General features: G+C 50.7%; 1 protein-coding gene and 1 pseudogene across 1 annotated transcript; both read left to right on the top strand.

The window, feature by feature from the left end:
* Window positions 1–15,516: 15,516 nt before the first annotated feature.
* Window positions 15,517–236,590, top strand: MYO18B (myosin XVIIIB). Its single transcript, XM_030859841.2, has 43 exons — window positions 15,517–15,597; window positions 17,111–17,269; window positions 22,016–23,278; window positions 23,785–23,851; window positions 24,720–24,832; window positions 26,124–26,300; window positions 30,843–31,041; window positions 33,026–33,168; window positions 33,989–34,089; window positions 35,117–35,180; window positions 44,104–44,248; window positions 64,705–64,878; window positions 67,974–68,064; window positions 69,795–69,987; window positions 73,478–73,558; window positions 75,591–75,732; window positions 82,038–82,197; window positions 84,649–84,832; window positions 85,628–85,850; window positions 90,430–90,539; window positions 100,725–100,790; window positions 105,414–105,542; window positions 107,353–107,496; window positions 109,010–109,099; window positions 122,021–122,140; window positions 122,432–122,540; window positions 124,489–124,613; window positions 129,045–129,199; window positions 132,825–132,948; window positions 133,824–134,024; window positions 137,946–138,056; window positions 142,340–142,444; window positions 151,435–151,587; window positions 167,732–167,845; window positions 169,278–169,394; window positions 170,179–170,262; window positions 171,231–171,368; window positions 173,697–173,882; window positions 202,775–202,905; window positions 212,157–212,201; window positions 213,460–213,597; window positions 232,703–233,900; window positions 236,138–236,590. Exons 1-42 carry the CDS (start codon window positions 15,517–15,519, stop codon window positions 233,886–233,888), a joined length of 7,641 nt encoding a protein of 2,546 aa, XP_030715701.2. The 3' UTR covers window positions 233,889–233,900; window positions 236,138–236,590.
* Window positions 180,985–181,208, top strand: LOC132598294 (transmembrane protein 258 pseudogene; annotated as a pseudogene).
* Window positions 236,591–244,333: the final 7,743 nt, after the last annotated feature.

Below are 244,333 nucleotides of genomic sequence, written 5' to 3'. Positions count from 1 at the left end.
CCCCTGGCCCAGAGATCCACCCCACCATTTAAAACCAACAGCCATGAAAACATACAAGAGGCAGAAAAACACCGTGAAATGAGTTTCAGGACGTGGCACGAGATGGGTTCATGGTTCAATGTTAGATAATCCAGCATGACATGGAGAAGATAGGTCAAGGGGACTTGTCATCTTCAAGCTCTTTGTGTGGTGCAGCCTAAGATGTCCCACACCACCCTTCATGGGACCCCTGGGGCCCCTCCTCCATCTCATGTTGATTGTATAGACAGCCATTTCCAAAGCTGGCTTTACTTTGTGTTTCTGTGAACTTCTGTCAAACGCTAATTGTCAACAAGCCAGAAGAAAATAATAGTTTCCTTTGGAAAACTGTTGCTCAGTCAGCCATGGGGACAGCAGAGTTACAACAGGTACTGATGGTTGAAATGATTCTTCAGAGAAGCAGCATGTCATGTTCCGATGACCGTGGGCTTCAGAGTCAGGAGGACCTGGATTTGAGTCCTGACTCTACCCCTTGCTAGCTGTGTGGACCTGCACGATATACTTAATCTATGGAAGCCCCTACTTCTCTCCTTCCGGGTGAGATTGGCCGAGACCTGGGGCCCTTTACCAGAGTGTTTGCACCCGGACAAACGTCTTCTGGAGCAACAGAATACAGAGGAACTATAAGGGACTAACCTTAACTGCAAGCATGCGCAGTTGGCGTAATTAGGAACAATAAGATACAGAAAGGCCGCAAACCAACTGCTATTTCTAAGGTGCCGGGAGCAGAAGCCGGCAGCGCGCATGATCCCTGCACACGGCACGGCACCACGAGCGGGTGGGCAGTGCAGCTAAGCTACGTCTCCTGCCCGACCCACTGATCTGTCCCTACCCTCACCTCATTTAAGGAATCAGCCCGCCCTCCTTGGGGAGCGAGCAAATGCACCTGTTTCTTATTCCCTCTCCCTTGTGCTGCAGCATAAGCCCCAATAAAGCCTTGCCTGAATCTCTCATCTGGCCTCTTACCAGGTCCTATTGATGAAAGAGTCCAAGGAGCCAAGTCGGTAACGCAGGCAGTGGACAGAGCACTCTTTTAGAGCAACCTGTTTGCTGTTTAAGACTGTGCCCTCTGGGGTCAGAACTACGTGGGTTCAATTCCTGGCTCTCCACTGCTTTGGGTAAGTCGGTTCATTCTTCTGTGCCGCCGTTTCCCCATCTGCGACATGGGAATGGGGAAAACCCTATCTCCTAGGGTTGTCGAGAATAGGACATGAGTTCATTAAAGACCTCAGGCTGGTGTCCGGGTGAGCGACAGCGGCTGCATCTTCCTTACCCCGAGAGACACCGGCATTCGGTCGAGCTATTTCCTTCCCGGGACCAGCCGGGACATGGAGCCGGGCACCCAGCTGCTGTGGCCTCCGGTTATCTGCGTGGAGCGTGGAGCAGGGCCGGGAGTATGGCTGTGCCGCCGGCCGGGGTCGGGGTGGGGGTGGGGTCGGGGTGGGGGGCGGGGGAGAAGGCGCCGGCGTCGGGAGCTGTCCCCGCCCCTGTCCCGCACCACCAAATACGTCCATGCGCTCCGACTGCCTGGTCAGCGGCCACCCCAGGCTGCTGCCTCCTGTCCAGACCTGGAGCTCAGCGGCTAATTTTAGAAATGACTTGCCCACTCAGCTGCTGCTATCACATTGGCGTGGGGGAGGGCGGGGAGGTGCAGGCGGGGAAGGGGTTATGAGTGCCGGCGTCGGGCGGGGAGCTGCTGCCATTTCTCCTCTGTCCCTGCTCTCCTGGCCTGGTGGGTCCCTGCGCTGGGACCTGGGGAGACCCCTCGGACGGGAGTGGATCCTGTGACCTCAGCCCCGGCTGGAGGAGGTACCGTCGGGCTGGGTTTGACGGTGTGCGCCTTGTGAGCGGATAGGCATAATTTTCCAGAATGTACTTCGGGGGCTGGTCTTGCCATCTATTTCGGGCCTTTCGGCCTCTGAGCCCTCTTCCCTTTGGCTGGTTGCCTGCTTAGAAAACAAGAGTGTTTCATGGAAGGATTTTATGGCCAAACGCTGGGGTGAGGGGATACTTTTAAAGATCACCCTGGTCAGGCCCCAGCTCTTTGCTAATTATTAAATATATTTAGAGTCATGAGATAACCTTCATTTTGGAATCTCAGCCGCCAGACGGCAGGGGTTCGTATTTTCCCTCAGCTACCAGTGGTTTCTGCTTAACTGGGTGTCAGTTGATGGTGAGGAAGCCAAACGCTTCCGCTTTCACGTTTCCAACGCTGTTGAGTCTAAGCCTTGATTGTAATGGTTTTTTATTCCATTTATTCCAAATAAGCATGGGGGGCAGGGAAGGGGCTGGTGGACGGAGGTTTGAGTTTCACGTGGCCCAGTGAATTCACAGGGATCCTCTGTCCGAGAGGAGGTGTTTTCTGTGGCTCGCCCGTTGTGGGCATTTCTTTGAATGGAGAAGTGGCACAGGCCTCGGTGAGTGGTGTGGGCAGTGGGCACAGTGGGGAGGGGCTGTGTCTTCACATGGAGCTCCCTCCCTGGAGTTAGGCCTCAGGGCCACGGCCTCGGTGAGGCTTCTCCGTAGAGGTGGCCGGGAGGGGAAAGTCCAGTCGGTTCCAGTCTGGCCTCGAGCCACCGGGCCGGGAGAACTGCACTGCCGCTTTCACTCTGCGGCCGGCCGAGCAGATGCCTGGCCCGCTCAGTGCACCAGCTCAGGGGGGCCGAGGGGCCCGCTGGGGCTTCCTGTGTCTGACAGGACCGTGGTTCCCTCAGGGTTGTCTTTGCTACTGACTCAGGCTCTCCTGTATCTGGGTGAGACGTCCAGGGTGGGCTGTGTAGTTTAGGCTGTGGATGAGTTCTAGAAAATAATGACACACAGAGAGAGACAGAGGAGGAGGAGGAGGAGGGTCTCCTGACTTTGGAGGGGCTGCGTGTCACCAGCGCAGATGTCTGGTGGCACCTGCACATAGGCCCGGTCACCTTGAATAGCCAAGTTTGGGCTCTGCTGACTCTGCGACCTCGGAGCAGTCCCTTCCGGGATCTAAGCTTTAGTTTCGCCTTCGAAACCCTGAGGGCCTTGGTGAGACCATCCTGGAGATGGCAACCAGGATTCAACATCCAGGGCAGCGTTTCTCCAAGGATGGGTCGTTGACTACCTCCAACGGCCTCACGGGGGTGGGGTGGGGAGGGGGGTGTTAAACATGAAGATTCCCGGGACCATCTCAGAACTCCTGAACGGTCCTGGGGGGAAGGGGCCCGGAAATTCACAGGTTTCAAACCTGATGGGCACGTCTGGTGGCCACCAAAGCTGGAGAAACGCCTTTCCTCTGTGGGAGCTGACAAACCCCCAGGGGGCCGCTGCTTAGCACCCACCTTAAAACTCATGGTCTCACAGACGTGGAAAACACGCACTGTCCTCTGTTAGGGTCTGATTATTGCGAAATTTCATGAGGCCCGTGTTCAGCCAGGGGCAAGACCAAGCGCTTCTGGGGGCTTTGTGAGATGAGATGAGAAGCCCCCAGCTGTACAGAAACTTTACTGTGCAGTTTCTGGCAGTAAAGGAGAGAACCTCCCGGCACGGCCAAAAGGTTGGGAACTCTGGCTAGGTTCCTTCTAGGCCTTGTTGACACAGCCCTTCAGCGGCTTCTGGTTTACGTAGGAGATACAAACGACCGTCTGAATGGGCTGGTTTAAGCAGGTGGTTAGTCGCTGTATGGCGACTGTGGTATATGGCATATCCTTGAATGTTTTTAACTAATAACTTTTATTTTTTAGAGCAGTTTTAGATTCACAGCAAAATTGAGGGGAAGGTATAGAGATTCCCATACACCCCCGTCCCCACGTTCACAGCCTCCCCCGTGGTGACATTCCCCACCAGCGTGGGATGTTTATTACAACTGATGAACCTTTACTGACACGTAATTATCACCAAATGCATAGTGCCTGTGATGGTTCACTCTTGGTGGTGTATAGTCTGTGGATTTGGAAAATGCATAACGATACGTATCCATCATTATGGTATCCTATAGAGTAGTTTCACTGCTCTAAAAACCCTCTGTGCTCTGCCTGTTCATCCCCTTCTCCCCCCAACCCCCCGGCAATCACTGATTGTTTTACTGTCTCCACAGTATTGCCTTTTCCAGAATGCTATATAGTTGGAGTCTACAGTACATACTCTTTACAGATGGGTCCTTTCATTTAGTAACATGCATTTAAGTTTCCTCCATGTCTTTTCACAGTATCCTTAATATTTAAGCTATGTGAAATTTAATTATTTGAAAAATGGAGAAAGTCAGCAAGTGGAGGCCCCCCCCCCGGGTGCTGTCAAATCCAGCCTCACCCGTTCACAGATTGGGTAGCTGAGGCACAGAGAGGGTTAGCAACTTGCCCAAGGACACACAGATTTGCAGTGACGGCATTGGGCTTAGAACAGCCCCTGCCTTCCAGTTTGGCATTCAGGAGACAGCCTGGGGCTCCCCATTTTAGGAATAATAACCCAATTTTTCCTATTACCCCCACCCCCAAAACCTTCTCCACCATCATCCTCCAAGCCTCAAACGAAAGGATTAAATCTCAGCTCTAGTTTCAACAAATGAACTTTATTACACAAACAAGCTCATTGGGATGAGAGCTGCTGGGATATCTCATAACCATCAAGGCAGAAGTCAGTCTCTCCCCTTCCCTTCGCGCTCGCTCTCGCTCGCGCTCTCTCGCTCCCGCTCTCCCGCTCCCGCTCCCGCGCGCTCACACACACACACACACACACACACACACACGCACGCGCACACCATTCATTCTAAAGGACCCAGAGCCAACATCAGCTTCACCTGAATCACCTCCCCCGGCCCCGTCATGACTCACCCAGCTCCGTAATTTTCCTTTCCTGTTCTACACTGGGCTTCTCCCTGATACTTAATTACTTTGAAGAAGTACAGTTTCTGGCAGTAAAGGAAAGATCTTAGAGAATCGGTGAGGTGGATTTACCAGATACTCGGCCAGCACTCACGCTCAGGGAGTCAGGGATTTCAAGGTCCGGGGTCCCAGGGGAATTCACCTCCGCCCATAAAAGATTGTGTGCGTGCATTTTCAGCTGTTTCTTGTGTACCAGCTGGGGTTTGAGTTTCAGTTTCATGGAGGGCAACCAGATTAGCTGTCGAGTTGAGAGAGAGAGATGGTTGCTTACTGGGATTGAATGTCTGCTTCACACTGGATATTGCTGTGAGCTTGGGCATGAGTGATTAGTCCCATTTTACAGATCAGGAAGTGAGATTCAGACGCTTAAGTGACCCAAGGTCATGCAGAGTGAAATGAAAGTGGGACTTGGTGCCTTGCTGCCAGAGACTTGTTTATTTAGTCTAGTCTAATAAACAACGTGAGCTAAGATAACCAATTATGCAACACTGTTCCACGGGGACAGATAACAAAGCCTATTCAAACTAATTATCTCATTTAATCCATTGACAGTCCAGGAGGGGGCATCATACTGTTCCAGTTTTCTCGAGGAGAAAAGAGAATCAGAGAGGGTTAGTGACTTGCCTGGGGTCACAGAGCCACTAAGTGGCGATGGGTCCAGGAATGACTTCTCCTCTTATACTTCTGTCAACAGTGGGTTGACTCATTTTCTCAATTCTTTCTATATCACATCTATTTATTGTTTGAAGCAAGATTATTTTGCCCTTTTTTCCCCTTAACGCTCCTCTCTACTTGACATGATTCTTCTAGACCAGGGTTTCTTGACCTCACCACAATCGACATTTGGGACTGAGTAATTCTTTGTGGTGGGAGGACTGTCCAGAGCATTGTAGGATGTTTAGCAGCGTCCCTGGCCTCTCCCTGCTAGATACCAGTAGCAGCCCGTCTCCAGCTGTGACAACCAAAAATGCCTTCAGGCATTGCGCAATGTCCATGGGTGAGCACAGTCACCGCCTACTGAAAACCCTGATCTAGTCTAGCTCTGTCCAACAGAAATTTCTTCGATAATGAAAATGTTCTGTATCTCTGCTGTCCAGTATGGTAGCCACTAGCCATGTGTGGAATATGTGAAAGTGCCTGGTGCAGCTGAAAAGCTGAAGGTTTTTTTGTTTGGTTTGGTTTTTAATAAGTTTATTTATTTATTAATTTTTGGCCGCATTGGGTCTCTGTTGCTGCGCGTGGGCTTTCTCTAGTTGTGGTGAGCGGGGGCTACTCTTCATTGTGGTGCGCGGGCTTCTCATTGTGGTGGCTTCTCTTGTTGGGAGCACCGGCTCTAGGTGTGCGGGCTTCAGTAGTTGTGGCACGCGGGCTTCAGTAGTTGTGGCTCACCAGCTCTAGAGCGCAGGCTCAGTAGTTGTAGTGCATGGGCTTAGTTGCTCCGAGGCACGTGGGATCTTCCCGGACCAGGGCTTAAACCCGTGTCCCCTGCCTTGGCAGGTGGATCCTTAACCACTGTGCCACCAGGGAAGCCCCTGAAGTTTTCATTTAATTTTAGCTAATTTAAATTTAAATAGCCCCATGTGGCTAGTGGCTGCTGTGTTAGACAGCAAAACTCCAGGTAGCAAGGGAGCAGGGGTAGAAAGACAGCCCTGTGATGGAGCAATCAGGGGAGCCTCCCAGCAAAAGCCTGACCAGCCTCTTGCCTCACTGTGGCAGGCGAAGCACCAGGCTGGAAACGGCAAATACTTGGCACAGGCACCACTCCTAACCATTCCTGCGCCAATGGCAGACATTGCTAGTCGATCACCACACACTTTCTTGCTAGTTCAGCCATAGCTCAGGATCCTTCTCAATACAACACTCCAGGCAGCCCCCAACTACAGATCAGTAGATGCTAGCTTTTGAGAGAAATATTATTGCTCATCCCTAGGCCAGAGGCCCATCTGGAAGGGCCAGGATCTCACCAGGCTGTAAGGTGGCTGGCAAGGGACATGTGGCCAACCTGGGTCAGTGAGGCAACCACAGATATGGACAGCGGAGAGGCGATGTGCTGGAGGAGCCAAGATTTTTCTGTTTCTTCACGAAACACTCAGACTGTGATTTAGGGAGAGAGGAAGCGAGTGTGGGGAGAGGTGAAGACCTGTCAAAGCCAGCTGATGTGCAAAGCATTTGGAGATTTTTATTGAGCTGGGTGCAATATTGCGACTTATGAAGAAAAATACGTATTTGGTCATTCAGACCAAAAATATATATTTGGTCATCTCCCACATGGCCCAAAGCTTAAACTATTTGCTCCCTTTTTGGAAAAAAAGTAAATAATTTGCTGATCCTTATTCTAGAGAGGGTTCTGAATTGCCCACAGAAGTGGACTTGCTGGATCAAAGGAAATATACATTGAAAATTTCAGTAGATGCTGTCCTTCATACTTGCACTAGCAGTGTATGAAATTGCCTGTTCCCCAGTATCGTCACCAACACAGAGTAATATCAGACTTTCCATGTGGCCAATTTGATAGGTGAAAATGGTATTGCACTACCATTTTTATAATTGTACTTGTACTTACCTTAAAATTGTACTTGTACTTACCTTATTAGCAGTAAGATTTAGTATTAGGGAGTAGGTGTAATAAAATATATATTTGGTCTTTGTCTCTCATTCCTGGCACAAAACTTCTAAAACCTGTGGAATTTCCAGATAGGAGTGTCTTTTGATATTCATAACAAAACCCTTTCAACCACACCTGAATTTGTGTTAATGAGGTGACTTTTGGAAAGCCTCTATGGAAGGGGCTGGTTGCCAGGGGAACCAACCAGAATTAGAGGATTGGAACTTTCAGTCTCTTCCACCCTCCCCCCACCCCCTTGAAGGGGAGAGGGCCTTGAGGTTGAATCAATCAATCCTGTCTACATAACGAAGCTTCAGTGAAATTAAAAGAATGGGGTTTGGAGAGCTTCTGGATTGGTGTACACAGGGAGGTGCCGGGTGGGACAGCATGGAAGCTTTGCACCCCTTTCCCCATACCTTGCCCTATGCATCTCTTCCATATGGTTGTTCCTGAGTTAGATCCTTTTATAATAAACTGGTAATCTAGTAAGGAAAAAAAAAAAAAAAAAAATATATATATATTTGGTCATCTCATATATATTTGGCTTTCCAAAAGTCACCTCATTAACATAACAAAAGGCACCTTTAAAAAATTAATTTTTATTCGAGCATAGTTACTTTGCACTGTTGTGTTAGTTTCTGCTGTACAGCAAAGTGAATCGGCTATACATATACATATATCCCCTCTTTTTTGGATTTCCTTCCCATTTAGGTCACCACAGATCACTGAGTAGAGTTCCCTGTGCTATACAGTAGGTTCTCATTAGTTATCTATTTTATACATGGTAGTGTATATATGACAACTTTATCACTCTCCACACTTAGGAAATTCCAAGGGTTTTGAAAGCTGTGAGTCCCAAATATATAGATGGGGTTTGCAGTGCTTCTGGGTTGGTGAACACGTGGAGACTGGGGGTGAGAGGTGCGTGTAGAGAACGTTGAAGCTTCGAGCCCCATCCCCCCTACCTCGCCCTGCGCATCTCTTCCATCTGGCTGTTCCTGGGTTATATCCTTTTATAATAAACCGGTGATCTAGTAAGTAAAATGTTTCTTTGAGTTCTGTGAGCCACTCTGCAAACTGATCTAACCCAAGGAGGGGCTCGTGGGAACCTCTGATTTATAGCCAGTTGGTCAGAAGCACAGGTAACAGTCAGAGCTTGGGATTCGTGGCTGAAGTGGGGGCGGGGGGAGGGCAGTCTCGTGGGACTGAGCCCTTTACTCATGGAATCTAATCTTATGTCTGGGGAGATAGTGTGAGAACTGAGTTGACCTGCCCCCACGTACACCCTGGCACACACACGTTGGAATTGGGTCCAGGAACTTAAAAGACTGGGACTCGACCTCAGTCAATCAATAGGCGACAGGGCTGCTGCAGAAGGCCATCATAATAAAGTCAGTAACGGCTCACAGGTGTACAGAGGGCTAGTGTCACCCCCATCCCCAACCCCCCGGAAGTGGACAAGAAAGACGGGAGCTCCCGTTTGACAGATGGGAGAGTTGAGGCCCAGAGAGGTTTGGCAACAGGCGGCATGGGGCCCAAGCTCAGATGTGAGGGCTCCAGGACTGACGTCTGCCCCCCGAAGGGCATAAGCCTGCTGCGCTCACCGTGGTCAGCCTCTTGTGGAGGGAAGTGTCCCCTTCTGCTGCAGAGAGCAGTCTAGGAGGACACTCCCAGGGGACAGTGGCCCGTGTTCTGAAGAATCTGGGAGCTATGAGAAATTGCTCACCTGGCAGATGGTTGAAGGCTCCAGACAAGAAAATGGAGGGTGCACCCCATGGGTGTCACATGGGATGCCTTATCCGTCACTCAAACAGAAGCTCAGAGTCCTTCCTGTGTAACGCTCCAGACACAACCAGGCATCTATCAGAGTTGATATGTGAGTTGAAACCTACTTGCCCCCTATCCTGATAGGAAACAGCTTGACCTTCTCGCCGGGTGACCTCAGCCAAGTGCTTCAACCTCTCTGAGACTCTTGTCTGCTCTATGGGAGTGACGCCAACCATGTGGTTGCTGTCTTGGGAATGAAATGTGATAATGGATTTCAAGATAATTAAATTTCAGGTCCCATAGGAATTTAAGGGGGCCAGGGGCAGTTTAGGTGTAAGGTTTCTATCCCAGTGCTCAGCACATTTAGGTTCTCCCTAAATGTTGGTGAATCATCCCGTTCTGAGTCCTGGGCTGGGGCCTCCAGGCCGGCTTTGGCCGTGGAGTCGAAAGAAAATGAAAAGATTGAAAGCAGTTACCAGTGATTAAGCATGTGGCTATGTGGCCGTCCTCTTCCCATTTTACAGCTGAGAAAACAGTCTCAGAGAACTTCCTGGGCGCCCACAAGGGAATAGTGGTGGCAGGACACGAACGTGGGCCATGATAACAGATGTAGATGCAGACAGCTCGGGGGGACGTCAGCAATCCCCGCTGTAGACTTGCTGGCAACGGCCTGCGCTGCCCCTCCCCAGCCACGCTCCTAATCATTCATCCATTCAGTCACTCAACAAATACGTATTGAGAAAGACGTGTGTGCCAGGCACTGTCCTAGGCTCTGGGGCCACATAAGCTGACAAGACAGATGGAAATGCTGAACCTCTTAGGGGCCATGTTCTGCATGGGGAGTCAGAAACTAAACAAAGAACACACAGCATGGTGGAAAGTGATCAAGTGCTATGCGGGGGAAAAGAGTAAGATCAGATGATGGGCAGTGCTGGGATAGGGTGGGGTGAGGTGGAATGGAGCTATGCAGCAATTTAAATGGGATGGTGAAGGCAGGATCACTGAGAAGGTGACTCTGACCAAAGACTTAAAAGAGCTGAAGATGTGAGCCATGCAGAAGGAAAAGCGTGTGCACCAGAGGGAACAGCATGTGGAAGGGTGCATCCAGGTCACTCCTCACTGAAGTGGAGGAGCAAGGGGGAGAGGCGTTAGGACAGGGACCACGTGGGCCCTGTAGGCCACTATAAAGACTTGCGAGTTTGTTCTCTGAGACAGGTGAAGTCATCGGAGGATTAGTTGCTGGGTTAGGGCTGGACATTGAGATGTGAGAGGGAAAGCCTTGAGGACCCCGTGGGGCCACTCAGACCAGCATGTCTACATGGAAAACTGTTTCAAACCATCCCTGGCTTTGGGGGTTACTTTTCCTTTCGCCAGCCTCCCTCACCTCCGAGGGGAGACTTGAGACTTTGTCCCACGAATTCGGAGCATCTGGGGCCTCCTCACGGGCTCAAAACAGCAGCTGATGAGGCAGGTGTGAGTTTCAGGCCGGGATGAGAATGCGGTGATAAGAACACTTGCTTAAATTAAGGCTTGACAAAGCCACCCCAGTAGGATTGGCTCCTGGCCCTGGGTCAGTGGGGCTGGCCTAGTGCCCTTGAGGGGCAAGACAGGAGGAGGAAAGGCCCGAGACTGAGCTCTCTCGTTTCCCCCATGTGCTCTGGACCCCTGGGCCTGCCAGCAGCCCGGTTGAGGACAACCCAGACCGTCAGCCAGGATCCCCCCTAGAGCCTTGAAGCTGAGGGCGATTCTTGGGAAGCAGCCACTGACCTGGGCGGGCCTGAGCCAGATGGGAAGTGTTGCGGGGAGGGCAGTGGCCAGGGCAGCAACCTCAGGTCAGGCCTATTCATAACCGGGGCTCCTCTGCCCAGGCGTGTAGCAGAGCTAATTCTGGCTGTGAGTCACTCCGGTCCTCTCCAGTGTCTCCTAAGGGGATGAGCGGGGAGGGGGCTTCTGTCCGCTTCTCTCCCTCAGCCCCTCTCCCCAGAGATCTGGCCTCCTGCTTGTTCTCCAGCTTTACCTCTTGTGCCTCTGCAACCTGGAAAGCCCACACTATGGGGCCTTCTTCTTAAAGCAAAAACTTGGCTGTTTTCACTTGAACATGTTTTAATGGTCTCCTGTGGGCACGTGACCTCATCAGAGCTAAAATATCCCTTCTTGGGTCTTCCGATCTTGTGATTTCATCGTTGCCAGGCCCTGCAGGAGCGCTGCAGTGTCAGCCAGTGCTGTGCTGGTTAGTGTTTAACGCCCGGCTCCGGGAGCAAAAGCCCTGCTTTGTGGTATTTGCCAGTTTCTGTGGTGTAAACACTCCCTTCGCTGATTTCAAACTATCATGTGACAGCACCCCATGTGGAGTTGGAAAGCGAGGGCCACAGTGGGCTCTCGCGACATGATGAGAGTGACTTGACATCACCTCACGTGGGGGTTGAAAAGCGAAGTCACGGTGGGATCTCGCGAGATGATGGGAGCGGGCGACATTGCCCCATGCGGAGCTGGGAAGTGAGGGCCACAGTGGGCTCTCGCGAGATGATGGGAGTGGCTTGACCTCACTCCACGCGGAGTTGGAAAACGAGGGCCGTGGTGGTGTCTGGCGAGATGGGTTCGGCTCAGCGCCACCCCGTGAGGTTTGTCTTATCAGCTTCCGGGATGTGTAGTTGTGTCTGCGTAGGGCAGGGTTTCCGGGAACGCTGCCCAAGCCGTCTTCTATGGATAAGTCCCTGAAAGCAGCTCTTTACAGGCCAAGGGGACCTCCGAAAACTCGTGAACCATGGTAACTCTGAGTGTTGAGGATGGGGTTATCTTCCAGGAGGGGGCTGGGAGGGGTCAGTGAGGGATCCTGCTCAGAGATAGAAGTAAGAAAAGCCGAAGGGGGAAGAAAGAGGCTCCTTCCTCCCCTCTTGACCCCCTTCACTAAGATCTTGCTGTATAGTCGTCCCTCGGTATCTCTGGGGAATTGGTTCCAAGAACCCTCCACAGATACCAAAATCCATGAATGGACTTTGTCTCTTACATAAAATGGTGTAATATTTGCATATAACCCAGCACAGCCTCCTTCATATACTTTAAATCATCTCTAATGCACTTTAAATGCTATGTTAGCCCTTATAAATACAATGTAAATGCTATGTAAAAACAGTGTAAATGTAAATACAACGTAAATAGTTGGCAGGGCACAGCAAATTCAAGTTTTGCTTTTTGGAACTTTCTGGAATTTTTTTTCCCCAAGGTTTTTCGATTCACGCTTAGTTGAATTCGCAGATGCAGAACCTGGGCATACAGGAGGGCTCTTCATTTTCTGTGGGGTGCTTTGTTAATTGCCCATTTTGGATAGTTACTGTGTTTGTGTGCGCGCGCATGTGCCGTGTTGCCCTCTGCCTCCTTTACCTCACAAGCCAATTGGAGCACCTTCCAGTGTGATTGCAAATGCTTCCCAAATGGGCCTGAGACACTGCAGGCAGAATGGGAAATGACTGCAACCACTTTGGAAGCCAGTTGGGCCAGTTCTTAAAACAGTCAAACATAAAGTTAGCAGACAGCCCAGCAGTGCGACCTCCTGTGAATCTCCCTGAGAGAAGTGAAAACACATGGGCACACCAAGGCTTACAGGACTATTCATAGCAGTATTATTCATCAGGGCCCAAAGTGGAAACAACCCAAATGTCCGTCAGCTGGTAAATGGTTAAAGAGGATGTGGTTTATCCATACAGTGGAACGCTGATAGACGCAACGATGCAGAAAAACCTCAAAAATGTTATGCAAAATGAAAGAGGACACACGTAAACGAGTGCATTCTCTAGGATTCCATTTATATCAAAAGCCCAGAAAAGGCAGTTTATAGAAGTTAGAAAGTAAATTAGTGGTTGCCTGGGGCTGAGGGTGGGAACAGCTAGCGAGGCAAATAGGCATGAAGGGCCTTTTGGGAGTGATGGGATTCTGGTGAGGGTTGCAAAACTCTATAAATTTATTTTAAAAACTGTAAATTTATCAAAAAGCATCAAAGTGTATGCTCACAATGGGTGAACCTTACGGCTGGCATAGAAATTATACCTCAGAGAAAGCAGTTTTTTATTTTTACTTTAACAATTTCATCTTTTATTACTGACACCTGGATATGAGGCTGACAGGTTTTTTCCACTTCGGGCTTGCTAATTTACACTCCCCCCCAACATTTCTATTTATAGTACGCGAATAAAGGAGACCAGAAAACTCTCTTGAGCAGGTTTGTACAGACACTGGCCTTCTAGAAGATCTGACGTGGGATGAATAAAGCTGTTTTAAAATGTTTGCTAAGCGTCCTTTTCAGTGGGTTCATACTATTGCTTTAAGTCCGATGTGCTCTAATTTATTCAACTTCTCTAGTTATCGGAGACTTAGGTTTTTTAGTCGTACAAGCAACACAGTGGTGACGTTTTCTGGTTGAGGATCACTTCCTCAAATTTGTTTTCCAGAAGAGGGCTTTCTAGGTCAAAAGTTATGTATGTTTGTTAAGGCTTTCAAAATGATGCTAAAAATGCTTAATCTTTTCCCCAAAGCTCTGGGTCAATTAACAGTCAAGGTGTCCTACCCTTTCCTCATTTTCACGGTCAAACCGTGGAGCCAACTGCTGCCTCACAAAAGAAACACACGCGCTTCTGTGGTTTTAGAAATCAGGAGAGTGGCTGTCCTCAGGGGAATAGTTACACGAGAAGGGGGCATGAGGGATGGTCAAGGGGCTGGTAATGTTCTATTTTTTGAATTGAGATAGATTTAATACAGTAAAATTTTCAAGCTTAATTGTACAGCTGGATGAATTTTTACACGTGCTATACTAGCATAACCAGCACTCTGTCAACCTAAATAAACTTAGAAGGCAGTAATCCAACACAAATTTTATTTGGGATTAAAGAATTGTAATTCGGGCACACAGATTTCGGTAGCAACGCAAACAGTGTCCTGCTAGGGAGTCAAACTCAGAGGCTTTTAAAGGCAAATGGGGGGGGGAGGTTTGCATTACAAAGAATTTTAATTGGAGTTGGAGGTCGAAGTTGGCCTTCGATTAACGTGACTGAGCGCTAAGGCTATCACTAGAGGGAAGTATAAGTTCCTCACTGGGACAAATCTCAGGTGTTCTTGCAGAGTCCTTGGAATCTTTGTGGTTTGGACCAGTTCCGAAGTTCGGGGTTGCACCAGGGGAGGATGTGTGTAAGGTCCCCCTCCTTGATGGCCTGCCGGCCCCATTGTAAAACCCCTGACATAAGTGACTCCATTTTATTTCACATTTCACAACTCGCATCAAGATTCGGGACATTTCCATTGCCTTAGAAATTTCCACTCGTGGTGCTCCCACCTCCATCACTATAGATTAGATTAGATTAGCCTGTTTATTATTATAATATTTATGTATTTATATAATATGTTTACAATATTTATATACTATAATATTCATAAGTAAAATATTTCAAATTAAATTCAAATGTACTTTTAATAATTTTAATTAAAATTGTTATAATTTTAATTAAGATTAAAATTTTAATCAATAATTAAATTAAATTCAGTATACTTTTAAATAAAATCATGTTTTTATTTTAAAAGTTTAATAGTTTTAATTTGGTCAGGGTGCTAGTTATATAGTTGTGTTCTTTATGTGAGAGCCACTGAGCTATACACTTACTAGTATGTACTTTTCTGACTGTGTACATCAAGAGAACGTTAAAGTACGGGGTCAGGGGGCAAGGATATCAGGGCACTGTCCACTCCATGGCCAGCAGCTTCCTGCTGACCGCATTCCTCCCAGATGTAACTGACAGTGAGTTGTGCCCGGCTTTGTGGTCTTGGTTCGTGGCGTTGGTGGGGGTTAGATCTGGGCAGTACCCAGGAGCTAACCTGTCCCTCTCTTCTCTCCCCTCTGTGTCTCCGTGGGTCAGTCTCGTGTCCATCACCTCATGCACTGCGTGTGTCCATAAAGCCGTATTCCGTGCTGCCCAGCAGAGAGCTTCATCCCATCCCATCTCATCTCATCTCATCTCACCTCGTCTCATCTCACGGTCCTGGCACTGCCTCAGCATGGCCATCTCATCACGCCTTGCCCTGTGGGAGCAGAAGGAAAGTAATGGTCAGGGCTCGGGCTGCAGCCACATGGGCCAACTGGACCCTCCAAGGACAAGTCATGGCCCCGGTGGCCCAGGCTGCCCCCTCCCACCTGGGGCAGGGATCCTGACATTCAGAGCCTCCCTGGGGCATGTCCAGTCCCCCTTCGGTCTTCTGCCTCGGTTAGCCATGGCCTCTCCAACCCAGCCAGGCATTAGTGACCATGCGCTTGACTCCTCCCATGGCTGCCTGGTCTCCGTCTGTTCCGCAGTGGGTGGTGGGGGAACAAGGGTGGACCAGCTGTCCAGTCTCCGTCCTCATGGCAGCTCTGATGAGCATGAGGGTTGTGTGGGAGAAGTATGGGTGGGGAAGCGGGGGGTGAGGGGGCAGAGGCAGGGCTGTTGGCTGCCAGGTTTATGCCATGGGGATGGGTTTCTGAGGTCCCTGCCTTCTGTCACCATGGAGAACTGGAAACGGGCCCTTCTTCCCAGTGATTCTGCTTTTCCCTTTTGTGTTTCTCATAAGATTCCATGAAAGGCCGCCTCTTTCTTTGATGCTTGTTATCTCCTGATCACCTCATCCCACCCTGTGGACAGAGTGTAATGAATTAGGGTGGGGTGGTCGAGAAGCTTCTTTCTGGCTGTCAATGCCCCTCCCAGACTGATCTGGGTGTAGCATAGAACAGTGCTGGAGGGAGTGGAGGTTGATGCCTGCTGAGTGTGCCTTTCACTCTCAGGTTTCAGTCCACGTGAGCGTGGCGTAAACGTGAGCCCACTCTCCGTGTGTCTCTGGCTTCTCTCTTCCTAGGCAGAAGTCTGCCTTATCTCCTGGCCTCTGCTTTGTCTCCTGGCCTTTCCTGTCTCCTTTAGATTCCCTTTTACCAGCAGGGCTGCAGAGATCAAGTCTCTGCCACCCTCTTGAAGAGGACCTTGATAAGGAGCTTATTTTAAACCAGTGTGTAGCTCTGCCACGAGAAGTGCTGGAGATTTTTGTCTTTTTTAAACTCACGAGCAGCCACGGTGATGCTGGTTAGAGACGCACCCCAGTCGGTCACAGCCAGGCCCCCGTCTCAGCCTCCAAGGTCTCTGTGGCGAGTCTCAGCCGCAATCCAAGTCCGGCTAGCTGGCTTAGCCCACATTTCTGGGGTAAAATGCAGGCTTTAGAGCCCAGTATTGGGGAGCCCCTGGCTGTCCAGATTCTGGCTTAAGGACCATCAAGAAGTCATGGCACTGGGTCAGCGGAGCGGGCTATAGCCATAGGGCTGGATCCTTATATAAACCATGGCTTCCCGCCCTTCCCTCTCTTACCATGCTCCTGGCACAGAAAGTGATTAAAGTGATGAATTAATTGCTTAATCTATTAACTACAAGCTGAGATGGGACAGGGGAGTGTGGATGGTTCCCTATGATCCATTCCCTTCTGGAAACCTGGAAAAGCTCCTTCTGAAACAGGTCTTCCCAGAGATGGGTCTGTCCCACACCAGGGAAGGGAACCAGTGGCCTTGTTCATGCAAATTCGTATTATGAGGAAACTGGGTCCAGGCAGAGATCGCACCAACTGGAGTAACCTCTGAAGCTCGTGCATTCCGTTTTCATGCGCTGTCTCGAGGCTTCCCAGAGCCTCGCCGGGCCTCTCCTGCTTTGCAGTGGCCTCTTGTACATGAGCTTGGTCGTGTATGTCCTCTTTGGGCGTCTCCCTGGCTCTGTCGCAGATTCTTTAAAGGGCGGCTTGCCTCCACTGGTTCATTCACTGAGCTTTCTCCTTCCTTGCTTCTGGAAAACAGATTCGGGAAGAGGACAGGAGCCCTCCACCATCCTCGCCTCCTCCCCTTTTCTCTGTCATCCCAGGGGGCTTCATTAGGCAACTGGTCCGGGAGACTGAGAAAGAGTCGAAGGAAGCAAGACGGAGGAAACAGGCAGTGCTTGCCTCCCCGGAACAAGAGGTAAGTGGCCCCACAGGAAGGGGACCAGGCGACTTTCAATACCTACCATTCTGGGAACTTCCCTGGTGGTCCGGTGGCTAAGACTCTGCACTCGCACTGCAGGGGGGCCCGGGTTCAATCCCTGGTCAGGGAGCTAGATCACATGTGCATGCTGCAACTAAAGATCCCACATGCTGCAATGAAGACCTGCCACAGCCTAAATAAATAATTTAAAAAATACCCACCATCCTGTCCTGTGAGCATCCTTTGAGTCACTTGCCAGCCTTTGTTCCTGCAGTCCCCACTTCAGCTTGATCTGTTAAACTCCTACACCTCTGTCAAAACCCAACTCAAATGGTACATCTCTGGAAAGCTCTCCCATTGCCTTCCTTGAACTCCCACTCCACCCTCTATGCCTGTCTTAATTGTGGTCAGCATAGTAATTGGTGGCTCACGTGCCTTATTTGACTAGGCATTCCTTAAGAGCAACACCTCTCCCTCTCATTCGACTCTGTATCTTGAGCAGCTCTCATGGAACTTGACCCGTAGTGAACGCTCAGAAATTTTTGTTCACTGAGTGAATGCATGGTAACAGTTGATGTACGAGGGGATCATTTTGCCACTATTAACTTAGTTAAATATTAACTGAGGATGTATAGATAGTTTGCTTTCATTCAAGCAGAAAAGATGCTCAGGTGGTATTCTCTGATTATTGCTGTATTGGTTGTTAAAATTCTGGAAGCCTTCCACAGCAGGTGGTAAATGGCCATGGCCCCAAGTACTCCAAGTGCCCCCCAGCTGCCATGCTCACCTGGGCCCCTTTCCTGAGTCCCTCAGAGTGGCCACAGCCAATGATTAAAGGCTCACTGCTTGGCCCAGAAGGGACCTCAGGGCCCTGCTCCAGCTGGCGTCCCTTCTGACTGGTCGGTGTCCACTTACATGCTCTGAACAGCACTGCTGGCTGGAAGCAGTAGGTGGACAAGGTGCAGTCCCTGTGCTTTAAGGACCTGCAGATTGATCCCTGATGGTGGCCAGTGCTGCCTCCCTCCTGTCCCCCAGCTCTTCAGCCCAGGAACCCTGGCAGGGTGATGAGGCTGGACACCAGGGAGGCAGGATGATGAGGCTGGACACCAGGGAGGCAGGCTTGGGGTGCTTGCACCTTGGGCATATCACAGTTTTAGCAGAAAGGGTATCTCCTTGCATCTCTGCTACGCCCTCTTGAGGGTGGGTGGATGTTGCAGTGATTGGGCTGAGAAATCTGGTGGCCTCAGGGCCTGGAGTTGGCTGGAGCCCAGTGGCCACCCTGGCTTTGCCTCCCATGCCCCTTCAGCTGTTGTTTGCCTGGCTGGTCCCCCACGTGCCTGCACCTGTCCAGTCACAGTGACTCTGATGCATCAGCGAAGTCCTCTAGCAACTGAACGGCAGCAGCTGCTGAAACCCTGCTGCTGAGCCTTCGTGGGGGTGGTGACAGGGAGGGCAGGCTCTGTCCCCAGCCCTGGCTGACGCAGCTTAAGTGGGGGCCAAAGTCCACCCCCACAGACTGCTGTTAGGTCGTGATGCAGTGTTACCGTGTGCCGTTTATCACTCGACAAGATTCACTGTCTGCTCAGGGGCTCATTTGATACCCTGTACAGCAAGGGGGTGGATGGGATTATACCCACTTAGCAGAGGTGGAGGCTGAGATTCAGAGAGGTCAAGGCACTTGCTCAAGGTCATGAGGCCAGATAGAGGCAGACCAGGGCCGGAGGCTGTGTGTCCTCTGCTCTGGCAAGCTGCCTGGGAAAGGGCCAGTCTGGGGAGTGAGGTGCTGGTGTGGCAGCCACAGAGGCCTGGGGAGGAAAGGGTCCGAGGAGCCTGCAGGCTGCGCTGGCTTGCTGCGCACAAGTTGAGAAGCAGAGCTAAGCAGAGGACAGGGATGAGCTGTCACTGCAGGGCATGGATGGAGACTCTGAGTATGATGGACAGGCCTCAGACAACAACAGGTGTCTGGACCATGGGGCAAGATGTTCCCAGGGCTGGAGCAGGGCAGCCTCGGGACATGCTCCTGCGAGGCAGCAAGCCCTTGCTGGGTCCTGCCAGTTTAATTTTCTTGCCCCGATCACTAAATAACTTTGGCCTCTCTTTCCTCACCCCAACACAGCCATTTCATTGGAGCCTCATATAATCCTTGCAGGGAGCCATTAGAATCCATCACCATTTTGCAGGAGTGGAAAACGAGGCTCTGGGAGTGACTTGGTTTTCCTAAGGCCACCCAGCCAGTGAGGGATGGGGAGAGACTGGAATAACATAGGGACAGAAAGAGATCCATATCGGATGTCAGGAGAACTGGGTTCTAGCTCTGGCCCCACCACTGTGTGTGTTCCAGGCCAAATCCCATCCCCTCTCTTGGCCTTAGTTTGTGCATCTGTAAAATGGCTGGGCTGTGAGTTTCCTCTCAGCCCCAGTGATTCTAGATGCTCTTCTTCCCCCTTGTACTGAGAAGGCTGCAGGTGGGATCTGAGGGTTTTGGTGACTGAGAAAATCTGAAGGAAGAGAGTACACATAGTAGAGGGGAGGGAGGTTGGGATGGGTTGTCTTGCTTGGCCCACCCCTGTGTTACTGTCTCCTCTACGGGGGTTTGGTTAAAAATAAGGCACTGACTCACTGTTCAAAATGGTGTGGACAGTGGTGAGATTTGCCAGCTGCAGCCAATTCCCTTTCGAAGGCAGTGTCCTGCCTGGTCCCAGGAGGTCAGACTGAGCTGCCGGGCTCTGGCGTTCTCAGCCCCAGTTGCATGTTGCAGTCACCTGGGGGGCCACCACCCAGACCAGCTGCATCAGACTCTCTGGGAGTGGAGCCGAAGCGATAGAATTTTTTAAAGCTCCCAGGAGATTCCAGCGAGTCCCAGGAAGACAAGCAACGCTGTCAGTACTCAACAGTTAAGGGCACTGGCTTCAGACTCAGAGAGGCCTGTGTGACTTTCCATTCTGGGTTTGTCTCTTGGGCCCCCTACATCTCTGTGTTTGCTCCCTTATCTGTAGAATGGGGAGAAGTTCAGAACCTACTTCATTGGGTTTTTTATTAGGTTAAGAAGGATATTGCATTATGGCGATGGAGGGCCCATTGCAAGATCTATAAATGATAGCCATTATTATTATTATTATTATTGTCATTTTTACAAAGATGAAGATCGAGACTGTGCTCTGGAGGCATCCATCACCTAAAACAGGAGAGCAACACAAATCAGAGCTAGAACGGGAGGCAGCACGTGGTCATGGTGCAGATGGTGCACGACAGACAGGGCTCTGGGACTCTGTGGGTCTATGAGGCAGTTTCTGATTGAGGTCTTCAGGCACAGGTTTGTGGAGGAGGGGGCGTTTGAGCTGGGTATAGAAATACGAGTAGAATGTGGACGAGTGGAGAGGGCAAGGGCGTTCCGGGCAGCAAGCTCAACATGAACAAAAGCGTGGAAGCTGGGAAGCGTCAGGTGTGGCAGGAGATGCCAGGCGTGGCTGAAGCATGGAGACGAGCAGGGACAGTGAGACCAGATGGAGGTGGGGGCTCCTCTTCAAGAACTTTGAATGGCAGGTGGCTGTGTTGAATGGCTTTCCTGGAGGCTCTGGGCAGCTTCCAGAATCTTTTGATGAGGTTTTAAATGACTGGCAGCAAATTGACAGGACATTAGCTCAGCGGCTGTGGCCGTGGCCCAGGTGAGAGAGAGTGGACCTGGGTTTGGGAAAGGAGACTCAGGTGTGAAGCTTTGTAGGTGGAATCAACGCAGTCCTGGGACTGTTCTGGATGCAAAAGGATGAGAACCCCAGATGCTCAGGCACAGGTGTGTGGGAGGCTGGTGTTAGCAGGGTCCAAAGTGGCAGAACCCAGACTAGGACAGATGGTGCAGCCAGGCATCAGGTGTGTTCTGGGGACCAGGATAGCGAAAGTAGCAGCAGATCACTTTGTTCAGTTCTCTGCAATTTCCACATCTCAGCCTACAAAAACGTCTGGATGGTCAGCTGGTATCTGCCTGCACTGAGGGAAAACCAAAGCTCAGAGAGGATAGGTGATGTCGTCCAAGGTCACCGAGCTGGAAAGCATCAGAGCCAAGACTAGAACAGGTCCTCCGATGACAGGCTCCATGTCCTTTCCCCATCCCTTCCTGGCCCAGCGGGAAGAATCAGGCATAAATAATAGAACAGTGACAACAGCACCAGTGACAGCAGCAGCAATAGCTCCTGTTACTGAGGACGTACCAGGTGCTGGGCTCAGCTTCCATATGCTACTGGGAAGCCTCACGCCCACCTGGTGAGGTAGGACATTATGCTTCTCATTTTATTGGTAAGGAAACTGACTCAGAGAGGGGAAGTTTTTTTGTGTGGTTTGTTTTGTTTTGGCTGTGCTGCACGGCATGTGGGATCTTAGTTCCCCGACCAGGGATTGAACCTGTGTCCCCAGCAGTGGAAGTGCGGAGTCTTAACCACTGGACCACCAGGGAAGTCCCGAGGGGAAGTAATTTATCTAAGGCCACACAGCTAGTGAGTGGCAGAGTTCGGAAGTGAATTTGGGTCTGTTGGGCTCCAAAGTCCACTCTCCTTTCATAATGTCACTTGGCCTTGAGGTTCTGAGCCAAAGCCTAGGGTGTAGGGTGCTGGGGTTTGGCCCATTGCCCGTACATGCCTGAGGGTCTTTGGATGAATTAATGGCTGGCTGAACAAATGAGTGAATGAATGAGTGAATGACAAAGCTGTCTGGTCAGCAAGCAGCTAAGTATGGTTGTGGTGTCTCTTCTAGACCCCAGAGATTTCCACCAGCCAACCCAACAGTGGCACCAAATCTGGAAGCCAGCACATCTCCCAGGACAACCAGTCGAGCTCTCCTCAGAGCTCAGACATTCTGGGCAAGAAGAGTGAGGGGGCCGGCACCATGGACCCGGAGCTGATGACCAGTATCAATGGCGAGAAGCCCCAGGAGTCGGGCGCCAGTGTGACACCAGCCAGAAAAAGCCTGCCCTTCAAGAGAGGGATAAGGGGGGGCGATGTGCTGCTGATGGTGGCCAAGCTGGACCCGGACTCAGCCAAGCCAGAGCAGAGGACCCAGCCCCGGGACGGCCCCGCTTGCAAGACCCCAGCCACAGACCCCGGAGGGGAAGAAGAGCGGGAGACCCCAGGGACTCCTTGTGGCCCCCAGGCCGGCACCCAGGATGCAGCTCTGAAGGCTGAGTTGACCCAGACTGGGGATCTTGGGAACCCAGGAACTGTGCTACTGACCAAAGGCGAGAAGGATCACGGCACAATGGGGAAAGGGGGCGGGGCCCCCCAGACCAAAGGGACGAAAGGGGGTGAGCCCCAGGGCAGGGAGGGGCTGGGTGAGGGGGGGCAGCTGGGGGCAGCGGAGAAAGGGAGAGGGGACCCCCCCAAAAAGGGGGCAAAGTGGAATTTCTCTAAGGTTGCAGCAGGTGAAGGGAAGTGGGCTGGGGCCCAAGCCCAGGTGAGAAAGTGGGGAGGTTCCCTGGGCAGAAGGAGCAAGTGGGACGGTCCCCAGAGTAAGAAGGACAAAGAAGGTGTGCTCCTAAGTAAGGCGGACAAGACAGACGGACCTCAGACAGAGGTGGAGAAGCCGGGCACAGTGCAGGGGGATGTGGGGGAAGCTCCTGGAGTGATGGAGAACGCAGGCGAGCCTCGGAGCATGGCTGGAAAGGCAGGTGAGCCCCAGGGGAAGATGAAACCGGTGGGACAACCTCAGAGCGAGTCTGGGGAGGCAGGTAAAGCCGGGAGTAAGACAGAGAAGGACTCTGAAGCCCCCAAGGAGGTGGATGCACGTGGAGAGACCCCAGTTACAGCTGGGAAGGAGGACCAGCCTGAGCGCAGAGGGCGGAAAGCAGAGGACGCCTGCGCTAGAGCCAGTGATGGGGCTGGGGCCCTGGAGGTGGAGCCGCAAGGACCCGGACAGCCTGCCCTGGAGAACCGTGTGGAAAGGCCTCAGAGTCAGGAGAGCCAAGAGGGGCCAGCCCTGCAGGAGGGGAGCAGAGGAGGCCAGAGCGGAGTCTCAGGCCAGGTGAGGGGGCTGCGGCCCCGGGGGCGGGGAGGGGCAGGCCAGAGGAGGAGGGGTGGGAAAGGCAGGGACAGGAGACGGACCGGGAGTGGAGGGCATGGCCAGCCTAGAGAAGGGAACAGGCACTCCCCCGACCACAAGCGGGGGTCTTGAGGACCCCGCAGCACCTGTCCCGGAGTGAGATTCTCCGCAGGGTGAGGGAACGTCCCAACCACACCTCTCGAGCCTGAGCTTGAAGTTGTCACACAACAGTTCTTCGTGCTGGGTAAACAGCAGGTGGCTCGAAGTGCAGATTCCCGGTCCCCGCCTTGGAGCTTACCATTCAGAAAGCTGGGGCGGGGCTGTGGCTTCTGCATTGAAATGAGCACCCGCACCGGCACCGGGAGATTCTGATTTCGCTGGTCCCAGACGCACTGTGAGAAGTGCCCACGTAAGGGGTCTGCCCCTCGCACGGGGGTTGGGGGAGGGCAGCGTCATCTTGGTCTAATCTATGCGATCTTTGCCCTCAGGCTCCTGAGGACAGATGGTATGAGGCGGAGAAAGTCTGGCTGGTTCAGAAGGATGGATTTACTCTTGGTAATTAGGGGTGTTAGCACATCTGGGGGCTAATCCTCTCCCTCTTACAGCCCCCCCTGCTGCCAGGTCCTGAACACAGTCTGCGGAGTGAGGGGGGGGAAGGTGGAAGGGGCAGCTGGGACTGGAATGGGGATATGTGGCTTTGGGGTGGGAATAGGCGGATGTCATTTCACCCTTGGCAACTGGTCTGTTTTCAAAGGCATTTGTTCCTTGGTGATTAATTAGTTTAACTAATTCATTAAAGCAGCAAGCATTGTTTGGTTCCTACAGTGTTGCTCAAGGAACTTGGAGTCTAGTGCAAGTGGCCAAATGGATTTCATCTCAGTGGATTTCATTTCATTTCATCTTTTTTTTTTTTTTTTTCATTTCATCTTTTGCTGGTGATTTGGGGCTAGTGACGAAACGCTACGGAGAAGTTACTCTGAGTCCCATTCAGAACACGGCTGGGAAGAGTGATTAGTGATGTCTGTCATGGGCCCTGGAAAGAAAAAAGGCAGCCTGTATGCCATTAGCTGCTGTCCCAGGTCTATATATGCATTGGGTCAGTGCACCCAGCCATCTGGGTGCCTGGCATTGTGCCAGCTGATAAAAGCCCCAAATGAGTCAGACCCAGCCTCTCTCCTCCAAGAGTTTGGGGTCACGATTCAGAACCCTCCCTGTAAATAGGCTGCAAGGGGCGGTGATGCTAACCCATTTCTGACATGTCTCAGACTCTCCAGCCCCTTGGCCTGGCTCACAACTCAGAATTTTTTCATCTCCTCCTCACCTGCCCCCGTCTTCTACCCTCCCCTCCTTCCCTGCTCCTCTTTTTCTCTCCCCACCCCCCCCCACCCTCTCCTTCTCTCTCTCCCACTGGGGTGTCTACCAGCAACGGTGCTGAAGCCAGATGAGGGAACAGCCGACCTGCCGGCAGGAAGGGTGCGACTGTGCATTGACGCGGACAAAAGCATCACTGAGGTGGACGAGGATCACGTCCATCGGGTGAGCCCCCTGCCCCCTCTCGGCCTGCTCTGTACCCTCCTTCCCCACCCCGGGAGAGATTTCCTTGTGCTGGACTGCACATAATACTTCAGCTTGATGCCCTGGGGGGAGTTATAGGGAAGATCACCATTGAAGCCATTACTCTGCTGGAGGTATATTGCTAAGGGCTCATTATTCTGTCCCATGGTGTCCCCTTTATGAGGACACGTTAAGAGATGTGTTTGTCAGGTCTTGGGACTGGGAGTTCTGCTTGATCTGAGAAAGTGATTGTTTTCCTTTTTATGGACATTGCAAATCATGCTACAAAGCATGCTTCCTTTTTCACCCTGGCTGCCAGGGAATTCACAGCCGGATGAGCAGTTTGCCATTAACCATAGCATAGGTGCCAGTGGCCTACCTTTTGGGCATCAACCTTTTGTTTTTTTAGTTGTTTTGCATAATTTTTGCACTACACCATGAATCTATCTGCGGATAAGTCGGAGTCTAGTGATAGAAGTAAAAGGTCCTATCCTGATCCTTTTCCATCCCTCACAGCCTACTAATTGAGAAGGAGTTTCCTCCAGGAGTTCCATGTGGGCCTCGTTCATCTTCTTCCCTCTTTGCTCCTTCTCTGCCCACCCCAGGGCCTCTGCTCCCACCAGTGCTGGGAGTTTGCAGAAGGCCAGTGTCCTCAGAAGAAAAACTGACTCATGAAAGAGCTGAGGGTTGACCCAAACGCCAGAGCATTAGGCCCAAAAAACTCCCTGAAGCTGGAAAGAATGGTAGGAAGGTTTTTAGAGTGGATGCCCTAAGGAGAGCTGCAGTCATCCCTTGCTTCTAGAAGGGTTTGGGCATATTTCCAAGTGATCAGTGTATGATGGGCTATCAGAAATGGGGCGGTTAGGGCATTGGCCTCCAGCCTCAGTGTCACAGAGCACAGGCAGAGCTCCCTGACAAGACCCGGAAGAGGAGGAAACAGCAGAGGACACTTCCTCTAGAGCACCACCCGTCTTTCGTGTTTGAGAGACAGAAGGTGCTGGAGTCTTGCTGTGTCGTCCTGAGAGCATCCCCCCTCCCAGTGCCACGAGCACAGGGAGGAAGGACCGTGCGGGGAGGGGGGGGGCTGCACAAAGAGCAAAGGAGAAGAGGTGCCCTTGTTTCATTTGTAGGGTTTCCTCACTCTCTCCAGAGTCCTTGTGTTCTGTTCTGGTCTTTGGCACAGAGCTCTCCAGGGACAGGGTCACCAGGGCTGTGTGTGTGTGTTTGGGGGGGGCGCCCAGGAGGCCAGAGGACACTGTGTGATGGTTCACAGGCCAATCCGCCCGAGCTGGACCAGGCCGAGGACCTGGCCTCCCTGGTCAGTGTCAACGAGTCCAGTGTGCTGCACACGCTTCTGCACCGCCACCGGGCTCGGCTGCTGCACACCTGCGCTGGGCCCGACCTGATCGTCCTTCAGCCCCAGGGACCCACGGCGCCCTCTGCAGCCAAGGTGAGGGGGCCCCATGGGGCCAGGGCTGGGGACTGCGCAGGAGGGGTGGGGTGGAGGGGTCCCTCTGCATCTCGGGAGAGCAGGGCAGCATCCTGCAGACGTGGATTCTGGGCCGCCGTGGGCATTGGGTAGCCTTGGGGACCACATGAACCCCCTCTTTAGAGGGGAAGGATGAGTAACCGATAGGAACAGCAACAGGAGTGTGAAAGACAGTAATAACAAGAGAGAACGTATCGACTGTCAGCAGGCACTGCTGCAAGCACCTTCGTGTGCATCTCTGTCAATTCTCAGGCCCACCTGACAGGACAGGGACCACGACCAGCCCCGTTCCATGGACGAGAGGCTGGGCCAGCTGCCAGACGAGCTGGGGTGAAACCCACGCTGTCGGCCCCTCTGTGCTCTGAGCCCCATGCTGGACCCGCGGGAGTCCCAGACACCCATGTGAACGGGGAAACAAGCCTCGGTTCCGCCTTTATTTACTTTTCCCTGTGGAGTGTAAAATGGCCTGTTTTTTGTTAAGACGACAGTCAAAGCAAAGAAAACCTGTCAGCGCCACCTCGTGGAGAGGTCTGCAGCTACAGCCGAGTCATTTGCACCCCATCCCCTCCATTCACTCAGTGGCTCCTGATTGAGGTATCGATTGAGGGTCCCGTATGCCAGGCTTGGAGGGAGGAACAGGGAAGAAGGTGGGCAGATAAATCTGCCTTCGTGGAGCTTTCATCCCCTTGGGGGAAGACGGGCCCCACGTGACAAAGAGAAACGTGTGGAGGAGACAGCAAGGTGGAGGTCAGGAAGAGCGGGGACGGGTTGCGCCAGGCCTCACGCGCGGTCATAGTGACTCCGCTTCTACTCTGAGCATGACGGAGATTTTCAGCAGAGCAGTGATGTGGTCTGACGCTGTAAAAGGACCCTCCTGGCTGTTCAGTGGAGGTTAGATAGAGGCGGACAAAAGTGGAGGCAGGGAGACCCCCTGGAGGCCAAAAGTCTTATCTGTGCTCCATTCTGAGGGTTTGTTGGTGGGAAGGTTCAACACGCCGCAGGTACCTTGGGGAGATCAGGACACCTCTCTGGCCTGGGTGCTCTCATCTGTCAATGGAGGATGAAAAGCTGCACCTTACCGTTTGGCGTCCTGTGGGACAAAGCCATTCCTAGCCCCTTAATGATGCTAAGTCCATTAAAGAGGGGACAGTGGCCCTGCACCCCCTCCCCGGGGCTTCTCTTCTCCTGGACGCCCCACCCACCCACCCTTAGGTCGCCCTCCAGGCCCCTCCCCAGCCTGGCTGTTCTGGCCAGGGGCTTGGAAGGGCGACGCTGCACTCTCCTCTCCCTTGCCAGGCAGGCTGTGCTTCTGTTACTGCAGCCCAAGAGCCTGCTCTGGTTCCTTAGGGGCCCCTGGGAGGGGTGTCTGTCACAGGTCTGTCCACAAGCCCACTTCTCACAACCGTGACCGTCCTGATTGCGGCGTCTGCTACACGGCCTGGGTCAGAGAGCCTAAAAGTGCGGGGATTGGGACCCACCCTGGTAGGAGGAACTTGAGTCCCGTGATCCCCCTGAGCCCCTGTAACCCTGCGGTGGGCGTGGGTCCCCCCCCCCAAGTCACGCTGCCTCCCACAGCCACAGCTGCCTTCTGTCTTTGGCTGAGTCTCCTCTAGTTCCTCAGATGGCCACCAGGTGGGAGCAGAGACCTGCGGTGAGGCTGGGACTGAGGCCACCTTGAAGATGGTCTAGGAGCGGTCCAGGCAGGGCTGGGGGCCTCTCAGTGGGGGTCTGGGCCGGCCGGGTGGCTGGGAGCTGGGTGCGCGCCTGGGGCTGGCCTCTTTTGGGGTGAGTGTGCTGTGACTGCGTGGGGTGTAGATGGGCACACCTGTATGCAGAGGCCTCTGCAACTGTTTGTTGGGTGTGTGTGCCCTTGAGTGTGCCCGTGTGCAAGCATGCAGGGGTAGCTGTGTGTGACTGCGGGGCCTGGGTCTGCAGAATCCTCCCTGTTCCCCTGTAGGCCTGAGAAGGCTGACGATTGGGATAGCCTGGCCCTTGAACTTTACGTTTCCAAAGCGGGAGGTGGCTCCGAGGCTCAGACCTCAGGCCCCTCTGCCTGCTGTGTTCCCTCAGGCTGTGTCCCGCCAGTGTGGAGGCTTTGGGGTCCTGCTGAGCCTTTTGATTTGTGTCAGGATGGGTGTTCATTGCTTTTCCTGGGGGTCTCAGGGTAGGAAAGGCCAACAGTGCACTGGGGGTGCTCCTTAGCCCAGGCTGGGGTTCGGGGAGGGGAGGGCTGCCACACCGGAGTTTGTGCCCCTGGTCCTGCCAAGCCACTGGGAGGGCGGACGTTAGCCCACTTGTCACCCACTTAGCATCCTGGGCTTCCAAGGTCCTCCTCCAGCCAGGCCCGTTTCCCTGCTCCCTTTGGTGCCTTTCCACTGCCCTCACTACCTCCACCGCCCTCTTCCGTTCTCCCTGAAAACCACGCTAAGCAGACAGTTGTCAAGGTCACAGTGACCTCCATGCTGCCAAGCCCAGTGGACAATTCTCTGGTCTCCTCTGACTTGACCCTCAGCAGCACTTCAGGGGCTGGTCCTGCCCTCCTCCTGCCATCACTCCCTTCCTTAGCTCCGGGATTCCGCTCTCCTGGTTTTCCTTCTGTCCTGCTGGCCCTCCCTCTCAGCCTCCTTTGCTGGTCCCTGATCGCTCCAAGTCAGGGTGCTCCAAGTCAGGGTGCCCCGTCCCTACACCTCTTCTCCCTCCCTCTTTAAACGCCCACTTCCTTGGTGATCTCATCCAAGCTCATGGCTTTAAAATGACTCCCATTCAGTATAATTTAATTAGTTGGTTTTTTATCATCTGTCTTCTCCCAAATGAAAGCAAGCTCTACAGGCAGGGCTTTTTTGTCTTAAGTCAGGTTTATTAAGGTATAATTTACATACAGTTAATGTCGCTTTTTTTTTTTTTTTTTTTTTTTTTTGCGGTACACGGGCCTCTCACCGCTGTGGCCTCTCCCATTGCGGAGCACAGGCTCCGGACGCGCGGGCTCAGCGGCCATGGCTCATGGGCCCAGCCGCTCCGCGGCATGTGGGATCCCCCCGGACCGGGGCATGAACCCGTGTCCCTTGCGTCGGCAGGTAGACTCTCAACCACTGCGCCACCAGGGAAGCCCAATGTCACTTTTTTTAGTGTTCACTTCTGTAAGTTTTTGACAAACACGTATAGTTGTGAAACTGTCTCCGCCATCAATTACAGGACAGTTCCCATCACCCTCAAAAATTCTCCATACCCTTGTGGCCAACCCCTCCCCCATGTCCCGCCCTTGGCAGCCACTAATCTGTTCCTTTGTCCCTTTTCCCTAGTTTTGCCTTTTCTGAAAAGTCATATAAATGGAATTGTACAGCGTGTAACCTTTGGGATCGGCTTCTTCCACGTATCACAATGCACAGCGCATTGAGATTCACCCTATTGTTGCAGCTGTGAGCCGTTAGCTCTTTTATTCTATTGTATTTTATCGCACAGCTTTGTTTATCTGTTCAGAGGAGGACCAGTTGTCCTGGTTTCCGTGGGAGGGAATGGTTTTTCTGGGACAAGGGACTTTCGGTGCTAAAACCGGGGTGGTTGGTTATCTTAGTTCTTTAGTTGAGGGACATTTGGGTTGTTTCTAGTTTGTTGATGATTTTGAATACATACTCAATGTAACCAGTGACAGAGAGGGTTTTTTGGTGAACACAAATGTTCATTTCTCTTGGGTAAATAGCTAGGAGTGGGATTGCTCAGTTGTGTGACGAGTGCACGTATCACTGTAAAAGAGGCTGCCAAGCTCTTCTCCAGAGTGGCTGTGTTGTGTAGCATTGTGGGAGAATTCCACTTGCTCTGCATCTTAACCAGAACTTGGTAGGGTGTCAAAAGAATTAAAAACAGGTTTTTTAGCCATCTTAATAGGTGTATAATAATATCTCCTCACGGTTGGCAAAGACTTCCTTTATTCGCCTTGAGTAGTGTTGTGTCCCCAGTGCCTGGGATAGTGCCTGCTACGTAGTAGACACTCAATGAATATATTTTTTCCCTGAGTGAATGAATGTGCGGATGGATGAATGAATGAAGTCAAAGGGGCTTCCGGCATCTAAATCTGCTACAGCAAATACATAGCACACGTACTGCCAGTTCCCCCATGCCCTGTTCTGTTTCCATGGCAGACGTCGCTCATCAGTTGAGCCATTTTATCCACCTGCTTCATTTCAGACGGGTACGATCCAGTCCTTTGTGTAGCAAGTGAGATGAGCCCCATGAGCGAATGCAGCTCTAGTTCAAGCCTCTCATTGGCGAAAGAAGAGGCCAGGCTCAGAGCAGGGTCCGAGGCTGCCCAAGAGCTCCCAGCGAGCCTGTGGCAGGACTAGATCTCCAGGCTGGGCTCTCCCCAGAGAAATGCACGACGTCTCTGACAAGGCTGGAGTAGGATGGGAGGCGTGGACGTGGATCTGGGCTTGAGGCCGGGTTGGAGCTCTGGAGTGCTCCCTGGGCCCCAGCTGGGTGGGAAAGCTGATGCCGGCGATCTTCCTGCAGGTGCCCAGGAGCTGCCAGGATGGCCTACCCACCCACGTTGTCTCCCTGGCCCAGCGGGCGTACTGGGCTCTGCTGAGCCAGCAGAGGGACCAGAGCATCGTGGCCCTGGGCCGCAGCGGTGCTGGCAAGACCACGTGCTGCGAGCAGGTCCTGGAGCACCTGGTGGGGATGGCAGGCAGTGTGGATGGCAGGGTCTCAGGTACAGTGGTCTCCAGGTGACGTACAGCTGGGACGTGGCGGGGGCAGTGGCGTGGGGGAAGGGAAGGGAGAGTCGGAGGGGGTGCTGGGCAGCTCTTTCTTATATCCGCTCAGCTAGCGTTCCCTGAGCGCCTGTGTGCAGACCCTGTGCTGGCTTCTGGGCAGGGCCACCCCTAGTCTGTTGGGTACTTTTGTGTGAATTAGAAACAGCTACTCCTTGCCTAAGACACTCACTGCCATATGTGGAAAAGTCATCACGCATTGACATTGTTAGAACCAAACGCTTGACCGCCACGTTCTGAGCCATCATCCTAATAAGCATACAGGCCTATGGCCATCTGATAGAAATGCTGTGCCCTTAGGTGTGGCGTCCTTGTGCAGCGCACAGCCCACTGGACTGTGTGGAGGACCCGATAAGTAAAAAACAAAGGCAAGGAGGCGCTGACGGCCGGAAGGGAGACTCGGCTGCACATCTGTGCCAGACTCCAACGCTCTGCACCACTTGCTGGCCGAGCTGGGGAGGGGAGAGGCGGAGGGAGCGCAGAGGAGGGGCTGGGGGCCTTCCTCGAGGAAATGATGTTTGAGCTGGGCATTAAAGAAAGAGTGTCAACATTGTAAATCAACTATACTTCAGTAAAAAAGAGTGTCGATGATGATAGTTACAGTATTGATGGTGATCGTGGTAAATGCTTGTGCCAGGCTCTATTCCAAGGAGGTCAACTTACTTATTATTTAAAACATCCCTATAAGTTAGACATTATTATTATTTGAATTTTATAGATGAGGCTATTAAAACGCAGGGAGGTTAACCAGCTTGCCCAAGGCCACACAGCTCATACATCCTAGCACAGAGATTCAAACACAGACAGTTTGGCTCCAGAGCTGTTACCCCTGGGCCAGTGTTCTCAATGTATTGTTGCCCCTCTGAGGAGCCTTTTTAATTGTTCTTTCTCCTAATCGTCTCCCACCATGAAAATTTAATGCCATAGGTTCACACTGTTTATGCAGTCTGTGTGTATGTGTGTATATATATACAGACACAGACATACATATATCTGTGCCCTATTCTATACATAAGAAAGGAAAACTGCCCCCATCCTCAAGAATCAGTTTCTGCCCTCTTGGGGGCAGTATTCCCCCTGCTGGGAATATATGGCCCAGGCAGTATTGCTTTTCTAATAATAACAAACATAATAATAACACCACCACATTTGGAGCATGTTCTGAGCACTTTACATTATTAAATCTTTTAGTCTTTGTTGCAACCACGTAAGGTAGGTAAGTACTATTATTACCCCCATCTTATAGATGGGGTTTCTGAGGCACAGGGAGGTTAATTAATTCACTACAAATCAGGTGACTAACAACGGGGAGAGGCCATATTCAAGCTTGTTTAACCATTGTACTATCCTGCTTCTCCACTGGGGTTATTCCAATGCTTTACTGATCACCTGTTCTGCACCTGGCCCAGGTTAGAGCCCTGTTAGGAACTGGGGATACAGCAGGGAGAGGCACCAGTCTTGGCCCTCCCAGAATGTAGTTCTGCTGAAAGTGTGTGTTGGGGGAGTGGAAGTCAGGCTAGGCTGTATCCAGGTGCCTAGCACATAGTGGGTGCTCGTGTGTGGGGACTGCAGGGCTTTTTGAGCCTGCTGTGATGGAGTGTTCCCTGAGAGCAGGTCCAGGAATGTTAATACCCTGCCCTCCTCCTAGAGTCCACCAGGCCCAGGAGGCCCTAGGGCAGCCCTTATCACTCAGATCATACCAATCCTAGGTGTGTGTATCTCCCCTTCTGGGCTCACTCTTGCTCCCCCCGTGCCCCTACTTGCAGCACAGGGCCAGCCCAGCAGTGGAAGAGGTGTGGCTTAGAGCTGAGTTTGGGGGAGTGGAGGGGGCCCCGCTGGGGCCTGGGGCCAGCTTGGGGTCCTGTGAGAGGGGAGGATGGCAGCACCCGGGCCACGGCTGATGCCCTGTCCGTGCCCCACCAGTGGAGAAGATTCGAGCCACCTTCACTGTCCTCCGGGCCTTTGGCTCTGTGTCCACCGGCCATAGCCGCTGTGCCACCCGGTTCTCCATGGTGATGTCACTGGACTTCAACGCCACAGGCCGAGTCACGGCCGCCCAGCTCCAGGTGAGGCTTCTGGGTGGGAGGGAGAGGGGGTTCTAAGGGGCTGCAGTAGCCTCAGCCCCACTCAGCAGGGCCCACGCCTCCAGCTGGAACCCTGGAATGTCTAAATGGTCATCGCTCCCCAGGCCAAAGCCAGCTCCTCCCCACTTCGCTCAGTGCCCAGGCATCTCCTCCCCGAGCATGCCGGCTCGCCTGTGCCTCAGAGTATCACAGGGGTGAAATATTCATGAGTAGATACATAATTCAGTCGCTTATTAGCTGGGTCTTAAAAGCGTAAGCCGAAATTAAACAGACGCTCGCTGGCCTGCTGCGGCAGCCCGTGTGTGACAGGCACATGGCCTGTTCGTTCCTCTTTCTGAAATCACCCGGCCCCTCCCCTTCCCCCCCGCAAACATTCTGTTTGAACAGAAAATAGGATTAGGTTATTAGAAGGGTTGTTTGTATGTGGAGCTGGGAGAATATCCAGACTCGCTGGTGCCCGATAAATCCCTTTCTGTCCCGGCCCTGGAAGTCTACCGTGCATCACCATGTGCGTCAAGTTATTAAGGGCTTCGGTTGCACACGAGTGTGTTGGAGGGCGGCTGTGGGCTAATTGTTAGTACCCTTGGATTTCTTCATCGGAATGAGCCTGTTGCATGCGTTGATTCCCTGCCTGGACTCTGAATCAGTGAGACAAAGGCCTGGCATGTTTTGATTTGGAGGTGTCCAGCCAAGTTGGGGCCTTAGGTGCTGCCTTGAAGAGTGGGCCTGGGGGTTGGTGGGGGTGTGCAGGCAGCCTAGCGCGGCCTCGTGCTGACCGGGTGCCTGTCCTCTCCCCTGGCAGACGATGCTGTTGGAGAAGAGCCACGTGGCCCGGCAGCTGGAAGGGGAAGGCAATTTCGAGGTTTTCTCCCAGATGCTAGCCGGATTGGACCTGGATCTCAGGTGAGCGACTGGGCTGAGCAGGGACGGCCGAGGGCAGTGAGACAGAGGGCCCCCGCTCTCCAAGGCCCCAGCCCTACCTCTGCCTAGAGCTGAGAGGTAGTAGAGCCCAGTGGTTAGGAATCTGGCCTCTGATTCCAGCTGCCTGGTACTGCTCCTGGGCTGGGTGAACCTGGCCAGGTGTCACCTGCTCTGAACCTCCGTGGGAATAGTCCCTTGACTGACCTTACGGGATTAAGTGAGATAATTCACATATGGTTCTTTATACACGCTGGGGGGTGGTGGAGGCTGTCTGCTGTGACGGTGACATTTCGGTACAGGTTCTGACAGCAGCGTGGGAGGTGGGCAAGGAACAGCAGACCCCAAATCTTCCAGAAGCTCCTAAACTCTGTGAGAGCCTTGGGTGCACCTGAGGTAGCTCAGGGCGAGGAGGCAGCAGGTGGAACAGCAGAGAAGCCAGAAGACTCATCTGGGAGGGCCTTCTGGGGGAGGTGGCCCAGGGAGTCATCTCTGCCCCTCGCTGACTCCTGGGAATTCTTGGACATGTGGCTCCCTGTCTCTGAGCCTTGGTTTCGTCATCTGTCGAATGAATGAGTAAGGTTCTATCTCGTGAAGCTCCAGGGAGTGCTCACCCCAGGCGAGGGGGGATAATTTTCAATTTCCCTCTGCGTCCCCCATCATTTGTCTCCTGCCTTCCACCCCCATCTGAAGGGCAGGCCCAACCTGTCCTGAGCCTCCTGGCTAAGGCCAGAGGGGCACCTTACCCTTTGGAGAGAGGGCAGATTAGAGAGGAAACTCCCAGTTTTCAGAGCAGGGTAACAGGAGTAAGGAAGCTTTTGGAAGGCCTTCACTTAAGAAGGGCCCAGTGAGGGCAGCAAGTGAGGAATATTCGGGAGGTAGGGCCAGGGCCTGAGGCAGACGCTGGGCCGCCTGGGGCGCTGTGTGGAGCCCCATGCCATGGTGACCACCTGCCCTCCAGGCCACTGGGGTGGGTGGGTCCTCCCTTACTTCTGGTCCGTTCTGTTTCCAGGACAGAACTGTACCTGCACCAGCTGGCAGACAGCAGCTCCTTCGGCATGGGCGTGTGGCCTAAGGTAAAGAGGAGGTCCTTCTGGGTGTGAGTGAGTGTCTGTGTCCCCGTGGCCAAGATGGGAGGGTCCCCTGTGTGACTCGTCCCTCTGCCACTGGGGTGAGTAGTTGGCAAGGGCTGGTCATGTGGGGGAGGCAGGGTTGCCTTTATGGGGCCTGGGCTTGTCAGGGAAATGAGTCTTGTGCGAATAAAGGGAACCAGGAGGTGGTTTGTGTAGAGGTAAGGGCGCGGTCTCCGGGACAGGCTGTCTGGGTTCTAACCCCGGCTCTGACACTTGCTAGATATGAGACCTCAGGCATGGACCCTAGCCTCTCTGAATGTCTGTGTTATCTTTGGTAAAATAACAATAGTAGCGGCATCTGCCTCATGGACCTGTTGTCAGGATTAAATGAGACGATGTGCAGAAAGCAGCTAGCACTGGGCTTGGATTACATCAGTCAGTGGCACTTTTCTTAGGAAATATTGTTGATGATTAATGTGGCTTCCTGGAAGATGGGCCCTGTGAGTAGGGCCTTGAGAGGTGGTATTCAGTTGTTTAAAAAAGCACATTGTTCACTTGTTTATTCTTTTATTTATTTTTTTATATTTTAAAAATTGTTTTGAGTCACCCACCCCCACCTCCACTCCTACCATCACCCTCTGTGCCAGGCCTGTGCTGAGTGTTGGGATTATGATCCTCATCCCTGAATTTCACCCTATCAAGAGAGAAAGACTTGGGAATTAATGCAATCATGTGGGATAAGAGAAATGCCAGAGTTTGTACAACATTCTGTACACCAGAGAATAGATGAAAGCTACTTGGCCTCAGTCAGGGAAGGCTTCTTAGCCAAGGGGACATCTGACCTGGGTTTTGAAGGATGAGTAGGAGTTTACCAGGCAGAGGGGAGTGAATCATTTCTACTCTGAAGCACTTTTCCAAACATACATGTCGGGGAAACAAATGGTGCTGGCATAATTTGGTATCGTCATGCAAAAAAAAGAATTTCAGCCCACAAATTCTCACCATGTACAAAAATTGACCAAATAAAAGGGATCATAGACCTTAATGTAAAACTTAAAATCATAAAATTTCTAGAAGAAGATAGGAGGAAAATTTCTGTAACTTTGGATCGGGCAAAGGCTTCATAGATATGACCCCAAAAGCACAGTCCATGAGAGAACAAATTGATGAATTGCACTTTGTTGAAATTAAGAACTTCTGCTCTTTGAGTGTCACAATTAATATGAAAATACAAGCCACAGACCGGGAGAAAATACTTGCAAATCACATATCTGATAATGTCTTTGAATCCAGAATTTATAAATGACTTTCAGAACTCATAAATAACCCAACAAAAAAGATGGACAAAAGATTTCAACATAGACTTCCCCAAAGAAGGTACTTAGATGGCATGTGAAAGTATATTAAACCTCCTTAGTCATTAAAGAAATTGAAACTCGAACCACGATGAAATACTACTACACAATTACTGGAGTGTCTACACTTGAAAAGATGGATCATACCAATGCTGGTGAGAATGTGGGGTAACTGGAACTCTCATACCCTGCTGATGGGAGTGGAAAATAGTGCACCATGTTGGAAAACGGTCTCTTACAAAGTTAAACATACACCTCCCATGTGGCACGCTAGTCTACTCCTAGGTATTTATGCAGGAGAATGGAAGTGTACATCCGTGCAAAATTTATTTTACATGAAAGTTCATTAGCAGTTTTATGTGTAAGAGCCCAAACCTAGAAACTACCCAGAATGTCTATTAACAGGTGAATGGATGAATTCATTGTAGAAAACCATAAAGGTAGTATACTACTCAGTAATAACGATGAACTGCTGATAAACCCAAGAACATGATGGCTCTCAAAATAATTGTGCTGAGTGAAAAATCTCAGATGAAAGAGTACAACCATATAACCCCGTGTACTTGAAACTCTAGAAAATGCAAATGAATCCGCTGTGACAGCAGACAGGTCAGTGGTTGCCCAGGGTTTTGGTTGCGGGAGGAGGGGAGAGAGGATCATGAAAGGGAACTTTTGCAGGTGATGGATGTGTCCATTGTCTTGAGTGCTGACGCTTTCACGGGTGTATATGTCAGAGCCTATCACAGTGTACTTGTTAAAGATGAGTGGTTTATTTTTGCCAATACACCTCAGTAAGGCTGTCTCACTCTCTCTCTCTCTCTCTCTCTCTCTCTCTGCTGGGTACTATCCACAGAGTTGCTGATTAAGTAGGTCTGGGCTAGGGCCTGAGAATCTGATTTCTCACAAGTCCCCAGGTGATGCTGAGGCTGTGGGTCCAGGGACCCCGCTTTGAGAACCACTGTTGGTGAGTGTTTCGACAGTGAGTGGAGTGGGATGAAGTGAGGTGATGCGGCTCCCCCGGCTTCACCTGCCTGACACCCCCCTCCCCCTGGGGGACTTGCAGTATGTTCTTCTCTCATGCCTCTTCTCCCCCTGGTTTCCGGCCGCTAGGAGCCCAGACTGGCCCCAGGACAGCAGGGGATGCGAGGCTATCCCAGTGCTGGGTTTTCTTTAATGAGGTTGGGCCCCATGTATCCATTTGAATCAGCAAGAGCATTGTTGTTCGTTTTCTTGGTTTTGAGGAGGTGAAGGGCTCCAGCCAGGCCCTCGTGAGCATCTCAGCCTGACATGTTTGTTCACAGTTTGCATACAGGAATGGGGCACAGTGTGGACCAAGTCAAGGAGGTGTTTGAAGTGGCTTTCTTTTTTTGTGTGTTTCTGGGGGCTGTTTTTTAGACCAGTTGATCTGTGGGAACTGGTAGGTATTTCTTTGTTCTCACCCTGCTACCTGGCAGGTCTGGAGAGTGTCTTCTTTCTTCTCTAAGAGCAAAATTACAAGCTGGAAATTCGTCAGTCTTTGGTACAAGCCTGGGCTAGTTTTCTGGGATTGGGCCGTCAGGTACTGGCTCAGTGAAGGAATTTGGTGGTCAGGAAATCACCCAAGAATGAGAGTTGCTAAGTACAAGCCCCCGAAGTCGCCAGAGTCAGCAAATAAAAATATGGGATACCTAGACCATATTCATCTTGTAACTGATCTAACAGCACGGTGACTGTAGTTAATAATACTGGACTTACTGTACATTTGAAATATCCTGGGAGAGTAGAACTTACGTGTTCTTACCACACACCAAGAAACGGTAACTATGTGAGGTGATGGGTGTATTAGTTAACTTCATTGCGGTAATAATTTTACAACGTTTATGTGTATCAAATCCTCACGTTGCACACCTAAAAATATACAATTTTTATTTGTCAATTATAATTCAGTAAAGCTGGAAAAAGTACATGATGCCCGGTTAAATTCGAGTTTCACATAAACATCAAATATTTTTTTTTTAACTTAAGTGTGTCCCAAATATTATACGGGCAGGCCTGGAGGGTTGAAGTTGTATCAGAGAGGGCTACCTGGAGGAGGTGAGTACAAGCTGGTCTTGGACTGTGAGAGAAGTTAGGCAGGTGCAGTGAGGCCAGCCTTCCTGCTGCACCGAGCTCCTGATGCAGGGGCAACGCCAGGGGAGAGCCAGCAGTGCAGTGGTTGCAGAGCACAGGGCGAGGGTGTGGGCCCGGGGGGGCTGTCAGTTGGAGCAGGGCCAGGTTGTGGGGAAGCCGGCCCTTGGGGTGGTGTTGGCCCTCCGTGGCCGCCTTCGCTCGCTGATGGCCAGCTTCCCCTCCTGGTCCCTGCGCTGCGTCCTCCCTGCCTGCCACATTTCAGCTTTTACTTACTTATTTATTTATTTATAAAATTTAGTTATTTTATTTTTGGCTGCATTGGGTCTTCATTGCAGTGCGCGGGCTTCTCACTGTGGTGGCTTCTCTTGTTGCGGAGCACAGGCTCTAGAGTGTAGGCTCAGCAGTTGTGGCGCACGGGCTTAGTTGCTCTGCAGCAGGTGGGATCTTCCCTTCCCGGACCAGGGCTCGAACCTGCGTCCCCTGCGTTGGCAGGCGGATTCTTAACCACTGCGCCACCAGGGAAACCCCACATTTCAGCTTTAAATGGAACTTATTTGAGATCTGTTAGGACACCAGGACACATTTGAAATCACAAAGCTTTCATATTATTTTCTTCTTTATAATTTATTTTTCCTCAACCTGAACTGATGTTTTAAAAAAGTACCAGCAGCAGTGGTCATAATAATAATAATAATCCTCGCCTCCCAGCAGTTTGCTTCTGGCTGGCAGCAGCCAGGCTTTGGCCCGAGACGCATTTATTTTTTATGACCCAGGCGTCAACTGTGGAGGAATGGGCTCCAGACAGAAGGATGGGGGATCAGGCACTCCTGCCAGGGGCTCTGCCAGGAGCTTTCTCTTACTTAATTCTCCTAAGGACCCTTTGACAGAAGGGATTATTATCACATCTGTTGGTTGGGAGGAGTAATCAGGCTCAGAGAGGTGAAACTACTTGCTTAAGGGCACACAGCTTTTAAGTGGCAGAAGCAGGGAATCCAGGTTGGCCTGACTCCAAATGGTCTCTCTTGTTCGTCCCTCGCTGTCATCTCAGGTCTGTGCCCTGGCTGAAGACCGCGTGCTCTGGGATGTGCCCCAGTGTGCACCCTTGGGTCACTTCTTCTCTCTCAGCTTCAGTTTTTCCCCCTGTGGAATGGGTGGAGCAACACCCTGATCCTCGGTCTGCTCCTAGGGTGGGTGCTCAGTAGAGAATCTGGCGTATAGTGACTCTGTCCCTCCCCACCTGGGTGGCCTTGGGCAAGTGCCTTAGCCTCTCTGAGCCTCAATTTCTCCTCTGACAATTGGAGAGACTCACAGCTGCCTTAAAGGTAAAAGCACCTAGTGCAGCATTGTAGGTGCTCAGTTAACCCTTCTCTTCTCCCTCCTTAAATGGACTTGCAGTGCCCGGAGAGAACGTGGACCCGTCAGTGCTGAGGTAAAGGGAGCCCCTGGCTATGGCTGGACACCTGTCCTGCCCTCCCCGTGGTCTCCGTCAAGTTTACCCACCTGGGCAGGCACCCACGTTTCTTTTGCAAATGAATAGAGTCAGTGTTCTGCATTTCCCTCCCAGATCCGGCTCCAGATCCAGGGGCTGGAACCGTGGGAATCCTTCCAGCCCTGGGTTGGTTGGTTGTAGAGACACAGGGGAGCCCACCCTGGCTCTGGAGGAGCGGGTGTGGTCTACATCCCCGTGAAGCAGAGTGCGACCCCGGGCCCGAACTGTGCTTATAGCCAGGGGCAGAACTCCAGGGGCCGGTTCCCTCGGCCAGGGAGGCCCCTGGTGCCGCGCCCTCCACCAGAGAGCAGCGCCCAGCTGCAGACCGTGCCTCTCTGCGGCCCTGCACCCTGTGAGAGAGACCTGCACGTGCCCCCTCAGGGGGCTTGGCACCTAACGCACCATGTCTTCCAGCCCCGCGCCCTTCTGCTAGGGGACCCTGCCTGCCTGCCTGCCCAGCGCCCGCTTCTCCTGCTCGTGCTGGTGGCTTCATACAGTGCTTCTTCCCAGAAGTCGCCTCCTTACCGCCCCCCCCAGGCCCAGCACTCACCCCGTGCTGTCAGTGTCTGTCTGCACATCTGTCCCCCTTATTGGACTGGGAGCCCCTCAAGGACGGGCCACGCCTGATTCACTTGCCAGGGACTGCTGTGCAGCAGCAGGGAAGGTGTCCCTGGAAGGCCTGACAGCCTGGGCAAAGGCATGGGGTCGAGCCCAGCATTAACTGAGTGCCACTGTGTGCTGGGCACTGTGCTGGTGCTTTACACACTTCAACTCATTTAATCCTCACGGTGGCCTGGGAGGAGGTTTGGCTGTTATTTTCATTCTACAGTCGTGGAAACTGAGCCTCCAGCGCAAGGGCAAGAGATTTGTGCCGTCACACCGCAGGGACGCAGAGCCGAGAGAACACGCAGTTCGTCTGCCTCCAAATCCAAACCTGGGCCCTCTCTGCATTGTCGGGATCTCCTGCGTGCTCTAAGTGCAGCCCAGCTGAATGTGGAGAGAACATTTTGGATTTTAGTTTTTGCACTAAATCACCTGCCCTCTTGGGGTAACCTTGAGTCTTTAATTGCACCAGACGAAGCCTGGGCATCTTCTGAGCCAGCTGTTACTTTTTCACTTCTTTTTTTCAATTCAGTTGAGACATACAGTCAGATGTTTATGAAAGCACTAATTTTAAGTGTACAACTCAGTGATGATTCTATTCTTACACGCACCTGCGACCCCACACCAGCTCAACATCTAGAACTTTCCTCGTTCCAGTAAAGGCTCCCTTGAGTCCCCACCCCATCAGAGGCATCCCTCCCACCTGAGTTATCATCCGAACTTCTCTTCCCATAGGGTGGTTTTGCCACATCTGGACTTCATGTAACCAGAATCCACAGTGCGTGTTCTTTTGTACATGGCTCCTTTGTCTCACGTGGAATCTGTGGGGTTCATACACGTGCTTGCATGATCAGTGACGTGATCTTTTTCATTGCTGCGTGGTACCCCATCACTGTGCCCTGGCTGGACCACCCACTGTTTATCCATTTTCTTCTTGGTAGACATTTTGGCCGTGAGTTGATTTATCCCACTGATCTGATTTCTGTTTTCGTGATTTTGAGGCAGGGACTGGCTTTTGTCAGGACATTATGCAGAGGTGTCTGGCTCCCTAGAACTTTGGGGAACTGTAAACATCCTCGTGATTCTGATTGCTTTAGATCAGAAGCATGTATATTCATCCCTCCATGTCTTCTGTTGCAGCAGAGACTGGGGGAGGTGGGGAGGAGAGAAAAAGAAGCAAAGAAGCTTTAGTGGAAGTTTTCTAATTCTCCTGTTCGTATGAGCGAAGTGGCAGATGATGGAGTCCGCCTGTAATTTAAAGTCAAATGCTCATGGCTGACAGTGGGAGCCATAATAAACGTGTTGCCACTGTCCTTTTGGTGTCCTTTCTCTGCTACGTTGAAATCTCATAAATAACCAAGAGCATGTTGGTAAGATGCCTTCCTCTCCTCCGTTTGCTCCAGCGGAGCAGCTGCAGTTGCTAGGTTGAGCTCCTCGTTGCTAGGGTTTTTGTGGTCCTGTGGTGCCCCAGAAATACGATGGATCAGTGGAACATGCTTTTGCTATTAATTGAAATGTTTCCACAGCGAATCTCTCAATGTCACTGCGTGCTTTGACAGTGTCCCAATAGGTCAATGATCCTTGCAGGTTTCTTTCGCAGTTAGAAGAAGTGGCTTGAGTGGAGGGGACAAGTGGCCTGCACGGGGAGTCAGAAAGCCTGATTCTAATCCTGTATCTGATACTAACTTGCCGTGTGACCTTGGGCAAGCGTTGTCCCCACTCTAAGCATTGGACTTCATAAAATTCAAGGACCTTCCAGCTTTGACAGCTTACAGTTCATCACCCAAGCTCTGTCAACAGGCCAAGTGCAAATCAGGTCCTCATTATCTGTTGGAGGATTATTGACAAAAGAATTCTCATCCCCAGCTCACTTCCTCTCAACCCAGCAGGCTTCTGGGTCGCGTCTCCTTGGCCAGATGGCGTGTGTGGAGTTAGGAGTTTCAGACTAATTTTAATATTCAATCAGACATAATTGGGGGAACTTCCCTGGTGGCACAGTGGTTGAGAATCCGCCTGCCAGTGCAGGGGACACGGGTTCGAGCCCTGGTCCAGGAAGATCCCACATGTCGCAGAGCAACTAAGCCCGTGCGCCATAACTACTGAGCCGGTGCTCTAGAGCCCATGAGCCACAACTACAGAGCCTACGTGCCACAACTACTGAAGCCCACGCGCCTAGAGCCCGTGCTCTGCAACAAAAGAGGCCACCGCAATGAGAAGCCCGCGCACCACAACGAAGAATAGCCCCTGCTCGCCGCAACTAGAGGAGGCCTGTGCACAGCAATGAAGACCCAAGGCAGCCCAAAATAAATAGATAAATAAATATATAAATTTATTTTTTAAAAAAAGCAAACATAATGGGGATCATAAATCTGAAAAAGGAAAAGTGACACCCTACAACCCATAAACATCTGCTCGTGCTATTTTCTCTTTCCTGCTTAAAAATCTTCGGCAGTTTCCCTCTGCGTGCCCTGGGGATGGCAGACAGGCTCTGTTTCAGTTGCTGAGGCAGACCATTGGGTGGGGCTGCAAGGGGGGACATCCCGAAAAGGATCTGGACTCGCTGGTTTGCTGTGGGGTCTTCCTCGATTGGTGGTGTCTGCCCCGGGTCCAGGAGTGTAAATAGGGATGCGTGTTTGTCCATTGTGGCTGGAGTTTTAAGCCTATGCCCTTTCATACTGTGTTTGAGGCCTTCTCCATGGCACCGGCCAGCTTCTCGTGCTTATTTCCTCCCCAACTCTGTCTGCCCCACCTCCAAAAATACCTGCTTCTCTGTCCACGTTCAGTTGAACACCTGTTGTCTCCAAAGATGTCCTTTGTTCCCGTTGTCCCCTCTGCCCGCCAGGTCTTCTATCCCATCCAGTTGGTCAGCTCTACCTATTTGTCTTTCAGACTTCAATCACAATCTTGTCTCATCTTCTGCGACGTTCTCTTTGACTCTCTCGAGTGGGATTAATTGGCCAGGCCCTCCTCTGAGATCCCACAGTCCCCCACTTAGCCTGTTTCGCACTTAGTTGTTTTTAAGTCTCTTTCCACTCCTAGCTTGAGAGGTCCTCAAAGTCAAGTTCTGGATTTCGCTCATCTCTGTCTCTCCAGAGCCCAGCATGGTGCAGAGCCTCAGTAAATCTGTTGAATGAACACACGAGTGAATAAAAATCATGTCGCCTTCCAAAGTCAGATGGAAATGATTTTTATAACTTTCCCAGCAGCCTGAGTTCTGTGTGTCAGTCCTCCCCAGCTTAATCATGGGTGATTTACCATGGTCGTAAAATGACCACACATTCCCCTCAGACCGAGCCCTGCTTCCACTTGCAAGTTTGCATTTCCTCCACCGTGACGGCCTGTTTGTCCTCCTCTCTCCCCTTGCTCTCAGCCTGAAGACAAGCAGAGGGCGGCGGCTGCCTTCGCCCAGCTCCAGGGCGCCATGGAGACGCTGGGCATTTTGGAGAGCGAGCAGAGGGCCATTTGGCGGGTGTTGGCAGCCATCTACCACCTGGGTGCGGCGGGGGCCTGCAAAGGTACGTGCTTGCCGCCGGGCTCACCTGGGCTGCCGGCTCTCTCCACCAGCAGGTGCCTGACAAGGCCCTTCTTTCCGTGAGGTGGGACAGGGTCAGCCTGTCACCTTCCACGTCTCTGGGACTGCTCTCGGGGAGGCTGCCGAACCAGGCAAGGCAGTGGGCTGGGTGTTTCAAGCAACCGCGTAACCCAGCACTGTCCAGTGGAACTTTCTGTGATGATAGGGGGAGGTTCTCTGTCCAGTAGGGTGGCCGCTAGCTGTACGTGGCTGTCGAGCTTTTGACATGCAGCTGGTGCAACCGAGGCGTTGAATTTGTCATTGCGTTAAATTCTAATTAACATACATTTAAATAGCCACATGTAGCTAGTGGTTACTGTGCTGAGAAGAGACACCCTGAAACGGGTGAGAGGAGGCTGGGTCCACGCGCTGAAGGTGATGTTTACCTGTCTAGACATCTTGGAGATGCTCACACCATGTGCGCTGAAGCTCACCCCGCTCTCCTTCTCCTCCCAAACCTGCTCCCCAGCCTTAACTGTCTGTTTGCTTATTGTCCCTACTTCAAGTTGGTCTCCCTCCCCCATCCCTATCCAGTCGTTGACCTTGCCCTGTAGATACTTTCTGTGACAGCATTTCTGTCCTGACTTTTCTATTCTTACTGTTATCACCTTAGACTAAGTATTTGCTAGTCCCTTTTTTGCTTGGACTATTGAGGTAGCGTCGTTGCATATGGCTTGGCTCCACCCTCATTGTGGCCACTGGGCTCCTTTCTAAAACGTAGACCTGTTGTGCCATTCCCTGCTTACACTTCTCCCGAGGCTGTCTCTTGTCCGCTACATCAAGTAAAATTCCTTGACTTGGCATTCAAGGCTCCTCACTTCCCTAACCAGACTCCCGTGCCGTTGTGTTTGGCACTACGAAAGGTCCCGGGGAGACGGTCACTGTCAAGAGCAGTGGGGCTTGTGGTACCTTATACTGTGATTGTGTCTTTGTCTCGCTGTTTCCTTTAGAGAGTGGCTTCCTTTGGGCCCAGAACATAGAGTTGGAATTTGCTGTTTGAATGGATACATGTGGGCATGGAGGTCTGTCCTCTGGAGCTGTGTGTTGACTCTGGCTGACATTCTGGGCTATTCCTCTGTGGGGCAGCAGACTTCTTTGGAATATGCTGGCATGTTATTCGTGCCATTCCCATACCCGTGGGCCTTGTGGCCTGTTCTTTTGATTTTCATACACTTGAGCTGCATTGGTCCACTGATTTGATTTTGGACATTTCTAGAAGTTATGCTGAGTCAGAAATAGGTAGGGTAGGGGGTCCACAGTTGGTCCAAGCCAAGGGCAGACATACTTAACTGGGCAAACATGGAAAAATCAAATGCCACTTGCCTTTTCCAAAAATCAGCCGTGGGCCATGCTCAACGCCCTGACCATTTGGAAATCAGCCAGCTTTGTAAATGGACTGGGATTGGGGATGTCATTGCACAGTTCAGATCAGAAAAGCTGTTGGAAGGTTTAGAGTTGGGGCACAGGCATCTATAGATTGGGGATGTGTGGAAGGAAGCAAACCTATTTTACAGAATAGAAAACTGAGGCTCAGAAGGTCTAGGTGCAGTGAACTCCAGGCTGGGGACTCCCTGATGATGCAGTGGTTAAGAATCTGCCTGCCAATGCAGGGGACACAGGTTCGAGCCCTGGTCCGGGAAGATTCCACATGCCACGGAGCAGCTAAGCCCGTGCACCACAACTACTGAGCCTGCGCTCTAGAGCCTGTGTTCCGCAACAGGAGAAGCCACCACAGTGAGAAGCCTGTGCACCGCAACGAAGAGTAGCCCCTGCTCCCCGCAACTGGAGAAAAGCCCGCGCAGCAACGAAGACCCAACACAGCCCCCTCCAAAAAACTCCAGGCTGTGGGCACTTGAGGGAGGCAGATTTGAGTTCAAAACCAAACTTCTCTGAGTTTCAGAGAGGCCTTCTCTTTCATTGGGCCAAGACTGGGGTTGGTGTGAGGATTAAATGGAGTAAAGAAGAGAAAGCTGAATTAAGCTGCTTTCCCCGGAGGCACACCCTGAGACAAAAATTGCATGTAGGCTTTGGGGGAGGGGGTATCAGGAGGAACCAATAGGGAAGTGAGGGAAGAAAGGCAGGTGATGCTGGAGCCTTAAGGAGTGGATTAGCTCTGGGAAGTGGGGGGCCAGTATCTCTCGGGACCTCTGGGAGACTCTGAAGAACATGTCTCCTCATCGAGTATTACCCGAGGGGCGAGGGAGCCGGGATATTGGTCTATACCGCCTCCTGCTTCTCCCTGGTTGAAGGTTGCTCCTGGGGAGCATTCCCCCCTGCCCTTCCAGCCTGCCCCATGCATGAGCTGAGCATGTTCCGGCAGCCAGGAAAGCAGAGAGGCGCAGACAGGTACCTGTAGTGACAGGCCAGGGACACGTGTGGCGTGGTATGTACGGAATGGCCAGGGTGAGGGGTGGTGGACAGGTCATCCGTGCTTCTAGCTCAAGGCAGTCCCTCAGTAGACTGTGTTGTTGAGCCTGGGTTAGGTGACTCTCCCAGGGTGTCGCAGCCACATGCCTCTCTGCTTTGCTCAACTCAAATAGGCTTGCTCCCTCCCGGCACTTAGCAAAGCCTAGGGAGAGAGCAAGGCGGTTGGGACCTACCTTCCGATTTCCATTGTCACGCTTGAAACCTCTCTGCCTCTGATGTGACAAAACGGAGGCTAAGGGAGCCCCCAGTCTATTGACCTGTCACCAGAGAAGTTTGATGCCTGACTTTCTTCTCCTGAGGCTCATGGGGCACCCCCTCTATGTGGGCTCGGGACTCATACCTGTGGCTGCCTGTAACGATAAAAGAGAAAGGCACATTTATAAATATTTTATTAATACATGATTATGGCAGTAATTCCTCCCAGCCTCCCCCCACCCCACCTTATAAATTATTTTAAGAGGAGCTGCTGTCAGTCTGCCTGAGAGGCCTGCTTCATGATTTACTTACTATATATTCTGCTTTGGAAGATTTAATAATAGGTTGCTCTAAAATCAGCTATTAAGAATTTCAAAGTCATATATAAATGTCTTTGCTTTGTGTCATAACAGATCATTTCGAAATATATTAAGAATCATTTCCGTTAATCAGGTTTTTTTTTTCATTAATACGATGCTCTCCTCGCAGCGCACCCAGCTTCCTTAACTTATTTTGAAAGTCCTGATCCTGTTTTTAAAAGCCAATATCAGTTCCTGTGGGTAGATTTCAGGCCTTATAACTGGACTTAGGATGTTTGAACTGTTTCAGCAGTAACGACAACCACCACTAATATTGGTTTAGCGTTTGATGGTTTCAGAAGCACTTGTACCTCTCTTGTGCCTTTTGATCTGATTGGATTCATACAATAACCTGGTGAGGAAGGATAGTGCCATGGGCAAGAGTCAGCCTCCTGGCTTGGCTTCTCTGAACCTCAGTTTCCTCCTCTGTAAAATGGGGCTAATGATGGCACCCACTTTGTAGGCTTGTCATGAGGATTAAATGAGTCAGTGCCAAACGCGTGGAGCACAGGACTTGGCTCACGGTTTTATAAGAGGAGGAATGCGGTTTACCTGATGTTGCACAGCTAGTATGTTCCAGAGTGAGGTTTGGAACCACAGCCGGTCTCCCTGCAAAGACCACTCCCCTTCCCTAGACTTTGCAGAGGGCTGTTAGGGTCATTCCTTGCGGGAGAATTGACCTGTTTTCCTGGGCCCTGTGCTGAGTGCTTATAGACGTGATGTCACTGCACAGCCTTAGACTAGCCCAGGAGGAGCGAGAACTATTAGATGCCCAATTTACAGATGAGGAGACTGAGGCCTGCCAGAGAGGTTCATCCTCATCCCCAAGGGCACACCGCTAAATACAGAGGTGGGATGTGGACCCAGGTCTGCCCAGGCACTGAGCCTAACCTCTGAGACGACACCTCTGGTCTCCCTGGCCCTGTGTCCCACTGCTTCTGGCCTCACAGGCTCCAAGGGCTGGTGATGTCACTTTTTCACTGGGGTGCCCTGTTTTTACTCATGACACTTCTGACACCAAATGTGTGGGGCTTTCCTTACACCAACCAGTCCTCTGATTCTCTGGACACCAATTGGGTGTCCTACAATTTAGTCCACTCCTGTTACTACTTGGAGTTAGTGCAGGTTACGGGCTCAGGCCCACAAGACTGTACCACTTCAGACATTGTTCATAAGTTTGGGCCACCTGTACTTCTGATGGACCAGCTATACAGTTGGGCTCCCACAGACCCCTCCTTGGTTTGATAATTTGCTAGAATGGCTCACAGAACTTAGGAGGGCTTTTACTTACCAGTGCCTGTTTATCGTAAGGCATACAACTCAGGAACAGCCAAACAGAAGAGATGTGCAGGGCAAGTTATAGAGCAAGGGACTTCCCTGCCTTCACTGTGTGACCCCCCGGCACCTCAGTGTGTTCAGTGACCTGGAAGCTCTCTGAGCCCCATCGTTCGGGGTTTTTGGAGGTTTCATTACACAGGCATGATTGATTAAATCATTTTAATCAGTCATGGCCCCAGCACACTCCTGGGGGCTCCTGAGTCTCCTCTCTTGGGAGAGTGGCATTAGGCCCCCACTGACCCCTGAGTTCCTGCAGGGCGCTGCCACCGTGACCTTCCCCCACCACCTTCTGGGTCCCTCCAGCCCGTATGACTTGGTGTTCTTGACCCCAGGAGTCTGGCTGCCTGTGGGGCTCTGGATCACCCTGTCATCAGCAGTGCCCCGGGCAGCGTCGGAGTCAGAGAGGGCACCCCCCCCCCCCACCCAGAATGTGGCAGAGCAGCGACACGGGCGTCTCGAGGTCAGCTAGTCTTGGGTTCAGGGCTCAGCTTGGGCTCTTACTTAACTGTGTGTGACCTCGGCCAAGTTCTGGGGCTCGCCCGAGCCTCCTCTGGAAGAGGGAGAAAGGGCGGCAGAGAACCGTCTGGGGTCTCACACACGGCTGCGGTGCGAGTAATGCTCTCGCTCTGGGCAGGCCCGGTGGCTCCTGGCTTGGCCGGTCATCATAAAGAGGCCGTGTCCTTCCCTCTCTCTGCACTGTCTCCACCTCCTTTCTGTTTCTCAGGCTCACTGTCCCTGCTGGGTCCCTTGGGAAGGCCGTGGGAGGGGGCCCTGGGGGCTGCCTCGGTATGGCAGGCAGAAACCCCTGGGTGATTTGACGCGGGGTGGTTTGCTGTGAACCAAGACTCATGGCCTGGGCTGTCCCTCAGGAGCCATCAGGGAACCACTTATCCAGCCTCGTGTTTCTTTCCTTTGGCAAAATGTGGCCCATGGAACAATCAGCTGGCACCCATGTGTTTTGAATGGCAGCAAACAGATGTTCTCTGGAGCTCACTTTACAAGGAGGGGGGGGAGGAGGGACATGCTGGGCCCTGCCGTGGGCGGGGCCGGCCGTGAGTTCAGGCTTCTCCACCCCCTGGCTGTGTGATTTAACCTGTGCAAGAGATTTTACCTCTCTGGACCGCAGCTTCCGTGCCTGTAAAATGGTAAAACCCTGTCTACCTTCTGCATCGTTAGTCAGGTAATGGCTGCATCCCGCCCACCTGGCACATAGGCGGGGTTCAGCAAGCCCTGACTCCCTTCTCTTTGCAAAGTGCTTTTTGTCATCTGTTGGCATCAAAGCCCGCCCTGACGTGGGCCGGGTCGGGGTGGAGAACTCAAGCCCCCAGGGAATGCAGCTCCTTGCTTAAGGGCACATGGTGAAACCTCTGTGCTAGTGATCGGCAGCTTCAGAACCGGGGTCCAGTTCCAGACTCTCAGTCCAGTGCTCTTTCCACAGCTTCAAGGAAGGTTCTGAGGGCCAGGGAGAGTGTGGGGTAGTGGTCAGAGCAGTCAGGAGTGACACAGTCTTGTGCTCAAGTGGAAGTGAGGATTCCAGCACTTGCTAGCTTTGGGACTGGTCACGTGACCTTGCTGCATAACAAATCAGCCCCATGTTGTTCCGTGGCTTGAACAATGATCATTTTTTTATCTCCCCAAGCTCCTGGGGGTCTGCAGTTTGGAAGGGCTTGGCTGGGCTGCGGTCAGAGGGTGGCTGACCCAGAAACAGTGGGGCTGGAGTCGCCGGGACTAGCCAGGCACCTCCGTCTCTCCGAGCCTCAGATCTTGGGTCCCCAGCATGGGCCTGTTTGGGCTTCCTTGTGGCCTGGCGGCTTCGGGGCTCCAAGGAAGCTTCCAGAGAGCAGCATGGAAACTGCATCACCTCTTCTGAGCTGGCCTCAGCTATCATGCAGTGTCACTGCTGCCATGCTCTATGTCACAGCTTCAAGGGCCAGGCAGTCTAGACTCCAGCCCTGGATGGGGGAGTGACGAGGTGAGAGATACTGGTGTGGCGATATGTTGGTTGAGAAAGGAACTTAAGCTTTCTGAGACTCAGTTGTCCGACCTGTAAGATGGGATTGAAAACAGTAGTGACTTCACAGGTCTGCTGTGAAGTGAAATGTATGTCAAGGGCTGAGCTCAGTGCCAGGCACTTGTCAGAGCTGCTGTTGTGAATCAGGGCATCACAAAGCTTGGAGATACTTCCCGGCTCCCTCCTGGCAGGAGGATGCTCCTGGGATGTCTGCTCCCTACTTATTACCAGTGCCCCCCAGTATCCTCTGATGCCCCTAAAGACCCTTTTCCCACAGGAGAGTAAAGCAAGGAGGAACTCGGAGCCCTTTTTTTTTTTTTTTTTTTAATTTTAAAATTTATTTATTTATTTATGGCTGTGTTGAGTCTTCGTTTCTGTGCGAGGGCTTTCTCTAGTTGCGGCAAGCGGGGGCCACTCTTCATCACGGTGCGCGGGCCTCTCACTATCGTGGCCTCTCTTGTTGCAGAGCACAGGCTCCAGACGCGCAAGCTCAGTAGTTGTGGCGCACGGGCCTAGTTGCTCAGCGGCATGTGGGATCTTCCCAGACCAGGGCTCGAACCCGTGTCTCCTGCATTGGCAGGCAGATTCTCAACCACTGAGCCACCAGGGAAGCCCTAGGAGCCCTTTTTGCAGCAAGAAACAATTCTCTGTCTCAGGACCTCTTGGCTGTGTGAGATTAAAACCAGTCACGACCCTCTTCTCAGGAATGTTCCCTGAACAAAATGCTCCCGTGGTCTTGCTGTCCTGCACGTCAGCCCAAGGCTGGGAGTCACTTACCTGTGTTCTCTCCTTTAATTCCCACGGCAACCATGACAGGTAGGTAGGGAGGGAATTCCCACTTGGCAGTTCAGGCTGCTGAGGCTCAGAGAGGTTATGTAACATTGCCGAGGCCAAACAGCACCACGTGGTGGACAAGGTTAGAATCAGTGCCTGTCTGCCTCCAAAGCTAGTGTCCTTCTCCTCTATGAGGCCACTCATCTGGCCCAGTCCTTGGGTGCATTTTGGGTGCTCGGACCTCCACCTCCCCTCTAAGAGCAGCTTCTCAGCTCCGCCCCAGTCTCCAGTCTCCGTTCCCTCACCTGGAAGGGCATCCGCTAAGCAGAACCGAGGCAGGAGAGCTCGGAATCGAGGCTAACAGCATGGGCTCTGGGGCCAGGCAGACCTGTGTTTCACCCTAGTTCTCCTGCGTGATCTGTGACTCTCTCCACCTCTGAGGCTCAGTGTCCTCATCTGTAGAATGGGGATAACAGTCCTTGGGAGGCTTAAGTTATTCAGTTTGAGTGTGTAAAGCCCGGCCACCCTTGTTGTTATTGCTATTATTATTGTTAATGGAAAACCTGCCCACCATCCAGGCATTTGCCCGGCAAAGCTTGAGTCTACAAAGGTGACTCGGGCTGGTCTTTAATCCTCTCCAGTCCCTGTGGTCCCGTAGCTGTAAGGGATGTACACCCTCCCTAGAAAGTCTGAGCCCCTTTGTCACTCTGCCTGCTGTCCCTCATTACTCCGTAAAGATGACAGTGCTGTTCAGAACCCAAATCACAAGGATGTGTTATCTGCCTTGAGGGCCCAGTTGCTTCGCTCTCCTTTGGCTCTGAAGGCTGATGGGAGGTTTAATTATTTGTCTGTTACTAAATTTGCCAGTCTACTTGTTGCTGACCCCATTGCCTAATATATTATGCAGTCGGGCCCATGTATAACCCAGGGGGGCCCTGTAATGGAGTGATAGAGGGAGGCTGCCAGTCGGCCACCACTCCGCGCCTGTCCTTATAAAGACATCAGTCCCTGAATGGATGGGACCGTAACTCGGGGAGCGCCGAGGGGCCTGCAGGAAGAAGAGACGATGGTAATGATGACAGGGACCCAGCCCCCTATCTTCTGCTGGGACCCCGCCCGACATCTAGCAGCCAGGGGAGTCCGTCCAAGGATAGGAGGAGGTGGCCTGATGCTTCCCAAGCCCGGATAAGACGCTGAGCACGGAAGGCCACGGAGAGTGTAACAGTGATGCTGTCAAAGCAAAGCAGTCGCCATATATTCAAGCACTTGGCGAAGTGTTTTACTCTTTTTATTGTTTTAGAACAACTGCACAAATAATACTGCAAAGTGTCTTCCAATGAAAAATGGAAACAATACAGACGAACACAGAATGTCGAAAGCAGGTCCCCCCCCACTCCCTTGATCCTCCTGACCTTAAAGGTGACCGTTGTTAAGGTGCAAAGGTGACATTTATTACAACTGATGAGCCAATACTGATACACAGTTATTAACCGAAGTCCTCAGTTTACCTTGGGGTTCACCCTTGGTGTTGTGCATTCTCTGGGATTTGACAGGTGTGTCATGTCATGTCGTGTGTTCACCATGACTGTGTGGTCCAGGCTAGTTCCACTGCCCTAACAGGCTGGCTTTTTTTTTTTTTCCTCTTAAACTTTTTAATTTGGAATCATCATAGATTCATAAGTAGCTGGAACAGTAACACATCGAGTCCCTGGCCCCTTCCCCCAGTTGTGGCTGCAGACGTGGCTGCAGTCCCTCTCAAAAGCAGAGAGTGGCCGTGGCTGTGTCACTGTGTCCCCGGTGTAGGCCTCACCCTCAGGCCTTTTAGACTGAGCACGAGCTACACCTGTGCACATGACAACTACGGGGGTGGCTGGCTGTCACTGTTATAATATAAACAGGTTCACACCGGCTCCATTTCCACGTGCTCTGCTTCTCCGCGTGCCAGGGCCTCTCTGCCCGTGGCTCACAGCAGCGCCCCTGTTCTCTCCCCTAACTGCAGGGCTTGCCTGGCGAGGGGGCCTCAGTCGATGTCGCACTTCTCCGGCTGATGAGCGTTTGGGCAGTCTCCTGCTGCTTTGGGGGGTTCTAAACAGCGCCACGTGGGCATATGTTCCTGTATGTAGAGGCGGTGCAGGGGTGAGCGTGCTGGAGCCGTGGTGGCCTGGGCCTGCTGGACCGCGGGGCATGTTTGAGGTTGAACATTTCCATGGACGCGGCTCGCGGCTCGATTCCCCTGCCTGTATTCACAAGGGTCGGCTCACTGCAGCCTCACAAGCCCGGGGGCATGTGGGACTGGAGGCTGGGTCTCTGAACACCTGGGCCATGGCTGCATTCATGCTGCTCCATCCCCCCCGCCCCCCACCCCCGTGGCCTCCTTTTCTTCATCCTTTTCCTCCTCCCCCACTCGCCCTCTTCCCCCTCCGCTCCCCCCTTACTGCTCTCCTTCCTCTGTCTCCTCTCCCTCCTTTCTTCCTTTTCTTCTTCTCCTCTATGCCTATTGGGTGGTAGGCCCTCAGCAACGCCATTCTTACATTCCAAGATGAGATTTCCATCTGATCAAGGGAGGGAGACCCAGACAGGCCCGTTGGAGACGCCAGGAGAAAATTCTAGGCAGGAGACATCCAAAGTTCAGAGGGGTCAGCCCCACCCAAGGGGTCCTAGGGCCTGGGACCCTTGAACCGAATCTCTCAAACAGCGGAAATCAGGGAGGATGCTCCAGACAGAAGAGCCTCGGTGAGCAGAGGTGTGGTAGCCCGAGCAAGGCCTGGGGCCTCCGTGTCCCCGTCTGCGAGGCGCCAGTCCCTGGCACCGGTGCTGCGGGATTGAGAGAGGCTTACCATGTGTCCCTAGAGCAGACCCCGCCCCCCCGAAGCTGGTCCCCGCCTGGGCCCTGTCCTCCGCCTGCCTTTCCATGCCCACAGGCCCCCAGCTGGTGGCTTGGCTCCCTGCCTGACAGCTGCCACAGCCGGGCCTATTCTGGGCCACAGGCAAGGATTGATTCTGCATTTTCTAAGCATATTGAATTCATTTGTTAAGCTGGAATGGCGGCTGTGGGATGTAAACATTTATATTATAAAAGCCATAGACCGGGCTTCCCTGGTGGCGCGGTGGTTGGGAGTCCGCCTGCCGATGCTGGGGACACGGGTTCGTGCCCTGGTCCGGGAAGATCCCACATGCCGCGGAGGGGGTAGGCCCGTGAGCCATGGCCGCTGAGCCTGCGTGTCCAGAGCCTGTGCTCCGCAGCAGGAGAGGCCACAACAGTGAGAGGCCCACGTATCGCAAAAAAAACAAAAAACAAACAAAAAGCCACAAACCCCTGAAGTGGCTGATGCTAGAAGGCTTCCCTGCCGGCAGCCCCGGGCTTCAGGAGGGCAGGGGGAGGAGGATGGAACCCCCGAGAGACCCGACTTCAGGTTGGCTTAGCCACTCTTGCTGGGTGGCCCTGCAAAAGCCCCTCCCCTCCTTCTGGCCTCTGTTTCCCATAAGTAATAACAGCAGCTGACATTTATCCAGTGCTTACAAGGTGCAGGTACTATTCTAAGAGCTTTGGCCATCTCGGTGATCCCCTGGAGTAGGCACCATTACCCCATTTTACAGATGAGGAAACTGAGGCTCAGAGAGGGGAAAGGACTTGCCCAGTGGGGATGGATGGACACTCTCGGGCGTCTCTTTTAGCCTTGCTTATCATAGACTCCAGGAGGCTGTAGCTCAGTGAGGACCTCACCGTACGTGCATGTCTCACCCTTCAGTGACAGAGCATAACAATACTGCTGACGGCAGTGATGATGATCTTAACGATGGGGTTAGTAACTGTTACTGTTTACTGAGGATCTGCTCTCTGCCAGGCGTGATTTAAGTGCTGTGCATGGTTATTCCATTTAATCCTTGTAACCCTATATGGTGGGTTATACCCATCTTGTGGGTGAGTCAGTGGAGGCTCAGAGAGATAAAGGCAGTTATCTAAGGTCCTGGACTCAGGAAGGGGAGGAGCTCAATTTGGGACCGAGGAGTTCTGTCTTTGAAGCCTTTCTTCCTGTTCTTCATGCCACGTTCTGCCGGATGGTCCACAGTTGTCATAAATAAATGGGGAATTAGTAATCATACCTTTTCATATGGTTCTTGCACTGATGAGGTTAAGTGCTTAGCACAGGGCCAGGCATGTGATGAGTACTCCGGAGACACCAGCTACTGTTCGTGGGCTTCCCTTGGGCCCCCGCTTCAAAGGAGACAGTGTGATAAGTTGAGGGGGACCCCTGCTCAGTCTGCCTTGGTGAGGGACCCTTGAATATGGAAAGAGCGTTGGACTGGGGGCCAGCCAGAGCCGGGTTTAATCCTGGCTTCTGCCTCACTAGCTGTGTGACCTCACACAGGTCACTCACCGGCTGTTGGTCCCACCCCTGAGCCTTGGCTCCTGCAGTTCCCCCAGGTGATGAGTGACGCCTTCGACTGAGGTCTCCCTGGTGACTCTGCTTCTCAGGTCGGATTACCTGCTCTGGGGACACTCCCAGGCAGTTTCACACCCAGTGTCTTGTTTCATCCTAATAATGACCCATTGGGAGAGGAGCCATCCCATTGTACAGATGTGGAAACTGAGGCTCAGAGAGGTGAGATTTCCTGTTTGAGATCTTGCAGCCAGGTGGAAACTGCCTTTGGATGCCCAGCCTCTGGTTCTTTCCACAACTGCCCAACATCCCAAAGGTGCCACGCCTTTCCCCTTAAGCCTCTTCATCAGATTAGTCCAGGAGACCCCTACCCATGCTCCCCTTCTCCTGTCAACTCCCGATGCACATTGGCATACTCAAGATTAGAGCAGCCTGCAGGGAAGCAGCCCATTTTGGTTGGTTTAACTGGATGCTGCCCCAGCTGATTCGTCCAGCAAGCCCTCTTTATCCAGAATGCTAGAGCATCAGGGCTGGTCCACGTGTTGTCTTTCCAGTTGATTAGGGCGTGAGCAGTGATTTATGTTGGATTATGAGTGACTGAGCAGCGATTTATTGACGGCTTGTTGGCCAGGCCTTACGGGGTGCGCTGACTGCAGATGGACAGGTGACTTTCTGTAAGGTCTGTCCAGGTTTGCAGGGCTGCGTGGCACCCGGGAACAGCAGGAACAGGCGGGAGCCCTAAGATGCAGGAAGAGACTCAAAGTTTTGGCCTTTAAGACAGTCCCATTTTCCAGGATCCCAACAATTGAACTTGACCAGACGTCCCTGAGCAGAATTCTCAGAGTGTGATCATAATTCTAGACATTTATCCAGCAGATCCTGTGCTAAGCGATCTGCACCTGGAACCACGCTGACGCTTCACAAGGACTCCATGGGGTAGAGTCCCATTTTACAGGGGAGGAAACTGAGGCTCAAAGAGGTGACACGGTTTCCCCAACATCACGTGGCTTTTGGCAGCGGAGGTGGGATTTGAACCTGCGCAGTCTGTTTCTGGAGCGCTGCCTTTTCTCGTAGCACCCACAGCCTTTTAGGCTTATCTGTTCCCTGCAGGTGGCCTCCTCCTTCACAGGCCTCCGAACTGTAAACCTCTGTGTGAGGAAATGTGAACCGGGTGTGCCGGCGTTATAAATAAGTCACATAACATTCAGTAGTTCAGCAGCAGCATGGCTATTGTTGGAAGGAGAAGTAACTTGGTTATTAATAAATGCAGGAGGTCATAGTAATTGATAGCAGTTGAACTCACGGTGCATGAGGGGAGAACGGTCATGTTATTTTTTCCTCTTTCTCGTTTTTTTTTTTGTATTGAGCATAAAGGGAAAAACCTGCCTTTGCAGGCGGATCTGAGCAGCTCAGAAACTACAGTTCCATAACTTTCCCTTACTCCTTCCTTTTCTTCTTTTTTCTTTTTCTCGTTTCTCCTTTATTCATTCTTCTTTTCAAATCCCCTCCTGCCTGTTACCACAGAGTGATCTTGGGCAAGTGACTCAGGTAAAGCAGTTTGCCCGCAGTCACCTGGTTAATCGAGGGCTCTCTCAGCTAAGCCAGTATTTCCTAAACCGGTGTCTCCTGGGACATTAGATCAAGATACTCTATAAAAGCATTCCAAGGCCAAGTAAGTCTGAACAGAACATCCCCTTCTTGGAGCTTCATATGATACACTTTAAAGGCTCTGAGATGGCCCAAAGTTAAGAAACTTGTTTCACCAAAGCAATGACCAAATTGGTATAATACAGAATTCATTTTTCCCCGGTGACACTGATGAACATTCCATGGCACAACCGCTATGAGGAGCCCCTTTGGGAAACTCTGAGCCCCAGCCGTGTGGCTTCTGTGCCCCGCTCCATATCCCTTTGGCCACCTGGGGAGTTTCTGACTCAGCCCTGCCCTTGGTAGCACATTGGCTGGGGCCAGGCCTCACCTCAGATGTGCAGATGGCTTCTGAATGATAGACAAAGGCGCACACACAACAGAGCAGCGTGCCAAGAACTTGGCTCCCTTTCAGAGAACCTTCTGAGGCCCTCTCTGAGCCTTGGCACTTTAAATGGGTGCAGCTGCTGAGACAAGGGTTCAAGGGGTAGACTTGAATGTGGGAGGAGATCCCAGGAAGCACTGGGAGGGGCGTGAGGAAGGGAAGGAGGGAAGGAAGGCAGCCAAAAAGAGTGTCACCGGGGCTTCCCTGGTGGCGCAGTGGTTGAGAGTCCGCCTGCCGATGCAGGGGACACGGGTTCGTGCCCCGGTCCGGGAAGATCCCACATGCCGCGGAGCGGCTGGGCCCGTGAGCCATGGCCGCTGAGCCTGCGCGTCCGGAGCCTGTGCTCCGCAACGGGAGAGGCCACAACAGTGAGAGGCCCGCGTACTGCAAAAAAAAAAAAAAAAAAAAATGAGTGTCACCAAAACCAGGCTGTGGGCAACTGGGGCTCCTCCCACTAGGGACCTCTGGGGGCCAGCGTAGAGCGCGCACCCGAGTTATCGCACTCAGAGGGCCTTATCTTTGTCACTGCTTGAAGGCTGGGAATGTTAATTCCGTGCCACATCCGCCCATGCCCTGTGCTTCAGCAAATGCCAGTGCGAGAGAAGGCCCTCAGCTGTAGGGAGTACAGGAAGCCCCAGGGGGACACTGTGGGGCAGCAACAGCTCTGCTCTGGTCCACCTACCATGTTGCCTTCTGAAGTCTGCCCCCGTTTCCTTTTGACCTGACCTGCAGCCCACGTGTACGTGCAACCTAGGTCTAACATGGGTTGTTGGGAGTATCAGAGCCGCCCTTAACCCCATGCCGTGACCTGGGGGTCTGGGGACCTAGGCTCAGGTTCTCGCTCAGCCGTTTACCAGCTGTGTGACTCAGGGCAGGGCGGTATCCCTTGCTGGGTCTTGGTGGCCTCTACTATAAATCAGGCCTAACAGTCTTCAGCCTGCAGACCTCGCAAGGCAGTTGGGAGATCAGCCAGGGTCATACAAGCGTCCTCCCCCCCCCGTGTAGACGTGTCCAGGTGTGCATCCTCCAGGCCGTGGCGAGATGCGCGGGCCATTTGCCACTGAGCACAGTAATAGAGCTGGTACTTGCAAGTAGTTCTTTAATATAGAACTGTTTCAGGGTGGGCGGTCCTACCAGACATGCATTGTATTTATGTAAATCCAGCCATGCAAAGGCAAATGTGAGGCCAGTGGTTACAGATACATATTTTTTCATATGTCACGGGCCCTAAAAGCAAGCGACCCATTTCCTTTGGTGTTCCACTGGAGGGGAAGCCGGCAGTGCTGGACTTAGGGAAACATGCTACAGTACTGTACGTTATGGGCAATTCAGGAGATCCTCAAGGGTAATTTTCAGGGTACTTGATATTTCACCTTAGACTCTGGTTTCAGAACAGTACCCCCTTAGGAGAGAAGGCTCCTCTGCACGGGCCCACGGTTAGCATATTGAGAGCTGGAGTGAGAAGGCTTGAGTTCAGATGCTGCCTCTGCCACTTACCAGGTGCATGACCTTGGAAGGTCACCCTCTCTGCGGCTCAGTGTTCTCATAAGTCAAGGGGCGATACTAGCGTTGACCTCGTAGGGCTGCAGGGAGGGCTAAATGAGGCAGCGGTGTCCAGCGCTCAAGCCCAGTGCCTGGCCCTGGGAAGGGGTACTGTAGGTGCTGCTGTGTGATGCTGTGATGTTAAGGCCGCCTTTGTAACACTGTTGGGCGTTTGCATTCTGATTCTTTTTCTTGGATGGGTGAGACAGAGGGTGGGTGACGGGTGGGGCACCAGGGAGCATTTCCTGCGGGTCACCGTCACATGTCCTTGTGTGATGTTTGCAGAAGAAGAGGCAGAGGATTCCTAGATGGTGTGCATGAAAGCCCATCGCCATCGCAGAGCCGAACCCTGGGCCCGCCTGCCACGGGGTCCTGTTTCCCACCCGTGACCGGCAGAATGGCTGCAGCCAAACGCACATGCCTGAAGTGATCTCTGCATTTGGCGTTGGGATCATTCTGGGCACAGCCTCCTCGCCTCCTGCTGTACGGCAGGAAAGCCTCCCGATAGAGTGTGTGAATCCCCTACGGGGTGGGCTACGAGGCGGGGAAAAATCCACAGACCCTCCCCTCCAAGATTTTTTTGGTCCTGTCTGTCTGTTTCCATCTCTGGCTCCTTGCCTCTCCCTCTCTGTGTCTCTCTGCCTCTCCCCCTTTTGTTTTCTCTTCTGTTTGATCTTTCCTGTTAGAGAAGGCAGCTCTGAGGTTCAGATGGGCTGGTTTGGGGGGGAGAGGGAAACACAGTGTTTCTCTCTCCCAAATCTTGGAGATCTGCCACTTTGGGCAGGGCTGGCCAGCAGCGAGAAATGTTCATTTCGTCGTTGACTCCTTGTTTCGTTTCATCACTCACCATATTAATGTTTATTGAAGGCTTCCTCGTGCCAGCTCTCTTAGGCCAGAGCAGTGACCACACAGACTTCTGCTGGCACAGAACAGCGGGCGGCTGCACACGGTGTGACATCAGCACGGGAGGGTGGGAATCCCCCTCTGCCCCTCACTCCTGGAACCACCTTGGACAGGAAACGAGACCTGACCTACTCCGTTCCATATCTGAATGATCTCAGGGGCTTAGAAGAGGAAAGCGATGAGGCGGGGGAAGTGCTAGCACAGTGCCTGGCACACGGCACACGCTCCCTGCTTGGTGGCTGTCCTCGCTCGTTTGGTGATGGCTTCGCGGGGGCTGGAGCCCTCTGTATACTGGCATCTCCAACCTCGGTGGCATTCCGAGGATAGCTCTGTCCCCGGCTTTGGGTAGGTTGGTGGAAGGTGCTGAGACCAGCGTGTGTCCGCCTTTCCTTGGAGGAGAAACGACCTCGGTGGGCTCAGAGTCCCTGGGCGTGACCGGCGTCCGGAGTTCACCAGTTCACTATCCCTTCCACACATGCTCTCGGTGAAGCACCAGACAGATCTTGTGGAGGAGTCCCTGCAGCCCCAGGACGGGGCAATCCGGGTTGGGGTGAATGGTGCCCTCTTTGGTTTTGCAGGTGGAGGAGGGAATTCAAATTTGTCCAGCACCTTCTCAGGGCCAGGTGCTCTGCTCAGAGCCTCACGTGCCACCATCTCGCCCAGTCCTTGCAGCCCAGCGAAGAGGTGTTTGAGGTTTTATGACTCCGTTTTGCAGATGAAGAAACTGAGGCTCAAAAAGGCTGTGAGACTGGTCCAAGGGCTGACAGCTGGGAATGACGGGAATGGGACCCAGACCCTGTCTGCTCTGGTGCCTGTGTTCCTGTCCAGTCCCCTTTCTCCTCACCGCAGGTGCTGCCCCAGGGTTCTCAGCCTCCACTGAGAAGGCGTGGCCTCCACCCAGGTCTGGACGAAGACAGAGGGGCCCATGGGGTTGGATTTGGTGCCTGGCCAGCCTTCGGGAGCTGGAAGCAGAAATACGTTTTCCCGGCAGAGCTCCCATGTGCCTCCTGGGTTTCACCAGCGGGACGCTGCTCAGCACACTTGGAAATATGCCCCTTAAGTCAGGCGGGACCTAGAGAGGCCTGCCCAGTCCATTTCCTGCTCCTCTTTTCAGAAACAGCCATTGCTGAGCCCCTTCATGAGCTCTCCCCAGCTCAGTGAGGCTATAGGTCACTGTGGGCAGAGTGTGGGAGACTGTTTCAGAGGGTGGCAGTGGAGGTGATGGGGCAGGAGAGGGGCAGGACGTTGCCCACCTAGACAGTCATCTCCTGTTTAATTCACTTTCAACCCCATCACAGGAAGAAGGAAATCTCATTCAGGGCTAGTAGCCTTTAACTCCTCTCTGTAATACTTGCTAATCTCCCTTTTTCAACAAAGAGAAAGCAGACCTCGGACTCCCAGGTAACTGTATCTAATTAGAATCTAATGGTATTTCTGTACACGTATTTATTTCTATTTTCTATCTGTGACGAGTGATCACAGTGTTGGTTCAGAAACTGGCCCCCACTGTGGTGGAGGGCAGGGAGAGACTGAAGAAAGAGGCAGCCACTCCAGATTGGTGGGTGGCAGGTGTAATATGCAAGGGACCTGACACGCAAGGCTTGTCTTGGATGCTGCAAGAAGGGTAGGTCTCCACCCCCGCCCGCCAGAGTCTTAAAGTTTATAGAGGCTGGAACTAGGCTCAGTCACGGAGACCCTCCCTCAAGGCTGTGTCCTTGTAACAGCTGCCACCGTGTGAGTGGGGGAGGGGCTGGAGGTATATTCCAAGGGCAGGGGAAGGGCTGAGGAGCTTCCAATTGCCCAGGGCCAGCTCGCAGGTCACCTGGTGGTCACATCCTCCTTCAACAAATGGATTCTTGTTTAAGTTAGTGCTATAACATTTCCTTTCACAAGGTATTTATGTCCGTGAAAAAGATCAGTGAGTCCATTTAAAAGAAAGTCCTATTCAGGGACACAAGGATTTGACAGATTTCCTAAAGGTGACATTGCAAGGATTGATTTTGGGGAGATAGTTCTTCCACTTAGTCTGATTTCTGGTGACTTTTCCGAATCAGTTTTCTCATCTGTAAAATGGGAATAATACTGCTTTTGAGGACTTTTGTGAAGATTCAATAATAGTAATAATAATAAGAAGAAGTAATTACAACTTGCACGTATTGAGTTTTTTTCTGTGTCACCCCTGGAACTCCAAGACAGACTTTCTGACTCCAAAAGCCATGAGCTGAACAAAGATGACATGTTGAATAAAATGGGGTCACTGAGTGGTAACTGCTATCATCACCATCACCACTGTCATCATCACCATCATCTTATCTCCACCATCACCTCCACCATCATCACCACGTCATCACCACCATCGTTGTTACCTTCTTCACCATTTTTTAAAGTGGCAGGGACTTTGCTGGTGGCTCAGTGGTTAAGAATCCGCCTGCCAATGCGGGGGACATGGGTTCGATCCCTGGTCCGGGAGGATCCCACATGCCGCAGAGCAACTAAGCCCATGCGCCACAACTACTGAGCCTGCGCTCTAGAGCCCGCAAGACACAACTGCTGAGCCTGTGAGCCACAACTACTGAAGCCCATGCACTCTAGGGCCCACGTGCTGCAACTGCTGAGCACACGTGCCGCAACTACTGAAGCCTGCATGCTCTAGGGCCCGCGTGCCGCAACTACCGAACCCACACGCTGCAACTCCTGAAGCCCATGTGCCTAGAGCCCATGCTCCGCAACAAGAGAAGCCACTGCAATGAGAAGTCCGAGCACCGCAATGAAGAGTAGGCCCCGCTCACCGCAACTAGAGAAAGCCCGTGCGCAGCAACAAAGACCCAATGCAGCCAAAAAGAAAAAAAAATTTTTTAAAAATTAAAATAAAGTGGCAGGACTTTTTTACAAGCCATGTAACCTCTCTGGCAAAGCTGAGATTCAGTCTCTAAAATGGAGGTAATAAAATGCTGTTCTTGAGATAATCAGTGCAGAATAACGGGCATGTAGGAGGACCTCGATAAGCAGTGGCCAGAGCTCCTTCGTCCTGGGTATCGTCAAGGCCCCAGATAAAGTCTTTTTCCAAATTTCCACATTTTTCTTAGACCAGGTGTCTAGATTCTTTAAGATGTCTGTTTGAAGAATTGGGCCCTTAAGATCTCTTTCTGATGGATTGAGAAATCTCTGTTGGCAGCTGTGATTCTTATTTCAAAGAAGGAAGCACATTTATGGGAAGATAGGAGTTGGGAGGAAATTACTTAAGGATGGAACTAGTGTTTGCTTTAATAAGTCATTATTTTTTAAAATTTGGATTACAAAGTTAGTGCAGAACCACTGCAGAAAGTTTGGAAAATAAAAAGTTCCCCCTACCCTCTGATTGTTCGTATTTGGATATATTTCCTTTTCGTTATTTGTCTTCATAGCAGTTTAGAGTGATTTACACAATTGATGTCATACTGTGGCGTGATTTTCTAGTCCATTTCATTTAACATTTTGAAAATAAGAATTGACCATGTTGTACGGTCTTTGTGGCTGATATTAAGTGGCATTATAATAGTCCATAGAGAGGTTCCCCACTGCTTCTCCAACCTCGTCTGGTTACTCCCCTCCCCGCTTACATCCCAGCCACGCTGACCTTCTTGGCACTTCCCTAACACATCATGCTCATTCCTGCCTCAGGGCCTTTGCACCACCTCCTCCTTCTGCCTCTAAAGCGCTTCCCTGGTTCTTTGTGTGGCCAACTCCTTCTCATCTTTCATACCCCCAGTCCACCTGTCACATCCTCATACAGAGCCGCCTCTGACCACCACGCATCCGTAGCCACTCCTCAGTTTCTCTTGACCCCATCACCCTGCTTTATTTTCTCCTTAGAGGGAAAAAATAACTTTATAATTGCATCACCTGAAATATTTATTTATTTGCTTACTTGTTTATTGTCTCCCTCTCTCAAAAGACTGTAAGCTCCGTGAGGGCAGACACTTTGTCTGTCTTGCTCATCACCGATTTCCCAGAGGCTGACACAGTGCCTGTTCCATAGTAACAGCTCCAGAAATATGTATTGAATAAAGGGGAGGGTGGTTAGATGGTTGGATGTGTGGCTGGGTGGGTAGCTGAGTGGCTGGGTCAGTGGGTGGCAGGGGTGGTGGATGGATAGGTAAGTGGATATGTGGGTGGGTAAGTCTTACCATTCCCCAGTTCCATGTTTAGAGTGTTCCCCATGGTATTTTTAATTGCTTTGGGAAAGTGAGCAATGCAGATGACAGGGAAATGGGACAAACATGTCTCTTGGGAAAGCGTCTCCTGCCCGGGGCCATCAGCTGGGGGCCCAGGCCTGGGCAGTTGTTCAGGCTCTTGCTGAGGGTGGGAGGTGGCGAGATTCTCCGAGGTGTTCTTGGACGCCCGCCCACCACCCACCCAGGACCTCACCACCCTCCTCCTGCTCTGTCCCCTGCACAGTGGGCCGGAAGCAGTTCATGCACTTCGAGTCGGCCAGCCATGCGGCAGAGGCCCTGGGCTGTGAGTACGAGGAGCTGAACACGGCCACCTTCAAGCACCACCTGCGGCAGATCATCGAGTGCATGACGTCTGGGCCGAGCCGCCGGGGTCAGGAGGATGAGGGGGCCAGCTCAGGTATCGCGCTGCTGCCTCTCTGGGTGGGCTGCGTCCCTGCGGGGCCAGCCCCTGGGGACACACCAGCACCCTTTCACTGTCCATCGAGGACTTCCTGAGGGTCTACGGTGTGCAGACCTTCTAGGTGTAGGGGAAACCACTCCCCTGGAAATGGACTTGGCTCCTTCTGACGCTGTGCTTATGGTCAGCTAGTTAGCTCTGCCCAGGGGTCAAAGGCTGCTGAAACCCAGGAGGGGGCCCTATGCTGCAAAGAGGGGACGCTGTGGATGGTGCCAAGGGACCAGTGCACTTCCAGTGGATGTTGTGTTTGCTGAGCCCCTACGCTGTAGGCAGAAGACTCACCTCTCAGTTTGAGGAACAGAAATAAGGCCAGGATGGTTGGCCCAGCTGGGAGGACAGTAGATAAGGTTGGAGAGCTCAGTGGAGTCAGCTGACACAATAGTCTGTAAACTAGGGGTTTTCTGCTCAGACCAAGGGAAGCCATGGAGGGACACAGGCAGGCGAATGGCATGATTTGTTGTATTCATGAAGCTCAGCCTGGAGGAAGATCAGGGAATGAGTGGGAATGGGTACAAGTCACCTTGGTGAGGTGATGGAGGTGGGAGCAGATGGGATGCGGTGGACCAGTTCAAGGTCTAGTTTACAGTTAGAGCTGATGGCATGGGCCCTAGGTGGAAGCAGGGGGCCAGGACACCTTCTAGGACTTTCGCCTGAGCAGCAGGAGGAATGGGGGTGCTTGAAAAGACCCGGGGGAAAAGCAGGAGCTTTGAACTGCACCTGCTAGAGTGAGGTGTGCTGAGTCCCAGGTCTGCAGCTTCTGCAGCCAGATGCTGTGGCTGCGGAAGGTGAGGGCAGAGGGACCCCGTGGAGCCCCAGGGCTCGCTGCACACTCTCTCAAGAGAAGCTCTCCCGGAGACCACAGTCTGGGCTTAGTGGGTAGCACTGTTTGGAACTGTGGTTTGGGGTCCTTCTCTTAGAGGCCCCTCGGATCCCCGTGGCTGCTCTACCTGCCAGGGACTTCAGCTTGATGGCTGGTGTCACCGAGACTCCACTGCCTTCCAGGTCTGTGCTCTGGTGTCAGCTGGGGTCTGCTTAATGGTTACACCTCCTCTCGGACACAGGCACACACACATACCATGCACAGGCACGCGCACACATGCATGTGCGCGCACCATCACATGCACACAATGCACATATGTGCACACACACACACGTACGAGCACAGATGTGTGCACACGCTGCTTGGTGAAGCTGAGTCATCCTCTCAGGCTGAGGTCTCAAGGGTAGATGTTAAGCAGGCAGGGGACCGGCAAGCTTATGAGAGATGCTGGGAGGCTGTGGGTTGCCTAGCAACGACCCAGGTTGGGGGCAGAGTTAAAGCAGGGATGGGAAATGCTTTGGGGTTGCAGTGGGCTGCCTGGAATGTACAAGCAGAACTGTTTCTCTAGACACTAGTGTGTGCAGATTTGGAAATTGTGTTTCCAATTCTGTGGATGGAAGCAAAACCTAAGGGTCAATATTTGTGATCTGAGCCCTCCACTCCTTATCCCGCTATGCTCAGTGACCCCTAATCAAGGCTGGCTGTTCTAATGGGACCAGTGTGTGTATTTATACAAAATTGGGGATGCCATTATAATAATTTTCTAAGCTTTTTTAATTCCTCCTAACGCTATGGGCAGGCACTTTTCCATCTCATTCAGTATTCTTCTAGACCTGACTTTAAGTATTCCTTTGTATGGATGGACTACAAATTATCTAACCCGTTTCCTATTGTTGGATGTTCAGGTTGTCTCAAAAAAGTGATTTTATTTTGCCAATTTAAGCAACAATTGGGAGAACATACATACTTAGAAATCTTTGTTGCTCTGAATTATTTCATTAGAATAAAATCCTAAGAGTGAAGTTAAGTCCAAGTATATGAACATGTTATGGCTTCTACTATAAAATTGCCAAATTTCCCTCTAGAAAGAGGGAACAACAGATATTTACTGAGTAACTACTACGTGTCAGGAATTGGGGGTTTGGAGCCAGCAAACCCAGAGGTAGCCCTCACCCTCAGGGCGCTCCCTGCCTGGGTTGCGGGGCGGGGGAGATGCAGGTTAACGAAATAACCACAAAGTGCAGGTGTGCTGTGGGCAGTGCTGTAAAATCAGGGTAGATCTGTCCTCCTGTGTCCGGTTTACTTCACTTAGCATGACATCCTCCAAGTTCATCCGTGTTGTAGCAAATGGCAGCATTTCCTTCTTTTTTTTTTTCTTTTTTTTTTTTACTGTTGAATAATATACTACTCACGTCAGAAATCTCAAAAAGTCAAACTCATAGAGGCAGAGAGTAGAATGGTGGTTACCAGGGCGGTGGAGGGAGGGGGAAATGGGACATTTTGATCAAAGGGCACATAGTTTTATTTATGCAAGATGAATAAATCCTAGAGGGTAGATGAATATCTCTACTGTACAGCAAAGTCCCTGTAATTAACAATACCATGTTCTGTACTTAAAAGTTTGTTAATCTTATGTTAAAAGTTCCTATCTCACATGCGTGTGCGCGCGCGCACACACACACACACACACACACACACACACACAAAGAGGGAGGGAAGAAACTTTTAGAGGTGATGGTTATGTTTGTGGTGTGTTTATGGTGATGGTGTCATGGGTGTATACTTCAAACTCATCAGGATGTATACATTAAAAATGTACAGGTCTTTTGGTATGTCAATCATGACTTCAGTGTGAAAAATAAATAAAATTTTCAAAAAAGCAAGGTAGACCTGGGAATTGGCTTAATGGGGTGGTGGTGGTGGTCAAGGCAGGCTTCCCTGAGGAGGTGACGTTGGGTTGAGCCCTGAGGGTTGAGCAGGAGATCACAGTGGAGGTTAGGGAGGTAGGGCCAGGTCACACAGGACCCTGGAAGACTTGGTAGGACACTTGAACTTGGTCCTAAGATCGTAAGTCATTTCAGCAGTAGGGGGAGGTGTGTGTGTGCGGTGGGGGAGGATGCACTAAGGCCAGTAGTGATGGCACTGGAGCGACGACCTCGGCCCCAGGCAAGGTCCTGACCACGGGATGTCAACCCGCCCCTCTTCCCCACTGTAGCGCTCAAGATGACAGGAGTGGAGTGTGTGGAGGGCATGGCCTCGGGCCTGTACCAAGAGGTCTTTGCCGCCGTGGTCTCGCTCGTCAACAGGTAATGGCAACCTTCTCCTGGTTACAGAGGCAGCCTGTTTGCAGTGTATGAACGAGCCCAAACCTGGGGAGTCTGGGGAGTTTAGCAGAGTGGGGTTTTGTTGAGCTGGAGAGGGGCTTGTTGAGCTGTGTCTTATGGTGCTGGGTTTAAATTCCACCTTGGCCACCTGTGGGCTGTGTGACTTCGGCGAATCACTTCACCTCTCTGACCTTTCCTTCTGCATCTGTAAAAATGACTCTTTCCTTCAGGGTCACTGTAAGGATTAAAAGAAATCAGTAAAAAATTAAACAATAAAGTAAAAAAGAAATAGTGTCTGTAAACAGCTCTTCCTAATCGTGATCATAAAATACTGCAGGTAGTACTGCCGGGAGCCTCTGTCTTCTACCGTGGTGAGTGCTGCTGTGAGCCCCGGGAAATCTTTAAGCAGTTCCAGTGTGGCCAAACCAGAGCTGGGGCAAGGGCTTCCCTCCCTCCTCTGTGAAAGCAGGAGGCGTAACTAGGCTTCTGACATCCTGTTAAGGGGATGAGGCTGGTGTGTAGCAACAGTGCAGGTGGGGTTCTCCACAGACACAGAATTGGCCCCCTCTCGTGCTGCTGGAGTAATTACCCTCTGAGACCACAGACACATTATCTAGAAACCAGGGGGATCATGCGTGCTCAGGGGAAGAAGTATTTATTGGTGAACTGCCAGTGGAGGGCGGCTGCTTCCTGGTTGGTTCTGGGAGCCTGCCTCCATAAAATGGGTGTATTGGTGATAACGATACCCACTACCCTTACATTTATGAGCACCTAGAAGGCGTCTGGCTTTCTGAACATTAACTGATTTAATCTTCATGCATGTCTATGTGGTGGCTGATCTTACTGGCCCCATTTTACAAATGGAAAACCTCAGCAAATAACAGCAAAGAGCTCAGGTTTAAACTAAGGGCCCTCCGAAGTGTATAGCTGGTCACGCTAATGATAATAATAACAGAAAACACACTGACCGCTTTACCACGTTCAGAGCCGTGGATGTCTTATCACATCCAACCCTCCCAACAGCCTTCTAAGTTCATCTCCATCATTAGCCCTTTCACAGCTGAGTTTCAGAGAGGTCAGGCAACTCTCCCAAGACACACAGCCCCTCCGTGGCTGGGCGAGGGTTGGAGCCCACGTGTGACTTTCTCCAGAGTCTCTTAACTCCTGCTTTTTGATGTGAATAATCCCTTCTCTGTCCCCCTGATAGATTTGTCAAGAGGCTCCAAGGAGGTGATGGCTTGAGAGATCTTTGTAAACTGAGACAGGCACTGAACAAAATTGTTTTTCTATAGCAGCGTGTCACTAAGCAAGAAAAGGAGACTTTAGTCCTAACTTTATAGCCAATTTGTGGTGCGACCTTAAGTCATTTCTCCACTCTGGGCCTGGTAGAGAGAGTACGTTTCCTGAAGGCCTGCGGTGTCCATGGGAGGCACTTTCCATATTTCAACTCCTTCTCTTCTTACTGCAGCCCCTGGGGTCATCCTACTCATCCCTACCACCATTTAACAGTGGGGGGAAACCCATGCTCAGAGAGGTTAAGTAACTTTCCCAAGGTCACACAGCCTGCAAGTGGTGAGATCTGCTGGATCTGCAGACCCGCCCAGCATGCTGCTCTGGTTTCTCCATCTCTGTGATGCAGGGGTGTGGGAGGCTTGGACCAATGGGGTTTTAAGAGTCCTTGTCCTCTCGGGGCCCCTCTCCTTTCCCCCCAGATCCTTCTCCTCCCACCACCTCTCCATGGCCTCCATCATGGTGGTGGACTCTCCAGGCTTTCAGAACCCCCGGCACCAGGGCAAAGACCGGGCCGCCACCTTTGAGGAGCTGTGCCACAATTACGCTCACGAGCGCTTGCAGCTGCTTTTCTACCAGCGGACCTTTGTCTCAACGCTGGAGCGATTCCAGGAGGTATGGCTGGGCTGGGGCGGGGCCTTCGCAGTGGCTCAGTGAGGGCGTGAGGCTGGGCGGGACAGGGGAGGGCGTGGTTATCTGGTCCTCCAGTAGGCTTTAGTTTCATCCTGTCTGGTCCCTCGATGATTAAAACCCAAACTCCAGGCCTGGCTCCTGGGCCTCTGCTGCTCCCCTGTCTCCCTCTACAGCCCAGTCTCCAGCCACGGCCCCCGCACCTTACAGTCCAGAACTTGGGGTTCCCCAGGCCTCACTCCCACCGCTGTCCCTTGTTTACACTGACCTCTTCCTCCTCGCCCACATACCCAAGCTGAATCCTCCTCCAGCAGTTAGTTTGTATCTTCCCTGTGGAAGGCCCTTCGTGCCCGGTTGTGGGTAAAAATAGTGGGTTTGCACACCTTTTGGATCATAATGTGGGAGCATCTAGGAAAGGTGAAGATGCAGTTCCCTTTCTAGGAGGCCCCCCGGAGAGACTCTGTATATGTGAACCAGGAAACCTGTACAGGCACGTCCCTGCCTGCCCTCCTTTACTTATACTTAAAAAAATTTTTTTGAACTATAACATTTACACAAATAAGTGCCTGAATCAGAAGTGTACAGCTTAGTGAATTTGTCCAACCATGCACACTCATTGCAGCTACCACCCAGGATAAAAGGAGAGAACATCGCCAGCACCCCAGACGCCCCCTAGCATCTGCTCCCTCCTTCCTCCCTGAAGGGGACCCCTTTGGCTCCAGCAAGTGCTAATGGCAAAATATGAGAAATGATCATATTGTTTATTAGTAGGATAATGGGTATTAAAATTATGGTCATTTCTTTGGTTGGAGCCCAGACAGCAATAAACATGAAAACGTCAATATGAATAAATCTTAAACACATGGCATTGCTGAGACCTGGGGTCTCACCTTAACTCTGTCACTTATTGGCTGTGTGGCCTTCGGAAAGTCACTCACCCTCTCTGAACCTCAATTTTATCACATGTAAAATAGAAATAGCAATACTCCTGTATCAGTTACCATTTCCCGCAATAATTCTGCATAATAAACTGTCCCAACACATAGTAGCTTAAATAATAACCTTTTGTTATTGCTCGCAGGTCTGTGGATTGCCTAGGTAGCTATTCTGGTCTTGGCTGGGAGAGCATGTGCCTGTGGTCAGAGGCAGGTTGGGTAGATGGCTCTTGGCTGGCTCTCCCCTGTGTCTGGAGGTCAGCTGGCCATGAGCTGATCCAGGCAGCCCTTTGGCTAGGATGACTCACCTGTGCTCCAGGAGTGCCCTGTCCTCCAGCAGGTTAGCTCAGGCTGTTCTCATGGCGCTGGGCAGGGGTCCAAGAGAGTGAGCAGGAGTGCTCAGGGCCCCTTGGGACCAAGACTTGAAACTGGCAACGTCACCTCTGCTGTAATCAGTTGATCACAGCAAGTCCAAGGCTGAGCCCTGACTCACGGGGTGGGGAAATGGCATCCACTTCTTGATGGGAGAAACTTCCGTATCTGTACCGAGAGTGTGGATACGGGGAAGGGGAGAGGTGGCGGTTATTTTCACAGTCATTTTTACCGTACTGCCTAAAGGGGCTGTTCGGAGCATTTGATGAAGTGGGATAGAGAAATGCATAATGTGTATTAGGCATTCCACATATAGTAGCAGCCATCATATTTTTTTGTCCCATAATATTTCACTTATTTCTGATGATCAGAGTAAAACATGTTTTTTATTTAAAAACTGGAAAGTGCGTATAAGTGTCAAGAAGCAGAAAACACAATCTCTTTTAGCCCCACCACCCAGAGGCAGCCACTGTTACCACTGCCCTGTCTGTGTCTTACACCAGCCATTTTTCCATATATGGTCTTCCCTACAGATTCCCCATCCATCTGTACACACGAGTTTATAGTCTTTTTCCTCAGCATTATGTTATTCACATTTCCTCACTCCATTCACAGCTCTTAGTAAGGATGCATGTTTGTGGTTATGTCTGATTCTGTCTGAACTCTCTTTTGGCCATCTGAGTTATTTCCATGTTTATGGTGTTATAAACAGCGTTGTGATGAACATCTTTGAGCATAGCATTATCTGGATATTTCTGGTTACTTTTATATGCCAACTCTTATTATCCATAGTTTTTTTGCTCCATCCAGCACCCAGCACTCAGCCCAGCGCTTATTAGGTACTCAGTAAATATTAGAAAAGTTTGCCCTGAATTATCAGTTCCTGATAAAGCTCTCACCATGATTGCTGGCCACCCTGAGGATGAACAGTATTAGGATGTTATTGGGATGCTGGTCTATATCCTTTCTTCTCACACAAAGGCTAAGGGGTGATGATAGAAAACAAAAAGAACCCAATTAAAAATGGGCAAAGGAGTTGAATAGATATTTCTCCAAAGAAGATATACAGATGGTCCATAAACACACGAAAAGATGTTCCGCATCACTAGTTCAGGGAAATGCAAATCAAAACCACATTGAGATACCATTTCACACCCACTAGACTAAAAAGAGTAAGAAGTGTTGGGGAGGATGTAGAGAAGCTGGAACCCTTGTGCACAATAAAAATGGTGCAGCTGCTGTGGAATACAGTATGGTGTTTTCTCAGAAAATTAAAAATAGAACTATCATTTGATCCAGCAATTCCACTTCTGGGTATCTACCCAGAAGAATTTCAAGCAAGGTCTCGAAGAGATATTTGTATACCTATGTTCACAGCAGTATCGTTTGTAACAGCCCAAAGGTAGAAGCAACCCGAGTGTCCATCAGTGGATGAATGGATAAAGAAATGTGATCTCTTCACACAAGGGGCTATTATTCAACCATAAAAAGGAAGGAAATTCTGACACATGCTACGACTGGATGAACCTTGAGGACATTGTGCTAAGTGTGCAATAATCCAGTCACAAAAGGACAAATCCTGTACGATTTTCTTCATACGAGGTATTTGTAGGAGTCAGATTCATAGACACAGAAATAGGGAGAGGGAAATGGGGAGTTGGTGTTTAATGGGTGCAGAGTTTCGGTTTTGCAAGGTAAGAAACGTTTTGGAGATGGATGGTGGTGACAGTTACACAACAGTGTGAATGTACTTTACACCAATGAACTGTGCACTTAAAAATGATTTAAATGTTAAATTTTATGCCATGTCTACTCTTACCATGATTAAAAACAAATAATAAAAAATGGCCTTGGGGCTTCCCTGGTGGTGCAGTGGTTGAGAGTCCGCCTGCCGATGCAGGGGACACGGGTTTGTGCCCCGGTCCGGGAAGATCCCACATGCTGCGGAGCGGCTGGGCCCGTGAGCCATGGCCGCTGAGCCTGCACGTCCGGAGCCTGTGCTCTGCAGCGGGAGAGGCCACAGCAGTGAGAGACCCGCGTACCACACACACACAAAAAAAATGGCCAAGGTGTGACGATGGAAGTCCTCACTTTTCTTTGCTCCTTCAGAAGTTTCTTCCCCTTCAGCTCGTGGAAGGAGCTAATGCTGAACTTCTGTGACTCTCTAGGAGGATGTCCCTGTGCAGTTTGAGCTCCCGGAGCCATCCCTGGGGACCACGGTGGCCGCTGTCGATCAGAGTCCTTTGCAGGTAACACGGCCTCTCAGGTGTCGCACGGCCTTTAGAAATCCTGGCAGATTTGAGCCTTTGAGCTACTAGATCTCAAAACTGCCTGCACCTGGCATGACCCAGGAATCGTTAAAAACACAGACGGCTGGGACCCACTCCCTGATTCTGCGTTGATTGGTCTGGGGGGTGTGGCCTGGGCAAAGAATATTTAAATCCCAGCAGGTTGAGAATCTGAGTCTGCATCTTAGAACGCACCCACACTTGGACTGTGGTCTGAGCTGAGGGGAGTCCAGGGCCGGTGCCCAGTGGTCTCCAGCCCTGTCACCTGGAAAGTTCGGGTGTTCAGCAGAAGGTGCTGTGCCCAGCAGAGACTGGGACCGTAGGGGCCCCTGGGGGATGGAGAGCGGGGGCGATGGTGGATCCAGGCCCTTGAGCTTCTTGGAGGCAGACAGGCTTTAGTTTGGGGGAGACCTGAGTCGTTACCTCCCTTTCCCCAGCCCCAGAACCCACTGTGCTGACCCCAGATCTGCACCTATGCTCAACCGTCTCCCAGAGCTGCCCTCGGCCATTGCTCATCTTGGTGTGAAAGTGCTTGGGCCATGGAACTTGCTGGGCTCCGGTCCGATCTTGGTGACCTTGGGCACGTCACTTAACCTCTCCAAGCCTCAGCTTCCTCATCACCCAAGTGGGAACGATAGATGGTGTCCCCTGGGTTGTCGTGAACGCCCGTGGTATCTGGCACGTAAAGCCCCTGCAGGGTGTGTGGCACACAGTAGGTGTCCCACAGGTTGCGTCTCTCCTGCACTTGGACACCTTGTCCTGGTCCCTTGGCTTCTCTGGGCTCGCAGCAGGCTGTGCCTGCCCCTGCAAAGCGCTCTCAGTCTGTGCGCCCAGCCGGCCCCTCACGCCTGCTGCTACTTCCTGCTGGCACCTCTCGGCTGGTTCCCCGTCCCCGTCCTGCTTCCTCACCTGGGAGGGGCAGGCCTGAAGGGACCACCCGGGCAGTGCAAGGAGGGAAGGACCATGGCATCCCTGGGCCCCCTGGGCAGTGGCTGGAACAGCTGCCTTCTGGGGATGGGCTGACTGTAGGTTTCAACCCCAGCAAATAAGGCCAAGGTGAAGATTCAGGATACCTGGGATCCAGGTCCACTTCTGCCCCTGGGCCTCTCCATGTGACCCTGGACGTGTCCCTTCCCCTCTCTGGACCCCTCTCAGCGGGGTGTGGACTAATATTCCTGAATTAGGGTGACCAGCTGTGCTGATTTGCCAGGGACTTTGCTGGCCTCAGCACTGAAATCCTTACGTCCTGGGAAGCCCCTGGCCCCAGGCACACTGGGACCGTTGGCCATCATATGCATCACATTCCCACTTTAACCACTTGGCACCATTTTCAGATGTGTCAGCCCGCTGTGGGCCCTCAGATGAGTCCCGCAGACTCTCCAGGCCTCTTTCAGTTTCCCGTATGCAAAGCTTCAGGGTCGCCTGGATGGTCTCTGACGCTGGGAGCTAGATTTAGAATTCCGCGTCTGTGCCCCTGAACCAACTTCACCTTCTGTAAGACATGCTTTGGGAACTTTTTTTTGCCCCTCAAGATTTTAGTTTAAAAAAGTACAAAGACTTCTAAGAGGAAGTGATGCAGATGGGATTAATCCTTTCATGTTTGGCTGTGCACGAATAGACCAGCTGCCTGTGTGGAGCCAGAGATGTGTAGTTTATAGAGTGCTCGCCCTTATTAAACCCTCACGACAGCCCTCGGAGGAAAGTATTACCACTCTCCATCTTGCAAAAGAGGAAAAATGAGGCTCAGAGAGGTGCAGTTAAGTTGCCCAAGGTCACCCTGGCAATGAAGACAGGCAGGATCTGGACCCCTTGTAACCAAGAGGCTGTTAGTTTTGTGGCTTCGACACTGAGGGTCTTGCAGTGAGTGGGAGTGTGGATCTAGGCCTGTGATGCCTGGGAGGCAGGTGCCCCCGACTCCCACGGGTGGGAAGGGAAACCCGGGCCTGGCCTCCGTCAGGGGATCAGGACTCCTCAGTGTATCCTGATCTGCCAGGTCCGCTTGCCAGCCGGAGGAGGTGCTGAGGACGCCAGGGGCCTCTTCTGGCTCCTGGATGAGGAGGTCCGGGTGGAGGGCTCCGGGGACAGCGTGGTGCTCGAGCGCCTCTGTGCCGCCTTTGAGAAGAAAGGCGCTGAAGGTGAGGGAGCGAGTCGGGGCGGGGTGCCGAGTCCAGCCTGGGGTTAGAATCTGTCTTTGTCAACGCCCCAACGAGGCCTGCACGGCAGGGTGGGGAGTCTGAGTGCAGGAACGTCCGTGCACGTGCCTGGGTGTGCTTTCGTTCATCTGTGTGTTCATTCGTTCATGTATTCCTCAAGTGTCCTGAGCAGCTACCGTGTGCTGGGTACCATTCTATATGGCAACAAATGCACTGATGGGCTCCGTGTCCTTGCTGGGGGGAGTCGGGGACAGGGGGAGATGACAGCCTAACACATAAGCACGTGTGTGGCCGCTGAGCCTGAGATGGCAGGCTGGGGTTTGGTGGTGGGCAGCAGGCAGACCTCATTTCTCTGGGAGCCGGGGGCCCTCGGGGGGGAGGTGTGCAGGTAAATCTGACAGAGGGCAGGGAGCGCAGTACAAGACAAGGCAGGAGATGTCATCTGGGCTCAGACCTCAAGCCCTTGCAGGCCTCACAGAAAACGTTGGTCTTAACCCAAGAGCAATGAGAAGCCATGAAGGATTCTAGGCAGTGGCGGGTATGGTCAGATTCATGTTCTAGGAAGTTCACCCAGACTGCAGTGTGGAGACACGATAGGAAGGAGGCCAGGGAGGTGAGAGCGGAGCTGCCTGCCCCGGGGAGGTGGGCAGACTATGGAGGTACCGAGCAGGCAGCGTCCCCAGCACTGGGTGATGGGCTGGACTGGCAGGAGGAAAAGTGTGAGGCGAGATGGACACTTCGAGCTGGGACAGCGAAATCAGAGACCACAGGGTTTGGCACGTGTCAGCCTCAAGTTCAAGTCCGGCTATTCGTACTTTCACCAACGTGGCACCGAACAGATCTCATGTAGTCTTGAGCAATGGGGTTGGAGCTCGCCCTGGCCTCCCTTTCACCAGAATTTCCAGTGCTGTGACTGGGTGAGAGGATGTACCTGAGGAGCTTCGTCATCAGCGGCCAGGTGTGACGTCATTGATGAGGCCGAGGCTATTGATGCGAAGAAGATCATCCCTGTGGATGCACGAGCTGGAGGAATGCTGTCCGCGCTCCACGGGGGGCCCGTGCTCTGAGCTCTATGCAGCGTCTGGTAGAATTCTCTCACGTATTGGGAGGTCGATATTCTTACCCCCCAGGATGAGGAAAGTGAGCTCCAGAGAGAGGCTTGTAGAGACGCTTGTCTGACATCACGCAGAGGGTGAGTGTCAGAAGGCAGATTCGACACAAGCCTTGTCTGGATCTAAATCTCTGTGAGCCCCCCTCACCTGGGCAGCCCCAGGCATGTAAGAAGACAAATACACTCTGAGGTCTTTTAGGTCCTAAGTGACATGGTGGTCAGGATGTGGGGTCATTCATTCACTGGTTCATTCAACAGATATTTCAGGAGCACCTAAAATGTGGCCACTGCCCTAGGCCAGGAAATACATCTGTGAACAAAACAAAAATCTCCACCCCAAGGGACTGACATTCTAGCAGAGGAGATGTATGATAAAGCAAAAAAAAAAAACAAAAAACCTGTAAGATGTTGAGGACCACAGTTCTGGTTTAGATCACTAAAGGAATGAGGGTTGGCAGTGAAAATGGCCAGGGATTCAGCCCTGAGACGTTCCAAGGTCAAGGGGCCAGGGACAAAGCTTGTGTCCAGCAAAGGTGGCCGGGGAGGAGTGGCCGGGGCTGGAGGAGGGGAGTGGGAGGATGTGGCACTCTGGAAGCCGCAGGAGGAGGGACGGACCAACCGAGTTGAATGCTCCTGAAAGATCGAGTGAGGCATGGCTGAGGAGTTGCACTGACTTAGCCTGCGTGGAGGTCACTGACCACCCAGACAAGTACGACTCGAATGGGAGCGTTGCGGGTGACCGTCTGACTGGAGTGGCTTATGAGAAATTGGGAGGAAGAGTTGGAGAAAGACGTGTGACAGCTCTCAGTGCCGCTGGGCTGGGGCCTGTGTCCGGGATACACCGCCAGCACTCCTGCGCTGGATTTGCTGACAGCAGCAGAAACAGCAGTACCACCTGCTGGCTCCAGCCGCTCTCCCTGGACCGTGCCCAGAGCGTTAATACCCCAATGGCTCCTGGAGAGCTTGGGTCTGCGGCGACTTGCCCAGGGCCGACTCCTCCCCCAGGCAAGAGGGGCAGTGCCTGGGGCCCGTGGTACTCTTAGCGGCCCGTGAAAGTCTTTTGATTTCTGTTAAAAGTAGAAGAAAAGGGGCTTCCCTGGTGGCGCAGTGGTTGAGAGTCCGCCTGCCGATGCAGGGGACACTGGTTCGTGCCCCGGTCCGGGAACATCCCACATGCCGCAGAGCGGCTGGGCCTGTGAGCCATGGCCGCTGAGCCTGCGCGTCCGGAGCCCGTGCTCTGCAACGGGAGAGGCCACGGCAGTGAGAGGCCTGCGTACCGCAAAAAAAAAAAAAAAAAAGAAAAAATGAACGTTTAGGTTAAGTACATGTTATGGACTGAATTGTATTCCCCCTGCAAAAAAATTTACATATTGAATTCCTAACCCCTAGCACCCCGGAATGTGACTTTATATAGATACAGGGTCTTCAAAGAGGTAATAACGGTTAAATAAGGTCATTGAGGTGGGTCCTGATTTCATATGACTGGTCCTCAGGAGAAGAGATTAGGACACAGACATGCACAGAGGAAAGATGCAGGGAGAAGGCAGCCATCTCCAAGCCAAGGAGAGAGGCCTCAATGAAACCAGCCCTGCTGACGACCCCTTGATCTTGGGCTTCCAGCCTCCAGCCTCCAGCCTCCAGAAGTGTGGGAAAATTAACTTCTGTTGTTTAAGCCACCCAGTCTGTGGTACTTTGTTATGGCAGTTGTAGTAAGCTAATATAATACACTTATATATTACTAATATTAATCTATTTGCTTTTATACCAACAGTCGTGAAATGTAATTTTGTGTGTATGTATATGTATACACACACACAATACATATCTCTCTATATCTATATCTATATATATGGAAATAGAGCGAGGAAGGGGCTCATGAAAGCAAAGTGCCCGGGGCCCGGGGCAGTCATAGCGCAGCCCTGGACTGCCTCCGCCGGGGCTGCGGAGGGGGCCCTAGTGCTCCATGTGATGCTGCCAGCGGTCATCTCTGTTCCTGAAGGTCACCTCTGTTTTCTGAGGTACGTCCGCCTCTGCCAGCCAGTGAACGGGGATGGAGGGGCAGATGAAACTGCCATTTGTGGAGCCCTTAGTCTGAGCTGGGCATTGTGTGCTCCACCACGCCCCACCTCCCGGGGGCATCTGGGGCCTTGGAGAAGCCATGTGGCTGACCGGGGCCCCATAGGCACAGAGAACGGAGCTGGTGCTGCGCCCGGGAGGCCTCACTCAGAGAGCCAGCCAGACCCCTGACCCTTCTCCAGGTTATGAAAGGAGCCTCTGTCTGCAGGAGATGTCTCCAGGGTTCTGGAATGGTTTTTATTTTTCTGGGGGACAGTAGACCCACAGGAAGCCAGGAGGCAGGTCTGTTAAAAGCCCACCCAGGCTTTGGACCCCAGAGACCTGGGTTGCATCCCTGCTCCACTAGTTAGTTGCAATGAGTGTGAGTTCTGGGAAATCGCCTCCCTCTCCCGTCTGTAAGATGGTGATAACCCTGGGGGCCGGTGTGAGCACGGAGGAGCTTGTGTGCGCCTAGAAGCGTTTGTACATGCTCCCTCAGCTCCCTGCGCGAGGGCTCTCCTCAGAGGCCTCCCTGACCCCTGTCTGTAGCTGTCCCCTCTTCAGCCACATTGTCCCATCACAAGACGCCCTGCTTGTTTCCTTCGGGGCCCCTTTTGGGCTCTGCGACGTTTGGTGACCCGTTTGCTTGCTTCTCGTCAATCCCCCGACCACCCAGTACGCCCCGAGGGTGCGGGGTGCCCCTGTCTTGTTCTCTGCTGTCTCCCCAGTGCCTGGAGCATAGCAGGGCCCCCGTGGATACCTGCCATCTTCTCTTCCCCACCCCTCGCTTGCTCTGCTCCAGTCACACTGGTGATCCAGAATCGAATGAAATGGAGTTCTCGAATGGAATGTTTTCATCCTGATGTTTCAGCTAAAGACACAGAGAGTAGGGTCAGAAGTGGAAAGTGTCGTGTAGGGTGTGGCTGGGGCAGGACCCTCGGCCCCTGTCCTTTCCCTGCGAGGCCTGACCATGCCGGTCCCGGACACCCCGAGCAGGATGCTGCAAGGCTCTCGGTTCCCGGGGGAGAGATCTTGTCTGGACCGACTGAGATAGACACATTAACTCAGACATTTCAGTATTAAAAAAATATATATATATTTTGCCTCTAGGGCTTTCTGATTAGCTCTTATCATCGTCCCAACGTTTAATGGGAACGTTCACTCAAGCAGAACACATGGGGCTTTCTGGCTGACCCAGCTCGCTGTATGTTGTCTCTCACCTAAGGTGAATGCTGGGCGCCAGTGACGCTTACATCACAGACCAGAGCGAGGACTGAGTGATGGAGGGTGGCCAGGGCTTAGCACACATGAGCAGCCTTTCTTCACTCTGGGCCTCCTCCCCCTCCCCAGATGCCCTTGGGGTCATCATTCGAAGCAAACTCTGTGCTAGCTGCTGGACATCATGCTGAATGGACATGACCCCTGCCCTCACGTTGCTTCTGGTCCAGGGCAGGGAGGCAGCCTTGCAAACAGACACCTGCAGCGTTGCAGGGAGTCGGGGACGTATGTCCCAGGGCCGAGTGTCTGCTCTGTCCCTTGCTCTTCTCTCTCTCATTCTTTAATCTTTTGGCTGCACTGCGTGCCATGTGGGATCATAGTTCCCCAACCAGGGATTGAACCTGGGTCCCCTGCATTGGAAGCACGGAGTCTTAGCCACTGGACTGCCAGGGAAGTCCCTTGCTCTTCTCTCAATGGAAGGGCAGGGACTGCACGGCTCTGAAGGGCTCATGGGTCACTCTTGACGCAGTGATACTTCACTTAACCAGAAGTGTGCCTTTCTGGTAACTTTAATGATCCAGAACGTAGAGGAGGTCCAGGAAGTGAGCACAAAGGATTTCCAAGCAGCCAAACAGACGGCAGAATCCATGCCCCTTACTTAGCAGAACCTGAAGACTCTCGGACTTTGTTTATTTTGTGCAGAGTTCTAAGAAACGCAGGTCCTTCGTTTCTTAGCTCAGTGAAGTGTAGAGGAAGCAAACTAAGATTTAAGGGAGGCAGTCGAGATCCTGGATACATGTTGGCCCATTGACAATCACGGGATGAGAAAATGTAGGAAGATCATTCAGAGTAGATACGAGAACCGAGATGGTACTACACCTTCTGATAATAATTGGTCTGGAGCCATTACTCAGCCTGAGAGCATCACTGCAATGAGAGTGATATGAAAAATGATCAGGAATTCATTCATTCATCCATCCATTCATTCATTCCTTCCACAAGCACTTCCAGACTCCAGTCATGTGCCAGCCATGACGCTGGGCTCTGGGGACGTGAAGGTCAACCTTTTGTGATTCCAGAACATCAGCAAATGTTTCAATGCAGGAAATGGCAGCGATGCCCACTAAGTGCTGCTTCCTGAGAGACTGCTCTGGCGCCCCACCAAAGTACTCCACACCCCTTATCTCCTTCAGACCTTATGCCGCCCTGGGAGACATGTGTTATCTAATCCACATTTTGGAGAGGAGGAGACTGAGGCTCAGAAATGTAGGTGGCTTGGCCCCTGTCCCACTGTGATAAACGGTCAAGTCAGGATTGGAACACAGGTCTTCTCAACTCCAAGCCCATTTGTTTCTCCCGCTCTGTCCCTTGGAACCAGGTGTCTGCCAGCATCTCCCAAGTATATGCTGTGCATTCATTTGGTAGCTGGTATTCAAGACAATTTCAGGAGGTACACACACATATTTTCAAAATATTTAATAATTCGTATTTATTTCCACAAATATTAGAAAATAAATATGGCTGGCACACCAAATCTGCCGTATAATGCTTCTGTATAAATACATTTTACCGGTAAAAATGTGAGTCGATTGAAAGAAAACATTAAGTAAATGATAGCCCAGGTGATAACATGGATATGGTAAAAATCATGGAGATTGTGTGTGTGCTGATGGTAGTTGGGAAAAACAGGTATCCTGGGTTTAAGAAAGCAAGGAGGAACAGAATCGAGGTTGGATGTAATGCCCATAAATGCACAAAGCAGGGGAAATATGGGTGCCCGGAACTGGTAGCTTCAGCTAGGTTGGAACATATTAAAATGGGAAAAGCGTGTTCTCAGTGATGCCAAGTGATGACAGAGTGTCCCCACCAGGTCCCAAGACTCATGCCCTATATCTGCTTTCAGGGACCTCTGCCCTCCGGACCTGTGAGCAGCCCCTGCAGTGCGAGATCGCCCACCAGCTGGGACACGACCCCGTGCGCTATGACCTCACGGGCTGGCTCCACAGGGCCAAGCCTAATCTTTCGGCCCTGGACGCCCCCCAGATCCTGCAGCAGTCGAAGAGGTGAGCCTGGCCAGGGCTTGGGATGGGCTGGGGCATTCGAGGTGCTGGGGCCGTGAAGTCACAGCAACGCAGTGATGGAGAGCAGTACAGGAACCCCTCCCTAATGTCGCAAAGACCCGGACTCAAATAGGAGCAGTTCAGTGTCTCCCAGGGCCAGCCTGAGTCCAGCTGAGGAGAAAAGCTGGCCTTCTGGGGAAGTGGAACAAAAGCTAGGAAGCTGTGACTTCTTATTTTGGCTTCTGGCCTTTCATCAAGTATCTGGTAGATGATGTGACTGGAAGGACTTCTATGGACATCTTCAAACTAGGGGGTCGTAAAACCAAAGTGATAATGTTTTGTAGCATTAAAAAAAGCTCACTGCATTTCTTGACTGCTCTGCTCAGAAGTGCTAGCAGAGGGCTGCTTTGACTTCAAAGAGCTATTGGGAAATGCTTGTTGTGTGTGTGTGTGTGTGTGTGTGTGTGCGCGTGTGCGTGTGTGCACGCGCGCGAGTGAAGCTCAGACCACAACATTTACTAACCGCCTGCTATGCACCTGGCATCAGGGTGAATGCTTTATAAGCATTTTTAAAATTCTTACAACAACTGTATCCCTGGGCCCATTTTATAGATGAGAAAATTGAGGCCCCAGGAGGCCAAGTGGTTCGCCTTTGATCACATAGCAAAAGAAAAAAGTGGCAGAGCCGGGATACGATTTGGGTCTAGGTGGTCAGAGTTGTTTGGAAAGCCTGTGTCTGGGGGGACTCAGGGGCGCACAGCTCCTGGAGAGAGATCAAGTCAGGGGATGGGGCAGAAGGAAGGGTAAAGAGCACATGGAGGGCTGTGTGGGGAGCCAGCAGACCTGGGTCAAGTCCCATCCCTGCCCCGTGTCACCTGGGTGACTGTGGGCAGTCCCTTTCCCTCCTCTGGGTTTCTCGCTTTTTCCATCATGACATAAGGGTTTGTCGGGCAAGGCCACAGCTCTGGAGTCAGGCAAATGTACAAATGCTGCTTTTCCCTTTTTCAAACTGCGTGAGCTGGGTCACAGTTTCACAATCTGAGAAATGGGAATGATGCCGCCAAGCTTACACGTGTGCTGTCAAGCTTTGGTGATGTAACGTAACAGATGGCTTGTTAAGGAGCCTGGTTCATAGCTGGCCCTCAGCACACGTCTTGTGGCCTTGTAAATTTCCCTTCTGCTCTAAAATCCCATGGCTCACGCTGAGTGAGGGGTGTAGGGTTAGGGAAGGGCGGCACACCTTGGTTGATCAGATGGCCTGGTGAGTGGGGGACGTTCTGGGGAAAAGGAGCAGTGTGTGCTTGGAGGTGAGAGAGCACGGCAGGTTGGAGGTAAATCCCAGCAGGGTGTCTTGCAGGCTTGAGAGCCAAGCGTTGGTGATTTTGAGAGCAAACGGTGCTTTTTCTTAGCATGCGGTTCTGCAGCCAAGGTCGCTGATGCACCAGAACTGCTGGTGTCGCTTTCTCATTCCTGGGCCCATCTAGTCTCTCAGGTGGGGCTTCCCAGGAGGTTCTCATGCCCACTCAGCTTTCGCTTTATATATACGGAGTGGAGGTCCAAAGAGGACACGTGACTGCCCAAGGCACAAAGTGAATTGGAGACCAGAAGTCAGGTCTCCCAACCCCACAGTTGGGGCAGTCCTCGTGCAGGGGTCAGGGCTGTGGGCCCGACCTTCTCTCCCTGTACCAGGGCTTGGTGCCGACATCCTTCGCTCTCAGGGCTGCTGCTTCCAGGGGCTTCACGCCCCCCACTGCTCCCTCCCCAGATTTTTATTTCAGCGTGAGTGTATTCAAGCCATGTTAGGCTGTGCGCTCTGCCATGCAGCTAACCTCTCTCAGCACCCTTGGTGCAGCTGGCAAGACTCATTTCCTTAATATTGGACAGTCGGGTAGGCGTAGAGTCGGGTGGATAATGGGTCTTGAGGGCTGGGACCGGGGTAGGGCCCAGACTTGCAGGGAGCGATGGAAGGTGCCCGCAGGTGTCCACTGGAGGGGATGGGCTGGTGCAACCAGAGAGGCACGGGTCCTCCTCTGGGCCCCCGCTTCCTCCTAGGGCGCAGTAGGGTCTGCCTGGCGCTCAGGCTGTCTGTTCGACAACAAGCACAGTAAGCACCTGCTGTGTACTGGACCTGTTCTCGGGATAACCGAGATGATTTTGCCTCTAAGGAAGTGCAGGCGGGGTAGAATTCCTGCAGGTACATAGGTGACGGAAATGTCCAGTAGAAGGAAAGCTGCTCTGAGGTCAGGGGAGGGAGAGAGGCATGGAGGAAGGGGCTGACATTTGTCACCGAGCAAAGGCTTGTGTGGCAGAAGGGACCATGAACAGAGTAGGCAGTTAGGGTATGATTCGAGGGGAGGGTTCAGGAGGCAGATTAGCAGGAGGCAAGGGGGGTCCCCTTTGCTCCACCCTGTGAGCCCCCTGAAGCACCTCTCTCTTTCCCCTCCTACCTGCCAGGGAGGAGCTGAGGGGCCTGTTCCAGTCCCGGGCCAAGCTGTCCCCTGTGTGCCGGGCCGTGGCCGGCCTGGAGGGCACCTCCCAGCAGGCCCAGCAGAGGAGCAGCACGGTGAGGAGGGCGTTTGCCAGCAGCTTGGCCGCGGTGAAGAGGAAGGCCCCGTGCTCCCAGATCAAGCTTCAGATGGTGAGTGGGGGCCCTGTCCCCGTGGAGTCGTGGCCTCACTGCCCGCCTCCAGGGTGGCTTACCCACCCACATCATCTCTGAGCTCCCCAGCGAGCCTGAAGGGGCGGGCAACGCCCACGTTTCACCAAGGAAGAGACCGAGGCTCAGGGAAGCAAGGAAATTTGGTGGAAAGTGATCCGTCCCAGTCTGAGGCCAAAGCCTCAGCTCCTTGGTTTAACTTAAGCCGCTTCAGGAAGTTTGCAGGAACCGCAGTTGCCCTCCTGACCAAGGTGACAAATGTCACAGCCAGACCAGCCCCGCCTGCCTTCCTCACCTCGCAGGCCTGCATGTTTACCTCTAGGCTCTCCGTAGGGGAGGTGGCAGGATCCAGCACTGGCTGTAAAGATGTCACCTGGACACCTTGATCCAAAAACAAGTGGTCAGGCTGAGCTCAGGAGGGTGGGATGTGGGAAGGATTGGTTTGAAGAAATGACTCATAGCATATTATACTGGAAAAGCCCACAGACCAGGTCCTGGGTTCTAGTCTTCCTTTTCGGCGAGTGGTCCATGCAGCCTTAGGCCGCTCGCTTGTCCTCTCCATGTCCCAATTTCTCCATCTGTTATAATAAGGGTTGTTATAAAGGTCCTTTATTTCTCATTAGTACAAATCAGGCCATGGATAGGAGGTCCTTGGTGTAGGACATAGGGCCCCCACAGAGATGCCCAGGTCAGACTGCATATACATTTGGGGAATGTTCAGACCCCTGTCTGTCTCACCCTGGCCCTGACCACAGCCCCGTCTCCTCTCTGTCCTAGGATGCATTGATCAGCGTGATCAGACGGTCTCAGTTACACTTCATCCACTGCCTGGTGCCGAGCCCAGTGGTGGAGAGCAGAGGCGGGCAGGGGTCTCTGACTCCACCGCAGCCTGGTAGAGACAAGCCCGGGGCAGGCGGGTCCCTGCCCTTGGACATCCCGGCACTGAGGGTGCAGCTTGCAGGGTCCTACATCCTGGAGGCGCTGCGCCTGCACAGGGCAGGTAAGAGTCAGCCTGGGAGCGAGCACCTTGTCTCTGACTCCTGGGACACGCTCCTGGACCAGTGACAGCCGAGGGACAGGAGCATCAGCTGTGTGCCAGGAGCTTTCCATGCAGCATCCCGTCGAAACTGCCCAGCAGCCCTGTGAGGGGGGAACTATGATTACCCCATTTTACAGATGAAGAAACTGAGGCTCAGAGAGGAGAAGGGACTTGCTTAGGGTCACACAGCGGGATGCGGCAGAGCCTAGGTTTATGCGGAGGTCTCTTTGAGTCCAAAGCCCATCTTATTTCCTGACTTAGTTGTGAACTCCTGGAAGGCCACGGGTGTGTCTTACTCATCTTCCTTTCAACAACAAACATCTCAGGGGCATTTGCCTTGGAGTAGAGGGTGAAATTTCCACAACGATTAATATTTGGTCTTCAAGACATTCAGCCTGGTTTGGGAGATCCGTGTGGAAACAAGCTTGGTCCATGATGGGACCAGGGCATGTGTCACATGGGGATGCCCAGAGGAGGAAGCAGGGAGACTGGAAAGACCTCCTGGAGGAGATAACGTCTTATTTGAGTCTTGGAAAGAAGCAGGTAGCTCACCTCTGGCTGGTGCAGGGAGAGGAAGAGCTTGGCTGAGGGATCACCGTATGCAAAGGCAGGGAGGCATGGAGGAGCCTTGGTTTTCAGGGAATCGGGTTCAGAATGAGTGGGGGTTTGTGGGAGATGAGGGGCGGATCCACCAGGAGACACAGCCTGTGAATGCTATCTTTGGAAGTTTGGCTTTCCCAGGTCCAGCTGAGGAGGTGATGGAGTGATAGGGGAATAAGGGGTTTCAGCCAAAGGAACGAAGTGTCAGGCCTGTATTCGAGAAAGCAAGCATGCACCAGGGTTCCCCCATTAGCTCATCTTATGAGTTGAGTTTGATCTGAAATTTTCCCATTCTCTTCTGCCTCTGAGACCCCATAGGCCACCCCTTGGATTCCCCTCCCAGCCAGAAACAGCTCAGGCGAAGTCAGCGGATGGGGCGGCAGGGCTGGCGGGGAGTCTGGGTGGGCACCCATTTGTTTAATATTCCTGTGGTCACTGACGCCTCAGCTTGTGGTCACTGCCCCCGTGTCCTCCCACCACGTTAATACGGAACCCTGGGCGTGAGGTAGTTGACGGAGAAGCCGGGAGCAGCTGGAAGCAAAGATGAGCCCCTTGCTCCCTTCAGCATCACATTGATTTTCCCACCGGTCCACGCAACCACAGGCACAAGAAGACAGATACTGTTGCACGAGAAGAGCGAGGTGGTCACAGCCCGTGGCTGATCGACTGTGCCCCGCCGGCCGGAGGCATCCTGGCCCGTGGGTTAGAGTCCCTGCGTGCAGGCATGGGTCAGCGTTCCCTTCCTCCCTGCGGGTCCGCCCTCTGCGTTCTCAGTGCCGCCCGACTTGGAGGGAGCTTCCAGCTCAGTGAAGGGTTGAAGTCTTGTGGTATAACTTCCCAAATTTCTGTCTCCCAGACCTGGTTCATTTCCTCATTGTTTTCTTGTTGTTTTTTTTAAATTAATTTATTTCTGGCTGCATTGGGTCTTCATTGCTGTGCAGGCTTTCTCTAGTTGTGGCGAGCGGGGGCTACTCTTCGTTGCGGTGCACGGGCTTCTCATTGCGGTGGCTTCTCTTGTTGTGGAGCACAGGCTCTAGGCACGTGGGCTCAGTAGTTGTGGCTCACGGGCTCTAGAGCGCAGGCTCTGTAGTTGTGGCGCACGGGCTTAGTTGCTCCGCGGCATGTGGGATCTTCCCGGACCAGGGCTCACCCCATGTCCCCTGCATTGGCAGGTGGATTCTTAACCACTGCGCCACCAGGGGAGTCCTCCTCATTGTTTTCTGCTCTGAGTCACTTCTGTCTCACACCATACAAGCAGTATTTACAAGCATACAAAGATCCATACACATGTGTCACATATTTATGATTTGGAATCTGTGCACATGTAACGTATGCACGAGCAGATGTTGTTTTATTGTGCTTTGCTTTATCGCGCTTCACAGAGAGTGCACTTTTTTACAAATCAAAGGTTTGTGGTAACCCTGTGTCAAGCCAGTCTGTTGTCACCGCTTTTTCCTACAGCATTTGCTCACTTTGTGTCACATTTTGGTAATTCTTGCAATGTTTCCAACCCACCACCAGCAAAAATTTACAACTCGCTGAGGGCTGAGATGACGGTTACGTTTTTTAGTAATAAAGTATTTTTTTAAATTATTAATTTATTTTTATAAAAACACAGAATTATAGTGTATCAATTTACTTATTTAATTAATACCCTTTAGTAAAAATAATTATAAAATTCAACAGGAAAATACTAGTAATAAAGTATTTTTTAATTAAAGTATGTACATTGTTTTTTAGATGTAGTGGTATTGCATGCTTAATAGAATAGTCTAGGGACTTCCCTGGTGGTGCAGTGGGTAAAACTCCACGCTCCCAGTGCAGGGGGCCCGGGTTTGATCCTGGGTCAGGGAACTAGATCCTGCGCGCATGCCGCAACTAAGAGTTCGCATGCCGCAACAAAGATCCCGTGTGCTGCAACTAAGACCCGGCGCAGCCAAAATAAATAGATAAATAAATATTAAAAAAAGATGAGTTTAACATTGAAAAAAAGGAATATGGTATAGTCTAAAGATAACTTTTATACGTACTGGGAAACCAGAAAGTTTTGGGGATGCTTTATTGCGATGTTTGATTTGCTGCAGTGGTCTGGAACTGAACCCGCAACATGTCAGGTGTGCCTGAATTCATACACACATGCACGCATGATGCATACATACATATGCTGTTTCTCAGGTACCTACGATGTGCTGGGCACTGCGGTTACGCACACTAATTGATGTTGTTCTCACAGAGCCCTTAGCACAATGCCTGGAGGAGAGTAAATGCCCAGCAAACGTTACATATGGGGCAGACTGGTGGGCACAGGTCGGACTCTGGAGCCCGTTGGCCTGGGCTTGACTGTGGCTGACACTGGCAGGTCCCTAGATCGTGCCTGCCTTTTATCTCCTGTGATAGCTCAGGTCTCAGAGAGCTGTCGAGTGGGTTGATGAATTAATAAGGGAATAACAGAAAAGTGCCTGGACCTGGGAAAGTGCTCAAAACACATTAGCCTCCTTTATTGGGTTAACCAGAAAGTTCGTTGGGGGTGGCACAGCAAAACCCGAGCGAACTTTTTGGCCAGCCCAATATTACAGTCATTATTGGATTTAATCCTCATCGTGACTGTGTGACAGGAGATCTTATTACTCTCATCTGACAAGTGAAGAACTTGAATCTCAAAGAAATAGGGGCATTTGTCGCTGGTCAGAGGGCTAATCAGGGCAGATGTGAGATACGAACCCAAGTAAGTCTGACTCAAAAGGACAGGCCTGTAACCTCCCAGCCTCCAGGTCTCTGTGCGGTTAGCATCCTTCCAACCTGGCCTGAAACCCTCCTCTTCCCCCAGGAAGGCTTCATGGATTTGCCACATGTACCCACCATGACTCTTCCTCATGGTTCATTCATTTGGCTTGTTGTAAAGTGAAGTCTCAAAATGGAGTGAGATTTCACCAGACCTTCTCCCATCCAGCCACTTGAGGGGTCTTTTTAAGGCAACTGAGGATCTACCACGCCCCTTGTATCCAGGGTGAAGTCCAAGCTTCGAGGTCTGGAATTTGATGTCAAGTTCCTTGGGGACCCAGTCCCTGCTTGTCTTTCACCTCATTGTTGGTTACTCTCACTGGATTCGTTATCATCTCTGTCTGGGTTTGGATCCCATCTGGGAGAGTTAGGGTTGACTTCACTTTGGGCTACGTGACTTGAACTCTCTGGGCCTCAATTTCCAATCTATATAATGGGTGTAATAATACAGTCCCCAGAGTGTCTGTAACACAAGGAAGTTGTTATCCTAGTGTCTTGCACACATAAAAGCTCAGTAACTGCTTTTGCGATGACTGTGAAAAAAGCCTTGTATCTTCCTGCTGTGGCTCCTCTGCCTGGACTTCCTTCCACACCAAATCCCCTGGCACACTCTCACGGCCCTTCAAAGGCCGGCTCAGACGTCACCTTCTCTCAGTAGCTTTTCAGATGCCACTTCCCACACAGAAGGGTGCAGCTGTGTCCATCCTACATGTTAGATTTAACATGTAGATACCGTCTGATGCAGCATTTCCCACATGCGGTCTGTGGGGCGGTAAAAAGTATTAAACCAAAAAAAATTTTTTTTCCATGGTCCAGCAGGTTTAGAGAACCCTGGGTTAAGCGAAGCTAATCAGGGCAAATTCCCTGCAGAGGGTCTGGAGCCTTTGACGTCAGTGCTCACACAGATTGTGACCTTCGGAGAAGCAGATGAGGGGGCAGCTTTTTCAAACTTTCATTGGAGCCTTTTATAGGGTCCTTGTTCTGGGGAATGCAGTTGGGAAATGCTGATTGAACCCAATTTCTTAAATTAGCAAATGGGGAGACTGAGGCCCTAAGACGTGAGGGCACACAGTGAGTAGCAAGGCTGGGAGCAGACCCCTGGACCCCTGGGCTGGGCTTCTCACTTGGATTCTTTGTTCTTCTGCTCCCCCCACCGCAGGCTACGCTGACCACATGGGGCTCACTCAGTTCCGCCGAAGATTTCAGGTGCTGGACCCTCTGCTCATGAAGAAGCTCAAGTCGGCCCCCGAGAGAGTGGATGAGAAGAAGGTATGTGGAGCCAGGTGATGGGGGTGGAGGCCCCAGTGCTTCTGTTCTGTAGGGATGGCCCCGGGGGCAGCTGGGGCAGCCGGGATCCGAGAGCTGGGCCTTGGGGGCTAAGGTGACGGTGGCATGAGCTTTGACTCAGACCCCTGCTCCAGACTTCGCCCGCTGCCATGTCACTTAGGACACTGCCTACCGCAGAATGGTCCTTCTGAAACCCTGCATGAGGAAGTGCAGGGAAAGAATTAGAGCCACGAAAAGAGCAAGTCCCAGCCAGGGGGGCTCCTAGCAAGATGAAAAGTCGTCATTCCCACCCATAGGAGTGTTCCCCTCGGCACCAGCACCCTGAGATATAGTCTATGAAAAGAGGACTCTGTGGTCCCAAACACCCCCCTCAGGGTCTTTGCACTAACTGTCCCCTCTGCCTGGAGCGCTTTTCTCCCCAGTCCTTGCCTGGCCAGTGTCATTGTCATCTTGCTATTCAGATCTTGGCTCAGATGCTCTTCTCCATCACATCATCTTGTTTTAATAGTTGCATAGCACTTATCCTTATCTGAAATTATACACAGATTGCCTGTGTGTTCTCTAGCTCACAGCAAGTGTTCGATAAATTTCCCGTTGGATGAATGAATGACTACATGTACCTAACCTTGTTATTTCTGCCCCTGGGTATCTCCTTTCTCCATCTCTACTGTAAACTTCTGGAGCCGGAAGTCTTCACCGCTAGTGCCAAAGCCTCGGTAAATGTTTCTATTGAGAATGGCCACCGGCTAATCAATGATAGAGCTCTTCAGAATTTGCAAAGCGCTAGTGCATCCTCACAACAGCCCTGCAAAACAAGAGCTGTTACATCTCTTTTATAAATGAGGAGACGTGGGCTCATGGAGATGGATGATTCCCGTGAGGCCACACAGCCGAGCATTCTTGGGTTTTGTCCTTGAACCCAAATTTCTTGATTCCAGGGAGTGCCTTTGGGAAAGCCTGGGCTCCAGAGTCAAACAGACCTGCAGTTGACTCCCAGCTGGGGCTGTGTGAACTTAAACGAGTGAATCCATCTTTCTGCCTCAGTTTCCTCATCTGTAAAATAGGAACAACAATAATACCAACTCCAGCGGGGCGTTTGGAGGATTGTATGTAATAGTGTAATTGATGTGCTTGACGTAGGGCCCGGCATGTAATAAGGGCTCATTATATATGAACTGCTGTCAGCACCACCATCATCATCTTTCAAGGCCAGAGTGATGGCAGCCAAGCCACACAGGCTGGATATTCACAACCGTGTTGAGACTCCCCCTCCAAGTGAGTGTGCCCGTGCATGCCTGAGCTCACTGAGTCGTGAGGCAAGAAGAGTGAAAAGAGTCACAATTCTTAAGTCCTCTCTGGGCTCGTTTCTGCAGCAAGGGCCAGGGCACAGGCCACCTCCTGCAGACAAGGCGGCATTTCTCTGTGGCCCTCCCGAGTCACCGTGGGGAGGGGACCTCAGACCCAAGCTGGTGTGGAACAAGGCTATCCCTGCCGACCCATCTTGGAAACCATGAAACTCTGCCTGGCTGGGTGCCACCAGCCACTCTGTACCAAGCTTCATTGGGGTTCTTTATCCTAGGTCCCCCCCCCCAGTCTTAATCTCCGTTCAGAGCATCTGGAATGGAACCATTGAAAGGGGCTTGGGCTCCTCTGCAGTTGAAAACAGCACAGAAGTGGGGCGTGGGGGAGCTGTCTGCGGGGGCAGTGGGGGTAGCATATGGAGGCATTTCTATTCTGGACGACTCAGCAGTTCTCTCTTGTAGCCAAACCGAAGCCACCTCCATACACTCGCTGGAGGCCTCGGAAAGTGGAAAATTACAAGTGGAATGGACTTGGGAGTTTTTGCTGCTTCTTATTCTCTTTTTATTTGCTCACAAATTTCATTTGCTGCAGCATAGGATTTTGGTAGCAACAAAAGGAAACGCCATCCTGCCTCTTATGAAAAAGCTGATAAATATTCATTTGCCAGGCAACATGATATGCCATGAATTATACATGAACACGTGCTCGGGTGGGCAAACTGTCAGCCTCTGTGTGCAAAGCATTTAAGACCTCAGGATTTAATAAGACAAGTTTGACAGCTAGAAAAGGTCAATATTATCATTAGACACTAGACAGCAGCAGAGGGAATTCATTGTCAGGGTGTGAAATGGGCCTCGGTGCATCCCTTGTGTGGCCAACACGCACGTGGTGCTCAAACAAGGCTCTTTCCCAGTGAAGTACTCTCATTTGGAGGGGCCCTGATGGATATGTTGTGCTCCCGAAACAAAAATAGTGTGTGCCTCTTACCACAGACGCACAGACCCTCATCACGAAATATCAGGCGTAATGTGAAAAGGTTACGGCCCTCAGTAGGTAAAGCCTCCCTGCTCTGGGAATTATCCCCACTTTACAGCAGAGGCAGATGAGGCTGTCACCCCCCCCCCCCAGCTGGGCAGTGGGGCAGTGGTAGAGCTGGGATTTGAACTCAGGCTCTCAAATTCCTCACATAGGGCTTTTTACTGTTTATTGTGGTAAAATAGATATAACATAAAATTTACCATCTTAACCATTTTCAAGCATACTTAACCATTTTTAAGCATGGTGGCCTTAAGTACATTTGTATTGTTGTGAAGCCACCACTGCCATCCATCCATCCATGGACCCATCCATCCATCTCCAGAACTCTTCATTTTCCAAAACTGAGGCTGTCCTCATTAAACACTAACTCCCCATCCCCCGCCCCCCAACCAGCCCTTGGCAACCACCATTCTGCTTTCTGTCTCTATGAATTTGACTGCTCTAGGGACCTCATATAAGGGGAATTATCTAGTGTTTGTCCTTTTGTAACTGGCTTATTGCACGCAGTGTGACGTCCTCAAGGTTCACCCATGTTGTAGCACGTGTTGCAGCACATTCTTAAAAGAAGAATTGCTTTCTTTTAAGGCTGAATACTGTTCCATTGTGTTTATGTAGTACAGCATTTTGTTTATCCATCCTCTCTCAGTGGACACTTGGACTGCTTCCACCTTTTGGCTATTCTGAATGACCCTGCTATGAACACAGTGTACAAATATCTCTTTGAGACCCTGTTTTTGATTCTTTTGGGTATATACCCAAAGTGGAATTGCTGGATCATCTGGTAATCCTATGTTTAATTTTTTGAGGAACCTCCAAACTGTTTTCCGTAATGGCTGCATCATTTTATATTCCCCCCCAACGAGGGTTCCAGTTTCTCCACATCTTTGCCAACGTTTGTTATTTACTGGGTTTTCTGTTTGTTTTGCATTAGTTATCGTAATGGGTGGGAGGTGGTATCTCACTGTGGTTTTGACTTGCAGTCCTCTGATGGTCAGGGCTGGTGAGCATCTCTTCATGTTCATACAGGACTTCTGAACGGGAGCCTTTTGAAGACAGAGTATTTGGTGAAGTTTTGTATAGAATGTGCTATCTGTGATGTTAATTTAAAGTAATTATTATTGATCCCATCCAGCTGTAACCAGGTGCCTCCTTTGCACCAGGCCCTGTGCTAGCTGCCAGAGAGACAGGAATGAACAGAACACAGCTTCGTGGGGAAGAAAGATGAAAATGAGTAATTTCCAGACAGAGGGATAGTTTTGGGATGCCCCAGGAAACACATCTAAAACTTCGGATTTTTGCAGCAGGGGTGAGGGTGGGACATTCAGGGAAGACACCTCAGAGCAGATGATGATTGAGTTGAGCTTTCTGGGACAATTTCGAGGAATCAAGTAAGAGAAAGTACAGGGCAAGCCACATCGGGAACAGCATGTACAGAGATCCAGAGTCACGAGGTTACGTGGCTAATCTAGTGTGGCTGGAGCATAAATGCTGCCAAGTGTCAAGAAAAGGGTCTGAGGTTGTTGGCAGGGGCCAGACCACAGTCACTGTTAGCAGAGATAGAGTCTGGGCTTTATCAGGTGGTCGGTGATGGTTGACCAAAAGGTTACCAGCAGGAGCACAGCTTTGAAGACCAGATCGTTATTATTTGAACTGGCTTAAGCAAAACTATGAAGGGAGTCAAGTCCACTCTGGCCATTCCTTGGCCCTCTATAGGGAGCAGTGTTCTCACGCTGACTTCCAGCCGTTGAGGATGCCCATCTCTTCTAGACACCCAGGCACCTGCTCTGGTCTCCAAAATGACGCTGTCTCCTCTCTCTAACCATCGTGGGTCCCGTTCCTCTCTCCCAGGTTATCCCATCTGGTTAAGATTGTGCCTTAACCCACACTGAAGCCCTCCCAGAGTGACCTCAGGCAGGTTCCTGGAAGAGCTCATTCGGTTCACCTTGGCGGTGTCCCAGATTCTGGTCCCTTCAGTCTCTCTGCTGCTGAGGCAGGAATCGCTAAGTCTCCCTGATCCCATGATAGGAAAGCCCTGGGCCCACCGTCTTCCCCTGAGTCTACAGTGATGATTGATTTTAGCCAACCAAATCTGTGTCCCTGGGGACTTGATCTGAACACACCTAAGGCATGCCAGTCTGTCTTCTCAAAGGCAGCCACTCTTCTTCTGTCTTAGACCCTGGTAGACACTCCCGATTTCCTCTGAATTTGTCTCAGAGTCCTTTTCTGCTGGGAAGAGGCCCCTGTGAGCGCGTGACTGGGGCAGAGGGCTGGGGGGAGGGAGAGAGGGAGCTGTCCGTTCTCATGATGCTAAACGATTTTTACAGGGCTTTCCATAGCCTTAGCCCTCTGGAATTTATTCATCTTCCTTCTCTTTCTCACCTTGCTGTCCTCCTCCAGTTTGGGTCTACTGTTTTAATAACTTTACATGTTTTCCATTCTGTGTTAACCAACCCAGTTATATAAATATGTGTGTGTGTTATTTATACGTTCGTCCATATAGTTTATGCTTTGTGCCAGACATTCTATTTACAGTCTTGAGCCTATAGAGTTAAAGAACAGAGATAGAGTCCCCACCCTTATGGAATGATTTGATCAGTGTGTAAGTGAGAGTTTTCAGTGGTTAAAAGCATGTGGTCTAGAGTCAGACAGACTTGGGTTCACATCCTGGTATCTGCCATCTCTCTTTCCATTCATCCGTGCCCCATGATGCTTGATAGCTGTGTGACCAGGGACATCATGTGATAGGGCATAACAAAGTGCCTGGCACATAGTAGGTGCCCAAACACATGGCAGCCGTTGGGTCATGGTGTGGGTTTCCTGGAGAAGGTGCTGTACTGACAGCAGCCAAATGGTGTACTAGGAGAGCATCTGTCTCCACAGACGTGGGTTCCCTGCAGCACACTACCTGCTGAGGATTGAGCTGGGGAAGCTCTTCCCAGCCATGGCTCTTTGTGGTTCCTGGAGTCTTCCGCTGCTTGTCTGGCATGTTCAGCTTAACGTGAGATGTCAGACTGTGTGCTTTTTATTGAACATTGGAGAGAAAACTCTGTGCAAAATTCCAGGACACAAAAGGATTCTGCAGGTGGAGGCATGAATTGGGTTTCTCCCAGGTACATTGAAGGGCTCGTAATTTGAGCCTAGAATGGTAACGGTGAAGGGTGTGCCATCACTCCACAGTGCCAGAGGGGCTTATAACCTCAGGACCTCTACCAGTTATTAGTACTTATTGAAACTTAGCGTGTGCCAGGCGTGATATTAAGTGCATTATGTACATCGTAAGGGCTGCTTGGAAGTCTTTAAGTCCAGCATCCGAGCCCACAGAGGGCTTCTGTTGACTGCTTTTTGCTTTTCTTGGGTATAGGTCACACTTTCCAATTTCTTTGCGTGCCTCGTAATTTTTTGTTGAAAGCTGGCCATTTTCAGTAATATAAAACTGCCTCTAAATTCTGCTCTTCTCCCAGTTACTTGGTAACTTATCTGAACTAGGGTTATGGAGTCTGGCTCCCCCACGTTGTGAGACTGATGCCATCTCCTTTCAGTTTGTTTCGCTCTTGTTTTTATTATACATTGTGGTTTCTCAAGAGCTGCCCCTGCGTCAGCACAGCTTAGTGGTCAGGAGAGGTTGTGGTCAAACATTCTGAATCTGTGAAGCTTTTATCTAATCCTTGCGGTCCTCTGTGTGGGTTGGAAAATGGATCCGACATTCAGGCACTTACAGTGCGCCACAGACTTTGCTTTCTGTGTGGCTCTTTCCCATGCTTTCTGCCTGTGCACGTGGCCTTATATTTAGGTAGGGTTATATACATGCCTAAGGCTCTCTCAGTCCCTCCCGTGCATGCGTGTAGCCTTCCAGATTGCCAGGAGTCTATGGGAGGTGCTCAAGGCCCACTGTGACTGTCCTATTCCCTATAGCTCCTTGTTATAGGGACCTGGCTAGTCACTGGCCCATTGCTTGCCCCTCTCAGGGTAACAGTCTTAGGCTGGCTGTGCCATTGACTTTCTCCATTTGTTTGCTGCCAGGAGCACTACTGCTTCTGACAGTGTTCCTGGGTGTGGGATTTCCCCTTACTTTGATCCTTGTAAGTCAACCCCTTCTGGCAGCAAAGTGGATGGTTTTCACAGCTTGCCTCGCCCTGGTAGGACCTCTGCAGTGACAGAGCTTAGTGGGGAGTGGAAGGGTCTTGGCCATGATTGCCATAAACTCCCACTCTTCTTAAAGGCCCAGTAGTTTCTCTTGAATAAATGTTTCTCAATTTGCTGCATCCCCTTGCTCAATTTCCAGAGTATCAAAGTTGTTGTTTTTGAAAACTGTATCCATTTCTGTCATTGTTTTGTGGGGAGAGGATTTGTCAAGCTCCTTGTACTGACATTCTGGAAGTCTCACTCCTTCACACTGCTTTCGTGGTCTCATTAAACCGCCCCCACATCCTTGTAGCATAGGCGTGACTACTCCTATTCTCGAATAGGGCACCAAGAGGACCCGAGAGGAGGAGCGGTGTGCTCAGGGTCCCACAGCTAGCGAAAGCTGGAGCTGTCCTGGATCGCAGCGTCCGAGGGCAGAGAACAGGCTGAGTTCTCTGATCCCCTGGGGTTGTGTCATGTGATGTTTGACAAGTCCTTTCATTGCACTCGACCTCACTTTCTTTCTCTATAAAATGGGCATAAAACTTCCTGAGATAGTCACAGAGGTTTGAAAATTAGATGAGTTATGGGTAAAGCACTCAGAGCAGTGCTCAGACCCCAAAACACAAGGGAAAACTCTTTTTTTGGAAGCAAAATGGCCAACATTTTACTCAGCCTTCCATGCCGAGAGGTTTTACCTCAACTGTTGGGACAATTCAGATGGGTTGGCTGATTCCATAAAGATGCGGAACAAGGAAGAAATTTCTTACAGTCACCTGGATTTTTGCCCTGTCATCCACCAACTGGCTGTTGGGCAGTGATTATATTAGGTAGAAACAAATGAAATCACTGGTATTTCACCTAAGCAAGTGACAATTTCATATGGCTCGATGTAAGAGTAATATTAATGTTGATAATGAGAGCAGCTGAGTACAGAGTCACTGACAAAGTCCTTTTCATGTACAGATCCTCAGTTAATTGTCCCAGCCCCTGTACCGTCTAGGCAGGGAATGTTAGCATCATCTTGCAGGTGAGGAAAATGAGGGTCAGAAGCACAGTTCAGTGCCCGCAGCCACCTGTTCACTCTGTCCCTTGGACCTAAGCGTCCTTATCTGTACAGTGAGGTCAACAGGACAGAATATCTCCGTGAGGCCTAATGTGCTTGGCTACACAGACATCTAAAGGGCTCTAAGAAAGCAGGGAGACGGAGAAGAATCCCTGGATCTTGTGGGGACGGTTGTGTATTTTGGCCGTGTTTGGGGTACACCTGAGACATGGAAGCTTCGTCCGCATTCTGCAGCACCACCGCCATCTTATCCAAGAGAGAGGCCGATAGGACCAGCTCCGGGACATCAGGACAGGCTCAGGATGTTTACTCAGTGCCTACTGTATGCAGCTATTTTGTGAAGCCCTCCACAAGCACAGCCACAGAGTCTTCCATCATAGCTGCCATTATTTCCCCCCATTTTTCTGAAGAGGAGCCTGCAGCTCAGAGTAAAATGCTTGTCCAGGGTCACACAGTTCGTGAGTGGTTAAACGAGAATCTCAGTCCAGGTGGATCTAACTCCACATCCTGATTTTTTCCTCCCACACGTGCGCTCTGGGCGTTAACTCGAAAGTAGGTTAGAAAATTGTCACCAGCTGTAGGCTTCATTTCTTTTCCACCCGTCCATCTTGTTTTCAGCCAACGTTTATTTTGTTTTCTTCTTGTGCAGAGAGAAAACAAATGTTGTAGTCTGGATATGTTGGTTTTATGCGTTCTGCTGCCTATAGCTCCCTTGGAACATTTTTGGCTAAAATGTACTAAGTGAAACCACTGAATTTTTGGAGGGGGCGCTATGGAATGTTCCTCTCAGAGGTCAGAGGAGGAAACTTCCCCCCAGATTACAGCCTCCGAGTAGGCTTTTAATAAGCATTTTTTTTTTGTATCTTAGGAAGTTTTCTGTGATGCCGATGACCCGTGGAATTGAAACTCATCTACCAGATTACTCTGTCTCATAACACCTTTTGCTTCTTTGAGTGTCGCAGTTACTTTTCTGACAGCCTATTCTGAAGATAGACTTTGTGATTTCCGGTGAATGGAAGGTCCGTGAGGGGGTGGTGTGAGGGTGCAGCGGGAGGAGAATTGGCAGTCACCAGGGAGCCAGGCACGACCTGCATTCATCTGAGGGTACAGATCTCTGGCAGGCTTGTTTCAGAGCCTGCAGGCCTAGACGACAAGAGGAAAATTCCATTCAATGGCTGGTGGTTTGGCTAAGGCTGCATCCAGGGATCTCTGAGTGAATTTGTTTCTCCTGGAGGGGGTGGCCTTTCTCCACACTCCCCCCAACCCTGCCCCGCTTCTACCCTCACTGGGTCTCTCTTGCTGGGCGTTCCCTCATTCAGTCGTCATAATTATTGAGCTCCTACTGTATGCATAGAACAGTACCAGGTGCAGTGGAGGAAACAGGTGAATTAAACACAGGTTCTCCCTCCCTAACCTAGGTCAGGAACACAGGGTTAAAGGCCACGCCATTTATTCACACATTTGGGAGAGTGAGGCCGTCTCTGGCACATGTGATGAGAAGGACAGGGTGCTGGGGAGGCTGTCACGGGGGACACAGCAGGTAAACTCCCCAGTAGCCTAGGGCCCTCTGCAGCTGTCTTGGGCCTGGGAAGCAGTCGAGACATAGGTGTTGCAGTGTGGCCCAACACACCTTGGTTCGGGTCTGGTTCGGCCCATGTGTAACTTATAACCTTGGGGAAATGCTTTCATTCTGTGTTTTTAAAATGGTGGTAAAACATAGGTAACATAAAATTTGCCATTTTAGCCATTTTTAAGTGTTCAGTTCAGTGGTGTTAAGTGTATTCACACTGCTGTGCAGCCGACACCACCATCCACCTCCTGAATTCCTTCGTCTTGTAAAACTGAAACTCTGTACCGAGTAAACACTAACTCCCCTCCCCCTCCCCAAAGCCCCTGGCAGCCGCCATTCTACTTTCTGTCTCTATGAATTTCGCTGCTCTACGGACCTTATGTAAGTGGAATCACAGTATTTGTCCTTTTGTGTTCGGCTTATTGTACTTAGCATAATGTCCTCAGGGTTCATCCATATTGTAGCATGTGTCAGAATTTCCTTCCCTTTCAAAGCTGATTAATATTCCGTTGGGCGTATACACCACATTCTCTTTATCCATCCATCTGTTGATGGACACTTGGGTTACTTCTACCTTTTGGCTACTGTGAATGATACTGGCATGAATATGAGTGCGTGCGAGTATCTGTTCAGGTCCCTGCTTTCACTTTTTTGGGTATATATCCAGAAGTGGAATTTCTAGATCATATAGTAACTGCATGTTTAATTTTTCGAGGAACTGCCATAGTGTTTTCCGTAGCAGACACATCCTCCATTTAGTTTTGCATCTGTGGTTTTCTCCTCTGTGAAATGGGCATGGTAGTATGACGACCTACCTAGGGTTGCTGTGAGGCTGAAATGAGGTGGTGTCTGTGAAGGTCCCAGCAGAGTGGACGGCACACAGTAGGTGCCCAGTACGTGCTCATCCTCTGCACTTACCTGAGGAGGTGGAGCTCTGTTAGCTCACAGACACGTGGGGTCACCCTCTCTCTCCCGGTGTATCCCTCAGCCATGCAGCCAGCTGGCCTTCCACTTTGGGAGTCTCCTGCCCTCAGCCTGTCTTCCTCTCTAACTCTCCTCTTTTTCCCAGGCTGTGGCAGAGCTCCTGCAGACCCTGGATCTGGAGAAGAAGACAGTGGCTGTGGGGCACAGCCAGGTGAGTAGAGCTTCTTCCTTTTGCCGTTCTACCCATGACATCAGGGACGCACGTGAGACCTGAGTCTTGTCCTTCCTCAGCATCCACTACTTCTGTGTGTCTCCTTTCCACCAGACAGGGCTGAACACAGGGCTAAGTGATCTCTGCCCTTGTTATGTAACAAGGCTCTTAAGACAAAATGTTATAATGCGGGAGGAAATAACATTGGGGAATATCATTTATTAGAGGTAACACTCCCAGGGACCTCAGTGGCCTGGAGAATTAACATCTGGACTTCAGGTAGGACTTTTGGAACCTCAGAAACACCCATCTTCACTCCGAGCCTTGTAACTTTTGCTTTGCAACCAACTGTAAGACAACAGCCGTCCTAGCGGATTAGCAGCAGTAAGTGAAAGGAGAGGGCATGAGAAGAAGGCACGTGATTGTAGGGCTGAGCGGCGTAGATTTCTCCAAGCTGGTGTTGAGCCAGAAACGCTTCCAGAAAAGTTGAAACGTTTAGAGAAGAATTCCATGGAGCCCTAATATGCTCATGCAGCTTGTAAGTTTTCAAGAGGGAAAAGACAGTGTTTAGGGCTCCCCAGATGATCTGCCCCTGGAACCCTCACCCTTTTGTTTTTGTGGAAGATGCATGACCACCTCCCAGAACTAGCGTTCCCTGGGTCATGGTGTGGGGAGTGGGGAACAGAGGTTGGAAACTCAAGGACCAGGAGGAGGGCAGGGCAGTAGGGACAACGTTTAGAAATACAAACTGGAGAGAGAAGAGACCAAGGGACCACCTCCCCACTTGGTTATCTACTGATTGATTAATGGCACCCAGGAAACCTTTGTCAATTAATTGCCTTCCACGTTCAGGTACCCTGTAAAGTGTTGGTGGCATTATTGGCCATTAGTACCTCTTGCAAAGTGAAGTGTGCTGCCCCATCACACCTCTTTCCTCGGAGAGCTCACAGTCATTCACGCTGGTCATTGCCCCCTGGACACACGAGCCTCTCCCCGCAGGCTTCCTGGTCCTTCTACAGCCTGTGGTTGAAGCTGTTAGTCTGCGTGGTTCCAACCTGATTGATCCTGCTGGGAGCTGGCAGCAACTCTGTGGACATTTCCAGTAGAGGAGATAAACCCCTGGGTTACTGGGCTCCCACCACAAGCCTGGTGCTATGCTAGGCAAATTCATATATTATTCCTCTTTTCCCTCACAGTCTCTCTTGAGATAATTACAGTATCCCTTCTTCACAGATGAGGAAAATGTACCTCTGGGAAGTCAGCCCCTTTTCCAGGTCCTCTAGGGAGCCAGGAGCACAGCTCCCATGGAAACGTGTACTGGTCCAACCCCCAAGTTCTCTTCAATACGCTGTGGGTTCTGTTGTTTCTTAATGGAAATATACAGCAAATTCTTTACACACAGATGTTTATGGTCTTGAATCAGAGGAATTCTTCTTCAGCTCCAAGAACTTCATCCTTCTAGACCAGTGGTTCTCAAAGTGTGGTCCCTAGACCGGCTGCAGCAGCATCACCCGAGAGCTCCCCGGAAACAGAACTCTCAGGTGCCACCCCAGACCTACTGATTCGGAAACTCTGGGGATGGAACCCTGCAGTCTCGGTTGTAACATGCCCTGTAGGGGATTCCAGTACATGCTCAAGTTTGAGAACTACTGTTTAGATAAATTACTTAGTTATTTCATGAATTTCAAAATCAGTCCCTGTGATCCCATCAACTATTGCAGAGCAGGGAAGAAAACAGCAAGATGAAAAGTCACTATACAAAGTCTCACAGTGGCGAGGCAAGATGTCTACCAGCCAAAAACATCCCCGTAATAAAACATTATTATTATTAATACTTGGCATTCACTAAGAAACTGTCCAGAGCAAATCAAGGTCACTGTGCCCTTTGGGAAGCCAGGCAAGGCAATAGACTGAGATCTTTAAGGGCAGATGCAACTCTCATGCTTTGCAGGGTTCGGCACTTAATAGGTGGGAAGGCTGTGAATAGGGGAAGAGAACAGGCTGACCTGGTCCACACCCAGGCCCCACCACTGCCTAACTGTGTGAATCTTGAGTAAGCGATTTAGCCTCTCTGAGCCTCAGTTCCCGCATCTGTAAAATGGACCCACTGCTCTCTACCTCCCAAGCTGGCTGTGAGACTCAGTAAATTGTCCTTTAACAGGGGCTGGCTGTCATCATTTGTGGCAGGCATTTGCCAACGGGGTCAGGATGCTTGTCAAACAGGATAGCGTTTTAATGTTTAAAGAATTAAACTCCTCTAATCTGGAAAATTACTGAGAGACGGGTAGCTAATTCCTCAGCAATACCAAAAAGGAGAGTGGTTGCCATATTAGATTTTTAAACCTTGGCTTGCCTAACTGGCTTCCAGAGATCCCTTAAAGATAGGGATGTTGGGATGTTACACTCTGCGTGGGCCCGATAAGCAGCTGGACCCCTGAAAAGTGAATAATTTAGATTTTTCTTTGTGATTCTCAGCCCCCGGTACCTTATCGAAGCCTGAGCCGAGGGCCATGACATTTATGAAAAAGGTGGGATTCCACATGCCGTCGGCCTTCTGGTCGGAGTATGCTCTTAAAAGAAAAAAAATCAAGCTAAGATTCTGCAGCGGCGATGACTTACTCCCACTCTGCGTATGGTCGTTTCCAATTATCTTTTTAATGAAAGCCTCATACTTAATCAATAACAGTTTTGGCAGCACTCGCTGCCTTTTGTAATGTATGGACTAGCGCTGTCATCACTTTGATCATTGATTTTTTTTTTATAGCAGCTTTTGGGACTCACTAGCTTGTGAAATTAATGCAGTCATTATTGAAGCAATCTGATAGGTAATGAGTCAATCGTGTGTTTATATCAATGAGGCTAATTGTCTTGGTGGTCCTGGCTGATAGTGTTCTGTAAAGCGATGGAGGGTTGCGAAACAGAGTTAGCACCGATCGGCTGCTGTGGGATTAGCAGAGTGGTCTTCATTACAGAAAATAGGTTTAAGGGAATGGAGAATCGATTGAGACCCTTTGTTCCACCTGGAATCAAATTGCATTTCAGCCTCAAACTCCCGGTGTTTGGATCATGTGAGAGAGGAAGTGAAGCTTCTTGCCGATGTTGAGAACGGGTAGAGGGTGTGGACTTGAGGTTCTGGGTTCGAGTCTCAGCTTTGCTGACCATCAGCTATGTGAACTTGAGTCAGTGACACAGCTTCCTTGAGCTGACAGATTCCTCGTGGGACTGTTCTGCATATTAAAATGGGACATAGGAGAAAGAGCTTTGAAAAATTTAGATGCCATGCAAATGTTAATTACATTCAGTGACAATTGTAGTCTCGTCTGGAGTCAGAGAGAGGGAAATAAATCCCGGTGTTACCACCTGCTGGCGGAGGGTTGTTGGCACATGCCTTTTTTAGCCTTAGTTTCTCCCTCCGTGAAATGGGGGGATTGTTGTAACTACCATGTAAGATTCTGCGTGTAAAGTGCTTTGCCTGCATACCAAATGGTTAGTTCAGATCCAGAACACAGGAGGGCTCCATCAGTGTTAACCGTTGATTGATAATGTCATGGATTACTTGACAATGTCACTGATCAAGGTGGAGCTCACCAGTGGCTCCAGAGAAACTGAACACCTTTGGGGCTACAAGCCACATCTGGCAAAGAAACGCACAGGACTGTGCTTAGAAGTAAGCGGCACCAAGGCGTCTGAAACGTAACCCTCCCGTCACCGACTCATACATATCCCAGCAGCAGAGCGTCTTTCCTTTGCCTCTGGGGAGGCGACACCAGCTTTAATGACCCCACCGCGTTGGCCGGAGCAGGCCTGGCCCCAGAGCTGCTGGTTCCCTCTGAAAACCCTCCCGTGTTCCCTGCAGTCTCTTGGGGGCAGCCGCGAGGGTGCCGGGGAGGCAGTGATCACTTTGCTGCAGGGGCCCTCATCCACTGTTGGTGCACCAGGGCCTGGAAACTGTGTTTTCCGCTGTGTTCTGCTCAGTGTCTGCACCTCCCGCTGGTGGCACCGCCAGGCCCCATCCCCTCCTGACCAAGGAGGGCTGCCCTCACTTCCCCCGCATTCTCTGCCCCTCCTTATAAGGCAGGACCAAGTATTTCTGGGGTGGCGCTTGTCTCAGGGCCAACAGCACTTATCAGAAAAGAACGCACACCCAGGACTGACACCAAGCCCATGATTCTGCATATCCTGGGGTGGGGCCTGGGAATGCGCATTGACCGCCTTCCCTGGGTGATTCCGGTGCACAGAGACGCTTAGGCAGGTCTGTCCTACCAGTGGTTCTCAAATGAGCGTGTGCATGAATCCCCTGGGGATTAAATGAAAATGCCAGTTCTGACTCCGCAGCTCTGGGGTGGGGCCTGAGGTGCTGCATTTCTAACAAACTCCCAGGAGGTGACAATGACCATGCTAAGGTGCATGGACCACACTCTGAGCATCCAGGGGCCAGAAGAAGGGAAAGAGGAGGCATCAGGAGGCAAGATGCTCTGACCATTTAGACCCCCAGTCAAGGGCAGCTACTGACAGATACTTCGGGTAGGTCTAGGAGAGCTGGGGTCTGAGCGGCAGCCCCTCCCACTTGAGGCGGTCTGATTCGGTGGCAGCGAAGTCACCTGCAGCCTTCTCTCCTTCCAGGTCTTCCTCAAGGCGGGCGTGGTCTCCAGGCTGGAGAAGCAGCGGGAGAAGCTGGTGTCTCACAGCATCATCTTGTTGCAGGCGGCTTGCAAGGGCTTTCTGTCTCGTCAGGAGTTCAAGAAGCTGAAGGTGCGGGGGCCCAAGTGCCTTGTGAACCTGGCAGGGGCGTGGGATCGGGGAAAAGCACCATCTGTGCTGGTCTGGGGGCTGTAATCCCTGCTTCTCATGCTTCCTCTTGTGCACGAATCTCCAGTGGGATGTTAACGTGTGGATTCTGGTCCAGTGGGTCTGGGGTGAGCACGGGATCTGCCCGTCTCCCATGATGGTGCCAGTGCGGCTGGTCCACAGACCCACCCCGAGTGGTCAGACTTTAATAGACACTTTGTAAGATGATATGATTGTTCTAGGACACTGACATCAAATCACCACCGATGTTAGCCTTGGTCAGGATATCCACGAGGTTGTCCAAGCCCTCCTGGGTTGGAAATGGTTTCAACCGGTCCCATCTCTGGAGAACTTGGCTTTCATGGGTCAGCAGAGAGCACGTGGGCAGGACCTGGCCACAGAGGCCTTTGGGACCAAAGGGCAAGGTCAGAGTCCTCAGTCCTGAACCACCCTGGGCCACCATCCTCAGACATATCCGGAGACTGAGTCTCCTTTCTGTAGCCTGCATGATGGAGAAAGGCAGCACGGCTCTGGAGACAAACAGGAAGCGTGTTCGAATCCCATCTGTACCACATAGTACCTGAGTGGAGGTGACATGAGATAATGTGCACGTAGTACAGTACGTGGCTCGTCGTTACTGCTCGGTAAATACCAGCTGTCATTGCCTTAGTGTTGTCGTCGTTAATTACTGCCACCAGAATGAGTCTCAGCGCACATGCCTCCAGCTCATGTCAATTGGTAAATTCCCTTGTACGTACTTGGTAAGAACAGAAAAAGGCAAGAACATTAATAGTGAAAATACTGTAGGCAGTTTTACCAGCGCACTGCACTTAGGTAGTTTATGCCTTGGGATGATTTGAAATAGAGGTTAATTAAGCGCCTGGGCTGTGTCTGCAGCCAGACTGCAGGGGTTCATATCCTAACACTGCCACTGAGAAGCTGTGTGGCACTGGGCACGTGACTGTACCTCTCTGTGCCTCAGTTTTCCCATCTGAAATGGAGATAATAACAACACCTACCTTCACAGGGCTGTAGTGAGGACTAAGCTGGTGCGTGTAAGATGCTCTGGGCAGTGTATGGCCCGTAGGAGGCGCTGTGCCAGCTGTACGAGCCTTGACTGTTGTGATGGTGGCAAAGGGAAAGGACCTCTGGCTTCTTAGTCAGCTTGATTCCCACCTATGGTAAGAATGCACTAGGTCAGCGGTTCTCAAAGTGTGGTGCCCGGACCTGCATTGTGAGTAATGCAGGTTCTCGGGCCCCACCCCAGACTCACTGAATCCGACCCTCTGGGGTAGAGCCCAGCCGTCTGTGTTTTAACAAGCGTTCCAGGAGATTCCGATGCACACTGAAGAGTGGGAAGCATGGAATTTATGTTTAAATGGGCTTAAAATAATATCCCTTCCTTAAATATCAACTAGCGACATAATCGTGGCCACTGTTTCTCGCGGGCAGTGTCAGGGATTTTTGAGGATAGTTTTTGCCTTGCACAGTGACTTTTGAGCCTGATCCCCATGTAAGAGGTGACCCTGTTGTTTTATATAATATTTTCTACTCCTTGTCCTATTATTATTATTATTAGGTTATGCAAGATTAAACTGTGGCCTAATATTGATGCCAGGAGCCTGACTCCATGAAAGGAAGGTTGTTTTTTTTTTAAGTTTACCCAATCCCTTCCACTAGGATAAACCCATTTCCTGTACCCCCTTTGCCACCCTCTGCCTCCTTCAACTGGGCTGGGAAAGGCCCTTCAGTTTCCACTCTCCCTCCCCTGCAGATTCACCGGCTGGCTGCCCAGTGCATCCAGAAGAATGTGGCTGTGTTCTTGGCGGTCAAGGACTGGCCGTGGTGGCAGCTCCTGGGTTCCCTTCGGCCCCTGCTGAGTGCCACCATCGGGGAGGAGCAGCTCCGCGCCAAGGAGGTGGGTGCACGGGGCAGGCAGGGCGCCTCCCTCCGCCCCGCCCCTTAGTGTTTGCATCCAGACCCGGTGCCCCACCCCTTGAAATCCTTCATCTGGGAATGCTCCGCCAACAGCCCTCGCTGCCCCCTTGCGGATATCCCTCTGCTCCCTTCGACACAGACCTCCCTCCACCATGTGGCCAGCTCCTCTGTGGGCTAGTGGGTGCTGGTCAGAGGCGCCATCACCACCCCGGGGGCGTGCAAACGCTCGCTTACTGCTCATCCGGGAGACTCAAGGGGAGAGTTTTTGAGTCCTTTATCTTCTTATCTCTCAGGGGGCACTCCCCTTACTCTCCCTTCTACCCTATTAGCACCCACCTGTTATAGATAACTGCTCTGATTGGTTTCTGGTTTATCCTGCCTGTTGGTCCTTTTTGCAAAAATTAGCAAATACAGGCATTTCTCAGAGGTAGTGCAGGTTCAGTTCCAGACCACCGAGATAAAGTGGGTATCACAGTAAAGTGAGTCACGTGAATTGGTGGCTTCCCAGAGCCTACAAAAGTTGACACTATACTTTAGTCTATTAAGTGTGCAATAGCATTCTGTCTAAAAAACAGTGTACGTACCTTAATTGAAAAATAATGCTATTGGAAAAAATGCACCAATAGACTTGCTCAACACAGGGTTGCCACCAACCTTCAATTTGTAAAAAAATGCAATGTCTGCAAAGTGCAATAAAGCCCAGCTCAATGAAACAAAGTATGCCTGTACACACACACACACACACACACACACACACACACACACACACACACACACACACACACACACACACTCTAAACTAATGGTTCCTTTCTTTTTTACACAAAAGGTAGCATACTATGTTTTCTTCTGCAACTTGCATTTTTCACTTCAAAATATATTTTAAGAATCATGGCATGTCTATTGTTTTGGATTTTCTTTAAAAAAATGTTTTAACTGAAGTATATTGGACCTGCAACATTGTGAATTGAAGCTGTGCAACATGTTAATGTGATACATTTATATATCGTCCCATGGTTCCCATTTTTAAAGAAGTCTTCCTTGTTCTCGTTTCATGGCCACATAGGCCTCCTTGGTGTGTGTGTTTCATGGTTCACTCCACCAGCCTTCAGTGCGTGGGCATTTCAGTTGCTCCTGATGGTGGTATTGTAAACCTCATGCTGACCCACTGGCCAAAAAGTGATAATTAGGGAAGACGAAGAGCTGAGCACCCGTCTCACTCGGGCGTGCCCAGTCTCAGGATAAGCGGCGGTCCTGTTCTGAGTATTTGCATTCAGCCCCTAGACTGGGCTGGTATAGACCAGACTTGCGTGAGCAGAGCCATTGATATTCAGAAATGGTCAAAGAAAACATCCCTCGCAGGAACTTGGCATCTGGGTGTCATCACAGATAGGCTGCTGAATTGCCTACTTCGTTCCCTGGCCACTCTTTATGTATGTGGAACCTATACCTCCAGTGCAGAATGGCTTCTGTTAAGGTGTTTGCTTTTGTAGGCGGAGCTTACAGCGCTGAGACAGAAGCTAGAAAAGTCAGAGAGGTCTCGGAATGATCTGCGGCAGAACACAGACCTTCTGGAGAGCAAGGTAGCCCCATCCCTCCTGTGTGGGGTCCCCGTGCGGGGGGAGGTCTGCTGATGGAGAAGGTGATGAGGATGAGCCTGGCGTTGTGCTAAGTGCCTTCGGGCCTCCTCAGAGTAACCCCGTGAAGTGCATGCTGTTACTGTCCTCGTTTTACAGAGGACGAAACTGAGGCTCTGGGATATTAGGTACCTTCCCCAGGCCACACACCAGCAAGTATAGAGCTGAGATTCAAACCCATGTCATTTGGCTCCAAAGGGAAGAATTTCTTCAATAAGTCACAAAAGCACAAATCACAGGGGGAAAATGATCACTGTGACCCCAGTAAAGTAATCAACTTCTGATCGTCAGAGCATAAAATGGAGACACACCACATACTGGGAGATGAAATTTGCAACACATATAATTGATAAAGAGTAACCAGGATATGTAAAGAATTTCCTCAAATCAACTGGAAAAAAGGCAAACACTCCAGTTTAAAAAAATGGGCAAAAATTAGGAATTGGCAGTTCCCAGGAGCAAGAGTTCTGATGATCAGGAATTCAGATGGCCAATAAACTCATGAAAAGATGAGCAACTAGCTAGCAATCAGGAAATGGGAATTAACACAATAGGTGTCATTTCACGCTTCAGATGGGCAAAATCCAGAGGTCTGATGTAGCCAAGTGCTGGCAGGGGCGTAGCGGCAGGAGCTCATGCTGCTGGTGGGAGAGTAAATTGATCTCATGGCTCTTGAACAATCTAGCATTATCTCTGAAAGATGAAGCTGCCTGTACCCTGTGGCCCAGCAATTCCACTTCTAGGTGCACATGCAGGAGAAGCTCTCTCACCTAAATGAAAAGACAAGAAGCTTATAGCAGCAACATTTGTCGTGTTGAAGAAATGTGAACACCCAAAAGGGAGTCTGTTGACAGAATGGATGAACACATTTTGTTACACTAAAAACTCAGTTACCAAAGTGAAAATGGATAAAGAGGCAGCAAACTATGGCCCGCAGGGCAAATCCATGTCACCACCTGTTCTTTGTAGTTTTATGGGCACACGGCCACGCCCATTCATCTGTGCCTAGTCTGGCTGCTTTCGTGCTACAAAGGCAGAGTTGAGCAGTTGTGACAGACTGTATGACCTGCAGAGATTAAAAATATTTACTATCTGGCTCTTTATAGAAGACGTTTCGTGACCCTTCAACCAGAGATACATAAACCAACATGGATTGCCCTCGAAAACAAAATGCTGAAGGAAAAGGATTAATTTACAAAAGAATGCCTAAAATGTGTTACAGTACATATCAGTTTTTAAAATGTGCACAACAATACCATACAGTGATTGGGGAATATAGCTAAGTAGTTATGGTGTAAAGGTATTCATGGGAATAATAATGCCAGATTCTGCATAGTGGCCGACTCTGGGGGATGGAAGGGACACGTGACTGGGGAAGGTTGGGCTGGGGTGTGTGTGACTGCAGGCCGGGGTTTTCTCTCTTTGGCTGGGGATCGAGTTCGTGGGCTGGGGATGAAGACGTGAACCGGATGGCCCTGCCCCCAAGGAGACGATCTCAGATTACAGACCCCTACACGTCTTCGTCTTCATTCTGTATAATGTGGGGGCGCGGTCAGTGAGCTGTGGGGAGACCAGGAAAGAGCTCTCCAAGGAAAACTTGCCATCCCATTCAGCTCTCGGGGCCGGATGAGGGTGAGGAGAGGAAGGCATGTGTCTGAGGCACAGAATTAAAAGGGGCACCAAAAAACTCAGCGAGATAAATAGTATTTAATGAAGCATCTTTTAAGAGGTAAATTGAATGCAAAAAATCCAGGATTGGGCTTCCCTGGTGGCGCAGTGGTTGAGAGTCCGCCTGCCGATGCAGGGGACGTGGATTTGTGCCCCGGTCCGGAAGATCCCGCATGCCGCGGGGCAGCTGGGCCCGTGAGCCATGGCCGCTGAGCCTGCGCGTCCGGAGCCTGTGCTCCGCAACGGGAGAGACCACAACAGTGAGAGGCCTGCGTACTGAAAAAAAAAAAAAAAAAGAAAGAAAGAAAAATCCAGGATGAGCAGAATATCAGAATTTTAAATAAATGCAGGGTTTACGGGCCAAGATTAGGGTGAGGCAAGTGACGAACTCTGCACAGTGGGATCCTGTCTTGATTCTTTATTTAAAAGTTTGATATTTTAGTCATCACAGATTTTTGGCATTAATTTTGATTTTCTTAAAGATTGCATTAACATTTTTAATTTATCTTGATTTCTGAGGTTTTCGGTGCTCCCTTCAATTTTGCACCCTAGTTGAATGCTTCGCTGCCTTTCTTCAGGAAGCCCTGGGTACCTCACAGGCTTCTGGTGGAGTTCAGGTGGAGCTGATTTATTCCCACGTTCATCACATACTGTGAGCATCTCCCGTGTGGCAGACATTCAACTGGACCGACCCCTTGGATACAGCCAGGGACAAAGCAAAGTCCCTGTCCTCACAAAGTCTCCAGGCCAATAGAGGGAGACAGATCACAAGTAAATAAACACGCAAACTAATTTCAGATCGTGGAGTGCTGCAGGTATTAAGCAGAGCGAGGTGACAGTGGAGGGAGGTCGAGTGGGGGCCAGTATTTCCTGAGTGGTCAGGGAAGACTTCTGTGGACTGAGATATTTGAATGTAGATCTGAACGATTTGCTGTACCCGTTTCTGTGCAGATCTGGAGGAAGGGTAGAAACAGCAAGTGCAAAGGTCCTGAAGCAACATGAGATAAAGCTCAGTCCAGAGCAAAGCTAGAGCGTTCTCTGCCGGCGAGGCTGTGATGTTGTCATTACTGGTAATATTGCTTGGTTTGGTTGATGGCTAATGGGGACTGAAATTAGATTCACCATCAAGCCAACATAACTCAACCTTCGCTCTACGTTCGCAGCCTGAGTTGAGCCTCGCTGGCTCACGTGGGGCATGGAATGAAGTTGGGGTGGGGGGCTGTCTCTTTTCCACCCTTCTCATCCTCCCCGTGATTGTGTCCACTCTCCCCACCAAGGGTCCTCTGTCTGCTCAGTCCACACCCACTCCCATGGTCAGGCAAGAGGCAGGGGCCCCTGGAAGGGAGAGTCACGTCTGCACACAGTGTTAGGAGAAGCTGGGCGGGCGGGGCTGCTGCGCCATGAGCCGGTGCCCCTCTCGTGGACGAGACTGTGAGGCGGAGACGAAATGACAACTGAGAGCGCCTTACGTTCTCCATCGAGGCTCCAGAGGGCCAGTGGCCTGACCTCTCTTGCCGGAAGTAGCCATGAGTAGAGCAGCAGAAGCAAAAAATCGGAGCTCTGTGGGCTGGTGGGGAATATCGGTGACTTCCCGGTAGAAATTCCTTCCCGCCGATCTGACACTTGATGCAGTAATTCATCTCGAGCTGTCAGGTTGGACTTGGGAGTTTGCGATGTGTCAGCTGCTGGGGGAGACTTGGAGAGAGGGATGCGGTGAGCATCTTTAGCATCTAGAGCTCCAGCTTACAGGACACTGGGAGGAGAGAGGGAGGGAGCCAGGCTTCTGAGACCGGAACCAAGCATAGACATGTCAGCACCTACGGAATATTCTGTCCAGGCTCTTTTTGTCTTTGTATCACACACGGTTGAATGCATGGGGCCTTGAAAAAATAAGATAAAAATTTAAAGCTAAGAAAATCAGAGCAAAGGGAACTAAGAGCTGAGGAGTATACAAAACCAGGGAAAGAGTTCGAATATAGACGTTTACCATTGGCCCCCCAGACTCACTCTCACCTCACAGCCTTTGCCTGTGCTGTTCCCTCTGCCTGGAGCATTCCTCTCTACCCTCTTCACCTGGTAAATGTCTGGTCATCCCTTCTTACTGAGTTCAGGTGGTGCTTCCTCCAAGAAGCCTTCCTTGACCCTCTAAGGGTGGGTTAGGCCCCCACTATATTCTACCCTACCCCTGGCCCTGTGCTTCCTTCCCCTCACAGCATTGATCGGTGCAACCTAATCACCTCCTGTGTCCCAGCTAGACTGGGAGAACCCAAGGGCAGGGATGTGTCTTGCTCATCACGTCAGCCCAGCCCCAGGTACAGAATAGACACAGGATGGGTGAGTGGAACCATTCAAAGTGGGCCGAAATTTTGACACTGAGCTTCCTAGCAACCAAAGCAAAGAGGAAAACAGGATATTCCATAGACATGTTGTGCCTAGGTTAAACACACACACACACACACACACACACACGCACACCTGTTGCTTGAGAAAAAAGTAACTTTTCAGGGTATTGAGATAATCTAGATATTAGAGAAGTTTCTCTCATGAATCCTCATTAAAAGGGCACCAAGGGCACTATTCACACCGTAAATACAAGAGGGGTCTGTAGGAATGCTTTTGGTAGCATCTCCTTGCAATGCAAGCCAAGGGTGTGATGCCAGTGCCATAAAGAGAATTCAGCCGGGAGTCAAAGCAGCGCTTTATCCAGGAAGCACATTTAGATGACTGAGTGTTAGGATTTCTCCTCTTCCTTCTCAAACCCCCCTTTCTGCCGCCTCTTCTTCCTCCTGTTTCTCCTTTCCTCCTGCCTTTTAGACTTAGGTTAAGGTCCAACATACAAAAAAGTGCCCACATCTTAAGTGTACAGCTTAATGAATTTTCACAAAGTGGACACACCAATGCAGCCAGCACCCAGAGTGTGACACAGGTCACTCCCAGCTTCCCTCAGCTTCCCCCCCGGTGCCCCCTTTCAGCCACTACCCTCCACCCGTAACCACCAAACTGACTTCTGACGCTAGAGATTAGTTTTCTCCCTGTTTCTGCACTTTACCTAAATTCATCAAAGATGCCTACTCATTTGTGTCTGGTTTCTTTCATTTGACATCATTTGTGACATTCATCCACCTTGTCATGGGTGATGGTGGATCACTCCCTCCCTTTGCTGTAGAGTAGTCCATTATGCACAGAGACCGCTCTCTATCCCTTCTACTCTAAAGGAACATTCAGTTGTTTCTCTTTTTCAACTATAAAGAGCAAGCCTGCTGTGAACATCCTCACACGTGTCTTTTGGTGCACAGGTCATACACTTCTGTTAGGAATACACCTAGGGATGGAATGGCTGGGTTTTAAGTTGTTTCTGTGTTCAGTTTTCGTAGATGCTGCCCAACAGCTTGCTACCGTGTTTGTGTCGGTTTGCACTTGCACGTGGCCACAGGTGAGCATTCTGCCTGCTCCACGTCCTTACCTGCACTGGGCCTTATCTGCCTTTTTCATTTAGCGATTGTGGTGGGTGTGCACTTGTACAACATTGTGATTTTAATTTGCACCTCTTCACATGTTTTTGGCTATTTGGTTATCCTCTTTGGCAAAGTGGTCTTTCACGTCTTTTCTGTTGCTTTTCTTGTTAATTTGTAGCAGTTCTTTATATGCCGTGGATATAAGGTCAGTTGCTCAATGTAAGTAGTACACATGCCTTCCACCCTGTGGCTTGCCTTCTCTGATGCAGTAATTTGAAGTGTTTTCTGAAGGCCTGCGTCTCTTCAGACCCACCAGAGGGCGAGGAGGAGGTCAGAGGGCTCCAGGACTCCCAAACCTGCATCCATTACAGTATATGCACTTTTTTGGTTTCATTCTGTTTTTATCGATTCTCAGATGCACGTTATTTTCTCCCTTTGTACACCTCTGGACTCAGGATGCATCTTACAATCAATGGCAGCTCAGATTTGGTGAAATGTAGCATGTTGGGGCCCAAGTAAGATTCCTTTCGAGGAAGGGGCTCTATTTCCCTTCCCTTCGCACTACCTCCCACCCACGACCGGGGCAAAGCTACTGTTGATTTGTGTTCTTGCTTTTGCACTTTAAAGAGCATCGGAATGATCCAGAAGAGCTGTTAACCCTGTAGCTTCCCTGGTCCCATCTCTCAAGGCTTTGACCCAGGAGGGAATCTTGGAGGTGGAGGTCCTTCAGTGCTTCTTCACCAAGCCTTGAGGTGACTCTGATGCGAGAGGGTTGTGCTGTGTTAGAGCAGTGGTGAATGTGTGTCACAATCCCCGAGAGGACGTGTCAGGATGTAGATCGCTGGATCCCGGCCTTCGAGGTTCTGGGTCGGTGGCTTGGGGTGGCCCTGGAGCTTCTGTGTTTCTAATAAGTTCTCAGGTGATGTTGAACCTGCTGGTGCAGGGATCACACTTTGAGAAACATTAATACGAAGTGTCTCTTCCCACATCTCCTTCCACGCGGTTCTCCTTTCTTGGAAGCGAGTTCCTGTTGACAGTTGGGGAGCAGACACTCCTTCAGGGCTGTGCCTCCTGAAGACCCCCAGCCCCCTTCACAGCGTCTGCACCCCACCCTCGTCTCAGCAGGGGGAAACAGCCGCAGGACCGTGGCTGAAACATGGTGTTGCCTCATCAGTGGGAACTCCCATTTGACGGGGCTTAGTCAAAAGACAACATTATGGCAAAATGATTTGAGTGCTTCATTTGCGAAGGAGCAGAAGAGAGACGAGGAACCTCTGAGTCGCTGGCTGTAAATCTTCTTCAAGCGTGCAAAATCGGCCTGCATGCCAAGTGGGGTTTTTTATTTTCACAAGGAAGCAGCCAGTCTGGTAGGGAGCCCTTGGCAGGCTGCGGGAGCACGTGGCGGTGCGTGAGAGAGGGGCGGTCTCTTCTCTCTCTGGAATATATCCAGGACCTTATTTACGGCAGAAGACGGAGGCCCATGCGCTCCGATGTCTGGCCTCATTAGCCCAGGAAGTTTCACTTCTGGGTGAGGAATTGCCGAGAGAAGCACCAGGTTGCAGCGGGGACTGGAAACTTAGGGCAGAAGTGTGTTCGCATAGCCCCGAGGGAGGTGGCTGTGATGGCCGTGATGTCCAGCAGCAGCTGACCTCCAGGAGGGGACAGGAAGTGACTTGCTGGGGGTCACGGGCCTTGACCTCAGCCCAGCTCTCCTGACGCCTGGTTCCGTGCTCTGGCACAGCGCTCTGCCTCGGTGGGGACGGGACGTGGTAGCCCCTCGTCCCCAGGAGAATAAAACAGCCTGGTTTCCTACCTGACTCAAGATGTTAGGGTCTCTCGGGCCTTCACTGTGGGCACATGTCGGGGAGGGCATCCTCCCGGCGGACAGCCAGCTGCAGAGGCTCTGCCGACACCGGGTGAGCATGTTTAAAGATGGCCTCAGTGGGGTGAGCCAAAGCCCCACAGAGGAGGGCTCGGCTGGAAAGTCCATTCTGCGTGCCTCTGCTTCCCCAGGTGAAAATGGGGCCCATCATCTCGTCCCTAGCTGCCTTGCAACGCAAATGCAGAAGCGGGGGCTGTACGAGGCGGGGATGATGACAATGACCTGCCCTGGTGCTCTGGGACAGGAGCAGAGGGTCCATCAGGACAGCTGACCTTGTGCCCTTGTGCCCTCATTGCTGCGGGATTATAGGCAAATTCCTCAAGACTCTGAGCCCTTGCGTCACCATGAGTAAGACGGTGACACCATGAGTAAGACGCATTCCTCCGTGTAGGGCTGTGTGAGGAGGTGTCTGTAAAGCAGCCGTCACACTCCCTCTGATGCAGCCCCACTCTGACTAATACACAGTTGATATTTTTTACCTTCCCCCCAGCGAACTGAGTTCCTCAAAGACAATGATACACCTTAGCTATAATACTGACCCTCCAAGCATTCCGTGGGCATTGAATGAATGAACGGAATAGTGCCGAAGTTAGGAATTAAAGTAACATTTAACGAGCAGTGTGTCTGGGCCAGGTGCTGTGATAAATACTTTACCTGCATCATCTCATTTTACCTTCAAATCACACTGTGAGGGAGGCGTTAGTACCCCGCGTTCTAGATGAGGAAAGTGAAGCTCGTAGAGGGGAAGTGATTTGCCTGACATCACACAGCCCATGACTAGCAGAGCTGGGATTGGAACCCAGGTCTGTCTGGGATCCAGGAGGAGCATCTACCCAGACTGGGAATGGGCTCAGGGAGGGCTTCTTGGAGGAGGGGTCTTGAAGGCTGAGCAGGCCCAGCCAGGCCATGGGGTGGGGAGGCATTCCAGGTGGAGGGCAGAGCAAGGGCAGAGACAGAGAGCAGGGACCTGATCTGGCACCTGCGGTCCTGGCGGTGCCTCATGGAGTGTCTCCTGGAGCGAGGGTGATTATGGCGTGGGGGTCAGGCCATGAAGCTGGGCCGGGTCACAGGGGCTGTGAGAAGCATGTTAGAGGGTTGAACTCCATCCTGAAGGTCGGGGCCGGACCAAAGAACATTCTCAGGATGGGATGTGTGGGTGACAGCACCTGAGGGGTTATAATCCTTTTGGGGGGTGCTAGGGTTCCTTGAAGACCCTTTCTAAAGCTCGTGAAAGCCCGTAACTGTCCCTTCTGCCCCCACGGCCAGTCGGCGATGTGTCCATCCCCACGTCCCGCTCAGGAGATGCCCCTCCTCTCGGCACTCTTAAAGCAGCGGCCCGTCTGCACCGAAATCTGCTCCTTGGTTTACGCGCGTTTATTCGCTCACTCAGCACATGTTCTTTGAGCCCCCAAGAGGCAGTTTGACGGTGTGGTTAGAAGTGAAGGCTCAGGAGCCAGGCTGCCGTAATTCATAGCCCAGCTCTGCCCCTGGCTGGCTGGGTGTCCTTGGCCGTCTGCACCCTGGTGCCTCATCTGCAGTCTGGAGCCATCAGTGCCTGCCTGTCTGCGTTGCCGTGAGGGTTCTGTGGGTTAGCCTGTGCTGGGCGCGCCGTCAGCGCTGTCTGTGGTGGCGATTGTGACTGAGGTATTACTGTTACTGTCACTATTACTGTTACTTACGAGCAGGTGGCGGCCCCAGCTGGGAAAAGAAATACAGTGGTGCCTGCACTGGTGTCTGCCTGTGTCTCTGGGGCCCCCGGAGACTTGTCCTGAGTCGTCCGTGATGCCTGGGGCAGCTTTAGGGGCAGGTACCGTGAGACCTGCTTAATCTCCTTGACCAGCAGACAGCGGCCCCCCGCCCCCCGCCGCTGGCCTTGCCGTCAGGCTGCCCTTCACCTGTCGATTCATTTTCTCGCCTCTCTCTCTTTTCTCTCTTCTGATTTTTTTTCCATTTTCTGTTTTAGCCACTCAGGTTGATGGGGATGGGGGCTTCCCTTCCACGGGGGGTCCACAAGGCTCCCTTTGGCCGTGGCCCCGTGGAGTGGTTGGGGTCCAGGTCTTATCAGGCCGTTGACCTGCACTCGCCGGCTGTTCCACGTCTGCTCCAGGAGGACGACGATTCCTGCTCTGCTGCCCCCAGGGGCCCAGGGGCAGGGGACTGAGTTGGACAGTGGATGCGGGACAGAGGACCGTCTGGACAGAGGTCCAGCCAGGACCCGGGAGTGAGACCGCCCTGGCGGACTCCCTCTGACACTCATCATCTCTGATTTGAGCACATCGTTTCACCTCTCAGTGCCTGTTTCTTGTCCTGTGCAAAGACCCTCCTCATAAGGCGTCTGTGCCCAGTGCTCAGTAAGCTTATGTCTGTCCTCAGTGGTGGATGAGTGAGCTGCTTCTCATTCAAGGGCTTATTATGAACAAATCCTTTCGGCTAAACTGAAAAGTACAGGAGGAGAGGGAAAGGGTGCTGTTTGCTCTCGACGGGAAAGGTGACTTGGGGTCAGAGGGTCCTTGAGTATAAGAGCCCAGGGCAGGGTTGAGGCAAGACACGTGGGCGCCTCACATGTGGTTTTCTTCTCTCCCCAACTCGACAGTGGAGTCTTTGAGGGCAGGGTGCTTGTATCATGAAGGGCAGGTGACAGTGACAGCCCACGGGACCCCACGTGTGCTCGGCACTTAACATCCTTCAAATCCCCGTTACCCACTGTTGCCGCAAACTGCGCATGGTGTCAGCGTGCAGGATATATTATTTCTGTTTGTGCAAAATGTCCAGCAGATTAATTCATTTCTGTCCCTCCCTCTCTGGCAGGCCCTTGGAGTCGTTGTCCCTAAGTAGAAAGAGGGTTTCTGATGACTTGGCCAAGTGATGGACCCAGAGAGGCTTCCAGAATAATTGCTGGTTAACTGGTCCTGGAGCAATCCGCAGAGGACCCTTCTGGCTTTGCAGACCAGCCTCTCCCCTCATTAACTTGGCCTTCATTTTGCACTCACCTAATAGCTCTGGGTGTGGTGCCTACCCCTCACCTCACGGACGGAGCCCCCAGACCCCAAAATGTGTGAAGGGAGAGGGCTTTGTGGGGACAGGGGGAGGTCAGGGGCTACTGTCTCTATTAAGAGTGGCTGTCGTTTCCCCAGGTTGAAAGGACTAATTGTTCTTTTGTTTCCAGACTTGGGGTCTGTGGAACTCAGAATTAATGCATTAAATTAATTTTGTGCTCCCTTTGCTCAGGCCCATTAGCACAAATTAGATTTCATACTGATTGGCTAAGGCAGAGGGAACACAGTTGTGTATGGGATCAGTGCTGATCTCGGGGATGCGGGGCATGTTTAGGGGTGTGATCTGGGGCGCTCCTGGATTGCACTGGCCTGTAGTCGGCACCCACTGCAAGTAAGCATTTTTCCAGCTTGAACGCCTTTGCACATCCATAGGCAGATCTAACCCATCTAAAGCCAAGTGAGGCCAAGAATAGGAGGCGATCCTAGCTATTTCTACGGCAGTAATTCTTCAACTTCGTGGTGCTGAAGAATCACCCTGGAGTGTGTGGAAATTCACATTCCTGGGTCCCACCTCAGAGACTTGGGTTTGGGGGATCTGAGGATCCTGAGATTTGTATTTAAACAACCGTCCAAGGTCATTGCAATGAATACTGTAGAGACGACAGTGCGAGGAATGGCAAAGGAAGCCCCACCCCAAAGGCAGCCAGGAACACGGCCAGAGAGCCCTTTCCCCTTTAACTGGCGTTCAGTACTTGGATGTGAGGGACCTGGGTCCGCTTCCACGCTGTGCTGCTCACTTGTTGTGTGACTTCCGAACACTCCCCTTAAGCCTCGTTTTTTTTGTCTGTTTATTGAAATTGGCATTTTGGCCTGAGCTGTCACTGGTATGGTCAGCAAGATGGGAGGGAAGCCGATGGGCTGGAGGAGAAAGAAAGGTGGGGGGCATAGAATGGACAGGGCAGCCCCAGCTCAATTTATGGTTTAGGCTATTTAAAAAAGATATTTTTGGTTTGTGTTTTTCTGATTACAAAAGCAGTTTAAAAAATCACCAGTACAGAAATGCATCACAAGGAAATTGGAGTCCTCTGTGAGTCCATCGTTCGGGGGTCTGTGGCGGGGAATCCCCATTCACAGCTTGGTAATGCCTTTTTCTGTGCAAGTACAGACAAAAATGGAAACATGCCAAACGTTCTATTTTTTTTTTTCCCCTTGACAGTATGACTTGGGTTTTTGTTTTTTTTTTAATGGCAGAACATACAGATCTGCATCCTCCTTCTTCATGGGGCAGCTGAGTGGTTTTTGAGGCCACGTGTGAACTGATAGTTTTGACGGGGCCTGGATTCCACACCAGAAGGGCCACCTCGACTCTGTGTGAGAGCACCACACGGCCGCTCCTCGGTACCACACGCAGGGTCTGATGGGAAACTGTGGTGTTTTGACATCTTTATATGCAAGATCTATGGCATAGAATGGGATTGCCAGAGGACAGGAGACATCACCTAATTTAGTGCATTTTGTAGCTCGGGTGACCACAGCCCCAGAGAGGAAGAAACTTGTCCAGGGTCACGCAATATGTTGGTGGTTGTGTCTGAACTTGAACCCTGTACAGGGTTCTTACCTCTATTTTTTTTTCTTTTCGTTCTCTCCCTCTGGACTTGAGCCACTGCCTAACACAAGGGGTAGCCTCAGTTTCATGAGGACTCCTCTTCTGTTCAAGGTCAATTCTGTGCCTCTTGGTCTAAACTGTCCACTCATATGTTTCTCTCCTCACTTTCTTCGGCATATCCTTTAACCCAGAAGGCTGTATTTTGGAACAATAAGACCACAGAAGCGCTGACCCGTTTGGTGTTTGTTGTTGGTCGGTTATTTTGGGGGGGGAAAAAAAAGTCAGTGCAAGTGGGAATTCATTTAAAAATAAACATTTTTATTTTTAACTTTAAACGTGTCTACCTCAACTCACTGAGGTAGGATCAGAGCCCTTTGAGGATAAGCGTCTGACCCCAGATCTGCTTCTTTTTTGGACCACACCCCTAGCACACAGCTACATGATTTCCAGTTTTGATTTCTTTAAAGCAGAGCAAATGGCAAAGAAATCTGAATGCAAAAGCCTAAATTTTTTACTTCTGGTTTTTTCTTTATAGTTTTTGCACCTACACCTGTTTGACAGAATTTTAAGAAGCAACTCACTTGTATTTGTTACCTCCAAAGCATTCAACCTAGTTTTCATGGAAACTCTGCCCGGTCCCATTTTACAGGTTTATGTAATAGCTAATAGGATAGGTAATGGCGGTAAAAGTGTATGAGACATAAGCAGGTTGGGAGCACACACAGTCGATACCGGGTGAGCGTGGCTGTCACCTGGTAGGGGCAGGTGGACCCTGGGGAACCGTGCAGGTGTTTCCTGGCTGAGGGCATCCCTGGGGGGTGGGCACCCGTGAGCGTGTCTTACTGAGGGAGCCTGTTGGTTGGCCCAGTGAGATGGCTCCCTGAAGGACGGCTAAGGAGAGTTTCTACCAGAACAAGTGGTTTTTAATTGAATGCTTACTGTGTGCTGGGCCCCATGCTAAGCTTTACGTGGGTTATCTCAATCCTCACGACAATTCTCTCAGTTATCCACCCCCCGCTAAACCCGAGAGAACTGAGTGTCCGAGAGGCGTCCTGCCTGGTTCAGAGTGTTGAGCCAGGGATTCTAACACACCTGGACCAGTAAAATTCCAGCACCCGTGCTCTTAGCCACCTTATGCTGAAGGGTTGCCTTGCGAGAAGACCCAGTGATTAGTCCAAGGGTGGTCCTGTGGAGTGTGTGTGGAGGCGGAAGGATGTGCAGCGCCCGCAAGTAACCCTGCCTTCCCCCTCCCCCTCCCAGATTGCGGAGTTGACCGCAGAGCTGGCCGAGGAGCGCTTCAAAGGGGACGTGGCCTGCCACGTGCTGGAGAGTGAGCGGGCAGAGCGGCTGCGGGCCTCCCGGGAAGTTCAGGAGCTAAAGGCGAGTGGTCGGGAGTGCCGGGGGTGGGAGTGGCTGAGCAGAGTGGCTGGGAGAGGCGTGCCTGCCCCCCCCGAACCCCCACCGCCCCGTGCTCACATCTGGGATGCACAGGCTTACCGACTCCCACACTCGGAGTCCTGGAGGACATTTGAGTCTTCCTAAGTCTTGGCCTTGCAGGTGTCCTGGGTGAAGACTGTGCAGGGGGTAGGTGGCCAGTACTGGTTTGGGGGCACCTTAGGTGAGATGGCCTCTGTCTAGCTCCAGTTTGAAACCTTGAGGCCTCTCTTCCAGAGCAAGTATGAGCAAGTCCAGAAGAATTTGGGAGAAGTGGAGAAGCAGTTGGAAGAAGCCCAGCAGAAAATTCGCTTGAATGATTTGGAAAGGAGTCGCACTGGAGGAGGTGAGCCACTGGGACCCACGGTATTAGACGCTGGTGGAAAAGCTGTCCTTTTATTCCATTCATTCACATGTACTGCGATCATGATGCTCTAGGCGCTGCATTAGGGGCTGAGACGTTGGCGGAGAGAAAGGAACAGTCCTTGCCTTCTCAGCCCAGTGGAAGACACAGGCATTAAACAGATAGTCCAGCAATATCCCAAGTAATAAATTATCAGTGTGGCAGGTGCTGTTTAGTAATAATGCAAAGAATGATTTAAAAATATACTGGTTCTGGGCTTCCCTGGTGGCGCAGTGGTTGAGAGTCCGCCTGCCGACGCGGGGGCCACGGGTTCGTGCCCCGGTCTGGGAGAGGCCACAGCAGTGAGAGGCCTGCGTACCGCAAAAAAAAAAAAAAAAGTGATGTCAGGCACTTAGCAGTTACTGAATGAATGGAGAGAGGGTGAGAGGACCCCTGAATTGCCCAACGAGAGGTATGTTCGGAGGAGCCAGGGGTTCCTGGTGGTGCCCGCCTTAGACGGTAACCTGGGGACTCGCCTCTCACGGCTGGATGGGCAGGATGACATCTTTGTCACCTCCTCTCCCCAGTCTAAATGAGTCAGCTGAGGAGGATTCCCAGCGTGCCTGTCAGCCTTTATGAAACATTGATACCATTCCTTCAGTGCCCCCAGAGAATCAATGCCCTAGAAACATCAGGGACACTCAGAGGAGCCAAGGTCGGAGGTGGTGGAGGAGAGGCAGGGCACACTTGCTTCCTGCTCTCCTCTCGTTATCCTCTCCTCCTGGCTGCCCCCAGGGCAGGCGTTTTCCAGGGAGGTTAATCCACAGGAGTCTGAGGTTCTCACATACCTGAGACCCAACAAGGCAGGGTCCACGCAGGGAGTGGGGAACGTGTTGGCCCAGAACCGGCACAATTTCCCCAGGAGAACATCAGCCCCAGGTCCACCCCGACTGTGATTTATGTCTGAATGATACTCCCCGGCCATCTGCTTTCCTGTGCAAAGATATGGGAGTCGGACGATGGGGGAAATGCGCTTGGCTCATGAGCGCATTAGCTGTGCAGGCTTTCAGCTCGGGATGCTTATTCCAGGAAGCTAATCCACAAATCTTTTGTTTTTCATTATGAAAGTAATACATACTCATTACAGAAAATTTCAAAAATACAGGAAAGTTGAAAGAAGCAATAAAACACTTTAATCACACCACTGCAGTGGCACCACAGCCTCTTCTGTGAATCAAGGTGGAGTTGAAATTACTAAAGATATATGTTTTCCCACTATACATGGTTAAGTATTTAAAGAGAACCTTTTACGGTATGCGTCCAGCACTGAGCCAGACCCTGTTGTGTGTCGGTGGGTAGTTCATAGAAGAATTTTAGTTGGGCCCTGCTCTCAAGAAACTTGCAAATGCTCTTCATTTAATAGACACTTTAATTATTGCTCATTGATTTATTTGTTAAGTAATTCAACCAACAGTCGCTGATTTTATACTCTTGTCACCCAGTGTGGTAGGCCAGTAGGATGACTCCAGTTGGTGAACTTGTGTTACCATGTGGGGGGGAACGGCTGTGTGGGGGGGACTCTTCTAGAGGGTGTGGAGAAACCCGCAAATGACTAAAACAGCTCCCCTACCCTCAAAAATTATGGACTTCCCTTGGGGAAAAAAAAGTCTTTGCACACTTGTAGAGAAATTGAACAGTGTAAAACGACCAAGCTTAAAATAGTGAGTGGTCAATAACGTTAGACACCTGGAGGTAGTCAGGGCAGGCTGCCTGGAGGAAGTGGTTTTTAAAGCTTGGACTTAAAGTGGGATTTCCTAATCTGAAGCCTGAGGTCGAGCCTCAGGAATTCTATTAACACTGTGAAATTGTGCACAAAGAGCTAAGACCGTGGGAGAGAACCACCCTCGTTCACTGAGCCTCCCGTCCTGGCCTCTCTGACTCTGTTAAACAGCGGATGAGTGGCAGATGCGCTTTGACTGTGCTCAGATGGAGAACGAGTTCCTCAGGAAGCGTCTCCAGCAGTCCGAGGAGAGGCTGGACTCGGAGCTGGCGTCTAGGAACGAGCTGGAGCAGAAGGTAAGGCGGTAGGGAGATAGTCTGGGTTGCAAAAATGGCAGCGATTGGGCAGGGTCTCACCTCCCTCTTCAGGGTGTTGGCTGAACCCAGGAAGGGAGAGAGGACATCCCCTGTTCTGTGCTCCACCTCCACTGATGTTACACATGCAGGTCTCTATGGGATATGGGTGATAGTTTCTCTACATGCGAGTGTTCGACACTGTGGACTAAAGAACATGAAAGTGAGCTCGGGATCCCTGAGTTCCAGTTCCCTTTCTGCTCTGACCTTGTGGAAGGCACTTTTACCTTTTGGGTCTCAGGTTTCTCATCTGTAAAATGATTGTAATGTGCTCTTAAAATAGTCAAATGATATCAGCCCCCATTGCCTCTAGCCTAACCTGCCACCTCTATCTCTCGTCTAGATCAGAGCAACAGCCTCCTAACTGGTCTCATTGCTTCCAGCCTCTCCCCTCAACCACACAGCAGCCAAGGGATCTTTCAGCATCTCTTTCAGGTCGTTCTGTTATCGCAAGTTAGACTGACTATCGCTGGGAATTGTTTGCCTGTGTGTTCTGTAAATTTTGATTGTGAGTACATCTTCCACAGGCGCCTCTCACACACCAGCCCCACGTGGTCTGCATTGTAGATGTTCCTTTTTTCCCTTCTGACTCTCGTGGTGAGATTTTATGTGTCTTTAGCTTTTTTTTTTTTATTGAGTCTATCTTATTTAAAAAATTTTAAAAACCTTTTTATTGATTTTAACTGGAGTCTTATGTTTTTGGATGTGTTCCTCTTAGAAGAAGCACTTTTGCACTTTTTCTTCTGCAGCAGGCCCCGAGGTTATGCTAAATAAATTCTGCATTTCAGATTTTTGCAGCATGTCCAAAGTGTCAGGCTGAACTTTGAACCCACACGAGGCACAGACCTGGGGTTTTGATTTCTCACGGGAATCCTTTCTCCCTGACTGGGAGCCAGAGTGGCGGCAAGCATTCTTACCACCTTCCAGGCCATGGGTGGAGCTTTCCTTGCCCCCTGTCACATAGGTGCAGCTGTTCAGGGTCCTGGCTTAGTGCAAGGGTTTTCCTTCCAAGCTCCCACCTTCCGTGGCCCCGAGGCCTTGTCTCCCGTCTCCCTCTGGGCGTTTGAACACAGCCTCTATCGTTAGGGATATTTCTGGATCTGTCTGCTGCTCTTCTTGTCCCCCACCTTGGCTGCCATAGTGTCAGCATCTACCATGAGTGTTCTTGTTTTGTGTCCGCTGCATTTCTGACATCCTACAATTTCCCTTTTTTCCTTGAAAGTGCCGCTGGGCATTACAAACATAATGTAACCTTGTCTGGCGTATCTAGATGAAAGTAGTGTGGCCTCTGTTTCGCATTGTCTCCAGCCACCGCTAGTCTGCGTTCTCCCCAGTCTACGCTTCAGCCTGTGGCGTGCTGATAACCTGTCGCTCTAAAAACAGACCCTGATATGTAATGTTTGCCAGTTGCCGATTTCCGTGGTGTAAATGTTCCCACCATGGCCAGTGTCAGGCTACCATTGCGATGTCACTGGATGTGGAACTGGGAAGAGATGTGCAGAATCAGTTTTAAGTTGGTACGAGACAGCTCCGGCACACCACTGCGTCCAACCAACTCAGTTGTTTAAGGCTCACAGGAAAATTGAGAGGAAGGTACAGAGGTTTCCCATCTACCCCCTATCCCTACACTTGCATAGCCTCCCCCATTATCAACATCCTCCACCAGAGTGGGACCTTTGTTACAGTCAATGAACATTCATTGACCCATCACTAAAGGCTGTAATTTGCTGTAGTTTACATTAGGGTTTACCCTACTGTCATGTATTCTGTGGGTTTGGACAAATGTGTCATGACATGTATCCATGTTATAGTTTCATACATATAGATTCAGTGCCCTAAAAATCCTCTGTGCTCCATCGGTTTACCCTCGCCCCCAACCTCTGGCAAGCACTGATGTTTTTTACTGTCCCCATAGCTTCACCTTTTCCAGAATGTCATATAGTTGGAATCATACCATATGGAGCCCTTTGAGATTGGCTTCTTTCACTGAGGAGTATGCATTTGAGGTTCCTCCACATCTTTTCATTTATAGCTTGATAACTCATTTCTCTTTAGCTCTGAATAATATTCCATCATCTGGACGTATCACAGTTCATTTATCAATTCACCTACTGAAGGACATCTCAGTTGCTTCCATGTTTTGTCAGTAAATATCCATGTGCAGGTGTTTATGTGGATGTAAGCTTTCAGTGCCTTTGGGTGAATACCAAAGTACATGGTTTCTGGATCATATGGTAAGAGTATGTTGAGTTTTGTAAGAAACCATCACGCTGTCTTCCAAAGTGGCTGCACCATTTTGCATTCCCATCAGCAATGTGTAAGAGTTCCTGTTGCTCCACATCCTCGTCAGCATTTGGTGTTGTCAGTGTTCTGTATTCTAGTCATTCTAATAGGTGTGTGGTAGTATCTTGTTTTAATTTCCCTGATGACATAAGGTGTGGAACATATTTTCATATTCTTATTTGCCATCAGTAACCTTCTTTGGTGAAGTGTCTGTTAAGGTCTTTGGCCTGTTTTTTATTTGAGTTGTTTGTTTTGTAATCATTGGATTTTAAGAGTTCCTTGTATATTTTGGGTAAGTTCTTTATCAGATATGTCTTTTGCAAATATTTTCTTCCTGTCAGTGGTTTTCCATTCTCTTGATAATGTCTTTTGCCGAGCAGAAATTTTTAGTTTTAATAAAGTCCAGCTTATAAATTCTTTCTTTCATGGGTTGTGCCTTTGGTGTCATATCTAAAAAGTCATTTGCCAAATCCAAGGTCATCAAGGTTTTCTCCTATGTTATCTTCCAGGAGCTTTATAGTTTTGCATTTTACATTTATGTCTGTGATCCATTTTAAGTTCATTTTTGTGTAAAATCTGTGTCTAGATTCATTTTTTTTGGCACGTGGATGACCACTTGTTTCAGCACCATTTGTCGAAAAGATTGTCTTTGCTTCACTGTATAGCATTTGCCTCTTTGTAAAAGATTGACTGACTGTATTTCTTTGGGTCTTTTTCTGGACTCTCTATTCTGTTCCATTCCCTTTTTCTCCCCCCCTCCTTCCAAAAAGCCTTATTCTTTCTCACCTCTGGGCCTTTGCATATGCTGTTTCCTTTTCCTAGAACACTTTCTTTCCCTACCTAGATATCTCCAACTAACCTTAAGATCTCAGCTTAAATGTCCTTCCCTCCAGAAAGTCTTCCCTGACACATTGGGTTGGGTGCCCCTGAATTATTTTTCCGATGTAAGCCTCATCATGCTGTGTTGTGATTATCTGCGTACTTCCTGGTGTCCCCATTAGAGATTAGCACAATAAGAGTTGTCATATTTCCTGTCCTGCTATTTTATGTATATATAGATATATATTTCCTCATTGTGAGAGCAAAGTATCATGAAATCAACTTGCAGAGGTGGGCCAGGATGAGATCACACGGGATTTTATACACAGTGGAAGTGAGGCTCTCTGGAGATGGTTTTAGGGGTCACTTCCAAGCTGGACATTGTATCATGATGCTCAGAAGACATAGATAACCAGTGAGGGGCAGCCACAGGGGAACAGCCCAGTTCTTTCTATAACAAATTATAAAGTCGGGTCAGCCTCCCCAAGGAAGGAGGGATACTCATGCTACATTAAAAAGTAATAGAAGTGCAACCTTTTTCTGAGCAGCAGAATATATGAAAACATCCCATTTGCCTTCAAATACTGAATTTAGAATTACAGGCTTCATTAACTCAGCGTTTTGCTTATTTAAAGCAATTCTTTAATGAGGCCATTTCTTCAAAGCGAGTGTGCTGAGTTGCCCTCTCTCCCAGATCTAAACTAGGACATTTGGGAGGGTGTTTCCTGGAGGAGATGCAAGTGCCGTGGCTTTCCTGTTTGTTTCCAGCAGCGCGTGTCCCCGTGGAAGTCAGCCCATCTCAAGCGCCAGTTACCGCCCTGACCTTTGGAGCCTGTCTCAGGGGTTTCCTGGTCACATTTTCTCCATGTGCCGTTTGGGCTGCTTCATGGCTGACGCGCATGCGTCTCGCCGGATTATGCCCACTGATGTGGTTATCAATTATGCGTAGTCCTTAAGGGGCTGTCAAGTTGAGGCAGGGCACGTAAAGGATCTGTGGGCACACTGGCAGGAGGATTATTGAGGAAAATTAAAAACCCTAAGAGAATGATAGACACTCCCGCCCCCCATTTTATCCCTGAGCAAACTGAAGCTCAGAGAAGTAGCTTCCTCACGGTGGCACAGGTGAAAAGTGGTCAGGACAGGGTCGTTCCAGCCCCCGTGCCTATTCTCTTCCCATTACACTCACACTGGAAACAGCAGCTACTTGACCTAGGAAGTAGGGGGCAGTTCGGTGCTGACAGAGGTGGCTGATTCGTTCTGCTCCTCCCACAGCTTGGGGAGCTGCAGAGTGCTTACGAGGGGGCCAGGAGGATGGCCCAGCAGCTGAAGAGGAAGTGCTACCATCTGACCTCCGACCTGCAGGACACCCACTTCCTGCTGGAGAACCAGCAGAGCCGAAACCACGAGCTAGAGAAGAAGCAGAAGAAGTGAGTCGCGTTCCACGTCATCACCTGGGTGCTGGGGTCTTCTGGGGTCTCCGGATTCTTCCAGACCCCTCCACTTCAGTCAGGGCTCTTCATCCATGGAGCCTACCATCCTTGTTCTGCTCTAATTTTCCTCTCTCTCCCCTCACACATTCCTATATGGTTCTCCCAAGAATCTAGCAAGAAATAATTCCTTTCTGTTACCCAGTCTCAGCTCTATTACCAACTGACCATGTGAGCTTGGGGAACTTTCTTGGCCCCTCTGGGCCTCCGCATCCCCACTTATCAAGTGTAGAGTTCATTGTGGAGGGCAAAGACAGCCTGGCCTGGTGGTTAGGGGTGCAAGTGCTGGTTCAAGTCCCAGCTGGGCCTCTTGCTAGTTGTGTGACCTTGGACAAGTCATTCAACCCTTCTCAGCCTGATTCTTCTCCTTAGGTGGAGCGCCTCCCTTGTGGTGAAGACTAGATGATAACAGTTGGTAGATCCCGCAGGACTAGGGTCTGGTTCCTGTTCTCACTGTTGAAAATGGTGAGGAGGCCAAAAACTTCAGTCAGTGCCCTTTTCATTTGAAGTTTAGACTCTCAGCTCACGCGAGCAGTTCTGGCAGGGACTGGGCTTTGTGCACAAACAAGATGCCAGTCTTGAATCTGCACACTGGTTCCCGTGCTTGCTTTCCTGGTCTAGGTGGGTGGAGCCTAGACCAGGAGCCCGGGTTTACACTCACAGGCCTCCTTACGTGCAACCTCAGCTTCATCCCTGGACTCCTTGGCTGTGTCCAAAGTTCTTCAGCTCACCTGGTGAGGGTAAAGGTGTGCAGGGGTCTTGTTCTGAGCCAGATAAGCCCTAATGGAAACTTCCTAGGAGGCAAATAGATGAAATACAGCCTCTTTGAGAAGGTCCAGGATAAAAATACAGAAAAACCTTGCTATGTGTGCCAGGATGTGGTTTTGCCGAGGTTGCCGATTTCCACCAGGTAGCAAGCTGAGTTATATTTCCATGCGACTGGCACAGGTCTTGAACTCGATCTGCATTAAATATTGTTTCTCTCATTCACCTTTGAGCTTTCCTGAGCTGGCTCCTTCATTTGGGGGGGAAAAAAAGAAGCTCTTTGGGGTGTTATTAGTGCCCCCCCAGAATGAGAGAAGTTTCTTCTCCTCTTGCTGGTAGCTGACTCTGTTTCCTTCTCCACCTTCCCATGGATGCTCTGGCTAAACCCTGTCCTTGCAGTGGGGAGAATGGCTTAGTCCCACCTTGGTCATTTCCTGGGTGACCTTGTCAAGTGACACTACCTGTGTGGGCCAGACAGTGACTGATGTTTCAGAGCCGTCCTTGGACTTCAGCAGGCCACCTGGTGCTGAAGAGTGGCTCTGACAGACCCCCATCTGTAAATTGAGAAGTAAGACTCCATCACCCCTCAGGTTTCTGCCAGCTGTGACAGTTCTGGCCCTTATCTGTGGGTTCCACTTCCGAGAGGCCTTATGAGGGGGTTTCAGATTTCTGATGGGTGGCAGGGGCCAGGGTTCTGCCCTTGGAGTTTATGCAGCCAGAAAATTCCATCTCTCTGGTCTTCCCTGTGATCGACCCCCTTGGACAGAATCCTTCATTCCAGGTCCTCAAGAACCTCCCCGTGGTGGCCACCGGGAAAGTCGCCATTTCATCATACTTACATTTCTTCTTCTTAAGACTTACCTGCCCTGTCATGCTCTGTACTCCGTTACCATATCTCAGCAGAAGTTAATTTATGTTTTGATGCTCATTGCAAATAGCAGCCATTACCTTTCTAGGTGGGCTGGCACTTTAGCAGGGAGCCCATAAGGGAGTAGAGGTCTCTGTCTAACGGTGGAGATTCAGGCAGAATGCCTATAGTGAGGGAGAGATCTAGAAGCTAGTGTTACTCTCTCCCACCTCTTTAAGCTTGATCGAAGTGTAGATGCAGCTGCCTCCTTAGTTTGCTGGGCTCTGGAGGCAGTGATGTCTCCGTGCTGATAGAGTTCCCTGCCCCACCTTGGCTTCTAAGTTCAGAGTGGCCCAGAACGGCTCCATTTGAGTTTGGCTTCTTGTTGCCATGGTTACTCATGGGTCACAGAGCTCAGTTCCGAGGGCTGATGGAGCTCCCGGCTGCTTCCACAGGGAAAAGGCCTGTGCTGGAGCCACGGGAGGTTGGACCCCCAGCCCGCTCCTAGTGGGGTGAAGGGTGTGAGTCCCTCTGGCCTCAGGCAGTTCGTCGGTCAGTGCGTTCCAAAAGTTAGGGTCTGTTGGAGGCCTTCTTAGGCATCAGGTGGCCCAGTAAGGACTCCTTTAAGACATCCATCACTGTCTGGCCCCCAGTGTCTTTCCTTCCTGTTCCAGGGCGTGAACAGGTAGATGGGGGACCAGCTACATCAGCAGAGAAGCTGGCTCAAACCCACTTTGGGATTGTGGCTGAATCACTCACCTCTCTGAACTTCAGCTTTCTCTTGTATGAAATGGTTATAATGTGTTTCTTACTGAATTGTTATAAGGACCCCATGGATCCCAGCTCAGAGCCTGGCCCTTTGGGACTGCTGGACCATTATCATCATCACAGTGTGGCCATTTCAGAGGCAGCCAATAGTGCCTCTTGAATGATGTCACCAACAGCCAATCAGAAAGCCTCTGGGCCCTTCCAACAGTAGGCCCCCCTCATATGACCTATAGTTGGCTCTTTCAGGAGTCTTGAGGCTTTGAATGACCATCCAAGGGGTATTGGATAATCTTGTAACAAGGGAGATCTTCTTCTCACCAAGGACAAAATCCCATGCCCAGTTCAGCCATTCTGGCCACACCCAGTTCCCTGGAGCACGTGGCCTTTCTGTGTGGGCTGAGGGCAAGTGACCAAAGTCACATCTTATTGAGGCTTATCAGAGCCTCTGCCAGTTTCCTCGCCTGTGATAGGGACAGAGGCTGATGAGTGGAATGATGTCCAGTCCAGGAAGCGCTTCCCACCTAGTGGTCACCATCGTGGAGGGGCAGGTGCGCTCCAAAGTAGGTACTTCCTGATTCCCCAACGGCCCCCATAGGACTGTCCAGTCTCTGTGTGTTCTGCTTAGGAACCAAATGAAGACAAGATGGTATGTATAACTGTCCAGCATTCTATCAGTAATAACCGTGCTCTAATATGGCTAATGAGTGCACGAGCCCCACAGTATCATGCACAATATGAAATGTTGAATATCCCTTGTTTGTGCTGATAAGTACATTCATGTACCAATCAATGGATATTAGATGCCAAACCTGGGCCTTGTAGAATTAAAGGTCCTTGGCGTATGTCAGCAAACCTGATAGGTTAGTTTTTTCTGTATATCTATATGTTTTTTGTTCTTATTCTCTATTTGTATAGTTTTATTCTATTTTTATTTTTGTGTATATGTTTTTATCACATTTTAAATAAGTGTCTGGTATTTTTGTGGAAACTATAAACCCTCAGCGTTGCCCTCTGGTGTTCAGGATTCCTACCCCACATCCACAAACCCTCTATCATTTAATTCTCTTTCTGTCCCTAGCGGTTCTCAGCAAGCTAACTGCCTCCCTCCAGCACCCGCCTTCCCTCCCCCACCCCCGGCCCAGGCACACCCGCCTCGGGGCCGTGACCCACGTTCTGCTCTGACAGGTTTGACACGCAGCTGGCCCAGGCCCTGGGAGAGTCCGTGTTTGAGAAGGGCCTCCGAGAGAAAGTCGCCCAGGAGAACACCAGCGTCCGGTGCGAGCTGGGCAAGCTTCAGCAGCAGCTGAAGGTGAGGGGCGGGGGCACAGCGCCCCCTGGCTCTTGGTTGCTGGGTCTCAGGAAACCCCTCCCTCGCACGCCTGCAGCAGATGGTGCGGGGCGAGAGCTCTGCGTGTGGCCGTCCTGGTCGGCCAGTGCCGGCGGCGTCACTGGAGCCCAGCGCGCCTGAATCAGCAAAGCATGGGTGGCAGGTGATGGATAAGCAGGCCTCCCTAGCTCCACGTCCCTCGGGATCTTGCTCCAGTCACCTGCCTGCCTTCCGAGCTGCCCACCTGGGAGCGGGGAGAGGCGTGCTCAGGATGAGTTAGCTCTAGACCCAGCTAGGGGCAGTGCCCTGTCCCCTGCAGGTGCCAGTGCAGAGGGATTTGATTAAAATATGACACAGGCACCTCCCTCAGCTGCTCCTCAAGGCCTGCTGTGGCTCCCTGTTACTCTGGGAGAACCTCTGCACCTCTTAGCCTGGCGGGCAGCTCCTTCATGATGTAGCCCAAACTTCTTTCACCCTGGAGCTGACTTTCTAACCTGGAAGAGTCATGCCTGGCCACTTGGCTTCCCTGCTCCAACATCTCAGGCCCACCCTTGGCAGGTACACAGCTTTCAAATGGGGCAAACACCTCCTGTTTGTGCTTTGAGGTCTAGCTCTAGGGGCAAGGGCGCTGCTTCCCACAAACTCCCCACCCCAGCCTGTCTGAGCTGTCCCAGGGAGGGGCCCTTGGTGTCCTACAGGGGGCGCGGCGGGGGGCCGCGAGATCCAGGTGGAGATGGCAGTGGAGATGACATGCACTGAACAGTGGAAAGCGCCCTCCCGCAGGTTGTAGAGGTGTCCCAGGGGGAGCAGGAGTATGGTCACGTGACTTCGGATCTCTGCCCACCTTGTCTCTGTAGGGAAAGGAGCAAGAAACCTTGCAGCTGAAGCAGGAGGTGGAGATGCTGCAGGCCCAGAAGCAGGAGCTGCTGGGGTCACCCTCTCTGGCGGAGAATTGCATTGCGGGCTTGAAGGAGAGGCTCTGGAAGCTGGAATCCAGCGCCCTCGAGCAAGAGAAAATCCACACCCAGCAGGAAAACACCATCAAGCAGCTGGAGCAGGTAGGAAGGTCCTGTCCAGGGCGATGCCCTGCCCCATGCTGACTCCAGTGCAGAAGGCTGTTGTCAAAATACGACATAAGCGCCTCACTCAACTGCTCGTCATCCTTCTGTGGCTCCCTAGTACCCCAGAGCACCTCAGCCCCCTAGGTCTGACGTTCAGACCTTTCACGATGTAGCCCCCCTCCTGCCATCCTGCAAGCGTCAGTGTCAGCTCCTCCGAGAAGCTTGCCCTGGTCTCCTTCTTGCAAACAACCCCACCTCCACGCCGCTCCTTAGCCATTTGGTTCTCCTTCATAGCACCTGCCATCATATGCCATAGTGCTTTAAAAAGTGTGCTCAGTGCTTCTCTCCCCCATTAGGATATAAGCTTCAGGGAAACAGGAGGACGTTTTGGTTGATCTTGCTTATCAGGGCATCCCCAGAGCCTGGAATGAGGCCGGTGCATAGTTGGTACTCATTAAATAACTGTTGACCCAATATCTGGTGTTTATTGAGCGCTGTCTGTGTACCAGACTCAGCCCTAAGCTCTCCTCACATCTCACCTCATCAATCTCCACAAGAAATTTATATGCTGAGATATTAGTATTACCCTACTTTATGGATGTGGAAACTGAGGCTCAGGGACGGGATTTGGAGCCTGCGCCATCTGACTCCACAGCGCCTCGGCTACCTGTGCTGTGCACAGCCTGCAGGGAGATGGGAGCCCCGATCTTTGGAAAATGCAAAATAACTGAGGGGAATAAGGCAGGAATCCAATTCTCTTGTACCAGCCCCCTCAACGAAGCACCTGAGGAATATTTTGTCGGCTTGTTTGTTTATATGCCAACTCATTCCCCAAAGAATTCGAGGCAGCTTATAAGATGTATGCATAATAAAACAGAAAAATAAATAAAACAAGCCAAACCAGAAAAACACAAATTAAAACCGGTGCTAAGGAACGGTGGGGTGGTGAATTAATAAGCAGACACGCAGAACATACGATCTTACACACTTAATAGGTTTAGCTCTAAAATTCCTGGTGGCCAGAGAGAAAAAGGAAATGTGAGTTCCATGCTTTTTTTATCATCCCCAAGATAAAAACAAGCTAGGCTTTCAAGGGGAAGCAAGGCTTTTCTTGATGCTTAGTTCTAAAAAAATTTCTCATGTGAGATTTCATAAGGGGTAATTATGTTGAAATGGTTTTAAGGTTGGAACTCCTTTTTCAAGAACATCTGACCAGGCAGCATGAATACGTAAAAGCAAATAAACTGAGCTGCTCTGGTGAAGTGGGGTGAGGGAGTGGGGGCGGTCGGGGGGAGGCTGGGGTGCTGGCCCTTGCTTCTCACTTATCCCCCCTCCATTGGGATGGAGTCTGCTGAGTATTGAGACATGCATGTGGCAGGCGTGGAGGGACAGTCTGGAGTGGTTCAGAAAACAGCATCTTTACTCAGTCAAACCCATATTTATTAAGCACCTACTGTGTGCCAGGCACAGGGTGGATGCTAGGGACGCAGCTGTAAGCAAGACGAATGTGGTCTCCACTCTGCTGAAGGTTATAGTTATGCTGAGTGTTATGGGAAGGTTTAACTTGCAGAATCTGGTTTGGGGAGCAGGTTTGGAACAGTCAGGGAAGACTTCCTGGAGGAAGTGATATTTACTGAAGCTGAAAGCTGAAGGATGAGTCTGAGTTGGCTGACGAGGAGAGTTCCAGGCAGGGGGAACAGCCACTGCAAAGGCCTCGAGGCAGGGGAGTCACGTGGCATTTAAGGAACTGCGAGATGATCACATGCAGATGGGGTCTGTGTGGTGTTAGGCGAGCCCCCTGTTTTCTCTAGATTTTAGTCTCCTCATCTGTACAATGAAGTCGGAGCCTTGTCAGCCCCCTAGCCTCCCCCCAACCCCAGCTGTGAATCTGTGAAGGTTCGTGAAGGAGGTGGGATATCTGTGCAGGTTGTTCTGGGACGTAGAGGGTGGAACAGTGTCACAAAGCAACCCAGAGTCAAGAGTAGAGTGAGCACTTTGGAAAGTTGTGTTACCTCTTGAAAATGCCACCAGGGGACCACTCGGTGCTCGGAAGCAGAAATGTGCTACGGTGACCTCAGGGACCCGAGGCTGAATGCAGCTTCCCAGTACCCCCCGTCAGCTTACACAGGAGGCGAAGCTGACTCAACCCTTTCATCCATCTTCAGCTTCACCCATCACCTCACACTGCACTGGGCTATTGTAGACATCCAGGAGATATTTATTGATTACAACATAGCACTTTTTCCAGGAAATTTTATGTTAACTCATATAAGCTTGACATAAATGGTATTGCAGATGTCAGGAGCGTCCAAGAGGCTAGGGAAAAAATGAAAAAGAAATATTACGTTTACTTGCTTTAAATGCTCCTCATTTTGGATTACCTTCCCGTGACCTCTGTCATTTTAAAGGAGGCAGGGAAGGAAGTTGGCATTTAAAGCGAGCCTGCTTTCTGCCGGAAACTACAATAGGGGCTCTGATGCACACCATTCTTCTTCCTCTTCGCCACAGTCCTATGTAGTAGAGAATATCAATGTTGGGAAAGACCACAGTTGTCTTTTTTCGACTGCATGTCCATGTTAGAGAGGCAGCAATTGTAGCCTCATGAAAGCTTGCTGTGAGGTGCCAGGGCAGAGTAGCAAATGGTCAGGACGTTGTAGTTTCTACAGTCTGCCCCTCTGCACTGGTGGGTTCCATGCTGCTCCATGACCAACAGCATTGAAGAGGATAGATCAATGAAAGCTTGACAGTATAGGTTCCTGAGGCCCGTATCCTGGAGATTCTGACCCAATAGGTCTAGAGTGAAGCCCTGGAATTGACATTTTTTTTAAAAAAGGCACCAGGTAATTCTAATATGCCACAAAACTTGACACGCAAGAGCTTGGATCAGTCTCTGAATTATGCAAATCAAGAAAGTAAACTCTTGAACTAGAATTGGGTCCCATGCCTTCTGCGTCCAGTTCTAGAGCCTTTATGTAAGGTGGCACGGCGTAAACATCACACGCAGCTCTTCTCCTGCCCTGAGCAGGTGGTGGAGGCTCTCACTGAAAAGCCTCATCTCCTTAATGGGAACACAGTTCTTGGTTATGTCAGGCTTCTGGGAAGGGAGGGGCCCATCCTTACTCTGTTTTCAAAATAATGGGGAAAGAAAACGTAATCTTTTTGTGCCAGGCGTTGCGCTACGTGTTTTATATGTCATCTCATCTAACTATCACAAATGTATCTTAAGAAGGCTGTTTTCCACAGAGCAAGGTAACTAATCAGAGGCAAAGTGAATTGTCAAGGTAGCATCTTGGGCAAGTCATCTCCCTCTCCAGGGTTTCCTGTCTTCATAAGTAAACTTTTTTTTTATTTTTTTTTTGCGGTACGCGGGCCTCTCACTGTTGTGGCCTCTCCCGTTGCAGAGCACAGGCTCCAGTCACGCAGGCACAGCGACCATGGCTCATGGGCCCAGCCGCTCTGCGGCATGCGGGATCTTCCCGGACCGGGGCACGAACCCGTGTCCCCTGCATCGGCAGGCGGACTCTCAACCACTGCGCCACCAGGGAAGCCCCATAAGTAAACTTTTATTCTACCATCCATTCACCCACCTATCCGCCCATCTAGAAGAACTTCCCTGATGCCTGCTCCAGGGATGACAAATTTGTTTCATCCTGAGAGTGTTGAGAAGGATTCCAAAATGATATCTAAACGCAGTGGCAAAGAGTATGATTGATTAGTGACGTTATGACCACAGAAGGGATAGAGGCAGTGTTTGGGCTATTTACCTACCATTTCTGACCTCCCTGGGTGCCTGGGGCGAGGTGGGGGGGATGACTTGACTCTCATCCATGCGGTCCCAAAATGAAAAATGCAGCTGAAATGCTAAGGACGACGTGGATGGTGTGGGCCACCCTCACGCGCTGTCCTTGCCGCCCCCAGCTCCGCCAACGGTTTGAGCTGGAGATTGAGCGGATGAAGCAGATGCACCAGAAGGACCGAGAGGACACGGAGGAGGAGATGGAGGACATCCGCCAGTCCTGCCAGAAGCGGGTATGTGAGCCACGAGCACAGCTGTGTCCTGGGGTCCCGGCAGGGTCAGCCTGGGTGCGTCATCCTTAGAGTGAGGGGAATCCCAGGGCCTGGGGACAGTCCCTTCAACCACCTGAGACCTTAGCTTCCCCAGTGCTTTCAAGGGTGCTGGAGCAGACGTACCTGTCCTAACTACGATCCTCGGAAACTGTCTAGCATCATCACCCCAAGATTTCTCCCAAGAGCCCACAGTGCCATGTGACTGATGCTTTGGGTAAGGATTTATATGTTTCAGGAAAGGGACCAGTCCCTTCTGGCTATTTGCCTGGCAAATCATTTCTTACATTTTATCCAAGCTCTTTGCAGACATTTCAGACAGTGTGTAAGAAGGCAGTAAACCCTTGAAATCTTACCACCAAGGCACCATCATTATTACTATTTTTAAATGTTCTTTCTCTCTTTCATTGTACCCACACATGCATATTTGTAGAGAGATCGTTTTACCTAAATGGGGTCATGCTGCTGTTTTCACTCGAAGTTTGTCCTGGGCCTCCTCTCATGTCAGTAAATGCAGATCTAATGTACATGTTTAATGGCTTATAAAAGTATTCCACCTTAGGCGTGTGCTCTCATTAATTCTCTTGTCATTGGACATTTAGGGTTTTCTGTTTTTATGGCCAGTGCTGAGACAGACCTCCTTACAGATGCATGCACTGATGTGAGTGTGAGATGAATCTTTAAAATGCAATTGCTGAGAAGCTTTGGGTTACGCCTCATTTGACAGGTTTTGTCTGGGTAGGGTTTCTGTGGGCCTTTCATAGCCTCGGGTACATTGTGAATCTCCAAGAAGGGGCCGAGTAGCATTTCCCAAGGTTGACTCTGATTATTAGTTCCCTAAGCAGAGTCTCTACAGAGACCTCCAAACTGCAGGGCCTGAGAGCATGGGTGCTGGAACTCATAGACTCTTGGTTTGAATCTTTGCCCTTCCTGCTCCCAACTCCATCAGCTATCAGCTGTGGGGCGTTGGAGAAATCACGTAACCTTGCTAATAAGCCTCACTTCTCTCATCCGTAAAATAGGATAATGATGACCCCCTGCAGGGTAACAGGGAAGATTCAAGGAGATCACAGATGTGGAACTATTGAACAGAGTTTTGTAATGTAACCCTTGATGGTTGGAAACTTACGAGCAATACCGTGTGTGTGTGGATTTTCAGGTAGCTGATCCTTCCAGAGGAACCAGGGAACAAACCTGGTGGTTGCCTTGCTCTTGGGTGTGACTAATCCATCCAAGAGAAGGAGGGTTTAGACACTTGGTGCTCTGCAGATCCCCCCAAGAGCATCCTCCTGGGCGGGGCTGGAGGAGGCCTCAGTGGGGTCAGGACCTCGGCGGAGACGGGACTCTAGTGAGGAAGTCCTGGGCAGGTGGGGTCTCCTCGGCACCCTGTCATCGCCCCGGGCGGGGAGGGGAGTAAGTAAGAACTGAGCCCCTCTCCACTCCCAGTGGTTGGTGCTGCTGCATCTGCTGCCCTTCCTACTCCTCAAATACTCCTTTTGGGGCCCCTCTGGGGGTTTACATGGATCATCCCGAGGGGCCAAGTGCATTCCCCCCAGAACTCCCCAGAGTTGGAAAAGAAGAGTCATAGATTTTAGGTTCAACCAGACCTGTGTGCCCTTGAGTAAGTCTTGTAACTTCCCTAAGACTCAGTTTTCTCATCTACAAAATGGGAGCAATAAGAGAAAATGTTCTACCTTACCTACGCTGTTGTGAGAATAAGATGAAGAATGGCAGATGCCTTATAAACTGTAAAGTGCTGGGAGTTATCATGGAGGGGCGAATTTCTGCTTATTTTCCATTGGGAGAAATGAATGAGATTCTTTGAATACCCAGTGGGAGAAATGAATGAGATTCTTTGAATACCCAGTGGGCACCATGTTTCAGGCTGGGTTCTTTACGTCTGTCAACTTATTTAATTCTCATAAGCACTCTGTAAGGTTTATAGTCCTGGTTCTACAGATGAGGAAACTAGAGTCCCAAAGGTGAAGGGTCTTCCCCAGGGTTACCTCACTGGGAAGTAAACGAGCTCGGACTTGAGCTTAGGTCTGTCTGACTCCAAAGCCCAATCTCTTAACCAAAATAACTAGATTTTAAAAGTTTTTTTTTAGGGGCTTCCCTGGTGGCGCAGTGGTTGAGAGCCCGCCTGCTGATGCAGGGGACACGGGTTCGTGCCCCGGTCCGGGAGGATCCCACATGCTGCGGAGCGGCTGGGCCCGTGAGCCACGGCCGCTGAGCCTGCGCATCCGGAGCCTGTGCTCCACAACGGGAGAGGCCACAGCAGTGAGAGGCCGGCGTACAGCAAAAAAAAAAAAAAAAAAGTTTTTTAATTTTGCAAATGTTTGGACTATGGAAGGCCATTTAGAAAGCACTTGATAGAAGTCAGCCTTGGGCAGTGCTGCATCCTTTAGCACTTCCCGCACATGAACTCACCAAAGGCTCTGATAAGTACTGCATGGAAGGCCCTATTAACTCAGTGGCTCCCACACTTATTCTAGCATGGACTTCCCTCCCTTCCCACCACACACACACAGTACACGTGTGAACGCTATGTGGAAATGTTCTACAGAACACACTCCAGAAAACTTTGCCTTGCTTAATGCGTAATTTTTATTGTATATTTTCCAAAACGAGTTTCACTTTTGCAGTCTTCATTTTAAGCAGGTGTGAGCAGAGTGCTTTGTGTCTCTCACTCTTAAAAGAAAATTTTGAAACAAACTTTCTTCTGAAATGACCATCCATCAGTACTTTTTTTCTCTACGTGGGTCAGGAGATGGAAGCCCCCAGTCCCTGCCCGTGTGCCCTCAGGTGAAAGGAGCACAATTTCTAGTGCATTCCAAGAGTGCCTCAGAGCATCATGAGTGCCCTGAGCCAGGACCCTGATGAGTTGGAGATGTGACCCAGACAGACCGTCCTGAGGCTTTTCCATGGACAGATTTATAAAGGGGGAGGGGGAGGTCAGAGAAAGGTGTTTTTCTCCTATGACAGATACTAACATTAACTGCACATCTAGTGACTGCTCTGCTCAGTCTGTCTCTCACCATGGCAGGAAATCAATCGTTAGAGACCTGGGTGGGAATGCTGTTGGCTGTCTGGTGTGGCACAAGAGCTGGGGCCAGGAGACAGAATGCTGACTGTTCTCAGCAGCAGTTGATGTAGGAGTCTATGCTTCAGGACCGCTCTCTGACTCAGTTTTCCCGTCTGTGAAAGAAGTCATTGAGAGCACAGGATGGAGAAAGGAGGAAGGGGTGAGACAACACACATGAGAGAGTCTGGTGCAGAAGAGGATGTGCAAAGCACCGTTATAGTGGGGTGTCCACTTTAGCAGGGAGTGCCTGCCATTGCTGGGTGATTACCGAGAAATCAGAGCCAATTGTAAACTAAATGAGCTGCTTGTAGCCAAAGGTCTTAGTCAGTTTGGGCTGCTATAACAGAATATCATAGACTGGGGTCTTGGGGTGGGGGGAGCTTAAACAACAAACATATATTTCTCACAGTTCTGGAGGCTGGAAAGTCCAAGATCGAGGTGCTGGCAGATTTGGTGTGGGGTGAGGGCCCTGCTCCTGGCTTGAGATAGACGGCTGCCTTCTCACTGTGTCCTCACACAGTGGAGAGAGAGAGGAAGCAAGGTCCCTGGTGTCTCCTCTTATAAGGGCACTAATCCCAGCATGGGGACTCCACCCTCATGACCTCATCTAAACCTCACTATCTCCCAAAGGCCCCATCGGCAAATAATACTGCATTGGGATTAGGAATTTTGGGAGAGACAAACGTGCAGTCCAAACACCACATAATCTCAAATGCAACATTTTTTTTTTTTTTTGCTGCATCACAGTGTATTTAATAAGCAAGGTGAATGCACCTTATTGTGCTGGATACAATGTTGTGCAGAGTCTTAAAAAGTTAGAGTGCCAAGACTTGTAACTATTCAAGCTGGGTCGTGGCAGAGGAAGGAGACATGTGTTAGGAAATGGGAAGGGAACTGGGGACGGGGACTTCACAGTGAATGGCAGGGGGCTCCCCGTAATTGGCCAGCTCTCCCCATAGTTGTCCAGCTCCTGAGCTTTTAGGCTCCCAAGTTCTCTGACAGAGACACCCCCTCCTAACTGCTAGGTGAGCCGTTGTGGAACTGGGCGAGGGACCATGAACTCCACCTCCCCCACCCCATCCTCCAGAGGGTCCCTGCCTCATGGGGTTTGTCGGGTAGAGCTCTTGTATCCTATGCCTGCATCTGCCCTTTGTGCCCACAGCTCCACCAACTGGAAATGCAGCTGGAGCAAGAATATGAGGAGAAGCAGATGGTCCTCCATGAGAAGCAGGACTTAGAAGGCTTGATCGGAACCCTCTGCGATCAGGTAAGAGGGAGACACCAGCAGGCATTTGGGAAGCGCATTCCCTGCCTCTGGGGGCCCTGTTAGAGAGCTGATTCGTGGGGAGACCCGCTGGAGGGGTCTTAGGACCAGCCCAGGTAGACCTTTCAGCTGGCCTCCACCTGCTCCTCCCAGGCGCCGTCTTCTCCACCAGTTCTGTCTCTGCCCTCACTCACTGCCTCTTCAGAGGGGACCTTCCGTGGGGGGAGTCTTCATACAGCAGGGTTCTTGGAAGGACCCTTGAGAGTAAAGAGAGTGGGCCCAGCCACACGTGACAGACGAGGTCGCCTTGCCTTCAGCCGCTGTCGGGGTGAGAGTATAGGCAGCCTTTGCTTTGACGGGGTGACTGAATGGCTGCTGTGCTCAGAGCTGGCCTCGTGAGAACAGACTTTGCTGAAGGCAGAGCCAGGCCAGTGACGCTTTAGACCCTTAGCTGGGCCACTTCTGTCTCCTTGGCTTTGCGTGATCTAACGAACTGCTCTGAGCTGCTGGAGAGCAGAGCCTTGTGGGGTTTTGCCGTCGTCGCCGTAGACCAGGGTTGTCAGCTGCAGCACTGCAGACGTTTTGAGCTGCATCATTCTTTGTTGTTGGCGGCCGGGGTTGGGGGGGGCGGGGTGCTGTGGGGAGGTGGCGCTGTCTCATTGTAGGCTGTTGAGCGGCATCCCTGGCCTCCACCTCCTAAATGCCAGAAGCATCTCCCTCAGTTGTAACAACCAGCAGTGTCTACGGACGTTACCACATATTCCTCCAGGACACAGTCAACCTCCCTCTTTACAGGGAACCACTGCTGTGAAGGAAGCAACCAGCAGCGCCCAGAGCCAGCTCCTCCTCCATGAAACCCCGACATTGGAGAGGAGTGCTGGTGGCTTCCATGGTTTCTTTTTAAATATCGTAGGAGTGTTTTTTAATGTATCTGCTTAACTTGTGTTCATTATCTTTTAATTAGTAACGATCTTGCTGTCAATAACCTTCCCGCAGTCATTCCTCTTGTTCACAGAGGAATGTGGGCCCCCTCCCAATGGTCATCCAGGGCAGCCAGGCTTCGAACAAATAGGTGCTCACTATGTTTTGTTTTGTTTTTTTAAATTGAGTAAATGAGTGAATTCTAGAGCGGAACCCCTACAGCCGTGCGAGTGAGAGTCGGAAGCTGAGGACATTGGTGGGAGAACTACATGATCTTCCTTCTTTGCGTTTTCTGGATTTTCAGCCAAGCAAACTGGGGCCACTGAGTGCAGAGCCACTGAGGCTCCTCTCCCTTTGGCATCAGCACGAGAGAGAACACCCCAGGATTTGATTCTAGAATGATACTTGGAAATCGTTGGGAGAAGGTTGCCTTCTATCCAACATGGTCTGTTTAAGAAAACAAAGGAATTAATCCAGTAAAGAAAGGTTTTTATAAATATTGCTAAAATTTTAAGTTTCACATGCAAGGAGAAGGTAACTTTAAGTGAATGAGAAGCTAATTTTGTGTTAGTCACCAAGCTGGAGCCTTTGAATAACGTCACATTGGATACTTTTAGATGTTTTAGTAAGACATTTGCCAAACACATGGGAAAGTAGAACAGACAGTGTAATTGATGCTTGTGCATCAAGAGAACAGGGTTCACATAAATTAACATTTTGCCGCATCAGATTCAGATGTTTTTAAGGAAGCAAAGCATTTCAAAAACAGTTGGTGGCCCCTTGGTTTCTGTTCCTCATCTCCCATCCCTTTATCCTTCCATCTTTTCGTCCTTCGCTCCCAGAGGGGACCGTTCTCCTGAGGTTGGAGGCTTTAATTCCCCTGCGTGTGTATTTGAACTTCAACTGTATACAGTACGTGCGATTCTGCCTTTACTTCTACTGCTCCCCTTCTGTACTCTGTTTTTGCTGTTTTTTTTTTTTTTTTTTTTTGCGGTACGCGGACCTCTCACTGTTGTGGCCTCTCCCGTTGCAGAGCACAGGCTCCGGACGCGCAGGCTCAGCGGCCATGGCTCACGGGCCCAGCCGCTCCGCGGCACGTGGTATCCTCCCGGACCGGGGCACGAACCTGGGTCCCCTGCATCGGCAGGCGGACTCTCAACCACTGCGCCACCAGGGAAGCCCTGTTTTTGCTGTTTTTGAGATTCCTCCATGATAATACGTGTAGCTCTAATCCGTTCTTTTTTAACTGCTACACAGTATTCATTTTCTTTAATCCTACTCTTCTGTTGGATATTTAGCTGTTTCCATTCTAGGACGCAGAGCTACAGTGCATATTCTTATACATGTCTCCCTGTGCACGTGGGAAAGAGATTCTCCAGGGTATGAATCTAGAAGAGGAATTGCTGGCTGTTAGGAATGTACCATTTTGGAATTATTAGATGTTGCCCAGATTGTTCCTCAAAGTGATTGTGGCGGTTTACATTGTCACCAGCAGTTTTTTCTTTGCTACCACACATCCCCCCCCCCGACACGTGGCACTGTCAGACATTTAAAGATCTTTACCGGTTACTGAGTGTTAAGTTGTACTGCTTGTCCCTCATGACTGGTGAAGTTGTGCATTTTTCACGTTTATTACGGTTTTCTCTTATGTGCGTTGCCTGTTTATAGTGTTTTGTCTTCACCTTTTTTTTCTATTCATTATTCCCGATCCTTATCCAAGATGCTAATCCACTTTTGGTTGTATATTTTGCAAATATCTCCTACTCTATGGATAATCGTTTCACTTTGTTTATAATGTTTTTTACTTAATAAAAAGTGTTTTTTATATAGTCATATTCATCAGTTATGGTTGATTCTTTTAAGATTTCTTTCCTTAACAGAGTTCATAAAGATATTTCACCATATTTCTGAAAATTTCTAAAGTTTTGAGCATTTTTAGGCCTTTAACCCACCTGGATTTTATTTTGTTTTATTTTTTAATTAATTAATTTATTTATTTTTGGCTGCGTTGGGTCTTCGTTGCTGCGCACAGGCTTTCACTAGTTGCGGCGAGCGGGGGCTACTTTTCGTTGCGGTGCGCGGGCTTCTCATTGTGGTGGCTTCTCTTGTTGCGGAGCATGGACTCCAGGCACACGGGCTCTAGAGTGCAGTCTCAGTAGTTGTGGCGCACGGGCTTAGTTGCTCCGTGTCATGTGGGATCTTCCTGGACCAGGGCTCGAACCCGTGTCCCCTGCACTGGCAGGCGGACCCCCAACCACTGTGCCACCAAGGAAGTCCCACCTAGATTTTATTTTGGTGTGTGTGAGGTAGGAATCTATATTTTCCCGATATAGACCACCTTTGTTTTATCTCATGAGTAATTTTTTCTACGATTTCCATGTATGTATGGCTGTGTTTTGGGGCTACCCATTCTGTTTAATTGGTTTATTCTTCAGTTCCTGCACCATGTGGTCTTAATGGCTGGGCTTGATAACTTGTAAACAGCTTATCTTTCTCATCTCTAAAATTGTCTTATCTATTTTCGATCCTTTAATCTTCTTATTGAGATTCCATAACAAAGCCTGGTGGGGATTTTCAAATGCATTGGTTTGTAAGTTAGTTGGGAACAAGTGACATATTTTTTTAGTATTGAAGTATTGCAATCATGAGCATGCTGTGTTTCTTCATATATCTATGGCTTTCATAAATATATTTTATTTTTATTATAAATTAATACCTTATAATAATACAAAATATTTATTTTATTGTATATTTTATTATTTTTTTCCATATAAGTCTTGAGCTTTTCTGTTAGATTTATTTCTAGGAATCTTGTAGTTTCTATGGCTCTTATAAATAGAATATTTTTGTATACTTCTATTAATTATAGTGGTACATGGGGATATACTTTGCTTATAATTGTGTTATAGTTTTCTCTTATATATTTAGAGGTTATTTTTTTAGGTGCATTTAAGTTTATTATTGTTTTGTTTCCTTGGCACATTGAACATTGTTCTTTTCTAATTGTTGTATGGTGTCCCTTTTTTCTCTGTGAATTATTTTTGCCTTATTTTATTTTGTGCGATTTCTTTTAGTTTGCCCACAAGACCTTTTTTATCTCTTTGTTTTTAACCTTTCTCTGTGTGTATGTCCCTTAAACAGATGGATAATTTTTAATGCCAAATTTTAGTCTCTTACTTTTCATTGGAGAATTTAGTTCATTTACATTTATATAATGACTGATATATTTGAAATTATTTCTATTCTTTTGTGTTTAATTTTGTTGGTTTATTGCCCCCTTTCTTTGCTTCTTCCTTTATTCCTTTCCTGCTTTGGGGTAGATTGATAATGTCTCCTATGATCTCTTTTGTTCTATTAGATACTATCAGTTCCTTCATATAAATGAAACAAGTGAGGCTCAAAAGGTAAAGCACATCGCCCAAGATCATATAGGTTTTTAGTGGCCTACGTGAATTCGAAGTGAGGTCTATCCATATATTATTTGAAAACCTGTATTTTTTAAAATTAAATCTAACACCATGCTGCTTAAAAAGTGATTAAGGTTTAGTTAACTAGAATTATCCTTTTCTGGACCATCTTTTTTCCTAACGTTATCAGGCAATCCAGATCTGCCATTAATTTGCTGTGCAACCTTCAGCTACATAATGTTCTCTCTCTAAGCCTCAATTTCCCCATCTGTAAAGTGGCTTGATTACCCCTAATAACATTTTTAGATCATTTGTTAAAAGTGCTTAGAGAGTTCTTTGATGACAGACATTGAACTACTGCCCCAAACAATTTACCCTTAATGATAAATGGTGAAACAATCCAGGTTGGAACAGAGTTTCCCACAACAACACTAAACATCATTTAGTTTTATTGGTTAATTATTCACCAGCTTGATCTAAATTTGAATCTTTGTGCTGCAAAATGTCAACTTGCAGAATGACATTTATTTCCCATTAACCTAATGAGTTTTGGGGTGTTTTTTCCCCCTCCTCTTGCGTAGCAATTTATTATGAAGGGGAGGGTGACCTGGTCTGAGGTTTTGTTGTGAATTTGTTTGCGGTGATCCCTCTGGAAAGGCGATGGTGCCAGCACTTTCAGGGTCTTTCTGGCAGCAAGGATGGGGTCATCCTGAATGTCCCTGATGCTGACCTGCCCCACAGGAGAATTAAAGGCTCCTTAGGATGTGTGCAGAGCATGAGCAGATACAAAAATGAGGAGGGTGCAAAAGCATGTTGCTTGAGTGTAGTCACGGCAAAGAATCCGGGCTCTCGAGTTAAGATGTCCCGGCTCACGTTTCACCAGGCACTCTGGTGCAGTGGTTAGAGACTTGAATTCTAATACTGAGCTGCCTGGGTTCCAGTCCCTGGGTAGCCACTTAGGAGCAGTGTGGCCTTGAGCTGATCACTCACCCTCTCTGTTTTATCGATTGTGCCTCCATTTCCCTATGACAGTACATACTGAAGAGCTCCACACAGCTCACAAGACGTGAGCTGGCCCCAGGGAACTTCTCTCATTCTGTGACTTGCCCCATCCCTGTGTTTTATACCCTCATGCTAATCACCCAGAACCGCATATTCAAGATGGTTTCTCAGCTGTGTCCCTTCCTGCACCTCACCTAACTAGCTCCTGCTTACTTGAGACTGTGTCTGGTCCCATCCCAGCCTTGGATGGGATGCTCCTCTGTGCCTTCATAACACCTTTTTTTTTTTTTTTAATTGAAGAGCAAAACTTAACCTCTTTTATTGTATATTTTGCTAAAATTACCTCTTTGCAGTCAGAAAAGTTGGGTTCATATCCTAACTCTGCCACTTAGGATTAGCTGTGTGATCTTGGGCAAACTGCTTCACTGTTGTAAGCCTCAGTTTCATCATCCATAAAATGGGAATCATAATACTTCACACCCCATAGATTCACCGTGCGGACTCCATGTGTTCATACCCGTAAAGCGTTTAGAACAGTGTCTGACACTTAGCAAACCCAAAGTGTAAGCTATTACTATTTTAATAAAGGCAATAATAATAATGGCATTTTAAAAGAGACTACCACGGGAGTAAAATGCAGTAATATGTGACAAAGGGCCTGGCACCATGCCCAGTCCTCAGCTCCTCAGCTCAGGAGGAGATATATACACACACACAACACCTCAGCATTTTAAACTTAACAAAGCAATAAATCTGAGAACTAAGAGGCTATATTCTAAGAACCAACTCATTTTTCAAAGAATTCAGAACTGGCAGTAGAATAATAACACAAAATCTACAGGAATACATTCCAGGTCATCAGACAGTACTCATAATCTTTTATATTTGGAAAGCATTTGACAGCATACAAAGTACTTTTCGATCCATTATCACATCTGATCCTTGTCTTATCTCAACATGGAGGTTAGGGATTTTTTTTTTTTTTTTTTTTTAACCTCTTCCTTTATAGACGAGGAAACTCAGGTTCTGAGAGGTGGCATGACTCAGCCTCAGTCCCACCACCAGCAAGTGGTGAGCCAGGGTTTCAAGCCTGGGCCACCTCATTCTAAATTCCAAGTTCTTTCTAGAATATTCCAGGGTATTCTGAGCATCCAGGAATTGGTTGCACTTGGTGTGGAGGCACAGATGTCCAGGGGTGTAGAAACTGGGTTCCATGGAAGACACACCTGCACCCCATTTTCTTGAAAACTCCCCATCTGACGAGTGGTGCCAGAGGAAGGGGCTGTTAGTTTCTTTCAGAGACATTAACCCCAGTGCTTTTGAAGTAGGTGTTCTGTTTCCAGGGGAGACCATGGGCTGTCAGGGTTTCATCGGGCCCCTACCTGATTCTGCACCTCCCTTGGTTTGTCCCAGCCTGTGCTGTTGGCCACTGGGGGTTGTTAACGAATCTAACTCGCCCTCCCCGCGCCAAGTCCAGGCTGCGGCTTCTTCAGGAGCCACGTGACTACTGTCTTGGAGGACAGGATCCTGGGGGAGGGACCTCTGGGCAAGGTCCCTCTGCAGAAAATGGCCTGTCTTTATACTAGCAAAAGAGACCTGCTCAAGGGACAGAAACGCTTGATTTAGACCTTTCAAAGCAGCACAGGTATTTCTAATACCATTTACTGATGTGTAACATACATGCAGGGAAGCACACCTTATCCCACCTGTACTGCTCATTGAATTTGCATCAGCTCTTAAAGCCGGCACCCAGATTAACACCACAAACAAGCCCCCCCTCCTGTATTACCCAGTCACTGCCCCTCCAGGGTAACTGCTGTCCTGACTTCTGTCAGCAGAGGGCCTCGCCTGACGTGTAAGCTCTTGCAAGGTGATGGCTGTGGTACAGACTATGAGACAGAATGACTGCGTCCTTACAGGCTGTGACGACAGTCACGACAGCGGCGCAGATTTGGTGAGCCTTTACTACGGGTCATGCTGTGGGCTAAGCACCTGTTCAATTCCCACAGCAGCCCGGTGTGGTTGCTGCCGCCTTTTTTTTTTTAACGTCTTTATTGGAGTATAATTGCTTTACAATGGTGTGTTAGTTTCTGCTGTATAACAAAGTGAATCAGCTATACATATGTTCCCATATCTCTTCCCTCTTGCGTCTCCCTCCCTCCCACCCTCCCTATCCCACCCCTCTAGGTGGTCACAAAGCACCACGGAGCTGATCTCCCTGTGCGATGCGGCTGCTTCCCACTAGCTATCTATTTTACATTTGGTAGTGTATATATGTCCATGCCACTCTCTCACTTTGTCTCAGCTTACCCTTCCCCCTCCCTGTATCCTCAAGTCCATTCTCTAGTAGGTCTGTGTCTTTATTCCCGTCTTGCCCCTACGTTCTTCATGACCATTTTTTTAGATTCCATATATATGTGTTAGCATACGGTATTTGTTTTTCTCTTTCTGACTTACTTCACTCTGTATGACAGACTCCAGGTCCATCCACCTCACTACAAATAACTCAATTTCGTTTCTTTTTATGGCTGAGTAATATTCCATTGTATATATGTGCCACATCTTCTTTATCCATTCATCTGTTGATGGACACTTAGGTTGCTTCCATGTCCTGGCTATTGTAAATAGAGCTGCAATGAACACTTTGGTACATGAATCTTTTTGAATTATGGTTTTCTCGGGGTATATGCCCAGTAGTGGGATTGCTGGGTCGTATGGTAGTTCTATTTTTGTTTTTTTGAGGAACCTCCATACTGTTCTCCGTAGTGGCTGTATCAATTTACATTCCCACCAACAGTGCAAGAGGGTTCCCTTTTCTCCACACCCTCTCCAGCATTTATTGTTTGTAGATTTTTTGATGATGGCCATTCTGACTGGTGTGAGGTGATATCTCATTGTAGCTTTGATTTGCATTTCTCTAATGATTAATGATGTTGAGCATTCTTTCATGTGTTTGTTGGCAGTCTGTATGTCTTCTTTGGAGAAATGTCTATTTAGGTCTTCTGCCCATTTTTGGATTGGGTTGTTTGTTTTTTTGATATTGAGCTGCATGAGTTGCTTGTAAATTTTGGAGATTAATCCTTTGTCAGCTGCTTCATTTGCAAATATTTTCTCCTATTCTGAGGGTTGTCTTTTGGTCTTGTTTATGGTTTCCTTCGCTGTGCAAAAGCTTTTAAGTTTCATTAGGGCCCATTTGTTTATTTTTGTTTTTATTTCCATTTCTCTAGGAGGTGGGTCAAAAAGGATCTTGCTGTGATTTATGTTATAGAGTGTTCTGCCTATGTTTTCCTCTAAGAGTTTGATAGTGTCTGGCCTTACATTTAGGTCTCTAATCCATTTTGAGCTTATTTTTGTGTATGGTGTTAGGGAGTGTTCTAATTTCATTCTTTTACATGTAGCTGTCCAGTTTTCCCAGCACCACTTATTGAAGAGGCTGTCTCTTCTCCACTGTATATTCTTGCCTCCTTTATCAAAGATAATGCTGCCATTCTTGTTTTGCCAACGAGGAGGCTGAGCCTTGGGGAGGAGAAAGGTCTTGTCCAAGGTCACACAGTGTGAGTGGTGGAGGCACGATTTGAACTCAGGGAGCCAGGTTCCAGAGAACTTGGACCCTGGCCACTACTTTGTCATCTTAGCTCACAAGAGCCTTCCCTTGGCTTCCAGATCGGCCATCGGGACTTTGATGTGGAGAAGCGTCTTCGGAGGGACCTCAGAAGGACTCATGCACTATTGTCAGACGTGCAGCTCCTGCTGGGGACCATGGAGGACAGCAAGACATCAGTCAGCAAGGAGGAGCTGGAGAAAGTGCAAAGCCAGGTGGGTGTCACGGGGTCCTCTCAGAACCCCATGGGGAGGATGCTGCGGCCAGCAGGGGGAGAATGCTGCGGCCAGCAGGGGGAGAATGGTTCTCCCACCCAGATGGGCGTGGCCACAGCCCGGATGTCTGACTTTCACAGACCTGAGGGGAGGTGGAGGGCATTGCGGGGCTGGATGGGTCACATGGATATGGTAGATGAGGAAGGGGGTTTATAAATGACTTCGGAGTACTGTTCCCTTCTTTAGGGCTGAGGCAGAGTGAGTTTGAGTCCTTGGGCAGATCAGGGCCCTGGTGCAGAATGGCTGAGTGCAGCACACCTGCGTGCCTGTGTGCGTGTGTGCGTGCGTGGTGACCAGCGGGGCTGGATATGAAACAGATAGTGCTGATAGTGCAGATCCTACATGAGGATCAGCATCTCCATTGACGAGAGAGGTGACTCACCCAGGGTCCCACAGCTAGAGGGTGGCAGAGTCGGGATTCAAACCCAGGTCTTCAGGCCCCACCATCCCTGGCTGCCTCAGAGAAGAATGGGAGGCGGATGAGAGGTGAGGCCAGGAGGGAGCTGAGCACCTCAGGAGACATGATGGGCTCAGACCGTCCTGGTTTAGTGCTAAAAGTCCCATGTCCCGGGCAAGCCCTCAGCCCCAGGGACACCAGGACAGTTGGTCACTCATTTCATGGCCATGTCAGAACATTAGAATCACTTGTGCTTGAATGTGTCCCGTCCCTCAGTTCTCGTGGTACCCCTGGGGGAGAGCAAATGATATTGTGCCCATTTAACAGATGGGAAAGTTCTGTCCACAGGTGGGAAGCAATGCAACCAAGGTAACACGGCAGGTAGGTGGCAGGGTTGGGATTCAAATCCAGGGCTCGTGATTCTAACTGCAGAATCTGGGAGCTCTTTTGCCTTACCCTGCGTCTTCCTGTCTGTCTGACCGACCAGGTGGTTGGAGAACCCTGAGCCTCCTCTGTCAGGCAGTCAGGATGTCTGAGCACTCAGCCACCACTCAGGCATCTTGGGTTCATGCGGCCCCCTTGGCAGGAGGCCCTGTATTCTGCCTGTCTTTCATCAAAATATTCCTGATGCCATCCAAGTCCCCCTCTCTCCGTAGGTGAATGTTCTTGAAAAGGAACCACAGTGGTTTTGTTTGTTCCTCTTTTCATTTTTCTTTTTTTATTATTCATGAGAAATCTCCCTCTGCAGGGTTAAAGTGTGTGTTCTTGGAAAATAGTGGTATTTAGTGAAGGCGCCTTGAGCTGAATCAAAGAGCTTCATTCTTTTGAAAGTCCTTCTTCCCCATCTCTGCATCCGGTTCCTATCAAAGAGAATTCACAGCCTTGGCTTTCTGTTGCTGTTGTCATGGAAATTGTTATAAGGATGGGATCGTGTGGACCAGAGGTCAGGGTACAGTTGCTTTGGCTCCCAGCACACGTGTCCCGCCTGCCAGAGTCAGAGCTAATCAAATGAAGTAGCGATGACATTGGGCATTGCTGTCTCTCCTCTCCCATGTACGGTATTTGTCCTTTACCTGAAGCCTCCAGGGACAGAGGCAGGGAGAGCAGCCAGGAGGGGGGAAGGGAGAGGGAGCTAACTTTGCTGCTGGCTGTGTCTTCATTGCTGGGTATGGTGCTGGACTATTCCATTCATTCCTTCATTCAGTATTTATGCAGCACCTACTGAGTGTCAGGCGATGTGCTAGGTCTAAGTATATTACGGTTAGTAAGACAGGCATGGTCCTCTCCCTTTGAAACTGACGTCTGCTGGAAAAGAGGACAAGCAAACAATGATACAAATAAACAGAAATATCCCACACCTTAATTCAGGTAGTAAAGGAAATAAGTGGGGTTATTATAAATAATAAAGGGAATAGGGAATTGCAAGGGGTCTCGTTTAGCTTGGGTGATCAGCTAAACTCCCCTGGGAGAAGGAGAAGCAGGCAGAGACCAGAACGTGCGGGGCCTGGGAGGTTTGGATTTTATTCCCGGGGTGATGAGAAGCCGTCGGGACGTTTTGAGCAGAGCGTGACATAATCGGATTCAGAGGATCACTCCTCTGTGTGGGGAAGGGATTGAGGAGGGATGAGTGCATGCCGTTAGGAGGCTAGATACCCCTCTAGGCTGGAGGAGAGGGTCTCCTGGGTTAAATGGTTGTGGGGATGGTGAGAGGAGGCAAAGTGGGGGCTGGCTTGGAGCTGACAGGACTGCTAGCTGGTCGGTGTGGCGGCTGGAAGTGCGTGACTTAGATCATCCTCACCAGAACCCTAGGAGGCGGCCATTGCTATTTTTGACCCATTTTACTAATAAGGAAACAGGCTCTGAGAGGTTGAGTAATTTACCCAACAGCACACAGCAGCGTATGTCTTAATGCCGCCAGCGCTGCCAGTTCTGTACCCACGATGTTAACATTTTTCAACCACCTACTATGTATCGGGCTTTTCCTTGGAATTCTTGGGGTCCCCAAACTTGGCTGCACATCCGATAACTTAAGTACTGTTTAAAAATCACAGATTTACAGGCCCCCCTCCTCGTTTTTTCTTCCCATTGAGGCCCAGGATCTACATTTTTTTTTAATTAATTAATTTAATTTTGGCTGCGTTGGGTCTTCATGGCTGCGTGTGGGCTTTCTCTAGTTGTGGCGAGCAGGGGCTACTCTTCGTTGCGGTGCATGGGCTTCTCATTGCGGTGGCTTCTCTTGTTGCGGAGCGCGGGTTTCAATAGTTATGGCACGTGGGCTCCGTAGTTGCGGCTTGCAGGCTCTAGAGCACAGGCTCATTAGCTGTAGCGCACGGGCTTAGTTGCTCCGCAGCATGTGGGATCTTCCCAGACCAGGGCTTGAACCCGTGTTCCCTGCATCAGCAGGCGAATTCTTAACCACTGCGCCACCAGGGAAAACCCAGGACCTACATTTTCAACAGTCGCATGAGGGGATTCCAGTGCTGGTCTTAGGACCACCATCTGGGAATCATGGGCCTCGTTTACCCCTCAAAACACACTTTCAAGTTCCATGGCATAGGCCCATTTTGCAGATGAGAAAACTGATGGTGAGGTTATATTAGTATGACAGAGCCTAGTTCAACCAGTTTTACAATTCATTAAATATTGAGTCAGGAGAACTGGATCCTGCACTTGCTAATGTCGTGACCTTCGCCGTGTGACAGGACTTCCCTGAGCCCTTGTCCCGAAGCGGAGCGTCGTCATCGCCTCGTGTCCCAGGCGCCTGTGGGGGTCGGGGGCGATGAGGTCTAGCCCCCAAAGGCTTGAGAAGCTTGAACACCCTCTGCAGCCTCTACAGCTCACTAATCGTGGTGCCGGGTAACCTAGAGAAAGGTTTTCTCTCTGAGGGCAAAGATGAGGGAATGCGTTTGAAAGCACCTGTTAGTGAACTGTGTGCGTTCAGCAGATCCTGATAAGGTGTCCACTCGGGACAAATTCGAGGCCAGGCTGCGGGGATAAGGAAGAACCCTTCCCGAGAGGGGCTCCCAGTCTAGGCAAGAGGCCGACCTAGGAGCAGACTGTGGCCAGCAGGGTGATGAGATCTTTCCTGGGGGAATGTTGGGGTTTAGGTGAAGGGGATGCCCTTGATTTAGCTGTGGGAGAGGAGCTGGTGGCTTCAGCTGTCTGCTTACAGGTGGGAACGAATGGCTGGCTGGGTGAGATGGACATGGGCATTGTGGGAGGGAGCACCAGGGCGGGGGCGGGAGGAGACAGGGAGCATCTAACGCTTGGCCTAGTGTGGCTGGTGTGCAGCGTTCCCCGAGGAAGGGCAGGGAGGGTAATGTCAGTCAGCGAGGCTAGAGTCAGCTCATGAACGGTTTAGTGAGCCCAACTAAGGAGTTTGGGTTTTATCCCAAAGGTGATAGGGAGCCATAGAGAGCTACAGAGCAGGGAAGGGCACGGTCAGAAGTGCTTGTAAAAAAAAAAACATCAGGGGCTCCCCTGGTGGCGCAGTGGTTGAGAGTCTGCCTGCCGGTGCAGGGGACACGGGTTCATGCCCCGGTCCGGGAAGATCCCACATGCCGCGGAGCGGCTGGGCCCGTGAGCCATGGCCGCTGAGCCTGCGTGTCCGGAGCCTGTGCTCCGCAACGGGAGAGGCCACGACAGTGAGAGGCCCGCATACCGCAAAACAAACAAAAAAACCCAGCAGGATTCTAGGCCCAACTGAAGCAGTGATGTGTGGCATGCCGGGCTCAAGCAGAGGCATGGGAGGGTCCCCCCAGGCAGAGCATCTCCCAGAGCCCCTGCCTTCCTCCCGGGTGGACAGGCATTCCCCTCTGCCCATTGCCCTACCGTCTAGAATCCCAACAAGATTATTTGGCCCTTTCTGCCCAGTTTCCCTCCGTTGGGAGACTTGGCTCCGTCTCAGCTAACACCTGAGGCTAAAGACTATGGGATAAAACATGGAAGACTCCTGGAGGAAAGACACACACCTTGTGAGTTCAGATCCTGCCTCTGCTACTTAATTAGTTGTACGATTCTGAGCAAGTCACCCTGCCTTTCAGAGGCTCCTTTTTCTTACCTAAAAAAAAAAGAGCCTGATATTCTCAGCTATCGGGCTGGTATAAAGAACCCTAGACCCTGGATTCAAAGGAATTCTCTAAATTGAAAACTACAAGACAATGATTTTTAAATGTAGAGCTGGCCCCTGCGTCCCACCCCCCGGAGTCAGCTGGTGGAAGACTTTGGATCCTGGGCCCAGGATTTCACAAGACCTCGTGGACAGGTAGACGAGGCCGTGTGTGGGGTGGGTCTAATGACACCTGTTCTTCAGGAGCAAGTACTAATTAATTCCCGTGGAATGCTTCCACTGGAAACAGACTAATCTGGAGACAGAAGCAAGATATATCATTGAGATAATCGCTGTGCATAAATAACATCTGTGAGCAGCAGATGCCTGCACCTGGCTCCCAGGAGAAAGTGGAAGGTTGTGTCTGCTCCCGGGCAGTGACGGCTTTTTGTTTAAATTTGATTCACGCCTTGACCTTTGCCTCCTCCCAAAAGGAACTATGTTATTTGCTTTTTTTGTTTTGTTTTGTTAAATGGAGAAGAGTTTGCACTGAGCTCTTCAGTTGTTTACTTAATTCATGCCAGGGGGCCGTGTTCCCCCTTCCTCCTGAGGACAGAGCCGTTGCTGAGTCTCGGCCATTGTCCCCCTGAAGAGCTCTGGGATCTAGCCCCTCCTCGCTCCTCCCCTCTCATCACACACCACCTGCACCTCTCATTTGGAACTCTCTCAGGTCTGCTGGCCTTGGTCTTGTCCGAGCAATCTTTCTGCCCCCTGATCTTTGGAGAGAGATTTTTAAAATATAAATACAGTCATGGTTCTTTGCATTCGGGATCCACTAGCGGCTCCCCATTGCCCTCAGAGTACAGTCCACGAGCCTCAACGTGACCTTTAAAGATGCACAGTCCAGCTCCTACCTTCCCGTCACCTCTGACCAGCAGCTTAGACCGTCTTGGGGTCCCCACACCAAGCCATGCCTTCTGCCGGACACTCGCTTCTCCCGCTGAAACCTCTTTGCCTGACGGGCATCTAGTCATCCTCCGAACTTGGGTTTGGGCCTCGTCTCTAGGAGCCATCTCTGACCTCCAGGGTCTAGGGGAGGGGCCCAGCTCCTTTCTCTCACGAGCTCCTGGGCTTCCCCCAGGACAGTCCAGATCATTCTGTCACAGTTACCTCTTTGCTTGAGTCACAGAAAGGTGAGAAGAGATTGAGGTGGGACTGGAACCTGCAGAGTCTGACTTCAACCCCTGGCAGTATGATAACCAGCACCCCGAACTACCAGTTTACCTCCTGTTGGCCTGCTGCCCACTCTGGGCTCTCCCAGCCCGTCTGGAAGCCCCAGTGTTCCTGTAGGCCCCTCCACTGGGGGATTCCAGCTCGGCTTCCGTGTCCCTCAGGTGGGCCGTTAGGCCTGGTGCATATTCACACAGTGAACCCCCAGTGGTCCCTGCTAGCGCGCAGACGACTGAGGATCCCCAGTGCCCTTAATCAGGATGGTGGTCACCAGGTGTCACCCGCGCTTCCATGAGACGTTGAAGGTAACCAGCAAGCTCTGGGAGGACGATCCTGACAGGAGTCTTTCGTGTGAGCGAGCGCTTAGGGAACACTTCTCTCCAGCCCGGAACCACAGAACAGGTGGCCTGGATGTTTTATTTGAAGAGACTTTTCTAACAAAAGATTGTGTTGGAGTGAATTGATTCAATATTAACGTAACCTCCTGTCAGAGGAGATAAAGTCCAAATTGTAATTGGTTAAAAACATGATTATCAGGAGCCTGTTCACCCCACAAACGCTGACATTTCCAAGGCTGTGATGAATGATGTGGGGAAAGGCTGCTTTCGTTGCAGACGGGGAGCACCGTCTATGCGTCTCTCCCAGAGGGCCTGGTACTATTTAGCTGTGGAGTGCCAGGCCCCCAGAGCAGCCTGGCCACCCACCAGGGTAGTCATAACCACGGGAACATGGATGGCAAGCATCCGTGGCCTACACCGTGCCCGGCACAGGGCCAAGCACTTAGAGGTCATGACCGAATGTGATGCCCCCAGCCCACTTGAATGCAGTGAGCTCCATGAGTAGAGGGGCCTTTCCTCTCTGGGGCCAGAGTGCAGAAGCGTGTCTGCACACAGCAGTGCTCTGTGCGCGAATAGGGCCCCATGGGCTGGGGTGAGTCTCCCTAGGAGGCAGCTGGTATTAGGCCCATTTTATGTGGGAGGAAGCTCAGCGTGTGAGAATCCTGCCCAAAGTCACAGAGTTTGGGGGGCAACTGGGATGTATTTTAAATAATGTGCTTTGAAAGAATTTCAAATTTACCAAAACATGACAAAAATAATTCAAAGGACTTCTCTGGATCCTTCACCCAGAGCCCTCACTTTTTAACATTTTGCCACATTTGCTTTATCATTTTCTCACTAAATCACGTTCTCTGAATTATTTGAAAACAAGTTACAGACATGAGGTCCCTTTACCCTAATCAAAATCGGAAATTTTAACATTGATAAAATACTGTTTTCTAATGCAGGGGTTAGTGAACTATGGCTCACAGGCCAAATCCAGCCCAGGCTGCCCGTTTTTTCTTTGTTGTCTTGTTTTTGTTTTTCTTATTACAGCCTGAGAACTAAGAATGGTTTTCGTTTTCAAACGGCTACATTTACAGTTAGATAAGTACCTGCACGTATACTTCAGTTTCGCCTCTCGGCCTGCACGGCCTAAAATATTGTCTGGCTTGTCCTTGAAGGAGAAGTTTGCTGACCCCTGACCTTATCTGCTGACTATTCCAATTCTGCCTGTTGTTTTACTGATGTTCTTTGTAACAGTTTTTCTCCCTGTTCAGGATCCAACCTAGAACGTGTTAACAGCCTGTGCTCAGTTTCGTGATACCGTCCATAGAGCCTCAGTCTGGCTTTGTATTTTATGACGCTGGCATTTTGGGAGAGTTCAGGCCAGCTGTGTGCTGGAAGGTTCCTCCATCTGGGTGCCCTGGAATCTGAAGCTACGTGTTTTTCACTTCAGAGCCATTTGGATTTGTGTGGGTCTGAGCGTGTTCCCGGGACACGGGACTTCTGATTTTAAAACCAAAAAAGTCCCAGGCAAACGGGTGAGCTGGTCACCGTAGAGCCAGCGCCTCAAGCCCTAAGTAGTTTGGGCCTCTCCGTAAGACCTGTTGTCGAAAGGTACCCGTAGGCTTAGGGGAGAAGCCAGTGAACCAGATGCGCATTTAAAAGCTGTTCCTCGGTCACTCATCCGCCCATGTTACCCCTTGGCTGAGTTCCCATCCTCCGCCTGTTCTCGCGTTGTGTCTAGTTTTCTTTGTTTCATTGATATAGACGAGACCTGCTGATGTTACCATATGTCGTAGCTGCTTCATTCTCCTTGCTGGTGTATGAGACTGTATCACAGTTTAGCCACTTTGCTATTGACGGACAAATAAGTCATCTAGATTTTGGTTGTTAGGAATAGAGCTGCTATGAACGTTTCCCCACGCTCTCTTACATGGGGGAGGCACATGTGTGTGCATTTCCGTAGCGTGTACCCCTGGAGGCCATCCAGCCCCTCCCCAGTGTGCACTGCCTCAAGCAGGTGGGGAGGGTGGGTGGCTTCAGAGCTTTCTTTTGTAAAGTGAGGAAGGAAGACTTAATCTCTCCTGGTGCTTTTCAAGTATGTGTGTATTTTTGTGTGTGCAAAAGAACCCTTTTATTAAAGGGAAGTCTCATGAGAACACCCTCTGCCCTGCCCACCCGGAAGCTGGGCCTTGACTGGGTTGCCCCCGTGTAACCTGGACAGACTTCCTTCCAGCTTTACAGAAAGGGCCCTGCTCGGGGCCCCGGGGTTTGCTGAACGTGTCTGTGGTTGCTCTCCCCATCCAGCTCATCTGCTCCTACAGGCAGGGTCCTGCCCCCGCCCCTTGTCCTTCCCATGGAGCCTCTCTCTGGACACCTGCTGGCATCGGGGTCAGAGATCTGTGCTTGGGAGGAGCCGGGGGCAGCCAGGCAGTGGGTGGCCTCCCGAGGGGCATTCGGGGCTCCTGTGAGCTGCCGTGGGTGGTGGGCAGCCCCGCTGACAGGGGCCAGCTCAGTGATGCGCTGAGCTGCCCTCGCGGCCTTGCCTCAGCACGTGGGTGTGGCGTCCCTACTGTGTGGGCCCGCAGAGGTGAGCAAGACCCAGTGGCCCTCCAGAGCCCGCTGTCCAGCGGGAAGACAGATGTAGAGACCCTCAGACGTTGTACTAATTATTTAGAGGACAGCTGGAATATAATTTTAAAAGGAGGGGGCCGTGAATAGGATGGGGGCAGGGAGAACCTTTTTTGAGTATTTTATCCTGCTTTTCCAGGTGTTTTGTTTTTTTTTTTTCTTTCTCTCTTTGGAGAGCACCTGTGTGTTACAAATCCATTGTCACCAGAGGGAAGTCAGGAAGGAAATTCTTGAAGTCTGTTCTATCATGTAGGACCTGTGCCGTCCTTAGATCCTATGATACAAAATTAGAAAGGACTCCTAAACCCTCAAAGAAACAGACTTAAAACAAGTAAAAGGAGACCTGCTTTACTCAGCAGGTGGTAAGCACATGCCACAGGGCTTACAAGGAAAAGCCATGCATTTAAAAGAGACCTCAGTTCGTGTCCTGGCTCCGGTCACCGTTTAATAGCTGTGTGACCTTGACAAATTAACTGACCTCTCTGAGCCTCCGTTTCCTCATCGATAAAATGAAGATGAAACTGTGTACTTCATAGACGCGGTACATGTTGCAAGTGAACAGACACGTGGTCAGCATCCACAGAAAGCAGTTATTCTTCCACTGCTCATCATGATGATTGTTGCTCTGAAGATGAAGATGATAGAAACGGTAAATCCTCAGAAGGCATTTCAGTGCATCCATGAGCGACGGTTGTCTAGCACAACGTAAGGAAAATCATGGAATGTTTAGTATATGCCCAAATAGTTGGAGATCAAGGACACAGAGAGTAATCACCATATGGTCTGAGGCATTTTCCCTTGAGGCCACTGTCATCAAACTTCTGAGTTGGAGAGACCATTGGTGGGCCTGACCTGACATTTTTAATATGTTGCATTTACTAAATTTGTTCCCTATCAGGGCTGTCTGTAGTTTGAGATATTGGTGATTCCCTTCAGGGAAAGCCTTCCTACTGAAGGTTGACTCTTCCAAGTGCACTGATGGGATGTCGAGGCCTGGGATGTGTTGAGATCAGCCTGCCAAAGCCACCATTTCTTAGAGCACTTCCCTGTGGCGTTTGCAATGTGGTATTTTTAAATCTTCGGAGTTGTTCAATCAGACCCAGAAATCCAGGTCTAACCGCTCTGCTGAAATATCAGAATTTTCCCTCTTTCCCCACCTCATTCCGTGTGTCGAGCCTACTCATCTCGTAGCTTAATAAGTCCAGAGCAAACATTTTACCCAGGTATTTAAAGCGGGCAGATGGCATTGCATAGAAGAGTAATGCTATTCATTGGTTTGTAGTTGCTGTCTGTGTGCTGGGAATCTCAATCGCCCTCCCACTGAATGAGAGGGGGTGGGTGCTGGGGAGAGAACGCCTGAGATGAATTCAGCAATAGAAAAAGACTGTGTGCAGAGGGGGCTGGTGGTGGCCCAGAAACAGCCTGGGTTTAGTGTCTCATGGACTTGACTCTGACCTTGGGCAGGTCACTCCCCTGCCCAGGCTGATTCCTCCCTTGCAGGGCTGTTGTGGGCTATGGTCATAATAAGCATCAAGGCCTATACCGTGCCTGATACGGTTGGTGCTGAAGAAGTCCATTCCTCCTTCTGCTCCCCATTGAACAGTCCAGAAGGGGGACTGTTTATCCCCCTCTGAGGAGGGATCCATACACAGAATAGCTAAACAGATGTTTGTTATTCTGTCACAGGGTTTTGGAGGGAGATTTGATCCAGCCTGTGACGGAAGAGCATCAGCAAGCACCCTCACCGCAGTTCTGACTGTTTACTCTGTGGCTGACCCTGTGTGTGTATCAGCTCGTCTCACTTGTTCACTTAGCCTGTATCTGGGTTCTGGGTAACAGCAACCCAGCTCAAATTTGCTCAAGCAGAAAAAGGGACGTTATTGGCCAAAAGTTCTGAGGCTGTGATTGCCTTCAGGCTTGGCTGGATCTAGGTGCTCCAACCATGTCATCAAGAATGTGTCTCTTGCCTCAAGGACCTTGATGTCACCTTGTATTCTTAGGCAATCTCTTCCTTCTTGGTGGCAGGAGGGCCCCCAGACACTCCAAGCTTATATCCTGCATCAGAAAGAGCCAATCTTGTGTCCGTAGTCGCAGACAAAATCCTGGTGTCAGTCGTGCTGTTGTCCCACGACCAACTACTATGGCCAGCAGGAGGTGGTGCTCTGCCTGACTAGGCTGAGTTGCATGCATCTTCTCTGGGCTTCAGGGAGGAGGGTTGGCCCCATCGTGGACATTTGGGGGGTGGACATTCTTTGCAGAGAAGATAGGATGCTGCTGTCAAAAGAAATGAGAGCAGGCGTGTGCAGTCACATCACCAGATTTTCCCTCTGGAACACGTGTGGTGGGCACTGCTGTCATGGGAGTGCAGCATAACAGCCTGGCGGCCAGGCTTCCTGGTTCCATTTGCCAGCTCTGCCTCGTAGTACCGGGGTGACCTGAGGTAAGTCACTTCACCCCCTACCCCTCAGTTTCCTCAACAGTAGCAACAAGAATGGCCATTGACCCTAGTTCCACATGTTGTCGTCAGGGTTAAATGAGTGACGGCAGAGCCACGCCTGGCACCGTGTCAGAGCGCAGGCTCCTAACCCATGTGCACGGCAGCCCCCCGGGCCGCTGCAGCGCTTCGAGCCTGGATGCCGCTCGTCTCGTCTTGCCCCCCAGAGCTCAGGCTTTGAGGACCCTCAGTGTCCTCCCACACTGGTCCCAGAGTCAGGACCTCACCACATGTCCCCAGGCCACATGTCCCCAGAGCTTCAACACCCCTCGTGCATGCGCAAAGGTGTCCATTTGGTAGAGGGCTCCTGGCTCAGGGGCTGGGGAGGAAATGACACCCTGCCTTTCAGCAGCCCCTGGGGAAGGGTGGCTGATCTAGTGAGTGAATGATAGCGTGACCGGACGTGTGCGAGGGGGAGATGAGTTTCTGGCTGTTAAAGGCATTTTGGTGCTTTGTACCCACATACTTTGCAAGTTATTGTATTGATTTTGCAAGAAACAAGATACGGAAGGAAAGAAAAACGTGAATTTGTACGAAAATCAAATCAGTTGTGTCACTGAGAGCCCGTGTGGGTCCCGCCCCACGCTGGGTCTGGAGAGGGATGGAGATCCCGGGGGGCCTTTGTCTCCCCCAGCACTCCCCACCCCATGCTGTGGAGGTCTGCTTGGAACCTGGGAGGGCTTGTCCATGGGGACTGGGTGGTGACTTGGAGCTGAAAGGGGTGTGGGATCCTCATAGCCAGGCTGGCTGCCGGGGCTGGAGGTGGGACCCCAAGAACCCTTCCTGGGGAGTCGCTTGTCAGCTGGCTGCTCTCTGACTGCTCCAGCGGACCTCCTCCCGGGAAGACACTGTTAGAGCAGCAGCGGCAGCATCGCACCACTGAGGGATCTGATCTCAGCCCTGACACCATTTGCCACCTGACTTCATAAAAACGTCAAACAGCCCCAATATGGAAATAATGTGCAGTGAGTTATTCTTACGCCACGTCAACCATAATGGAAGATCAGCCCGAGATGGCCTGTATTTCTTCCTGCTCCCTGAAGTGTAATAAATGGAAATTTTTAAAGCTCAGCATTAGGACGGCTCGCCAGCAGCAATCCCGGGCCTGCCCGGCGGAGGCCACGGGCTGGGGGATTCCTAGTGTTGCTGCAATAGCCCCAGGTCCAGCAAAAACCTGGGCCTGCTTGACTTGTGTGCCTCTGGGGTTGGCACCCTCCCTGCATACATCCCAGTCTGCCAGGAAGCCTAAAAGCCCTCCCTGGGATTGTGGTCCAGGCCCTGCCTCCCCCTGGCCCTGTGACCTTGACAGCTCACTTGGCCTCTGGTACTTTCACCTCTAACACGGGGTTAAAAGTCCCCACTTCTCAGGCTGTTAAGGGCTGAAGGAGACAAACAGCAGCGAAATCCACCGTTGCTTTTTTTGGCGTTTTCTCAGTGCCAGGTGCTGTGCGAAGCACGCTCACGTTTTCACTGGTTTATCCCGCACGGGTGGTAGGATGTGACCGTCCCCACTCTACAGATGAGGAAACGGAGGCGTGGTGAGTTCAGTGACTGGCTCGAGAGGCAGCCCCCCCAGGTCCGGCCCCAGTGCCCACGCTCTGGCCCCGCTCGTGATGCACCTGGTGCTTAGCAGCTGCCACACGGGTTGCTTTCCTGCCTCTTCCCTTTGGGATGAACTCACGCATCCCTGGAAGGCTCCGGTCACGATGTGTTTCCTCTGCGCCGCCATGTGGGTTCAGACTCCAAGTTCTGTCCGTTCTTCCTGATGTGTCTACCTCTCATTCTACAGTCCCCGCCTGGCTCAGGTCACTGTGACACGGCTTGAGTGGCTTCCATGGTAGCACCAAGCCACTGGGCTGTTTTCTCCGCAGTTGGAATTCTCTCTTTATTTTAATCCATGTTACTCTTTCCAGAGAGTGGCTTTCCATGGGGGGCAGCGGAGCCCAGTGGTTAAGGTTTGGGCTCTGGAGTTGGAACAACCAGGCTCCTCTGCTGCCGGCCGTGTGCCTGTGAGCAAGTTGCTTCCCCTGAGTGAGCCTCAGTTTCCTCCGAGCTCAGTTGGTCCCCACGGTGGCACCTTTCTCCTAGAGGTGTTGTGGCGCTATTGTGAAGCAAGGCAGCTAGAGCCCAGTGCCCTGGAAATGGTTCCCAAGCAACAGTAGCCAGTGTGGCCACTCACGCCCAAACCATCAGGGCCGAGATAGTCCTCTCTCCAGCCCGGTGGGAGCTAGGACTAATGCCGGCAGGCCCTCCACTGCCTGCATGCTGTCTCTGCGCTCCTTTCTGCCTGGGGATAAATCGTCCCTCTCCCTGCTTGCTCCAGGGAGACTGGGGAAAGGAAGGAGCATGTCTAGGTGTACCATCTGTAAAATGGGAATAAAAATAGAGCCTTCTTTCTCCAGAGGCTCAGAGATCCAGCGGCATCATGTTGATGAAACCCTCCTTCAGCTGAAGGGGGCGCTCAGCAGATGGGAACTGCTGTTGTCTATCGGCTCTGCCCTGTCGAGCTACTCACAATGGCTCTCGCCTGCCTCCTGGCCCTGGGCCGAGCAACTTGGCCTGGCAGCGGGGCCCCGCCAGACACCTCCCTTCCACTACTAGTTATCTGACATCCTCTCCCACGCTGGCCCATCTGCTCCTGCCTGCCCATTTCTTTTGTTCCTTGCACACCGCCCTGTGCAGACCCTTCCATTTCTCTCCGCTTCCTCTCCTTCCTCTCCGACTGGAGCACCTCCGCCACCCTCTTCCTGGAAGACCACAGCAGCATCCTCTCTGGCTGCCCTGTTGCTACTCTTGTCCGCCAAAGCCCCTCGTCCCCGCAGCAGCCAGAGGGAGATCATGCCACCCTCCTCCTCGGTCCCCAGAGAGCAGCTGTGGTTCTCCTACAGACTAAAGACAAACTTTGCGTCCTGGCTCATGTGATCCCCATCCGCTTCTTCAGCATCGCCTCCTCCTGGCCGCCTCTGTGTAGCTGGCCAGCTCCACTGGCTGTCTTTCTGTTCTGCAGCACCGAGTTCCTTCCTGTTCCTGTCTCAGGACCTTTGCACTTGCTGTTGCCTCCACTCAGGGCACCTTTCCACTTAAAGCTCTACCTGGCTGTCTCCTTTGCATCATTTAGGTCTTAGTTTAAATGCCTCTCCTTAGCAAGGCCTCTGACTTATGCGTGAATCCAGGGCTGGCTTTGGGCAGCCCTCCATCCCCAGCCCACCCCACCCCCCACCGCCCCCGGCCTTCCCAGAGGCCCTGGAGTCGCCTGCGGGGAAGATGAGACTGCCCCTGACTTCTCATTTCCTCTGTCGATTATGCTCTAACAACGCCAGTCACCTCCCTTGCTCCACATCATTTTTCTCAGTGTGTCTTGATCCCTTCCAGTCGCTGAGGGAGACGGGCCACCGAGCCCTCCTCCCAGGCCCAGCACGGAGCCCAGCTGCAGAAATACGCTTTCCTTGGCGCCTTGAAGATGGGCTTTTGTGGGCTGAGGCTGCTGGCAGTGGGGCGGGGCTGGGACTAGGGTGCCGTGTGGGGGAGCTGCGGGAGAGGCTGGGGCCTCGGTTTCCCAGCCCGCGTAATGGGGGCATTAGCAGTGCACACCTCCCAGATCTGCCAGGAGGACTGACAGGTGATATTGGAACGAACGGCAGCCTGCCTGCTCCCCACCTCCCGTGTCGTTACTCTTCTTCTGGCATCTGGGGTGAGCTCCTGGACATTCCGAGGAAGATGTTCTCTGCCCAGTTTGGAAGATGAAAATGGTCCCAGGCGGACTCTCCCCACAGAGCCCCGCCTTGGCCAGCTGTCCTTGGGGCATCCTTTGCCCTGGCCCCCTCATTTTCCTTTCATAAATCAGTGCGCCCCCCTTCACTGGGTGGCCTCGGGGATCAGATTGCGTGCATGTCCTTTCAGTAGGGGTCTAGTTGGCTTTTCTCTTTCCCCTGTTAGCACCAGCCTTAATGTCATTTACTGTTTGGGAGGGACAGTGGCCTGGCAGTTGAGAAAGCTAGCTGGTCTGGACGATACAAGTGGTGTCTTTGCTCCTGTAGCTCTGTGACTTCAGACAAGATGCCACCCGTCTCTGAACCTCAAGTGTTTGCCTTCAGTGATTTATGAGGTGGTTTTCTGCTTGGAGATTCTAGGGTTCAGAAATCAGGGGGAAACTCAATCACAGAACGAACTTAGGGTTCGTGCGTGAATGTGTTCTCTCCGGGGGAGAATGTCTGTCTCTGGGGCCACACAGGTCATTGTACCTATCTCCATGGCCCCACTTTGCTAGGATAGGAGGCCTGCTGTGTACATGTGGACGGAAGGAAGAGAAAGAGAGTGAGGAGGAGAAGCTTTGAGTCAGTGGCTCTTAACCATCGAGAATCTAGTGAAAGTCATGTACCAGGAAATGCTCACACACACAATATTTTGCCTACCATTTAAAAGGGGTTCACAACTCTGGTTAAAAATGTCTACTTGGCAAGTCCCCACTGAACGAACTGTGCGCACCTTCTCCAGGAAGGCTTCCCAGCCCCCATCCTGTGTTCCGGGGTCCCCATACCCTCCCCTTCCTGGTGCCCTCAGAGGCGCTGTCACTCCCGGTCCCTGCCTGTCTCCCCCACGGGAGGGCAGGGGCCACCTTGACTGTTCTGTGCAAGCCCCATGTCTGGCACTGAGGGGCGGCGCGAATATCTGCTGAATGGAACTGGGGACTCGCTCCTGGCCCTGAATTGGGGGTGGCCTGGCTTTACTTCGTGGGGCAGTGCTAGTTCAGTTTTGAGTGGGCTCAGAACCCAGCTACCCCTACTGCAAACACCTCTGCTTCCCCCTCTGTGGGTTGATGAACACCCGTGAAGAGGGGGGCGTCGCCTGTAAAGTACTCTTCTGCCTGGGAGGGGCCGGGCTGGGCTGGAGGGGAGGGACGTTCCAGGAGACAGTGTCACAAGGCCTCTCTCCCTTTCCCCTCCCCCTCCTGCCTGGTCCAGCTGCAGCAGAGTGAAGCCAAGTGTGAGGATGCCTTGAAGACCCAGAAGGCGCTGACGGCCGACCTGGAGAACATGCACAGCGAGCTGGAGAGCATGACCCGCAGCAAGAGCCTGGTACCGGTCCCTCCCGGGGTGGGGGGCCGACTGTGTGCGCAGCATTAGAGGAGGGGCCGGGGCACTCACTGTACTGTACTTGGAGGTACAGACATCCATTGTAGACCTACTGGGTGCTGGACGCTCCGAGAGCACAGGCAGCCTACTCAGAGCTGAGCGTTACAGAGGTATAAGGGCACACGTGGGGGTCAGCTGGTGCTCACCTGTGCGAAGGGAGGCCAGGAGCCCTGCTGTGGACCCAGTGTGTGCTCAGCCCCACGGGGATGCTTCCAGTACGCGCCTGTTGTTCGCTCAGCACCTGACGTGGGAGCACAGCTATCTATTGTGAGCCCACACTGTGCCCACCACTGGAAGCAGCTCCCAGCCATCTATTGTAGATCTACTGTACACACACACACACACACACACACACACACACACACACACACACACACACACACACACACACACACCCCACCCCCGAGAGCACTTGGTCACCATTGTTGGGCTACTTCTTCACATCCTTTCTTCTAAGAGCCAAGGGTAGTCCTGTGGGCCCACTTGGGCTCACTCCTAAGAGAGACCCAGCCATCTGTAATGGGCCTGCTGTGTGCTCAGCACTGAACAGGAACAAATGAACATATACTATGGATCTGTTATGTTGGTGAAGATTGGGTGTGGGTTTCTAAGTGCCCCGTCTGGATGTACAGGGTTGGCTCAAATTTATACGCAACATGTGAGATCCGAAGTTTAGACAGAGCTAGAGATTTATTGGCAAAAGCTTTTCTCAAGATCCCCATTGGCCCTTTTGTCCCAGATTTTATTTGTGCTAGATCAAGGGGAACTTGCCCGCAAACATCACACACATGCGCACGCAGGGATGAATGTACACACGCACATACAGAATCACCAGACACACATATAAAATAAACGCCCTCATAGGTAAGATATACATTTAACTTTAGCCATATTTATTGAGATCACTGACACACATGCACCATGCACACTTAAACTCTATGTATGTAGATTCCCAGGTAGGCTTACACGGTCATATATCCATTCACGTACACACATGCTGTATTCACGCAGTCGCAGGCAGGCCCAGCACACACACACATACACACACACACACGCACACACACGCACACACACACAGCATTCATTGACACAGCCATGGTCTGCCTGTGTCACTCACCTGACACACCCACAGGCAAGTCCCCCTTTGTTCTTTTTTTTATTTTTTTTTTTAATTTTTAAAAAAATTGTTTGTCTGCATGGCATGTGGGATCTTAGTTCCCCGACCAGGGATTGAACCCACGCCACCTGTGTTGGAGGCGGAGAGTCTTAACCGCTGGACCGCTAGGGAAGTCCAGCCCCGCCTTTGCTCTTCATCAGCCCCCTGTATCCTCCTTTTCCCCCCTTTCTCTCACCCACCATCGTCCTGCCGCTGCAGGTGGACCAGCAGCTGTACCAGCTGCAGTTTGAGAGGGCGGACCTCCTGAAGCACATCGAGGAGGATCAGGATGACCTGAATGACCTCATGCAGAAGCACAAGGACCTCATTGCTCAGGTAGTGGCTGCCGCTGCAAGAAGGCTTGGTGGCCTTGGGGGGGTAGGTGGGGACAGTGAGAAGGTGCTGTTGTCGGGCCACTCCCTGGTGCTAGGACCTTGGAGGGATAAGTGCTACACAGGTAAATAGCAACTGTGAATCACACTTACTTTCATTCAGAATGGAAGTTTATTTGTTCATTTACAGAAGCAGTAGATTCATATGCCCATTATAAATAATTTAAATAATAAATACCTGTGGAAAATAGAAAGCTAGGGGCCCTCCTATCCTCTGGAATTCTTTTCTTTGGGGATAGTCGCGTTCAACAGTTTGGTTCAACTCATTTTTAAAGGACTTTTACTCTCCATTGCCTCATTTTAATCTGTGGACAAACCCTATGTAGAGGGTCTCAGCAGAGACTATCAGCCCAGTTTACAGATGGGGATACTGAGGTGCAGAGTGGTTCTGTGGCTTGCCAAGGCTGGTATCCAGGTCTAGAATCCCAGTTACCTGACCTAGTATAGTTCTCTTCCCTCAGAATTCTGGTCCTGGTGCCGCAGCCAGCTCATTCTGTCTGGGCTCTCGAGGGTGTACAGTAAAGCGCTGGACAGTTGACCGAAGCTATGGGCCTGTGTGGTGGGAGTGACTGGGTGCACACCGAGATGAGGGATACTGGGGAGAATGTGAGGTGCCCTTTAGAACCAGCTGTTGTCATGCTCTGTGACACGTAGACATCTGTGGGTAGGGGGAGAAGGGACTTCCAGCAAAGCCTGTGGTCTCAATGTGACATTTTTCGTCTTACCAGTCTGCTGCCGACATTGGGCAGATCCAGGAACTGCAGCTGCAGCTAGAGGAAGCCAAGAAGGAGAAGCAGAAGCTTCAAGAACAAGTACATGCTCAGAGTCGCCGTGTTGTGGGGGAGGATCCTGGGAACTGTCATTCATTCATTCACTCAGCGTCAGTTGCATGACAGATGGATTGAGGACAATCCCAAGCGGGGGGAGACAGGAGAGGGAGGGGAGGGGGAGAGAGGACACACACACACACACACACACACACACACACACACACACACACTCCTACCCATGCTTGTTCAGGGTCCATAGATGCCCCACGCAGTGAGGCTCATCAGGGATTCCACGCAGGATGTCTACCCCTGAGAAATGGCTCCAAGGAGAAGGGTCTGGTCATCCTTTGTGACATCTTCCTTTGAAGTCATGGTTCCTCCAAACACCCCTAAATTTCCCTCATTACCTAGTGGGTTGCTATCATCCATGAAATTCTCAAAGCTCTTCTAGAACCATTGCGTGTGCCCACTTAGCGTGGCTGTCAGAGTGACCTAGTCTCCAGCAGTATCTTTGGGCACAGAGTGACAGCAAGCGGAACAAAAATGACAGCAGGAGTGGCCACTTGCTGGGTGCTTGCTGTGTACCAGGCACTGATCTCCTTCACACACAAAAATGAAGAAACAAGCCTCAAGGGAAGACACTGACTTGCCCGACACACCCAGCTAGAAAGTGGGGAGCCAGGTTTGGAACCCCGAAATATGTGCTTGGCTCCCACACCTGCTCTTGGTTGTGTTCTCGATGCTAAAGCTCGCTGTCCACTGAGTGGCTTGGTGTTTCATCAGGCAGGAGGAAGAGGTAAGAGAGGCACTGAGTGGAAGGCCTGTTGGAAGCTGAAGGCACAGGAAGGGGCAGCGCCCCGTGTGGGGTCCTCAGCTGGGATCCAGCAGTTCGTGCTTGTGCACCTGAGCGGGGAAGGAGCAGCGTGGATGGGCCCGGGTCTTGCTGGGACCCCCGATTCTGGGACTCGGGGCTGCCACGTGGTCAGTGGCCTTCTTGGGTGTGTCCCCAGCTGCAGGTGGCCCAGATGCGCATTGAGTACCTGGAGCAGTCCACCGTGGACCGAGCCATCGTCAGCAGGCAGGAGGCGGTCATCTGTGACCTGGAGAACAAGACGGGGTTCCAGAAAGTGCAGATCAAGAGATTTGAGGTACTTGTTGGTGTGTAAATATTGCTCAGGCCTAGAGCTATGAGGGCTTTCACGTAAACTCCATCCACCTGCCCACTCATATGCCTTTGTCTGGATCTGTATCACTCATCCATCTCCTGAGTTCCCTTCCTCCATCCCTCCTTCCTGTCCCACAGGCTCCCCATTCACTCAGCCTAGTCACCTCCTCTGTCTCCATCTCCATCAACCATCATTGGTCCATCCATCATCCCCCTTTTCCATTTGTTCTTCTTCCTTTCTCTATTTATTCTTCTCTTCCTCTATTCTTTTTCTTCCTTCAGACCTTGACCCTTCTGTCAGTCCATGTTTTTATCCATTGATCCAGTTCTGCCCATCTCCATCCACTCACTCATCCGCGTATGCACCCGACACTTGTTTTGAGCAGAAATTTATTTTGCCCCTAGTGTGTGTTAGGCTTTGTGTTGGGTGTGTGGAAGACGGATGTATTAAATAGATTCTGCTTTCCAGAAGCATAGAGCTTTGTAGGAGATGTGGGTAAGATATGTATATAAACACCCATACTAAGGAGGAGAGGGCTGTGAGGTTTGGAGGATGGAGGTCCTTTCAGGCTGGGGAATCAGGGAGGCTTACAGGAGGAGGTGGCTTTGATGCTGGACCTTGAAGGACAGGTAAGACTTGGATGGGCTGGGGTGGAGTTCAGTGACTGTATTTGCATTTAGCTCTGTACACCAATGGCATGGGACATTTACCGAGGAGATCACCATTGCCAAAACCTTCCACATCAGCTATTCCACATGATGTTCATCACAGCCCCATGGGGCATGCAGGATAGAATGAGAAGATGGCCCCAGAGAGGTCAGGCGAGCTATTCAAGATAAAGCCAGGTAGTGTCAGTGACGGGAGGAGATTGACTCTTGACCTTCGCTCCATCCTGGTCTCAGGTTCTAATCTCCCTGCAGCCAGGGGGCGACGGTATGTCTGAGCGATGGGAGGCTGCTCTTCTCATTCTGAAACATTTACTCCCATTTCCCTGTTGGGCTTTTGGTCTCTAAGAAGGCTGCTCTGGATGAAGACCAGAGAAAAATTCTTTGCATTGGCCCTCAGTGCTTCTCGGAATTGCTCAAGGGGTCCCTCAAGGCATAATCGTCTCTGCAGATCACCATGAAACTTTGATCTCCTATATTTTAAATGACTAAATACATAATTTGAGCTATATCACATATCATTTTTTGCTTGATTCTAGCATGGTCAAGTGATAGCAGAGAAGAAAACAACTGTAGAGTAACTTTAAATGGCAGATTCTGTCTCCAAATTCGCTTTTCCCTCTGCCATCATTATTGGATTTTAGTAGAATCCCAGGTCCTTGAGATGGGGTACCTTGGGGACACACTTGGAGGACCACTCTTCTTATGACCCTCCTGTTGCCCTTTGAAACCGTTGCTAAACTCCAGTTGAAAGGGGAAAGAGGAAACAAATCATAAAGCTTTTCTTTTAGGCCATTATTCAGTCTCTGATCCAGAAAGGGTCTCAGAGTCCTTAGCAGGGACCTAAAATATTCATGTGGGCTGCGTTTTATGTCATCACTCGAATATTTACCCATCAGAATCGATTGGTTCCAGACTTGTTGGCCAACTAATGAATTCTGCAAAACAGCCCTTGGGTTGGTTTTCTGTAGCACTAGTGATGCTCACGGCTCTTTTCTCTCTATTCATAGTTTCATTGTGTCCTTGTGCATTTCTACCCCCCCACACACACACACACAAAGAAAAATGTCATGAAATATTAGAGCTCAGGCTTATGGGAGATTATTTGCTCAAACTTCCTCATTTTACAAATCGGGAAACCAGAATCCATGTTGGGGAAGGGATTTGGAACCGCCGGCATAGTGTCCTTTCCACCGTGCCACTCCACCACACAAACCTTGGGCTGAATGAAGGTCGCTATAAATCTTAATTCCCAGCCCTTACCCAGCCCATCCTGTGTGCCAGGCACCAAGCTAAGCCTTCCGCGTAACTTAACATGTTCAACCCTGACAGCATCCCGGACATCATCCTGTCTCTCAGAGAGGTTAATAACCCGCCCAAGGTCACACAGCCAGGAAGAGGTAGAGGTAGGATTTGAACCCAGAACATGAATTCAGCATCTGTCACTAAGCTGCACTGCCTTTCAGAATAGCAGCTATCATTTTCTATGTTTCCTTCATTCTTGTACCAGAAATCAGGATTATTACCCTGATTACTTTATAAAAACGCACAGAGACTCAGTAAAAGATTTCTTTCTGGAGCATCCTGTGTCGGGCCCCAGGCTTCTAACTCCAGGGTGGGCGTGTGCTCTCTGCCCGGGCTGCAGGTCCTGGTGGTCCGGCTTCGGGACAGCCTGATGAAGATGGGTGAGGAGCTCTCACAGGCAGCCACGGCCGAGTCCCAGCAGAGGGAGAACAGCCAGTATTACCAGCGGCGCCTGGAGGAGCTGAAGGCGGACATGGAAGAGCTGGTGCAGCGGGAGGTCGAGGCCAGCCGGCGGTGCATGGAGCTGGTGAGTGTGGTCCTGTGATGGAGGGTTCAGGAGGGGAGCCCTCCTTCCTTCTGAATGGGAGCCCCAGGGCCTGGTCCCTGGGGCCTTTGGGGGTAGACCGGAAGCAGGGAAGAAACCGGAAGGGGATGGGCTGTGAGCCGACACTGCCGTGGGCTGCTAACGGCCAGGGGCAGGTCCAAAGTGAGCCAGTGGCATTCACTCCTGCAGGATGACTTCCAGCTACGTTTGTGTCTCAAACTCCGGACTTTCTCTTCCTGCCTCACACATTCTCCTCCAGAGGCAGGGCGGCCTCGTGCAAAGAGGAGAGAACCAATGTTTATTAAATGTCTCCCTTGCATGGAGTCTTAGCACCCATAATGCCGTGTAAGCGTCATAATAACCCTGTGAAGTCAGTATTATTATCCCATTTTACAGATGAGGAAACTGAGGCTTGACAGAGCTGAGATAATTAGTCAAGGTCATACCTTGTAAATGTCAGAGGTCTTTCTGGGCTGTTAACAGCAACCACAAAGATAAAAGATAAAAAAGATCATGCTAAACCCACCATTTATTAAGCACTGGCTATGTGCCAGGTTCTGAGTTAAACCTTTCTTGTTTAAATCTTCCTGTCAGTACTGTGAAGTAGATGGGAAAACTGAGGCACGGGGACACACGTGCCAGATTGAGGCCCAGAGTGGTACATTCACCTGCCTGAGGCCACGTGCAAGTAAGACTTGGAACCCAGGTCTGCCCAACTCTGTAGTCTCTACTTTTATTCACTAAGCCATGCCTGTCCCCTGGTGTGGCCCAAGGTGCATTTTAAAATTTGTTTCCTTCCCAATGGGAAGGTTTCTCCAGTGTTCACTGTATTTTTCTGAGAACAGTTTCCTGTGGGGATCACAGAGCGTCTGAGAGTGCCCGCTCCTCCTTTTCCCCGCGAGCCCAGATATCCCCGAGCCTCTAGGTTTCCGCTTCTGCAGCCTGGGGGGCATCTGGCACCCCCTTTGCCCTCCACCATAGAGCCTTCTCTGAGACAACCCAGAACGTGCTGCCGTTCAGCCCAGAGGGCTTTAAGTCACCGTCGTCATCTCCTCCCTGCCCTGTCCACTCTGGTTTTGTGACAGGTCTCACCACCTTGTCCTCCTGCAGCAAGTATGTTTCCCGGGCCACTGCCTCCCGCGGCCAGTGTCATCCCCATAGCTCTGCCCCTGACAAGCCAGCAGCCCGGCGGTCATGTCCGCACAGAGACCCAGGTTCCCAGACAGATCCAAGCTCCGTGACTGGCAGCGCCTCCACCCGCCTTGGCCCTGGGAGAGGGAAAGGCTCTTTCTTCCAACTGCCGGGCTAACTTCCTCATTAACCGGCCCTGCTGCTCTTGCAGCTGTGTCCCCTCCTGCCATCTCTGGCTGCAGCGAGAGAACATCCCCAGCACTCCTCCTCCGATGTCTTCTTCAACTGGCCGGACACCAGGCTTTCCCATCACATCAGATAGTGGTTTTCCTCCTCTCCCCTCTGCTCTTTTCCTCGCTCTCCCTCTCCCTCCTCTCCTCTCCCCTCCTCCCCTTTCTTCCCACTTTCCTGTCCCTACCCCCATTCCCAGGGACATGTTCGGATCTTTAAAGGCCCTAAAATCTGGAAAAGATTATAATGCAACCCCCATATATGGGTCAAAACTGCGAAGCAAGCTTATGTGTATGCTAAAATGGGACTTGCATCTTTCTCTGTTTTCTCATCGTAAGATTCTGGGTAAGCTTACCGAGGCTGAACTATTCTTTTTATTTTGGTGTGTTTGGGGTTGGGCAGTGTATCAGTTTCCAGGGCTGTCTTAGAAATTTACTCCAAAGTGGGTGGTTTAAAACAAAGTGGGTGGTTTAAAACAAGAGAATTTTATTCTCTCACGGTTGCGAAGGCCAAAAGTCAGAAATCAGAGTATTGGCAGGTCTATGCTCCCTCTGATGGGTCCAGGCCAGAATTCTGTGCTCTTCCAAATTCTGGTGGTTCCGGGTGTTCCTTGGCTTGTGGCCGGGTCACTCCAGTCTCTGCCACTGTCTTCACATGGTTCCTCATCCTGTGCGTGTATGTCTCAGATACCCATCTGCCTTCTAAGGCCACCTGTAATTGGATTTAGGGCCCACTCTAAATCCAAGTTGATTTCATCTCAGGGCGCTTACTTTAATTTCATTCATAAACACCCTTTTTCTGGATAAGGCCATATTGACAGGTTCTGGGAGGACGTAACTTTTGGGGGCCACCCTTCGGCCCACTCCGGAGGGAGGGCGTGTTCTTCCACAGCCGGTTGTTTCTGCAGTGATTCCGTGCATGGGCAGGGCTCACGGGGACAGTGTTAGGCTGGCAGACCTGTCCTAATAGGGGATGTCCCGAGCTCACCAACCGACCTGCCCTCAAGTAGGCCCCTTGCCTTTGAGCCCTGGGATATTTCCTCTGGGGGAGGAGAGGATATCATATTTTCTTACTTTCTCATTTATCCATTTATTCATTCAACACCAACTCTGGGCCTGGCACGGGGATGGGCATTGGAGGGGAGGGGCGGGGAATCATAAGGTCCCTGATTTTTACACACTCACAGTGTGGACAGAATGCTGCTCAGTGGGAGAGTTCAGTGAACACTGTCATTTTCAGAGGAACGCTGTTGGTGAGGCCCCTCCCGTTGCGTGGCATCCTGGCACTTTTCCAGGCATCCCAGGAGGTGACATCTCACCTCTCAGGTTCATGTCTGTGCCACCAATCTCCCTTCCTCCACCCTACCCCTGTAAGGGAAGGGGGGAGCTTCTCTGTGCCCTGTGTTCTCGATAAACTTCACCTGCAAGGCAGTCAGTCAGGGTTCTGGTTCTTTCGTTCATGCGATTGGTTTTATCCCTAGGTTTTACTCTGGGCCAAACCCAGTGCTGGATGTTGGGGACCAACAGGGAACAAGACACACCCTCACCCTTGAGGAGCGCGTGCTGAAGGGAGAGATATTGCCAAGGCCATCGCTTGTGTATTTTATATGTTTCTCTGCAGTGGTCGCTCAGAGATTTCACAGGCAAAACAAGGGTCTGTGTGCTGGGATTTGGAGGGTTCCTAGAAGACCAGTTGGCATCATGCTCCCGGTCATCACCACAAATCACTCCTTTGAGTAAACCATTGCCCATTTCATCTTCTCTTTTTAAAGCTCACATCTCTCTGGGAGGGATAGTGAATTTCTGAGCTCCCTGGGCCAAGCATACCTTCCTTCCTTCCTTCATTCCTTGGACAAACATTGACTGAGTTGCTCTGGGCTTAGGCTCTTTGCAGATGTCATCTTCTTTCACACTCACGTCGCCCCAGCAGGTATGGACGCAAGGGGTGCCTGGCCCAGGGCTGCAGAGTCAGGAGTGGCGGAGCTGGGATCGGCTTCCCTGCGTGTCCAGTGCTAAAGCTTTCACTGGGACACCACGTTGCCCTCCCAACCCAACCCTGCCGAAAAATGGCTCTGCTGTGGAGACCCCAAAAAGGATTCCACACTCTGGGCCCTGGTGAGAAGCGGGAAGGATATTGATGGATCTCCCCTCAGTGTTCCTTTCCGCCTGTCCCACCCTGTCCCATCTGTCACTGTTGGTGTTGGTTTAAAGGGCCGCGGGTTGTTCCGTGTGAATGATTTATACCGCGGGCTGGCAGACCGGCGTGTCCAGATCAGGATCAATTACCCGCCGATGGAACTTCTCTTTCCAGAAAGCAGAAAAATGAGGTTTTGCCATTAATTTTCGTAAATGCACTGTTCCTGGCGACTCCAGGAACCATTATGGAGAAAAGAATATTCTGGCTCTAAGTCATTCAAGTCCTTTTTCCACTGGGGTGGCAAGACAGCTTATCCGTGGGTTTATATCCTGTTGTTTTTCAATAGTTAACAGAGCTCAGGGGAAACCACCTCAGCCCCAGGTCAGGGTGACCAAGGGCGGTCAAGGACAGTTGGGAGAGTTAGAGCTGAGGGTGGCAGGAAGGCCTGCCCTCTGCCGGCTTTCAGCCAGATGCACTGGCTTTGGCGGCTGCACCTGTCGGGTTACCCTTCAGCACCTTGGCCTGACTCTCTGTAGTCTTAACTTTCCCCTGAAAACCTTAGATGGTGCCTCTGCTCACTCTTAGCTCAGCACCCAGTGACCCAAGCTAGAAATCACGGTGGCCCATCTGTCTCTGAGGCGTACAGATTAATGGCCACACCTGCTGATTTTATCCTACTGAGGTATTTTTCAAATCCATCCTTTCCAGTCCCAGCCCCGCGTCCTCTGTCTCTGTTTTAATCTGTAGCCCCTCTGGTCTGGGCCTGTACAGTTACCTTGTATCTTGGCTCCCCACTGTTCCTCCACTCTGGCTCCTTCCTGCCAAAGGTCATTCTAGAAGGGACACATCTTACTGTGTTGCTCTTCTGCTAAGAAATCTTCCATGGCTCTCCACTGCCTCCAGAGCAGAGCCTTAGCTTCTGCGCAGAAATCTAGCCTCTGTAGCCTCCTCTGCCTTTGCTTGTCTGCCTCTCATCACCTCGCGTGATCTACTCAAGCACAAAGGTGTCAGGCCCCAGCGCCAGGTCATTTCTGGGCTCATCACCTTTGTTCTCCTGCATCCCTCTGCCCGCCTGCTCAGCCTGGAACAGGTCAGCGCTCACCTCCAGGAAGCCCTCCCTGTTACCCCCACCTGTCACTAAGTCACGTACCTCCTCTGTGTTCCCACATCGCCTTGTGCTCACCCCATTCATACGGGTTATTGTCATTGCTTGTGTTCTTGTCTTCCTAGACAGGGAGCACCTGAGAGAGGGGTGTGGGTTTTATTTGACTTTTGGTGTCCAGTTCAGGGTTAGGCACAGGTAGATTCTCAGAAATTGCTGAATGAATAGTTTCCACAGCATTTTGAAGTTTTACCTTTTGAGAGAACAGCTCAGAAATTATCTTAAAAATTGGAACTTTCAGATCAACACACTTTACTTTGCGTCCTACCATGTACCCATCCCTGTGCCTGATGTTATGGGAGATGCAGACGTGAATGGACCAGGGACTGTGTGTCTGGAGACCTCAAGTTCCAGAGGAGGAGATGCATGTGTCTCTAAATACTTCTGGTACAGGATGGGATGTGCGAGCAAAGGTGGTTTGGTAGAACCGGGAGACATGGAGAAGATTGCATGGAGGGTGCAGTGTTGGCCAGCAGCTTTGCGCAAGCAGCCGTCTGATCGTGGTCGTCTCAGCCTCGTCATCGTCTCTGACCTGCATTCAGCAAACGTCTAGGGCACACCTGCCGTGTGGTGGGCCATGTTCAGATCTCCAGAAAGGCAGAGATAAACCCACATATCGGGATGTAAACACAGACTCTTCACCTCCGCCTTTCTTACTTCTCTCCTTCTTTCTCCTTGCAGCTCCCCCACTGGCCGCCAGCTACAAAACCCCTCCCTCCCCCCACCGCCACCTGCTCTCTCCCGCTGCTTCTCTTGCTGGACAAGTTCTCACTTGACTGGGTGTGGACATGTGGTTTCTCTCTCTCTTTCTCTCTCATTTCCTCACACAGTCGTTCTGGCTCCTCTTGGGGAGAAGGAGGGTGTGTATTAGCTTCTCAGGGCTGCTGTAACAGATTGCCGAAAGCTGGTTGTCTTAAAACAGTAGAGGTGTGTTGTCTCACAGTTCTGGGCGCCAGAAGTCTGAAGTCAGGGTGTCAGCGGGGCCACTCCCTCGGAAGGCTCTAAGGGAGACTCCTTCCTCCTTCTGCCAGCTTCTGGGGACTCCGGGCGTTCCTTGGCTACGGCCACATAACTTTAATCTCTGCCTCCGTCTTCACATGGGCTTCTTCTCTGCCCTGTCTCTGTGCCCTCTCTTCTCATAAGAACACCAGGCCTTGGATTTAAAGCTCCCCTAATCCAGTATTACCTCATCTTAACTAACTACATCTGCAAAGACCCTATTTCCAAAAAGGTCACATTCTGAGGCTCCAAGTGGATATGATTTTGGGGAGGACACCTCAGCTCACTGCAGGCTCGTGGAAAGAGCATTGGACTTGAAGTATGAGACCTCGGGCGGCTAAGTTAACACTGCAGAACCTCAGTTTCCCCATCGGTAAATTGGGAGCAAAATACAACCGATCTCATTGGGAGGCCGTTAGGAGTAAATGAGATGGTGTAGGTGAAAGTGCCCGATGATAGCACACAGTAGGCACTTAATAGATGCTCCCTTGTTTTCTTTCCCCTTTCTTTTCACTCCTCCCATGACTCTTTCTTGGTCCACTCAGACTTCGTCACAAGTCTGCCAGCTCTGCGGCCGCATCCCGTCCCGCACGCACGATGGCTGGGGCAGAGTTGATGAGAGCTAGTGCTTCACCGCTGACTGTGTGCTGGGCGTTGGGTTAAGGACTTTACATGAGATCTCTCCTTTAAGCCTCTCTGTCTGAGGTAACTATCCCTGTTTCACCAATAAAGAAACTGAGATCAGAGAACTGAAGCAACTTCTCCAAAGTCACAATCCCAGTTAAGGGGCTGAGTTAGAATCTGGACCAAGGTCTCACCAGCTCCAGCCCATTCTCTCCCTCAGAAGATTTAGACACGCGGTATTTCCTCATTCAAGTACCTTTTTTAAAAATGAGTCATAAAAATTAATGCTGCCTTTGATGCTGTAATCTAGGGCTTCTCAGTTTTGGCACTGTTGACCTTTGGACTGAATAACTGTCTGACGTGGGGCTGTCCTGTGCCGTGGGCTTCTCAGTCTCGGCATTGTTGACCTCTGGGCTGAATGACTGTCTGACGTGGGGCTGTCCTGTGCCGTGGGCTTCTCAGTCTCGGCATTGTTGACCTCTGGGCTGAATGACTGTCTGACGTGGGGCTGTCCTGTGCCGTGGGCTTCTCAGTCTCGGCATTGTTGACCTCTGGGCTGAATGACTGTCTGACGTGGGGCTGTCCTGTGCCGTGGGCTTCTCAGTCTCGGCATTGTTGACTTTGGGCTGAATGATTGTCTGACGTGGGGCTGTCCTGTGCCGTGTTGGATATTTAGCAACATCTCTGGCCTCTACGCACCAGATGCAGTAGCTCCCCACCCAAGTCTTCACAATCAAAACTATCTCCCCCGGTGGCGGAGTGGTGGGTTACCCTGGGCCCGGCAGAACGGAGCTTGGGGACATGAGCAGATACAGCAGCCCAGTGAACCCGGCTGTCTGTCCGCATCTGACCGTGGTGCTGTTGGCCATTAGCCTGTTCTTCACCGCCTGGTCCTTCCCTTAGGAGGTCAGCTCCACCACGCCCACTCGGGGTATCCACAAAGAGCTCCTCATCGCCTTAGTGGCCTCACTCTTCATGGGCTTTGGAGTCTCTTCCTGCTGCTCTGGGTCTGCATCTGCGTATGAGCTCCCAAGGCTTCCAACCAAGCGGCTTCACTGAATCCCTGCTTTTGTAAATTGATTTTTTTTTTTACTATGCCGGAAGTGTCCCATCGGCTGCTCACAATAAAGGCAGATGTGTGACCAAAAAAAAAAAAAAAAAAAAAACCTTCAGACCTTGCCAGATATACCCTGGGGAGCAAAGCCACCCTATTAATAATCACTGCTCTGATCTCATCCTCACAGTAACCCTTAAGGTAAATGCCTTTGATACTCCCCATTTTACGGATGGTCAAACTGAGACTCAGGGCAGAGGGGTGATGTGATGTGCCCCAGGTCACAGAAAAACTGGAGTGGGGGTCACATCAAAAGAGAAAAATTCAAGGGTGGGCAGAAGAGGCAGCCTAACACCCTCCACATGAAGGAAAAAGACAGTAGCCATTCCAGCAAAAGCCAGTCCTAACCTTTCCGAGACCCAGAGGTGACTTCGCAGCAGAGTCTAATTCTCAGTGGAACGGAAGGCCTCGCTGCAGGCTGTGTGCTTTTAATAATGTTTAAATAAAACATGGGAGCATGCGTGAGACCTGGGCTCCAAGCCTGGCTTGTCAGCAGCCCGAGCAGTCATAAATAGTTAATAGACAACCACTCACGGCTCTACTTCTTTTAAACCTAGCATCAATTATATATGGTTCATGAATTATTTATTTGGTGTTACTCTGGGGTATATTTTCCACTTTCGGGGGGAAAAATGAAAACAATGTGAGGCCTAAAAGAGATGAGGGGATGTCTCCCTTCTGTGTTGGTGAATTTTCCTGTGAGGAGAAAGCCTCCCATGGATGCAATGGAGAGGTTCACCTTGAACTGGGATCTGGGAAGACTCTCCTAGATCGCCAGGAGAAGAGCTTGGGGCGGCGGTGTTCTGGCAGAGGGTTAACGACCGGCTCTCCAGCCTAGGTGGAATCCCAGTTGGTATGTAGTGTTTTCCAGTCTCTGTGGTGTAAATCTTCCCCCCGGGGCTGGTTTCCAGCTAACGATGTTGGGAAGCCATGCCCAGCAGTACTGTTACATGGCATCTCCACTGGACAGACATGATGGACAAAACCAACTTCAAAAGCATGGGCAGAATGTTAGTAAAATTAGGAAGCAGTGTGTTTTGAGTATGTGTTACCTTTGTCTTTAATGTGATTTATTTAATTGTAAGTTGACATTCAATTTTTAATAATACGTATTTGTGTAACAGCTGGCTCGCAAAATTCCTGAAAACGCAGCACTCAGCTCTTGCCAGTCTGTGGGAGTCTCCTTGGGGTGGGGTCGCCCTGCCCTGGTTCGGAGTAGAAGCAGCAGAAGCGTGGAGTCCGAAGGCTCTCACATCCAATCTCATCGCTCACTGACTGTCTCTTTTTAAGCCAGATTACTTCACTATGAGAACTCTGTCCTCTTGAGGAGGACGTTCTTTCACCTCATGTATGAAATGGGTGTGATCAGATCTACTTAGAGAGACTGAAGCGAGTAATCCACACCATGCGTCTCGCTCTGCCTGTCACATAACTGTCCCTGCAGGCGTGCGGGCTGCTGCGTCTTCCCCTCTGGTTCTCTTTCTCCTGTCTTCCGAGAATCTGGCCATAGCTGGTAAGGGCTTCAGGAAGCCCAAAGCCAGATTCTGTTTAGTTTTCGTGTTTGTTTTCGCTTTTGGTTTGTTTTGTTTTTTGGCCGCCCAAAGACCCATGTTTTCAAACTCTAGGTCAGAACACAGACCCCTCCCACCACCTGCCCCCCCCCCGGAGGTATGTCCACCAAACCCAGAATTAAGGGTTTCATTTTAAAAAGCTCTCAGTGTTTTTCTCCCGCCAGTGTCTTTTAACTTCAGAGCATAAAGATGAAGTAATTTGGCTGAGAACTGAAGTATTTAAAAAGGCATTCCATGTGGAGGGCATTTGGGGCCATGAGCAGGGTATAAATAACACCTTTTATAGCTCTCTTGACAGGGAGATAGCTCTCCTAATTACTGTCCCGTTATCTCAGTGTGATCCAAAATGGCCCAACGCGTTTATAAACTCCCGGTTCACACACTGCTTCCCTCCCCACTAGTCACGGCCTCCTGTGCTCTCAGCTGGCAGGGGAGAACGTGGGCCTTTGTATCATCCCCACTTCCAGGCACTGTGGGCTCCTCTGCTTGTCTCCCCACAAAGGTTTCCATACAAAAGAAACTTGGTCCTAAAAGGGACTTAGAACCGGGTGTTGCCAGCCCCACACATATTTCTGAAACGGAATTTTTCCAAGCTCTCCTGATCCCAGGTGGTGAATGTGCTTGTCTCAATTCAAGAGGTGTTATCATCTAACAAAATGAGTTTCTTTGCGTCTGCCTCTGAGATGAGATATCTAGATAATAAAATCTATTAACAGAAGCCTACCTAGGAATAATTGGGTCTATTACTCCCTGACTTGTGGCTTTGTTTCTGCCACAAGTGAAAGCGCCACAAATGGAAACAGACGCTCCAGTAATTAATCAGAATTGAAGGTTGCTAATGCCAATTACAAATAGCGGGTGGAGTCTGGAGGTGGCAAACAGAAGAGCAAATGCCAGCCTTGTCCCCAGAGACTTCATCAGTTGAACTTTCGTCACCTTAGACTTGTGGAAATCAGAGTAACTTAACCTCCCAAAGTTACTTAAAAAAAAAAAAAAAGTGGGAGGAGACATTGAGCGGTGCAGGTGTACATTAAATTATTAAAATAAATCCAATTGGAATTGTTTAGATGAGATTAAGCCACACTTAACTGCATGTCAGAGAGGCTTGGGAAGGTTAATCTTCACAACTGAAAGCACAATCATTGTCCCAGTTGGACATCTTCAGGCGATAGTGGTCCCAGGGAGCCCCAGATCAGACTCTTAATGTTTTAAATTCATTTCCAGACTATAATTTGGTTTGAAAAACAATTCATCTCTTTCTGGTGCCCTTTTTCTTTTTTTTTTTTTTTTTTTTTTTGTCTTTTGTGGCTGAACTTAAACAATGAGAAAGTAGATGGAGACCTCAGAACTTGAGGACAGACCAAGCAATGGTAAAGAAAATGTTTTTTGGGGGAGAATTGGCTGATTTGGAATTGCAAGCATGTAGAAATAGAAATGGATGAGTGAAGTGGTCTAAATTACAGCTCCTTTGGTTGTAAGTGACAAACCTCGAACTGGCTTAAGCAAACGGAGTTTATCAGAAAAAAAAAATTTGCTTACTTTTGCCCTCAAACATTGTTTGGCACATAGGAGGCATAAAAAATGCACGCCAAACGAAGTAGGAGCTTGACAGAAGTGGCAGAGGACTAGGAGTCAGGAGACGAGGTGCAAATCTCAGTGCCGGCACTTCCCTACTGTGCGCCTTTGGTCAAGATGCTCACCTTCTGTGTCTCTGTTATCTTATAAAATAGGGATAGTCATTGCAACTCCATCACATCATTTCAAGGCGGATTTAATGAAATAATGCATTTAAATGCTTATCACAGGACATAAAGCAAACTCACTGTCACATCCTCATCGTTACCACTGCCTTAATTCGTTCAGGCTGCCATAACAAAACACCATAGACCGGGTGGCTTACAAACAACAGAAATTTACCACTCACAGTTCTGGAGGTTGGGAAGTCCAAGGTCACGGCACCAGCATGGTCGCATTTTGGCGAGGGTTCTCTGCCTGGTTCATAGCTGGTGCCTTCTTGCTGTGTCCTCACATACTGGAAGGGTCTAGGACTGTCTCTGCCTTCTAATTCCATTCATGAGGGCACTATCCTCATGACCTGGTCACTTCCAGAGGCCCCACCTACTAATACCATCCCCTTGGAGGTTAGGATTTCAAAATATGAATGGAGTGGAGGGCCAACGTTCAGACCAAGCAGTCATCATCACCGTCACCTCCATCATCACCACTACCACCATTGCCATCGTCACTCACCATCACCACCATCACCATCACTCACCATCACCATCATCACCATCCTCATTCTCATCACTACCATCATCGTCACCACCAGCATCACCATGAGAGTGAGACCCAGAGCAGAGAGTACAGAAGAGCCCCCCTCGAGAACAGGCAAGCTCTGAGCTTTAGAGCAGAGGTATAAGCCTAGGCAGTGGTTAAATCATTTCCAGTTGGACAGTTCTGGGAATTCTGTCCCCCACGTGCTGTCCCCCCACCCCTGTGACCCATAGGTTCATAGGTGCCTCCTTTTGTGCTCAGTGTCCTGGGCACCAGCTTCACTGGAATTCTGTTCTTCGTCCAGTCTTGCCTTGGCTGCATTCCAGGTAGATGACCTGGCGCCCATCCTGCTGCATGTCACCTCTGCCGCCTGCCGGCTCACATAATTAGAATCAACACATTCATTTCCCTAAGAGCAGTCTAATCTTCACCCCGAAAAGTTTTCACATGGAAGAAGAAAGGCAGAGACAAGCTACATCTGTCCTTGTTCAGGCAATTTGCAGCTGTCCGCAACTGACATCCACCCAGCTGGGCAGCCGAGCCAGGCTTCCTGTTCGCTTTTGGTGGGAGGTGATGCAGTCGCTGCTGTTATTAAAGTTCGGCAGTGGTTTAGATATGCAGCGTCCTGCTGGAAGGAGGCTTATAAGCAAACACCCAGGAGGAATCCTTCAGGCTCTAGCCTTTATGAGCTAATTGCAGGTGGGGGAAAAAAGACGACTGATATGACTTCTCAGCAAACAAAAGGAAAAGAACTCGGGAAATAAGATGGTTTTCACTTCTTCTGAGAGGGTGGCCAAACCGCACGAGGTTGTACGCAGTAGCAATGAAATGTGCTATGCCAGGAATCAGCAAATGTTTTATGTAAAGGACCGGTAGTAAATACAGTTTAGACTTTGCAGGCCGTACTGTGTCTGTCGCAACTACTCAACTTTGCTGTAGCACAAAAGCAGCCAGAGACCGTACCTCAATGAATGAGCATGTGTGTTCCAGTAAACCTTTATTTACAAAGACAGACTGGCAGTGGGCCAGATTTGGCCCCTAGGCTGTGGTTTGCCAGCTGCTGCTCTAAGCTCCTTTGGAAGGAAAAGCGGAGTAGGGAATGCATAGCAGAACTAGATTTAAATCATGGCTCTAGCCCTTCCAGACTGTGTGTACAGGGCAAGTCACCTGCTTTCTTTGAGTCTCAGTTTCCTCATCTGTAAAATGGGCTCTAAGGTAACCTGGATATTAGAGGAGTGTCTTGCACATATTAAATGTCAATGAAGTGTAACTCTGCCTAGTACCCACCTCCTCACCCCTGCTAAAAATCACGAGGGAGTAAACCTGATGAAAGACGGCTGCCTGAAGCCTTCCTGTTGGCACCTTCTATGGGGACAGGATTGGTGATGCCACTATTTCTGTAGCTCATTTGAAGTTCTAGCGGCTCTGAGTTTCCCAAGGATGGTCCTTCTGTTGTCTGTTTCTACCAGGGCCCTCCCACGCCAGGATGCTGCCCCTGGCTCAGCCCACCCATCTCCATCACAAGGACACAAATCAAGTTTCTGTGTACACACGTCTCTTGTTAGAATGAATAGCTAATGAGGGTAGTTTAACGTGAGGCCAACATTGAAGACTGTGTCTGCAGGTCAAGGACACTGTGTTTCAAAGCTAATATTATCTCTGTGTTTTAACTGCGATTTTTAGACAAGGTCTTCAGGATAGTTCTGACGTTTGCGTGATGATGCTAATAGTTAAGACCCACTTGACCGGGGTGGGGTGGGGGGAGGTTGCTCTTTGTAGGAGAAGGGTAAACACAGCCCTGCTTTGCGACTCCGTGGATTTACATGTTTATTGTTTCTGTTATGGACGTCAGCTGGAGGTTGATTTTAAGTTGGGTTATGTATAGTTTGTATTTACTTATTACTGTTGTCATTGTTGTGGCTGTTATGATTATTATTTCTATAACAGCCTACCATTTGTGCCAGGCCTAAACGTGGTTTGTACATTCTGCCATTTACTTCTCCCAAAGTCCCCGTGACCTACCTCCAAATCAAAATGTCATTCTCAGACCAGCAGCCTTGGCTGTAGGACCTCAGGCCCCATCCCACACCTTTGAGTCATGATCTGCATTTTTTTTTTTTTTTTTTTTTTGTGTGTGTTACGCGGGCCTCTCACTGTTGTGGCCTCTCCCGTTGCGGAGCACAGGCTCCGGACGCGCAGGCTCAGCGGCCATGGCTCACGGGCCCAGCCGCTCCGCGGCATGTGGGATCTTCCCGGACCGGGGCACGAACCTGTGTCCCCTGCATCGTCAGGCGGACTCTCAACCGCTGCGCCACCAGGGAAGCCCCATGATCTGCATTTTAACAAGACCCTCAGGTGACCCACACAGACAGGAAGAGCCCTGATGTAGGCGCTTCACCCTGACTCTGTTTCAGGTGAGGAGCAGGAGGCCGAGAAGGGAGACACAGGGCTCCTCCCATCCAGACCCTAATCACACCGTCCGCTGCCCAGTTTAGCTTAGGGTCCCTGCCTTTGTATCAGTGATTTGGTGGTTTTGCTTCTGTGTCTTTTTCCCCCAGTGACACCGTCTACTTCCTTTTTTCTTCTTCTTCCTTTCTTCTGATTCTTTAAGAAGAATCACTTTCTTCTTAACCCTTCCAGGGCGGGGCCCAAAAGTTAACCACACACCCAGGAAGGGTTCAGCTATCTACTGCGGTGAGACATTTGCATATGCAAAAAAACTGAGAACCTGCTATTTTTTGGTTTTGTTTTTTGGCTGCGTTGGGTCTTCCTTGTTGCCTGCGGGCTTTCTCTAGCAGTGGCGAGCGAGGTTACTCTTTGTTGCGGTGCGCGGGCTTCTCACTGCGGTGGCTTCTCTTGTTGCGGAGCACGAGCTCTAGCCACACAGGCTTCAGTAATTGTGGTGCGTGGGCTTCAGTAGTTGTGGCACACGGGCTCAGTAGTTGTGGCTCACAGGCTCTAGAGTGCAGGCTCAGTAGTTGTGGCACACGGGCGTAGTTGCTCCAAGGCACATGGGATCTTCCCGGACCAGTGCTCGAACCCGTGTCCTCTGCATTGGCAGGCGGATTCTTAACCACTGCGCCACCAGAGGAGTCTGAACCTCAGGATTTTAGAACAGGGCCCAGGTAGTAAAAACTTTCAGCTTTGTGGACCACAGAGTCCCTCTGTCTCAACCTCTGAACTCTGAAAGCAGCTGTAGACAAGACAAACGAGTGTAGTTGTGTTCCAATAAAACTTTATTTACAAAAACAGGCACAGGCCAGATATGATCCCAGGAGCCAGAGTTTGCGCCTTGTTTGGAACATAAAAGTTGACAGGATTTCCTCAGGTGCTGGGATTTGCGTTGTAAACTCACAGACCGACTTTAGAGGTTCCTGGGGCCCCACTCGGACATGGGGCTGTTTTGAGGATGGTTTTGCCTAGTTCAGACCATGTCTCTCCCAGGACAGCATCTGGCCTCCAGGGAGGGAATGAGGGGAGGAAAGAGCTTCGAGGGGCTGTGGCTGACTTGCTCCCTGGCGCTGGGAGAAAGCCAGAGAGCCTGTCTCTGAACGGAGGGAAACCAGTGAGAAGCCGTTGGAACCAGGCCTGCCTTCCCCAGAGCCAAGCCTCTGGATGAGAATCAGGAGGTGACCCTGAGCGGCTGCGAGGGCAGGACGGACAGACCCAGGAGAGCCCTGGGCCCAGCTGCGGGGCGGATGTGATGAGGCTGTCCCTCCCCGAGGCACGTGCCACCAGGCCGTAACCTTGAGATGTGCTGGGGAGAGAGCGCGCAGCGCTTGGGGGTTGCTTTTCCTTCCTGCTGGATCCGTAAAGGACTAAATGGACCACGAGCAGCCACGTGGCTGTTGTAATTCTAGACTCCATCAAAGGGAAGATCAAAAAAGTGCACCGCGGGAGCTTCCTTCAGCATCTCTGAGTCTTCCTGCTGGGAGCCCGGGAGCTGACACGTACTGCCTGTCCATGCTGTGGCCCACCTCGTGCCCCATCTCATTAAATGGGCACTTCCAATCCTTGGAGCGAGGTGGTATTTTTATCTCTGTTTTACACATTTTAAAGAGGCTTACATAGAGGTGAAGTGACTTGCCCAAGGCTGGATAGCTAAGAAAGATTGGCACCGGGATATGGAATCAGTCTCATGACACTAAAACCTATGCTCTTAATCGCAGTGCCGGTGTTTCTCAAGCATCAGTGCATACAGATCACCCGGGGTTGTTCAAAGGCAGAAGCTGAGTCCGCAGGGCTGGGACAGGGCCGGAGAGCCCGCGTTTGTGACCAGCGTCCTGGCGATGCTGGCACACGGACCTCCCTGGGAGTGGCTGGCCCTACATGATACCCTCTCCTTATTCCAGAGCCTCTGAAGTCACGCGAAGGGGAGGTTTATGTTTTGTAAGATGAGGTCACACAGCAGGAAGTGGCTCATTCAGGATTCAGATTCATATCGGTGTGATCCAGAGTCTGTGTCTTCTAAATTAATGTCTCCCACCTACCATTATGCCTTTAGCTTGGCTCCTACCTGGGGTCGATTTTGCCACTCAAGTAATCATATCTTACAATATCTGGAGACATTTTTGGTTGGCACACCTTAGGGGCGGGGTGGTGCTGATACCTAGTGGGTTAGAGGCCGGGGTTGCCGCTAAGCATCTGAAACACCCAGGACCACTCCCTTCCCCCCGCCAGCAAAGATTCATGCGGCCCCAATGGCAGTAATGCTAAAGTTGAGAAACCCTGCCTTTTAGCTCAGCCTTCGTCAGTCCAGAAAATCAAAATCCATCCAGAACCCCTCTCCAGAGGCCACATAGTGCCCATGAATTAGAGGAGTTAGCATTTGAAACCGTCCCACAAAAGTGGCATGAATAAGTGAGAATCATAACTAGCAAAAATGTCCATTTCCCAATGGGTGGGTGGAGATTTCCCCAAGTCTGAAACGCGGCCAGGGTGTTCATGTCTCTGTAACATCCTCTTGCCTCTACAGATGGAAGCCAATCAAGTCTAGAGGTCACTGTCTTCATCTCTGGTCGTTATCACGCCTGGCCACCCCCTGCTTATCAGCGTCTTTTGCTGTTTGTGTCGCATGCACCGGTTTCTCTGACAGTAGCTCCTTCACCTGTTTCTCAGCGAGACGGCATTGTCTCTGGTCCAAGCACAAGGAAAGCCAGGATGGCCTTGATCGCCAATACCAATCTCTCTCTGGTCCTTGTTCTCCCTGATCAGTTCTTGCGGGGAACGTATCTAATAATACAAGACCGTTAATGGGGGTTGGTTTACCTGGGAGGGATTGCTTTCCCCGCTCACCCGAGTTCATCCGTGATGGTACTTTGGTTTGTTGAGAACGCCGGCCAGGGCTTTAGTTGTGATGAGGCCATCAGATGTGTCTGAAAAAAGAAGATGTGAAGAGGGAAGAAGCAGTGTGATAAATAATGTCTCACGTGCGCTCAGCTCGTCAGTTTACAAAGCACCTGAATGTGACTCGAGCCTCACAGTATTCTGTGTTGAAGATCGGGAGGGAACTGATATTGATGGAGTTGAGGGGACAGACTCGAGGGTGTGCGCGTTGGTGCCTGGGAAGCCAGTGCGGATGTGGGGCTCGTTGCCAGGTCTTGAGTCTGGTGTGGGTCTCCACCTCACCCCTGTGCTGACTCGCGCTGGCTGTGCCTACCTGGCATAGCTGCTGGGATGTGGTCACTTTGGTCCCTGCTGGCTTGGGTGACTTTATTCGGGGCCCGTTTTCCGACTCCTGTATCTGTGGGCAGTGTCTGCAGTCTCTTGCCACGTCTCTCCTGGGACGCTCTGGACACATACGGATGCTGGCAGGGATGAGACCTAACCTGCCCTGGGGGGTCGGCACATTGGCAGTCAGGATTTTATCTGATGTGGGGGCATGTTTGCGTGACTTGGGACCTGGCAGTGGTGGAGTGGTACAAAATGTGAACGTGTTCTGGTGGAGAGGGGACTGGAAGGATGTGGGGGACCATGTTTGGGGCATTAAAATGGTGTGGCCAGTGGGGTGTGAGACTGAGGTCACCAGATGCCTAAATGAGGCGTGTGGGAGGGCCAGGAGAAATGGAATGGGGGAGAAGAGAACCCCCCAAGCTTGCTGTGTTTCACAAGGTGTCACCCAGTAGTTCTGAGAGCAGGAAAGAGCGCTGATGTTTATCGAGCATGAAACTTGCTGTGTTTTATCCGACATTTCAAGCGCCTTCCACCCATGAATCCTCAGCTAGTCCCACAGCACAATGATGCTGTCAGTACTCCCACTTTACAGGTGAGGAGACTGAGGGTCAGGGAGGTGGGTGACAGGCTTGCTCACAGTCATGCCGCAAGTGGTGGAGCTGGGTTGCAAGCCCATGTCTGTGTGAGTTGAAGACCTGTGGTGGTCAGACCCGCTGCCTACGGCCCCCACCGTGAATGTAGAGCTGGGAGAATTGAAAGCTGAGTATTTATGGGGTGACTTCTAAGTTCTAGCTACTGCATTAGGCATTGGGGATATTAGGCTGAGTATAGCCCTACTCATAAGGAGCTCAGTATAGCAGGAAATTAGAAATTGGAAATTAATTACAGTCTGATGGAGGTGTATGCTTAACTCAGTGACTTGTCCCAAAACACAGAGATGAAAGTGGCTGATTCTACCCAGGGGAGCCAGAGAGGCCATCCCAGAAGAGTTGGCTGTGGAATGGGTCTTGAGGGATGAATAGGAGTTCACTTGTCAGAGTAGAGAAGAGCACTCCAGATGGAGGAATGGTAGGTCCAAAGGCACAGAGGCATGAAAGGACATGGCATGTTTGAGCACTGTGGGAATTACTGATGTGTGGGTGCACTGTTGGCCATGGAAGGAGAGGAACCTTGGAAGGTGAGTTGGAAGAAAGACTGTGAAAGCCTTGATAGGCTCAACTGCACAGTCTGGACTTGGTGAGGTGAAGAGGCACTGAAGTCTCTTAAGCAGGAGAGGACTCAGTTGGATTAAAAAGATTCTCCCTTGGATGCTGTATGGAAGGTGGATTGGAGAGGGGGCTGGATTGAAGAGGAGGACCAAGACGATGAGAACCCTCAGGAGCTGGTGATGAAGACTAAATTTACAGGGGATGGAGAGCTGGGGAAAGAGGCAAGAGATAAGCCCACTGTGTTGATATGAGATACTGTACTTGAGGATCAGAGAAGGGACCAGGGGTACATAGGAATAAGTTGTTCTCTCACTTTAACTTCTTTGGATGCAAAACCTGAGGCCCCTTGAGAAGTTTCAGAGTCCGGTTCAAAAGTTCAGTAATTCAAAGTTCAGAGTTTCAATAGTGTCTCTATTTCTGCAGTCATGTGGGATCGTGGGCTGGGAAGATCTATGAGCTTCATTTCCATTTAAATTGAAATAAGACATGTCAAAGGTGGCTTGATAATTACTGCCTGGAGCAACGGCCCTCTGATGAGGGAAGTGTGGTGTCGGTGTACATGGTACAGAGAATTTCCGCATTTGAGGCTTAATTACGTTGATATAATTATTTGTCAGGAAAATCAGGTGGCACAGATATGTCATATTTGCACTGGAGCAGAAAAAAATGAAATGCCTTTTTTCCTTTTTGTAGGAAGCAGTTGGGTGGGCAGCTCTGGGAAGTGGGGAGTGGGGTGTTTGGATTCACGCCAGGTCAGGATGTCTTTCTGCAGCTGGAGGTTTTGTGAGGGCCCTGCGGGTGCCAACCTTGAGAGAGTTGCACTCCGGTGACAGTTCTTTGTCCCTTTCTGAAGATGCTGCAGCAGTAGTCACAGGTTGGGGCGGTTCTAGGGCTGGGAGGGCTACAAGCTCTGAGTAGTTAGAGCTGTAAGGAACCTTAGAGAGGTTTTTTTAAAGTTTTATTTGCAAACCCTCAGCCACATTCCCCTTCTGTGTTTGAGGGTCTCATGCCCTTCCAAGGAGGCTGTGCCTTCTGCCACTCGCCACCCATCAGGAGAAATTCTTGGGACCACAAGAATCAAGTTCAGAGCCCCCTTCTCATAACTGTAGCCCCAGCCCGTGGCACTGTTATGACCTGAGTAGCTGGAGCCAGGGTTTAGGCAAAAATGGCTCATCCGAAGTGTGAGAACAGAGAAAGGAGAGAGGCACACACTTGCTGACAGAGAGATGAGCTGGGTAGGAAAGACTCCAGTTCTGCTTCTGCCACCCAGTGGCCCCAGCAACCTTGGCCAGGTGGCTTCCTGCCCTGAGCCTCACTTTGGGCCCCTGGTATATGGTATGTGTGTCCACAGATGTTTACGTGATGCGTGGACGTGCATAGCAAATATATCTGAGACTTTCTGCAGGCCGGCTCTTTATCATCTAGAACAGCCCAAGTTACCTAAAATATTAACTTTCCAGAAAGCGATAAAGGCCCTCAGGTAGTAGCTGGGGGCATTTAAAAACAATCAGCTTGAAAAAATGAGAAGGGAAATGAAAGATAGCAAGCAGGCGCCTGGAGCCCCACGCGTTCTTCTGCCTGGAGATACCGGAGAGTCCTGGCAGGGCAGGGGCGCCACGGTCCCCTGCTTGTCTGCCTGGCTAACTCCATTCTGCCTTTCCTATAAAACTCTTTTGCCCCAGTGCATGTCCAATAGATGTGTCTATACACACATGAAGAAGTGAACACAGGATGGAGACACACCAACATAGTCATCAAGAGGGGCTGTCCCCGAGGTAACAGACTGAAGGGCAATTTTTAATGTTTTTTTTCCTTTGGCAACTCTATTTTCTAAATTCTGTGTAATGAACCCTATTAGAACCAGAAAAGAAAGGTAATGATGTATAAAAGAAAAATAAAAGATGACACGGTGTTATATTAGTTTGCTCGGGCTGCTGTAACCAAGCACCACAAACCGGGTAGCTCGGTAAAACAGCAATGCATTGTCTCACATCCTGGAGACTAGAAATCTGAAATCAAGATGTCGTCCGCAGGGCCTCGCTCCCCTGAAGGCGCTAGAGAAGAAACTGTCCCATGCCTCTCTCCTGGTGGTTTGCCGGCAATCTTTGACGTTCTTTAGATTATAGGTGCAACTCGTGCATCTTCCGTCTCCACGCGGCGCTCTCCCTCTATGGCTTCGCATCATCTTCCCTCTGTGCATGACTGTCGTCATTTCCAAATTTCCCTCTTCTCATAAGAGCACCGGTCATGTTGGATTAGGTCCCTCTCTCATGACCTTGTTTTAACTTGATTGCCTCTGTAAAGACCCTGACTCCAAATACAGTTGCATTCTGAACTGCTGGGGATTAGGATTTCAACATATCTTTGGGGGGGACATTGTACAACCTATAAACAGATGTGCTCCAAGAAACAAGAAGCAGCTCAGGGTTCCTACAGGGTTTTCCTTTGTGGGTGAGGGAGTCACTGGAGCTGGGGCCTGTGGGTGAAGAAGTGTCAGTGTTACTGTGGGGGCCAGCCTCCAAGATGGTTCTCAGCGGTCCCCATCTCTGCCTTCACACCCCTCTGTAGCCTCCTCCGTACTGTATCGGAGTTGGTCTGTGTGACCAATAGATGGTCAGGAGCAGTGGTATGTCATTTGGAGGCTAGGTTATAAAAGGTCTTTGGCATTTGCCTTGCTCTCCCTTGGATCACTTGCTCTGGTAAAGCCAGCCACCATGTCATGAGGACACTCAAGCAGCTCAGTGACGGCCCTCATGGCAGGGAACTAAGGCCTCCAGCCGATAGCCATGTCGGTGAGCTTTCTAAAAAGGACTCTCCAGCTTCAGGGCGGCCTTTAGACAACCATGGCCCTGGCTGACATCTTCACTGTGACATCATGACAAATCCTGTGTAGGTTTCCCATTGCTGTTGCAGCAAATTACCACAAACATAGTAACTTTAAAATCACACAGTTTATTCTCTGATAGTTATGAAGGTCGGAAGTCCAAAATGAGTCTTAAGGGGTTAAAATCAAGGTGGAAGGATGGCTGGCTCCTTCTGGAGGCCCCAGGGGGTGATCCATTCCTTGCATCGTCCAGCTTCTAGAGGCAGCCGGCATTTCTTGGCTCCTGGCTGCATCACTCCTATCCATGATTCCATCATCACAGCACTGTTTTCTTCCCCACTGACCCTCTCACCTCCCTTTTATAAGGACCCTTACGATTACACTTAGGGGCCACCCAGCTTATCCACATACTCCAGGATAAACGCTCATCTTAAGATTTTTAATTTAGTCACATCTGCAAAATTCCTTTTGCCATCTAAGTGAACATGTTCCGGGGATTAGGACGTGGACATCTTTGGGGGCCTTATTCATCCTACCATAGACCATGAGCCAGAACCACACAGCTAAGCCGCCTCTGAATTCCTGACCCACAGAAAACCATGAGCGAGAAGGACATTTGATATTTCAAAGTGACTGGCTGTTGAGGCAATTTGTTACGTAGCAATAAATAACTAATCCAGACTGGGGGTTGTAATCCAGCATTTGGTTGTGACACTTGACAGTCGTTAATTCTGGATTTATTGTAATGTTTTCCTTGAAGTATACAGCTAGAAGAGTGTGCAAATCTTAGAAGTGTCCAGTTGGATGAATTTTTACAGACTGAAAACACCCTCATCTGTTTTTAATAACGAAGCCTGGCTATAGCCCAGATGCCTCTGTGCTCTGTACCAGTAATTCTCCTGTTTGCTCTCAGATTGGCTCCCACCGTTTCTCTGCTGTGCTCTAAACAGTTTTAAGAGCTTACCTTCTGGTAGGTTCAGCGAAGTGAACGGCAGTGAGGGACAGTTGAAAGACAGGAGGAGTGCAAGAACCAGTGTATTTCTCCCTCTCTCGCACTGCCTTGGGGTCGGGGGTGGGGGGCATCCCTGACTGCAGCCCAGCCTCTGTAATTCCGGATCCCATTTGGGACCCTCCTCCCTGACTGCAGCTCCCATTGGGCAGCCCTGCTGTTGCCCATTGGATGGCCCAACTTTTTGGCTTTTCCTTCCAGCCCTAGGTTGGCAGTGCCTTCCTGTAGCTGTTAATCTCTTCTGGCTTCTCATCTTTTCCATCACCTGAAAAACCAATTCCCTATATTAAATTCCTTTGGCTGAATGATCTAGAGTGATTTCTATTTTCCTGACTGATACAGGCTCCTTGGAGGTATTGCATTAAATCCTTCTGGCTTCAACAGAAAAGTATCAGGTTCATAGAATTCATTTTCTGAGAAATGAGGCTATCCTCACTATACAGTCCCTGCAGGTTTCATGTTTTCGGAGTCTTTACTCTGAAAGAAGGAAATGGGAACCTTTGTTATGTATCAAGTACGTGCCACAGTATTAGGTATACCAGATATACGCAGTTTTACATTATTTCACTTGTTCCTTGCAATACCGTTTGTTGCAGAATAACACTGTCATTTTAACAGATGAGGAACTAAAAGTAAGGAAGGGTCAGTAATTCTTCAAAATTCACATAGTGCCTCAGGGTCCATCTCATCCTAAAGCCAGAGCTTTTCCTGCTGCTCCCATGTTGTTGGTAGTTTGCATCTCCCCCTCCCCACCAGCCAGGGTCCCTCCCTACCAGCCAGGGTGCCTCCCTAAGTGTGGTTGGGCTTCAGCTTCCCTCGGTTTCATAGAGCACTCATCAATATTCAAGGAGAAATACCAGAAATACCAGCCCCCCCACACCTGCAACCAACTTATGTAAGTGTCTTCTCTGCGGATTCAGGAGGCATTTCCAGGAGGATTGAGATCATTTGAAGTGTGGCAGAGTTGGGAGTTCCAGTTGATGCTGGTGGATGGAGCACAGGGCAGTACTGGGGTGAAGCACTGAGCTTGGTGGTTCAGAGAAAGGACTCAGGCCCCACATTGCCTGGGTCTGTGCAGTGATCGATTAGGCATGCCTGCCACAGGCAAAGAAAAGGACAGGAGGAGTCATGAGGTGTTTCCTGACCCTTTGGAAACAGGCAGGCCTGAGCTTGAACCTACGTGTCACTGTCTAGCTGGGTGACTTCGGGATCTTTGATGAGTCTCTCTGTGTCTGTCACCACATCATTAAAATAAAACACTTTGCAGGATGATTATGAAGAAAGGACATTGTCTAGTGACAACTACCTTCTCCTTAGTCCCCTTACAGCTGGAGGTTGGGCTCTTTTTCAGTCTTAAATAAGAGAATCTGATGTGCCACTTGGGGTTTTCTAAGGGGTGCCCCAACTCTTTCCCAAAATGGGACTGAACGCTTCCTGCTCATGCTCACTCCATGCCAATATGGCCTCAGAGCTCTTGCCAGGACACAATGCACGGGGCCTTTACTTTCCCCCATAGCCTCCTTTCTCCCAGGCAAGTGACCCTTGGACAATTTGAATGAAACAATGGCAGTTCCTCATAACCTTGCTTTCTGGGAAGACTCCCCCCAGCTCTGGAGACACAGTCATCCTTGGATGAAGCAGGAGCAAATAGAGGCAAAGGGGAAAATAGCTGTGGGCTGGGGTCAGGAGACCTGGGTCCACTCTAGCCTGTCATGTCGTGGGTGCGTGTCCCTGGGCAAGTGACTTAACCTTCCTGAGGCTCAGCCTGCTCATCTGTAGAATGGGGATGATGAGGCTGCCATGCGAGGCATTGAGCAGGTGGACCAGGGGATTGGTGATTGCAGTGCAGAGAGAAATGAAGTCCTAGATTTTTAATTTTCTGATAATAAAAGTAAATCATATTCTTTGCAGAATATCGGGAGAAGTATAAGTGGGGGGGAAATCACCTGATACCTCACTGCACAGAGATAATATAGCTCTGCAACGAGTTTGTTGCAGCGTTCTCACGTTACTTTTTGTGTGTTTATATTGTATGTGATTCTGAGGGTTTTTATAAAGATTGCGTGAGATAAGGTTTTTTTTCAGACATTTAGTAGCACGCCTGCCCACGTGAGAAATAGAAATAAATACGTTCATTTATGAACTATTCACAAATACTTATTAAGTATGTGCTGTGTGTCAGACTGGGAATATTTGTGTGTGAATCTGTAAATACACATGAGAACACACATTCACACGTATACATATTTATGTATTTACATTTATACATTTACACTTCTACATACTACGTGTATACTTTATATAAACGTACATTTATACACAGTTACACAGCATATGCAGGTGCGTATAATTTTTTCTTAACACCAGGCTCTGTAACATGAAGTTTCTATTTGTCATTAGCACATCAGAAAAGAATAACAAGGTGAATTTTCATCAGGTTTTGAGGATGTTTTGAGATAGTCTGATCTATAATATAAATTAGGTGAAATTAACTTTGGGAGGCCTTGCGGGACACCTCCAAAGTTGAGAGAGGCAACCTCCAGAGCCGCAGAAAGTGACATAGGAGAGTCCCGTGCATCTGCAGGCAGGAGAGGGTCCTCTGAAGATTGAGGTGCCCGGGGCAGAGATCCCAGACAACAGTTTTAAATATTAGCCTCTAATGGAACTTACAAGAGGAGATGATTTTCATTGCAGCCACTGATTATCGTACAAACTGCTCCCAACAGGGCAACTCCACACAGCACGTTCCAGGGGGAGCAGCTTGGGAGTTTAACAAGGGTTGATGACTCTCTCATGCGATGCAGGGGAGGCTGGCGCGTACACATACGTCGTAGTCTTGTGTTGATCTCTGTGTGCGTGGTGTGTAGTATGTGCGCCTTAGTGTGTGTCCCTCCTTCATTCAGCTCTTACAGTCATGCGGTAACGCCATTCACTCAATCCCAAGACATATTGGGTGCCTGCTCTGTTCTAGATGGCAGCAATACAGAAAGATCAGGGCCCTGAAAGAATGATGCTCATGGAAGTTAGGATTTTATCTGCACAGCCTGTGCCTAGATCGGTGCTGCTGGTACATAGTTCATGCTCAGTAGATGCTTATTGAATGAATGGTATGACAGTGTGTGTGTATATATATATAATGAATATATAATAATCTACGTTAGCATGTTGTGTGTCTATTACAATGTATATCACTACATGGTAGCTGTGGAGTAATATGGACACATGGTATGTTTATTAGTAGGTTTCTGTTGTACACATCTTACTGTCTAAATACTTTTGTTCCCTAATTTCCCCCCCACAACTTCTTCCTGCTCCAAGCCCGCAAAGACAGAGTAAAACAGAGAAGACCGAGCTCGTACTTGGCCTCAAAGCACAGTCCCATTTGCATAGCAGTCCTGACCCGATCCTGAGCGCTGCTGCTCATGGAGGTGGAAGAAGGCCCCAGAAGGGGCCTCCCCTGTGCCCCCTTCTCCTGGTGCACCACCCTCCCCTCCATGTCTCTCGAGCCGTCTCTGGCTTAGGCCTTGTTTTGTCTGCCCCCAGGAGACTAGTGTGGGCACCGCATCCATTTCGCCTAACGACTTGGTCTCGGCAATCAGCAAACTAGTTGGTTTTCAAGTTGAAACAGGAAAGGTTTGCTGATTACACAGACTCTGAATTTCCCAAATCCGTCTCCCTGGGAGGTTCCTGCGCGGAGGGCAAGGGGCACAGCGGAGGGAGGCAGTAGCGGCAGGTCCCCGGCAGCACAGGCCTCACCTGTCTGTGGATGGTTTTCTTGCTCTCAGCTGTCCTCGCCCTGTCTAGCTAACTCATCCTCTAAGCTGCCCTTGCTTTCCACCCCCGTCTTTCCTCTGCAGATGGTGAGAAAGCTTTCAGAGCCCTGCATGCCAGCCTCCTTATTCTCTGCGTGACCTTGGCAAACCGCCCCCCCCAGCCGGTGACGTGGGGACACCCACACAGTTGCTCGTCGTTCTCTGAGCGTTAAGACGTAGCGATGCCACCACTGGCCAAGCCTTTCCTCTCTGCCAAGCTCATTCGATCCTCACAACAGCCCTGGGAAGGGGACTACGGCTGCCCCCATTTTACCCGTGGGGGTCAGAGAGGTTGAATAACTTGCTGAAAGTCACACAGCCAGTGAGTGGTAGAGCTGGGATTTGAACGCAGGCATCCTGGCTCCAGAGCCTACTTTCACTTTCATGATATTATGGATCTGATGCATCTCAGGTCCCTATTTCCTCTGCTCACCTGCTTGGTCCTGGCTCAGAGCCACCTGTCCCGGAGACCCAGCATCCTTCCTTTCCCTGTCCTCTGTCCGCCAGGAGGCTTCTCGCGGATCGAGACTGTAAGACCTCGTTGCTCCCTCCGTGTGACGTTGACGTGGGCCAAGGTCACCCAGGCACAGCCAGGAGGGGACATCTGGGCTTCTCTCTCTCAGCTCGTGTGAGGGCCTAAGGGCCTCACCTGAGAACCCAAGCCTTGGCTGTCTAGTTTTGTGGTCTCCCAGCTACATGACCTTGGGTGGGTCTTTTTGCTGTTCTGGTGAGAGATGAGTTTCCTCATTTCTAAAAGAAACGTTCACCACGTGCCTGGAATGGCCCAGACATGGACGTGGGTAGCATCTCCATGTCTCACAGATACACAGGTGCCTCGTCCCCTCGCCTCCCAGGGACGCTGTCATCCCGGCCCACTAGCAAGAAGCAGCGCTCGGGCGACGCTCCTGTAATCTCCTGGGATCGTGTGCCCAGCCATTTTCCTAGGTGTCTTTATGAGCTGACGAGCTCGCATCCTGGACGAACACCCCCCTCGCCGTCCCACGGTATGTTATTTCCTCTGACAGTCCACCGACCTCCTGCCTGGGGCCCTGCCTCAGACCGTTTCTCACCTTGTCAGCACCAAGATGGGGATTTCACAGCTGGCTGTTTCAACCCAGGGCACCACTCCCCCACCTCTCCACGCCGCCCCTTCCCTCGTCAGCTGGGCTTGCTTCTTTGGCTTTCTTGGTCTTTGCTCGCTCTCTCTCTCAACTTGGAGAAGACTCAAAATCAGTGTAAAGACACAGATTTACAATACCGTGAATGGACAAGCTGGTCTGCTACGTATGCAGAGCTGAGCGTGTCCCTGTGACGGGGAGCAGCCCTGGTCCCCGCTGGCTTTCACTGGGGCGGGCAAACAGAGCCCCAGAAAGATCACTGGCCTGGGAGTGGGGCAGACCGGGGTTCCCCTCCTTGCAGCCTTGAGTGACTTCAGTGGCCTCGATTTCCTCATCTACAAAATAAGGAAAAACAATCCCAGGCTCAGAGAGGGACTGTGAACCGTTCACATCCCACAGCTAGTGGGTTGCGTGGGGAGCTGGGAATTGTACTTAGATTGACCCTCAATTCTTAGTTTTCACGCTCTCATCGGTTGGTATATACATGTTTCTTAAAAGACAGCAGTCAAAAAAGAAACTTGACATCATTAGAGCAGCTCAAAAGAAAAATCCTATCCATAACCCCTCTTTGCTCCCATCCATAAATATTCTCAGCTCTCCAAGTGTTTTCCCAACTGCATGTGTGCTATTCGCACGTAGACTTGGGCACGATATTCTCTGTTCTCTTCTGCTTGCTTAATGGTATTTCACAGAAGGCGTTCCACACCGCCACCATCCTTATTTCTAACGTTGACGTCTGCCTAATAGAATCAAAGTGACGCGCTGTGATTTCCGTAACTAGTCCCCGTTGCTGGGTGACAAGGCGGCTCTCAGCCTCTCGTGTCATCAGTAGCACAGCCCCAGGCATCCTTGGTTACAGAACCTTGCTCTGTGTTTTAGTTTACACCCCATGGGATTAATCCCCAGAAGGTGGGTTTCTGGGTTTAACCCAGGGTTTCTCAGGCTGGACACTGTTGACATTTGTGTGAAGTAATCCTTCATGGTGGAGGTTGCCTTGTGCGTTGTAAGATGCTGGGCAGCGCCCTTGGCCTCTACTCTGCTAGATGCCGTCAGACTCCCAAGTGTGACAACCAGAAACGCCTCTGGACGTCGTCTGATGTCCCCTGGAGGGCAAATTCACCCTCAGTTGACAGTCATTGTGTTAAAGGGGAGGCGTGTGGGAATAACGTTACAAATGAAAGTCAGAGATTTTCCAGAGAGTCTGGACAAAAATCCAGTCAGGGCAGAAAGTAACGGGATGAGCATGGAGAGTCAGGTGCACCAAGCTTGGGTTCCAGCTCGAGTTCCAGTTCAAGCTTGCGGCCCCCCAGGCCTCATTTCCTCATCTGTGAAATGGGATCAGTAATAAGAGCCACGTGCCAGACTTGTGAGGAGTGAGTGAGGCCAGGAGCGTGAAATGCTGAGCACAATGCTGGGCGTGGAAAGGTCTCAATGAGCGCCAGCGGTACTGGCCGGCTCCGCGCGGAGCCTCAGTGAGCGCCAGCGGTGCCGGCCGGCTCCGCGGGAACCCCCACTGGGGTTTCCATCTTTGCCTTTTGCTGCCTTTGAGGATGGAACGTTGGGGGGGGTCTAGGTGACAGAGCTGTGAGGGACCCGTTCTTGTTCTGCCCTCCCCCCAATCTCCCACTCCACATCCATCCCTGGGACAGAGACTCCGCTTCCAGAACCAGCCTCCGCAACTCTCCTGGGAAACATACATTGACTTATCCATTGACCCATCTATCCAGGGTGTCCACTTGGGGCCGGCACCCCCCGTGTGGGTGAGTGAGCTCTGTGCGGGGCCGTGCCCTGGAGCCCCCAGGCATCCACTTCCTCCTCTGTAAAATCCAGAGCATCTGAGGGTCCACGAGCCTGTCCATAGAGAGAGCCCCTCGTGGGCACACGCCACATCGCAGGGTCCCAGTGAGCTCTAGGCTCCTCCCCAGAGCTCTCGTAGGCGGGTGGGGGTCTTGCCCAAGGCCAGCGTGTGCTGTGGTCTCTGTCTCCAGGAGAAGTACGTGGAGGAGCTCGCCGCAGTGAGACAGACCCTCCAGACAGACCTGGAGACGTCCATCCGGCGGATCGCCGACCTGCAGGCAGCCTTGGAAGAGGTGGTATCCAGCGACAGCGACACAGAGAGGTAAGCTACCAGGAGGCGGCTGGGGCTGGGCGTGGCAGGTGGGCTGCACCCTGGGGAGCTCTGCAGCTTCCGGTGGGCAGTGCTGCCCCTCTCAGGTCTGGGGGTCTGGGGACTCAGGCGCGCCAGGGCATGGGAGGAATAACTGGCCGCCTCAGGCGAGCAGAGGCAGGATGCTTCCCCGCTGGTGGTGACGTCTCCGTGTTACTGCCAAACGCCTAGAGCCCGGTTCGCCGAGCCTTTGAGGAGACAGTCTGGAGGAATGGCTGCAAAGTGTCCTCCAGTGTGTGATCTCGGGCAGGTCACACATCCAGTCTGGGCCTAATTCCCTCATCTGTAAAGTGGACATAGCACTACCGGGCAAACCACATGAAATGGCCAAGAGTTGACCCCTGTTGACCTACAGAGGGGACGTTCCGTATACTCCGCTCACTCCCCACCTCGTAGCTTGTGAGTGAGGGTGGAGTGAGTCACTAGGTGACCAGCGTCGGGGCATGTAAGTGCTGCAGGAGTGTGGGCTGTGTCTGCACAGGATAATGAGTGTTATTTCACAGAGGCAGCAGCTGGTCAAGGGTGCAAGATTAGAGCGTTGGCCCTCAGCTTCAATGTCAGGGCTTCTCTCCTCCCTCAGAAGACAGACAGGCCGCCTCCCGCCGACTCCAGCCAAGTCCCAGGCTGCACAGGCCACGAGTGGGCTGCCCCGCTGGGAGTGGTTGGAGGTGTCCCGGCGGGCACACAGCCCTGGCTGTCACCCTGCGGATGGCCCGTGGCGTCCTGTCGCCCTGAGCTCCCTCTGTAGCCTTGACACGTTATGTGTCTGGAAATCATAGCTGCCCATCTTGCTGTGGCGTGTCCACCTCCATGTCAGCCTCTGCAGCAAAGCCTGGGCGACAGGGAGAGACGTTTTCTTTGTGCAGACAATGAGACAGTCAGGGGCGGGATGCCCTGAGTTACCCGTCAGGTGTGGTTCCTCCCGGGACCAGCCAGCCACCTCTTACTGGGGTGTGGGCAGGGCCAGCTGCCGAGTGGCGGGAGGTGTGGGTGAGCCGGGCAGCAGGGAAGGAGAGAGAGTTGTGTGTGGGCTGTGGTCCAGCCCGTGGGAAGAACCAGGCATCTGTGTTAGAGCTGACCACGCCCAGTCCAGAAAAAAGACTGGAAGGAAACACACCAACGTTCTAATACATTGGGAAGGCATTACTGGTGACCTAAATTTTTATTTTTTTCAGGCTTATGTAGATTTTCTCAAATTTCTGCAACGAGCATGCACACACGTCCCTAGCTGTACTCGCGTCCTCTTTGGGAGATTTTGCTCGTATAAGTCATGTACTTTAAACCTCGATAGGAGGCCGTGAGCACATTCTCTCCTTGATGCAGTCCTGGGCTGGTGACAGCTGCTCAGCAGCGTGTAGCCTCCGACTTTCCCATGAAGATGTTCATTCTCAGCATCAGTGTGACAGAGACCCAGTGGACTTGCCATGTTCTAGCCTCTAAATCAAGGGCTTTATCTCAAACGTCCTCAGTTTGTGCAAAAATGGCTCCCACACAAACATTGTAAGGATTTCTGCCACGCCCTGCAAGTTTCCACAGCTGCCAAATTGCTGGTGAAATGGCTAATCCTGATGCTGCAGCTGCTTCCAGCTCAGGGTCACGTTCAAGAACCCCCTCCGCCTCCCCTCCTCCAGTTTTATTAGTGTCATAACAGAACTAACATCTGTAATTACAAACCCCTGGCGTCAGTATTACCCGCTCGATGCTTGGCTGGCCTCTCCGTTAATAGAAATGCTAGGACTTTTGCATTAATCATAATGGGAATTAATGGCTGTATATACTAGTATTCTGTGTTCTTTTGTGTGTGTGTGAATGAGCAAAACTTTTAAACCATTTTTACTTGCATAGCAATAGATTGCTTTTCTAATAAACAGTAAAAATTCTAAAAATAACAAGATTGGAAAGAGGCAGAGAGTCTGGGCTTGGAGGTGCAGGGACACGCTGGACAGAAGGTGTGACAAAGAACAAGGAGCAGGTTCTCACCTGTCGCATGAGGTCCTGGCAGTGAGGTCACAGGTGGTTACAGACATCGCTCTGGTCTCTGTTTATAGGGGATCCCCTCAGGCCTTAAAGGGACCCTGCCTGCACCCTCCTCCTAATAGGAGATATTTTTATCTGTCTTTGCTCAGGTGACAAGCCTCGTGCTCACCCCCTGGTTCCCATCCAGCTTTTCTGAGCTCTAGTCCCTGGGCCCCCAGGGATCCAATCTGAACCCTAGCTTTCTGTCTGCATTTTCATGATCTTTTGTCTCTGGGGCTTTACATCTTCATCTCGCCTGGACGTCTGGTGCCTTTTCCTTGTCCGAATCTCCAGTGTCCGCCCAGTACCTGACTCATGCTTCCCGACACTGGAGGGGCCCTCACCTGCGTCTCAGGGTTGTGCGAGGGGTGAAATGATCATAGAACCCCAGGTGTGAAGCAATGCATCTTGTACCTGGAAGAGCCCAGGCGATGCATGGGGTTCTTGCAACTGGAAGTGGAGGCAGCTTGGGGAGGGCGCAGGCGCTGCATTTCAGCCAGCCTCATTTCCAGTCAGGGATCCAGCGGTTCATGTCTGCATGACCTTCTGTGAGTTATTCAACCTCTCTGAGCCTCAGTCCCTTCATTTGTAAGACGGGTTGATAATAAGAAGTAAGTGAAAGAATCGGACCCAGGTTTAGTGCCTTTTACCTGGCAGGGGCTCAGCCGTCATCAGCTCCATTCATTCATTCATGTGATTGATTCTGCGTGGTCCACACCAGACACTGCGCCGAGTGTCTGTCTTATTCCACGCTTCTTGTCATCATGTTTCTCCATCTTAGCGATGCAGGGAGATTGAATAACTTGCCCGAGGTCAGGCGGAAGTTAAATTCCTGAGGGAGTAGTGAGGGAGGAGAGCACAGATATGGTCTCTGCCTTCGTGGAACCCACATTGTGATGAGCGAGCGCGCGTGTGTGTGTGTGTATGTGTCCCCGCCCACGAATACAGTGGACAGACTGATGAATAAAATGCTGGGATACAGTAGGAATTACAAAGACAGAGAACGCAGAGCTCTGATGAATAACACGGGAGGTAGACATGGCCTCTCTGAGAGGAAGAACTGAACTGAAACCTGGATTAAAAGAAGGAGCCAGGGCTTCCCTAGTGGCACAGTGGTTGAGAGTCCGCCTGCCGATGCAGGGCACACGGGTTTGTGCCCCGGTCAGGGAAGATCCCACATGCCGCGGAACAGCTGGGCCCGTGAGCCATGGTCACTGAGCCTGCGCGTCTGGAGCCTGTGCTCCGCAACGGGAGAGGCCACAACAGTGAGAGGCCTGCGTACCACAAAAAAAAAAAAAAAAGAAGGAGCCAGATGCAGGAGCTCTGGAGAAAAGTGAGTCAGGGCAAATGAGGAATGTTCTAGGAAGTGAGGGTTGACCAGTGTGCCCGAGTGAGATCAGTGGGAAAGAAAGGCTCTCTTCCTCTTGCTCCTTCCCTCTCTCGCACCTGTCTTCCCCTTTCGAAGTGGCCCATGGAAGCCCACCGTGTCCCCGTGAAGCGCCCCCGAACCCCGGGCAGGACTGACGGGCACCATCTGTGGGTCCACCGTGGAAGGAGAACGTGGGGCTTCTTGTTCAGAATCGGTTCGGAATTCCAGGCAGTCACAGCAGAGTATCACACCAAGCACAGGCCCCTCTGGGCACGGGCTGGAAGCCTGTGAAGCCGGCCCTGAGCCCAGGGTGGTTTTCGGGAAGCATCTCCTAATGCCCAGTAGGCCTCGGTCCTGACTCGCTGTCTTGTAACTTAGACTTGGAACTTCCACAGAGCGTGGGTTTCAATAATAGCATAGGAGTGGGGAAAGACTGGGGAAAAGTGGCCACAGAGAAGCCTCAGCACTTCTCAAGTCTCAATTTCAGAGGATTAGTGTCATGCAAACCATGCTGTCTGGCCGCAGCACAGCTACATTGGTTATCAACAATGCAAAGAAACACAGCACGCCACTGGGTTCTAGAGCCCGTGCAGAGCAGAGCCCCAGTTCCTGCCCCAGGGCCAGCCCGAGCTCCTGCCCGTCCTGACAGCTCAGCCCTGCACTCCCCTCTTCATTGCCTCATCACCTGGGGAAAGAGGGTTGGATTGGAGCCTGAGGGATTGGGCCAAGGTCTGTCTCCAAACTGAGCTCTCAATTAGGATTCAAACCCACCCTGGGAGAGAGAGCGATTGGTGCTTCAGCTGGAGGTGAATTTCTTTGGGAGACTTGTTCAAATTATGAAAAGTCGCATTTCCCCATGTTGGGTATTAGATCCAAGTGTAACGGGCCTTCCAGGCTGGAAACGTGGCTACGTGCTCAGAAAGCCAGGTGGCCAGCGCGGCAGCATTTAAACGTGTACCCGCCTACACCAGGGCCCTGGCGGAGTAACTTAGACTGTGGCGTCAACCTCCTTAGATTAATGGAGAAATGCTTTCCGCTGTTCCCCCGGGCCTGGAACCTGCTCATTACTCGTGGAGGGAGGGGTGCGGCAGCTGACAGCCCCATCTGTTCCTGGCCCAGGGTCTGCAGCTGCCCTGTCATCACCTAGGCTGGGAGTTTGGGTTGGGAGGGGGGAGTGTCGAGAGGTCAGTGGATGACCCCTGACTCCTGGGTCAGCCAAGAGTGTCTCCACGCCAGCTGGCCCCATCTGAGATGAAGGCCCTGGAAAGGAGTCCTCTGTTGCTGTGTTGAGTGTAAGTTGTACATTTTCCAACATACATCCTTTTAACTTGGCTAAAACAAGGCTGCGGTGCGACAAGTAGAAAGATCTGGGTCTAACCAAAGATTGCCGCTGCCACTGAGGGCATAATTCTGAGTTAACTTACTCGTCAGTGGGCCCAGGCTCTGGTCAGACTGTAACGGTCCCTGCTACGAAGTAGGACGGGCTCTGGGACTGCCCGCGTCTCTTTTCCCACAACTCTCTTACCTCCTAATTTTGCTTAGAAGGAAGAGCTTAAAGCACTTCTCCATTATTCTAAGACATCCAAGCTACATCACAGGGCCCTCATGCAGAACAGCACATTTAAGTGATGCCACAGAGGACACCTGTCTTTCTAAGCATCTTTCTAGCTTGGAAGGCCTGGATACCCAGCTAGTGGGGTTCGTGGGGAACGAGGGCTCCAAACTGCTTTATCCACTCTGGCATTACAGGGCATCGTGATCATTGTGCTAATAGTCTTTCCTGAGGACTTACTTTGTGCCAGGCCATGCAGCCTACCTGTCTCACGTACATAGTTCTCACAGCAACTCTCTGAGGTTGGTAACCATTATCACCCCCGGTTTACAGAAGAGGAAACTGGAGCTTAGAGAGGTCAAGAAACTGGCCCCAGCTCACACAGTAAGTGATGGGGCCGGGATTTGATTTCCAGGTTGACCCCATCACCCACACCTCCAGTGACTAAGCTCTGCTGTCATGTCAGACGTACCCCATCTTCCCCCTTTCTGTTGTCAAGGTCTTTGTTCTCTGCCAAGGAACTGGCCTGTCATTCTGGTGAACTTGTGTCTGTCACTGTGATGTGGTACCAGTGCATTCATGTGTTACTTCCCAGGCAACGTTTGCATTCAGGCTGGAGTTGTCTAGCGAAGACTCCCCTGAAAGGAATACAACAGAAGACATTTAATTACCTCTCTTGCTCATCAGCAATCCCCCTGTCCACAAGTGCCTGGCCCAACTTCCTCTTGAAAAGTCACATGCACCAAGGCAAGAGAAAGAACCACTGACCACGTGTCAGGAGATGAGGGGAAAACCAGGCACCACATATCATGTTCCAGTGCTGGCTGCACTGCCAAGGAGATCAGGACCATGGACAGGTCACCTGCCCTTCCTGGGCCTCTGCTTGCCCACCCAACAGATAAACAACATCATCATCATCACCATCATCATCATCATCGATGAGAACCTCCCATGCTAGGGCAGGAGGTATGGTCGCGAACAGGCAAACGTGGATCTGCCTCATGGAGCTTGAAGTCCAGAGACTCTTTCTTGTGGTGGAAGGGTCAGTGGGTTTTAAAGTTCTTTAAGAAGAATCCCCTCTTTTACACCAAAGCAAACTCCTGTAGAAAATTCTAGCTTAGGTTGAAGTACAGTCGTCCTCTGATCGGAGTGAGAGAGGACGTTTCCCCATGGGTGGACTCAGTGTTTGAATTTGCTCCCTTCTGAAAGGGCTCTTTCCCCCCAGACTAGAGACTCATTTACTTTGAGATGTCCAGTTGTGCCAGTTGAATTAACACCAGCCTGCACCTTGGTTAGTTGCATTGTGCTCTGCAGACATTCCTGTGCCGGGTTCAATTAAAGATTGAACCAATGAAGTGGGTGAGGAAGTATGGCCAGCTGCCCAGACCTTGTCTCCTACAGAGTTCAAGGCCAGTTGCCTTAGGATTATGGAGACATTAGCTTGCCCAGGCACCCACCAGGATCTCTGGGCACACCCTCTTGTAATCAGGGTCATGGACTCCTGGGGTGGGAAATGGGCCTGAAGCCCCTCCCTCTCTATCGTCATGCCTCAAGTCCCACCCCCACTGCGGCCCGTGTTTGTCCTTCCTCCCTGCTTGCGGGCACGAGAAACCTTGTTCCAGGTACAACTCACCCTCTCTGTTTTTAAGGCGCATGCCACACTGTTTTGAACGCTACAGCTTGGGCCGCAAGACCCTTCAGTTCTTTTGTCTTTCTATGAGCGTTTCAGAAGATGTAGCCCTGTTCACGCAAACCCCTCCCTCCGCTTCCCAGGACCCTTGCCTACCACATTTTAGCTTCGTTGGTCAGCTGGAACCAATGTCCTTAACTGGGGTCTGTGAACTAGTAGGTCGAGGGAGGGGGTGTCCACACACGAGTTCTAGAGATTATACTCTGAACCCTCAGATACTGCACTAAAATTTGGGTCTGTGTTTGTGCGTTTGGGCAAATGGAAGTTCCATGGTCTTCATAAAAGATGCTCGTAGGGACTTCCCTGGTGGTCCAGTGAGTAGGACTCTGTGCACGCATGCTGCAGCTGACAGTCCACATGCCACAACTGAAAAAGAAGATCCCGCCTGCTGCAGCTAAGTCCTGGTGCAGCCTAAATAAGTAAATAAAAATAAATCTTTTTTAAAAATGCTCATAAAAGGCCCAGGACTCCTGCTCTGGGGGCCTAAGTGCATCCTCTCCATTGCACATAATTTTTAAGCATCCAAGCATCTTGGCTCAAACGCCTCATTTCACACACCGGACACCCCGAACAGGGAAGAGAGGAGGCCAAGGCCACACAGTGAGAACACAAGGATTCAGTTGCCTTTCCTCCCAGGCTGGTGTTCCTTCTGCAGCCCCAGTGCATAGAGCCTTAGAAGAGACTCAGGCCACCAGCAGGAATAAAGCTGGTTCTACTCACACTGTCCACTTCAGTTAAAGTTTTTAAGTATTTTTAAATAGTTTGTTTAAAAGCCGAATCAGAAAAAATTTATATAGATCCTCAAGAAGATTTAGGGTCACTCACAAAGATACTTTTATTCTATTGCAGGGGTTTTCTATTGCTGTCATAGCAAATTAGCTCACATTTTATGGCTTATTAACTTACAGTTCTGTTCATTAGAAATCCAGTCTAATCTCCCTGGGCTAAAATCAAGGTGTCAGCAGAGCTGTGTTCCTCTGGAAACTCTAGAGGAGAATCCATTTCCTTGCCTTTTCCAGCTTCTAGAGTTTACCCACATTCCTTGGCTTGTGGCCCCTTCCATCCTGAAAGCCAGAAATGTTGCATCTCTGACTCTTCTTCCATAGCCACGTGTCCCTCTGACCACATCTGGGAAAAGGTCTCTGCTTATAAGGATTGGAGTCATTAGACTGGGCCCACCCCAATAATCCAGGATAACCTCCCTGTCTCAAGATCCTTAACCTTAACCACATCTGCACAGCCCTTTTTAACATGTCAGGAAACACAGTCATAGGTTCTTGGGATTAGGGATTAGGATGTTGACATCTGTGGGGTCATTATTCTGCCTCTCAAGAGGTCGTTCACAAAAGATGCTTTTTGTTAATACTGGAGAGGTCGACAAATTTTTCTTTAAAAGGCCAGATAGTAAATATTTCAGGCTTTTCAGACAATGTGGTCTCTGTTGCAACTACTCTGCTCTGCCACCGTGGAGCAAAAGCAGTAGTGGACAGAATGCAAATGAGTGGGGGTGGCTGTGTTCCAATAAAACTTTATTTATAGGAGCAGATGTGTAGGTTAGATTTGGCCCATGGCCGTCATTTACAGACCCCTCTTCTATTGGATTCACCAGGCATTCTCTGAGAGAACTTCTGTTCTAGCCTTTGCCCTGGGGCTAAAGGGACAAATATGATGTGTTCTTGGCCTGTGAGGGACTCTTTCAGTCTGGTGGGGATGAATAGGTGTTAGTAGAGACCCCGAGAGTGACTGGCCCTTGAGGGTAGGGACCAAGGAGCTGCAGGTGCATCCTTCAGAGGAAGTGACCAGGGTTTCTGGGAAGGAATTGCCCAGATTTCACTGAAAAATAAAGCTGGGAGGTCCCGGCCTGAGGAACCAGGATTAAAATGACGGCTCAGGTGTCTGAGGTTTGTGGTTTGGGTGTCTACACCCGTACACTGGGTGGTTGCACTCTGGTTAAGAGCATGAGCTGAGTAGCTCTTACAGACCTGGGGGATTCAAAGCTGCGTGACCTTGGACAAGGGTGTCAGCTTCCTCAACTCCAGGAGGGAGACTGGCAAGGTGGTTAGTGGGATCGTGTGTAATGCGTATTTGTTGAATCAAGGGATGCTCCCAAGACAATAGCTACTATTGTAATTAGCTCAGAGTTTCCCAGAATGCACTGGGAAAGCCGACCACCGCATCCCCGTGTCTGATTCGCAAGCACTCGCAAAGAATATAGAGCAAACGCTCATTGACAATTATGATGCTATTAATAGCAGTACTAGTTGTACTAAAACAAGAGGAGTGGTAATGGTTGCTACCCTTTAATTAACATTGCTTGTTTGCCAAGAGCCATGCTGAGATCTTTATAAGGGTTATCTCAGTCTGCTCCACAGCTCTGGGGGAGAAGGCGATTATTAGCTACATTTTACAAAAGACCACAGGAGGCTCAGAGAAGACAAGTGACTTGCCTAAGATCACACAGTGGCAAAGGTTGGAGGTGGGACTCAAACCCAAGTTTATTTAACGTCAAAGACTGGGTTCTTCCCCAGCCCCTGGCAGCACAAGGCTAACAGACTCTTTCTTGTGCCTTCTTCTAGTGTCCAGACAGCAGTGGATTGTAGCGGCAGTGGCAGAAAAGAGACGTAAGTTAACCCTGAGTAGAACTGAGCCAATTACACCAAAGCCCAAGACGAGCCCCTGGCCCTCTGTGTCCAGTTTGCAGAAGAAACATCCACACCCACCTGGAGAGTTATCCGCAGTGCCCACGAGAGCTCTTACTCCATGGTCATAACATATAGCCCCGGGGGTGTACTGAACCGTCCAACTTCTCGCAGACAAAGAGAAGCCCATGACTTACCATACCACCGTTCTCAGACACCGTCAGTCGCTCCCCGTTGCCTCAGAAGAGACTTTTTAGACTGACATTTGAGCCCTGCACATTCTGACCCTTACTTCCCCCCCCACCTGGGGCTCCTGCTTTCCATATCATCCGTGCCTTATGTACCTATGTGTGTGCTGTTCCTTCCAGGCCTGTGTAGCCAAGCCCTAACCTTCAAACAAGATGTAGCTCAACTGCCACTACTTGATTCCTTCCTTTATGCCTCCAAGAAGCAAATCAAGGCTCCCTCCTTGTCCTCCTTAGAACCTATCTTGTCTTTATCTACAGCATTGATAATTTTCTTTTATGGTTATTTATATAGATGTCTACTCTGCTATAATGGGGTCTTGAGGGCAGGGTCATTGTTGGGTTCATGTTTATAGTTCCTTCCCATGGTGCCTGGCATAGAGTGCTCTATAAACAAACAAACAAATTTGTGTATATATCAATATATAAATTTATTATATATTATATATAATATATATTTGAGTGAATATATCAACCAGAAAATAATCGTTGAATACCCAGAGCAATGAGAGGCCCACACAGGCCTCTCCCTGTGCTGCTTTCAGTAATAGGGGGCCTACAATTAAGTCTCTGTCCCCAAAGACATTCCAGCTTAGGTAGGCAAGGAGTTAAGGCCTTCACACTTGCCATATTCCATGACCATATCATTTGGTATGCAATTCAGTGCCAAACTTTACTCCAAAATTAGAGATACCTCAGCATCTATATTAGAGTGTTTATCTTCCCAAGGAAGAGCAGTGGTTATCAGCACGGGCGTTGGAATTGGGTGACCTTAGTCAAGACCCAAGCTGACCTCCCCAAATCCCGTTACTGTCATCTGTGTAAGAGGTGCAGCACTGGCTCCCACCGCTCAGGGACGGTATTGTGAGCACTGATTAAAGTTATGCATGTCAGCACTTAGCACAATGCCTGGCTCATGCTAAGGGGTGACTATCTAGTTATTGCTGTTACTGTAGTTGTCATCATGTTGACAATATCTTGCATTCTGCTTCTAGAGATAACGTCTCCATCCTCAGCTCCCAGCCAGAGGGCAGTCTGCAGTCCTGGTTGAGTTGTACTCTGTCCCTGGCCACAGACACGGTGAGGACCCCCTCTCGACAGTCAGCCATCAGCAGCTGTATCCTCAGCCCTAGGTAAGAGTATCTCCCTGCTGCCTCTGGATGACCAATAGCTGAAAGAATCTCAGGCTTTGACGGTTGCTGTTCAAGTCTTCCATTTCCTCTGTCCTAGCCAAGGACAAGCATGGTCCAGTTTGAGGTATGACCCTGCCACTTCCTAGCCGTGTGACTTTAGGCAGACCAGTTACCCTCTCTGAGCCTTCACTTCCTCACCTGTAAAACAGGAAATAAAATTGTGTTTACTGCTCCAAACAGGTGAAGTGATGGGAATCTAATACAGCCGTCCCTAAAGCACAGTTTTCCAGATGCTTTTAAATAGCAGGGGGTGAACATTTTTAAAAATAGCTGTGGATTTATTATAGTTATTTTCTAGCTAAGGCAAATCCCACTAGTTTTCCACTTATAGATCGTTTTGGATTTAAAGTTTTCTCTATAAACATATTTACTTAAAGTTTTTTGGTTTTTTTCTTTTAATGGGGAGTCCATATAAAAACTGTTAGGCTGGATGATTTCCTCCTCAGAAATTTCAGCTTTGTTTGAATGTCAGAATTTTATATTTTTTTCCTACCATAGAAGGAGACACATTCAGCCACAGCCTGAGATGGGACCCTCACAAATCTATAGGACTGGCAACAATGTTGCTCCAACAGATGGGCCCCAGGGCTCAGCCTTCGCTGTAGGACTTCAATCCATCTTTCCTCTTGCTTTTCAGCTCCATTCCGCTCAGCTCGTGTGGTTTTCCTTTTCAAGGGCAGCCCTCTTGTAATTAGGAGCTAATGGCCATAAATCAGAAATTATGGCTTAAGCAGATGCGTAGTTAAGATGAAATGCACACAGATGCTTGTGTGATAACAGAGGAACCAATGTGATAAGATAGAAAGAAAAATCACAAACTAATGGCGCAAACCCAGACAACCCCTTCCTGACTTGAAACGTGTTTGCTCTGAAGCAGGGAGTTGTCTCTACGAAAAGAAAGGGGTGGAAGTTCACTCCAAGCTTTCGGGCATGTTCAGGAAATGGCAAATATCTGGCATATGTCTGCTGATGATCTTAGGCTGAAAGGTTTGATGTCGAAAATATCAAAGGGAGGCTCTGAGAATGGGGTGCATTGGGGGAGTTAATTAAAGCAAGCTTATCTGATTACTGCTCTTAGTTAAAAACAAAGACCTGTGTGGAGAAAGAGTCATGTCCTCTATGAACTCAAATGATGAGGACTTTTTCTCTCCTGATAACTGAATACCTCTGTTTTTCCCCATCAGCCAGTGTATAAGGCAGCAGAAGCAGAACTGGAGGAATGTGAGAGCTCATTAGCATAGTACCCAAGTTGCACAAGTATAATTATATTAGGCTGCATGGTAAGGAATTATGCCCTGAGTTGCTTGGCACCCGTGTGAGCGGGAGGTGGGAGGCCGCAGTGGTTTCAGAACACGGACTGAAGTCACAGCATCCGGCCTCCAATCCCACATTCGCTCCTCTGAAGCTGCGAGATTTGGGGCAAATTTTTGTGTTTTTTTAATAATTTTTATTGGAGTATAGTTGATTCACAGTGTTGTGTTAGTTTCAGATGGACAGCAAAGTGAATCCGTTATACATATACATGTATCCACTCTTTTTTGGGTTCTTTTCCCACATAGGCCATCACAGAGTACTGAGTAGAGTTCCCTGTGTTATACAGCAGGTCCTTATTAGTCATCTATTTTATATATAGTAGTGTGGATATGTCAGTCCCAATCTCCCAATTTATCCCTCCCCCCCAACACCATTCCCCCCTGGTAACCGTACGTTTGGGGCAAGTTGCTTAACTTCTCTGTTCGTGTTTCCTTGTGAGTAGATCATTGTCAGGGTTAACGAGAGGATGCACTCATAGCCCTAGAAAGAGCTCAAGAAAATTAGCTGCCTTATTAGTGTTGGTGTCTAGCTGATGCCCAGAGTAACCCCAGGAGACTGATGTCATTACCCCCATGCCGCACAAGAGGGACCTGAGGCCGAGAGGTTAGGGAACAACTGATTGAGGAAAAGACGGCCACACCCCAGTTCCTGTAGCTGCACCTTGGGCAGCGCCTCCAGGCAGCCCTCTCTAGAGCCTAGTACCCCTTTTCCTGCCTGCTCCCCCTCCAAGTCCTCAGGCTTGTCCAGCTGCAGTTCAGAGCAGAGGGGCCTGCACCAAGGGCAGCAGTGGGGCAGGAGGCAAGAAGAGACCATAAGCTCCTTGTCAGTTTTCTTCATGTTGGTGTCCCTTGGGCTGGCACACAGATGGTGCTCTATAAATGTTTGTTGAATGAATAGCTGACCATAACATCAACACTTGAGCAGAAATACTAACTGTACTTGGTCACAGCTCATCATTGACTGTGACTCAGGGTCAGAAATTTGCTCCGTGTCATTCAGCAAGTAAGTGAAAGAGGCAGGATTTGAACCCAGGTTTGAACGCCTCCGAAGCCTGTATTTGTGTTTGCCACACTGCCATGACTCTGACTTTTATCCAGGAGGTGGATCGCTCACCTGGCAGAGTTTACTGGCAAAGAGCTGGCCTGTTACTAATATTAAAACTGTATAAGGATCCTTATTCAACATTCAACATCCATTCAAAAGATGTTTATTAAGTGCCTACTGAGTGCCAGATTCCATGGCATTAAGCCCTGAAAATTTTAAGCCCTGTCCTTGCAATACGTTTACAATTTAAAGGTTCTAGAACTTGTGAGTTCGAAGGGACCACCGGATTATTTAGTCCAATTCTCTCATTATATAAATGGGAAAAACTGAGGTCTGCAGAAGGAAATATCTTACCTAAGCTTATAGTAAGGTTAGTTAGTAAGGACTAACCCAGAGTTCAGGTTCCTTGACCTCCAGCTTTATAATCTGTAAATCCTTCTCCCTTTTAAGAACTTAGAATATATCTGAGAAGGGTACAGTCCTCCTGGCTACCACCCTAACCTCAGTTCCCTTCCCGAAGGTATCCATCGTCTTCAGTTTGGTGTGTATCCTTCCACATCTTTCTCTGTGTATTTATAAACATACATGTACTTGTAGCAAATACATAGCATTTTTGTGGGCTTTTAAAACACATAAACGGTATGATGTTATTTTATGTATATTATGCTCTAAATTCTTACGAAGTGCTTCTTTCCCTCAACAATATACCATGGAGATCTTTCTCTATCAGTCCACATAAGTCTATCTCATTCTTTTACATTCCTGCAGAAGAACTTTAAATGATGCCATGGGTTTACTAAACTGCAGTCTTCTTGTTTCACTTTTAGTTGAGTTCAGGATATTTGCTATTAACCTGTAAGCCTTTTTTAAAAAAAAAAGCACACGTCCTTATGCACACGGGCAAATGATTCTCTGGGTCAAAGGGAATTTGCGTTTTAAACTTGACTAGATGCTCCCAGATCATCCGGGCGTTGTTTGTGCGAGGAGGCGGGATAGCATACAAGGCTCCTGTGTGCTCCCGCACCCCCCATATTCCCTGGCCCATCACAGGGCTCAAGATATGAGTCCCTTGGGCATTCCCAAACTTGACTGAGAAAGAAGGTCACTCTAAAAAGAGAAGAGAGAGAGAAAGCAGTCTTCTGCCAAAAAAATAAAAGCGTTCCTTGTATTATTTATAAGGGGATGTCAGCTCAAGAGAGATACACCTAAAGCTTTATGATTTCCAGCCCAGGAATCATGCAGCTGCCGCTGACAAATGCAAGAGCTACTGGCGATGGAGACGCTAAGTTACCTCCGTGGCCCCGGGGGAGGGAGTTCACGGGCTTGGTGGTGGCAGCCACGCTCGGCTCAGGAGTCTCTCTCCACGGCTGACTGCGGGTGGTACCAGGGCGTCCAGGGCTGGTATGCTCTCCCCGGCCCTGCAGGGTGCCTGGCCTCTCCCTCCTGCCCTCCAGGCCATTGCCCTGCTGGAAGAGTGCTCCAGGAAAGGCTTCTCTCCTCTCCCCTCTGGGCCTCACAGCACCTCAGGCTTTCCAAGGCAGGTCCAAGCCCCACTTCTGTCTAGAGCCCCATCCCCACGTCCCACAGAACCCCAGCCTTGGTCACTCACACAGTTCCGCAGGTCCACGCACTGATGGGCATTAATTGAACCAGCTGTTCAGATGCTGATGTCTTATCACTGGTCCGTTGTTTCTTTCATTTTACTGGACAGTTATTCCAAACCATCCTGACTTTCCTCCAGCCCTGATTCCTCACTCCAAGGAGACACCCTAAACTCCTGGTTCATTCAAAGAAAACAAAATCATGGCCTGAACTTCTGTGGTGTCTATAAATCCATCTCTCTCTGCCCTCGTCTACCCTCCGGTCTCAGAAGATAAGATCCAGTCCTGTTCAAGTCGAATCCGTATCCCGCTGCCCCTTCTCCCCTGCAGTGTGCCCAGCATCCCCTCTCTCTCCTGCATCCTCAGCTTCTGCCTTTCTGGTTGTCCTTCCTCCACAGGTTATAAGCACCTTCGGGTCCTCCCCGTTGTAACTGTGTCCTCACCCATCACCTTTCCCTTCCCTTTGGAGCCAAGCTTCTTCAAAGCAAGGCCCACATGCACCGTCTTCACTCACCTCACGTTTCTGCCTCACTTTCCTCCAGCCCTGAGCCTGCCCCCACCACTGCACTGAAACTTTTCTCACCGTGTCAGCGGCTCCCAAAGGGACACACCAGGGGACGTTCTCCAGTCTTGATCTTTTTCTGGACTTCTCTCCTGCGCTGGTCTCTGTCAGACACTTCTCAGAACTCCCTGCCTGCCCGGCCTTGTAGCTGTTTCTGCTCCTTGGAGCTGCCCAAACTGCTCCCCAGCCCCGCCAGTGCTGGGGATCACGGGATGCTGCTCTCACCTGCTGTTTTTCTGTCCACCTGGTCCCAGGCAATCCTGTTGTGATTTTAACTCCCTCACCGTAAGCGGATGACCCCCAGATCTAGCCCTCCAGCTCTTACATTCTCCCAGGTTTCAAACGCGTATATCATATCTAACTGCCTACCTTTAGAAGCTCGCCGCCTGGATGTCGCCCTGGTGTCTGAACCCAGCGTATCCAAGGGGAGACTCCTCCCTTTCCCCCACCAATGTCATCAGTATCATTTGGTGGTTCTGTCATCCACAGAGCCACCCAAGCTGGCGCCCTTGACTCATCTGAGGCTCTCATCCCTCTCCCTCATCCCCAGTCAGCTGATCCCTAAATCTTGTTTATTCTGCCCCTCCCCCCTTTAAGCAAATGCTTTTTTTGGGGCTGGGCTGCGCGGCATGTGGGATCTTACTTCCCCAACCTGGGATCGAACCCACGTCCCCTCTAGTGGAAGCATGGAGTCTTAACCTCTGGACCACCAGGTAAGTGGCCGAGCAAATACTCTTGACCCTTTTCACTTCTCTCCATCCTCACTGTCAGTACCTTGAAGTCAGGCTACCATCATTTCTGGTCTAGACTCTGGCAAAGGCCTTCCGACCCCACCCTCCTCTAGTCCATCCTCTGAGCTTCAGCCAGGATGATCTGTCTCAAATGAAAAGCTGCTTTCGGTGGCTTCCCGTCACCTACGGCAGGAGCCAGCCAACCACCACCCACAGGCAAACTATGGCCCTTGACCTGCTTTTGTAAATGAAGTTTTATTGGACCAACAGCCATGCTCTTGCTTTTTTTTTTTTTTAATTTTACGTGTTCTTTATGGCTGCCTTTGCATTATGATGGCAAAATTGAGTAGTTGCAACAGGGATCGTATGGCCCCAAAGCCAAAAATATATGCTATCTGTCCTTTATAGAAAACCTTTTGTGACCTCTGCCTTACAGGATAGAACAGGGTGGAATTCAGGCACCTTAGTGGGCTTCCCGTGCCCTCTGTGACCTGGGTCTTTTTTGCTTCTCTGGTCTCATTTCCCTGTATCTCTTCTTCATGCTTTGTGCCCCGAACGGTTTATGCTGCTCCCTCAGACGCTGTGCTGTTTCCCACCCTTGGTCCTGTGTCCATGGTTTTCGCTCTGACTGGACCCCCTTCCCATGTTTCTTAACCTCATGAACTCTTATTTGTTTTTTGTTTTGTTTTTTTAAATTAATTAATTTTTGGCTGTGTTGGGTCTTCGTTTCTGTGCGAGGGCTTTCTCCAGTTGCGGTGAGCGGGGGCCACTCTTCATCGCGGTGCACGGGCCTCTCACTATTGCGACCTCTCGTTGCGGAGCACAGGCTCCAGACGCACAGGCTCAGTAGTTGTGGCTCACGGGCCCAGTTGCTCTGCAGCATGTGGGATCCTCCCAGACCAGGGCTTGAACCCGTGTCCCCTGCATCGACAGGCAGACTCTCAACCACTGCGCCACCAGGGAAGCCCATGAACTCTTATTTGTGACTCAGCTCAAGTGTCACCTGCCTCAGGAGACTTCGTTGACTTCCTGGCTGGGTCACGTGCCCCTCTGCCGTGGTTCTGCAGACCCCACGATTCCCTCTCCCATAGCACTTTCCATAATATGTTAGGATCATATGTTCGGGTGTCTGTCTCCCTCATTAGGCTGTGAACCGTTTAAGGACATAAGCTTTCTCTTTTCCTTCTTACCTCAGCACCCACCACGGTGTCTAGCACGTATTAGGTGCTCAGTAAACATGCATTGAGCAAATAAATGACCAGTGGATGGAAGTTAGATGGCCTCTCTAATCACTCCGACAGGGTGATTAGAAGGATGATGCTGATATGAAGAGCCAAGTGTGGCTTTGCCAGACAGGGTAACTGTCTTGTATCACAGAGCAAGTTGCTAGCAGCACGGAACAAGAATTTTTGGAATATAGTGGGGGAACCTGATGGTCTGGGGCTCCCTCTGTTGGGGGAGGGATGGGGAGTGTTCGAGTGTTTGGGATCCCCATTTGGTAGCCTTGGGAAGTCCAAATAAAATTGTGTGTATCCTGGTCAGAGACTTTATTTATCCCTCAGTTTCAATGACCGATCTGTCACCACATAATTAGAGATGCTGTGATTTGAATTTATTACCAAACATGGCTCTGCACTGTTGCTATTGGACTTGTACCATATTGCAGTGTGAGCGTGGAGATTATTGTATAAATTATTCTCACTCACATAATCATCGTGATTTTAATTACTGTGTAATCTTCGCTAATTACTGTTGTACGTATCATTTGCTTTGGTACTGATTTAACACAACTGCTTTTTCATTTGGCTAAAAGACGGCATTACAACTTTTCCTTTTTCAGGGAAAAATTTGCTTTCTGTAAACATTTGCAGCCCCATACTCTTGGCTTGTGGTTCTTAGTTTAAAAGCAAAAGAGGGACTTCCCTGGTGGCACAGGGGATAGGACTCCGTGCTCCCAATGCAGGGGGCCGGGGTTCGATCCCTGGTCAGGGAACTAGATCCCACGTGTACGCCGCAACTGAGAGTTCGAGTACCCCAACTAAGGCGCCCAAGCCACAGCCAAGACCCCGCACCAGCTCAACCATATAAATAAATTTTTTAAAAAAGCAAAAGATTTAGACACCACCATCCTCCTTTGATCAACCCCCGTGGATTTTTATGTAGGATAAGGCGGGCTTGAATCAGTAAAAAGTCTAAACTATAGGGGGTTTTTCGTTTGTTTTTTTGTCTTTTTTTGGCTGCGTTGGGTCTTTGTTGCCGTGTGCGGACTTTCTCTAGTCGCTGTGAGCGGGGCTACTCTTTGTTGCGGTGCGCGGGCTTCTCATTGCGGTGGCTTCTCTTGTTGCAGAGCACGGGCTCTAGGTGCAAGGGCTTCAGTAGTTGTGGCATGTGGGCTCAGTTGTTGTGGCTCGCGGGGTCTAGAGTGCAGGCTCATTAGTTGTGGCACGCAGGCTTAGTTGCTCTGCAGCATGTGGGATCTTCCCAGACCAGGGCTCGAACCTGCGTCCCCTGCATTGGCAGGTGGATTCTTAACCACTGAGCCACCTGGGAAGCCCTAAGGTATTGTCTTTCAAATAAAGTTGTATTGCTTTCAAGGAAATTCAGTTACTCTACTGCAGAAGTGGGGGCAAGGATGGGTCATGTGAGACCTGCTTAAATGATTAGATAAGACTCGTTTGTAATTAGTTCATTAATTATGTAAATGTGAATGGATGATATTTGGCATTAAAAACAGCTTGTTCTCAAAGTAGGTTAAGCATCAACTGCTAATCTTATTTCAATAGCACATTTATTTACTCATCTCTGCATTCTTAGAACCAGAGCTCAGGATCTTTTTTTTTTTTGCGGTGCGCAGTCCTCTCACCGCTGTGGTCTCTCCCGTTGCGGAGCACAGGCTCCGGACGCGCAGTCCCAGCGGCCATGGCTCACGGGTCCAGCCGCTCCGCGGCATGTGGGATCTTCCCGGACCGGGGCACGAGCCCGCGTCCCCTGCATCGGCAGGCGGACTCTCAACCGCTGCACCACCAGGGAAGTCCCAAGCTCAGGATCATTTTAATCCATCCTGAATGTACTTAATGAATGAGCCTCTCATGAAACTGGTTTTATGTCTTCCAGGACAAAAGGGTTCTTTTCAGTTTTATCAGTATTAAGAAGATTAGTGGGCAAGATGTGGAAACTGGAAGCATGGAAATTTTCAATGCAAACATACTAACCGTGGACCCAAGGCCTGAGCCAGTGAGGAGCCGGAGAAGCCTGGCTCTGTCCGGGGTTTATCTTTGGAGCCAGCATCACTCTTGGACAGGCTTCCATGGGAAGGGGGGCTGTTTTCTATCCAGAGCTCCAGGTCTTATACGATAGATCTGCAAATCTTTCAGGAATGTTGAGGCTCACCTAAATTAGACGCAAGTTTGCGTAAAACCATTTGGATTAATCACTGATAGTTCAGAACGTTCTTGTAGTGTCTTGGTTCTCTAACTGAGCTAAACTTTTGTTAAGTATACTTATCAAAACATACATACTGGAAACTGCATCTTTTGAAGTTTTCAAAAATTGGTCATACCTTTGTAATAACTACGAAAATTGAAACCAGACCGTTGCTAGCCCCCTAACACCTTCTTGTATCTGGTCCAGTCGTGACCTCCTCCTTACTCAAAGGTAACCACCATCCTAATTTCTGCTCTGAATTTAGATAAGCCTATTTTTTGAACTCTCCAATGCCTTTAAGTTTAAATTTAGCTTTTCTGTTATTCCTAAGTAGCAGTTTTCTCTGATACAAACTAGACTATCAAGCTGGATGCTGAGTGAGACTTTCCTACTCCTTTTGCTCAGCAAACATTTCTTCCTTAGTTTCCATGCCCAGGAGGACATGCAGGGTCACTCGTACTTCCCTCCAGTCATACGTTGGTGAACTGCCTTCCCCTCTAGACTATAAGCTTCCTGAATGCAAGGTTTATTCACCTCAGTGTCAGCAGCAGCTGGCGTCATGGCACTCAACAAATGACCCTGAATGGCTAAAAGGAGGAGTGGATGGATGGGTAACTTCCACTCGCCTAAAGATGCATTTTTATGCTGAACTGGGTGCTGTTATGAAGAAGTCAGAGATTTTATGTGGTTATTGCCATTGTACAGTACTCAGCTGAGCTAATGTCTATGCATAGAAAGTGAAAGAAAGCGTTGAAAATTTATTTAAAATCTGTTGAACCCAAGTTGAATCTCTAATCCGATTGGATTACTTTACATACCCAGTTTGTTCTTTCAGGACATTGTGGAGGTTGTATCAGAGGGCAGGCTCAAGTCTGAGAGCCAGTACTGTCCCGTCTCATCAGATTGTGAACCCCGGAGGCTCTCTCCTTCTCTGCTTTTCCAGGGGGACGATGAGGGAGGGGTTCAAACCAGATGTGGTTCCAGCTCCCTCTCAATTCTGAAGTTGATAAAATTCTCTAGAAATAAAACCAGGCTTTGGGTTGGGTTCCGACATAGGAGGAATCCCCTCTAGGTTGTGTACTGGAAGTTGGTTTTGAATCTCTTGGTTTTAATCTCAGAGAAGTGGGTTTGGCTGACCCATAAGTGGGGCTGCTGGGGTCTGAATGAAGCAGCCAGATGAGGCAGATGGAGCCTTTTTTCCCCTCTTTCTTCATTCCCACAATCCCTCATCTTTCTTTTCCTCCATTCCTTCACTGTTTCCACTCCACGAACTTCCCTTAAGGGACTCTTCTAGATCCTGGGAATTCACAGAAGAAAAATACAGTCTAGTTCAGAATTAACAGTCTTGTTGGGAGTTAAAAACAAGCAAGCAAACAATTATAGGATAGAGGCTGGGGGAGCACAGGGGCTGTAGGACCAGAGGAGACCCCTAGCCCAGCCTGGGAGGTGGGCGAAGGCTTCTGGAAGTGGCTGCGGTGGGGCTGAACATTGAAGGGCGAGTAAAAATGTTTTCTTTTCTTTTTTTTTTTATCAGTCAATAGAATCACCCGTAAAGTGTCCTTTCCTTCCCCTTTCCCTCTCTCTCTCCTCCTTTCTCCTCCTTCTTCTTCTTCTTTTTTTTTAAACAATGAAGGTGTCTGGGCACCATCAACTCTGCTAGCCTCCTTAATTTGACAATGGTTTTTTTTTTTCATATTGACTTTATTTCTATCTTTACCTTCGTCTCTACTTCTGTCTATATCTAAACACATTTTTTTTATGCCCAACAACGTGAAAGTAAGTTGAAAACATCATGACAGCTCTCCTTAAGATAATTTCACATCTTTATCCTGCGAAGAAGGACTTTTCCTAACTATTTGCACCATCATTGCAGCTAAAACGATGAAGAAATCCACTGTTTCATCCAAGATACCAACATTCATATTAACCCAGCTGTTCTGAAGTTGTGTCACCGTACTTTTTGAAAGAAGAACCCTATTAAGGGCACTCATTGCATCTCGTTGTTTTGTTTCTTTGGGTCTGTCTCTTAAAAAAAAAAGTAAATAGACTTTTTTTAGAGAACGTTTAGACTTACAGGAAAATTGAGCTGAAAGAACAGAGCGCCCATATTCCCCCGTCTGTGTCTTCCGACCCTCAGTTTCCCCTCTTATTAACACCTTCCATTAGTCCTTAGTCTCTTTTAAACTAGAATGGTCCCCTTACCTCCCCGCCCCCATTGAAACTGATTTTTTTGGTAGAGTTTCAGGCATGATTCTGATGGCAACTCTGTTCAAAACCCACTGGTCCTAGTACCTGGTGACCAGTAAGAATGTGTGGGTGAGACAAGGCAAATTCTGGTGACCCACAGGAGATACGTGGGCAGGTGTCCACTGAGGGCAGCTAATGGGTCATTTTTTTTAAGTGTCAAGGACTCAGCACCTGCTTAAGATCAGAGAAAACAGCAAGCAAGGCTTAAGAGTTATCTTGCCTCATAAAAACATTATACTATAAGGGATATAGGGGATTTACAGAGTCTGCTTCCTGACTCAAGTCTCTGCACCTTCAGGCCAGAAATAGCCAGGCGGAGGGCCTCTCTGCTGCTTATTCCACAACTTTCCTGCTTGCCATCAAGCAGGCCTCCCTGGGCATCGCACCCCCGTGGCCCCCTCCTTGCTTCGAGTCTCTCCCTTCAGCCGAGTGGCCTTTCTAAGCCCTAGTGTCTCTGCCTGTGAAATGTAGGCCCTTGCCGGTCCAGGGTTTTGCAGAAACCACTGAATAAGCTAACAGCTGGTAGGAGGGCTCTTCTACTTGGGGTGTCTTCCTCCTACCCCTCTTCCGAAAGCCTGACTGCGCCCCGCCGCCTTCAGAAAGGCTGTGCCCCCAGGCCCCAGCCCCTCGCCTCTCCCTTGCCAGCCTCCTGCCGCGTTTTACAGTCCACGGTTCCCAGTGTACCTGGAGCTGCTCGCACTGCTGACCCTTCTGCGTGGGTTGATCCTGTGTCCACACCCACAGTGTGCCCTCCGAAAGGCTGAGGCAGCCCGTCTTCTCCTGTGAGGGACCTAGCTGAGCATCGTATTGACGCATACTCATTGAGGCCGAGGTGAGAGCCTCGGCTCTGCTCCTTCCTCTCCATCTGCCCTCTGAGCCTCCGTTTCTAACTCTGTAAAGTGGAACAGTCAAAGACAATAGCCGGCAGCAGAGTAGAGGGGTCAGGACACGCGAATCCCGAAGCTGGGTTCCTTGGTTTAAATTCATGTTTCTCCCCTTTATTCCACGACAAATTACGTATCCTTCCTGAGCCTCATTTGTGAAATAGGAAGATTATAAGAGTTGCTGACTTAGAGGACCGTCGTGAAGATAAAACTGAATAACGTCTGCAGAGCCTAAAGGCGCAGTATACGGTGGCTCTCATGATGCAGAACTCACCTGCACGCTCTAGGGATTTAATACACGTCTCGTGTTTCCTACCGCATCAGGCACAGTGTTGGGCACCATGTCAGCTTCTATCATAGACCATCAACTGCTGTGTTGGACTCGGTTACAGTACCTTCAGGCCATCTTCAAAGGACATCTGGTTTCCCATCCAGACCTCGATGTTAAAGAACATCGATACATTTTTAATTTCCTCCTTAATTTCAGGGTGTTGATGAAGAATGGGGGGGGTGATAGCATGTCTTTGGGGATGATTCATGGCGTCATTAAATCTGCATCGAGGGCTTCCCTGGTGGCGCAGTGGTTGAGAGTCCGCCTGCCGATGCAGGGGACACGGGTTCGTGCCCCGGTCCGGGAAGATCCCACATGCCGCGGAGCAGCTGGGCCCGTGGGCCATGGCCGCTGAGCCTGCGTGACTGGAGCCTGTGCTCCGCAACGGGAGAGGCCACAACAGTGAGAGGCCCGCGTACCGCAAAAAAAAAAAAAAAAAAAAATCTGCATCGAGTTTCCTGTAGTTACCGTTGGCTCAGGCTCTGCGCAGACTCAGACCTGGGAATTCTGGTTTTTACTGTGTGATTGTGACTAATGCCAGTGAAGCCAGTGTCTCCCTGACTTGAGCCTCTCTATGTTTTACTCATTGTGTCTCAGTCGATTTTGAACAATGTATGTGTGTAGACATGAGTTCCAGTGGTTGAGGTTTCCTCTTAGCTTTCTACCTGGGGGGCGTGTGATGTTGTGGAAGGGCAAAGCAACGGCTTCAGATCCAGGCCCTGCCACTGAGCAGTGTGAGCCTCGAGCAGATGGCTTCTCACTGGTGAGCCTCAGTTTCCTCATCTGCAAGATGGGGTGACCATCCACATCCTGATGAGATGATACATACAAAGTACCTGCATTTTTCCTTCACCCAGTGTTCGTGGAATGTCTTCTGCTGTGGTAGGCACTAGAGAGAAGACGATGGAGCTGCATTCACAGGATGGCCTGTCAGGGGAGGGGGTGTGGCCCGACTTGGAGACACGTGTGTCAGCATCTGGCTTGCTCTGGGGCTGAACAGACCACTTGGGTATCCTCACCCCTTTTCTGTGCTGCTCAGAGCAGGCTCGGACCTAGGAATTGTTTATTCTTGAACATCTGCCCTCGATCCTCAATCTAATCTAACCTGATGGGAGGGGCCGTTAATTGAAAAACAATCATTAAGATTTTAAACATATATTTATTAGTAGTAATGTTTTGAAATGAATAAGTAATATATATGCAAGTTCAACTGCACCAGAATCCACCTGGCATGAAGAGCTGGGGGCAGGTGGGGGTGTACGTGGGCCACTACGCTCATGTGTACTGACTGTCCCGATGACGTACGTCGTCTCTGTGAGGTTGGGAGTTACTGTTCCCACTGGCACAGCGAGGCTTCACAAGGTACCTGGCTAGTAAGGGACAGAGCTAGGATTTGAACCCAGGCCTGTCTGCTTCCTGAAGCCCAGATTCTTAGCCTTGCAGGTTAGAAAGAGTAAAAATTGCAGCATTTCTGCATGATCATATCCTGATTTATCTAATAAGCCTTCATACATGTGAGCCACCAATACTTAGAGAAAAAGAAATAAAAGGAATCCAAATTGGAAAAGAAGTGAAACCGTCACTGTTTGCAGATGACATGATACTATACATAGAAAATCCTAAAGACGCTACCAGAAAACTACTAGAGCTAATCAATGAATTCAGTAAAGTTGCAGGATACAAAATTAATACACAGAAATCTCTTGCATTCCTATACACTGACAATGAAAGATCAGAAAGAGAAATTAAGGAAACAATCCCATTTACCATCGCCTCAAGAAGAATAAAATACCTAGGAATAAACCTACCTAAGGAGACAAAAGACCTCTACTCTGAAAACTATAAGATGCTGATGAAAGAAATGGAAGACAACACAAACAGATGGACAGATATATCATGTTCTTGGATTGGAAGAGTCAATATTGTCAAAAAGACTGTAATACCAAGGCAATCTACAGATTCAGTGCAATCCCTATTAAACTATCAATGGCATTTGTCACAGAACTAGAGCAAAAAATTTTTTAATTTATATGGAAACACAAAAGACCCCAAATAGCCAAAGCAATCTAGAGAAAGAAAGACGGAGCTGGAGGAATCAGGCTCCCTGACTTCAGACTATACCACAAAGCTACAGTATTTGTATATATTCTTTTGTTCATCAATTCACTTAATGGACATTTATCAGATGCCTACTATGCGCCAGAGGACTCAAGGTCCACTCATTCGTCCAACACGTATTTAGTGAGCACCTACTATGTGCTAGGGCTCTGGCACTCCACTCATTCACTCAACAGATGTTTACTGAATGCCTGCTGTGTGCTCAGATACTGTTCTAGGCACAGGAATAGAGCAGTGAATGCAACAGACAAAAACTCTTGCCCTCCTGGAGCTCTCTCTTATCTCCGCAACATTGCAGGGTTGACCTGGTTTCCCCCCATTGTACAGCTGAAGAAACTGAGGCCTAGAGAAGTTAGGTGCCTATCCCAAGGCAAGTGAGTGGCTAGTGAGTGGCAGAATCAGCCTAGACTCCAAGGGACAGATGTTACCTGGTAAGGTGACATCGGAGACACTTGTTAACCCTGTGTCTCATCACAGAGTTTGGAGGAAGTTTCCAGAGAAGGGTGCTGCTGGCTGTGGGGTTGGAACCCCACCTCTGCTACTCCCAACTGTGTGTGCCACCCCTCCTCACTGTGCCCGGAGCTCACAACTCCTAACCCCCAGGGTGGCCATCGAGGTTATAAATGGACGTGGCGGTCAGCTCCATGCAGGCAGGTGGCCCACCCGCTTGTTCTCCCCTGTATCCATGGTGCCCAGCACATAGTAGGTGCTCAGCCAGGGGTAACTCTTTCGGACCCAGCCTGGAGCCTGTGTGGCTGGATGCCCAGGAATGCCACTGGCTCCTTATCAAGCAGGTATGCTACAAGCCTCTTCCTGTTGGGGTAGACTGAGGGGCAGGTGCAGAAGGTCCCAAGATGTTTCTGGAGTCCCTCCTCAGAGAATCACAGTGCCCCCGCCTAGCTCGTGTCTGCACCCGTCTCCCAGAGGCTCGGAGTACGTCCTGTGCATCACATCTCTCCCTGGCTGAGGCAGGCACAGCAACGTCTTGATTAGCCACCACCCATACGTCACGCGATGCTAATTGAAGGGAGTTCCACCTGAGCTGAGCCGTCCCATGAGGACAGCTGGGGAAAAAAAATGAGTCTTCCCAGGCCCCTGGAGGAAGACGGGGGAATGTGCTTGAAGTGTCCAGAGCCAGGGCAGAAACGGAGAGGATCACCGTGACCCAGACAGCAGAGCTAGAACCCACACCCTGAAGCTTGCAAGAGGGCGTCTGCATTCAGATTCAGTTCTGCGGTCTCCACACAGAAAGGAGTGGATGCAGCAAACTTCTCCCTTGGAGTGGTGGAGCAGACAGGAAATAGAAGAAGATGCTGCAGAGGCGTGGGTGGATTTCTGGGTGGTAAACCCAGGAGGCAGCGCTCAGCCAAGCCGAGGCTTCTCTCTCTCTCTCCTTCTCCCCCACCGCGTCCCCATCTCCCCTCCCTCGCTCCTCACTCTGCCCTCCGCCACTGAGTCTACACTGCTGGGACTGGGTTCTGGTTTCCAGCCCCCCAGCTGAGGCTCTGAAGGCACCGACCAGACCGCTCCACCCCGTGACACCCACACATGGGCCCCCAGCAGGGCTCCGTGGTCAGTACTTGGGGGCAGCCAGGGGGGCCCTGAGCGGATGTCCCTTCTGGAAGATGCTGCTCCTTGTGGGCCTTGGGGAAGGCGGGCACATCTCCGCTGCTCTGGCCCAGCCGAGGTCCCCCACGGCTCCAGCCCAGCGAGCCTGTGTCCTCTGCGCCTGGACAGCAGCACACATGGGCTGCGACCTCCAGACCCCACTGCTGGGCTGCTGACGGTTTCGTGTGCCCCGGCCTGTCCCACCTTGTGGTCAGAGATGAGGAAGGCCGGCCCTCAGCTGCCAGCCCACACCCCACCTGCGGCCCTCCCCTCTGTCCCCCTGGCCTTGCCCTCAGCCTCCCTCTTCCTTCGCCACCTCCATCGCCACTGGTCTCTTCCTCTCCATTCCCCCATCCGTTCTCACTTCACCTTCCCTCTTGTTGGTCCTGCTTCTACTTCTCCCCACTTCTCTTTGCCCCTCCTCCACTTTCCTCATCCTACCTACTTTCTCTTCCTCGGAGACTTGATTTCCAAGGTAGACTTGACTCAGTTCGACAACGCTTCCTGAGCACCTACTGTGTGCTGGGTACAGTGCCGAGTCACGGTGTAGAGATGAGACTCAGCAGGGTCTCGACAGCACAGGCTGGAGAGCTGGGATTCTCCCACCCTCCTCTCCTTCTGCCCTTTTCCCCTGCTTCCTCTCCTCCCCCCCCCCCCCACCCTCTCCTCCTGTAGCTTCTCTTCCCTCCCTGTCTCGGCCTCTGCAGCCAGAGGGGAGCTGGGGCGAGTGGGATGGCAGAGTCCCAGGAGGCCCGGCAACAGGAGCCCTGGGTGCTGCCATCCCCACGTGACAGATGATGGAGGAGACTGAGCGCCCAAGACACATTCATCACGTCCGCCTCCTTTCAGGGCCAAGACAGGACGGAAATGACTTTTGTCAGCTCTGCGGCAGCCCAGTGCCCCTGGCAGCTCCAAGCTGTTTATTAAAAAAAAAAAAAAAAAAGATGAAGAAGAGAAAGAAAGGCATGTGAATGCCATCTTGCCATGTGTTAGGGGACCGATTCTAAAGTGATGATGTTGACAAACACCCCTTCAGGTAATCACACAGGAGCTCTGCAGCTCCCTTCCCAGCCTGCGTCCAGCTGTGACGGAGATGGAAGGTGACAGGCAAGAAATAGGAAGGGAGCAGCTGCTCTGGGCAAATTGCGAGGCTTTTGTTTGAGCACATGGGGGCCAGCCTTTGCCAGGAGTGATGGGACGCAGGGTCACCTGCCCGTTCATTCTCCTGCCCACTCCTCTTGGGACGTCACATGAGGCTTTCGTGGAGCCCAGTGGTGGGTTAGGCTCCAGAGACCCAGAGGTTGTTAGTAGTAATCGTAACGAGCCCTAACGACTAATTAGTGATGGTTAATAGCCATTCATTATCGATTATTATTAATCATAACTGTTAACCATTATTTGAGGAGCTAGGTGCCCGGCATGGGGCCCAGGGCTTTTCTTCCCTCCCCTTGATCTCCCTGTGAGATCAGGACAGTGACCTGGGCTAGGAGGAGGGGGAAGGAGTGCATCCAACGAAGGGAACAGCAAATGCAAACCCCGGAGGCAGGAAGAGCGTGGCGTGTCCCAGGAGACCCATGTGGCTGCAGCAGAGTGAGCCAGGGGCTAACTCACAAGACAGGAGGTCGGGGAGGGGGTCGGGAGCCTGAGCCCCTGGAAGACTAAGGATAGTGAGGACAGTGCGTGATGGAGGCAGCGCGTCGACACGCCTACCTTGGGGTCCATCTCGTGGTCTCCTCACCGCCCCCAGACTGTGACATTGGTCCTCTCCACCTAGCAGACCTAGGGCATGAGGAGGGACAGATGAGCACAGCCAGTCCTGTGCCTGTCACTCAGGGAACCTTTTCACAGAGTATCATCGCCAGGGTCCTGGGTCAGGGGAGGCTCCTGCTAGCATCAGAAGAGAGAGGCTTCTGGGATGGTGGGAGCTCAGGAAGGCAGTGCCTAGGTCCCTACCCGGGTCCCTGAAAAAGATCCCAATCCCCTACCCTATCTGTACTCTCCTCTCCTGACATCACCTCCAGGGGCCGTGGGCTTGGCTCCTTCTGAGACTGAAAAGCCCTTTGGGTCACTGTGGTCAGCTCTTTTCCCTTTAAACTATCCTACATGGTCAGGGGATGGAAATGGTGATAATCAGAGTGTGGTGAGCAGGACACCTTCCTCGGTCTCGTGCCAGCATTCCAACCTTTATGTGTAGGAGGCTGGCTCCTGTAATCCTTCCTGTCGTGACAGAGCAGCAGGCAGGGGCCGACGACGGGAACCTGCATCACCATCGCTCCCACCTCCTTCAGGCTGAGCCCTGGCCCCAGCTGCCACGCCCAAACTCTGACATTTGGCGCTTTTTTGTAAATTACAGCTTTGCTGTTGTCTGGGAAGGAGGTCGCTTGTCTTAGAGGGAGGACAAATAGATTTTATTTTTTTAAAGAACAGTGGATGGATTCCAGTCTCTCTCCTCTAAGCCCTGCTTTTCGTCTTACAGCCTATAATTTTGCCCCACTGCGAGATTCCCACTCTTCAGAGGCAGTGGTTTTGGCTCAGCTGCTGCAAAATGCCTCTGCCTGGCGGTCCCAGAATAGAAAGTGTCTGTCCTCTTGTGTATAGTCTCGGTTTCAAGTTGATTTGATGGAGCTGTTTCCCTTTTGAAGGACCGTTTTTTTTTTTGTTGTTTGTTTGTTTTTAATCCCACCCGCATCCCATGAAACAATCGGGTGTCACGGAGCATCTCGTTCAGGCGCATGTTTGGGTCACTGGCTCCAGCAGGCTCTGCTTGGTGGGGCTGTCCTCCGGGCTTGGCCCTAAATAAATAAATAAATAACCTCCCGTAGGTGCCCCTGAGTCTTCAAGAAGGAAATTACCTATTTCACAGCAGGCTGTGTGGCGATAGGTCCTATCATGTCAGAGATGATGCCTCGTAAAACTGAGTCCTCTCTCAGAGGTGCAGTTTTAACCTACTCAAACGCACTTAGTCAGGTTTAATTATAGACAGAAATTGCATTTCAGAAAGCGACAAGAAATCATTTGCGCGGCTTGAGTCTGCGCATTCAATCGTACGGTTCGTTGGAGGGTGCAGGTGGGGTCAGCATTTCCAAAGAAAAATAGTATTAGTGCCCGCGCTCTGGGGCTCAGTCGCGCCAACTGTGGAGACGGCACAGTGTCCGCTGACGGCGGGTTTCTTCTTGGCACAGGATCCAGGAGGCGGCCAGTGATGGGGCCCGGGACACCCACAGCAGGACCTGGGGGGACAAGGCCGCGTCCCCGCTCTCCTTCCGCCGAGGAAATTACGGCCACTTGGGGGACGGCGAAGAGTGTGGCGTCCAGAGAAAGCCCCCGGAGAGGTCGGGCGTGCTGTCCTCCTCCCCGTCTTCCTGGAGTGGAGACGTGTCCCCGCGGCCCAGGGACAAGCTGCCCAGCCCGTCGGCTGCCCTGTCGGAGTTCGTGGAAGGGCTCCGGAGGAAGAGAGCGCAGAGGGGCCGGGGGTCGCCGCTGGGCCTGGAGGACTGGCCCACCCTCCCCATCTACCAGACCACCGGGGCGTCCACGCTGCGGAGGGCCAGGACCGGCAGTGACGAGGGCGCTCTGGCTCTGAGGGCCGGGGCCGAGTCACCCCTGGACACGTCGGCCGGGCTCCTGCGGTCCACCAGCCTGAAGTGCATCTCCTCGAAGAGCGTGGGGGGCCCCAGCCCGCCACCCGAGAAGCTGAAAACCCGCTTCAGTTCCTGCGAGTCCCTCCTGGAATCGGGGCCCGGCTCGAGGAGGACCCCGAGCTCCCCGACGGCGCTTAGGCGCTCGTTCTTGTCGCCCACGCTGCGCCCGCGGAGGCGCTGTCTGGAGTCCTCGCTGGAAGATGCGGGCTGTCCGGACCTTGGGAAGGAGCCGCTCGTCTTCCAGAACCGCCAGTTTGCACACCTGATGGGGGACCCCCTGGGCAGCGACCCATTCAGCTGGAAGGTCCCGAGCATCACCTATGAACGCAAGACCCAAGTGGGTTTCGATGACTTCCTCCCGGCCATCCGGAAGCCGGAGACGCCTACGTCTTTGGCCCGAGCGGCCAAAGATGGGCAAGACAGTTCACAGCGTCCAAGCGTCCACTTTGAGATGGAAGAGGCCGACGGGGGCTTTGTCTCAGGGATCACCACCGTTTTGAAAAAGAGCCTGGAGTCCAAGGAGGACCCCGCTCACCTCTCCGACTCCTCCTCCTCCTCCAGCTCCATCGTGTCCTTCAAAAGCGCCGACAGCATCAAGAGTCGGCCAAGAATCCCACGGCTGGAGGGTGACAGTGGTGAGAGAACATCCCCCGAGATCAGAGAGCCGGGGACAGGGAGGAAAGAGGAGGATGTTGAGAGCATCATGAAGAAATACCTACAGAAGTAGGAACCAGCTCAGGTAACAGCGACAGGCTGGCCTGTCCTCCTGGGGGGGATGAAACGAGGTGGTCCACCCAGGTCTGGCAGCCTGGAGGCAACCGGTTGCTGCTACTGCTTTTAGGTTTTCACTGAAATAATGTGTTGCTATTTATGCAAATAATGTGTTGCTGGTAAATAGAAAACTTATCAGAAGCCCTCACTAGGTGCCACCGGTTTCTCTGCTCTTGAAAATACAGACCATCAGAAAGTGTGAGGTCCTGTGGGGGGCGGGGGAGAGGGTGCTGAAGGAGGCGCTGGGCTTTTAAAGTTTTCCCACCCTTGTCCTGTTCTCTTTCCAGCGCTCCTTTCACCTGGTGCTGGGGGAGCCATGGAGGCATCCGTCCACACAGTGACGGGAGAGCCCGGGTGGATGGGGGGAGGGTCAGGCTAGCATAGACGAGGCATTGACGTTAGTGAAGTCCAACTCTTGCATTAAATGTGTAAAGAGAAACTGGGGCCCAAGAAGGGGGAGGAGGGGACAAGTACAGAGATCCCAGAGCGCCACCGTGGGAGCGGCAGTGCTTCCCTCCGCCTTCTCCTCCCGTCCCGGTCCTGGCACTTCTGTGCAGTCAAGGTGGGAAGAGACATTCGTTGCTAATAACAGCTCCAGTTGATGGAATATGTTTATCAGGCAGTCATTTGGTGCCCACAGTTACCCCAAGAGGTGGTGAGTATGCTTTATTCCCATTCTACAGGTTGACAAACTGAGAATCATATAGGTTAAGGCACTTGTACAGAATCACCCAGGCAGAACGGGGATTCGAATCTCCACAGTCCCCACACTTTTGTTGGTGACACTTTTTCTTAGGTACGTATCCCAGGCCTCTTTGTGAGTAAGCTCAGAGCCACACTGATGGAGCTGGGTCTTTAAAGGGGTTGCCTCTATGGAGGGCAAACTGAGGCAGAGCTTAGAATCATACATCTAAAGGGGGGGTTGGAACTCACAGACTCCAACCTCACTCTTGGGCAAGTGAGGAGGACCTCAAGATCAAGGTCACCCAGTGAGTCTGCCACCAACCCAGCCACCCTGACTCCCAGTCCAGTGCTCTTTGCCCTGAGGCCAGGCTGGCCCCTGACTGCACCTCGTAGGGCATGTTTCAGACTCCAGGGCACTGAGTCTTCCACTTCACAGCTCCCGACTGAAATGCAGAGCCCCTCTGAGGCAGGCCAGGAAGCAGCGGAGGGGGAGTTAGAGCCTCCCTCCGGGTTCAGATGCGATGCAAACCCACATCCCAGTGGCAGGTCCCCCACCCCGGCGTCCGTAAATCTCCGCGTCACTGAAGCTCAGAACTCGCAGCGGCTCAAGGCTCAGGTGGTCAAGTGGTCGTGCTCAGCCCACACCTGGCTCAGCCGCCAGCCCTCCTTCCAGAGGCCTCCTGGACCCAAACAAGCCGCACGTCCTGTCACTTTGAGAGTCACCCTCAGCCCATCAAAAAGCCATTGCCCCTTCCACGGAGACGGGCTTGGACCGTATCAGAGCAAATTAAATTGACTTAACATGGCCTTCTCTCTGCTCTCAATTACCGAGGAGAGATCTGATATTCATTTACATTATTATGCTCTCGGGGACACAGAACGCAGTTTCAAAGGCCAAGTAAAGGGCACACGTCCCGAAGGGGAACAGTGCTTAGCAAACGTCGTCACAGAACATCTTGTCTCTGCCATTTTTTTTTAAAGCTCAGCTCCCCTTCCCCCCTCCCAGCAACGCTCCCTGTGATAACGGAGCGCCTGCCTAAAAATCTCCTCCACCTTTGACTTGCACGCTGTAGTCTTGAGCTCGACAATACAGCTCCATTGCCCACGATACAAATGTGTTACGGGATTCGGAGCCACTCAAGCCCCCAGAGCTCAGTTCTTCCCTGTAACTGCCGAGCGATGCAACCTTGCTGAGCATCTGTGTTCTCAGCTGGAAGATGGGGGTAGTAATGCCAACTACCCAAAGTAGCATTGTGAGCGGCCTGTGAATCAGAGACCCCAGCCCAGAGCACTGCCCCAGCGGCCACAGTGCATGTCAGGTACCTGCACTTGGAAATGGTGGCCCTTCAGGATGTCTCTCAGGCTCCCTCCACTCGTTTCCCTTCTGCCCCCTCCTATCTCATTCCGCTCAGCACATCGCTGCAGTAACGCCACCTGGGAATATGGGCTCCAGGGGCTTCCACCCACCAAAACACACACCCCAGGCCCCATTTCTCAGCTCTGACCTGCATTTGTTTCCAGCCTCCTGCGACACATTGCCCTCCTTGAAGACTTCCCGACTCCACGACGTTCTGGAGAGAGAGACAAAGACCAGCCAGGCCTCCCCAGGGGCCCCGAGTCCACAGCCAGTGTGGCCGCCCTCAAGAGGCCAGGGGGGCCAGCAGAGGCACATCCCATGGGGCGTGGGGCTCCCAGCATGCTAGGTCTGTACCAAATAAAGTGTTGGCTTCTTGGCATCTGGGCTTTCTCTCTATTCTATGATCATGTTACCTAGGACTCTGGAGGATTGATGGTGTGCACCTTGGGGTAGAAGGGTTCTGAGGAAGGGGACCAATGCAAACTGTTTGTAGTTTCGGGTGCACACTGCTATTTCTTTCCCTGTGTGTCTACATGCAATGGCCTTGTTCTCTTGGCCAAGTTCTGCTCAAATGTCACCTCCTCCAGGAAGTCTTCCCTGATACATCAAGCTGAAATAAATGCTCTTTCTCTATTCTCCCTTAATTCCCATGCTTCTATCATATTTCCCTTGTCTATTTACATATCTACATTGTGTGTAGATGTGCGGGCATTCAAGAAATTTTGATGAATGAGTGACTGAACAAGCAAATGAACCACGGAACAAGTCAGTGGCTCATACACCCTGAATACCTGGGACACACTGACATATATGCATCTCTACAAATGTCCGCCCACAGCAACATTCAAGAACTTGTGACCATCTGTTCCCACAGTCCCCCGTACACCTCACATACACAGACTACCATGCACACACAACTATGCACGTGTACCAAAAACTACACTCGCAATGGCACACTCATAGCCTGGACACCTGCTTTCTCAAACATCCTTGAAGTGTCAATAATCCTAAAACTGTAGGCTGATGTATATTGATCACATACTGTGTACTGACCACCGTGCTAGGCATTTTACACAGTGCATCTCGCTCCAGCTTTATAAAGTCCCAAGAGATAGAGCCACTTATTTTTTCCTATTTACAAAGGCAGAACTAGCTTATGCCCACATTCAGGTAGCCAATGCTGCTTCTCCTTAAGTTCCCACTGGCACAGACTACACGTCCTACCCCACATGTGCCTCTATTCCTAGGGCCCCTCTGGTACAGCCAGTCACAGCTGCCATCAGGAAGGAAAGTCCTGTTGGGATCACCGGTGAGTTAATTTGCTAGGGCTGCTATAATAGAGCACCACAAACTGCATGGTCTAAACAACAGAAACTGACTATCTTGAAGTTTTAGAGGCTAGAATTCAAACATCAAGATGTTGGCAGGGTTGGTTCCTTTGGAGTATCTTAAGGGATTCTCTCTTATATGTAGCCGTCTTCCTCCTGTGCATGTCTGTCTCTGTGTCCAAATTTCCTCCTTTTATGAGGACACGGTCATAGTCACAGTCAATCAACCCTAACCTCTACTTGATTGCCTGTGCATAGACCTTACCCCCAAATAAGGTCACACTCTGAGCTCCTGGGGGTCCGGGTATCTTGGGAGCATGTGGGGGACACAATTCAAGCCATAACAACTTACCAGTTGGCACTTACCCCAAGAAGGGGAGATCTCAGCTCTGACCATCCTCGCCAGAGGTTGTGGGTAGAACTGGGAAGAGGAGGAGAGATGGGGCAGGAAGGAAATTCACCGGATGCCCTCCCTGGAAGACCTCACCATCTGCCCGTCTCTGTGGTGGAGAGAGTCAGTGGAAGAGTGGACTGTGTTTTCCCAGATGCAGGAGCGTTGTCCCGCTTGGTGAGTCTGTAGACAAATACATCATATATTTATATGTATTTAAGGAACGTCCCCCACCAGCCTGCCATGCACAGGAGTGGCCTCAGCTCACCGGAGAGAGCTGGGGCGTGTGGAGGGGACATCCAAGATCTCTGCAGGGAATCAGAGGTCCTGGCAAGGAAGAGGGTGCTGTTCAAAAGCTTGCCGACGTTTGGCTGTGGGGTAAGGATGGGAGCAGACACAGCCCTGTGTCTTCCTCCGGTGGAACCCACGGAGCCTTGGAAAAGCCACTTCCCTCACTGGGCCTCAGTTTCCTCATCTCAACGGTGGGAATACTAGTTATTAGAATCTAATGGGATTTGGGCATGGGAGAGTATAGCAGGCTATACTAGTTTGCTAGAGCTGCTGTAACAAAATACCACAGGCTGGGGGTGGGCGTGGTGCCTAAACAACAGGAATTTATTGTCTCCCAGTTTTGGAGGCTGGCATCCAAGACAAGGTGTTGGCAGGTCTGGCTTCTGAGGCCTCACTCCTTGGCTTGCAGACGGCCGCCTCCTTGCTGTGTCCTCACGTTGTCATTCCTCTGTGCCCATGCATCCCTGGTGTCTCTCTTTGTGTTCAGGTCCCTCATCTTATAAAGGAGCCCAGTCAGAGTGGATTAGGGCCCAGCCCAGGGGCCTCACTTGAACTTAGTCACATCTCTAAAGGCCCATGTCCAAATGCAGTCACCTGAGGTTATGAGTGTTAGGACTTCAACATATGAATTTTATAGGGGTCATAATTCAGCCCATAGCACATGCTATGCCAGAGAAGGTGACCAGTTAGTTTATTAATAATGATCATTATTATTAATGTAATGATCAGATAAATATGTTCCGAACTCCCAGCTTGGTCCCCAAACAAAAGCAATAGTGGAAATCTGGAATAGAGATTCTCACTGCCTTCCTGGCACTGGAGTTTTGCAGACATTTTTAGGGCCTGGAACCTGTGTGTTTCCATGTGCTTCTCCTCCTGTGCCAGCAGGATTACTTACCCAGCCAATATTTGTTGAGCACCTGCTAGGCACCAGGCACTGTTCCCCACACGGGGGATCCATGGAGGGCAGGTGCAGCGCCCCCTGCTTTTCTGGAGGCAACATCCTCGCCGGGGAGACAGACAATGAGCAAGAAAATAAACATGTTGTCAGAGAGTGAGAAGTGGTATAAAGGAAAATAAAGATGAAATTATCTCGTAAGTTTCCTGTTAAAATTTTTCTGGACATTTATTTTACAGAGTACCTTTTGGTAAAGGAAGAAAGCCATCATTTTTCTTCAGTCGTGTGAGTGATGCATTCAAAACAATTAAACCCAGATAACAACAGCAAAGCTTTGCTCATCGTGCATCAGGAAACAGAAATCCTGAAGATGCTGTTAGAAATCAATTCAGCATTCTAGAAGATAACCACTGTCCCCCTGCCTCTCGAATCCCCCAACCCAACACAGCCTGAGGCAGGAGATTCTGACCCAGCTGAGTCCTCCTCCCTGCAAGCTCACTCCAGAAATTCTAGCGTGGATCCTGGTGTCCCATTGAGCTCAGCCCAGGACCCAGTGCAGTAAGCACCGTGCAAGCCTTCACTTCTCCGACTTCTGCTACCCAGGGTAACTAAATGGCTCATGACCTGGGTTCTGCCTTTCCATCCGCGCATGACCTCGGTCAGTTCACCTCTTTCTGGGCCCTCCTTTACTCATCTGTGCAATGAGTCTAGAACTGGTACCAGCCTCCCAACATCCCGTGAAAAATCAAATGCTCAGGACGCACTTAGCACAGTGCCTGGCACGTAGCCCGCGCTCCACAGTGGCACCATCGATCTTTGGGCTCAGAAACACTTTCCCCTGGCGCCCAACTCAGAGGCTCCATCTGCACAGCTGTGCCCTGTGTGGTTTCCCTGACATCATAACCAAAGTTATTTCAAAGGTGAGGGTGTTGCAGGTCTCACATCCAGGTGGGCTGAGTGGCTGCCCCAAACGTCTCCTCTTGTTTCCGGGCCCCGGGGCCATTTTTAGCAGCAGGACCTGGTCTTGAAACAAGCCTGGAGTCTCAGGACTGGAAGAAAGCCTCAAGGTAGTTTTACAAGTGAGGAAATGGAGGCTCAGAGAGGGAAAAGACCTGTCCCAAGACAAAGGTAGATCTGAGTTCAGAACTCAATTAACATTTTCTGGTTTAATCAATATTTATTAATCTTTCTACCACCCCATGTCCAGGGCACTGAAGAGAAAGCTGAGACTAGGATGGCCAGAGGGCCTGCCTTTGTGAGGCTTGTGGCTGACCGCAGGAGACAGTAAACTGGGATACATCCATCGGCTGGGCCCGCCCACCTGGTGGCCCTTCAGTAGCCTACCTGCACCAGGTCACCCTCCCATGTCCGTCCCATCCCAGCCCTGCCCAGTGCCCTCCCCAAGCCAAGGGAGACCCAGCCCTGTCCCAAGCCCCCTGGCTGTCTGCACCATTCAGGGCTGAGGAACTGAGGTTTTGCATCCTTTCCCAATCCCAAGGATTGTAACAGGCGAGGGAAGACTGTGGCGGCTGGGGGACGTGGGTGCTGGAGGGTGCTGGATGTAGCCTCGGCAGCTCCAGATGTGACGAGTGGCCTGGCGGAGCTCCCGCTGTTGTCTTCCAAGAGTGATGGGCAGCCTCGGCTGGGTTCCCACCAGAACCGATTGCTTATTTACCTGTCAGCAACCTTCAGAGCTCAGGGACAAATGCTAGGCAGCAGGCCTGGTGATGAGGTGAGGCGGTGACCTTGTCACCCTTTGTTAAGAACCATTGCCACTCGCACTCCTTGTATGTGTGCAAGGAGCCAGCCTCTGTGCTGAGTGGTACTCAAACATCACTGCTAAGAAGCGGTGTTGGGGGTCTCGGCCCTGTCAATCACGCCATGTGTTCTACACCTGCAAGAAAACATTTTAAATGACTCGAAACGCTGCTTTGTAAGTAGCTGCACGAAGGCTCGGTAGCCCCGGGCAAAATCCTGCTATGCACATGCCTTCAGCATGCAGAGCTCAGGGCAGTGGCTTATTGAAGCCTCTCCGTCCCCTACCCCCCATCATCTCAAGTTTGTGGTCTTCCCGCTCAGGCTGGCGCAGAGGGGAGGGGGAGACACAGCTGCATTTGCCCAAAGCCCTTGCCCTGGCCCTGCCCCCGCCCCCGCCCCCAGCTGATCCTGGGGAGTAGTCTCTGGCCTGAGGTGGAAGGAGGCTGGGGGACGCGATCCTTTAAGGTACAGTGGCCTCGCCCTCGGTCAGCTGAGTCCAGTGACGGCAGCTGACTCTGAACAATTCAATAAACAGCAGTTCTTCATTGCTCAGCATGTGGGGAGAGGGAAACAAACAAGGGGTCAGGCAGGAGGTGGAAATGAGAGGAGAAGGTAGGGGCTCCCCCACCCAAAATCAGGTGTTGAGGCTCAGAGAGGACGTGAGTGGTGACAAGGGGAGCTAGGCTTTGAACCCAGAGCTCTGACTCCAAACCCAGGCATCCTTGATGATAATACCACGGGCCAAGCTTGGCAGGGTAGCTAGTGCTTTTCTACAAGGTCAACTGGTAGGACAGGTCTATGGGTCACATGGCTTCACCTTCACCAGCTCCCTCTGGCAGAACTCAGCTGGCCCTGCCTGCTCCACCTGGGAGGTGATGGGGCCCAGACTCCTGCAACAGGCTTGGATTTATTCCCGTCTTCGCCATTTTTTAAACTGTGACCTCGAGCAGTTTACTAAACTCCTTTGGTTGGAAGAGGAGACACTCATTTTTAAAGCTTGTCTGGCTCACAGAAGCATGAGGACAAGGGCTAGTACACCCATTTTACAGATGGGGAAACGGAGGCTTTGCAAAACCAAGTGACTGACCAAGTTAGCAGTGAAGGAGCTGGGATTGGAGTTCAGAGTTCCTGACTCCTGGTTCAGGTTCAGTGGCCTCCTGCCAGTCTCGTGGCCTGGTCGTCTAGCTGGTTTGGGGAAAGGCTGAAAGGGGGTTCCAGCTCTGTCACAGGCAGGGACACACTGAGCAAGGGCCCCGCCCTAGCAGTCGATCACCTCTGCTGCCAGCGCTGATCTCAAGCAACCTCCCTCAAAGGTGGGGTGGGATGGGGAGCTGGCTCCATGGGTGCCCGGCCTCTCTCCTGTCTTTGAAGGAACCCAATTTCATGCCTGATGGGTTGAGTGACTTATACCTAATTGCCATGGCCCAGGAAGCCATCAGATAGATTTAACTGTGTCTCCTGAAAAGAGAGAGGTAACTGAATTTACTCTTGCTGCTCAGGGCTCATTGGGCATCTCAGTCAGAGCTGGGTGGGTGCCATGGCTTATGGTCCCCGGACTGTTGCCCACTGTACCTGTGCGTGGGAATCTTTAAGGTGGGTTTGGAAGGCAGGGACAAGCAGGGAGGGGCATGCAGAGATGTTCTCTGTAGCCGAGGAGCAGACACTGCTGGAGGGGCCTCGCTGGTGCCAGTGCATTGGACTGGCACATTATTTTTTATGTGGAGAAACAGGACCAGAGAGCGAGCATCTATTGCCCAAAGTCACACAGCAAATTGGGAGCAGACCTGAACCTAGTGTTTTTCCCTTCATTTCTTGCTGCTTCTTGGAGCTGGAGAGAAATGATTCAAGGCTAATTCAGCCTTTGGGTTGACTGTGGATAACCCAGAGTGTACTAGAGAATCCTGATGGCATCTTCACGTTCTTGCCTCAGAGATTTAGGTCCACGTGCTTGCTTTCTCTGCAGCCCCAAGGGGTCCACATTCTTCTCACTGTGTGTCGGGACTGCTGGAGGCATGGTGGGGTGAGCTCTTTAGCCTCTTGATGCCTCAGTTCCCAGCGACAAAGGCAGGATAGCAGCGATCGGATTGGATCCATCTCCCGAGCTTTCTCTGGTTCTCTTGGCCCCATCAACCTCTTGGACCCTCAGCTGCTGTCTGAATTGCAGTTACTATTACAGCAGCATACATGCAGGTCAGAGAGCCAAACGCCATGCTCTATGGCTCCTCCTACCACTCCAGAAGGGGATTACCCTGGAGAGTACTTTCACCTGTGAGAGGGGGTGTGAAGGACTGGAGGACACGCTCCCTCTCCACCCCTCCCTCTGTTGGACCACGCCGGGCAGTTTTCCTGTGCATTCTAACAGAGACAGACCATGGAGCCCAGCAACCACCGTGGCCAGAACGTGTGACTGACCTTGTAGCTTATCTTTCCTGCCTTCCCTTCCCTCTCCTTCAGCCTCACTGCCCTGAGATTGTACCTTCCAGTAACATAACAAATGTTTAAACCTTGCCCCAGGTTTATTTCGTCGGGAGCCTGGGCTAAGACTAAAACTAGGGCAAAGGTTGGTTGTGAGAATTCAACAGACGGATGCATGAAAAAGCACCTGGAACCTCTCCTGCACTTTACAATCACTCATGGACTTGAGCTGCCATCATGATTGACATGCTGTTCATATCAGTCTTGAGTGATGTCCCCAAGTGCTTTGCCTGCCCCTGTCCTGGCCACTGCCCCAACCCCACCCAGTTCCTTCTCCCTTCTGGGCTTTCTCATAGGCTTTCATCTGTGCCTGGCTCGCTCATTCATTCATTCATTCAAATGGATTTATTGGGCATCCACTCAACAACCTGAACAACCCAGATGCAGTCCCTGGTCTGAGACTTACATCTCATCTCACCTGTCTTCTCACCTTATGAATCGCCCTTCCTCCTACAGTTCTCAGTCATCCCTAACTTCCGGGTAGGGTTGGGGGCTCTGCCACAGTCTCCCCCCACCTGTGTCTCCCTCCATCATTATATATGTAGCACAGCATGAAGCCCTCTGTTCACCCACTGCTTTCCCTCATGCAACCCTGCAGGACCCAACCTGTGGTTGATGCTGAAGAAATGCATTCACTCAACCAGGATTTATAAAGCACTTTCTATGTGTCAGGCACTGGACCTATTTTAGCGCCCGAGACGGAGCAGTGACTGAAACAGACAAGCATTCGTGCCCTCATGGAATCCACATACTAGTTGGCGGTAGGGGCAAATGGTAGACAAGAGGAGAAAGTAAAAGAGTCAATGTTTTAGGTGGTGAAACATGTGGGGGAGAAGGTGAAGCAGGAGAGGGCTCCAGGAGGCATTGAGAGTCGTGTGGAGAATATTTTAGATGGAGTGGGTAGAGCAGGACTTCTTGAAAAAGAGACGTTAAGTAAAGATCTGAAGGGAGCGAGGGATGCAGCCATGTCTGCAGCTTAGGGAAGAGCATTCTAGGCAGAGGGAACAGCCAGTGCGAAGGCCTTGGGGTGGGAGGGTGAATGATGTGTTTGAGCATCTGCAAGGAATCCAGTACAGCTGGAGTGGGGTGAGTGAGGGGGCGAGGAGCGGTGGACGAGGTCAGAGAGGTGATGGGGGCCAGACGATGTGGCACTTTGTAAAGATGTTGGCTTGAACTCAGATTTGGGAGCCATTCAGGGTGATCAACCGTCCCAGTTTGC

The sequence above is a fragment of the Globicephala melas genome, chromosome 13, assembly GCF_963455315.2.
Source record: "Globicephala melas chromosome 13, mGloMel1.2, whole genome shotgun sequence".
In the NCBI taxonomy this organism is placed as follows: Eukaryota; Metazoa; Chordata; class Mammalia; order Artiodactyla; family Delphinidae; genus Globicephala; species Globicephala melas.
The sequence above is the reverse complement of the archived record's forward strand: the minus strand, read 5'-3'. Positions and strand labels throughout refer to the sequence as shown.

Coding starts and splice junctions, on each gene's coding strand:
- MYO18B (XM_030859841.2), top strand. CDS start 15,517: ATGGCCTCTCCAACCCAGCCAGGCATTAGTGACCATGCGCTTGACTCC. Junction 90,540..100,724: donor AGAGAGTGGATGAGAAGAAG/GTATGTGGAGCC, acceptor TCTTTTTCCCAG/GCTGTGGCAGAGCTCCTGCA. Junction 129,200..132,824: donor CTAGAGAAGAAGCAGAAGAA/GTGAGTCGCGTT, acceptor CTGCTCTGACAG/GTTTGACACGCAGCTGGCCC.